General features: G+C 39.3%; 4 protein-coding genes and 1 long non-coding RNA gene across 17 annotated transcripts; 1 reads left to right on the top strand and 4 right to left on the bottom strand.

The window, feature by feature from the left end:
* Nucleotides 1-33,754: 33,754 nt before the first annotated feature.
* LOC105203127 (uncharacterized protein K02A2.6-like) lies at nt 33,755-38,038 on the bottom strand. The gene has a single exon (XM_011171891.3). The coding sequence runs from the start codon at nt 38,036-38,038 to the stop codon at nt 33,755-33,757; it is 4,284 nt and encodes a 1,427-aa protein (XP_011170193.3).
* A 2,336-nt stretch (nt 38,039-40,374) lies between these two features.
* LOC120357477 lies at nt 40,375-42,297 on the bottom strand. 2 transcript variants are annotated; one of them, XR_005574490.1, is made up of 5 exons: nt 42,202-42,297; nt 41,922-42,112; nt 41,478-41,748; nt 41,177-41,372; nt 40,375-41,061 (listed from the first exon to the last, which is right to left on the bottom strand). It is a non-coding gene; the product is annotated as an uncharacterized LOC120357477 (long non-coding RNA). The 2 variants fall into 2 exon arrangements; XR_005574491.1 differs by lacking the exon at nt 41,177-41,372 and having other exon boundaries at nt 40,375-41,153.
* Nucleotides 42,298-51,311: 9,014 nt separating this feature from the next.
* On the top strand, nt 51,312-198,857 carry LOC105199534. 12 transcript variants are annotated; one of them, XR_005574614.1, is made up of 9 exons: nt 51,314-51,629; nt 82,447-82,777; nt 127,205-127,768; nt 159,996-160,258; nt 163,567-163,791; nt 189,398-189,481; nt 190,537-191,038; nt 192,041-192,392; nt 197,431-198,857. XR_005574614.1 is itself a non-coding variant. In XM_039448477.1 (6 exons), exons 4-6 carry the CDS (start codon nt 82,711-82,713, stop codon nt 160,688-160,690), a joined length of 1,326 nt encoding a protein of 441 aa, XP_039304411.1. In that variant the 5' UTR covers nt 51,312-51,629; nt 74,139-74,252; nt 82,447-82,533; nt 82,707-82,710; the 3' UTR covers nt 160,691-163,113. The 12 variants fall into 12 exon arrangements, 8 of the variants coding, with proteins under 8 accessions (XP_039304411.1, XP_039304410.1, XP_039304407.1 ...); XR_005574615.1 differs by lacking the exon at nt 192,041-192,392; XR_005574613.1 differs by lacking the exons at nt 189,398-189,481; nt 190,537-191,038 and having other exon boundaries at nt 51,313-51,629.
* A 38,883-nt stretch (nt 198,858-237,740) lies between these two features.
* LOC120357597 lies at nt 237,741-238,391 on the bottom strand. The gene has a single exon (XM_039448433.1). The coding sequence runs from the start codon at nt 238,389-238,391 to the stop codon at nt 237,741-237,743; it is 651 nt and encodes a 216-aa protein (XP_039304367.1).
* Nucleotides 238,392-257,313: 18,922 nt separating this feature from the next.
* LOC120357596 lies at nt 257,314-258,509 on the bottom strand. The gene is made up of 3 exons (XM_039448432.1): nt 258,506-258,509; nt 258,060-258,194; nt 257,314-257,909 (listed from the first exon to the last, which is right to left on the bottom strand). Exons 1-3 carry the CDS (start codon nt 258,507-258,509, stop codon nt 257,647-257,649), a joined length of 402 nt encoding a protein of 133 aa, XP_039304366.1. The 3' UTR covers nt 257,314-257,646.
* Nucleotides 258,510-283,434: the final 24,925 nt, after the last annotated feature.

Here is a 283,434-nt window from a genome sequence, read left to right as displayed (position 1 = left end):
ACTTGGCGGTAATTTTTGCCTTCCTCCAAACAAAAAAACAAGCATAACTGAGTTCATAAAAGACATTGAGAGCAATAGATGTATTCAAAAAGAAAGAGGAGAAATCCGCAACTCAGTCATTCCATTGCTGCATAATTTTCTATACAACAATTCCAGTTTAGATGAGGTAGAAAAGGAACTACTACGCATGAAAAGAGCCACTTTAGAATTTTGTAAATTGAATCCAAATGTTATATTTACACGGGCAGACAAAGGTAATATCACGGTAGCAATGGACAGACTAGATTACATCAACTGTTACGTCCGGAGTTGAAGTAGGATAGGTAAGACATGGAGGAAGAGAGGAGAGACGTAACAACTTGAGAATGTGCCCACGAGGCACAGGCAGGCCGCGTCGACAACCCAGAATATATGGGTCAATGGGTCCACAGCGGGGGGCCCAATGAAAAACATTCAGGGTGTTCCGCGTCCCTCGGTCCTGTTTTCAATCAGCAAATTTAATTGCTTTACCTCGGGATCGGACCTAGTGCTTGGCTCAATAGAGCGAGGGATGATGAGTCAGGTTGAGAAATTAATCAAGTTCCTTATAATCAATCATCGATTTATTTAAAAAAAAGGATATATAAAAGATAAATATATACACTACTCAAAAGAAAATAGGGAACACTTTCCAGACACCAAAAATTAGGCTATTTTCAAATGACTGTAACTCGGTGAAAAATCATCGTAGATAAAAAATAAAAAAAGCATTTTGAAGCTTGAAGATCCAACTTTAACGCTCTATCAGCAGATTTTCAAAATTCTTTTAACTTCCTTGTCTTATGCAGTAAAAGAGCACACCCTGTTTTGTTCCTTAAAATTTCGTATTTTTGACACTTTGCAGCTCGACCAACAAATTTTTTTCGAACAATTCAAGTAAAGCTTCATAAACTACAACATTTTGCCTACAAAATGCTTTATTTAAAATTTCTCTACGATTTTTTTTGACCGAGTTACGCTACTTTGAAGCTAAACCTGCATTTTTTACAAATGATATCCGTACTCCGTGAAAAATCATCGTAGACAAAAAATCAAAAAACCATTTTAAAGCTCGAAGTTCCAGCTTTAACATGCTGTTAATGGTTTTCAAAAATTTTCTCAATTTCTTAGTACTATGCCCCAAAAAAGATACACTGTTTTTTCCTTAAAATAACGTATTTTTAACAGCCTGTAGCTCAATAAAAAAATTTTTCTCGACAAATCCAATGCAAGTGCCATAAAATATGACATTTTCTCTACAAAATGCTTTTTTTAAAGTTTTCTCTACGATTTTTTTTGACCGAGTTACAAGACTTTGAAGATATACATTTTTTACAGTACATTTTTCCGAAAAATGACGTCTACCGCCGACATTAGCATTACCCAATGTGCACCACGTGGAGGTTGTCGGTCGGATTTTTGCACATCGTGTGTGTGTGTGTGAGAGTGTGTGTGTGTGTGTGTGTGTGTGTGTGTGTGTGTGTGTGTGTGTGTGTGTGTGTGATGTATGTGTGTGTGTATGTGTGTATCACAGCAGAGATAAGGACCCCGCAGTTCGTCACTTCTGCAGTATTTAATGACTCCAAACCCTCTCTGCTGTGTGTGTATGCGCTCGCGCGCATGAGAGTTCAATAGTGTGTATTTCCTCCTCTCTGATCAATTACTGCTTGCAAGCGTTCTTGCATATTTATACATCTTGCAATACGATCTTGCGGAATGTTGTGCCAAATTTCCGTTAAAATTTCTCCCAATTCTTCTAAATTTCGCGGCTGTTCCTCGCGACGCCTTAATCGTCGTTCCATTTCATCCCAAATGTGCTCGATTGGATTTAAGTCCGGGCTATTGGCGGGATGATTTAACAGTCTAATTGCGTGTCGTTGAAAAAAACGTCGCGTTATATTCGCCGTATGAGGTCGAGCGTTGTCCTGCATAAAAATAAAGTTCCGACAGGTTCGATTTAATAGCAAAACGTGTGGTCGTAGAATATCGTTGATATAACGAACACCCGTCATTGCCGGAGGTGGCAGGATCACTAGATCACTTCGTCTTGTAAGTGATATACACCCCCACACCATCACGGAACCGCCGTTGTAGGATCGTATTGGCATAACGCAACGTCGATCATAGCGTTCATTTCGTCGATGCCAAGTACGTATACGAGCATCATTGCCATAAAGGCAAAAACATAATTCGTCGGAGAAATATACATTTCTCCAATCCTGTGAACTGTAAACATATAGTCGTCTTAGTCTAAAAAAAATCTCTTTTTAGACAAAGATGACCATATGTAAACATTGCATGCTCAATACAATAAAATTTTGTTTAGTACGCCGGCGATTCTCGCAGTGTGATAAGCGACACGGAATTTTCAAAATGCCGCGTAGACATTTATCGGCCGTAGAAGTTGCACGCATAATTGCGCTTTTGCAACAAGGTTTTAGTATGCGTTATGTAGCGCAAGATATTGGTGCATCTGTGTCCGTAGTGAGTAGAGCTTGGTTACGATATCAAGACACGGGAAATTACACGAGACGTGAAGGTAGTGTTCGTTCTCGATTAACGACAAATATACAAGATCGAGCCATTGTTCGTTATGCATTAGAAAGACGAATAATTACCGCAAGAAACATTCGTAATGACATTCATTTGCGCCATGTGTGCGAACAAACAATTCGCAACCGTTTGAGAGAAGCCGGTCTTCGTTCTCGTGTTCGTGCACAAGTACCAAGACTCACACTCGTACATCGCCAAGTACGTTATCAATTTGCGTGCGATCACATAAATTGGACCGCTAGGGATTGGAGAAATGTATATTTCTCCGACGAATCATGTTTTTGCCTTTATGGCAATGATGCTCGTATACGTACTTGGCGTCGACGAAATGAACGCTATGATCGACGTTGCGTTATGCCAATACGATCCTACAATGGCGGTTCCGTGATGGTGTGGGGGTGTACGAGGTGTGTTCAGAAAGTATCGCGAATTTTGAATTTTCGCGGGTTACGTATATTCGAATTTCGATCTTTTTGTGGCGTTATGTTGGTACTCATGTCTCTCACTTATGCCGACAAGCTCGGCCATTTTGAATGTTCACTTAATTGTTGACAGCTGCTTTGCTTGCACGTGTTTTGGATCGTCTTCGATTTTTACCTATTCAAAAAAATGGATCAAAGAACCTGTATCAAATTTTGTGTGAAAAACGAAATTAAGTGCGCGGATGCATTCCGAATGTTGACTGTGGCATACGGAGAAGCTACCTTGGACCGAAGCAACGTTTATCGGTGGTACAAAATGTTCTCAGAAGGCCGAGAAGATGTGAACGACGAAGAGCGTGCCGGACGCCCGAGCACTTCAACAACAGACGAAAAAATTAATGAAGTGGAGAAAATGGTATTGGCCAATCGTCGAATCACCGTTAGAGAAGTTGCTGAGGACCTAAACATATCGATTGGCTCGTGCCATTCGATTTTTATCAATGATTTGGGCATGAGACGGGTCGCCGCGAAATTCGTACCAAACGCCCCTGCTCACACATCGTTGCTTGTGCGCGACTTTTTGGCCAAAAACAACACACTAATGATGCCGCAGCCACCGTATTCCCCAGATCTGGCCCCCTGTGACTTTTTCTTGTTCCCTAAACTGAAGAGGCCCATGAAAGGACGACGTTACGCTACGCTTGACGAGATAAAGACGGCATCGAAGGAGGAGCTGAACAAGATAAAAAAAAATGATTTTTTGAAGTGCTTCGAAGATTGGAAAAACCGTTGGCACAAGTGTATAATATCTCATGGGGATTACTTTGAAGGGGACAAAATAGATATTCATGAATAAATAAATAATTTTTGAAAAAACACAAAATTCGCGATACTTTTTGAACACACCTCATATATCACTTACAAGACGAAGTGATCTAGTGATCCTGCCACCTCCGGCAATGACGGGTGTTCGTTATATCAACGATATTCTACGACCACACGTTTTGCTATTAAATCGAACCTGTCGGAACTTTATTTTTATGCAGGACAACGCTCGACCTCATACGGCGAATATAACGCGACGTTTTTTTCAACGACACGCAATTAGACTGTTAAATCATCCCGCCAATAGCCCGGACTTAAATCCAATCGAGCACATTTGGGATGAAATGGAACGACGATTAAGGCGTCGCGAGGAACAGCCGCGAAATTTAGAAGAATTGGGAGAAATTTTAACGGAAATTTGGCACAACATTCCGCAAGATCGTATTGCAAGATGTATAAATATGCGAGAACGCTTGCAAGCAGTAATTGATCAGAGAGGAGGAAATACACACTATTGAACTCTCATGCGCGCGAGCGCATACACACACAGCAGAGAGGGTTTGGAGTCATTAAATACTGCAGAAGTGACGAACTGCGGGGTCCTTATCTCTGCTGTGATACATACACACACACACACACACACACACACACACACACACACACACACACACACACACACACACACACACACTCTCACACACACACACACGATGTGCAAAAATCCGACCGACAACCTCCACGTGGTGCACATTGGGTAATGCTAATGTCGGCGGTAGACGTCATTTTTCGGAAAAATGTACTGTAAAAAATGTATATCTTCAAAGTCTTGTAACTCGGTCAAAAAAAATCGTAGAGAAAACTTTAAAAAAAGCATTTTGTAGAGAAAATGTCATATTTTATGGCACTTGCATTGGATTTGTCGAGAAAAATTTTTTTATTGAGCTACAGGCTGTTAAAAATACGTTATTTTAAGGAAAAAACAGTGTATCTTTTTTGGGGCATAGTACTAAGAAATTGAGAAAATTTTTGAAAACCATTAACAGCATGTTAAAGCTGGAACTTCGAGCTTTAAAATGGTTTTTCGATTTTTTGTCTACGATGATTTTTTACGGAGTACGGATATCATTTGTAAAAAATGCAGGTTTAGCTTCAAAGTAGCGTAACTCGGTCAAAAAAAATCGTAGAGAAATTTTAAAAAAAGCATTTTGTAGGCAAAATGTTGTAGTTTATGAAGCTTTACTTGAATTGTTCGAAAAAAATTTGTTGGTCGAGCTGCAAAGTGTCAAAAGTACGAAATTTTAAGGAACAAAACAGGGTGTGCTTTTTTACTGCATAAGACAAGGAAGTTAAAAGAATTTTGAAAATCTGCTGATAGAGCGTTAAAGTTGGATCTTCAAGCTTCAAAATGCTTTTTTTATTTTTTATCTACGATGATTTTTCACCGAGTTACAGTCATTTGAAAATAGCCTAATTTTTGGTGTCTGGAAAGTGTTCCCTATTTTCTTTTGAGTAGTGTATAAGAGAAAAAAAATTAATTCTATGTAAAAGTAATTTATTACAATTTAGAGCTATTAGGGAGCGCAATTTAATAATAAAAAAAAAAACGAAAAAATCCGCAGACTCGCGATACAAAGCTCGAGGTTAACAATTACGATTATACACATTTATATATTCTATACTAGTGTAACGAGTAGGGTATTCGCACGTGTGTATGTGTGCCTATGTTGGGACTTCATTTAATACGGCGGTATTGAGGCTGAAGTGATTTAAAAATATTAGTTTGGGAATTAAATAATATTTTGGATATATATGGGGGAGATACACGGGGACTGGTGCATCGGGGGGAGACCGAGAAAGGAAGACACGGACCGCTTCGAGGTCAAATTCTTCGGGGCCGATAGAGAACGCGCCAGGAGGGAGTGGGGCAAAAGAGATCGGAAATATTGAGAGAATTAACTCTAGCGATTGAAGAGGACCAGGGGCAAAATAACAACGTGGGGGAGGTGGAGGTAGTTCCTCTACAATCTCTATACTAAGCGCGGGGTTAGGAGAACGATCCTGGTCCTCGAGATTATGCGATCCGAGGATCGGAGGGGTAGAGCAAGGTTGCTTCTTCTCCTCGTGGAGCCCTACGTTTGGGAAATCCGCAGGAGGTTGGTCTTCCTCCAAATCGCGAATCTCAGGGATCGGAGATCCTCGAGAAGAGAGCAAAACGGGAGAGTCCGGGAAGATTCTATAGGTTATTTGAGAATCGGGGGAATCGGCGCGAAGAAAATTATCCACGGGGAAGTCGGCGCGAAGAAGATTTTCTACGGGGAAGTCGGGGGGAGGAGAATTATCTAAGGGGGAGTCGGTGCGATACAAACTATCTACGGGGGAGTCGGCGCGAAGAAAATTATCTACGGGTTAGTGGGGGAAAAATGCGAACGGGGGAAGTCGCTCTTCTTCCGATGCGACCGGCGAGTACGAGACAGGGGGGCAAAGTCGATTGACTTGGGCGGCGATCCGGCGGATTTCCTCCTCAATGGCTTCGAGGCAACGGATTCGGCGATTGCGGCGATTTCGGCGGCGCTTCGCGGCTGCTCGTGACCGGTTTTTATGAATTTTGGGGACTTTATTCACTAAAATAAAAGAAAATACTCCGTTTCTCTCTGTTTGGCGAAAAGTTAAAATTTAGACAATCTCTCGGGTTAACTCGAGTGGAGTTCGAGTGAAACCGAGGGAAAAGATCGGAAGTAAAAAAAAAAAAAGGGTTCGACAGAATCTAAGGGGAGAGAAGGAAACGAGAATTCTTACGAGAAAATCCTTAGAAAGGAAAGGATTTAAAGATAAAAAAATTCTTTCGGATTAACTCTTACGAGTTAATCCCAGGAAAGAGAAGAATTAAAAATAAAGAGATTCTTTCGGATTAACTCTTACGAGTTAATCCCAAGAAAGAAAAGAATTTAAAGATAAAGAGATTCTTTCGGATTAACTCTTACGAGTTAATCCCAAGAAAGAAAAGAATTTAAAGATAAAGAGATTCTTTCGGATTAACACTTACGAGTTAATCCCAAGAAAAATAAGAATTAAAATAAAGAGATTCTTTCGGATTAACTCTTACGAGTTGTAACGTTACGTCTTTCCGCCGTGCCACCACTCCGGTCCAAACGCCGAACGCAACGCGAGCACGTGCACGCTAGGCGTGCCGTGATCACGCGCTACCATGCGTGCCGCGCGCCGCGTTCGGCAAACGCTCCTACTCCGGCCAGCCCTACCGCGCGCGCTGATTAGTACTTGCAACCGCGCGGACCGCTATATAAGCCGGCAGCGGGCAGCAGAAATCAGATCGCTCCGAGCCACCGATCTCAAATCTACTCCGCTCCTGCGCCGGGTATTCTCGACGCTCCTTAGCTTGGGCATTCTCAAGCACTTCCTCGGGAACGGGCATTCTCGTTCTAACTTTCTCGCGACGGGCATACTCGTCGGTCCTAACGGCTGGAAATACTCGGCCTATCCCATCCTCCGTCCGCGACGGGAATACTCGTCGTTTCCGCGGCTGGGTATTCTCGGCCAATAGGAACCGTCCGTCCCGTAATTCCGTTCTCGGGGATTCTCAAGACCAGCACCGTCGTCGGGGATGCTCGACGCCGTCCTCTGGCTCATTCCGCAAACCTGTTCCCTACGGGGTGACAACACTCCGCAGGGAGAGACCTTTTAGGCCTCTACCGTTGACCGCTCTCGCGTATCGCGGAACTGTCCGCTGCACCGCGCACTGCCGATTCCGCGATCGCGACCGTCCGTCGCGCGGGCCAATCACGGCCCGTTTAACCGTAAGTTAAGTTAGCCGCTTCACGGCAACTCCGATTATTGTTTCCGAGCGCCTGGCGCATAATGCCTGTCCGTCTGTTGCGATAACTATCCGAGTCCGTTCTTTAGTATTAAGTGACATCGCGAATCATATTTTCTTGTCCGCGGAACTGATGATTGTTTAACCGAGCAACCCCGATTGCTACCTCCGAGCGCATAGCGCATAACACGCGTCCGTCTGTTTCCAGAGTTGCTAAAATTCGTTTCTTCTAAGTGTGTAGATATTAAGTATGCAACGAATACATTGTGACCGAACTCTTAGTTTCACGCAGGCCGACGACCGCACAATTAAGCACTCCAGTGCCGTAATACTATTCGTGGAGTTCGGTATTATCCGATAACGATATCGGGATCTGATGATTCTTTTGTACTAAATCATAGCAAAATATATTTAAACTATTTTGTTTTCAGTACCAAACCACGGCGTTATCATTTGACACGAACCCGGACATCCGGCGAGCACATCCGAGCAACCGATCCTGAACCTAAATCCCCTAACCGACACCGAGAAACTACCAGAGTTACAGAGTTAATCCCAAGAAAGAAAAGAATTTAAAGATAAAGAGATTCTTTCGGATTAACTCTTACGAGTTAATCCCAAGAAAAAGAAGAATTAAAAATAAAGAGATTTTTTCGGATTAACTCTTACGAGTTAATCCCAAGAAAGAAAAGAATTTAAAGATAAAAAGAGAGAGAGAGAGAAAGAGTATGGAGAGGAGCATGGAAAGGAAAGAGTAATAACCTTAATAAATATATTATGTTCAAAATCTTTCGCACTAGAGAGAGGAAGGGTGTTCGAAGAACGAGAGCGAAACAATCGGTTGATTCGGGACTTATTGCTTGCAGATTGTAGTGTGAGTGTCGATGCAGGTGAATGCTATTCTTTCGGAGCCGCAGGGCTTCAAACTGGGCCGCACTCGGCGGGAGATAGTAGGTCCGGTCGGAGGTGTTCCGGGTGCAATAAACAATGGTCCGCAGATCCCAACCGGGGACGTTTGAACTGACACTTTTTCCTCTCGACCGAGACTTGCGCCGCGCACGAGTTTAAAGGCCGCGGATCCGAGAGTCGCAGAACTCGGGCATGCAAGATGTCACGGAACTGCGATTCGGATGAAGACGAGACTAGGCTGAACCGAACTGTACGGTCTGAAGTGAACTGTGAACTGCGTGAAGCGAACTGTGTACTGTGTACTGCGTGAAGCGAACTGTGTACTGTGTACTGTGTGAAGCGAACTGTGTACTGTGCGCTCCGCTAGAAGACGCACCTATTTATACTATTTTTCATCTATGATTCCCTTTGTCCCTTCGAGGGCCGTGTGCACCACTTTATTCATTAATACACCCACGTGCAATATTTACTTTTACGACTTTTTTATATTCCTCGGTAATTGTTATCCGAGAAAGAGGCAGGTTTGACAATTAAACTCTCGGAAGCATTAAATGTCAAAAATTCTTTGATTTGTTGCTATGCGGGTGTCGGGCATCAGAACTCAAAGGGATGCACACGTGCGTCTTCCAGCTCCCTGATTTTATTATCTTGGGTGTTTCCGGTATCGAGCAACGGTGTCACCTCAGATCTCCTTAATTGATGAATTTATAAATACTTAATTTGTGACATCCGGTTATTGCCGTGAGAGTCACCGTATTCTTGGGATCGGGGTGAGATCACCATCGCTTGCCCGTTAATTAGAATATCCGCTGGTTGCGAAGGAAAGAATCGTTACTCCGCAGGACGAAACATCAACAATAAGGAACAACTTCTCCATGACAAAGAAACATATTTGATAATCAAAAATAATCCCATAAAAAAAGTAGAAAAAGATCTAAATACTACATTAAAAAGGTGGTACGACAAAGGATTTATCTCTAAACAATCATATTTCTCTTTCCACTCAAGTGATTCCACAATCCTAAAAGCTTATGGCCTTCCTAAGGTACACAAAGAGAATTTTCCCTTTAGAATTATCGTCTCCTCGGTAAACACGGGTCTTTATCCGATTGCAAAATTCTTACATAAGATCATTAATATTAGTTTACCCATTGATTCGAGACAAGCCTATAACACTTTCGATATCGCGAGGTCTCTATCAGGAATGAAAATTAGTGAAGAATATTGTTTAATATCTTTAGATGCAAAATCCCTGTTTACAAATATTCCTTTGGATTTGACAATAGACGGTATTCGCAAGAGATGGTCGTTAATAGAGAATAATACAAAGATTCCATTAGATGAATTCGTATTTGCCTTAAAATTCATATTGTCTTTTACGTTTTTCACTTTTAATAGAGTTTTTTACACACAGACTTTTGGCACACCAATGGGATTACCTTTATCACCTATTATAGCGAATATTGTGCTGCTGGATTTAGAGGAAAAAGCGTTAAAGTCAATAAATTTAGAAATACCGTTCTACTATCGTTACGTCGACGACATTGCTATGGCAGCACCTACAAACTCACTTAATTTTATTCTTAAGACGTTCAACAGTTTTCATGACAGATTGCAATTCACTATTGAGTTAGAACAGGACCGTAGCCTAAGTTTTTTGGACCTTTTATTAAAAATACATGACAATACAATCATTATTGACTGGTACCACAAAAGAACTTTTTCTTTTTATCGCTATTTATCGTTTTTTTCTCACCACCCTGTTTGCCACAAAATTGGATCAATTTATAGTATGGTGGACAGAGCGCTAATGCTTTCTCACCCCATTTTCCAACAAAAAAACTTAAAACTAATTATCGGATTACTTCAAAAAAACGGATACCCTCTGTAATTCATTTTCAAACACATTGGAACAAGAATAAAAAATTTATTCATTACAAAACTGACACCCACCATCATAAAAGACAAAAATGAACAGGACCAAAAAAAAGAAGACGAGAACACAAAAAAATTCATTGTCGTCTCGTACATTCGAAACATTTCTAAAAGAACAACATCTCTGTTAGACAAAAATACATTTACAGTTGGCTACAGATGCATAAATAAAATCAACAATTTCATAAAAGTACATAAAGACAAAATGGAGAGGGACTGCAGTAGCAATGTCGTCTATAAGATTTTTTGTAATGACTGCGATGCCACATATGTGGGACAGACGAAGAGGCAACTGAGGACTAGAACAAAAGAGCATATCAATAATATAAAACTTGATCCTTCAAAACACTCAGTCATAACAAACCATAGAATATTTTTTGACCATTCCTTCAATTGGAAGGAAATAAAAATTCTTGACACCGAAGAAAATTATCAAAAAAGATTAATTTCCGAAATGATACATATAAAACAACAAACAAACGGACTAAACTCACAGAATGACACAGATCTCCTTTATGATTCCTATTTTTGTTTACTCGACTCGCTTAAAGATAATACGAAAATACGTTACTGACTCGTGCTTTAACAGTTCTGCTTCACTTGTGCTCCGTCTGTCTCAACAACAAGACCGTTGACGGTGGCGAACGTTTATACAATTCAAAATACTTTTCCAAGTAAGGTACTTTATTTTACCTACGAAAAAAATTTTCGACTTACATAAAACAATAAACTCCATCGTCATATAGAGAACAAACGCGGCAAACATTACGTTTGAAAAATAACTTGCATATGGAGGCGCGAGTGAGTTTTCATCATGTCGTGAGTTCCCATCATGCAAGGGAGGGGGAAAAAAAGTCAGTACTGCTGAGAAGATTCAACACTTGGACACACTTACACACACACACGCACGCACGCACGCACGCACGCACACACACACACACACACAAACTCACAAACATCGGATGCACGATTGCCCGTTCGCCATCTAAAGAATCACAGACGGTATGCGACACACGATGTTTAAAAAAAAGAGAATGTAGGGAAAACTGTAATCTTTAGATAATTGAAACAAAATGAAGCTTTTAATTATTACATATATGTACTTTATAGGTTGAGGAAGGCTAAGTAATGCCGAAACGTCGTCCCTAATTAATTGTACTACTTAACTAATTATATTATTGTAACTTAAATTGCTTATTTAATTGTGCTCGTTAATTTGACCGTTCTAATATTATACTTTTTGTAATAATATAATATATTTATGCGGATATTCCTTAAATATCCTAAAATGGTCCTGACATGCGTATGTTTATCCCGAGGATTGCGAATGGACGTCCTTAGGACTCCCGACGGGACGTCCACAGGATGTCCATAGGCAAGAATGAGGCGCTCATTTGGTAGTCCACAGGACGTCCACAGGATGTTTCGGGACTATAACAGGTAGTCCCCAGGATATCCCGCTCGTCTCGACAGGACGTCCTTAGGACGTCCCGTGGACGTCCTTGTGCTATTAGGGATTATTATACTTTACCTCTTCTTCAGTATAATGATCAACAATATTTGTAACATAATGTTTTATTCGTTGTATCTTTTTCTTCTGCATTACATAAATGTATTGCAATTCATCATCAGAACTATCTGACGAAGAAAGTAAATAATCACATGCAAAAACAAGTTTGTGCACATTTTCATTAGTCACTTGTCTTGTGTAGTGTTTATTGTACTGCATTGCATTGTGTTCTCTAAAATAAAATCGCTTTATCGTTATCTTTCTATAGTTCAAAACCTTTCTTACGATCGAAACTTATGTATCATGCAACATGGTATTGATAACATATAGTTTACATGTTTTTTATGTTTAGATCATTAATCATAATTTTATTACCAATATAATACAAATTTCTTACCTAATTCATTAATTGTTATAAATATATCAATTAAAATACGGTGAAACAATTTTGATAAATTTAAATTAGACATACACTTTCCGCCATGACAGTTCCCAGATCGAGTTTCAAATCAAACATGAGATCTGACTCGACTCGATCAAACTCTACTTGGAGTCGGGTAGAGTCGCCAAATCAAAAACGCTATATCTTTCAAATATATGGCCTAGTTTACACCAAGCACTTGATACGCGTACTAACTCGTAACTTTCTATTAATTTATCTTAGTGTCGACAATGCGTATATACATAATATATATATTTAATTATCTTGATTCATATTGTACCCACTTAATATACCATTTTTTAAATTTATTGCCAAAATCAAGACAATTTAATAGAAAATTACTAATTAGTACACGTATCAAGTGCTCGGTGTAAACAAAGTCTATATCTATTTCACTTTAAGTGCACACTAATTCAGGGAGTTCAGGAACAGAAAACAAACGGTGGTTACGCGTACTAACTCGTAACTTTCTCTTAATTTATCTTACTTTGCGTACATAATACATATTGCGACGTACTTTTCCTGCACTCGCCAGGCACAGGAGAGTACGTCCAATAAAAGGGGAGAAAGAGAGCGGTAACGGAAATTTCTTAACGAAAATCGTAATTGGGCGCCAAGCGCGATCTCTCACACCACTTCATGAAAGGCGGTAAATACGCGACACGGTAGGACGAATCTCGCTGCCCACGGCTCGCTCCGCAAATGACTGAGGGGCGCGGTTCTTAAGTATAGCGGGAAGGGGAGGGGAAACGCAATCACAACGCTAGGGGTAGTTTAACAATAAAAGATAATATTGTGCTCGACGAGACGAGCACGCAAAAACACTCACACGAACACACAGCACGAAATAATTGAACACTCTCTTTTATAAAAGAACACTGACTTTAATTAATTGGCTATATACAATTAATTAATAGCGGAATTATTTTTAAATGTCGCTTGACAGCTCCGCGTCCCGAAAAACCAAAGAACAAAAGCCGGCTGCGCTTCCTTTTTGTCCGATCGATAGATCTTCCTTCGGCCAGCTTCTCAAGCTCGGCCGAACGGGCACAACACTGCCCCCCTTCTTTAAGGTTGTCGTCCCGACAACCAAGCTGGAAGGCTTGTTCTCCAGAAAACATAAATCTGCGAAACTTCTTCTTCAAAACGAAACCTTCTTGCTTCAATCTCCGCTCGTATAAAACTCTTCATCTTAAATTTTAAGCGCTTCCTTCTTGATTTTTCGGACAAGGGGGGGAAAAATTAACTTTCAGGGACCCAACGCCTTAAAGGTTCCCATGTCCCCGCCTCGGCATTTGCCTCTAAGCCCACGGGAAAACCCTGAATCAAAAACCGGGGCGAGGCGGTCTTCTTAAAAAAAGAATTTCGCAGACTTCCCTCCACGCGTCGAAACGGTTCCACCTTGCAAGCCTCCAAACTGAAATAAAATAAAATCCAACGAGTACTCAATTCACAAAACATTAATCTGCCTCCCTCTCTCTCTTCCTCTTTCACACTCCCTGATTTTGGAAGAAAAACGATCTTCAGAATCCCCTTCCCCCAAGGCGAGGATTTCTAGAGAAGCACGACGACTTCCTGCTCTACCCTGGGCCTCTGCCACAGGTTACCGAGCGTCGCTCGCGTTAACCTCACACCAACACCTTTTTGGAAGAAAAAGAAAACCTTAGACCGTCACAACTTCCAACAGACAAGAATTTTCAAAACAAAACATAGCACTTCAGACCAAAATCAACGATCTTCTGTTCTATCCTGAGCCCCTGCCACAGATTACCGAGCGACGTTAGTGTCACTCCCAAAGCCACCAGCACCTTCTTGGAAGAAAAAGAAATCCTAGATTCTCTTCTGTTTCATCCCAGCTTTTGCCACGGGTAACCGAGCGTCGTCCTCCGCAATTCAGACCAAAATAACGACCCACTACTCTACCCTGGGCTCTTGCCACAGGTTACCGAGCGTCGTCCGCGTCTGCAATCGCCATCTACTCGACGATCTTCTGCTCTACCCTGGGCTCTTGCCACAGGTTACCAAGCGTCGTCCACTTCTGAAATCAAAATTCACTTGACGACCTTCTGCTCTACCCTGGGCTCCTGCCACAGGTTACCGAGCGTCGTCCACTTCTGAAATCAGAATTCACTCGACGACCTCCTGCTCTCTCCCGGCCTCTGCTACGGGAAGTTAAACACTGCTAACCAAACCTAAACACTGTTCGCTGCAAATTCATTCCCTTAAATTTAACCAAGAGATTCTAAAAAGAATCGAAATTCATTCTCAGTTTCCGAAGAAAGAACGATTCCCCGAACCCGTCCTCCGTGGACTTTCAGAGAAGCACGACGACTTCCTGCTCTACCCCGGACTCCTGTCACAGGTTACCGAGCGCCGCCCGTGTCATTCCCATTCCAATGCCCTCCAGGAAGAAAAAGGAACGATAGAACGTCTCCCTCCGCCCCGAGACGAAATTTCAATTTCGAAAAGAAGAAATTCTAAATCTAAAATTGTAACTCTCTCTCTCACTCTCACTCTCTCACGCTCTCTCTCTCTCTCTCTCTCTCTCTCTTTTCTCAAGAGAATTTTAAGAGGAAATGACACGCCATGTGTCAATTAAAACAATAAAAATCAATAGACGTAAGTACAAGCGTAAAATGCGTTTGACAAGAATATTTCCTTCCTCAACTAAAGGCATGCCAAAACAACGCAAACGCAACGCGTCCCCCCATTCATCTAACACGAAACTCCTTGCGCAGAGGCAACGCGGACACAACACACCTTCAATATTCGAAGCAAAATCCCCCGCACGTAAACAAATATTTTTAGAAGGACTTAGCTGTGCCTCCCGAAGACGTAGTAGTTCCCCATCGCGTTGACGAAATAACGTCGCTAACTCTTCCCAACGTTGTAGACAAATGGATCGCTCCTCACGCTGCCGCTGCCTTTGTCTCTTAGCACGAAGCTAACGCAACCGCCCGAAGAGAATTTGCTTCAGTGGAGAATCGAGGTTTTGCAGGTGTTCGGGGATGCATTCCCTTACGAAGAGGACGTTTCTCCGCTCTCGTAGGAGACGCTGTCGTAACATCTTTCGAGATGTCCATTACGTGGTTCGAAATCGGACGAGCCCCCAAAATGTTATGCTCGACGAGACGAGCACGCAAAAACACTCACACGAACACACAGCACGAAATAATTGAACACTCTCTTTTATAAAAGAACACTGACTTTAATTAATTGGCTATATACAATTAATTAATAGCGGAATTATTTTTAAATGTCGCTTGACAGCTCCGCGTCCCGAAAAACCAAAGAACAAAAGCCGGCCGCGCTTCCTTTTTGTCCGATCAATAGATCTTCCTTCGGCCAGCTTCTCAAGCTCGGCCGAACGGGCACAACAATATATTTTAACATAATTAGAGACACGGTGAATGCGTACAGGTACGTTACAACGTTACGCAATTACAAGCGGGGGGGAGATACTCTTAATGTAATCGGGAGAATAGACAACTCACGGAAAAGACAGATTAACGCACACGGCGCGCGAATTAACGGAAACGCAATCTTGCTACTCGAAAACGTCCCAAAGAAAATCAAGGGATCGCTAAATCGCAGTACACATCAGGACGGGATTAATTACAAAATACGCGGCACGATAATCACTATGACATAACAACACGCGGCCCTCGCGGCAACTCCGCGGCGTTACGAATCTCGCGGAGACCGAACGATATCGCGTCTCGCCGAGATCGACCCGCGCGAATTCCACGCACCGAGCGATCCCGCTATCACAAAAAAAAACTCTCCACGACGGGTGCGGTCGGAGCACAATCCTGTTCCGAAATCCCCCGGTACGGCACGATACGATACGGTAATTCCCAAGACTACGGCTCGATACGAGACGGTAACTCACAATTACGCGGCACAGAGGACGATACGCGATTTTACTTACAATCTAGACGAGTGACTGTCGGTGTTCGCGCCCCGAGAGGGACTTGACGATAGTCCCCCCTGAGCTGCGGTCGATCTCTCTAGACGTGCCGTCACTTCGGCACAATTAATTACTCGCGGGAGGTTCCGCTGCGGTATACGGTATGGTTACGGGAAAACGGAGATCGACCCTCGCTCAAGGACTTAACTTACGATTACAGGAGCGGCGGCTTACAATGAAATTTCGGCAGGCGGTAGCTCTCGGCTCCTGGGCTGTCCTCTCGTCGTCAGGGCACACACGACAGTGATAAGCCGATCCGCGCTTTCCAGCTCGTCGGGCTCCGCCGAATTTTTTTGTGTCGTCACAATGTCTCTCTTCGCCGATTTTCGCCGTTGATTGGCTCGCGTTCCCACGCGCATTCTTCTCGCTCCTAGCGGTAGTCTCTCTTGAGCGGTCGGTAGTGCGTTCCTTCTCTCTTGCTCCAGTACTTGCGATTTGCCCTCTCGCTTTCCCTCGGTGCTCCGCGCCGTTATCACGTGATGCGACGACTGCCGCTTTTCTATTCAGTGGTCGGCGGGACGGACGGGACGTTCCGGAATCTTTCTCGGCGTTGACGCTCCAGATTCGCATTCTATTCCCTGTTGCGGTCGTCGGGCTGGCCAGGCCTTTTGACGGCATTCTTCGGGATGATGGTTCAGCGGACTCACGTGAATCAAGCACCCCAAACGTGAGAGGCAAGGGGACTCACGTGAATCAAGCACCCCAATGGGATGAAATTCTCGTCACGTCCACGTCGTTCATTCTGGATAATGCTAAGCACGGGAAAATGCATACAGTCAATCTGGACATGATTGATCATCAAACATAATCAATCCAGTTAATAAACAAAAGCAGAGTACATAAAACTTTGACTCCCCTTTTCCTCCCCCATACACATACGCATGCACGTATGCACACACCCACACACAAGATTAAATCCGACTAAGTAACCACCACATGGTACATCTTGAGTAATGCTGATGCTGGCGGTAGTGTAACTTTCAAGCTGCACAACTCGGAAAGTAGTCAACGAAAATAAACATTCTTATAGTGTTTTGGAAAGGTCTTGACACCAGCTATTAGATTCTGGAATCAAAAATAGGGTGTTCCATTTAAAAAACTTAATGTGATTTCGATCTGACCTTGGCGACGCCATCCAAGGTCAAACTGATAAGATCATTCAATAGATCTTTTGAAACCCTACAACTTTTGTCTGAACATATTTTTGATTGGTCCTAATCCTGCGAAGAGAAAAGGGGTGTACGGGTGGTCTGAAACACCCTGTATATATATATAAAATTAGTGTACATTTTTTAAGATAACCATATGTATAATTATAATATTTTTATTTATTATGTTATAATTTAACAATAAAATAAAATTCATATCGCTCGCACGCGTGTGGCACTCACGTGTGTAAGCGATATGAATCTCAATTGGTGCACTCATATCAGATTTATGTCGCCCGCATGCGTGCGGCATTCACACGTGCGGGCGATATAAGCCTCAAATGCGGACATATCTGCATGGTGCTGTGCAGGCATACTGTGACGATTATTACGCACACGTACGCGCACCGTGCACTCACTATGCAGGCATTTTGTTATCTGGGTAGTTGTGGCTATCTTCCAAACGTAGTTTTATTTAAATTCTTTTTTTACAGGAAACAATAGTCTGCAACAGAATGATAATTTCACATTAAAATAGAAAACACATAACCTTAAATATGTGCATAATAGTAACAATTATTGAAGAGATACAGAACAATCATATATTAAAAATATGTTCAAAAAGTAATAATTTAATTTATTTATTCTGTTACAATATATAATTTATGATAAAAAAAAAGGAGAATTACCTATATAAAGCGATGATACGTTGTACACTTTTGCCCACTTTAGCCGGCCGGTACTTCGCAAATCAATGATGTGTTCGATGAATATCAAGTAGCAAGAAAGCAAAAACAATGTTAAGAAGGCAAAGTCTGTGCACGAGAACAACCATGTTGCCGATTGTGATGCAATCGACGGGTTCAAAAATATGAGTAACGGGCGAATACGTCCGACCCGTATGCGGCCCCAAACGGACTCAGGGACGAAAGACGAAAAGAGGTTAGAGGAGCAGACCGCGGTGCGGTGACACACCGCGCCGCGGAGCTTTTCACTGCAACTCTCGCGAGTATCGAATTGATATCGAATCGACAACAAATGGATATTCAATAAAAACAAGGAAAAACATTTAAAATCTTGAAAGAAACATTATATTTTATTATTACTGCTACCAACAAATACGAATATTATAACATCGAAATAATCACGAAATATTTAAAATTTCGATGTTCAATAACCCGGAAAAATCACATCGATGAAATTTGATCAAATCGACATCGATTCGACATCGGTTCGATGTATTATTTCTCACTGGGTAACGCTCTCAATAAGACATACGGTACAAAAAAAAACATGCGGTAATTAAAATCAAAGAGCGGTAAGAGGCGGTATTCCAACGGGGTTTTCGCGTCCCCGTCTCCCTCCCAGGGGAGAGAGAGAGGCGCAACCCATGGTACCTTCCACGGCCTTATCACTCTCCGGGACAGCGCTGCGGAGCATCACGTCACAATATATTTATTTATCTTGATTCATATTGTACCAACTTAATATACTATTTTTTTAATTTATTTCCGAAATTAAGATAATTTAATAAAAAATTACTAGTTAATACGCGTATCAAGTGCACGGTGTAAACTAGGCCAATGACCTAGTTTACACCGAACACTTGACACGCATACTAACAAGTAACTTTCTATTAAATTGTCTTAATTTCAACAATACGTGTAAATGTATACGTGATATCTATACGGCGGCCAATAGTGCACATCCCGATAGCACACAAACCACTCACAATGGCTGCGTTCCGATATACACTGCAAGTACTGAAAATCTATAGTTCATGTTACGTATATTATAGATTTTCAGTACTGACAGTGAATTTCGGAACGCAGCCAATGGCAGATGCCTAGAGATTTTCCGTAGGTTGGGTTAGATAAGTCAAGATGATTGGTTGGTGGGCTATCGGGATGTGCGCTATCGGAACCTTCCCATATCTATATTTAATTAATTATCTTGATTCATATTGTACCAGCTTAATAAACTATTCATTAAATTTATTACCGAAATTAAGATAATTGAATAGAAAGTTACTAAATATTACGCGTATCAAGTATTCAAGTAAACAAAGCCATAATTGAATAAAAAGTTACTAAATATTACGCGTATCAAGTATTCGGTGTAAACAAAGCCAATGACCTAGTTTACATCGTTAAAACTTTGGTACTCGTATTAAGTTTGGTGCGCACCAATGCTTTAAGGGCTCGTTTACATCGAACGTACTAAACGTTTCTTACAAGACATTTTTTAATATGTTATCGTTTCAGAGAGACAAAATAAGATTACTTATCATAAGACCGGTCAATTAAGGTTATATTCAATAGGCCTAATCCGCTACAAAATACGTTTCAGTGTTTACATCGTCATTTGTATCATTTGATACGCGTATCAATTTAGTACGATACTCCTGCTTGATACGTTCGTACCAAGTTAATCCAGCAGCATTTACATCGTAAGTACTAAAAATTTAGTACGAATTTGATACGAATATAGTGCTTAATACTTAATGGCCTAGTTTACACCGAGCACTTGATACACGTACCATGGTGGAAATAACAAGGTGTGCTCTTGCGCATCAGGCATTTCTACTGACCAATAAGAGAACGTGACAAGATTCCGCCATCTTGTATAATTTAAATGGATATTAAAACGAAGACTCGGGCAAGAAAGGGTTTTAATGAAAGATCTTTTGTGTATAAATATAATTCTGGTGAATATATTTAAAAAATATAGTAAATATAAACTCATAAATATAAATAAACAAATATAACAGACACAAAAAAAACAATAAAAAGATAATAAATATATGAAAAATATAATAAAAATAAAATTACTTTTTATTTGTAAATTTTTTCATTTTTCTTTATTGTTTTATTGTAGCATTTTCTGCCGAAATTCTTTTATTGATTACTCGAAGTCTTATATATGTTCTTGTTCTAATTAAACAAAGTAGAACCTCGCGCGGGATTGTTATATTTTTCATTTTTTTTTCAACCCTATTTGCGATTGTTTCAAATATCGACGGATCCTTTCGCATGAAGGATCCATGGTAATTTTGGAATTCTTGGTTCATTATTTTTCCTACTTTTAATAAGTCTGAAGAAGGACTTATAATTTTTCCTCTAGAGATGTAGTTAATCCAGTCATTTTCTGGATTAACCAACACCTCAGTAGGATTACCTAAATTTTTATATTTATTTATAAATTTAAAAGCGGCATAACCCGCAATATATTTTAAGCCTTCTTCTTCTATGACGTCCACAACTTCTAAATTTTCGACTTGACTCAATAATTTCAGTTCTTCAGAAGTAGGAGAATAAATAAATGTACTACTACTACTTGGATCTGTAAGAAAAGGTGTGAAGCAAAACATGCATATATATTATATCGGTAAAACACTTTGACAATTTCAAATTTCAATTTATTTACAATGATTTCATTCACTTATATGAATGAAACTCGATTGCCCACGTCACTAATTAATAATACGATCACAATTAATAATTGTAATAATTACAAAGTAAGGCAAATTATATATAATTGAAATTCTTTTATAATAGTACATCAGAGTATGCTTACAATAATGTAATTAAACTACTATTCTAATTTAAAGTACAATTTAATTAGAATAAAATATTACATTACCTTAAACTATGAATTAATTAGAATGATATATATTATGCTAAAAATTAATCTACAATCGTCTTACCACAATATTACATAAACATACTCGTACTTAATACTTAACAATGAAAGTGTAATAATTATCATTAAGATACAAACTTACCACAATCAGCATTTTCTTCATTAAAAGTATACGATTCACAATCATCAGGTAAATCGTGTTGAAAATTAGCGATACTACCAATGTTACCCTCAACATCATCGTCGGTCGGTGACATTACGTTCGAGTCAAAATCAATGCCACGTAAGACACGTTTCGTCCATGCTTGAGTCATGAGCGATGGTATTGCTTCCTTGTGTGAAGAAGTCCGTTGAATGCTTTCCCAATATATACCACCGCAGTCTGTAGCGAATATCTAATGCCGTGGGCCTATCATTTGTTGCTCCCATTGATCGTATGTACGAGAAAAGATTTTCCACTACGTCTTGGTTCAATCGACTTGTAATTACATATGACATTTCTGAATTGAATTTCTTCTTTAAATCATAGTACAGGTTTCGTAATGACGAATTACATATGAGAATTCCTTTTTGAAAAGGAAGCAAAGCCTGTCGATTACCAACTTTCATATGTTTAGTTCTTGACGTGACTTTGGCAAGAATATTATTTTGCTGCACAAGATCAACACCATATCCATTTTGTTCAGGATTATTTCCGTATTTAGAAACGCTATTAAAAATATCGAACCAATCGTTATACATTTTTAATAATGTAGCAGTTGCAACCCATTCTGGACAATTATCCATGAATCCTCGCGAACCGCACCATTCAATTGCAGATGCATTTGTCGCAGAGAAAATTTGGGTTGCGAGTTTCACATTTTGTCGTTGCGTTCCTTTGACGTCTAAATGAATACGCGACAGCTTGAATGCAATTTTCAAATCCCCACTGTTAATTTGAAGTAACCTTTCCAAGGCTGCCGAAGTCACAAAATGCCCATCTACATGTAATCCGGAATCCAAAAAATGATTTCGAAGTAATTTCATTAAATGAGGAGCATCGACAAAAACGTGGATCTTTACATTTTCATCGCACGGATGCTCAAAGTATGTTTCATCCTCATTTTCCATTATATTACTTTTTAATTGTTTTATTAAATTTTGATTTGATGGTCCCAGATCACAAGTCATTCCGAACACAGTATAGCCACTGTTATACAATTGGACAATTATTTTAAATAATAATTCTTTGGTGAGATCTTGGTCAAAATCATAGAAGACAGGCTGTTTCCATTTTTTTAATAACCCACGAGCCATAACGACTTGGCATTTTTTATGAGGGCCAATAACTCTCTCCTGCCTTCTTTGAATTGCAATTTGATTTGACAAATGAATTTCGTCAAAACAGATCACTGTTGCCTTCTCGAACTCTGTCATGTTTTCACCTTTATATTTCATAATCCGCAAGACGTCAGTAAGAATTCCTTCATCAAGGTTGAATGATGCTACCCATTTTCGGAGGGTTGACAGTGCTGGAAGAGGAATCTTTTTGTTTTTTCGCAAATATCTGTAAGCTTTCGGGCTTACGCTTCTTAATGACATTGCAGCTGCAATATCCTCTGAAGACCAACGGGTTAACTTCTGCATGGGATTCATTAAGCGTTTAACTTGTCCAGGTGTAAAAAAAGGACTTAGCATCTCTTGCAATTTGTTTTTCATCTCTTGCTCGTGTCCTTTATTAATATTCTTCATCTCTTTCTTATGTAGTTTATTAATCTGATCCAATTGAAGAACTTTATTTTGAAGAATTTCATTTTGGCGAACCAAGTCTGCATTTTCCCGTATCAGTTTTTGTATATCATCTTGATTGAAAGGAACTTGTATTGAACCTTCACGGTAAGGAAATATAAAAATAAATAAATATAACTTTGCTAAAAATTTAGTTAAGTTAAGTTATAGAAATCTAACCAACAAAAAAATCATAATAGAAGGACGTACTAAAGTTATCACTGCTTGTACTTGTAGAGCACGATGCAACTGAATTCGCTGAGCTTGGTGTATCTGGAGTCTCAGAGCTCGATGCGACTTGAGAGAGCATGATGCTTCTTTATTTGTGAAGCTTAATGTGACTTCATTTGCAAGCGTTGATATCACAAAACTCTCAGAGCTCGATGCAACACAGTCTGTAGCAACGTGTGTACATTCTCTTACTTCTGTTCCTGAAAGTATATTTAATATATTGTATGGAAGACAGGAGTATTATTTATACATTATTAATATATAATCACTTAAAACATAAATCTATTCACATCAATAGAAGTAATGTCTATATACATACTCAAATCCTTCTCCATCACAGTTGTTGCATTGTCCTCTACAAATTCCATTGGAATTGCATCAAGTTTCAATTTCTGAGATTTCACAGGGCTATAGTTAGGTAGTAGCCCAAGTAGTCACGATCGATCTTTGAATTGTGAAGAATGGAAATGTTGGGAACCAACCCGAGCTAGATAAACAAATTTTAAATAATGGATTTTATCAATTTTATTATATTTTATAATTTTTAATTTGTTAAATTCCATTTATCACCTGTCAGTATTATATACATACCGTTGTTTGGGTTGACGTTTTCTTTGCAAAGTATTTTCCATTTCGCAATCATTTCTTGATTTTTTGAAAATGAAAAATAGCTTACACCCACATAGAAATTGACCTCCAGTGGATGTCCATCGCCTTTCCACAGCTCCATGGGACGTCTATCTCCATGGTGGAAGTCAGATGGACGTCCATTAGAAGTCCATTAAACCTCCATAGCTCCATGGGATTTTACTTCCATCATGGAAGTTAGATACGTCCATTAGAAATCCATGAAACCTCCATAGCTCCATGGGATTTTACTTCCGACATGAAAGTCAGATAGATCTCCATTAGACATCCATTCAATCTCCATAGCTCCATGGGATTTTATTTCCATCATAGAAGTCAGATGGACGTCCATTAGAAGTCCACTAAACCTCTATAGCTTCATAGGATTTTACTTCCATCATGGAAGTCAGATGGACGTCCATTAGAAGTCCATAAAATTTCTATAGCTTCATGAGATTTTACTCTTATCATAGAAGTCAGATAAATTCCGTAAAGCGTATAATGCGCATGACGTTATCCTTGTTGATTACCAGAAGTTAAACAAGGATAAAATGTTATATTACGTACATCATGCGCTCTCTTTACGGAATTTGGCCATTATCTCTTTATCAAAACAATTATGCAACTAATTTGTTTATATCAATTATAACAACTATGACAATTAAAAAAGCGTCATATATGTTTTTTTAGTAATTTTTCTCGGTGAATCGATTGGCGCAATCAGTTCTCCTCTACACTCAATTTTGACAATTTGTTTATAACAATTAATTGCAAAATTAACTTTGGCAACGGGATTTTTACGTCATTAATGTTTTTTCATGCTTCGATACTATTTCTAATTGTTTTTTGACTGATTTGGCCATGGGCAGAAACAGGTTTTAATTATTTATATAATTTATATTAAAAATATCTAAGGCTAAATAAACAAAAGGTTAATAAGAGTGTTCGCGCGATACCCAAGACGCCAGTTTCTTCTTGTTCAAATCAGCTTTACTTCAAATAAAACTTTTTATTAACAATCTCACAAGTGTACGTTTAGCTCAGTGTTAAGATACTAGGTTATCGTTCCGAAGATCTTAGGTTCGAATCCCGCCGGCGCCGATGCGTTTCGCAAATTTATAAAATAATTCGTAATTGTAATTAGTGAATTAAAATGTTATATGTGAAACAGTGAATACAGATTAAGCTATAAAAATAATAAAATTTGTTTAAAAAAATTCTTTTTACCGTCCATTAGACGTCCACTGAAGGTCCGAACCTCCACGGTACACGTCCATTAATAATCTAAATAACGTCTGCTGAGACTCCATAAAGCCTCTACTAATAATCCACGTGACGTCGGTTTGTCATCCACTAAGGCTCTATGAACCCTTTATTAATAATCCACGTAACGTGTAATGGACATCCGTTGTTAACGTCTAATGGACGTCCAATGGACGTGCGCAATGCGGAACTGTGGATGCCTAGTCGCCGTCCATTGGATGTCCATGGAACGTCCACTGGAAGGTCCGAACTTCCACGGCAGACGTCCATTAGACGTCCATTGGAGGTTTTAGTTCTATGTGGGCATTTTTTTTATTTCGCGACGTATTTTTACAGTTTTTGAAAGAACACGACGGCATTATAAAATTGTGTATAACCTGTGTATACCGTGACACTATTTCGTTTACTTTTATCGTCGCGTTGCTATTGGTTGGCAATGGTGATTTTGCAAGATGGCGGAAACTTGGTGCTGCGCAGAATGTGACGAAAATTCGTCCGAGAAGATAGCACACCTTGTTACTTCCACCATGACGCGTACTAACTCGTAACTTTCTATTAATTTATCTTACTGTCGACAATGCGTGTATACATAATACATATATTTAATTATCTTGATTCATATTGTACCAACTTAATATACTATTTTTTAAATTTATTGCCGAAATTAAGATAATTTAATAGAAAATTACTAGTTAGTACGCGTATCAAGTGCTCGGTGTAAACAAGGTCAATACGCGTATCAAGTGCACGATGTAAACTAGGCCATTGGCCTAGCTTACACCGAATACTTGGAGTGTATTCCGAAAGTTCTATCGAAAATATCCCTTTTAATAATAAAGTTGGTAACACTGTAACTAACTACGCTGTGTCACAGTTTAGATCTTTGAGGATGCCCTCACATGGGGCGTAGCTTGCGTAAGCGTAACTTGCGCCGACCAATGATATCGTTTTACTGGAACATTAGCTTCCGCCTAGTTACTTTACGCTTTTTACGTTATTATCGTTACGTCGAATCCAATTTCTGCGTAAGAAACGCTGTATACATGTAGTAATACATGTATTGGTAATACATGTATTACTTAAATGAGCAGAACAAAATGGAAAGATAGATAATGATATCAGGGTAAATTAAGAAACAGTTTTATATCAAATTTATTATTTATAATAGCTATTCTGTAATAACATTCTGTCATGTCCAACCTTTTTGCAATATGTTGATACAAAATTTTAAGGTTATAGTTGTACATTAATAGATATGTCCGTGTTGCTTGAATTTCTTGCACGTAAAATGCTTTTTTTTTCTTAAATGCCTAACATATATTTATTTTGTTTTAAATATAAATTTTAAAATTTTAAAATTTACAAAAAATAAATTTTAAAAAATTACAAGTAACAGGAATGTATGCCCGCACAGGTTAGATTCGCACATAGATGATTCACACATACTAGTGTGCAGAGTATCAGTTCCACATGAGACGTACTTTCCGAGACGCGTAAATTACAAAAACCAATCGTAAATTTGTTTAGCATTTCTGTTAGAGAGTACAAGAGAAACTCTAATCAGCAATTGGTTGCATTAGATACGCATTTCTTGAAATTCCGCGAAATACGCTTCATGTGAAAAAAGGCTTTTAAAATGACGTAACGTATTTTAGAAATTACTAGAATACGCAAATTACGCTACGCAAGTTACGCCCCATGTGACGGTACCCTGAGAGTGCCGTCACATGGGGCGTAACTTGCATAGCGTAATTTGCGTATTCTAGTAACTTATAGCGTTTTTCATTGGGAAAACTAGTGCGCACTGAGTGTGCACTCGCCGCTGGCAATTGGACGTTTCGGTTTGTGCGATGACGGTGCCAACGGAAATGCCCAATTACCTGTAGCAAGTGCACTTTTAGTGAGCACTAGCTTTCCCAATGAAAAACGCTATTACTAAAATATGTTACGCCATTTAAAAGCCTTCTTTCACTTGAAGCGTATTTTGCGGATTTTCAAGAAATGCGTGTCTAATGCAACCAATTGCTGATTAGGGTTTTTCTTGTACACCCAAGGACTTTGATTCTGTCCATGGGGAAATTTTCCAAACTGAAAAGTCGCTATCTTTCTATATACTTACGTTCTATATAATTACGTTCATGATTAACGTAACGATTAGAGCTTATTGGTCTTTGGAAAATTTCCCTTCCTTGAATCCTTGGGTGTACTCTCTAACAGAAATGCTAAACAAATTTACGATTGGTTTTTGTAATTTACGCGTCTTGGAAAATACGCCTCATGTGAAACTGATACTCTGCATACTAGTATGTGTGAATCATCTATGTGCGGATCTAACCTGTGCGGGCATATATTCTTGTTCCTTGTAATTTTCAAAAATTTATATATTTAAAACAAAATAAATATATGTTAGGCATTTAAAAAGAGAAAGCATTTTACATGCAAGAAATTCAAGCAACACAGACATATCTATTAATGTATCTATTAATGTACAACTATAACCTTAAAATTTTGTATCAACATATCGCAAGAAGATTGGATATGACAGAATGTTATTACAGAATAGCTATTATAAATAATAAATTTGATATAAAACTGTTTCTTAATTTACCCTGATATCATTATCTATCTTTCAATTTTGTTCTGCTTATTTAAGTAATACATGTGTTACCAATACATGTATACACAGCGTTTCTTACGCAGAAAATTGAATTCGACGTAACGATAATAACGTAAAAAGCGTAAAGTAATTAGGCGGAAGCTAATGTTCCAGTAAAATAATATCATTGGTCGGCGCAAGTTACGCTTACGCAAGTTACGCCCCATGTGACGGCACCCTTAGAGTCCTATATAAAGAGAGAAGCGACATCAAACCCCCACCACAACCTTCAGTATCCAATTGAGTTCTCCACCACCATTTTGGGATCGCTCTAACGTCTTCAAACACCATTCGTATCATTCTACAAACAGCTGTGGTCACAATATGGCTGTTCGCTTAGCCAATCAAGTATCAATCAGATTACCAATCAGAGCTTTGGACATTAATGTCGCTTCTCTCTTTATATAGGACTCTAGACTCAATGTATAAGGATTTGGAGCCAAAATGGCGTCGGAAAGTGTAAAGAGTGCACACTTTTATAATGTACAGTCGTGTTCATTATAGTTGCGACACTTTTTCTTCGATGCGTTTCTGAACGCGCAACTATAACGAGAACTGAAAACATGATTCTTACTTGTGGATCCAACCAATTACGTTCGCCGCTCGATGAGCAAGGCTACATTCCAAAAACCATCAAAGAAAATGTGTCGCAACTATAATGAACACGATTGTATGTATCTACACATTAAGTGCAATTATTTATCGTGGAACACCGTGAGATGCGTTAGATCTGTTGTGTTATTGTTGTACTCTGAGAAATTAAACGTTTAAAAACATGCCTAATTTCGAATAAATTAAAACCTTTAGACTTTATTAAAGTGTTTTTAAATAATTGTCGTACAGACTTTGTGCCATCATGCCACAATATTGTTGTTAAACTTATCAAAACATTTATTATAGGACGCATCCATTTTACCTTAAAAAAAATATATTAATATTAACACATATAGAATACGTATATATAATATTAACGCATATTGAACACATAGTAGTAAAAGAGTTGCAATAAAGTCATATGTGAATAAGAACCATTGTAAATAAAATTAATTTATATAGTTTATGATTTTCTTTCTTATTTAAATATATTTATACACATATGCACGTTTTAAATGTGCCGCATGTTGGAGCCAAAATGGCGGAATGATTGCGGTACTTTATAAATCTAATGATTTTATGCGTTACTCGGGAGTAGAATGTGTCCATCGGTAGCATATTAAGCGGAACATGGGTTCAGGCAAACTGAAACTCTGTCAGCGGCAATTCATACAAACATACATTTATTCTCTACCAAAGACGAGTATCTTAAGCCGTGTCGCATATTTATAGATAGCTGGAGTGCTATAGGACTAATTCCCTGCAATGGCGCCCCCTATCCCAAAACGGGAAGGTTCTGATAGCGCACAGTACTATTGCACACAAGCCACTCACAACCACTCATAGCGCTTGAACAGAAGAATATCACTAGGCACCAGCCGCTGTGATTGGCTGTGTGCAATAGTACTGTGCGCTATCGGTACCTTCCCTCCCAAAACTAATGTCATTATTACAGTCGACAGATTTTAAAGATGTCATAGGAAACGATGGTTGCATTCTTAGAACATATAGTACTGGAAGGAGCATAGCCCTATCAGCCCCGTGCATTTGATTGTCCGAGAGTAGATTGACAAGGATGGAGAGATGATGGTCCTAACTTGTAATGCGCATGCTCTATATAGATGCGTGCACGGTCGCCATCCAAGGCATCTAAGTTAACTTTCAATTGAGCTTTGTAAGTATTGAGTTGTATTAAGTTCAGGACGCGTAATTAAAAAACCCCTTTGGAAGAATTGAACACTATTCTACGAAATTGTGACAATAATGTATTGCTACATTTGCAAGAAACGAGATCGGGCGTCTACATATCACATGTAAGTTTAATTATTTACAAGATCTGTTTTTTAATCACAGAAATGATTAGATTAATTATTAAACAATATTTAAAGATTCGAATCCATCATACGAATAAGCAACTTTACGAAAAAGATAATTATATCAGGCACAAATATACGAAACTTGTACTGTTCGATAACCAATAAATAATTATACAAATTATTATTTACATTTGAATGCGTTTTTATTCAGTTAATATAAATTATAATTTGTCACTTGTCACTTCAATATTTTTTTTATCATAAATTAGTTTTTTATTGACCTTTATACATATACCGTTTTGTGCTATAATTCATTTGCCCGCGCTTCCCTGGTCATGCGCATTACAAACTAGTATTATCATCTATCTATCTTTGTCAATCTATTCGACGACACTTTCAAGAGACTATGCTCCTTCCAGTATTATATGTTCTAAGGTTGCATTGTATCTCCAAGTTCCGCTCTATATAAACGACTTTCTGCTATGTTGGATTATTCAGTAAATCCGACATACATTTACATAATTTTAAAATTAAATCGTTACAATGTTTACAAAAATTTATTTTCAATACGTAATATCGAAGTAGAAAAAAATGACTCAAATATCTCCGAAGAAACAGTTGACGCATTGAATAATATTCATACGATTTCTTTCTCGATCAATGTCACAGATATATGGTCGCAAATTTCTGATGAGAAAGTAAAATATAATTTTATAAACCGTGGTACACGTAATATACATACATTATGATGTTGCGAATGGACAAGCATATTGTATGAGCGTTTGTATAATGAAACAAAATTGCCATGTGCACTAACTTTCAAGGGGGTGCGCACGATTGGACACCGCATGATTGGACACCACCACTCACAGCGGCCGATGCCTAGAGTTTTTCCGTTGGTTTGGTTAGATAAGTCAAGATGATTGGTTGGTGTCCAATCGTGCTGTGTCCAAAAGAGTGTCACCCACTTTCAAGTGTGCAAAAATATCAAAGAGTGGAATTTTTTTAACTGTTACCGGTAAATGTGCAGAATGCAAATGCAAGTTTATTGGAAAAATTATAAACGTACCACAGGAAAAGAAAGATGTAAAAATGGAATGCACATTTCATGATTATGATTCAAGTGTAAAACATAATAAAAAACGACAATTAAAATGTCTTGAGCGTAAACAAGTTGCCAATAAATTAGTAGAGGATAGAGTCCTATATAAAGAGAGAAGCGACATTGATGTCCGAAGCTCTGATTGGTAATCTGATTGATACTTGATTGGCTAAGTGAGCAGCCATATTGTGACCACAGCTGTTTGCAGAATGATACGAATGGTGTTTGATGACGTTCAAGCGGTCCCAAAATGGCGGTGGAGGACTCAATTGGATACTGAAGGTTGTGGTGGGGGTTCGATGTCGCTTCTCTCTTTATATAGGACTCTAGTAGAGGGTAAGACACTTCATTGTATATGGAGAAGAAAGCAAGCAGATATTTTAATGGATATTGGAGATAACAAACCTGCACATTTATACACGTGTGACATACTTCGTAAAGCCAAACAAGAACAACCAGACAAATTATTGGGTGTAACATCTATCAATGACCTAGTTTACATCGTTAAAACTTTGGTATTCGTATTAAGTTTGGTGCGCACCAATGCTTTAATACAGGCTTGTTTACATCAAACGTACTAAACGTTTCTTACACGACATTGTTTAATATGTTATCGTTTCAGAAAGACCAAATAAGATTACTTATCATAAGACCGATCAATTAAGGTTATATTCAATAGGCCTAATCCATTACAAAATACGTTTCAGTGTTTACATCGTCATTTGTATCATTTGGTACGCGTATCAGTTTAATATTCTTGCTTGATACGTTCGTACCAATTTGATCCGGCAGTGTTTACATCGTGAGTACTAAAAATTTAGTACGAATTTGATACGAATATAGTGCTTAATACGCGTATCAAGTGCACGATGTAAACTAGGCCAATATGTTTGAAAGTTTTTTTGTTTATGAAATACAGTTCACCATACGAAGGTGCGATTAAATTTATTGGATTGGATCCATTAATTGTGCATTATTGGACTCGAGAACAATTTGCCGTATATGAGAAACATTATATGACTCTATATATTGACGCTACTGGATCTTTAATAAAAAAAAGTTAAATTACCAAATGGCGAATTGTGTTCACACATATATTTATATCAAGCAGTTGCACAAATTGTTGAAAATACAGCACTTATTTTTTAAATGATTTCTGCATCACAAAATACAAATACAATAGTATTTTGGTTACAAGAGTTTTTACGGATCGGTACTATACAAAACTCTTCATTTCCTTCTCCTAAAGAAGTAGTTACCGATTTCGATAAAGCCTTGCTCGGAGTTGTTGCAAGAGCATTTGCAAGATATGCTACATTAAATGATTATTTATCCACATGTTTTGCTCTATTGACTGATGTAAAGATACTTATACCACCTTGCTTTTTACGATTAGATGTATGTCACTTTATGAATATGATTGCTAGATGGAACTGTTTTTCTGGCAAACTATTTATAGTAAGGTCATTTTTTATGCGTGCAATGGCAGTTTTAAAAAAGCAAAATACATTCCACGAGTTTGAAGAAGTTGCGCGTAATATTTTGATTCTCTCGACAAGTCCTTATCAAGACTCTGACGGTTTAACGGGCAGAGCACGAAACTGTTTAGCATTACTTATACAAGGTGATACAGATGCAGTATCAATAAATGATAAAAATCTGCCAATACCTGATGACGAATGTAAAAATGATCAAAATGTGTTGAACGAGGCAGACAAAGCCGAAACGAGTATACATCATTGGGTTCAATGTATAACGACTGTGTTTCTCAATTAAATAAATTGGAGGAAACCTACGACATTAATGGATTTTATTGCATAGATTTTGCGAAGAAATTTAAAGTTTTATTAAAATACTTTCCGTTGTTTAGCGAAGTTATGCGTGCAATATTTGGTTATGGCTCTATAAATGCGACGTCTGCGGCGGTGGAGTCAGAATTTAACGATTTAAAGAATTGTATGTTAAGAGATATGTCTCTTCCTTTGAGAGTTGATGAATTTATAAGTAAACATATTTCTTGTTTATCAGGTAAGATAAAATTGGCAATGGCGGGAAAGTTAAAAATTGACTCTGTAAACATTGATGACAAAAATAAGATTAATAGAAATAATAATAAGATATCTGTATCCACTGATATTCTTGATTATGGTAATAGTCCTATAGATAACGTTAATTCAACAGAATTAAAGGACTGCAAGCTGAACAAAATTGGCGTAACAAAAACGTTAAAAAACAGGGTGTTTGTCGCTATGCTAATGCATATCCAAATTTTGACGCAACTAGTAACAAATACGTAACGTTGCCTGCAATACCGAATGGGAATTATTGCAAAAATATAAAAAATGGAAAAGTTACACTAATAGTAACAAATACTTGTGGCTTTGACAGTTTATGCCAAATACTTTCTACAAGCCTGATGAACAACAAAATGTACAGTTGTAAGCTAAAAGGTTGCAACACATTTTTTTCAATATCATCAATCGGCGAACGTAATTGGTTGGATCCACAGGTAAGAACCAATTACGTTTGCCGTTTGATGAGTAAGTCTACATTCCAAAAATCATTGAAAAAAATATGTTGCCACCTTTTAGCTCATGACTATACAATGATGCATCATTAGAAACATGCGCTAAAGTTTTAATAAAAGAGGGATTAAGTGCACATTTTTTTAAAGAACGCGCTAAAATATTGTGTAATTGTTGTATCTCTTACTTTGTGGGTGTGGGTGATTCACAATTAAGCAAGAGGGATATTTATAATGCAATGCCGAGTTTATTGTTACGGGATACAGACAGACTAAAAAAAAAGACTGAATACATAGATTGACTCTCTGGGAAGGCCCGGAAGGTTACCGGATAATATAGATGGGTCAGTGATCATGAAAAGAAAGGCGGCTTCTTATTGGTCGAGAGAGGTACACGGGTGTAGTGTGCGAAATGCATATGGCGGTAATTCCAAACATAACATTTCCTCCCCTCAACGGAAATTCTCCCGATTAGCGACTTGGAGAGAATCTGTTCGGAAGACGACGATCCCTTGTCGATCTCCGAGGAAGAACTGGAGGTGAGGCGTGCCCGTTTCTTATAACGCCTCTATCGGATGCTGTTGATGGGATCTGTTCTGAAACCGTTGTTGTACGAGTCGAAGTCCTTGGTTGTGGCACTGGAGACGACTGTATTTTTGCGTTCGTAGGTGCCACCGGTGTGTGTGCTTCCGAAGTATCCGGATAGAATCGTACTCGCCGGGGTTGACGGCTTTCCCAATTGTTACTCACATCGGGTGCTGGAGTAACATTGGATTGCTCTGTCGTCTTACCTTCTTCATGTCCTCGAATTTGATCTATATGGCGTTTGAATCTTCGACCGTTGTAATCAATCTCGTAATGAAGGTCTCCCAGACGAGTCGTGATAATTCCTCGGATCCATTTATCCATCCTAGGATTTCCCGAAAGGAAATATACGACTTGAGTTGGCTTCAGTGAGCGCAACGTTGGAACAAACTGTGAGTTCCACTTTTGAGTAACTTTTGTGAAGACGTCATCAGGTCGAACCAAATCCAAGCGTGTTCGTAATGTTCGACCGAGGAATAGCTGTGATGGTGATTGTTCCGTAGTTGAGTGTGGTGCGATGCGATAATGACGAAGGAATCTGTTTAGATCCTCTTGAAGTGTACTACGAGTAGTCCCCATGGCACGAAGGGCAGCTTTGACTGTCTGCACACTTCGTTCGGCTTGTCCATTGGTGGAGGGATGATAAGGCGCTGTTAACTTGTGGTATTTAACGCCACTGGTTTGTAAGAACGATTTGAATTCAGATGACGTAAACTGCGTTCCATTGTCTGAAACTACAGTGGTAGGAACACCGTGAGCTGTGAATAAGTTATCAAGAATGGCAATTGTTGCAGCCGTCGTCATCGAGTTGGTCGCCTTGACTTCAAGCCATTTGCTAAATGCGTCGGAGACAATCAAGAGCATCATTCCAGCGACGGGACCGGCGTAATCGATGTGGATACGTTCCCACGGTCCTTTGGGGTAGTCCCAGTGATGCTGACGAAACTTTGGGGGAGCATGTGCATGTTTAGCACATTCAACGCATGATTTCGCAGTACGTTCAATTTCCGGATCGATGCCAGGCCAATAAATAAATGATCGTGCCATTCCCTTCATTTTAACGATACCTAAATGTGCCGCATGTAGATCATCCAGCATTGCTTTCCGTAGCACGAGTGGTATCACGACACGATGTTCGAACACCAAACAATTAGAGGCCAGTTTATAGGCTGACTCCGGAGCTTTGTAACCTGCACGTTCGAGGTTTTGTCCTGTTTCTAGTAATTTGATAATTTTTCCGAGTGCAGGGTCCTTTCTTGTTTCTCGAGCGATTTGTTCCGCGTCGATTGGTAATTGCTTAATTTGCTTAATGATGAAGTGATCGAATTCATCTCCATCGAACTCTTCCTTCTCTCGTGGCGAAGAATCCTGTATGGCGTTAATCGTTGATGATAGTGATGCTCTGGAACAATAATCAGCGTTAGTATTCTCTTTCGTGGATTTGAAAATCACATCAAAGTCGAAATGAGCTAAATAGTCTGCATAATTAGCCATTCTGCTAATACATAGCACCGGTAGCGATTTTTCTGGATGAAGGATTTGAGTTAGTGGCTTGTGATCAGTGATCAAGGTCCAATGACGAGCGTAGAGATAATGGAAGAACTTCTGTACAGCCCAGACGATGGCAAGCGCTTCTTTGTCGATCTGTGGGTATTTCTGTTCTGTAGTAGTCATCGTACGACTGGCATAAGCTATTGGTCGCTCCCGACCATTGCTGAGACGATGTGAGAGTACCGCGCCCAAGCCTGTTTTGCTGGCATCGGTTGCCAAAAGTAGAGGTAGCGACGGGTCGTATGGCATAAGGACTTGAGGTGATATCAATGCTGTTTTGATTTCCTTAAATGCCTTTTCTGCAGCAGGCGTCCATTTGAAAGTCTCCTGACGAAGTATATCTCGCAGCGGACGGTCTCTCGTCGAAAGATCCGGGATGTATGCATTGTAGTATGTGGCTTTCCCCAGAAATAATTGGAGTTCTTCATGCGTTGACGGTTTCGGCGCATCTCGGATTGCCTCAATGTGTTTATCCGATTTGTGGATGCCCTGAGCGTCGATCTTATGTCCTAGAAATTCCACAGAGGGTGATGCGAAGACGCATTTCGTGCGATTGAGTCGTAAACCATGAGAGCGCATTCTTTCCAGCGTTTTTTCCAAGGTTATCATTAGATCGGCAAAGTTATCGGCGAAAAGTAGTACATCATCGAAAAAATTGCGTACTTTAGGAAGATCTTGGAGGACAGACTCCATCCGTCGTTGCCAGATAGCTGGAATATTTGCGGCGCCGTACACTGCGCGTGTCGGTCGAATCAAGCCATGTGTAGGTGTGTTAAGCGTAAGCGCGTGACTGAATTCCTCATCCACAGGAAGATGTGAATACGCATCTGTAATATCGAGATGACAAAAGGTTGTTGCGCCTCTCATTTGATTGAATATTGACTCAGCCCTCGGGATCGGATGTTCATCTATAATGATACGCGGATTAAGTGTTGGCTTGTAATTACCCGTGATGCGGATTTTGCCATTTTTCTTCGTTACAACGTGCGTAGTCGACGCCCATTCTGAATAATCGACTTTTTTGTAGAGTCTTGACTTGATTTTCGCATCGATTTCCCTCGCGTAAGCATCACGGAGTGCGTAAGGTATTTCACGTGCTTTGGCGAAGACTGGTGTCGCTTCTGGTTTCAAATGTATCTTGACAGGCGGGCCCGATAGCTTCCCTGCTACGTCGTCGAATACATCTTGAAATCGATTCAGGAGTTGATCTAGCTGACCTTTTTGCTCTGCGGTAAGACAGGGCGGTACCGTTGACACCGCGTGAATCCCGTCTGGCGATGAGAATAGTTTTGCGAAATCTATTTCGTGGGTGAAGTGTGAGATCCATTCTCGACCCATGAGCGTATCGAAATTACCATCCACCACGTATAAATTAAGCCTCTTGGTAGTTCGGCCAATTGTGACATTGACTGGCAGTCGTCCAATACAATTGATTTTGTGAGACGTATAACTGGCGAACTGTCTATCGGTTTTCTGCAACAAACATGTAGGCTTAATGGTATGTAACATTTTTTTACTTACGATACCGCAGGGTGCTCCAGTATCCAGCTCCATCTCTAAATTATGGCCATCGATCGAGACATTGATCATTCGTTTCCGTGCTAGGTTGGAAGTGTTGATGTCATTGACCTTGTTGAAGTATTGAATAGAATCGACGTGATCTGCTGGTACGAGTGCGTCAGAAACTTGATCGGATTTTTCTTTCTTCTTGGATCGACACACTGTAGCGATGTGTCCCTTAATACCGCAATTATGACATTCGGCATCTCGGAATTGACATTGACTCCGTGGATGGTCTCTACCACATCCTTGGCATCGCTGGTCCTGCTTCTTTTTTGAGAAATCTTTCTGCTTGTGTTGGTATTGCTGCTGTCGATTGCGTGATGATGATCTCTGGCGTCCTTGTTTGTTGCCGTACTTTTTTTTCGGTTGTGTATAACCTAGTTTATGCGTAGCTTCGGGAGCTGGTGTCATCGTAGTTTTAACCTCATTAGCGGTAAGTCGAGTTGCTTCAAGAGTGTGTGCGATATCAAATGCCGCGTCAAAAGTTGCCGGTTTCTTTGCTATAATTTCGTCGCACGTGTCACTAGATTCGAGCCCATGCAATAATTGTTCTATTAGCATTCTGTCGAGAAATTCTCCGTACTCGCAGTGAACTGCACCTTGCCGTAAACGAAGAGCAAAACTTGCTACCGTTTCGTCTTTTTGTTGGCAGATTTTCCGAAATCGGATGCTTTCCGCAAATTTATTTTTAGCGCGATCTATATGGTTCTTAAGGGTATCCCGTATTTGCTCAAATGTGAGATCTTCAGGTGATCGTGGGCTTACCAAGAATTTGAGTGCCTGGTTGAGCTCTGTTCCCATGTGAACGCGAGCGAAGTTGGCCCAATGTTCTTCGGCGATTTTACTTAATTTGAGTGCCCACTCGAACCGTTTAAAATAATCTTCGACGGTGGCCCCATCAGAGGATCGATATTCACTTATTTTAAACGATGGTGGCTTTGAGTGCGTGGAGGTTGTGGTCCCCGTTGTCGATTCCGCGGCCATTCGTGTTGCTTCTCGAATCGCTTCCGTGAAGGCGGTCGACAATGCCATCAACGCTTCGGGTGTTAACGACATTTTGCACGCTTGCTGTTTTGCTGATTGATCTCATTCCACTGCTGACACCACTGTTGTATCTCTTACTTTGTGGGTGTGGGTGATTCACAATTAAGCAAGAGGGATATTTATAATGCAATGCCGAGTTTATTGTTACGGGATACAGACAGACTAAAAAAAAAAGACTGAATACATAGATTGACTCTCTGGGAAGGCCCGGAAGGTTACCGGATAATATAGATGGGTCAGTGATCATGAAAAGAAAGGCGGCTTCTTATTGGTCGAGAGAGGTACACGGGTGTAGTGTGCGAAATGCATATGGCGGTAATTCCAAACATAACAGTAATCTTAGTCAATTAAAGCCGGATATCAAATAGAGACTCTATAGTAAAAGTAAGCGCTACTTCTAATATAGCTAATCTCACAACTTGGTTGCTCGAAGATGTTCCGAGTTTCACGGAAATTAATACGTGTGACACATGCAATTATGTAAAAATACGTAGAAATGTTTTATGTAGTATCAATTACACAATAATATATGAAAACGGGATGCAATTTTTACAGGATGCATTAAATGAAGGATGTGATATTCACAAAACATGTTGCGGAAAGTCTCAACAATCAAATATTGCATACGGCCAGCATTTAATTATGGAAACAGAATGTGGTGATCAAAGATTAACAATACTCTCTGAATATCCCATTGAGCTACATATAACTTGCAACAGACATCTTATCTAGTGTAATTGCATATGAAAGGAGTAACGATGTAATGTCTGTAGGTCATTCGTATGTACTTGACCGAAGCAAAGTTCCGGATGAAGAAATGACTATTTTAAATCGTTTGTATTTCGTTTGAAGAGTTATGAAGTGCATTTGAAAAGGTTTGTGAGTCCTTCAATTAATTGTAATTAATGTTTTATTTTTACACCGTGTATTTGGCCGAAAAAATTAACCGGAGCTAAATTAAACAAAAATCTTGTATGGATTCGTTTGTATTTTGTTTGAAGACTTTTGAAGTGTCGTCAGAAACGTTTGTGAGTTATCCAGATAATTTTAATAAAATATTTTAAAGTCATGTAATTGACCGAAATATAGATTCCAGGCGCTACTGGTCCTGAAGTATCAGAAGGCGCGTTCGGTGTAATCTCTAGTATTTCGATACTCTTGGTTCTTTCTTGACAGTAAGGATAAACAATGTGCAGTAAGTCACATATTTCCAAAATATCTGGGGGGGGCTATTACGGTTTCTGAAACGAGGTGAAAATTACAAAAGTGAGCAAATTCATTAGTTGTTGATCAATAAAGTTATAGATATTCTAGTAAATTTGTTCACTTTTGTAATTTTCATCTCGTTTTAAGAACCGTGATAGCCCCCCTGAGAAGGTGCAATTGGTGTTGCGAAAGCGAATTGGTATTTAATCAACGAGATTCAGAGACGGAAGCACAAGCCCAGGATGATCCTTCCCGAGAAAGCAGTCTCCGTACTTCGTCTGGAACCAAGATTCATAACTCCAGCGATTAGAACCTGTTCGGATGCACTCAAATGCAAAGTACAATAGAATTAATTTTTTCAGAAAGATGAAAATGTATTTAATATTTACACATAAAATAACATTGGATCCAAGATCCTTGACGATAGTTGATGCATCTATATTTATTTTTGCAAGTAATTTTTTTGGATGCTGTATTGATTTTATGTTCAACGCACTATATTTTATTGCAGGTTTGTCGTGCCATGAGATATTTTCCTCCTGAACAATGCAGTATGGTCAATGTTAAAGTGATCGGGTGTTTACTGTTTGTATGTGATGGCGACACACTATAGTTATACCGGTGATTCAAGAACAGATTGGAATATTCCATCTGCGACTTGCTCTCTTTGGCGAAAGGATATTTCTTGATGCATTCGACTTTATTTGATAATTTAACGAGTTTGTATGAAAATGTCTTAGAAGTATGGGAGAACATACAGAGGAATGCCATTGAAATGCATGGTAATTTGTTATTTACATATTTTAATTACTGTTTAACAAGTAGTACACAGATAATTTCCACATTATTGAATCTTGCACTTAGCTAGACTGGTTTTTTTTAAGCTCAAGATAAAATTATACTGAGTCCTGCGGATAGTTGGTTACATTTGTAGACTCGACGCAATTAGAAACATATCTAAACCACGGTAGGACAAAGGATAAAAAATTTGATCAAGATCTTATGATTCTGCGATAAAGAATGCGATGTTTTCCTCCAAAAATGCACTCCATCAACGTTGCCAAACCAGCAACGTTGATGGAGTGCATTTCTTAGGGTATAATTTCTGGAGTAGAATATCTGTCAGAAGGGAATAGAGTCAATTATGATAAATATACTAATCATGATTTATTCTAACCATGTTTTAATCTGAAACTGTACATAATAAAATTCCCATTATGCAAAATACCTTGTACCATACAAAAAAACCTATTTGTAATACAGATAAAATTATATTGTTACTGCCAAGAGCTATTGTTACAATTGTATAATCAATAAATCTTCCATTTAATTAAAAAAATTGACTTCTAGTTAATTTTAGCCGACTGTTTCGTACATTTACCCCGAGAATTTTAAGGTCGCTATTTAAAATCAGGCGTTGAAGCCAATCCGTTGCTATATCGTTCGACGTCTTACAAAGTTAACGGCATTACATAGTAAATAATTAGGTAATTCACATTGAAATACATTAAGCATTTGCCATTTCAAAAAAGAAGAAAAGACAACGGGAGGAAGGGACAAGTACGTATTGAAATTTTTAATTTATTTTAATTCATACACAAAAAAAGTTGGGACACGAATTAAGAATCGCTCTGTACGTATACATACATATAATTTATAAAATTGTGTATGAATTGAAATAAATTAAAAATTTCAATACGTACTTGTCCCTTCCTCCCAGAATGCCAAGTCGAGGATGCCGCTTAACGTACTGTCGAATACATTCGCGTCGAAGTCTATTCGCGCGCCATTCCCCATGTCCTTGCATGTTGTTCTCCATTGATTGTTCTCTATAAATAAAATCAACGATTATTTATTTTCCATTGCTTTACGACTAAATCATGATCAGTATATTTGTCAGAATTGTCTCTCTCTCTAGTCCCTTTTAACAGATAGAAATCATACCCTAAGAAATGCACGCCATTAACGTCGCTGGTTTGATTGACAAACGACTGCATTTTTTATTGCAGAATCATAAGGTTTTGATAAAATTCTTTATCCTTAACGTTTTTCTACCATTGGTTTAGATATGTTTCTAATTGCGTCGAGTCTACATGTAACCAACTATCCGCAGGACTCAGCATAATTTTATCATGAGTTGCTTAAAAAAAAAAACCAGTTTAGCTAAGTGCAAGATTCAATAATGTGGAAATTATCTGTATACTACTTGTTAAACAGTAATTAAAATATGTAAATAACAAATTACCATGCATTTCAATGGCATTCCTCTGTATGTTCTCCCATACTTCTAAGACATTTTCATACAAACTCGTTAGATTATCAAATAAAGTCGAATGCATCAAGAAATATCCTTTCGCCAAAGAGAGCAAGTCGCAGATGGAATATTCCAATCTGTTCTTGAATCACCGGTATAACTATAGTGTGTCGCCATCACATACAAACAGTAAACACCCGATCACTTTAACATTGACCATACTGCATTGTTCAGGAGGAAAATATCTCATGGCACGACAAACCTGCAATAAAATATAGTGCGTTGAACATAAAATCAATACAGCATCCAAAAAAATTACTTGCAAAAATAAATAAAGATGCATCAACTATCGTCAAGGATCTTGGATCCAATGTTATTTTATGTGTAAATATTAAATACATTTTCATCTTTCTGAAAAAATTAATTCTATTGTACTTTGCATTTGAGTGCATCCGAACAGGTTCTAATCGCTGGAGTTATGAATCTTGGTTCCAGACGAAGTACGGAGACTGCTTTCTCGGGAAGGATCATCCTGGGCTTGTGCTTCCGTCTCTGAATCTCGTTGATTAAATACCAATTCGCTTTTGCAACACCAATTGCACCTTCTCAGGGGGGCTATCACGGTTCTTAAAACGAGATGAAAATTACAAAAGTGAACAAATTTACTAGAATATCTATAACTTTATTAATATCAACAACTAATGAATTTGCTCACTTTTGTAATTTTCACCTCGTTTCAGAAACCGTAATAGCCCCCTCAGATATTTTGGAAATATGTGACTTACTGCACATTGTTTATCCTTACTGTCAAGAAAGAACCAGGAGTATCGAAATACTAGAGATTACACCGAACGCGCCTTCTGGTACTTCAGGACCAGTAGCGCCTGGAATCTATATTTCGGTCAATTACATGACTTTAAAATATTTTATTAAAATTATCTGGATAACTCACAAACGTTTCTGACGACACTTCAAAAGTCTTCAAACGAAATACAAACGAATCCATACAAGATTTTTGTTTAATTTAGCTCCGGTTAATTTTTTCGGCCAAATACACGGTGTAAAAATAAAAAATTAATTACAATTAATTGAAGGACTCACAAACCTTTTCAAATGCACTTCATAACTCTTCAAACGAAATACAAACGATTTAAAATAGTCATTTCTTCATCCGGAACTTTGCTTCGGTCAAGTACATACGAATCTGTAGGTCATTACGTCGCATATATAAAAACAGGCACAAAATGGCTTTATTATAATGATAATTCACATAAAGGTAAATCAAAAGTTATTGATGAACAAACAATGATAAAAAGTTACATATGCATTTACACCCTGTCATTAAATAATATTTAAAATATATATTAGCTTCAATAAAAAAATATAAATGTATAAACTGTACATACATATACACATGTATAATATACAGTGTTGCGCTTAGATAACTTAAAATTATCTAGATAAAGATAAGATAAATTACATTTAAAGTTATCTTAAATAAGATAAAGATGATTCAAATTTAATTTATCTAGATAAAAGATAAATTTATACATTGTTTTATCTAGATATTTTTAAGATAATTTAACTGTTAAGGAAGGACATAGAATACAGAAAAATTTTTATAAAACTTTTATTTATTGCTTGAACATTGAACATTTATTGATTAAAATAATTAATAAATGAAAAGAAAATTATAAATCATTATTTCTTAAAAATAATAGTTTTTTAAATAATTGATAATCGATTTCTACCAGGGAAAATATCTACTGTCCGCAACTGAAGAGGCGCTCTATTGCTGCCGATGATGGCAATGATGTATTATATTTTAGCGTCGAATTTGATCCGGGTTCGCCTTCAGTCGAAAACAATATTTGATTATAATAGTTGTTGCGACAGCGTGAGATCGACTTATGGTTTTTGTAGATGCGATTTTTGTAATCCCACTACACGTGATCTTAGATAATTTAATAAAGATAACACTTTTTTAAATCTGAGATAAGATAAAGATAATTTATATTCTGATTATCTAGATAAAGATAAGATAAAGCCATTTCTTTATCTAGATAATTATCTAGATAATTTTATATAAATAACAGCAAACACTGATTATATATATATATATATATATACAGGGTGTCTTAGTATAAGTGGCCACCCCCCTTTATCTCATAAACTAGTAGAGAGAGACCCAATAAATATAATATCAATTAAATGGTTTGAACTAAACTTTATTGTGAACACAGTGGTTACTTAAAAAAATTATCTATGTTAAAGAACAGTGAGACATGCATAACTTTTGCATGATAAAGTGAATACATTTATATGATAAAAGATGTAGTACTTTTTCTAATAAATACAATGATGCATGATTTATCAAAATTATTTTACAAATTATAGAAATTATGTCAGTTTAAAGTTTCGCGGGCGACTGATACCATTTCAGTTTTGTCTCTGCGGTGTGGCTTTCCGACTCCCGCTTTGGCGATTGACGTGTAACATTTTGATATCCGATTATAATATTCGATGTAATAATTTTATGAATTTGTAGATTTTTGTATTCTTATTACTTACATTTTACGTACACCAAATATTTATTCAGTCTATCTCTGCTAGTTTACGAGATAAAAGGAGTGGCCACTTATACTGGAACAACCTGTATATGTATAGTATATTATAAAAAAGTATTATACCATTTATATAAGTTATGATAAAAATAGCTTGAACACACATAAACGCAGCAGGACACATGCAGGCACGCAAAGAGACACACACACACCACAAGGAGAGTTTGGAGTCTTTAAATACTGTGGAATTGACGAAACACGGGGTCTTATCCTTGTGGTGTGCAAATACACACACACAAAAACACACACACAAACCGGAAAGAAGTTTACAATCATTAAATACTGAATTCTATTTTTGGCTGTACTGCGAATTCTGTTAATCTGACGTCATTTTGACATTAAACAAAGTTGTTGTGCTCGCCTAGCACAATCCGGCACAACTCGAGAAAATTCGGAAAAGTCACATTTTTTTTCACCTCCACCTCCTTTGGAACAATCCTCGGCTAACTTTCAACAGTAAGGAAGGTTTTCTTGGGTGGTTTCTATGCGCCTTAAGTAGCACAATTTGGCACAAGTTGCGGAATTGATTTATCTGTCACGGTTGAAAAGTTATGGGATTGAAAAGTTTCGCAATTGAAAAATCGAAATTCTTTTTTTTGAGTGTATCGCCAATTCCGTTGATCTGACGTCATTTTGACATAAAGCAAAGTTGTTCTTACCTAGCACAATCCGGCAAAACTCAAGAAAATTCGAAAAAGTCACTTTTTTTTACCCCCACCCCCTTTGGAACGATCTTCGGCCAACTCTCAAGGGTAAAGGAGGTTTTCTTGAATGGTTTCTACGCGCCTTGAGTAGCATAACTTGGCACAAGATACGGCACAGATTGATTTGTCTGTCATGATAGTAAAGTTATGGAGCCACGAATTTTTGTGTTTAAATATCTTATAATTTAATTTTTTTTCTGTCATTGTTGAAGATACATTTAAATACTTTGCGGCACAATATACAGTAGTTGAAGTTGTATCCAAAACAATTTTTATTTTATCGATATAATAAAATGGCGGTGCTGATGAAAAAAATGTTTTTTATTATTTATCGCTTTATTTTTTTAGATATGTGATTAGTTTTTGCGGCACAGTTTAGTACAAACCTAGCACAAATTAGCACAATTTTCATTTTCATTTTTTTTTAAATGGCGATGCTGGTAAAAAAAACGTTTTTTGTGATCTATCGCTTTATTTTTTGAGATATGTGATTTATTTTTGTGGCACGATGTAGCACAAACCGAACACAACTCAGCACAATTTTTATTTTTTTATTTTGGAAAATGGCGCTGCTAACTTCACGCACATAAATTTTTGATACCTGTTTGACGTCAAAATTATGTCATCGTGACATAATTTTCACGTTCTTTTGATTGTATACAAAAATATTGGCATAACGGAGACGTCAAAAAATTTATTTTATTTGTCATGTTTTGTTGTTTATGATATATCAGTTTATTATACATCTGTAGTAACATTTTTATATGAATACAATTACAGATAGGTTACAGAGATATTATGTAGGTTAGCATTCCTATTCAGTCATTTCTATGCAGTAATTTAATATGACTTCAACTTGGAAAATAAACAGAGGAAAATGATATTAATAGAAAAAGGAGTTAAGAACACAAAATGTATAATTTTAAATCAAATTAATCAAAATAAAAGAATTCATAATAAAGTATAATTATATAAAACGTGGAAATGTGGGAACTTTAAAAGAAAAAGCTAAATAAAAAATGTAAGGATAACGTAAATTATCGCAATTTACGTTGCCCAGAGGTATGCAACCAACGCTTCACAGCTTTTTCAGCAGTCCTCAATAATAAACTGACATATCATAAACAACGAAACATGACACATAAAATAAATTTTTTGACGTCTCCGTTATGCCAATATTTTCGTATACAATCAAAAGAACGTGAAAATTATGTCACGATGACATAATTTTGACGTCAAAAAGGTATCAAAAATTTATGCAATTTGATATCATAGTGACGAATTAAAATTTGATCATATTTTGACGTCATTTTGATACCTTTTTGCCTTTTTTGTTCTCCTTGGGACAGAGAGATTGCAGGAACATTGCAGAATAATTTTATGAAACATTGTAATATTGCATTTTGATTGCGAAACATTGCTGGAAGATTGCAGCGACATTAAGATATCTGCTTTTGGACTTTCAATATTGCATTGAAACATCCCATTTTTCCAAAATATTTACATAAATATTATTACACCACATAATTCCAATGAACAAAACAATATTTGTGTAACATTTTAAAAAAATTTTTTGCAAAAAAAATTTTTGGGAATATTTTTTCGGAAATTTCCAAGCGGTCACCCATCCAAGTGGGGACTCCGGTGAACGTTGCTTGACCTCCGTGATCGCTGCGAACTGATCCCTCATGATCACTTTTATGCTGATATATGTATATTACTTGTAAATGGGTGACACCCTTTTGGACACAGCACGATTGGACACCACCACTCACAGCGCTTGAAGTGGAAAAACTCTAGGCATCGGTCGCCATGAGTGGTGGTGTCCAATCGTGCGGTGTCCAATTGTGTGCACCCCCTTGTAAATCAGGTCAATATACGTTTCCATACAGCACAGAAAATTCCAGCAACATTGCAGCAACGTTGCAATGTTGCAGATTGCAATGCAATATTACGAAGACATTACAGAAACATAAATTAACAATATGCCTGCAACATCGCATGGCATATGCCAGTAATATTCCAGAAAATTGCAATATCATAATTTTTTAATAAAGTAATGGCAATAAAGAGCCAAAGCAAAATATTTGCGTATAATAATATATTAATTTAACTCATCCATAATTATTCATCCGCATTTAGCAAACTAAGGTCGGGCAATGTTATTAAATTTTCCGCTGAATCTCAACATTCCCTAAGAATATAATCGTCCATATATCGACTGTAAGTCGACTCATCCAAGTCAGGCTTTTAAAGTTGAATGCAAATCGACTTTGCATAGCCGTCTGCAAACATCCTTCAAATGTTGACTCTAAGACGTCTAGAAAAAGGCATGCGGTCCCGTGATGCTGTGTGCATCATAGTATTGTTAAGAAACATAAATATTTATATCAATAGATGAAATAGGTCCATATATGAAGAAACCTCGATCTACACTCCAATGAACAAACAATATTTTTTTATTGTTTTTTTAATAAAATTTTTTTTATATTTAATTAAATTATTGTATTATATTGATACCCATACAGCACAAAGAGATTGCAGGAACATTGCAGAATGATTTTATTGAAACATTGTAATATTGCATTTTGATTGCAAAACATTGCTGCAACATTGCTGGAAGATTGCAGCAACATTAAGATGTCCGCTTTTTGAAATATTGCGTTGAAACATCCCATTTTTCTAAAATATTCACATAAATATTATTACACCACATAATTCTAATAAACAAAACAATATTTGTGTAACATTTTAAAAAACATTTTTTGCAAAAAAAATCTCGGAAATCTTTTTCGGAAATTTTCAAACGGTTACCCATCCAAGTTGCGACTCTGGTGAACGTTGCTTGACTTCCGTGATCGCTGCGAATTGATCCTTTATGATGACCTGTGAACACTTTATGCTGATATGTGTATATAATTGGTAGATCAGGTCAATATACGTTATCAAAAAATGAAATATGTATAATTAAAGCACAATATTTATATAAACAAATATAAAATTATAATTTTTTGTACTAATTTCGCAAATGCAGAATAGCATTTGGAATAACTTTTTTGTCTTTTTTTTAATAAGAATGTAATTAGAAAATATGTATCAATGTGATACAATAATTAAATTGAATATAAAAAAATTTTTATTAAAAAAACAATTAAAAAATATTGTTTGTTCATTGGGCTGTAGATCGAGGTTTCTTCATATATAGATCTATTTTGTCTATTGATATAAATATTTATGTTTTTTATACTATGATGCACACAGCACCACGGGACCGCATGCCCTTTTCTAGACGTTTTAGAGTCAACATTTGAAGGATATCTGCAGACATCTATGCAAAGTCGATTTGCAGTCAACTTTGAAAGCCTGACTTGGATGAGTCAACTTACAATCGATATATGGACGGTTGTACTGTTAGGGAATGTAGAGATTCAGCGGAAAATTTAATAACATTGCCCGACCTTAGTTTGCTAAATGCGGATGAATAATTATGGATGCGTTAAATTAATGTATTAATATACGTGAATATTTTGCTTTGGCTCTTTATTGCCACTACTTTATTAAAAAATTATGATATTGCAATTTTCCGGAATATTACTGGCATATGCCATGCGATGTTGCAGGCTTCCCTGCTTGCACCGGACGTAACAGAGACGTGCTGTTTTGATCACGAAGTCGCAGAAAATATGATACGTCTTGTGCACGTCGCTGCGACGTAACTAAATAATTTGAATGTTTTAATTAATTAGCTGTTTGTTGAATTTTCTTTTGTATTATAACTTATATTTTAAAGATAAATAACATTTCATTTTTTAAAAATGATGTTTTTTATTTAATGTACTTAAATTTAATACGTAATTGTGAAAACGTTACGTAGAGTAATGTACAGTTGGGAAATATTATCGCGGTATCCGGCTATCCGGTAAAAATCACTATCCGATGCATCTCTCATAATAATTTCCTTAACCATGCAATTATAGTCACAAATACTTTTTTCTCTGCGTATAGTAGTACACGAAACCGTCACTAAATGGTTGTTATGGCGTTTTCTCTTACGAAAGAAAACACGTAAATGGTATAAAAGGCGGAGCATTATAAGATTTTTTACCGATGTTCTATTAGAGTAGAATAATTTTTCTGATGAATTCCCTTGAAAATGAAATCAAGTGGAAGATGTTTTAATTTACTATGTAATTAAAACTAACCTTTTTAAACTTCCAATATTTGGAACCATATAAACATAATAGATGTAACTATACATAAAAAGTAGAATATTATAATTCAGAATTACTATAATTTATAGATCGCACCAAAAACCACTATAAATTACAGTTGAATTATGGTAATTGCAATCATTTTCTTCTCTCAGTGTAAAACTAATATACATTTTTTCTAGCAAGTATTTTACGTACATAATGCAGTAAAAACAAATCTTAATTTTTCAAAATTGGTCGATAATTTTCAGGTCACAATTAGTGCATAAGTCACAAAATACACGTCATTACAACGTCGCTGTCACCAGAAATGGGGATGTTAGTTACGTCTTAGCGACGTCTCAATTACGTTTCGAACACCAGTTGAGACGTCGTTGAGACGTAACATGCGACGAGTTAGCGTCACAGCGATATGCTTGTTACGTTTGGTGCAGGCAGGGTAGTTTTGCAAATGCAGAATAGTATCTGGAATAACTTGTCTGTTATTTGTTTAAATAAGATACAATTAGAAAATATATACCCATACAGCACAGAAAATTGCAGCAACGTTGCAATGTTGCAGATTGCAATGCAATATTACGGAGACATTGCAGAAACATAAATTAACCCTGCCTACACCAAACGTAACAAGCACGTCGCTGTGACGTGCTAACTCGTCGCATGTTACGTCTCAGCGACGTCTCAACTGGTGTTTGAAACGTAATTGAGACGTCGCTGAGACGTAACTAACATCCCCATTTCTGGTGACAGCGACGTTGTAATGACGTGTATTTTGTGACTTATGCACTAATTGTAACCTGAAAATTATCTACGAATTTTGAAAAATTAAGATTGGTTTTTACTGCATTATGTACGTAAAATACTTGCTAGATAAAATGTATAATAGTTTTACACTGAGAGAAGAGAATGATTGCAATTATCATAATTCAACTGTAATTTATAGTGGTTTTGGGTGCGATCTATAAATTATAGTAATTCTGAATTATAATATTCTACTTTTTATGTATGGTTACATCTATTATGTTTATAATGGTTCCAAATATTGGAAGTTTAAAAAGGTTTCACATAGTAAATTAAAACATCTTCCACTTGATTTCATTTTCAAGGGAATTCATCAGAAAAATTATTCTACTCTAATAGAACATCGGTGAAAAATCTTATAATGCTCCGCCTTTTATATCATTTACGTGTTTTCTTTCTTAGGAGAAAACGCCATAACAACCATCTAGTGACGGTTTCGTGTACTACTATACGCAGAGAAAAAAGTATTTGTGACTATAATTGCATGGTTAAGGAAATTATTATGAGAGATGCATCGGATAGTGATTTTTACCGGATAGCCGGATCATAGTATTTCCCAACTGTACATTACTCTACGTAACGTTTTCACAATTACGTATTAAATTTAATTACATTAAATGAAAAACATCATTTTTAAAAAGTAAAATGTTATTTATCTTTAAAATATAAGTCATAATACAAAAGAAAATTCAACAAACAGCTAATTAATTAAAACATTCAAATTATTTAGTTACGTCACAGCAACGTGCACAAGACGTATCATATTTTCTGCGACTTTGTGATCAAAACAGCACGTCTCTTTTACGTCCGGTGCAGGCAGGGTTTATGTGAATATTTTGGAAAAATGGGATGTTTCAATGCAATATTTCAAAAAGCGGACATCTTAATGTTGCTGCAATCTTCCAGCAATGTTGCAGCAATGTTTTGCAATCAAAATGTAATATTACAATGTTTCAATGAAATCATTCTGCAATGTTCCTGCAATCTCTCTGTGCTGTACGGGCGCGAATGTATGCGAACCATATCCAACCATATGCATACCCAAGCAGAACAACAAGTCAAAATGACATCAAAGTGATTCACAATTGTGTCAAAACGACATCAAAATGAATTGTAATTGATTGAAAAGTGACTTTTAATGATCATTGTGCAGTCACTTTGACATAATTTTGATGTCGTGATGACTCCCTGTTCTGTTTGGGTATGCGAACCAAAATCTGTTATCAATCTTTGCAGTTGCAGAAATGGTTATAGGGGTATATATACATATACACTATACATAAAGTATGTGTATGATTACAAAATAAAGTTAGTTAGGCCGAATGCGTATATTCATTTTGTATTGTAAGCAAGTATATATACATTACACTTGATAATGTGTGACAGAAAGCACTATAGAAAAATAGTACGAGAAAATGCGACAGAAAATCTATTGTGTGATTGGTTACCTACTTAGCTCGCGCATGTGCAGTTCAATTTCGTACACGCTGAAATCGGGAGAGTTGCGCCACTGTATTTACTGTGACACTAGCCACACGAAATACATGTGAATGTGAATACATGGAATTTTTCCAATCCTGGATCAATCAATTAAGTTAGTGTCATTATGCTGTCATAGGAAGTGAGAAATAAATTAATTACCTTACAAAACCGAGATATTCATTTGATATGTCGATCGATTATAATGGCAAAGGTTACACTCCTCTTCCGCAAAGTATAAGTAATAGTGATACCGAAGATGAGGAGGAACATTTAACCCAACATAATGATATTGATTACAAGGTCGACAATGCTACGATAGTGGTAAGATGTTATGATTTTAATTGGTACATATGGAGGAGAAAATGGTATTATGGCTATTTATTTTTATACAATAATTTTTTAAATAATCTATTTTAAATTGGAAACTTTATGTTTTTATTCTATTTATTAACCTATTCTTTAGGTTTTAGATTCAAAATTATTATATTTATTACATTGAATATTATAAAAATATAGTGATACTTTACCATGTAAAATATTTGTGCAACGATACTGACTACTATCTTTAATAACAAAAAGCGTGTACAAAATACATACTTAGGGCATGTTTTATGGAACTTTGAAGTGAATTCCGATTAGAATTCAATTATTTCCTAGTAATCTATTATATTTTTTAGGAGAAACATAATAATTTTGATTAGAATCTATTCCAAATAGTCCCATAATATATGTGCTGGAACGCATTCAAATTTTCTGGAGTGTCTCCTAGTTGTCATTTTATGCTTAAGTAACATTTAGTAAACAATAAAAATAAAATGACACCTGGGAGACACTCAGGAAGGAATCCGAATATACCATTGGGGTGGTAATATGGCCTAAGAAGCCTGCCTATTAAGAATAAATTTAAAAAATTGGTTAATTAATAAAACTTGTTAAAATTATGTATTTTTTTTTAAATAAAAAGATAATGTAGAATATATGCAAATAAGTATATGTACACATAAGCCTTTCATATAAATTACTGTATTAAAGATCTGTAATACATATAATATAAACTATAGATCTGCATTGTAAAACTATAATCATAATACATAATATATGTATAATCATAATTACAATCAACTTATTAAATAACTACTTCAATATGAAAACTTTGAAAAAGAAGACAAATTAGGTATGTGGAGACATTAGTACACTTAAAAGCCCACATTAGCAAAATCTTGTGTTATTGTTTTGCATAATTCAAAATGTATACAGCTGAATCAAGTAAAATAACTCAAGAACTCATTTATTTTGTATGAGAATACGCTTAAGTTTAAATTTAAAAAGTATATGTGATTAAATGTTAAACTTAACCCTGTTAAAAATTTTGAAATGCTTGAAAGTAAAAATGCCTTATACAAATGTCGATTATTGTGTATTGGCATATTAATAACACTACATAATGACAAGCTACTAAATAAATATTTTTGTAAGTAATTACTAGTATTTGTCACTTAATAACAAACAACAGAAGTAGTCATAATATCTACACTTATAACATTATTAACAACATTTAAGAATATTCAACATTTGTTCAATGGTATAAAAGATGGTATTGTGGATCATATAGGTATTATATGAGCATTTGTATTATTTCCGTTATTGGTAACAAATTGCTAGAAGTTACTTATGCAATTATTTGTTTAGTAGTCTGTCATTATATAATAGCGCTAATATGTCAATACAAAATAGCTGACAGTTAATAGGCAGTTATAAGGCATTTTTATTTTTGATTGGACATTTTGATACTTTTTAAACTTTAATACTTACATTTGAACATTTAATTACACATACTTTCTTATTGTTTTTAAACTTAAGCATATTGTCGCACAATTGTGTATATACTCGAATGTTGTTTTTTTTTGTTAACTTTTTATTTAACCGTACTTATTTTGAGATATGTGAAGGTATTCCAGGCATCGGAATGACTCACTTTTCTTACTTTTTGTCACTTTTTTGAAACATCTCACTTTTTTTATTTTTTGAAATAGACTTCTTATTTTTTTTTGTACTTGAATTGACTAGATATAAGAAAATACGCATGAGAAAGAGTAATAAAGCTCGTATCACACTAGCAACTCGTGGTTGCGATTCGAAAAAATGAACGGTTAGTCAATATGTTCCTGACACATTTTTATTCAATAAGAAGAAAGATTAGATATTTGCAGATTGATTGCTTGGTCCTCTATTTCATAAATTAATAAATGAAAATGCACAGAATATTTTATTTGTTGTTTATTATGATAAAAGTAATTCAGAGGACATGAAAGAGTTACAAATTTTAATGCAATTTTGGTCAGAACTTTTAAATAAAATAGTTTCTTTTCATTTTTAGATATTTATTTTAGAACATGTTACTGTTATAATTTTGAAAAACTATATGTTTAGTTCTTTGAAGAACAGTAATCTCTTTCTGTGTAAAATATTAATGTTATCTTGTGATGCCCCCAATATTAACAAATCTGTAATATGCTAGGTTATAAAAAAGGAAAATACTAATGGAAAAAGTCTAATAGATATAAAAACATACAATTTGCAAGTTTTTTTTGAAAAAGCATTAAAATTTTTTGTGTGATGTAGGTTTCTTCTTGATCCATCTTTATGATTAGTTTCATAATTGGCTTTAAGATGGATATCCCTATATGACCACAGTAAAAGAGCCTTAGAACAGTGGCCTCTTTGAAAATACTTTCTGAAGTTTTTTCTTGTAAAATTTTATCTTTTTTTGAATTACAAATAAAGAAATACTCTGAAATTAAGAACTGTTTAAAGTCTCGCACAATGAGAGCAGAAGTTGTATTTATAATTGTCAGTGCTATTATTTTTGAAAAAATTTCCTCGTGTATTACAGAAGGAAAAGGAATAATTTATGTGTTATACTTCAAAATGAAAGATTTAGTGAATACTTTGGCAAGCAAATTTTATAATAAGGAGGCTTTAAACTAAATGTATAACTCTTCGTAACTCCTTTTACTCCAGAGAATATACTTTCTGCTAAAGATGTTAGATATGGAGATGTGGAAAAAATGAACTTTTTTCTCATATTAAATATATTTTCTTTCGAAAATTGGCACATAAACATTATAATGCAGCAACATTTATTAAGAAATCTATTGCTTGTTAACAGCAAAATATTTTTATTGTCTTTTTTCTTCAGAAATCAAGAAAAACCAAAGTATTTTAAGCATTGAAAAAATTGTTTAAATGCTTCCACTAAATCAGGTTTTAACAAGTACATTTTTAAACGAGTGAAGATTCTTCAGAGAGTTTCTCTACATGAGATGAAATAGAGATAGAATGATCGAATAGATTATTACTGGAGATAATTTTTTTATTTAAAAAATAATTTAATGAATTAAATTATCCAAATATTCAAAAATATTATAAACGTGACCTTGCTTTTGTCCCATGATAGTTTTGATGTTGAAAGGATTTTTTCAGTCTCAGTCCGTATTTTAACAGATGATAAATCTAGAATGACTGAGAAAACTCTTAATGCAAAATTAAACGTTAAGACAGATTTAAATATTTTAATGCTAAACCTGAAACATATAGTAGCAGTGACGAAAGATTTAATCATCTTTGCTAGATTTGTATATATCAAATGTAAGAAATATTTGGAGGGAAAGAAAAGACCTAAAGAAGAAGAAAAAAAGAGATGCAAAGATAATGAGAAAGAAGCACGAAGATTATTAGAAGTTCTAAGCAAACCAAATTAAGTTAGACAAAATATAGAATAGCTTGGAAAGAAAGTAAAAGATGCTAAAAGTATTAAAGAAGAAAAAAGCAACAAGTGGTTTTCTTGTTGCTTTTCACTTCTTCAAGTTTGCTTCTTCAAGAGATAGGCTGAAGACAGCTTTTGATGGTAAAGACTTACAAAGAGTTAAGGTGATATAAGGAGTGCTTGAAGAAGTGTTGTTACTTAGGAAGCAGTTAAAATCATCAGAAGTTAATTTATTAAAAAAAAAAAACTTGATAAGGAAGTTATAGCCTACTACTTGGTTAGGACGGGATAGCGCACGGTGCGATAGCCCAGCAACTCAATCATCTTGATTTATCTAACACAACCAACGAAAAAACTCTAGGCATCGGTCGCTGTGAATGGTGATGTGCTATCGTTTCCGTGTACTATTGGGATCCGCTCACTTGGTTAAAAAGAAAGGGAATTGATTCAGGAAATAATAAAAGATATTGAAGGAAATATGCATACTTTTCATGAGGAAAAATTAAGAAAAAAATCATCTTTAATAACTGACTATTTTCAAGCTAAATCAAAAGATTCAAAAGAAACAGAAGATAATAACTCTGAAAATATATTACCTAGGAAATACAGTTACAATTAAATTTAATAAGAAAGTTAATTAGTTTGTTTTTAACATAAAGGTTATAACTTAAATTTTTTATTACAAATATGTTATTGGACCGATAGTGTAACAACACAATGAAAGTAAGAAAGCCTTTTTTGGTCGCAGCTAGATCTTAGTGCTTATATTTATTTGTGTGATTTTATATACTTTTCCGAATTCAACCAGAATGTGCGCCGAATTAATTCCGGTCGTAACACAGCATGTCGAATAAGAATTAGTAATATCACTATTTATATTAAATTAATTAATTTAATATAATAATTAATGCTGATTTGCATCTGTATACCCATTCCCCCCTGAAAGAACTGTAAGAAATTTTATTGCGAAAAATAACACCCCACCCAGGGTTCGAACCTGACACCTCCGGAATCTCCGGTCCCGGTGTCTTACTGCCTCGACCACTGGGGCACAGTGATATTTCTCGCAATATTCATATATGAGTGACAACGCATTTGAGGCGCGTGATTCAAATTACAAATATGTTATTGGATCTATAGTGTAACAACACAATGAAAGTAAGAAAGCGACCTTCTTCGGTCGCAGCTAGATCTTAGTGCTTATATTTATTCGTGTGATTTTATATACTTCTCCAAATTCAACCAGAATTTGCGCCGAATTAATTTTTTTATTTCTGAAATAAAATTAATATAAAACACGTTAATATAAAGTAAAGTTAATATAATTAACTTATATGAATTTAAAAAAAACAAATTGAGTAATGTAAGGCCAATAAGACGAGCAAAAAATTTTGGATGTTTATAACAAATAGTATCTCTTTAATTTGATACTCGACCTAAACGTTTCGACTCTACGGAGTCTTCTTCAATGTGCGTATTACATTTACAAAGAGTTATAACGCAGAGGTGTTCATTTTTAAACGCAGTGTTTTTTAAAAACGCAATAAAAATCCACATACGCAATTGAATTAAACTAATAATTAATAAAGGCAAGTGAGAGTCAGGCGCGGTAATTGTTGCGCAAGGTTAATATATTTCTTAATCGTATTAACGGTTTTTACATTCGAACGTTTTGATTCTCTTTGGAGTCATCAGCAATACAATAATAAAAAAGAGAGAAGAATATTTAACAACAAAAAGCGCATCTTTTTAATGAATTAATAGCCTAGTCATCGCCAATTTAACATGGTTGTCACTACCGGTTTGCTGAATCTAAAGTGCAACTTTCTAAACATGTTATGAGGGAAGGCTTGATCACCCATCGAGAATCGACGACGACCAACAAGGCCATGGATAAGAGCTTAACGCTTGTAATTATCAAAAACGGTATTGAAAGTGCCGCAATCAGTAAAAGATGTTTTTCATACAGCGGTTAACAAGCGAGTCTGATTGAATTAAAGTTATTTGTCTGAATGCCTTTTGATTTCTCCCTCGTTTCTTACGCGAGAAACTCGTGTTCAAACGTTAAGAACTAGTAGATTTTCTATATACGACTCGTGCAATCTATTCTCTTTTAACCGTGATAACTTTAATATTTAATAAACTTAATTAAAACCGTATCTCTCAAAAAAATATGTATAATTAAACTTACAATTTGTCGTTGAAGTCGTTGTACATATAATGATGTGCATATTTTTGTTGATGCAAATTATAATTTAAACGTATAAATGTGGGATATGATAAAGCGCCCTCTTAGTCCACGCACTCGTAACATAGAACATCTAGGGAGTTTGCGAGTAACGGACAAGGAGACAGACGAAAAAACAGACGACAATTAGAGTCGGACGAGGGAAGGCGTGCTGAGACGTGCGAGACGAAGCTATCTCCTAAAGACGTAGTTGTGAAATTCATGTATCGGGCTTATTTATCCTTGTATCCAATTATATTAACCAAATACACCTTTGTATTAAAATTTAATAAATCTACAATTGGGGGCTCGTCCGGGATCAAGGAAAAAGTCCGTGAGTAAACGAACAAGATGACGAATAAAGACGGTAAAGACGGTACGTCGGTGACGGCGGCGGCGAGCAGCAAGAAGTACGAAGATATGACGATTGTACGGTTGAAAGAAGAGCTAAAGGAGCGAAGACTTAAGACGACTGGCAACAAGCTGGAACTGGTGAATCGCTTGAAACGATACGACGATAGCAACGACGCTGCGAGCAGCCGGCAGGACGACGAGAGCGACGAGATGGATGAAACGGTGGTGGACAACACGAATGCCGAGAGCGAGGACGACGAGGCAGACATGACGATCGAGCGCGGAAAGTGCGTACTAACCTACAAGGATGTCGAGGACGCTATCGATAAATTCAGTGGCGACGACGGGAAAAACGTTAACGAGTGGATACGAGAATTCGACGATCTGGCGAAATTATGTGGATGGTCGATGGCACACCAGACGATTTACGCAAGACGGTTGCTGATAGGGTCGGCGCGGCTTTTCATAAACCATGAGGCATGCGGCAAACCCTGGAAGGACATCAAGGCAGCGTTGAAATCAGAATTTGCGCCTAAACTGGATAGCCATGCGGTGCATAGGAAGCTGCAACGGAGGAAGAAGAAACCAGACGAAACATACCAACAGTACTGCTATAAGATGCTGGATATCGCGTCGCCGATAAGTATGGAAACGTCCGCGATTATTCAGTATATAATAGATGGCATTAATGACGACGAGGTAAATAAAACAATTTTATATGGTGCGAAGACGATCTCACAATTAAAAGTGAAGTTAGATTTATATGAGTTAATGAAAGCAAGAAGTAAGAGCGCAAGTAACGTTAAAGTTAAGTCAGACGATTATAAAAAGAAACAGATACAGATGAAGACGGACGATAAGACAGAGGTTAAACGTTGTTTTAATTGCGGCGGGAAAAATCATCTCAGTGGGACGTGTCCGACGAAAGAAAAAGGCGTACGGTGTTTTCAATGTAACGAGCATGGGCACATTGCAGCAAATTGTCCACAGCAGTTGAAAGTAGAAAAGAATAAAAATTGCAATGCGACCCAGAGTAAAGTAGAGAGCAGCCCTAAAGTAACACGTGATAAAACTAAAAGGATTTATAAAGTTGTCGAAATTTATAATAATGAAATAAATGCTTTGTTTGATTCAGGTAGCGACATAAGCCTTATGCGTGCGGAATTTTTTGTCAGCATAGGAGCTCCAAATCTGACTAAGCGGTCGATTAAATTTTGTGGCGTGGGAAGGAAAATGTTACCTTAGGACAAACTCATATAAAAGTATGTATTGACGGCGAAGATTTTGAAGTCAATTTCTATGTGGTCCCTGACGCACTCATAAATGATGACGTCCTTATTGGTTCAGACTTTTTAAGCAATGTCGATTTGCGAATAATAGGAGGTAAGATAAAAAATATTGTAAAAATAGAAACGGAATCTGACGAAACACCCTTTGTCAATAAAATTGATGTTATTTCGGAAATAGATGAAATAGATTTTTCACAAGTAAGTGATCAGGACCATAAGGAAGAAATTAAACGAATTATATCAGATTATAAGCCGCAGAAAACTAAAGACGTAGGAATTAAGCTACAAATTGTTGTAAAAGACGAATTACCGATTTATCAACGCCCCCGCAGGTTAGCACCACAAGAATTAAAGATTGTTGATTTCCAAATAGAAGCATGGTTAGAGCAAGGTATCATTCAGCCGTCATATTCAAATTACGCTAGCCCTATTGTCCTAGCAAAGAAAAAAAACGGTACTACACGATTATGCGTAGATTATCGTAAACTAAATGATAAGATAATAAAGGTCCGTTATCCATTACCAAATTGTAGAAGACTAGATTGACAGACTACAGGGTGCTCGGGTTTTTACGACGTTAGATTTAGAGAACGGATTTTTCCACGTGGCAATAGACGAAGATAGTCGCAAATATACGGCATTTATTGTACCTAACGGGCATTATGAGTTTTTACGGATGCCATTTGGTCTGAGTACTTCACCAGCATATTTTCAGAGATATATAAATGCTGTGTTTAATCAACTAGTTGCAAAAGAAATTGTCTCAATATATATGGACGTCTTGATTATACCCTCTGTTGATTGTCAGGAAAGTCTATCGCGATTGAGAACAGTCTTATCCGTAGCGAGGGAGTACGGTTTAAAAATAAATTGGAAAAAGTGTCAATTTTTACAGACGAAAGTTAACTATTTAGGTTATGATATAGAAAACGGGAACGTCGCGTCTGGGAAGATAAAACTAGAGCAATAAAAAATTTTCCGACCCCAAAAGATGTAAAAGCGGTACAAAGCTTCGTAGAGCTTACAAGCTACTTCCGAAAATTTGTGTCGGGATATGCGACGATTGCTCGCCCTCTAACTGATTTAGTGAAAGAAGATCCGCGTTTTTCTTTTGGCGATAAAGAAACAAAAGCATTTAATCAACTTAAAAAGATTTTTTGTAGCAAACCAGTGTTGCGCATATATTCTCCTAACGCGGAAACCGAATTACACACCGACGCGTCGAGTCAAGATTTTGGAGCGATTTTAATGCAATGTGATAGCGAAGATTGTTGTTTTTATCTGGTTTATTTTGCGAGCACTAAAACATCGCCGGCAGAAGCGAAACTACATAGTTACGAATTAGAGGTTCTAGCAGCTATAAAAGCAATTAAAAAATTTAGAATATACTTAATTGGTATTCTGTTTAAGATAGTTACTGATTGTCAAGCGTTTGCGTTAACTCTTAAGAAACTTAATTGTTGTGCCAGGATTGCGAGATGGGCACTTTTCATGCAAGACTTTATGTACACTATTGAGCATCGTGCAGGAAGTTGTATGCGACATGTGAATGCTCTCAGCCGGAACTCATTACCCGCAACGATGATGGTGAACGAGTGCCGGGAGACGATTGCAGCCAAATTGAAGAGAAGTCAACTAGACGACGATGAAGTTAAGAAAATTTGGAGCAAAGCCGATTTGGATGAAGCAGATGGCTGCTGCTTAAAAAACGGGCTGTTACACAAGATAGTTAACGACGAAGCTTTAATAGTTGTACCGGAACCGATGCAATCCAGTATTATTCGACATGTTCACGACCGAGGCCACTTTGCCGCTGAAAAGACGGAAAAGTTGATAAAGATGGACTACTGGTTTAAACGGATGCGTCCGAAGATAGAAAAGTATGTGCAGAACTGCATCAACTGTATCTTAGCTGAAAGAAAATCTGGAAAACTTGAAGGATGGTTACATCCAATCGACAAGGAAGGTGTACCTTTTGGAACGTATCACATCGACCATCTGGGACTTTTACCTTCCACGAAAAAAAAATACGTGCATATCGCAGTGATCGACGGGTTTACAAAATTTGTCTGGTTGTATACGGTAAAGACGACAAGCACAGCCGAGGTAATAGACAAATTAGTCAAACAGAGCGCTATCTTTGGAAATCCACGACGCATTGTATCAGATCAAGGCAGTGCCTTTACTTCACGACTTTAAGGAGTACTGCAAAGACAAGGGAATTGATTACACGACCATTGTGACCGGAGTGCCTCGAGGGAACGGTCAATTAGAGTCAACCGGACACTGATACCACTCTTGACGAAACTGACAATCCCAAATTCTGCCGAATGGTACAAGTACGTTGAAAAGGCGCAGAGATACCTGAATAATGTACCTAGCAGAAGTATTGGAATGTCGCCGTTTTATCTCTTGTTTGGTACCAGAATGAAGATGAAAGAAGACCCTGTAATTAGAGACATCATAGGAGCAGAAACAGCGACGTTGTATCAACAGGAACGTGAAGAATCTTGGAATTGGGCAAAACAATCTATCGCTCAAATCTAGGAAGAAAACAAAAAGGCTTACAATAAGAAAAGAAAAGCTCTTCCACATTACCAAGAAAGCGATTTAGTCGCTATAAGACGCACACAAGGTGGACCAGGACTAAAATTCGCTGTTAAATACCTGGGTCCCTATCGTGTTAAGAAAACACTTTGCAACAAACGATACATTGTCGAGAAAGTAGGAGAAGACGAAGGTCCACGCACGACATCCACTGCGGCAGACCATATGAAACCTTGGGAAGACACATTATCTATATCTGAGGACAGATATAAGTAAGTTAGCCGAGTGTGGGATATGATAAAGCGCCCTCTTAGTCCACGCTTTCGTAACATAGAATATCTAGGGAGTTCGCGAGCGAACGGACAAGGAGACAGACGAAAAAACAGACGACAATTAGAGTTGGACAAGGGAAGGCGTGCTGAGACGTGCGAGACGAAGCTATCTCCTAAAGACGTAGTTGTGAAATTTATGTATTGGGCTTATTTATCCTTGTATCCAATTATATTAACCAAATACATCTTTGTGTTAAAATTTAATAAATCTACATAAATTGTCGAGATGTTACGTGTGACCTTTACTGATTGACGTGACAAAGGAAACTGATGTATTTCAAAAGTGATGGTACGAGTATGACCTACGTTTAAGGCAGATGTGCTGACAAGGGAAACTCTTGAAAGTGATCTCGCCAATTTTAATAAAATTTTATGGACGTGTGGTTTTCACTCACACCTCTACTGTAGTAAAGCTGTTTGTTGCACAATTTAGGCATTTTTGAGAAAATGACAATTAAATATTTCCAGCACCTATAGTACCGTTGCAGAAGAATGGTTATCGAATAAGCGACGTAGCGTAGGGCGTTAGGAGGTACGCTTGGGATCCCAGATTCGATTCCCGCGAAGGAGACTTCTTTTTTTATTTAAATCTTATATTTTTTAATTCTTATACAGGGTGTTTTAAAAGGTCAGGTCAACCGACTAGAAGATGAAAGAGGATGTTAAGTGGAACAAATAATGTAAATAAACTTTTTTGATATTTGCTATAGTTTAGTAAATATTGCACTTTATATGAATATATAGAAAATGTTTGTGATATTTTTACTGCAAAATAAACAATACATTGCATGACATTTAATTACAAAATAAACAACCCATGTAGACAAAAAGACATCTTAAAGATTTCTTAAAGATGTCTTGCATGTCTTGCAAGATATCTTAATAATTGTTGTAAAGACATCTTTTAGAAATCTTTTAGAAGTCTTACGCAACAGTCTTAGACATCTATTCGATATCTTGAGATATCTAAAAGACATCTGGAAGATATCTTTAAGACTTAACAATATCTTGAAGACATCTTGAAGATATCTTTAAAATATTTTGAAGATATCTTTAAGACATCTTTACGATATCTTAAAGACATCTTGAAGATATCTTTAAGACATCTTTACGATATCTTAAAGACATCTTGAAGATATCTTTAAGACATCTTTAAAAGACGCCATGAAGATATTTTGTACGGCTGTAGTAAATTTAATGTATTTCAAATACAAAACATAAAGTATTAGTATACTTATATTATTATTTAAATTACAGAATATAAAATACTGGCAATATTGATTAAAAATACGAAATTAAGTTGTAGTATTGTATTTTAAATCGAAAGATTTCCAGTATTTTGTATTTTATAATTTAAATATTAAGTTTGCTAATATTTTATATTTTGTATTTGAAATACTTTTTGCCTAGTCTTGATAATGCAGTAAGCTTTAAGCCTTAAGAAATTGATCAATCATTATAGTCGATTATTCTCCTTACATTCGACTGTAATTATGGTCTACCGGCTTATTTAAATTTTACCAGTTTAGAACTTAAACCTAAGCATACATCGAATATAAGACATGTTTTGGACGCAAAGAAACTGTTGGTAAGACGACGAAATTGTTAGATCATAATAATCACTTATATAGACGTACGTAATTATTTTAGTAGTAAGTAATTACTTATTATATTTTTCCTATAGTAATTAATGACATTAATATTTTTTTTGTCTCGCCAATAATTAATTTGCATAAGGAAGTGGCATCAAATTGAAGAGATAATAAATTTTGTCGTGAATATAATTTTAATAGAATTCATTATACATATTTTTAATATCAATAAATCGGATAAACTAAAAATATATTTATATATTAAAGTGTTACTTAGAATTACTTAGAACTATTAATTCGGTTTTTTAAAATACATATTAAACTTTCACATATAAATATAGGGTATAAAATTAATATTGTACAATATGTAAACTAAAAATAAAAATGACTATATTAAAATATTAGTCAGAATTATTGTGATTTTTTAAAAATAAATACTTATTGTACTATCGTAGAATACATAATAGTACATACATCACAGTAACATTGCACAATAAACAAAAAAATACACATATATAAAAATATATAAAAATATTATATAAAGATATTAGTCACATGTCACAGTTATTGTGCTTTTTTTGAATAATACTGCATCTTGTCACATATCAATAACACTGTATGATAAACAAAAAAAAATAATAATAATAAAAATCTGTATATAAAAATATTAGTCATACGTTATAGTTATTGGCTTATTTTTTTTTTTCAGTAATACTACATCTTGTCACCAGCGTGTTGAAACCATCTTGTAATACGTTTCTTAATCTCTGCGATACTATTAATCTTATTTCCATTATTTTTGACATTAAACTATACCTATAAAAAGATTGAGTATTAATATGAAATCAATAGAAATAGAAAATTGCATTCATTGTGTACATAAAAATATAAATTTTCGAAAGGCCTTTCAAAAAATTGAAATTTTTCATATAAGTACCAAAAAGCATACATTTATATATATATATATATATATATATATGTATATGAAGGATATGTAACCTATGATAGCTTTCTTAAATAATTAACAATAACACTGTACAATAAACAAAAAAATAAAAATTTTTTAATTTCTGTGATACTATTAATCTTATCTCAATTATTTTTGGCATTAACTACACCTATAAAAAGATTGTGTATTAATATGAAATCAATAACAATAGAAAATTGCATTTATTGTATACAAAATATAAATTTTTGAAAGATTTATAAATATATAAAAGAAGCTTTAGAGTATCACACCAAAACCACATATTCGTTTTGTTTGAAGTTTAATCTTTGCAAAATGTTAAACTGTAATAGGAATACGAATGAAAGCATAACAACAAAATCCAATGCAACGGAATTCTATGTTCCTTAATCAGAAATTAGACTCGATAATATTAGCTTTATTTTTATCGATATTGACTAAACATTTCGTAATGAGCATTATTACATTTTATGATAAACCAAATTATTGACCTTTGATGATGTTAAGTTGCTCTTGAACTTAATTATATTAGCACAGCAGGCATAGTTCAGTTAATTTGGTATTTGTCTCTCACACGCGGGTTGCAGAGACCAAAAATAATTCCGCTAACGGATTAACGAACGCGTCCACACACGTTTGATGCCCCAAATGGACTTCACAGCATCCCAGATTTAACAACGCTACGGAACAACGTGTTATAGGTTATAGCTCTCGCCATGGACATAGAAATAGGGACAGAAAGCATTACGATGCGGGGGGAAAGCTACTGCGGGACGTTGCGACGAGGTAAAGTGTGTCTAAGTCTGATTGGCCGTTACCATGCGCGTGCGCAAGTGGAAGATGTCTTTTACGAGATGTCATAAAGATATCTTTAAGACATCTTTTAGAGATGTATGAAAGATATCTTTTACGAGATATCTTGAAAATATTTTTTAGACATCATTTAAAGACGTCTTCAAGATGTTTTGTTTAAGACATCTCTTAGATGTCTTGAAGATGTCTTTCAAGACATCTTTTCCGAAATGTCTTTAATATGTCTTTAAGATATTTTTAAAAAATGTCTTTAAGACATCTTATTTTGAGATGTCTTTTAGATGTCTTGAAGACATTGATGCTGCAAAATGTTTACTGGGAATACATTACATTAAAGCAGATGTTCAAAATGCTACCTTCTATTTCGCAAGCATAATTCAGCGCGCATTTGAATTTCGTGATTTAAATTATTACACAATCTGCGCTGTCGTATGTCTGCTGTAACTGTATTAATTCTATGGACAACATTGTTTCTATCTTTTATCATGGAACTGTGAATCATTTTCTTCATTTAGCCCTAAAGAAAAAAATCTAATGGCGTCAAATCAGGGGACTGTGCTAGCCAAAATACGGGACTTCCCCTTTCAATTTATCTGGGAAGCTTCAAACATTTGCCTTTTAGGATGTTTTCGCCGCGGAAATCGGGTCTGATATTCTCTCTCAGCTGCAGCGGCATTGCCATCACAAAGTCTATATAGATAATGCATATCGCGATGTTCCTCGTTGATAAACATTTTTCTTTCTTGCTAGTTGAATACTGTCGTCTTTTAAGCAAGGCATTGATTTACTAAATCATGGCGAGTACAAAAAAAGACATTTTTGTGAAGTTTTTGCTCAAAGTACGTTTTTTTAGATTGTTTACATTGAGTGAGTAGTGTTGTGATCTAATTGTTTGCCGCATTCGTACTCTGTTTATATTTGCTGTGTCGTTATCAGTGAAAACGCTATTGAAGGTCATACAAATTCTACTATGTAATATGTCACACAGAGGAAAAATATTATTAAAGGAGTTTTATGCTTTCTGTACGCATAAAGTGCAATATTTACTAAACTATAGCGAATATCAAAAAAGTTTATTTACATTATTTGTTTTACTCAACATCCTCTTTTATCTCCTAATCGGTTGACCTGATTTTTTGAAACACTCTGTATATAATTTTTGAATCGTTTTTAATTATTAATATAAAATGTTATGTAAAAAAGTCAAGGAATTTAAAATGCTCTTTTTTATTCGAAGTACTCATTGACGGACCCGGAATATCGATATCATTAATAAATAAGCACGAATATCTTTTGGAAGTTCACATTTGTTTAACCCGAAGGACAACTATGTCGAGACTGTGTTGTTATTGTTTATTTTAAGCAAGGAGTTTTATATATCATAAGATCTAGCTAATATAAGATTTAGACCAAAAAAGAAGGAATAACAAAACCGTTTTATTCGGAGACCGATTTATAAACATTTATTTTGATGTTCTTAAAACGGTCATTGTTAATTTTTATTGCAAGTATATTTTTTGTGTTTATGAAAAATTTTAATTTTATTAATAATAGAAAAGCATTTTAAAATTTCTTGAATTTTTTAAAATAACATTTTATATTAAATAATTAAAAACAATTTAAAAATGATATATAACATAATAAAAAACTTAGGGAAACGCTCGTATTGTGATTAAACACATAATATAATAATAGACGGTCAAATTAACGAGCCAAATTAAATAAACGATTTAATTTAAGATTTTAATTTTTACAATAAAATAGTAAACAATTATGTAGGAACGTTTCGACTCTACTTAGCCTTCATCAGCCTACAAGATTTAATTCAAATTATAATACAATTAAAAGTCATTTTTATAAAAAAATGTTTTCCTTTGTTTTAACCCTTAAACACACCGATCCTGTAAAATACGGAAACACATTTTTTGGTCTGGGAGACTTTTTCAACTTTGAGAAGCTATAACTTTGATTAAAATCAATATTTTTCTACAATTTTTTTTTTTTTTTAATGAAAGTTCAGAATCTCAGGAGTGTGACTGCATAATTGGCATTGCTGAAAAATAATTTATTGTGAAGTTATAAAAGAAAAACCATTAAGCAAAAATGAGAAATTGGTCAAAAATCCACTTTTCCTCCGAAAAATCATATCTTAGCAACAAAAAACCTTTAAAGATTTTCAAGTACGGCGTTTTAAAGCTAGAGAGTCACATTTTCCAAATAAAATTTGGCAAAGTTATTTCTTTTAAAAAGTATAATTATGTAACATGGAGAGTATGAGGTATTTTTGGGCATCTAAAAATCCGCTTAAAAAAAAAATCATATCTTTGCAACAAAAAACTTTTAAAAACTTTACAATACGGCGTTTTAAAGCTAAAGATTCATACTTAAAAAAAAAAAAAAAAAAATTATATTGTCATTTCTATTAAAAATGTTTCATGATATATTTCGGAAAAACTTCCTTTTCTACAGCATTTTATAGTATTCTAACTTTAGACAGAGTATATGCGAGTAACGTCCGCGAACCGACCTGTTTGAACATATTTTGTCTAGCTTTTTTATGTAAAATACTCACAAAAAAAATTTCATTTACACACTATATGGGTCGTATTGAACCTAACAAAACTTAGCTGCCATGCCGTTCGAATTCTAGTTGATCAAAAAAGTTGATCAACCATATCAATTAAAAGAGGAGATTTCAAACTTTTTTTACGTCTTGGTCCGAACCTCCTATTTCATTCCGTCTTCACATAGCAAGCGTTCAAAATTGCATATGGGGTCTCTCAGACCCACTTACGTGTTTAAGGATTAATTTAGACATAACAAATCGAACAAAAAGTTCGAGAATTTACTTAGGAATTTGCAATGGAGACTTCTAAAAATTGAGATTTTTGATCTTTATAGACACATTGATAATATAAAAAAAGTTTTTTTACTTGTTTTTTTAACCTATTCAGCTCTCTTCTTGAATATATTCCTGAAAGATATAATTGAATCCACCATTCAACATCATTTTTTAAATTTTACAAAAAACAATACACAGAGCACAAAAATAAGTTTAATTGGATGTTACATTTGTATCACTTTGAAAGAATTAACAAAATTAAACCAGTAATTTATAATGTTGGGTTTCAGAATAACAAATTTGATACATTCAGATATACTCGTAACGAACTTAATTTAAATGTTTTTGATAATACAATAAAGATCACATTGGAGAAAGATTTCTTTTAGAAAAACTGTGGTTTAATCGTAGGAAAATATAGATTGGGAAATTATCGCTCTACAAGCGTTGACAACTCGAGAGCAAAACCAAAAAGTCAGTTTGACGGCCAATATCAAGGCGCAATCTTTTGCTGTTACGCCTCTCGTTAATTGATATCAGCTGCAATATCGGACTGGTAAAAATCATAGGTGCAACCCTGCTTCCCTGCTTTATAGATTGTCGTTTTGACAACCGATGTTTACATCTCAACCTCGAAGTTCTTTCTTGTCGTTTCTTGAGCTTCTCTTGAATCTCGACTCTTGTTACAGATTCTCCAGCCTCATCTTTGTTTTTTACGCCGACTTTGTTTTTCACTTACTTTGTTTTCTATTTTCTCTCTAATAGACCTGGTCCAAAGCGCTTCCAGACGATTTTTTGCTTTACCCCATGCTGCTGCTTCGGGTTACCGAGCGTCACCTTTTCCAACGCAACTCCAAAGTCTTCTGGATATCCAAAGTTGGGGGGGGGGGGACTTTTCCGTGGACTTATTGCCTCCAAAGAGACTCCTAAAATCTCCGCTTTGACATCTATCCCATGTCCCTCCGGGAAAATCATGGATCAAGAACGGATAAAAAAAGATGGATTTCTTGAAACAATAATTAACGTGAACTCTTTCGCGGAGCCGCATCATACTGCAATTTGGACAGCGAATAGAGAAGGATATGAATAACTTTATGAAACAACTGATAGTCGTTAATGCGCGGAATTAGCTCGCGGTCAGACTAATGGAATACGTTCGAAGCGGGAGAGAGAGAATAAATCGGTATGCGGTATTGAGATATGATTGACGAGACTATAACATTTCTAATGCAATGTTTTAATACAACATATATATTTTCAACCCGGAGTGTGATTAGTGCGTCCGCGGCGGGTTACAAGAACAAAATAAAAAAGGTAGAGCCAAAAGACGTGGCGGAAATACAATTCGCTATAATCTAATTCTTTGGACGGACAGTGATATTGAGAAACAAATACGATGTGCTATTTACAGTACATTTACAAGTGGCCTTGACCGCGAAGTTACGAGGGAATTTTGCGGTTCCCGGAATTGATGCCGGTTTTTTTCCGAGTATTTCGGCTAGCCGAGTTTCTGGGCGTGGTCGTGTTTATATTTGGCGGGGCGTGATGTACGGCGCGTTGACGGCGCGAATACGCGGGCTAGCCCGGTGCGTTCGTACGCCGAATCAATCGTTTTTGCGGTGTGTCTGGCACAATAATTGGTAGAGTGACTCTGGCTGGCTCGGAGTTACCGGGTTTTGCCAGGAACACCCGGAGCTAACAAGTACCTTGGTGATGGCAAAGGACCTTTATCTCCTTGGTCTCTGGAGTGACTATGAGAAAGAGAGAAATGTGCTCTCTCGAGCTTCGGCTCGTCGAGTATCTCGATAGCGGCACAGAACCTTTACCGCTTATTCTCGCCGAAAAAAAGTTGCGGATCAGCATTGGGAGCGGTAAGTGGATACTGAGCGTGCGAGCGCAGGCTTGCGCGCTTGGCTGTTTTCGCGTGATTTTATTTTCTTTCAAGATTTTATCTTGGGATTTCCGTTCCTCCACGGCCACTGGTACAGGCGCGCTTTTGTGGAGATTTCTTTTTGCAACTAGCCGGTGATGCGCGTGCGCGCAGCTTTCTATCGCGCACGGGTTTGCCTCGTGCTAACGCCGCTTTCAGTCGTTAGCGGTGTTACTGTCATGGAAGCGTTTAGGTAGACGCGAGCGCGCCTTCTGTTGTTTAAAGCCGAACAGCGGTCTTTGGCTGGTGTTTGCTAGGAATAATGCATGTGATATGCATGCATTGTTACAACTTTAGAAAAATAAATTCAAACAGAAAAAAGTTTCTTTTTTTTGTTTACAGAACTCATTTTTTTAAATATTATAACGAAAGTAATTACAATAATAATTCTTAATAAAAGATCTTTTTGGGCTTGCAATACCTGCATGAGATACAAACTTTTTACTAAATTTGCTGTTTCATGAAAAGACGTTAATCTATCCGCATGGAGTACTTGATTTCTATGCCTGGGAAATTTCCTAATACAGAAAATAACATTACTCAATTTTCTCATAATCTCAAAAGATTTCTTCCGATAACTCTAACTTAGGAGCTTTCCCAAGCTCTAGCTTGGGACCTAATTTTTTACGTGGATTATACAAGTAAATTTTCTGTCCTTTAAATTCTACATCTCTATCATAACGACACTTAATTCCCTCAGCTTTAGTATTCATTCTTAATCGAGCTTGAGCATTGATTTTGTACAACTTTTCCTTCAAATTTTGAGTAAAGTCTTCTGAATTTTCTTCTTTTTCATAAAATGAGCGACCACGAAGCAAATCCAAAGACAAAAGATCACGCCCTAAATACATTTTAAAGGGGGTAAATCTAGTAGCTTTATGTCTAGATAGAAGAACGATAGGACAAAGGGAACATCGGAATCCGTCGATCCCAATCTCTCTGATTTTTAAAAATAAATTTAGCCAAATAATCCAAAATATTTAGATGTTTCCTCTCTACTTGACCGTCAGACTGAGGATATATATTGTTCTTGTTTTTTTAGCACCAAAAGAAGAATGATTTTTTTAAACAGCTGAGATTCAAAATTTCTTCCCTGATTGATATGAATCTTCTGAGGAGCACCACGTCTCGAAATTATCTGAGTCACAAAAGCTTTAGTAACAGAGGAACCTGTTTTATTCGTTAAAGGGATTGCCTCTGTCCAGTTCGAAAAACAAATCATTCTCACCAATATTTATTTCCTGAAAGAATAAGAGGAAGTGTTCAAGAATATGTATTTGAATCTTTTCCGAAAGAGTCCCAACATTGTAAATTTGTAAAGGAGATTTACCTTTATCAGAAAGACACTTTTTTGCCACGCCGATTTTGCACGGCCTACACCAATTCTCCACTTTTACAAGTGGTCTAATAAAATCTCTTTTTTATCTTCTCCAGAGTTTTATTCACACTAAAATCTCTTTTAGAAGGAAAATTATGTGCTTTCTTTACAATTCGGTTTATCCCGGTGCAAAAATGCCTTGTAAAATATTGGTTCTCAATTTTGGAGCTGTCTATCTTTTGTAAAGAACCCCATTCTTAATAACAAGGGCATCCTATTACGACCAATAAATTTTTTGTTATTTTTCCAAAGGAAAGATCTGTTGCTTAGTATGTCTTCCGATCTCCTCTCGTAAAATAATTGCAATAGTCTTCTAACGACTTAACTTCCACGTACGGACGGTAAGCTATCGGTGGACGAGGACGCGGGTAGGTCGCTGAGAGAACTAGTCTGATTTTAGAAGGTAAGAAACAGTTTATTATAAACGAAAGAAATGTTTACAACAACGGCGCGCGGACGGACGAATGAATATGACGCTCGGATGGATATGACGGAGAATCTAAGACTACGCGCGGATGGACGTAACACATAAGTAAAGCGCGGATGGACGGATCTATAATTTTGCCCGGACGGACGGGATAGATAACTCGGAATAAATGCGGACACTCGGACGGACGAAATCGAATACGCGGAACAGAACGGTTGCGGCTATTTACACGCCGGTGATTCCGAGACAAATTTCTCCGAACTTGGAATCTGTTTACGAGTTGGCGAGGGCTTGCCACGGCCACGGGCGCACGGGCCCGGTGGCAATATAGCTCGCGCGTGGTACAGCTGTACTGGTGGAACAATTCGGTGATCGCGACGCGTAGCGGTTAATACCGCGTTGTTGTTACGGCGGTGACAAGAACTCACGTCAAGATCTCTTGGTGGAGGCGCGGAACTCTACACCCCAGATCGTGAATCGGTGTCGACGGAGAGGAGATAGGATGTCGGTTTCTCCGGTTTATCGAGATCGCTTGGTATAGCCCAAGGCGCTTGAGCTCGTAGAATCGGAGGCGGTTAAGAGGCTCGTCACCGAGAGTTTTCAGCAGAAACTAAGCTTACTTGATTTTGGTTCAGAGCGGAAGGTATGCGTCTTTTTGTACGGATGGGCGGTTTGGAGAAGAAGAAACCCTGTTCGTGGAAGCGATGGCGCTTATATAGCCAAATTTCGAGAGGAGTGGTTGTTTGGGGAGCGGTACGGTATCGGAGAGGTGATCCCCGCCACTCGAGATTGGCAGCAATCGCCACTTTGCTCGCTTGTACAGCGCGTGCGCGCGGAGAGTACCTCGACGCGCGGATGAGTGTTTGCGCGCTACGCCGATTCGAATTCTTATTGGAGCTATGCGCCTGTTATTTTTTGTCCTAGTGGGTGTTTGGCCGGACAACACGGAACGGTTTGAGGGGGGAGCGAAAAGGCGGTTTGTTACAATTTGATCGTTCAATTGTTGTCCACGAAGTTCCTTATAATTATTATCTTCAAAAACTATTCAGCAATCTGTCTCACAAGGAGATGCTTTCAATTGCGAAATACGAAATGAGATAAACCTTAGTTTATTTGAAAGGGAGGGTCGAGAGTATAAAAAGTGTCAGAGCATTTGCGTGCATGGGCCTTTGTTTCAGAGAAATTTGCATGTAAAGTTTGGCATTCGCCGCGTTAAATACGATTGCGCGATAAGTTGAAGCGTGAAGCGCGGTGGCTGAGGAGACTAAGGTACACTTCCTATTTTGCTCTCGGCGGCCGCGTGAAGAGAGGTGTTCGAATCCTTGCAGTGCCCAAAATTTTTTTTTTCAGTAATAGCTACATTTAATATTTGTAAATAACTTTTATTATTCTTAACGCGGCGAATGCCAAACTTTACACGCAAATTTCTCTGAAAGCATGTGCACGCAAACGCTTTGACACTTTTTATACCTTTGACACCCCCTTTTGAATGAACTAAGACTTATCTCATTTCATATTTTGCAATTGAAGCATCTTCTTATCAAAAGTATCTCCGTTTTCCTTAAATTCCACTTTAGAGTAATAATTCTTATTCTCCACTGAAGGTTGTCTAGATAGACCGTTTGCATTTTTGTGTTTAGCTTTCTTTCGATGGTTTCATACATTTTTTTGAAGAAACGCATATCATTTTTATTAGATTACACAATTTTAAGATATTTGTTTTAAGTAAATATTACTTAGGTTTGAATAAGAGATTTTGTGGAAAATATTAATACATATCATTTTAATTGAAAACATTAAGATTTTAGGCGCGCGCATACACGTAAGCGCTTTTTTTTACCTTTTTTGAAAAGATAATTTTGTACTCATATTTATATACCCGGTAATTAGCACGATTATCCGTATCCGTTTTATATCGGTATTCTTTTTCGGCGCTTAGCGGCAAGATCGGTCGAGAGGAAGACGCGTCGGCGGAATGCGCATACGCGCCGATTTGGCGCATGCAAGGACACATCGCGTTTTGGCAATTGTCGCTTAGGCGGACTTAGTTTTTGTCGTGATTAAAATGGGCACACCGTGTCTCTGTTTATAGCTCGGCGGTTTTCTGGTTGGTGAATGTTGGAAACGATGCGTTTTCGAGGTGCATTGTTACAAAATTGAATTGCGAAAAGGCTTTGCGGAGCGGGACGTTTCCATCAAAAACGTCCGACTTTAATTTAAAGCTTAATTGTTCTTTTAACAGAACATATCTGTTAGCACCGTTTTTAACTATTATTAGTAGGACTTGGCTGGATTTGTCCTTGGAGACGTTGAAACTCATCGTAAAGACGCAGTAATGCCGCAAATTCTTGTTGACGCTGTTGCAGATGATGCCTGCTCCTCCAACGCCGAACGAAGAACCATTTCCACGCTTGGTGTCTTAAATTCTGCAGGCAAATATTCGCCGTCTCCCCGCGAGTGCTCAGGGACTTTCAACGAACGTGTGTACATTTTGTTTTTTTTTGGAACAGCCATGGCTTGCTTTTGTTATTCAATTACGATTCGAGATTGGACGGACGAGTCCCCAGAAATGTTGTGTCTACGCGACACTGATACATGCACGTGGCATTGCGGAAATAGGAGACTCTTTTTCGACGAACTGTGTTTTAATTGTAGGAAAATACAGAACAAAAAATTATTGTTTCACAAACGTTGACAGCTCAAGAGTTGAAAATAACAAATCAATCAGACGATCGACGTAAAGACACGATCTTCCGATGTTTTGTCAATCGATATCAGCGGCAATACCGGGCTAGCAGAAATCACAGGCGCAACAATATTGTAATATACCCTTTCTATTTATTTATGGTGTAACGTCTTTCGCGCACGGATAGTGATTGGGCGGATAATGAAAGCGCGAGGGGTTGCCGAGAGAGATTTAGATAAGCGTTATGGTGAAAAGAACTGAAAGGCTTTATTAAGAGAAAAACATAATCAGAACTGAAGTTTAGAAGACGGCAATTTGCATGAGACGGACGAAATGAGTTACGCGGTGTACATGAATTCCGGCGGATACAAATAATGAACAATTTGCCTGCGGTGGACGGGACGAGTTACGCGGTGGGTATAACTTCCAGCGAATACAGATATTCAGAACATTTGCATACGACGAACGGGACAAGTTACGCGAGGTACATGAATTTCGGCGAATACAGCAATCGGGAAATTCATATAAGATGGATGAGACGAGGTACGCGGTGTACATGAATTTTAGCGAATACAGCTAATTGGATATTTGCGTGAGGCGGATGGGACGTGGTGTACATAAGTTCCGGCGAATACAGATAACCGGAAATTTGTTGGGTTCGCGGGCCGGGTTGCAATCTGATATCGCGCGGATGCAGCGGGATTTGGGCCTTGGCCTAGTCGAAACTCCGGTGTTTATGGTGCGAGACAGATCAGCTGATCCTTGGCTATAAATAGCACCGCACGCGTTATTCGGTTGCTTGAACGGATCCGTACGTCGGTTTGCGTGACGCTGTGCGCGACGGTTAATACCATTTGTCTTGATCGGCGGCTTACATCTCCTCACGTCAAGAGCAGTTGGTGGAGGCACGGAAGGCCGTACTCTCTTACGTTGAGAAGTGCTTGTATCAGGAAGTCGGCGAGGAGATTGCTGGTCGCCAAGACATCTTGGCGGAGCCAAAGTTCTCTTGGTGCGTATCAGCAGGGAACGGAGGCGGTCGGCGCCAAGATCTCTTGGCAGAAATCCAGTACGCTGGACTTTGATTGATCTGGGGGGCTTCTGTTGGAAAGGCGGATCAGAGCGGGAGAGACTATTCTCGAAATCGACCGGCTTATATACTCGAATCCCGAGATATCGGAGATGCTCGAAGAGACGTCGGCTTCTGTCGGCGGCCAGCATCCCCGTCACTCGAGATTGGATACATGCGACGAAGCCTGCCTCGGTGCGGTGCCGGTGGCCGCGCGAGCGTGTCGGTACATCGGAGTCGATCAGGCACACGTGTACTGGTCGACGCTTGTGTGAGCATACGGAGCGCCGTTTTAGGCGCTTTGTTACAATAATACACCAACTTGTTTTTTATCAATAATTAATGAAAAATAATTATTAAATTTTTTTTGTATGTTGTATAGACCATAGTATTAATGCTTAGGTCACCGATTTTAGGGACCACGTTTCTTTCTTGGTTATTTTACGTTCATGACCGAATGTCGCGTATATGTTCTGTGCACGGCATTCGGTCATGAACGTAAATATAACCAAGAAAGAAACGTGGTCCCTACAATCGGTGATCCAGGCATTAATGCTACGGTCTATACGTACGTACTCAGTTTGTAATACTGAGTTGCAAGCAATAGACGTAGTTGAGCAGTTTAGATAACTGCGCTGCGATATTACACATCGGTTTGATCCGTTTCTTATTCAATTTTTTTTAATGACAATTAAAAATAGATTAATGTAAAGAATAAATTAGTAGATAAATGGATAAATAAATAAATTTAATTAATTAGCCCAAAAATTTATAAACAATTTACTTATTAAACTATTATTATTAAAATTAAATTTATAATTATTGGATGTACAACTTAATTTGGTCCGTTTTTTGCTTGAAAAATGCATTTATTTGAACAATAAAATGAATTAATACCTTATTCACAGTATTGTCCATTGCTAGCCATTACTTTTTCTCATATTTCTTGGCAATTTATGGATTCCGTCGCGGAAGAAGCGTTTGTTCAAACTGTTTAAGTTTGCGACACTTTATAGAGTGCGAGTTGAGTCCCAAGGTAAAGGTTTTGCTTTTGCAAAAACAAAGGTGCACTTTTTGTGAGGAAACGCATCGGTTAACTAATTGTGAGAAATTCCTCGAGCTTTTGTCGCAGGCCAGAGTTGACTATTTGCAAAAGGTAAAATTGTGCTGTAATTGTTTGAGAGCCGAACAATTTCATCAAAAAATGTCATGCAAGCCATGTAAAAAATTTTCCGGAAAGCATAATACTTTATTATATTTTGGAGGGCAAAATTCCGTGGAAGCAGTTTCAGCAAAGGAAGGAGCCAGTTCATCTGTCTTATGGTCTTACAATCAACAAACATCTAGCGTATTGTTAGCAAGGGCATTAGTGCTAGTAACAGACAGCAACAGAAAACAACGCAATGCCAGAGCTGTACTCGATTCTGGTGCACAATCGAATTTAATCACGAAGAAGCTTTGTCAAGAATTACAATTGGATAAATTTGCAGTTAAATTAAATATTGAAGCAGTAAACAATACGTTGATGCAACTAGAACATAGCTGCAACGTTGATGTATCAGCGCATCATAATAATTACGAATTCAAATCAAAATGCCTAGTAACCGAAATTGCAAATCAATTATCAAATTGTAAGATTAATTTGCAAGATCTGCAAATTCCGTTTAACATTGGCGGATCCATCGTTCCACATACCGAGAAAAATAGATCTTCTAATAGGAGGCGAACACTTCTGGAATTTGCTATGCATATGCATATTCAAGCTTAAGCAGCTCACAATGAAGAAAACTAGACTTGGATAGCGGCAAGTCCTTTGCAGACTACGTACATTAATTTAATCAGATGCAACCTTACTAAGGAGGTGGACATTTACGAGCAGCAATAAAATTTTAGAATAGAAGAAATGTCTGACGAAAGAGGGCTCACAGCCGAAGAAAGGGCAGCTGAGGAACTATTTGTCAAAACAACAAGGAGAAATCTAAAAGGAAGATTTATTGTTAGCATGCTGTTCAAAGAAAATTTGAATTAGCTGGGAGAATCTAAATCAATAGCTTACCGTCGTCTAATTAACAAGGGAACCTCTCGAAGTGTCACACCCCGATTTTAATGAAACTTTACACACATTTAGGTAACATAATTAGATGATTTTAGAAACTATTAGTTGCGGCGCATATTTGATTTCAAGAGGTGAAATCATTCCTTATATGTATAGCGGTTTTTAGCTTTTTTTGTTATATCTCGGAAACTATTCGAGATATCAAAAAATGTTTTATACAAAAGATTTACAATAAAATTACCTCTATTCATTTACGTTAATAACATTTTTTTAAAATAATTATTTAAATAAATTTTTTTAAATAATTGTTTAAAGAATTATTCTACAAAAATATTATTGACAAGAATAAATGGAGGTAATTTTATCGTGAAACTTTCGTATGAAACGTTTTTTTATATTTTGAATGGTTTTTGAGATATAGCGGGAAAAGCTAAAAATTGCTTTACACATGAGGACTGATTTCACCCCTTAAAACTGATATTGGCAGCAACTCATATTTTCTAAAATCATCTAATTATGTACGTAAAGTTTTATTAAAATCAAGGTGTGACACTTTGTTTCTTGCCATTAAAGCTTTTAGAAAAGTATTAATTATTAAAAAAATGATAAAGTGCTATCATTTTTACACCACCTGCCATGAAGTAGATTAGCATGGCGCGTTTTTTTTATAGTGGTTTCCCCCGTAGGCCTAATCCACTCTCTATTCCATTCTCTATTTTTTAATGCACAAATTCCAAATACCATCCTCATTCTCTTGAAAGATATATTATTATTACATAAAAAGTCACCCAACTTTTATATGACAAAATACTTTTTATGTTATAATGCTACAAAATAATAAAATTTTTTTATTTTAAATATGCACGAATTTTGATATTTCCATGGTATTAAGATGACTTACCGTGCCATATATTTCCTGTAATGTATGAGAACATCTTTTATTATAAACAGCGATGAATGTATTTATTATATTGATGTATTTATTATTTTATAACTAATCGTAAATCTTGCTATTAATACTAACGTGATGATTATATGACAAAGTGTTGGCAATTATGATATTCATAAAAAAATGCTCCATACAAAAATATTTCTTGCACCAGGAACATCGTATTATAGCAGGTGCACCACATATGGAGCAGAGTGGTACTTCTTGTATATCCTTTCCAGAGAAACAAAAATCGACTGGATTTTTGAAATGTGGCGGCCGTTTCTCGATGTATCCACTTTTAAACGAGGCATATTTAAAAAGATTATGAAATCGCGGAGAAGATAGCTGTATATGCGTTAAAGATTGCAATTTAATGATATTATTTCGCAAATGTAAATTAATATTATAATTTAATAACATAACGCGATCACTGAATGTTCTCACAAAGTTTTTCCATATTCTAAATCCATAAACATCAAGAGGTTGAATCATTCCCGTAGTTTTTTTTGGTATAGTTAAAATCCGTATAACTTTATCTTTTTTGGCATAAATTCTTGCAGATTGATAGGACAATGTCCGCTTCAAGAATCTAACAATAGCACACTAAAACTTCCAGTAGCGGGTACAAACACATTTGTAAACCAAGACTGAAAGTGTTGTTTAGTTAATTTGCCAGATTTTGATGCTGCAACGAAAACATTTGCAACTCTAAACAAAGTTTCTTTTACACGTGGTCCGAAACCTCCACTTGCTTCTTTCAATACCATGTAGAGAGGCGATTTCAATTGTCTGCTTGCAGAAACTATGGGCATAATTGTATAACTGTGCGTAGTTGCCGATTGTGATTGAACTATGCTTTCTACTGTTTTAACACCTTGCGTGGTCAATGTCCTGCCTGAATGTAATTCCAAATTGAATCCACCAAATACAGAGCATTGCATTGGACCATGGATATTCGGCTTCGACATTGATGTTCCCGGTTGGCCGGGCTTTACATACGATTTTTTGCGTTTTGGGTTGTAATGAATTCATTTTTCATCCCCAGTAATGATTCGATGTAGAAAAGACTTCTTTTTGTACCGTTCAAGCAACATTTCGTACATGCAAAATTATCGTCCGATATCTCTCGGTTTCAATTAGTATGGGACCCAATTTCCTTGTTTTTGGATGTATCCCGCGGTTTTGAGTCGTTTCGAAATAGCTTGTTGAGTAACTTCCAAGCTTTTTTTGCGTTTGACACGAATCTTGATCGAGTAATGTTTCTAATTCTTTATTTTCAAACTTTTTTGGTTGATCCGAACGCTTTTTGTCTTCAACACTAAAATCACCACTTTTCAATTGTCGAAAGCATTTTTTACAAGATTTATCCGATGGCAGATTTGACATACGAGGTGTGTTCAAAAAGTAACGGGAATTTTTAAATTTCGCGGGTTTGGAGAGTCCGACAGTCAAATTTTTTTTTTGTTTATGTTGGTATATATGCCCCTGAAGTATGCTAAAATGTTGAGCTGTATTCATTGTTTACTTTGTCTGTGGCAGCCGCTAAGGTTACACGTGTTTTTATGAGCTCGGCGATTTTCGTTTCTGAAAAAAAATGGATCAAAGAATTTGTATCAAATTTTGCGTAAAAAATAACATAAAGTGTAACAAAGTGTGTGAAATGTTAACAAAGGTCTATGGTGAGTCTGCTATGAATAAAACAAGAGTTTATGAGTGGTATATTCGTTTCCAAGATGGCCGTGAAAACGTTGAAGATGACGAACGCCAAGGACGCCCCAGCACATCAAGAACCGATGAAAACGTCGAAAAAGTGAAAGAAATGGTTATGAACAATCGCCGAATCACAATCAGAGAAGTCGCTGATGATGTTGGCACATCAATTGGCATATCAATGGAAAAACAATTCATGGCTTTTGCACCACGATAATGCACTTGCTCACACTTCATTGCTTGTTCGTGAATTTTTGGCCAAAAACAATACTGTAACGATGCCCCAGCCTCCATATTCGCCAGACATGGCTCCGTGTGACTTTTTCTATTTCCAAAAATAAAGAGAACCTTGTAGGGCCGTCGTTTTACAAGCATAGATGATATTAAAAGCGCATCGCTGAAAGAGCTAAAGGCTATCCCAAAGATCGAGTTTGAGAAGTGTTTCGGGGATTGGAAGAAGCGCTGGCATAAGTGCATAATATCTAATGGAGACTATTTTGAAGGCGACAACATTAATGTAGACGAATAAATAAATATTTTTTTCAAAAAACGAAAATTCCCAGTATTTTTTGAACACACATCGTACACTTCCACAAGCATTTGATGCGCTTTAGCTGCACTTTTCTTCCAATTGAAACAGAAAATCAAAACTTCCCGCAAATGCTGCTTATTTGGAACAAAATTCGACATTTTTAACGCAATAAAAATTAAACTTGTTGTGCAAAACTCAAAGGTTTGTAAACAATATTTGGTTGACAGATGTTGACGCTTCATGATACAACAAAAATCAGCTGTCACCGTCAACCATTTATAGCCTTTAGAGCCATCTTTTGAAAACGGACCGAACTGAGTTGTACACCCAATACAAAATTAAAATTACTGATTTGTATTAATCAGTAATTTGAAATAAAACAGTCACAAGTATAAAATTAGTGAAATATAGTCTAAAATGTACATTTATTTTACTATGCATTACATACAATGGCGTGCAAAAGTTTCCGGCCAGTGACATTTTGTACTCTGATTTATTAAAAAACAGCTTAATAAAATTTTTATAATTATTAGGTATGAGTATAAGATATAGGTAACGAAATAGTATAGTAAAATAATGATAATTATGAAAATTTTTTCAAGTTTTTTTTTAAATAAATTAGAGTACAAAATGTCACTGACCGGAAACTTTTGTACGCTACTGTATAATGAAAATAATGAAATTTCAAAAATACATTTGTTGTGCCCCGGTGATGGCTCCAGGGACGTCGGTAGATATATCGGGATCTTTTCAGCGCCTTAGGAGTTAGGACTCGTAGAAAGGGCCGCTCGGTGATCAAAGATACAACACTTGCTTGTTCCAACGTTAAAATAATGTATTTTCTTCAGTATTGCCCTCGTTACACTTGTAGTATGATTATGTATGCCGCTCGTTTGCTTGATCTTCCCGGACGGCCCGGTATATATAGGTCGGCTGTTATCTCCGGATTGTGTTACAAGCTCGACGTGTAAGTCACGCACGGCGAGTAACACACCGGACAGCTGTTTGTCAAACTCTTCCGTCGCTTTCCGATTTTGTCGCGATATTTATACGGAAATTCGTCGTTTGGTTCGGCCAATCGTGTTCTTTGCGGCATGCAGCTCCCACGCTTAGCCGAAATCCGAATACCGGAAAGCGACTCAGCATTAGCTGGCGCAGCGCTGGTGTTGCCGGCCGGAAGCCCGACGGACCATCAGCGTCTTTCGATATTTCTAGCGTATGCGGAATTTGAGTCCGCTACGCGTATGCATAGCAATAGGAATCTTAATTTCCTGTTGCTATGCGTATAATTATCGTAGTTGTACAGGGTACAACACATTTTTTATTAATATATTTTGAAAACTGTATGCGCCGATTAATTTATAAGAAAAAATTAATCAGTACTCTTGTCTTTGTAACATATCAAATGTCAATGTCATCGGCGCGGTGTCTTTTAATATGCATAATTACCGAAAAAACCCATTTCGGTTTTTTCTGTGATTGACGGTTTATTTTAATGTCAATGTTGCAATTAACTCACACACTTAAAACGGACCTAAATCTAAGGTTGAAACGTTGTGGATTCATTATAAAACTCAATTTAGCTAGCAAGTTAACTGGATTATTTACTATTTTATTTCTAAATAGATCATATTTTACTAATATATTCACATTTTATTCCAATTTTTATTAAATATCTGATTGTTTGTTTCAGGAATTACATTCTATTCGTGAAAGTGGCATATTTTATCCACTGGATGAAACACAAAATCTAGAGAATAACCCAAGAAACAGGCAAAATGTAATTAAGTATTATCGAAATGATATACCAATAATGATAATTGAAGGAAGTGAGCAAAATGATTTTTGGAAAAGGAAATCTATATCGCCTATAAGGCGTTTTTGCTTGTTTGTGTCCATACTATTATGCATTATTACAATATTAATTTTTTTGTATGTATTACCTTGTGACAGTTCGATGGTTTGTTCACCAATTATTGAATCACATGCGTCTATATCGTGGGATAAAACTTTGCAATATGTAGGTGAGTTCATTAATAAGCTACTGTTATATTTGTTACTTTTTATTTACTTTACGTATTCTCTAATAAAATAAATAAATTTATAAATGTATTAATAACCTGATTAGCTCGTATAAAATTTAACAAATTAATGAGTAAGGCCAGTAAGACAAGCAAACAAATTTTAGGTGTTTGTATAACGCATAAATTTTATTTATTAATATCTTTGACACAAACGTTTCGACTCTACGGAGGCCTCTTCAGTGTGTACTCTTATATTACTGACGCAATGTTTTCAACGCAATTGATTTTTCCTGACGACGAAGATCGAGGATAAATTATCCGGTTTACAGTCCATGATCTACAATTTCTTTGCTTTGTCGTTTCCCATACGCGAAACAAATCGTGTCAAAATGTCTAAACGATCATTCGCTTCTTGTTACACGACTTATGCAATTCATTTGACCATAAGGACTTTAGAAAAAAAAATAATAATAATAAAGAAGTAATATTTATGAACGTTTTTTAACAGCTGTGTTAAAAAAAAGAAATTTTTTATATCGTAACTTACAGTTTGTCGTTACAGCCATTGTATAACATATTTAACGTTGTTGACTTAAACAATATACAGATCTTTACTAATCGGCGTGACAAGAGAGACTGATTTCTTTTGATGCTGCGGAGCGAGCATATGCGAAGATCAAAAACGTTTTCCTTTCCGTGGGTGTGTCAGGTCTGTCGACTAGGTCATGAACTTTGTTATTTAATTTAGTATTAATCAATTTTTTTGATTTTTGTGTTGATTTTAATAAAAATTAACTTCAAAAGGTAGCTATTATCAATTAAAATGTTAATACGAAATTCTAGATTTTTTTTAATGGTATACTCAACGAAAATTTAGTTATTAATTGAATTTACGTAATGATGTAAATTTGATGGAACAAATTGTAATAATTGAAAATAAGGTAATTAAAAGGTAAATTATACATAAGAAGGTAAAGTTGTTAAATGGGTAGTTAAAAATATTGTAAATATTTTGAAATAAGGGAAAATTAATTATAAAAAAATTATATGTTTCGAATGAGTAGTAATATATTGGGTTGGCAACTAAGTGATTGCGGATTTTGTCAATAGATGATCTTAGCACATTCTTTTATTTTGTCAACGTGTTCAAAGCACCTGACCTATATTGTTTTCTTGTTTTTTGGACTTCCGCCTTTAATTTAATAAAAAAATTGTATTGATTAGTTATTTAGTTTTGTTTTTATCTCAATTTAAAAATGGAAGAACAAGACGCGCATTTCAAATATTTTATTGTATTATTTCTGAAAAGGCAAGAACGTATCGCAAGCACACAAGAAGTTATGTGCCGTATATGTGAATGAAGTCTTGAAAGAAAGGCAATGTCAAAATTGGTTTGCTAAATTTTGTTCTATGATTTTTCGCTGAAAAATGCGCAACGATCTGGCCGTCCAGTTGAAGTTGATGAAACCCACATCAAGGTCATTATGCATGTATGCGATACATTGAGCTTTTCTGCAATCTCACGTGTTGTACTATGATGACCTGAATAGATAATGACCTTGATATGGGTCTTATGAACTTTAAAATTCGCAATCTCTTAGTTCTTATTCAATATTTGCAGTAATTTGTAAAAAAAATTAGTAAAATTAATACATTAATAATTTTATTAAAAATTAAAGAGGGGGAGAAATTAAATTTATTTTTTTCTTTTAAAATTACAAATATGTTATTGGACCGATAGTGTAATAACAAAATGATAGTAAGAAAGCTTTCTTCGGTTGCAGCTAGATCTTAGTGCTTATATTTATTCGTGTGATTTTATATACTTTTCCGAATTCGAGCAGAATGTGCTCCGAATTAATTCCGGTCGTAACACAGCATGTCGAATAAGAATTAGTAATATTACTTTATTTTGTTTATTAATATTAGACTAGCGAAATAAAGAGAAATAATTAAAAGTCTTTTAATTATTATTAAAAAATATATAATGGAAAATATAAAGTTGTAAGATTGGATAGATAAAAAAAATAAATTATTAGGCTGTAAATAATTAATATGATAATTAAGGAGATTGAGTGGATAGATTTTATATTAACAAAAAAAAAGAATTGGTGTATGAATTATGGAATAATTTAAAAAATAAGATAATTTAATCATAAGTAATTTAATTTATAGTATGTATTTAAATAGGTTTTTAATAAATAAAGTTAAAAATTTGTAGATTGCAAAAAATAGTTTATAAAGAATATTAATTTTGGAAATTAGAGGTATAATAAATATAAATCATTTTTTTAATAGATAAATATATTTTTAATTTACGTAGTATTAGAGATGTGATAGTAAACTTGCCCGATCCAACAATACTGTGAATGGTTCCTATTTTTTGACATATCAGGTGGTGTGAATAGTACGACAAATATCTTCTAGAGAAGGTGTCTATAGAACCAGTCAGTATGTAAGGTGTTTTTCGCGATTCTAATTGAAGTATCTAAAAAATTGTGGTTGCGTTTCTTTTCAAATTTGATTGTGAATTGCAATCGGTTGTGATATTTATTAAATTTATTAAAAATGTTTTCTATTGCTTCAGCGAGTACCGCCAAAGCAATATTGTCTACAACACGTACATAAGGCGGTATAATAATTTTTATGTTATTCAGAACTTTAGACCCCAAGTCTTGCATTACTATCGGTAGAGCATCTTCCCCGCACCTTCTTTTTACACGCACGCACGCATAAACACTTGCGGGGGGGAGGAGTGCAGGGCCTAAGGGGGTGCCTCTTCGGCCTACGGCGCATATACCGTTGCGATTACGAAGATTATGCTTAGAAGCTTTATTGTAGATGCAATTTCAAATGCTTCATTTTTTGACACATTTTTTTGTAAAATGAATATTTTTTGAAATAATTAAGAAAAACATTTTTTTTCTCTTAATATATTTCGAAAAATGTACGAGAGCGCCGATATAAAGAAAAGTTGTCCAGGACCCCCTTCTTGATTACATATGTCAAGGTCAAGGTTGTCAGAGGCTACTCCCCTGTTATCCATCTTTTTTTTTTTTGTAACGGAGGGGAAATGCGTTATTGCATACCCCCGGCCCCGGGGGGTGGGGCTCTCCCCCGCCGACGACGTACCGACTCACTAAAACCTCTCCGGGTGTCCTGCACTGGTCCTTAACTGGGGGAGGACTCTGGGATACGCGTGCAGCATACTTCCAGAGCCCCCCGGACCTGTTCGGCCAGAATCCGACTCATCCTACTAGGGAAGCGCTACTGCAGGGGGGCGCCCCCTGCAGGGCTTTAAGGCCTGTTTGTCAGAGATCGGGGGAGGGGGACACCGTTCCCCCTCCCCGCCTCTTTTCCGTTGTTGTGGGGGTAAGGCTCGAGGCTCCGGACCCCGCTGGAACCCCGAGCCCTTATGCGCCGGTCTAGACCGGCGCAAGAATCCGAGTATACTCTGGGGGCAGGGGGGGGGGCGATAAGCCGCCACTTCCCCAATCCAGCGAGGCTGGGAGGGCCGTTCCTTCTTAAGTGTGAGGGAGACTCCCCCCTACGTCAAGAGGGATTAGCCGCGCCGGGAATTATGCCTCATGCCCCCGACCTCGTCCTGCTTCGGGTTCTAAAAGCGGGACCCTCAGCAGGAGGGCCGGATGCCCCTCCTCCTCCCATCCTCTTTCAATAGAGGCGATCGCTCTCCGTATTTCTGATAGTCGGGAGGGAGGGGGCGATTGTAGCCGCGGCCTCATGGGTACTGCGTCGCCGTAGCACTCGCAGGCATCCCGGGCGCCGCGGCGGCGACGACCCCCCGGCGGGTTTCTCCTCCTGAAAGGGAGGAGGTTTTTTTCTCCCTCTGCGCCCGTCATTAAGGGCAGGGGGGGGGGAGCTATGGCCCTACTTCTCCTTCTTTTGTGTTTGCGTTTGCGTCCCGCCTCCTCCTTCCGCAGCATGACATGCTCGCAGAAGGAGAAGACGGTCTTCTACGCGCTCTACCTGCGGACCATTTGACCAACGACGGCCCGCAGGGAGAGATCATTCCCTATTTCTAGGCGCAGTTGTCCGCGCAGCATTTCCCACGCAGGATAATGTTCTAGCGTGTGCTACGTGGAGTCCATGTTCGCCACACAATGGTAGCATTGCGTTGTCGGTTCCTTCCGTATTGTGCACAGGTACTCATTGAAACAGCCATGTCTGGTGAGCACCTGCGTCCTCGGTATGATAGGCCGCCCCTGGGGCGGCCCAGCCACTTATCTCCTGTTATGCATCTTTACCTAACCTAACCTAACCAAGATCTGTATATTATTTAAGTTATTAGCGTTGAACATGTTATGCAACGGTTCTAACTAAGTTGCGATATAAAAATTTCCTTTTTTTTGACACAACTTTAAGAAATCTCATAAATATTACTTTATTTTTTTTTATGTTTTGATAGTTGAATGAATTGCATGAGTATTGTGACGAGAAGCAAATAGTCGTTTAGACATTTGTTTTGCGTATGGAAAACGACGAAGCAAACAAATTGTAGGTCATGGACTGTCAACCGGATTATGTATACTCGATCTTTGCCGTCAGGAAACATATTTGCGTTGAAAACATTGTGTCAGTAATGTAAGAGTACACACTGAAGAAGGCTCCGTAGAGTCGAAACGTTTGTGTCGAAGATATTAATAAATAAAATTTATTAGTTAAACACCTAAAAATTTTTTGTTTTTACTGGCCTTACTCATTAATTTGATAAAAATGTATAATTTATTAAATGATACTTGCATTAAATATTAATAATTTACAAGAGAGATTTGGCAAGTACAAAATCAAAAAAATTTTAACTGCATAAATATAGAATACAGGGTTCTAATTCAATAAAACAATTTTTTTTAGCCACTACAAAACTTTTAAGGGTAGAATGTCGACATACTACATTTTACAGTTTTGACTATTCGATTTATGTGTGGCTTGATGTTCTGTAATATTAGGTTGACATTAATCATATGAATAATTTAACTTAAATTATCGCTGATTAGCAAGAGAAAGTTAAAAAGTGATTTCCTTATTATTATATGAAAACTTAAATTAAAATGTTGAAAGTCAGTCAATGTATAAGGGCACTTTCACTATTGTGCTGTGTACCATACCTGAGAGCGTGAATTCTAGGCACTACAATTGGACGACTTTAATAATTTATAATTTGAAAAGTATTATAGCCTTGACATTTTTATATTAGAATTTCCGACTTAGAATATTTTTAAGAATCCGTTCATCAAAGGACCTCCACTAATTCTGTATACCACTCAAAATTCGCGCATTTGGAGTGCAAGATATAATATTTTATGTTAAAAAACACATTTTTCTTTAGCAAAATTGACGCCGTTTCTGAGCACCACCTAAATAAGAGCGCTTATTTGTTAACTTTAACCAGTTCTTCCGCAAAAACTATCAATCCTATGCAATTTTGTTAACGGAAAAAGTTGATTTTTTTAGCATAAAGTATCATGTCTTGTACTCCAAATGCGCGAATTTTGGGATGCTCTCTAATGAAAAATCAGCTGCTTTGGAGAGGCAATCAAGCGTAAACGCAATCAAAAGGAACAAAAATGTCATATACTATTTTGCGATATTCGAAAGAAAGCTTTAGCTGGAATAATATATTTGATTTTGTAGTGTACGTGCGGGGTGCGGCGAATTTAGATCATTACGCCGCAGGCCGTGTCAATTCAGACAGCGATATGTTATCTACTCTCCCCCCCCCTCCCCCGCCGGCGCCGTCAAACTAGGTATGATAGGCCGTTTTGCGACGCGGCGTTACCGCATATTGGTGCAGACGTTTTATTTTCTAACTAAAGCAATCTATCTATCTTATAATTAAAGCGGATATCGCAAAATGGTATTAGATTTTTTTACAGCAGATACCTTGTATGTGTATATGTATGTATATATGCAGGGTAATCCATAATGGTTGGAACAACTATTTACCATGAGAGATGACTTATTGACTTTACTCCATATAAGTTACACGGAGTGCAGAGAGTAAGCCATTTTTTATGGTGAATAGTTGTGCCAACCATTATTGATCACTCTGTATATATACACAAGGTGCCTAAGAACTAGAAAACCTACCTCTTTGAGAACATAGAAGAGATTAAAAGGGACAAAAGGTCTTATACTATTTTGCGATATTCACCATAACTATCGAATTATAAAATAAAACGTATCAGCCAATGTGCGGTGACATCGCGCTATCGCGCTTAAGCAACGGCGCGCGGCGGGAAAGGTGACGCGTCGTTATCTGAATTGGCATGACGCGACGGTCTGAATTTACCGCACCGCGTGTACATACACTGCAAAAATCAAATGTGTTATTTATTAAATGTATAAGAAGAAGCTTTAGCTCAAATAACATTTGATTTTTGCCGTGTATGTACATGTGGTGCGACGAATTCAGACCGTCACGCCGTGCCAATTTAGACAACAACGCGTTACCTTTTCCGCCGTGCACCGTTGCCAACGGGCTAAGTGCAATGGCCCGGTATCATCGTATCTTGACTCAGACATTTTATTTTATAACTCGATAATTATAGCGGATATCGTAAAATGGTATAAAACTTTTTTGTCCCTTTTTATTTTTATATTCTTAAAGTGATAGGTTTCTTAGTTATTGGACACTATGTGTGTATATATATATATATATATATATATATATATATATATATATATATATATATGCACACGCGCGCACGCACACGCACGCACGCACGCACGCACACATATATACAGTGCCGTAACTAGCCTGCGTTGCGCCCGGTGCGAGCTCTACATTTTGCGCCCCTCCCTTCCCTAATACCTATATATCTAATATCCCTATCCCTAATACCTATAATAAAAAATTGAACGTTTGAATTAAAACAGACGGTTATTTACTGTAAATAAATTTATTTTTTATTTTTATTATCATTTATTATTATATTTATTATTATTATCTCACATTTTTCATTATATATTTATTATAATTATAATAAACATAAATAAATTAACTAATTATTTTTTAAAATTTATAAACATTGCAATATTATAGATAATCGATATCCATGAGTTCCATGACTAAATATTCTTAAACTAAATAAAGAGTTTTTAGTGCAAAACATACAATAAAATGTTAAGTCATTAAACAAGACAAAATAATAAATATTAAAATATATCAATTCTTTTACAACGGAACTTTACAAGCCTTACGCGATGCAAACTCGTCAATATTCTCATAATTAAGTTGTCTTGCAACCGAATTTTCTATGGACAATATGCCCATATTTATCAGTCTTTGCTGCCCCATAGAAGATCTTAAATATGTTTTGATGAGCTTTAATTTAATAAACTCCGTTTGCATACAGCTATAGTAACAGCGTTAAAAATATTCTTAAAGCTATGTATATCGACATTTGGACAAGTTTCCACTAATAAAAATTGATGGAGTCCCTGAAGCAAGTCTAAAGAACTTGTGGATTCGGAATCAGCAAAAAGTGTGTGCGCTTGAAATTTTAAAGTTTCTAATTCACTTATAAATTCTGCTCCATTTATGTTGTGTTTGTAATTAAGTGTTAAATCTGCCGCTTGTTTTTTTAGATTTTCAATAGTAATGTTCTTTAAACTCTGAATAGATAAAAAATTAAAATCTGTAGCAATATCATTAAGTTTTTCAAATCTCCATTGAAAATGAGTTATTAAAGTGTCTATTACTTGAAAAATATTAATTTTAAAATTTTCTTTATGTGTTATATTGCAATATGTATCCTGTTTTTTTGCTTCTCTTCTTCTTTCTACGAAATCACCCTCTATTCCTATCTTTTCACTTAATTTTAACGTTACATGAAAGATTTTCTCAAAATTTTCATCTCTAAAGTTTTGAATTTGTTTAGTCAATCCCTGTATTATTTTTGCAGAGGTGTCTATTGTGACATTTTTTAATTGTAAATTTCTATTTACTCTATCAATAGCTGTCAAAATTCGTGCGCATACTTGCAATGTACATACAAATTTAAAATTTATATTTGTTAAAAGAAGTTTAGTTGTTGCAACGGTTTCTGCATTAAAAGTATTAGAAGACAAAACGTTTAAAGTAGTGACAACTTGTGGAAGTTGAGTATATAAAGCATTCACTGCATTTGGTTTGGACGACCACCTTGTATCAGCGTGACATTTCAAAGATATATTAATATTTTTCATTAAAACTTCCTAACGTAGAGTCGACCCAGAAAAAAAACGTAAATAATCTTTGGACAATGCCAAAAAATGTTACCATGTCTGATGTAACACTAGCAGCATTTACGCCAGCTAGATTTAAACTGTGTGCTGCGCATGGTACAAATCGTGCATATTCGTCAATTTGTCGAACTTTAGCTTGAACGCCGTTGTATTTTCCACTCATATTACTTCCATTATCATAACCCTGCCCTCGAACATTTGCAATATCTAACCCGTCCGCTTTCAACTTTTATAAAATTTCATTGAATAATCCATTACCTGTTTTTTCATGAGAGTGAATAAAGTCTATAAAACGTTCTTCTATGCTAACCTTTCCGTTAAAAACTTTTACGTATCTTAAAATTTGAGACATTTGTTCTTGATGCGATACATCAGGGGGACAATCAAATAGAATAGAAAAGTACTTGGCAATTTTCACTTTTTTAATAATTTGTGTTTTAACTGTAGTCCCCATTAAATCAATTAATTCGTTCTGGATTAATGGAGAGAAATAAAATGTACTTCCTTTTTTATGAGCATCAATATGCGTTTTCAATTTTAGATCATATTTTGCTATTATATTAACAACACTTAAAAGTATTCCTGAACCTGGTTCATCTATTTTTTCATTAGATCCTCTTAGAGCTAAATTATTCTCTGCACAAAACATAATAATATCAATGTGAACTCTTAGTATATGTCGCCATTTCTCCTTTTTTTGATCTATTGCCATTTGAAGGGAGGCATCAATTGAAGATTTAGATCGTAAACCCTTTTCCAAAGTTTTTTATTTAATATAGTTTGGACGGTGTAGGACGGAGTTCTCATGGTCAAAAATTCTAGGACTTAAATGTCGCCAGTCGTTAAAACATCGCGCTGGATTAGTGATATTGCCGGATTTGACGGCCATGATGAATTAAAGAGAATGCAAGGGAAACAAAATATAGCCTCTCTTTTTTTACTGTAAATTAACCACATTCGTTCTATAAATTGGCCATGAGCTAGTTTTCTTTTAAACCATTCCTTGCTAAATTTTCTATTGTTAGTAGTTTTGGAAAGTGAAAAGTTAACTTTTTTCCTTGATCAGGGCCTTGTTCTATAAGAAAACTGCGAATAGAGTCATTCAGCGGAAACCATGATCCTGGATCATTTTTATCAAGAGAGGCGGACGTATTATCTGGTTGCAAAGCTTTGGGAATTTCAGGACTTCCGTCTTGCGAAATAGAATCGTCTAAATCTAAATTAGTTGTATCTAAAGGTTCGGTCTCGTTTGTTTGATCATGATGTGATGTGGTAGGTTCTGGTTTTTGACATATTTCATCTACTATATCGCAAGTTTTTATATTACCCATGTGAGAGTAGCTTGGACAATTTTCGGATACATTCAGATCGGCCTTTGTCCAGCTAATCAAAACTTTTGACATTTTTCTATCCTCATTTTCTTTATCCCGTTTTCTCTTCCGGAACTCAGCTCCAGATGGGCGTTTAGGAGGCATTATAGAAGAATTATGTAGTTTAGTTTAAAGCAAACGAAACAGCAATCAGAACAAAATTTAAATATTGCAAATTGTATACTATAAAAGGTTAAAGCTCTCGCAACAACAAACACGTAAAATACAGGCAAATGAGAGCCAAAACGCCGATTACAAGGCGACAATTATAAATGTAACTCCGAAGACACTCATACAAAATATATTTGTTATATTTGTCGCCTTGTAATCGACGTTTTGGCTCTCATTTGCCTGTATTTTACTTGTTTATTGCAAATTGTCCAGCGAGTTATTATAAGTATACTTAATACCTTTATGTTATTCAAGGGTAAGATAAACTGAAAATATATTGATATATTATACAAGCAGTAACAATATTAATGGCAAACTGTCATGACGCTGGTGATGGCACGGCAAATCTATGTCATAGATTTCGCGGAGAAATCAAGATCTGGCTACCCGGCGGTGCACCCTCCGGGGGTTCGAGATCCAACTTTTTGCGTGAGTTTCAATTGTTTAGTAGCGTTCGCGGAACTAATGCGACACCAGCTTAAAGCGGCCATAAAGTTTAAGCTCATGGAGAAGGAATTACATTTTTTTTCAAACTTCTTTTATTTTATTTAGAGACCCTCTAATCAGAGTCTGGACATAACACGGCAACTTCTGATTGGTCCGTGATTTTTCTTTAACTTGCGCTAGTGTTATGAAAGTTATATTGCTACCAAATATAATAAATCATTAAATTTGTTAAAAATGTCTACTTAAATGTAATATTTGACAAATAATATTAAACAATATAATTATATAGAGTTATATGTCATTATTATATATGAATTAACTATTATACATTAAATTTATAAACAATAATTTACCTCGCACAGATAAGAACCATTTGTTGGCGTCCAATTTTGACGATTTGTATTTTTAGTCTAGTCAACTCGACGCTTTTTCATTTCTTGGGAATATTTTCATTATATATCCCTTTGATGAAGAATTATTAGAAATTCTGCTGCACATCTAACCTCTATAACTTTATTTCATTACTTTATTCCCGCAGAATCACGCAGAATAAGCAGGTTAGGAAGTACTAAGAGAGAGTGAAATAGCTAGCACATATATTTCTTTCTCTCTCTTAGAATCTTGAAGAAAAGTGTCGGATAATCTAACCTAACCTAACTGACTTATGTCGAGACTCTGATTAGAGGGTCTCTAATTTTATTGTTTTGACTGCGCCCCCCTGAAGCTTGCGCCCGGTGCGGGGGCACCGATGGCACCGCTCTAGTTACGGCACTGTATGTATATATTGTGACGTGGCAGTTTTATCTGCCTCGCCGCTTCGTCCTCCGCCTAAGCGTAGCGCGAGGAGGCGCGTACGACCGGGCCGGGCACTCAACGAGAGAGCGGAATCTCCGGCGGGACTGCGTTGCGTGTTATTTTATTTATTCATTCGCGGCTTGCATGTAACCGCGGGCACCTCGACAAACGCTGCCGAAGAACCAGCAGCGGCGAGGGAGACGGACCGCGACAGGAAAGGGAGAGGGCGATCGTCCAGGGCCGGCGCACAGGAAAACGCCGACGGAGAGGAGGACGAGAACCGACGTGGCGACAGATAAGCGCCACGCAAAGGAGGCTCGCGAATGGCACAGCTGATGGATAGGCTGGGGCGGACGAACGGCCAGGACGAGGGCCGTCGAATGCCGGCTGTCCATCGAGGAGGGTAGCGGCGAAGAGTCGCCGCTGGAGAAATTCTGCTGCTGTCGTCCGCGAGGACGACAAGAACGACGAGGATGTAGGATGCCGACGGGGACCGCACGACACCTGCGGAGACCCGACACTGCGCTGCCGTGACGTCACGGCTAGATAAGGGCGGCCGCTGATAGGCCGCGCCGCTAGACGCAAGGATATCGCGCACCCTGTGGGACGGGTAGCGCTCATCGATCGCGCATCGAACGCGATCCTCTCGGCTTTTGCGTGCGACCCGGCGTTCGGCGTACACGTTGCGTTAGAGAGCGAGCGAGTGCGAGATATCGGTCCCCGTTATCAGTGGCTATCGAAAAGATCGGTGAGAGTGTCCGGCCTGGCGAGCGCGTCCACTAGAGGATCCCAGAGGACCTGAGGGACCAGGAGGAGGACCGGAGTCGGCGTCGAGGTGACCCTCTAACAGTCGTGTAAAGCTACGGGCTGTCGGTGTCGACCGACTCGCGCTCTGAGGTGGAGCCATTAGGTTCGTGTGCGAGTGCGTCCGCCGCGTGGCGATTGAACGCACCTTGCTTCTCAGTGTTTGGCTGGCTCTCCACCTCAAGCCCGAGATCTCGTCGAGGCACCCAGCTGTCGGCTGTCGCGTGTGCTTGAGCCGTCCCGCCGTAGAAGCTTGCGGACGACCGGCTTCCCGGGAAGCCGCAAAGCTCTCGCGCACGTGCGTGAGTCGTGTTACGGCCGTGCTCATACGGCCGCCCGAGATATCGGTGACTTGGTGTATCGCGCGTGTTCTATTAATTTTGTAGTGCGGTTCCGGCGACTGCGTTGTCGTCGACGCGAATCTTTTACTGTACGCACTTGTGTCTCAGAATTATGTGGCTCGCCTTAGCGGAGGCTCTACGTTCGCGTTCTTGCCGCGCCGGTCAGAGCGCGCGTGATTGGCTGCCGCGCTTCGCGCGGGACCAGTCGTCGTGATCGGCGCGTGTAGCGTAATTATGGTCTGAGTTGAAATAATTCCCGCGTCCGACTTATTAATTTCTTTTTGTCAATGCTTTATCTCTTTGTCTTTCTTTCTTACGCTAACCGCTATTCTTTTTTGTTCTTATTTTATTGTAAGCCGTCTCTATTATGCACTGCAATACATGTGTTCTCTATCTGTTATATCGGCCTGACTTTACTTAATTTCTCGCCTACCCGTCGTCTCCCGTAAGAGAGCCGCTTCGTCCCTGTCTCCGCTACCCCGCCCCTCTACCGGTTAGAGGAGCTAGCTGGCCGCGTGCGAGCGACGATTTCGCGTTTCGGCATGACGCATTCTCGCGTGTTGTGAATCCGTGTTTAGAGTGGAAAAGTGAACCCGGAGACGCGACCGGTATCATCGCGTCTGGCGCCCAATCTCGCGATTTGGTGCGAGCATTTGGTGTTTCTCAGTTAGTTCGTCGCTCCCGCGCGTGTTTCGCGAGTCATTCCATTGTTTGATTGCGTATTTCGCCGTTGCTCTCCGGCGTCAGGAAAAGTACGTGACACTACATATATATATATATATATATATATAAATATTTATATATATATATAAATGTATATATATATGTATATATTTATGTATATGTATATATGTATATGTATATGTATATTTATATATGTGCGTGCGTGCGTGCATGCGTGCGTGCGTGTGTGCGCATGCATATATATATTTAAAAAATTTTTTTACGATTATTTTTGACAAAGTTACACTCTCTTGAATCACGGCTGTTTTTTGAAATTAGAATAGGTGTTTATATTATTTTTTTCAAACCTTTGAATATGTACACACACACACTCACAATCACACACACGCACGCACGCACACACGCACGCAGACAAACACACACACATAATATATACAGGGTGATTCAAAATAACGTATTTGTCCTGAAGCTGGCATATTTGTAATCGAATTCTGAGACAATTTTTTCTTTTGCAAAAATTAGTCTGGAGTGTAATTTTCAACTTTCAAGAAAAAATAGTTAGCGTATGACGGTCGGATACAAATGGTAGACAGGGGCGGCGCGACTCTGTTACACACCGGTGTTTCCGTAAGTCGCTTCCTGCGCCTAAATGACCGATAAAAGTTCACGGACAGCTCATTCTTATTTAAAGTTTCTCTCTCTCTCTCTCTGTCACTTTAATTATGCTCTTTTTGACTTGTCAAATTTTGATCTGTTATCCGGCCGTCCAATATCGGGATGAGCGTGACATCTTCAAGTAAGTTTACAGTATTATAATGAATTTACATACGCCCGCGAATAATAAAATTTAATGTAAATGAGATTACTTCAATATTATTTGCAAGTTAAAAGTAGCACTTTTAAAACGCACAAGAAAGAAAGGAAGGAGAGAGAGTGATTGAGTGAGCGAGCGAGTGAGAGAGAGAGAGAGATAAAGAGATTGATTGATTGATTGATTGATTGATTGATTGATTGATTGATTGATTAATTGATTGGGCGTTTATTACTGTCCTAGGGTAAACCCTCTAAGAACATACAGAATATACAGATGATACAGATTAGGGAATGGTTTAACTTAAAACTAATAACAACAAATATAAGAATAATAATAGAGATACAATTAAGAACTATAATTAGAATAGAAATGAAAATGTTCTAAATAAAATGTCCAGCGCGAATGAACAGTAAATATAATATACAGACATAATAGAAAAATAAACAGAACAAAAAAATATAATATATATTTTTATTATATAAACAGAAAAAAAATTTATATGTTAAGCAATTGAAAATGAGAACGAAAGCTAGCGAAGTAAGAAAATAAGTAGAGTAAAAGAAACATGACGATTTAATTAGACTTAGTCTAGAACGCAGTTAGGCCTGGGAATGAGAACCATCGCTATGAAGCAGAAGGTGGTGAAGATCACGCTTAAAGGCGCTAATGGAAACAGCACCGCAGATGGGTGCGGGAAGTGAGTTCCAAAACGTAGGTGCAGCTACGGAAAATGAATTCTGGTAAGTTGATGTGCGACTGGAAGGTACGGCAAAGTCGAGAGGAGAAGCCCTAGAAGTAGCGCGTGATCGGGTGCGAGGCACAAGACAGGATGCTAGATAGGGAGGTGTTACGGTACTGCAGTAGATTAGGCAGCCAAGGAGGTAAGACCTGTTCTCCGCGCTCAGCCAACCGAGCTGGGGATGGGAGACATGATCGTTCCAGCGGAGATCAAAAATGAAGCGCACACAAGCATTCATTAGCCGCCTAAGCTTGAGACTTTGCTGACCGGTTAGATCAGTTAGGGCAGCAGCACAATAGTCAAAGAATCAGGGAAAATCAGGGAGGACACCAGTCGCATTTGTAGAGAGCGCGACAGGCAGTGCCTGTAGTATTTCAGACGCCAGAGCACTCTATTTACCCGCAAGGAGGTTGCCTTAACCTGCTCATTCCAGCTCAGCATGCTAGTAAAGGTCAAGCCGAGCTTGATAATGCGTAATTTCTGTGGGTCATTAAGCGTAAGGACTAAGGTATGGTTAGCGTTAATGGCATTGATGTAGCGGGCACTACCCATGAGAATGGCCTTGGTTTTGGAGACATTTAGAGTAAGGCAGTTGTTTGCCCACTTCTTGATAGCAGAGATATCCTCTCTGATTTTTCCAAGGTCGTCTAGAAGGTTGGATGGACAGAAGTTTAGATATATTTGTAGGTCGTCGGCATATAATATATGATGGCAATGACGGAATACAGCTCTTAGCTCATCTATGAAGAGGGCAAAGAACAAGGGGCCAAGAACGGAGCCCTGAGGGACACCCGACGGGACAGTGGACCGTGAGGAGAAGTTGTTACGCCCGCGAACACGCTATGTTATGTTAGAGAGATACGACTCAAACCAGCAAAGTACAGGAGAGGAGATGCAACCGAAGTTGGTAAGCTTGCTTTGAAGTAGGTTGTGGCAGACGGAATTAAATGCTTTGGAGAAGTCGAATAGTATGATCAAAGTGACCATTCTTTGATTGATGGCCTGCTTTACGTCATCCGCCAGCTTCACGAGCGCAGTCTGCGTACTGTAACCGCGCCGAAAACCGGACTGTAGAGAATCGATGAGATGATGGGAGGAGAGGTAAGAGGATAGTTCATCATAAACGATGCGCTCAAGGATCTTGGAAAGGAAGCATAAGAGTGAGATAGGTCGGTAGTCTGAAGGAGAGGAGGGGGCTTTGATCTTAGGGAGAGGGATTATGTGGGAGCGCTTCCACAGGGTAGAAAAGGTAGAGGAATTAAGAGAGAGGTTTAGGAGATCAAGGATGACATGAAACACGTAGGGAAGGCAGTCGAGTATAAAGCGACGATTAAGGTCATCATGGCCAGCAGTGTTGGATGACCGCCTAGCCAGAGTTGTCGAGAGGAAGTCAGGTGTGATATACTTGAAGTAGAAGGAAGAGAGTAGGGAACTATGGTTGATGCAAGAGAGGAGGGAGTAGTAGGGGAGGTCGAGGACAGGGAGGGAAGTGGTTGGGAGTCTTGCCGTGAAGAATAGGCTGAGCTAATCAGGTGATGCATTGGAAGACAAAGTGGGCGAGCGAGACTTAGCAAGTCCCATCGATCGCAGCTCAGACCAGAGAGGGAGAAGAGGCAGAGTCGAGACGCTGTGCAAAGTAATCATTCCTGGCTTTGCCCAGTAAGGTGTTCACCTTGTTACGCAGTAAACGAAAAGTGACTAAAGTGGAGGAGGAAGGACGCCTGCAAAAGGCTTTTCTGGCCGAGTCTCTTTTGCGCATAGCTAAGCGCAGTTTCCGCCGAATCCACGGGGCGGGCGGCCTTCTAGCAGAGAAAGTGCGAAGCGGAGCTAGAGTGTCAAGAGTTGAGTGTAGAAGGTTAGTGAAGGTAGCAATCTTATCGTCAAGCAAGACGGAGTGGTATACGATGGTTCAGTCGAGGGTGGCTAGATGGTTATGTAGTGTTTTGAGGTTATAATTAGAGAAATCGCGAACGGAGATGATGCGAGGCGGAAGGCGATTATAGTGACTATTAAGGGTGACATCGATAAGATCGCGTGAGACGAGGAAAGATAGTGCATATTGTCGATGGGACAACACAAAGGCATTATTACTGACTAAGCAGTGATCTATGCGAGTGTGCGAGGTGGCTATGTGATGTGTGTCAGAGAACGGAACAATATGGAGATGATTACACTTGCAAAAATCTTGCAGCGAAGAGGCATTGAAGGACTGACGATTTAGGTCTATGTTGAAGTCACCTATTATTACTGCAGACGGAAAGGAAGGTAGTAGTTTTTTGAAATCTGCTTGGAAATAGGCGAGATGACCTAGTTTAGGGGGACGATAGATAATAGCCAGTAAGAAAGGCCTGCGTCTCATCGCGGAGATGCTTACAAAAATATATTCAGGTTGACTGAGCAATACTGAGCGGGCGAAGAAGCGAGTATCTTAGCGGATAGTCCATTGCGTACGTAAACGCTGATCCCCCCTTGCCCACCCTGTCTGGAGAAATAGTGAACGAATTCATCAAAGTGGGGAAGAAGGGATTGGCAGTTCACATGGCATAGTCGAAGTGGATTTAAGAGGGCAGAGGGGGGGGGCGGCGAGAGTCAGGCCTCACCAGCAGATGAAGAGCGGGAGCCGCACGGCAGCCGCACGGCCGGCTCTGGGAGCACCACTAGACGCCGCCGGGGACGCACGAGGTCTAGTTGTAGGCGCCCGCTGAGGGCCAGTTGTTGCAGACGGGGCAGACGTAGATTGAACTGAAGAGAATGCAGATGTGGCAGCGTGCGCGAGGTTAGTCGAGGTCATCGAGGAGGAGGAGGCTCCCGGGGTACAGGCGGCCGACGTAGAGATCAGGGGTGGAGGGGTGAGGCTGTCCAGATGCTCCCGATGTCGTACTCTAATAGGCGAAGTATTCGAGTGGCGTTTAATGAAGATGAGGCCGTTTTGAACCCAGGCTCGATGAAGTTTGCTATCTCAAACCGCACGCCTCGCCTCACCGAGGATGGACCTCACTGCAGCCGGCAACCTCTCATTGATATCTATTCTAAAGCCCGAAAGTCTTGCGGACACTTCGGCACTCCCCCGGCACCTCAAGGACTCCTTTGGGCCTCTTCCCGTCAATCTACCGATTACGGGCATCACTGGAGGATAGTTTGACGATGATGGGGCGCGGACGGTCTTCTTTAGATGGAATCCACACACAGGACGTGATCTTGGTAGGCAAAACCGCGACTCCCAGCGCGGAGACGATGCTGGTGGTAACGGCGCGAATGTCCTTGGAAGGGACAGAAAGAGAGGGGGGAAAGAGGGGAGACTCCCCCGCCTTTGAACAAGTTTAAGCACGTTTACTCACGCACACAGCAATCAGCTTATTGTTTCCACGATGCGACAGTTCAATTTAAAATTGTCCTTTATTCAGATCTCTCGAAGTTGTTTTACGTTTTACCACATTTACACTATTTACTTCACTTGATCGATAAATGCGGAACTACGTGACGAATTGATCGATCGACTTTATTAATTAACTATACTATTAATCACTACTCTGATCAGTACAATCATTCGATGCGTTAAAATTATTTGAAGAAACACGTGTTTACGTTACGATCACACAACACGTGTTCATTCGGCGATATTAAGCAGTCGACTGGAAGTTATTGGTTATGTTGTTATAAGAATGTCTAACGATTGGTTAAAGCCAAAAGTCAAAACGCGACAATTCAAAGTGAAAATATTGATTAATACGATTTACATCAATACAATTTATTAGAAAAATGTTGCATGTTTATCATTATTTGTTGAAAATTATATGACCCATAAGTGACTTTATCAAGATAATTTTTTATTTATTTAAAATATTCAAGAAGTGATTTTCTCAAAATCAATTTCTTCTAAATATTTTTTTTATTTTGGTAAATATGTATATCGAGTAGGGGAGGCTGCCTCGATGACCGTGACCTATGTTGTCAAGGTCGTGACCCTGAGTAACGTCCACCAAGTTTTAGACGTCGCTTGCCCTTCGTTAAAAAGTTATAATCATAAAAAGTTTATGAAAATTAAAAGTGATAACTACACATATACTTACATATACATATAAAAATATGGTACAGAAAACGCGTGGACGGGGGAGGGACTCTGCCCCTCCCCTTGCTCCCTCACACCGTATTTTTTCTAACCTAATCTATCCCTATTTTTGTCAAAATTTGTAATGATATTAGATTTGAAATTATGGGTTAGGTTACGCACGCACATGCACATGCACACTGCGCGGAACAGTACTAACAGCTTGTAAGATTAGCCTCATTCCGCGTGGAACGTCCGTTTCACATGTATTTTGACAATATTCCTTGTATTTAAATTACAAATATGTTATTGGACCGATAGTGTAACAACACAATGATAGTAAGAAAGCCTTCTTTGGTCGTAGCTAGGTCTTAGTGCTTATATTTATTTATGTGATTTTATATACTTCTCCGAATTCAACCAGAATGTGCGCTGAATTAATTCCGGTCGTAACAAATAGTGATATTACTAATTCTTATTCGACATGCTGTATTATGACCGGAAATTAATTCGGCGCACATTTTGGTTAAATTCGGAAAAATATATAAAATCACATAAATAAATATAAGCACTAAGACCTAGCTACGACCGAAGAAGGCTTTCTTACTATCATTGTATTATTACACTATTGGTCCAATAACATATTTGTAATTTGAATCACGCGCCTAGAATGCGTTGTCACTCATATACCAATATTGCGAGAAATATCACTGTGCCCCAGTGGTCGAGGTGGTAAGACACCGGGACCGGAGATTCCGGAGGTGCCAGGTTCGAACCCTGGGTGGGGTGTTATTTTTCGCAATAAATTTCTTACAGTTTTTTCAGGGGGGAATGGGTATATAGATGCAAATCAGCATCAAGTATTATATTAAATTAATTAATTTAATATAAATAGTGATATTACTAATTCTTATTCGACATGCTGTGTTATGACCAGAAATTAATTTGGCGCACATTCTGGTTGAATTCGGAGAAGTATATAAAATCACATAAATAAATATAAGCACTAAGATTTAGCTACGACCGAAGAAAGCTTTCTTACTATCATTTCGTTGTATTTAGTTGTACTCGGATACTCAATACGTGTATAAAACTAAAATTGGTAAAAAAACTCTAAAAAACTCAAATATTCACATGTTGTACAGAGAACGCGTAGACGGGGGAGGAGCTTCGCCCTTCCCCCTCCACGCCCCCCCTTTTTTTACATGGGGAAATTGTCATGGAGACCCTTCCTTCCCGGGGGAGAGGGAAGCGGTTATGCCGGACTCTTACCGGCTAAAACCCCATAGTGGTTCACCTTCACATGAGACGTGGGGGGCGCCTGGGGTTGCAAGGCATTCTCCAACGGGCGCCCCTCGAGCCCCTTTCTTCTTCCCAAGTGGGAGGATGCTTTTTTTTTATAGTTGGGAAACGTCTTGTAGGGACAGGAACGCGAGGTGTGTGAGACTCGCCGACCTAGCTAGTAGCCGGCATACTCACTAAAACCCAACTTTTTCTGGCGTCTGAGCTCGGGACGGATCACGGGATTGAACTAAGTATGCACCGCGATCCGTCCTAGCCCAAACGGGTCCCCGCCCGAGAGCAGAAACTCCCCTCCGGAGTTAGCGGCCAGAGCTTGACCGAAGCCGCGCTCAAGCCGCCCGAACCGGGATGCCGGGTGTGCGTCGGACCCCCGTGGAAGAGGGGTGCGCCCTAGGTACGCACTCCCGCATCCCAAGCCCCGAGACGGATCAGCCGGGCAACTACCCCGCCGCTGATTCTGCCCGAGGCGTACCTCCTCAACAGTGGAGAAGGTAGGGCTCTCTGTCCGGTCTAGCCGGCGCTGTGAGTCCCCCCTCCCCATTGTTCCTTCCCGGCCATCTCTCCTTCACCCTTCCCTGAGGAAGGGAGAAGGAGGGAAATGCAGCCGGCGCTGTGAGTCCCTCCTCCCCATTGTTCCTTTCCGGCTTTCCCCCCTTCACCCGAGGGGGAATTCACAACCAAAAATTTTGTACACCAATGCCGATTTTTGGCATTGCTGTAAAACACTGCCGACATTTTCGTACACTGCCGACAATGCTTATTGTTAGTCAATGCCTACAATGATCCTATATTTAAATTAAGGCAATGCCATGCAATTATGAACACTACCGCGTACTGCCCATTATCATACGCCAATGCCTGTACAAGAATTCTAAAGCTTTCCCGAAGTATTCTACACAATTATACAAAAAACTTCCAAAAATTTTATTTACGCACTGTATCTATACATTTTAATGTAATTGCATATTATTATGTGATGTCTTATGCATATAACTTCAAACAATGGAACACTAAAAATAATAATAAAAATAATCAAAATAATGACCTTTATATTGAATTTGTAATCAAAATAAATTTTAAACATTTTTTTTTTAAATTCTATACATTTTACTGTAATTGCACATTATTTTGTGATGTCTTATGCATAGGTAAACCTAACTTCAAACAATAGAATACTAAAATTTTTCCGAAGGTTCACCGGATGGTAAAGTTTCGGTTGTCGGACATGCATTCTCTAAAATATAAAATCAAAATTGAAAAAAAAAGATGCTTCTCGAAAACATCGCATAATTTTTCGTGTATTTTATAGCGAACTAGTTAAAGAGGCTTAGCGGTGATAGGGCGCTGGCACACGAGCAGTTTGTGCTGCGCGGCAAAGTGTTCTTTCTCTCTCTATCTTACGCGGTGTCTCTTTCTCGAGAAAGAGAGAGAGAGAGAGAGAGACGCCACGTGAGAGAGAGAGAGAGAGAGAGAGAGAGTATTCTGCCGCGCGGCACAAACCGCTCGTGCGCCCTTAGTTATGGGGTCAAGAATTTAACCTATCACCTACACTGTTAAGATGAGCAAATTATACTTACCCATATTAATTTTATTAACCGAACTACTTTAAATCCACTATCAGGCACGAAAACTTGCTACCTATACACATAAAAGTCCGTTATTGTTTCGACTGTACGCTGCTGTACGCTGCTGCAAACGCGGGCTGCCGTTTGTCATTACTACATGCTGCATGCGCATACTCAGGAATAAGCGGGAATAAGAGTAGGGGGCGTCTACACTGCCGTACTGCCGAGCCAATGCCGGATAAAATTCAGATACTGCCTTAGCAATGCTATGCAATACTTTGACTATATAAATATGGACTGCTAGTTGGCTCTTTTAGGCTGTAAGAAACATCTACAGCGCCCCATCTCCTAAGCGACGATTTCTAGTATAAAATAACATATGGTGTGGTGTGTGGCTTTTATACGCGACAGTAATAAACATTTGTGCAATATCCAAGAATTAATACCTGTAAAATAGTAACTGTTTGTGAAAAAATTTTTTATTTTTTTAAATTAAAAAATAAATTAAAAATGAGAAATATAATTTCTACAATGATTCAAGAAACATTATAAATGTAAGATTAGATAAATTATTTATTAACTTTGACACATATTAAAGATCTAGAAATATTAGAGAATCATAAATATGTAATAATAAAATTAATTATTACGTATTATTTGAACGTTAAATTAGCTTATGAAGGTAAAATAATTACGTTGAATAAACACAAAGACTTTGTAAGACGTAATTTAATTAAAACTGTTATTTTCAGCGGGCAATCAAGAGGCGCGGTTGCGTCTCGTGCCAATTCAAAAAAAAAGCGAGAAAGACCGACGCCTTTTTTACGCGAGTCAGCGAATTCAAGCATAACGAGATTATCAGATCTCAGCAACGGCTGAACCGATCAAGTTCAAAGTCGTTTCATTCGATAGCTTGGGAAAATTGCATATATAAAAGTGTTTTTATTTTTTCTCTCCGTGCCGTACAAGCGGAGATATCGCGATGCAAATTCTAATCTCTACATTTTTCTGTAAGATACGTCTCCTTGGTCGTCGCCCTCAGGAATTCTCCCTTTCACATTTTCGACACAGTGTGGCGCTCGCTACTACACTATCAGCATCTATGCTGTCACGTGATGCACCATGTGATGTGCATTACGTGACCGCGATCATGATTACGCGTATGACAGGTTTCCTAACCTGTAATCTAAATCGTCAATAATATTTCGGTTTGCGGGGCAAACGACACATTTTTCTGCCGAATTCTTTTGCGTGGTGCAAAAATGCGTTGAATAAGCCTATTATTAATGAATATGTGCAGTTAAAAATATATATGTTGCATTAACTAGAGTCAATATTATTATATACTCCTACGAGTGCTACGTATAAAATTTTTCGAGTGTCATAAGAAGATATGATTTACAAAGTGCACATGAATATGGTAATGAAACGAGGTTCATTAGATCGGATGCACTTTATTAAATCTATTTTTACCTTTTTATCTTTCTCCAATGCATATTTACCTTTCTCAGCAAAAATGTAGTTTGCTTTCTCAGGTCTGCCTTTAAGTCATGCTTTTTTAATTCTAGCGTTAATGTAAATGTATATTTTTAATGAATTGACGTTTGAAACAAGTATCAAATAATTGAATAAAGATATAAAAATGATTCCAATGCCTGGTGTACGTGTAATTTTACAAGTTGAGTCTCAGAGGCCTCAACGCTGCGTACTTTCTGGTTTCAGAAATTTGTAATTTGATTAATTTTTAAGTAAGGTAAGTACATTTTGAATCCTGTTAAAAAAGTTAATAAAGTAAGTGTAACTTCTACAATGTATATAGAGTTTACTAAAAACTAGTTAAAATAATACATGATATTAAATATGCTCGCTGTGTTACAAAATGAATTATCTTTTATAAGAAAAAATATCTTTTATAAGATACTTTTATACAATTAACATTTATTTTGTAACACAGCGAGCATATTTAATATCATGTATTATTTTAACTAGTTTAGTGAACTCAATATATATATATATATATATATATATATATATATATATATATATATATATATATATTGTAAGAGCTACACTTAACTTTGTTAACTTTAATAAACAGGATTCAAAATGTACTTACCATACTTATTAATTAATCTAGTTACAAATTTCTAAAACCAGAGAGAATACGCAGCGTTGAGACCTCTGAGACTCAACTTGTAAAATTACACAATTTTATATCTTTATTTAATCATTTGACACTTGTTTCAAACGTCAATTCATTCAAAATATACATTTACATTATGCTAGAGTTAAAAAAGTATGACTTAGAGGTAGACCTGAGAAAAAGCAAACCACATTTTTGCTGGAAAAAAATATGCATTGGAGAAAGATAGAAAGATAAAAATAAATTTAATAAGGCTCATGCAATCTAATTAGCTATGTTTCATTATCATATTCATATGCACTTTGCCAATCATATCTTATGACACTTGAAAAATTTTATACGTAGCATTCGTAGGAGTATAATATAATATTGACTCTAGTTAATGCAAAATATATATTTTTAACTGCATATATTTATTAATAATACACTTATTCAATACGTTTTTGTACGAGACAAACGAATTCGGCTGAAAAAAGTGCATAATATATAATCTTGTCTATACAAAAGACATATTATTTATTGTGGATGGGAGTTGAGGTTAATTATATTCACGTAAGCAGTTTTTGATTTGTTTGGTATATATATACATATATATATATATATATATATATATATATACCTATATATACATATGTATGTATATATGTATATTGTGACGTGGCAGTTTTATCTGCCTCGCCACTTCGTCCTCCGCCTGAGCATAGCGCAAGGAGGCGCGTAAGACCGGGTCGGGCACTCATCGAGAGAGCGAAATCTCCGGCGGGACTGCGTTGCGTGTTATTTCCTTTATTTATTCGCGGCTTCTTTTATGTAACCGCGGGCATCTCGACAAGCGCTGCCGAAGGACCAGCCACGGCGAGGGAGACGGACAGCGGCCGGGAAAGGAGAGGGCGATCGTCCAGGGCCGGCGCACCGGAAAACGCCGACGGAGAGGAGGAGATGAGATGTGGCGACAGCTAGGCGTCACGCAAGGGAGGCTCGCAAGTGGCACAGCTGGTGGACAGGCTGGGGCGGACGAACGGCCAGGACGAGGGCCGTCGAATGCCGGCTGTCCATCAAGGAGTGTAGCGGCGAAGAGTCGTCGCTGGGAAAATTCTGCGGCTGTCGTCCGCAGGGACGACGAGAACGACGAGGATGTCGGATGCCGACGGGGACCGCACGACACCTGCGGAGACCTGATACTGCGCTGCCGTGACGTCACGGCTAGATAAGGGCGGCCGCTGATAGGCCGCGCCGCTAGGCGCAAGGATATCGCGCACCCTGTAGGAGGGGTAGCGCTCATCGATCGCGCATCGAGCGCGATCCTCTCGGCTTTTGCGTGCGACCCGGCGATCCCTGCGGTACGTTGCGTTGGAGAGCGAGCGAGTGCGAGCTATCGGCCACAGCTATCGGCGGTGGCTATCGGGAAGATCGGCGAGAGTGTCCGGCCTGGCGAGAGCCTCCCGTGGAGGAGCCCCAAAGGACCCGAGGGACCCGGAGGAGGACCAGAGTCTGCGTCGAGGTGACCCTTTAACCTTCGTGTAAAGCCACGAGCTGTCGGTGTCGACCGGCTCGCGTTCTGAGGTGGAGCCCTTAGGTTCGAGTGCGAGTGCGTCCGCCGCGTGGCGATTGACCGCACCTTGCTTTTTAGTGTTTGGTCGGTTCTCCACCTCAAGCGTGAGACCTTGTCGGGGCACCCAGCTGTCGGCTGCCGCGTGTGTTCGGCTGTCCCGCCGTAGAAGCTCGCGGGCGACCGGCTTCCCGGGAAGCCGCAAAGCCCTCGCGCACGTGCGCGAGTCGTGTTACGGCCGTGATCACACGACCGTCCGCGTTATCGGTGCGTTGTCGTGTCGCGCGTCTTCGCGAGAATTGTGCATTGTGACCGCGACGACGGCATTGCCGTCACCGGGTATCTTGGATCGCATTGCGTTTGAATCAATTGCGGTCCGTTAGCGAAAGTTCGCCGAGTATGTTCTCGCCGCGCTGTTCCGAGCGCGCGTGATTGGCTGTCTCGTTCCGCGCGGGACCAACCGCCGTTGTTCGCGCCGCTAGCGTAAGCATTGTAGTACTTAAGTAAATTTTCGCGTTCCGCTTATTCGTTTTCGTTAACTCTCTTTATCTTTTCCGTTCTTTGCTTGCGTCGACTGATGATTTCGTTGCGTTTGATTCTACTCTGTCTCCGTCCTATGCTACAATACATGTTATTTCTCTCTGTTATATCGGCCTGACTTTGCTTAATTTCTCGCCTACCCGTCTCCTCCAGTAAGAGAGCCGCTTCGTCCCTGTCTCCGCTACCCCGCCCCTCTACCGGTTAGAGGAGCTAGCTGGCCGCGTGCGAGCGACGATTCCGCTTTCGTGATGAGTTATCGCGTGATACGAATTGGCGTTTAGCGTGGAAAAGTGAACCCGGCGACGCGACCGGAGTAATCGCGTCTGGCGCCCAATTTCGCGATTTGGTTGGAATCTAGCTGTCGGTATTCTCGTCGCTCTCGCGCGCGCTTCGTGTAGCGTTTCCGCTACCTTGTTTGATCGCGCACTTCGCCGTTGCTCTCCGGCGTCCGAAAAGTGCGTGACAAAATTTGGCGCCCAACGTGGGGCGCGCCAGTACAAATTTCTTTCTACGGTCTTCGGGAGACACGGGCGTAGCAAGTAAACATTTTTTTTTCTGCGTGTTATCGGAGGAATTTCGGGCCGGCGAGAGATTCTATGTTGAGTGTGAGTAACTTTTTTTTGTTCTTCCTGAGTAAGTGTTGTGTGCGTCCTGCCTGAGTTTTTTTTTGCTTTCCGGTTTTCGCTGGAATTTTGATAACTTATTGCAGGCCAATTTCAGCTTTCAATTGTTTGACACCGCTAACCCTTGACGAATAATAGCAAAATTTCTCGAGACCATATTAACCGTCTTTTGTAATTAATTTTTGTTCGCTTTTGGTATCGTCTTGATTCTTGCGTGTGAATGTTGCTTCTCAAGCTGTGAGTTGCGATTTTGAGAATTCACGATTGACATTATTATTTACGATCTTGTGACTTGATATCGGCGAGCAAGGCCATAAACAGTCCGTCTTGTTTGATCGGTGAATATTTGCGAATGTTATTTCGCGACGGTGGAATTTGCTGTTCAGTGCCGATTATAGTGCTTGGCGTCGAGGTAAACACGCCGAGGAATTTAGGGGGAGAGCGTGCTGTTGAAGTATCGTGCCGTGTTTGCGCGTTCGAGTGTCGCAAATATTTTGGGATCTTAGAATACGCTTTGAGTGACCGTTAATTTTCGCTTCGGCTATCGTTATCGTTTTCGTGAGATATCGCCGTACAATTGCGCGTGTGGAAATCAGTCGGTCGTGCGGGGGGACAACATCGCTCGAACATGAGTTCGACTAAGTACGACGACGAGTGGATTTTTACCGCCACCCTCGAACAATTAATTGCCGCGCTGGATGAGCAGGGGCTCTCAACCGAGGGTTCTCAATCCGCGCTCGCGTTGAGATTATTGCGCCACATGCGGACGACGCGTGTAGGCGAATCGGTCGGGGGCGCGGACGGCGCGCAAGGGTTACCGGCTTACGGGCATTTGAATCTCCCCGAGGAGGGGGTGCCGCGACCAGACAGTCCCTTCGAGGCCGCGATGAGGCCGCTGGCGAGCGTTCACGCGTCCGGGGGAGGCGGGGGACGTCGACCACCGGGATCGAAGCGACGCGGCCGCCGCTTACAACATCATGCGGCGTTGGAATCTAAAGTTTTCCGGCGCGCGAGGGGAAGACGCGGAAACTTTTTTGTTGCGAATTGAGGAGGGTCGCGAGTTGATACCGGTCGAGGATACCGACATCTTGCGATGCCTACCGTTCTTTCTATCGGGTGTCGCGCTTCACTGGTTCCGTGCTAAGCGCACGAAGTTAACGACGTGGGTTACGTTCAAGGCGGCGTGGCGTGCGCGATTCGGGGATCCCGACTTCCAGTTCGCCTTGCGGGATGAAATTATGCGGCGTACCCAGGGCGAGCGCGAAACGGTCGTGGACTATTTAACGTGTCTAAATGCGCTTTTCGACCGTCTCTCACCCCCGTGGGGTGAGGAAGAGAAAATCGGTTACGCACACCGCCACATGTTGCCGCGCTTGCAGACCATGGTGCCGCGCGATTCGGTCACCGATTTAGATTCCCTCGAGTTATTGGCGGCGCGAGCGGAAAGTTGTTGTCGGGCCGCCTTAAGTTATCGAGCACCTCCGCCGCCGGAGCGATCGCTATTCCCCGATCTAGCCTATCGTCCTTCAAAGGAGGGGGGACGCGGCGGAAAATTGAATGACACTCTCGCGGCATTAGAGATATCGGGTTTAGGTGAGAATGAGGGAGCGCCGCGCGCGGGGAGGGGGAAAAAGGCGAAGGCTCGCAGCGACGCTGCGACAACCGCGCCGTCGACCACCGCCGTGGCGGGTCCTTCGACCGCCACCCAGTCTACAAGTGTGCACCGTAGCAATTCCGGCAAATGCTGGAATTGCGATCAGACGGGCCACTTTGCGCGTGACTGTAAATCCGCTCCGCGCACTCATTGCTATCGGTGCGGCAAGGCGGGAGTGACGTTGCGTACGTGCCCAGATTGTGCGGGAAACGCCTAAGGGAGTCGGCGAAGGGGGAAAACGCGACTCCTGGCCATGCATCCCCCAATAATGTATTGATACCGGTATGCGCAGATTTCGTTTGTAATTCGTTCGGGGCGAGGGAATCATGCCTCTCCTTTATTCGTGTTAAGATATCGGGTAATGAGATTCGCGCTCTATTGGATTCCGGGTCGAGTCGTACGTTTTTAGGTCCGGCCACTATTGAATTAGTGCAATCGTTGGGATATCGGTTTCGTCGGGCTAGGGACCGCCGCGTGACGACTGCGACCAGCCAGACGACGCGGGTGAGGGGGGAGGTCGAGGTACCTCTCGAAATTGAAAACCGCACGCGTACCTTGAGCGTGTACGCGTTGCAGACGTTAGCGTTACCGTGTATATTGGGTATGGACTTTTTGACAGCTTTCGGTATTATGGTTAATTTTGCGGGAAGTACCTGGGGATTCGCGGATGATATCACGCGACAATATCCCCTGGAAATTGAAACCACGAGTTCGCTCTCGGCCGCACTCGCGCGCGGGGACTCTGTGCCGGAACGGGGGACGGAAGGGGACCCCACCGATCGAGAGGGGAGCTCGCGAGATTCGGCGCCTGAAGAAGCGACCGATATCGTTGGACACTCTTCAAGCGAGGGGGAGACGCCAACCGTTCGCGCCGATACAGCGCAGCCAGGCGGCTTGAAGGAGCTATCGGCCGAGGAGAGCGCGCGGTTATCGGAATTTTTAGCGTCGGAGATACCGGGGGTGCCCGCGAAACTCGGAGCGACGTCGCTGACGGAACACCGTATAGATGTCGGCGGGCACGCGCCCATTAAACAGCGTTATTATCCCGTGTCGCCTAGGGTACAAGAAGCGATCTATGCGGAGGTCGATTCGATGCTTGAGTCCGGTATTATCGAGCCCTCGAATAGCGCATGGTCGACGCCCATCGTCATGATTAAGAAACCGAACAACACGTACCGCTTTTGTTTGGATTTTCGCCGGTTAAACGAGGTATCGAAGAAAGACGCGTACCCCTTACCATATATGAACGCGATTTTGGATAAACTTCGACCGGCCGGTTACATTTCGACCATCGACCTTAGCCAAGCTTACTTACAGATTCCGTTAGAGAAAGATAGTAAAGAGTACACCGCGTTTACGGTACCGGGTAAGGGACTTTTTCAATTTACGCGGATGCCGTATGGCCTAACGGGAGCGCCCGCAACGTTTCAGAGGCTTTTAGATCGTTTAATAGGTCCGGAGATGGAACCGCACGCCTTCGCGTATCTCGACGATATCGTTGTCGTGACGCGGACTTTTGAAGAACATCTTACGTGGTTGGGCAAAGTATTTGCGCGTATTAGAGACGCGGGGCTCACGATTAACCCGGAGAAAAGTAAATTCTGTCGATCTCAAGTAAAGTATCTGGGTTTTCTCGTGCAAAGCGAAGGGTTAACGGTCGATCCAGAGAAGACCGCCGCTATTGTTCAGTATCCTCCGCCGCGAAACGTTAAACAATTACGTCGTTTCATAGGAATGGCATCTTGGTATAGGCGCTTTATACCGCTGTGCGCGACGCGGATGGAACCGCTTACGAGTCTTTTGAAGAAGAATCGCTCTTGGGTGTGGGGGGAGACTCAAAAGCAAGCTTTTGAGTCAATTAAATTCTGTTTGACCACCCCACCCACGCTATCGTGTCCGGATTTCGATTTACCATTTTTGCTGCAAACAGATGCAAGTTCAGTAGGATTAGGCGCGGTATTGGCGCAGAAAAACGGGGACGCGGAACATGTAATTGCCTACGCAAGCCGCGCGTTATCGGACGCGGAAAGAAAATATTCCACCACGGAATTGGAATGTCTGGCTATCGTGTGGGCTGTCAAAAAGTTTCGTCCCTATCTAGAAGGATATCGATTTACAATTATAACGGACCATAGTAGCCTCCGGTGGCTACACAATTTAAAAAACCCGACTGGTCGTCTAGCGCGGTGGGCACTCGAGCTCCTCGAATATGATTACGTGATCGAACATAGAAAGGGTGCGATGCACCATGTACCGGACGCGCTGTCACGACTTTACGAGGATGAGGACACCGACTTTTGCGCCGCTATCGTGACGAATGACGCGTGGTATAACTCGAGGGTCGAGGAAATAACGCGTCACCCGCGACGTTACCCGGAATGGCGAATATTTAACGGCGAAATGTACTTTAGAAAATCGCGCTTGATGTCGGAGGTCGTGGAAGATCGAGATAGATGGAAACGCGTGTTGCCTCGGGAATCGCGCCACGCCGTCATTCGGGAGAATCACGATCCACCGCATGCCGGTCACTTGGGGGTAGAAAAAACCTATCAGCGTATCGCGACACGGTACCATTGGCCGCGCATGCTTAGGGACATCGCGGATTACGTGAGGCGCTGCGGAGTGTGCCAGAGAGTCAAGGTTGAACAGGACGTACCGGCTGGATTAATGGGGCAGCGCGTGATAGAGTCGCCGTGGACGGTGGTCGCCGCGGACATTATGGGACCGTTGCCGACGAGTAAGTCCGGTCACGCGTATTTGCTCGTCGTACAGGATTTATTCACGAAGTGGATAGAGTGCTGTCCACTTCGCAAAGCTACCGGTCGCAAGATTAGGGAGGCGATCGAGGAGATGGTGATATTTCGTTGGGGCGCGCCGCGCGTCTTACTAACTGACAACGGGACAGAGTTCCTAAATCGGGAATTGCGCGCAATGTCGGAACAGCATGGGATCTACCATACGACGGTGCCGCCCTATCACCCGCAGGCGAACCCAGTCGAACGGGTGAACCGCATTTTGAAAACCATGATCACCGCTTTTGTAGAGCGAGATCACTGCGAGTGGGACGTGCACATTAACGAGTTTCGATTTGCGTACAATTCCGCACACCATACGTCTCTACAAGCTACCCCCGCCTTTCTTAATTACGGCCGAGAACCGCTACCGGTCGGCTTGCATCGCGAACAGGACGACGTCGGTGTCGAGATAGAGGAAGCGAACCCCGTCGAGTGGCGCGAACATATGGGGAAGATGGGCGCGTTACGGGAGTGGGTCGCGGAAAACTTGGAAGCCGCGCAAGAGCGGCAATCTAAGTATTATAATCGGCACAGGCGTGAAGTCACATTTAATGTAGGCGAACAGGTACTCAAGAGGTACCACGTGTTATCAGCCGGCGCACAGCACTTCTCAGTGAAGCTGGCCAAGAAGTTCCATGGCCCGTTCATTATTCGAAGAATTCTCTCACCAGTAGTCTACGAGTTGGCTGATCTAACGGGTGGGATTGTTGGCAAGGTCCACGTGAAAGACCTCAAGCCTTACCATGAGCCTTTGGATGTCTAGGAGGATGGACGCGCCGGCGTTTGCCCTGTCTTCTCGCGTCTTCGGCTGTCGGGGGAAGCTTAGGCTTACCTAGTCACACATATTTTTTCTTTTGTTTGCGCTTGACTCGCCTTTTTGTTTTTTTTTTGTTTGGGGGGAAGCCAGACCGACCCCTCCCAATCTCTTGTCACGGCTATCGGCCGCCCGTACCCAAGTGGGTATTAGTTTTTTTTTGTTTTGTTGTTTTTGCGTTCCATGGGTGTTCCTTTCTTTTGTTTTGTTGATTGGCGAGGGGCCTAATAAACGCCTATTTGGTATACGTTACTGTCTTTGGTTTTGGGTGTAAATGCGCCCTGCTCCGTCTTCGTTTCCCATATCCCATCCAGTCGCCGACGCGAAAGCGCACGCTAGACTTAGGAGCGCGTTGGAGCCGATCGTCCGGGACCGGAAGCGGCGGGACCGCGAGATGAGAGAGCGAGTAGCCAGGGGATGACCATGTCTCCCTGGCCGCGTCCTAACAGTTACGATCTTTTTTGTTGTTTGGTATGGTCATCTGGACCGTTTTGGGTTGGTTAACCATTTTCTTTTCTTTGCGAATCGGTAAGAATATTTTTTTTTGGTGTTGTGCCGTCTGTTCTTTTTTTTTGGTGATATCGCAGCCGACATGCTGGAGATTTCGGTCGCTCTGAGGCGCCTTCCTCGGTAGCTCGTGGCTGCAGAGGGGCATCTGGACCGGCACGGTCCCGCTTGGCATGGGGGGGTTGTGACGTGGCAGTTTTATCTGCCTCGCCACTTCGTCCTCCGCCTGAGCATAGCGCAAGGAGGCGCGTAAGACCGGGTCGGGCACTCATCGAGAGAGCGAAATCTCCGGCGGGACTGCGTTGCGTGTTATTTCCTTTATTTATTCGCGGCTTCTTTTATGTAACCGCGGGCATCTCGACAAGCGCTGCCGAAGGACCAGCCACGGCGAGGGAGACGGACAGCGGCCGGGAAAGGAGAGGGCGATCGTCCAGGGCCGGCGCACCGGAAAACGCCGACGGAGAGGAGGAGATGAGACGTGGCGACAGCTAGGCGCCACGCAAGGGAGGCTCGCAAGTGGCACAGCTGGTGGACAGGCTGGGGCGGACGAACGGCCAGGACGAGGGCCGTCGAATGCCGGCTGTCCATCAAGGAGTGTAGCGGCGAAGAGTCGTCGCTGGGAAAATTCTGCGGCTGTCGTCCGCAGGGACGACGAGAACGACGAGGATGTCGGATGCCGACGGGGACCGCACGACACCTGCGGAGACCTGATACTGCGCTGCCGTGACGTCACGGCTAGATAAGGGCGGCCGCTGATAGGCCGCGCCGCTAGGCGCAAGGATATCGCGCACCCTGTAGGAGGGGTAGCGCTCATCGATCGCGCATCGAGCGCGATCCTCTCGGCTTTTGCGTGCGACCCGGCGATCCCTGCGGTACGTTGCGTTGGAGAGCGAGCGAGTGCGAGCTATCGGCCACAGCTATCGGCGGTGGCTATCGGGAAGATCGGCGAGAGTGTCCGGCCTGGCGAGAGCCTCCCGTGGAGGAGCCCCAAAGGACCCGAGGGACCCGGAGGAGGACCAGAGTCTGCGTCGAGGTGACCCTTTAACCTTCGTGTAAAGCCACGAGCTGTCGGTGTCGACCGGCTCGCGTTCTGAGGTGGAGCCCTTAGGTTCGAGTGCGAGTGCGTCCGCCGCGTGGCGATTGACCGCACCTTGCTTTTTAGTGTTTGGTCGGTTCTCCACCTCAAGCGTGAGACCTTGTCGGGGCACCCAGCTGTCGGCTGCCGCGTGTGTTCGGCTGTCCCGCCGTAGAAGCTCGCGGGCGACCGGCTTCCCGGGAAGCCGCAAAGCCCTCGCGCACGTGCGCGAGTCGTGTTACGGCCGTGATCACACGACCGTCCGCGTTATCGGTGCGTTGTCGTGTCGCGCGTCTTCGCGAGAATTGTGCATTGTGACCGCGACGACGGCATTGCCGTCACCGGGTATCTTGGATCGCATTGCGTTTGAATCAATTGCGGTCCGTTAGCGAAAGTTCGCCGAGTATGTTCTCGCCGCGCTGTTCCGAGCGCGCGTGATTGGCTGTCTCGTTCCGCGCGGGACCAACTGCCGTTGTTCGCGCCGCTAGCGTAAGCATTGTAGTACTTAAGTAAATTTTCGCGTTCCGCTTATTCGTTTTCGTTAACTCTCTTTATCTTTTCCGTTCTTTGCTTGCGTCGACTGATGATTTCGTTGCGTTTGATTCTACTCTGTCTCCGTCCTATGCTACAATACATGTTATTTCTCTCTGTTATATCGGCCTGACTTTGCTTAATTTCTCGCCTACCCGTCTCCTCCAGTAAGAGAGCCGCTTCGTCCCTGTCTCCGCTACCCCGCCCCTCTACCGGTTAGAGGAGCTAGCTGGCCGCGTGCGAGCGACGATTCCGCTTTCGTGATGAGTTATCGCGTGATACGAATTGGCGTTTAGCGTGGAAAAGTGAACCCGGCGACGCGACCGGAGTAATCGCGTCTGGCGCCCAATTTCGCGATTTGGTTGGAATCTAGCTGTCGGTATTCTCGTCGCTCTCGCGCGCGCTTCGTGTAGCGTTTCCGCTACCTTGTTTGATCGCGCACTTCGCCGTTGCTCTCCGGCGTCCGAAAAGTGCGTGACAATATATATATATTGCGCGCGCGCGCGCGCTTGTGTGTGTGTGTGTGTACACACATACATTATAATCTTACTTGTAAGTTGAAATCATGGCATCACAAAAAATAAATATATTGCTTAACACTACAAAAACGCGTGATATCAGTACAAAATTACCTTTTCAAAAAAAGGTAAAAGAAAGGTTCCAATTTATGTGTGTGCGCGCGCACCTTATTTATAATTTTTGTTAAAAACTCAAGTGGTACTATTTTTTAATTCAACCTAAATGTATTTTTTCCAAAAAATGTATGAAATCTTTAAATTATAAAGAGAATATATTGCTGTTTGAAATAACTGTTGTACTACTTGAACGATTAAATTCCAAGTGATAGTATATTTATTTTTTAAGTAAAACACAAGTAGCGGTATCTTTAATTCCTTTTTAAATAAAATTTAAGTTGTACTGTGTTTATGTATTTTTATTGAAACATTTTTCTGTTCTAACCTAAGTGGATGTACTTAATTTAAAAAAGTTTTAATGAAATATGTAACATTTAATCTCAAAGAATTAAACAGAAATGAGAATGTTTTATTAAAATAAAAAATTTTTAAACTACAAAAAATTGGCGCTGCTAAATGTCTAACTATAATCTAAATAAAATGTTGTAAAACAGCAGCGCCAATTTTTGTAGTTTAAAAACTTTTTATTTTAATAAAACATTCTTATTTCTGTTTAGTTCTTTGAGACTAAATGTTACATATTTTATTAAAACTTTTTTAAATTAAGTACATCCACTTAGGTTAGAACAGAAAAATGTTTCAATAAAAATACACAGACACAGTATCACTTGAATTTTTTTTAAAAAGGAATTAAAGATACCGCTACTTGGGTTTTACTTAAAAAATAAATATACTATCACTTGCATTTTATTCGTTCAAAGTAGTACAAGTTATTTCAAACGGCAATATATTCTCTTTATAATTGGCGCAATTTAAAGATTTCATACATTTTTTGGAAAAAATACATTTAGGTTGAATTAAAAAATAGTACCACTTGAGTTTTTAAAAAAAATTATAGATAAGGTGCGCGCGCACACACATAAATTGGCACCTTTTTTTACCTTTTTTTTGAAAAGGTAATTTTGTTCTGATAATTTATACTGTACACTTTATTACCCGAAAATAACGGTTTTCTAATGAGGTTTCCTTTTATTTATATGACATCGCTTATTTGTTTTTATTTTTAATTACTTACTTTCCATTTTTTGCTTTATATGTTTTATTATGATGTACAGGGTGTCAGGTAACTACCGCCCCTGATTTCGTGGATTGATAGATCAAGTAAAACTGAGCAAAAAAGTTTTTTACCATTTTTTAATATTTGCCATAGTTAACAAAATAAAAATTAATAAAGTCTGCGAATAAGCGCGTATCAGCGCGCGCAAGGACCGCCCGCCGGTCGCTGAGACGTAGGCAACCGCGGCTGTAGGCGCGGCGCGGTGCGGTGAGGAGGGAAAAGCAGCAGTAGCTGCGGCCTGCGAGCGGCGCGGCAAAGAGGAAGAAGGCTGCCCCTGCTGCCTCAGGAAGAAGGCTGCCCCTGCTGCCGTCTCAGCGACCGGTGGGCGGTCCTTGCGCGCGATGATACGCGCTTATTCGCAGATTTTATTAATTTTTATTTCGTTAACTATGGCAAATATTAAAAAAATGGTAAAGGACTTTTCTGCTCAGTTTTACTTGATCTATCAATCCACGAAACCAGGGGCGGTAGTTGCCTAACACCCTGTATATATTAATTATATAGTTTTTTTAAATATGTCTTTAATAATAATAAAATATTATTTTATATTTATTTCCTTTTAATTTAGTAAAATTAATTCTTATTTTACAGAAATATAATTGCATATTTTGGAGTGAACGTATAAATTTAAAGCGTATAAATATATTGTATTCCGTCTCTTTCTTTTCTGATCTTCTACTATTGCTGTCTTGCTTTTTTGTTTCACATTTTTGCCACTTAGGAGATGGAAGCGTTGCAGATCTTTCTTACACGAAAACATAGGAAGAGTGGTGGATACTAGCAATCCATATTTATATAGTCAAAGATGCAATACCTCCTGCACTGCTACTGCCACAAGTCATTATTACCACTCCCTAACCACTGACGACAATGCCGTCAATGTTATAGGTCACTGCTTACTTTTTTCAGTCCACTGCCGAAATTTTGAACACCAATGCCGGCTGTGAATTCCCCCTCGCCTTCACCCTTCCCTGAGGAAGGACGAAGGAGGGAAGTGCAGCCGCGCCAGTGGGTTGTCTCCGGCGGCGATAAATCCGTCGCCGCCAGGACACCGGCGATTTCTGAATGCGGGCAGGGAGAGGGCGACAGAACTCACCCTCTCCCTACCCACTGCCCGCGTTTTTTATCATTAAGGGGAAAGAGAAGGTCCCTGCTGATGTTGTAGGAACCTTCTGCGCCTCCCCCCCTTTGCCTCCTCTCTGGTGGCGCATTGGGAGCTTCTTCCCCCGCGCCCGCTCTGCCGCCTCCTTCTGCGACATGAAGGTGTCGCAGAAGAAGGCGAAAGCATTCCAATTTTCAGGGGCAGCCAGTATCCTCCCCACAACTGTGGCGAGATCTAGCTCTCCCCCTATCACCTCCACAAGAGCGCGCCGCTCCACCGTTCACGCCGGGCACCCCTCCAGGGTGTGTTGGGCCGTGTCCCGTTCCTTGGGGCAGTGGTGGCACTTCGGTGTGGCCTCCCGCCCGGTCATCTCGTGCAGGTACTCTCCGAAGCAACCATGCCCGGAGAGCACCTGCGTCATACGGAAGGTCAAGCCTCCGTACGACCTTTCCAGCCATTCTTTTAAACCGGGCTGGAAGGCCTCTACCACCCTTAGGCCCACCCTGGTGTGTGGGAGCCGCTCCTGCCAGTGCTGGATGACGCCCGCCTTGGCCAGGTTTCTCCTGGCTTCTAGCATTTTGGGCGTCACCACCGTGCCCTCCCGGGCCAGCTCTTTCTTCCACTCGTACGTGTCGAGCAACGTGCCCGACACGTACACCCATGGAGCTGATCCGGCCAGCACCAGAGCGGCATCCCGAGCCCCGATGTTGTACGAGCGTGCAACCCTGATGGCCATTTGGCGCTGTTCTCGATACAGGACGTCGAGGTTGCGCCTGCTGGCCACCAAAAACTCGTACCACATAGGGGCACCGTATAGCGCGATAGAGCGCATCACGCCCATGTAGAGGTGACGTGCTTTCTCTGAGGGGGCCCGGTGAGCACCTGCACCAACTTGAATGTCAGGGGTCCGAAGCGCCACCGTCCCACCCATTCTTTCAAAACAGGTCCAATAGCACCGACGGCGCGAGAGCTCGGGACAGACTCTTGCCCCACTCCTCGACAGCACGTCACCTCGTATTGAGGCGCCACACTTTCTGCTCCACGGGGCCGCCGCTCGGTTTTGACGGCGCGCGCATCTTTCTGCGTAGGCATCTGCCTACACGCGCGCCTCGAGCATCTACGGGAGCGCCCCGGCCACCAGCATCGCTGCTACAGTGGCGATGGTTCGATATCCTCGTGCGGCCTGTACGAGCAGCCCCCCGCTGGGCGCTCTGTAGGAGTGACGACTGGCTGTCATATCGGAGTACCACACGGGGCGTCATAGAGCGCGACCGACCGGATCACCCCAAGATAGAGGCGGCGAGCTCCCCCTCCGGGTCCCCCGAGATTGGGCATAAGCCTGCCAAGGCTGACACCACCCGCACTCGAGGGACTAGCCGCAGGAAGTGCGGCACGAACGTCCATTTGCTGTCGAGGACGAGACCCAAATATCTCGTCTGGGTCCCGGTTGGGACTCGGATCCCTTTCACGGTCAGCTGGGCCCCGCGTGGTGGCCCCCTCACCCGAGGTCCGGCGAACCAGACGACCTTGGTTTTTTGGGGAGTCACGCGCAAGCCTAGCGACCGTATACGACCCACCAAGTGTGCCATTCTAGCCTCTGCGAAGCAAGTAGTGCTCCTCCAATCCTCTTTCTAGGCTAGGAGCAGCGTGTCATCGGCGTAACACACTACTCCCAGCCTGCAAAGGAGGGCGCCCCGGAAGACTCAATCGTAATCTAGGTTCCACAAGAGCGGTCCAAGGATCGATCCCTGCGGGATTCCCCCTGCACTCCCTCTCCGTATTTTTTCTAACCTAACCTAACCCTATTTTAGTTGTAATTTGACCAAGGATATTCAATTGATTACGTTGCAATATTAGATTTAAAATTAAACTAAAATAGAATTAGGGAACGGGCTGCAAGGAAAGGTTCTTTGTACTACACGTAAAAATTTTTCCTAACACAACCCATAATTTCAAATCTAATACTACAAATTTCAATAATAGGGGTAGGTTAAGTTAGAAAAATTACGGGGAGCGGGTGCAGGGGAAGAGGCGGAGCCTTTCCCCCGCCCACGCGTTCTTAGTATTACATTATTATGTGTATATGTGTGTATATGTAAATATATGTAAGTATATGTGTAGTTATGGCTTTTAATTTTCATAAACTTTTTATGATTATAACTTTTTATCGAAGGGCGAGCGACGGCTAAAACTTGTTGGACGTTACTCAGGATCATGACCGTGACAACATGTATCAAGGTCAAGGTCATCGGGGCAGCCTCTCCTATTCGATATATTTATCTTTACTTCTTATTTTTTATTATTTGCAAAAATCTGTGAAACTATTCCTTGAAATAAAATATTTGGTTGCTCTAAAAAGGGCAGATTATCCGTTGCTGCAAGGAGATTTCAAAAATTATATCCTTGAAGTTTTTTTCATAATAATATTCAAAATAATTATTTTGATAAAGTGGCTTATGGATCATACAATTGTTAACAAATAATGATAAACATGCGTTTGCAACATTTTTCTAATAAATTGTATTAATCAATATTTTCATTTTGAAATGCCGCGTTGTGACTTATGGCTTTAACCAATTGTTCGACACTCTTATAACGACATAACCAATAACATCCAGTCGACTGCTGGATATCGTCGAGTGAACACGTGTTGTGTGATCGTAACGTAAACACGTATTTCTTTGAATAATTTTAACGCATTGAATGATTGTACTGATCAGAGTAGTGATTAATAATATAATTAAGTGATTAATAATATAATTAATTAATTAATAAAGTTGATCGATTGGTTTGTCGCGCAGTTTCGCGTTTATCGATCAAGTGCAGAGTAAATAGTGTAAATGTAGTGAAATGTGGTAAAATACCTTTGAGGGATACATCTGGATAAAGGACAAATTTAAATTGACCTGTCGCATCGTGGAAACAATAAACTGATCACCGTGTGCATGAGTAAACGTGCTTAAACTTGTTTGAAGCCCCCTCCTCCCCCCGTCTCACTCTCTCTCTCTCTCTCTCTCTCTGTATTTCTCTTTCCTTTCTTCCCTTCTTGTGCGTTTTGAAAGTGCTACTTTCAACTTGCGAGTGCACATTTAAGTAATCTAATTTGCATTAAATTTTATTATTTGCGAGCATATGTACTACATTCATTATAATAATGTAAACTTGAAGATTTCACGGTCATCACGATATTGGACGACCGGATGACAGATCGAAATTTGACAAGTTAAAAGTAGCATAATTAAAGTGACAGAGAGAGAGACAGAGAGAGAGAGAGAGAAAGTTTAAATAGGAATGTGCTGTCCGTGTATTTTTATCAGTCATTTGAGCGCAGGAGGCGCCTCACGGAAACACCCGCGTGTAACAGTGAGTTGCGCCGCCGCTGTCTATCACTTGTATTCGACGCTAACTAATTTTTCTTGTAAGTTGAAAACTAAGCTTCGGACAAATTTTTGCAGAAGGAAAAAACGTTTCAGAATTCAATTACGAATATGCCAGTTTCGGGACCAATATGTTATGTTGAATCACCCTATACACACACGCACGCACGGACGCACGCACGCACGCACACACATATACTACTGTGTCCAAAAAGTAAGGTGACATTGCATTTATTTCGAAAATTCTTTATTTATTCTTGCAAATCAATTTCGTCCCCTTCAAAGTAATCCCCCCCTGATATAATACACTTATTCCAACGGATTTTCCAATCTTCAAAACAGTTGTAATAATCGATTTCAGGAATGGCCTTTAGCTCCTTCTTCGCAGCGAAACGGTGTCCCCGGAGCGGTCGCTTGAGTTTGCTGAATAGCCAGAAGTCGCATGGAGCCAAATCAGGTGAATACGGTGGTTGTGGAACGATATTAGTCGAGTTTTTGGTTAAAAAATCACGAATCACCGTTTCGAGTCGATAGAAGAGATTCAAGCCGCTGCGAAGAAGGAGCTAAAGGCCATTCCTGAAATCGATTATTACAACTGTTTCGAAGATTGGAAAATCCGTTGGAATAAATGTATTATATCAGGGGGGGATTACTTTGAAGGGGACGAAATTGATTTGCAAGAATAAATAAAGAATTTTCGAAATAAATGCAATGTCACCTTACTTTTTGGACACAGTAGTATGTATACTGGAATTGGGCAAGATAATATGAACACCTTTTTTGACTGGTCTTGAGGCTTTTGTGACCGTTGATATCGTTAACCGAGAAGGTTTCCGGGTGGATGCCACGTGCGTGTTGAGCACTTTGCCGACGTTTCGCAAACATTGCATCTTGCATCATCAGGGCTGAGAGCTCCGATACTGAGCTTCCTTCGGTTGTAGTAATCTTTATATAGCCTTGTTGCGCCGGGGGGGGGGGGAGGGAGGTTGATTTGGCCAGCCAATCAGAGCGTTTTGATTGACTGGCCGGTCAATTAAAAAACCCGGGAGAACGGTATGCCAAATAGGATTTACTTGAAGGCTTTTGTTGCGGTTGAGGTTGTCAGGATGTTTTAAAATTTCCAGACTTTCTTAATATTTTTGGCGAAGTAGTCTTGTGACAGCGCAATATGGTAGACTTATCATACTGCACGGCATGTCCAATCTCCATCTAATGTTCCGCCAAGGCTGATTGCGAAAAATGGATGTATTTGGCACACTTTATGTACAGAACTCATAAAAAATTTTTAATATAATAAATAATGAGTCATCTATTTTTTTTTTAAATCCGTCCGATTTGTAAAAGAATGCCTTATATGTAACAGTAGTAAATGTTAGGGCTAACGCTTCGACACTACGTAGATACGAGAACTATATTTGTGTTAGTTGGTTGGACTGAACTCTGTCTTCTAGAAACACTAAGAGCAACGGAGAGCGATCTGGCTATGTTGCGCGCACCGAACGCTTGTAATTTGACATTAGTGCGCGCTGATCTTGGCACTAGAATTGCGGCACAATCTTAAGGAGTGGTGATGACGATTCATGAAAAGTCTAATCTTACCGAACATCCTCAAGGGACTCTAAAACCGAGTATATAACGTCGCGATTCTTGTAGAAGATCGCTCTTTCCAATAAACTGAATTGATCAGATCCGCCAATTTGCCTGTCTGAAGTAACATCCCGTAATAGTGAATAAAATGTTTTCTGGTGAATAAAATGTTCTCTCAGAAACCGTTCACTCTCTTGTTTAAGTTCCGAGTTGATAAATTACATGATAGAGCATTTCATCGGCTTTCTCGGAAAAATCGATTTAGTTCCGATCAGCCTGTTTTCTGCGCCGAACCAACAACCCGGAGGTAGAGCATTCTCTGCGCCTCGGAGAAGTCTCAGTCAGCACAATTTGCCAATAATCACGGGAATCCCTCGATCACGAACATTATCGCAAAGCGTTACACCTGATGACACATGCTGGGATTTAAATCTCCAATACTTTTGTCAGCATTCCGAGACGGGATGCGAACTGCACGTTTGCTTGCGCGTCACGGCTGAATACCGATCACTCGAGATCGTGCGTAAAAGCTGTCACGCGATAGTCGCGCCGAGATCAAGCGCGACAAAAACAATTCGCGAACATGATATTTCTGTTTTCATTGTAATAATTGAATACGTTTGCGACAAAATTATATTATTTAATTACAAAGAGATGACGCGAAATATGGAATTAGATAAGCCATAGTTTATTTGAAAAGGGGTCTCGAGGGTATAAAAAGTGTCAGAGCGTTTGAGTGCATGGGCCTTCGTTTCTGAAAAATTTGCATGTAAAATTTGGCATTTGCCGCGCGGTGCGTTAAGTACGATCGTGTAGTAGATAAAGCATGAAGCGTGATGGCTGAGAAGATTAAGGCGCACTTCTTATTTTGCCTTTGGCGGCTGCGTGAAGAGAGGTGTTCGAATTTTGTGCCAATTTTTTTTTTTCAATAATAGCTGCATTTATTAATTGTAAATAATTTCTATTATTCTTAGCAAGATATTAATCGTTACATACTATTCGTTATATGTAACAAAATCTAATAATCAGAAAGTTTGCATATTTATTTAAGTTTATTTATTTATTTTTATACAATTCTGACATTGCTATACATTGTCTTGATATTATTGTTGGCGGAGAAAGAACAGAATTGAATACGCGATATGATGCAATCAAAACTCAATCGTTAACACACTATTTATTATCTGCGCCGAAATTTAAAAATGTGCTACAATTTGTTTGGTATGAGTCAAAATTAGCACATGAATGCGAAATTTTTAGTAATGTGAATCAATTATGTTTTCCTCTAAACATACATAATATTAAATGTTCTTGTAAAACACGTTATTTTTTTATACAATGTTTATGGTGCACAGTTAATTTGTGTTTCCAATATTTTTACGTAAATTTTCACTCACAACATTGTACAGCAATATCAGAATTGTATAATGAATAAAAATAAATAAATAAACTTGAATAAATATGTAAACTTTCTGATTATTACATTTTGTTACATGTAACGAATAGTTTGTAACGATTAATATCTTGCTAAAAATAATAAAAATTATTTACAATTGATAAATGTAGTTATTATTGAAAAAAAAAATTGTTACTGCGAGGTTTTGAACATCTCTTTTTACGCGGCCGCCGAGGGCAAAATAGGAAGTAGGCCTTAGTCTTCTCAGCCAGCGCGCTTCATGCTTTAACCTACCGCACAATCGTACTTAACGCACCGCGTGGCGAATGCCAAACTTTACATGCAAATTTCTCAGAAACAAAAGCCCATGCACTCAAGCGCTTTGACACTTTTTATGTCCCTCGAGTCTTCCTTTTGAATGAACTATGGTTTATCTAATTCCGTATTTGCGTCATCACTTGTTAGTGTAGAAGCGAATCTTTTGTAATTAATTTGTTTTTTTATCTTATTGTTCATAACAATATCTCACAGCTTTACAGATAAACCTTTGCATTTGAAACACACCCGTGTTTAATTTTTGTGGATCCGTATTGAGTACTAGAATTCCCGGCGAATTAATCCGTGTTCGGTAAATACGGGTCGTTATATAATTAATTACAGTTGTTTAAAATTACAGCGAGAGCGAGAGAGAAAAATCGTAGTCAGAAAGCCGACCGGTAAAATTGAGCATGTGTATTAAGAACATTTTAAACTCATTTTTTAAAAATATGGTAGCAAAATACAATGTTATTATTTATAGTTAAATTTGCCGTAAAATAAAATTTAATTTATAGTTGTAAAAAGATTTTAATCAAAAAAATTGAAAGTGGTGGGGGGTATTTTGAAATATTTTAGATTTAAAAAAATTTGATTACGCTGTTATAAAATGCTGTTGAAACCATAAAACTTCTCAACTTAAACAAGCATGCCTTCTACGGTCGCAGTTAGATCTTTGTGCTTATATTATTTGTGTGATTTTATATATTTTCCTCAAATTCAATAAATTGTGCGTCGAATTGTTTTTTCAATCATAACACAGCTCTACATTGAACAAAATTTAGTAATATTACGTATTATTAAAATTAAAATTAATATTAATCCCCTCTCCCTCCCCTGAAAAAACTGTAAAGAATTTATTGCGAAAAATATCACCTCATGACTGAAAAAACAATTTGGCGCGCAGTTTATTGAATTGAGGAAAGTATATAATATCACACAAATAATACAAGCACGGAGGTCTAGCTGCGACCATAGAAGGGATTCTTGTTTAAGTTTTGTTGTTACAGTAACGGTTAAATATCTCTCTACATAAAATTTCTATTACTAAAAGAATATTTTATATTTTTCATTGTTTTGCTGATATTTGTTTAGAAACGTAAAAATCAATTTTTTAAGGGGATGTTTCAACTTAAAAAATCGTTTTATAGCAGCTAAAACAATTGTTTTGTTATTAAATTTCTGCATTCTATACTTGTGCAAAATTTAAAAATTTTTTTGAATTTCACATTTGCCGAATCTCCCTTGTTAGTTAGATCTTTTAAAACTATTTCTTGTAATTTAGTAACACTTTAGTGTAACACTTATATATTCATTTTTATAACTTTTATTAAATATAGAAATATATGGGCCTATTACTATAGTACCTGGAGCTCCATACAATCTAATATTTCTTCTTCATGGTGAGCAATATAGAAAAAATGATACTAGAAATAATGGATTAATTCATCAAAGACAGATACCTCCGGAAGGAGGAGGAGTTATATCAATGCAAGGAAATAATGGATTACCATTATGGCTGGTTCCATTAAAACGATTACCTACTATTATAGATTGTACTAGTATCGACATTGATCAATCTGGAAAACCTGATTGTATTGTCGTTGGTAAACAAGGTCTGCTTATTAGCATAGAACCGATTGCTGGAACAATTCATTGGAGTTCCACAACTCGCACAGTTTCCAAATTACCAGTTATTATACCAGACATTGATGCAGATAATATTGAAGATTTATTAAGTATAGCGATAGATAATGCAAATACGTCATCCTTCGTTTTCCTGTCTGGCAAGACTGGTCAATTAATAAAGAGTTATTCAATTTACAATTGCATTTCTATTGATATATACAATCTTGTTTCTAATGGTAATATATCCTATGATTGTTACGATGGCAACAACAAACGTATGTTATTTAAATATTCTTTATGTTTTACTCACGCAGCATGTAACATTGCAGTAACATTATATTAATATCTTTACTATATTAAATATCCGCGGCATGTTCATAAATATTTCTTTAATATTTTGATAATATTAGTGCACTGTTGATACACCATTTTTACAATATTACACTGGTAATATTCTAGTAGTATTACGACTTATCTGTAATAATATAATATTTGTGCAATATTAAGCCATATCTACAACTACTTTATTGTGATATATTATATTACTATATTGTAATGTTTGTGCAGTTGGTCAATAAAAGATTGCACTTTTTATGACTTTGGAAGGCATAAAAAATTTTTATAATGTAAATCATCATCTCTAGATGTATATAGGGAATGCTGTTAGTGACAACTATTAAAATAATATCTACACATATAAATAATACAAGATGGAATAAAGAAATGTATTTATGTATTTATTCCACGAAAAATTCTCAAGATACGTTTTGAATGCTATAAGTTAATAGTAAATATAATGGAGCAAGCCATTTTTTAAAACAAAATTAGTAATTATGTACTGTAATCGATGCTATCTCAATAATCTTGATATATTATAATAGTTATCAAGGACATGGTGACTTGTAAAAGGTTTTAAGCAATGCTCACTTTTTATTAAAAAATTATTAATAAATGTTTATTAATAAAAAATTAAATTTCTGTCATTTAGAAATTAAATTGGGACTTTCACGCAAAGCGAGGGCCACCCCTTCCCTCGCTTACAGAGCGAAACGAAGTGTATAATTCTGTTCCAAATGTTAAAAAGATTTTAAGTGATAGTCATCCTTCGGAATATCAAACGGAATATTTATTAACAACATGAGATATGCGGATGATACGATCATCCTTGTTGATAGTCTGAAAGATCTTCAAAGAATACTACGAGGGGCGATCCAAAAATAAGGTTACAAAGTTGGCAGTGAAGAGGGAGCGTTTTATTCAGAAAAACCAATGTATTTACTTTAAATTATATCCCTAACATTATTTTTTGACATAGCTGTTTAAGCATTTGTCGCTTTGTGGGATAAGGTTAAAACATTCCTTCTCATAAAATTTTAGCCCTTTCTCTTTAAGCTAAGTTTTTGCAAAGTCTTTCATTTGTTCGAAATGAATTATCGGCTTCCTAAGTACTTCTTGAAGTGACTTTCACCTGTTCCCTTACTTATAACCTTACTTTTGAATTGCCCCTCGTAGATGAAATCAACAGCGTGTGAAAGGAATATGGACTCAAGATCAATATAGCCAAAACGAAATTTATGATTGTCAGCCGATAGCGTTATGAGGATGCCTTGCTGCACATTGACGGCGATAATATCGAAAAAGTAACTTACTTTAAATATCTAGAAACAATGTTCGTTGAAAAATGGGACTGTAATTAGGAAGTCAAAATTTGCACCAGATTGCAAGGAGAGAATTTGCGAAGTTGCAATCTTTTTTATTTATAGAAAACTTTTTTTGGATTTGAGACTGAGAATGGTAAGGTGCTACGTGTGGCCGATCCTGCTGTACGTTGTTGAGGCCTGATCTTTTAAGGTCTGATTGCTTAACCGCATTGAAACTTTCAAAATGTGGATCCTCAGAAGACTTTTGCGTATACCTTGGACAGAGCGCGTTACAAACAGCGAGCCAGAACGGAAAGACAGCTGTTAAATATAATTAAGCACCGAAAAGTTTTGTATTTGGGCCTTATTCTGAGGGATGCTAGATATAATATCCCAAAAGTGATGCTGCAAGGAAGGATAGAGGGTCGATATGATCCGGGACAAAAACAGCACATGTGGTTGCAAAATATTAAAGATTGATGTAGAATTGGAAATGCTCAAACTATTTTCAGGCGCGCTAAGAAGGGGACACTAAACGTGATTTTTTGAGAGTGGACGGTATCCGCCTAGGTGCAGTTAAGCACAAGGCAATACAAGAAGTCATCCATTAAAGAATTATTATCATAAAATGGAATACAACTATGAATCTCGTTTTGTCCTGTAAGCAAGGAGATATGGGGTGGATCTCGTTTTGCCTCTTAAACAGGGGGAGTTGTGGACCTTGTTTCACGTGGAAAGTTAAAAACCCAGTGAAAAGAGCATGCGTAACCAGGGGAAGGGCTCCACTCACAATAATTGTAATCTAATTCAACTTCAATTTAATTTCTAAATGATGTAAATTTGATTTTTTTGTTAATAAGTTTTTAATGAAGAGTGAACAATACTTTTATAAGTCACTCAGAACCATGTCCTTGATAACATATCAAAGTAATTAAATGCTGCTCTCCTTTTAAATATATATTTTTTTATTTTTTTCCGTAGAATCAGATCGGAAATAAAACATTTTCATTAAAAAAATCAACTTTGGTAACCTAAAGTAGATTCTAGATCCAAAATATAACTCATCAGATGATGCTGTTTAAATAACACAACTTTTATTTGAAACATTTTTTTAAATACATTGTTTTCAAAATTTAGATATTTTGATGTCTAATTTAAAATGGCTAAACATGTTTTGGCTCAAGTCGGATACAGAATTCGTAGTATTCTAAGATTTGATCATCTGGAATACTTATTTCAAACGGGATCTTTCGACTGGTAACATTAATCTTTTGTATCACTTTCGCAATGTAGTACGTTCTCTTGTCAGTCTACCACTGTTAGTGACAATGAACATTTATAATGTTGGGAGTACAAATTAGTTTGGTCCGTTTTTTTTTTTGTGGTCAAAATGGCATTTATTTCAGAACAAATTAAATGAACAGATTAATCAAAGTATTGTTCTGCAAGCTTTCTGCGTTTGACATGGATCTTCATCGAGTGATGCCTCCAATTCTTTGTCTTCGAATTTTTTCGGCTGTCTAGAGCGAGACTTGTCTTCAACGCTGAAATTACCATTCTTGAAACGTCGAAACCATTCCTTACATGATTTATCAGGTGGGACATTGTCACAATAGACTTCTATCAGCATTTGATGTACTTCAGCTTCACTTTTTTTTAATTAAAGCAGAAAACTAAAAACTCCCTCAAATGCTGCTTAGTTAACACAACAGTTGACATATTCAATACAGTAAAAAAACAGAGGTTCAGAGGTATGAAACTCAAAGCGATATGTACTGGATATTATTAACAGATGTTTAACCTTTCTGAAACCACCGCAATCAGCTGTTACTATGACACATTCATAACAGCTAGAGTTATTTTTTGGAAACGGATCAGACTAATTTGTATTCCCAATATATTTCTTGATATATACATAGTTTTCTTGGTAAATTTTACTATAGACATATACCTGTAGATCATTTAAATATAAATCTTTCTAGATTTTTTTTTGTCATATAATGTAAATTACGATACAGTGTAATACTTTTATGATTCCGATTTTTATAATAAATTTATAATTAACCATACAAGTTTTATAAAGAAATTTCATTTTTTTTACTTTTGAATGGTCGTTTTTTAAAGACTTGGATTATAAATTTGAACCCAGGAAGACTTGACGGTTTTATTTTTATAGCTAGGTTATTTGCCTTTATTGGATGATCTATTATGTTAGTCAATATGTATATTACAGATACATTTGCGATTATTAATACACAGAATAACCTGTTCTAAGAAAAATTTGATTTTGATTTTGCTTTTTGTCACTTTTAAGTAGTTTACTGATCAAGTATGTTTTTATAATTAAAATTTTACATATTTTTTTTCTACGACTGAAGAAAACTAATTAAGATTAAAATATGTATTTGCCATTTAGATGTATTTGTATTAAAATAAAAAAATTAAAATATAATTATTGTTTAAATTAATGAGAAATTAAGCACTGCCATACAGAGAGAAACCTGCAAAAGGTGCCATGCCAGCTTTTTTCCTATAACGCTTCGAAACTCCCGTACACTAGCGACGCACATCCACTTAGGCCGGAATATGAACTACAAGTCACATCTATTTGCGATTCGCCGTTAAAAACAGTGTGGATGTTAGCATGGACAACAACCCACATCCATTTCACGAGAAATAGATGTGGGTTGTTGTCCATCCCAACATCCATTTTGCTGTTGACCAAGGTGATGCGTATTTGCATGCTACATCCACAGTAGGACTCGAGAATGTGCACAAATGATTAATTACGTGTACGTTCGCATAATTTTTTATTTATTATAGTGTGAATTATTTTGATTAACATTGATATTAATACACATCAATGTTATATGTTTATGCCCATATTTTGCATATTCATATTTTTACTTAAAAAAAGATATTTAATAATAACAGAGAAAATTTTTTAATAAAGAAGCATTTTATTTTACACAGTGCTTTAAAAATAATTACATCATTGCATAATATTGCATCATATGATAAAGATGAAATAAATGTCTTTCTACCAATGAATATACCACCTTTTCATTTTTACAAAATTCCTTATTATTGAAATGTCTCCAAATATTATGTTTTTGAGAAAGTTAGGTTTTTTAATTTTTTTAAATCTTAACACAACTTTTTTTCTCTCTTTTTCTTTCTTTCTCCTTTAACATGATTGATTTAGTTCTTAACTTCCGATTTTTTCTTGGGTTAGATAAAGACGGATAATAGATCCCTGTCCGTCCTTTGTTTAGACCACTGGTTAGAGAGAGAAAGCATTGCGCTGGTAAACACGGAGCGAGCGGCGATTTATGTGTTATATAAATATTGTGCTTTAATTATACATGTTTCATCTCAAGTATGAATTTAATTATTAAAAGAATAGATTATTATACTTCTCTCTTTCTCTCTCTCTCTCTCTCTCTCTCTCTCTCTCTCTCTGTCTCGAGCGCTCTCTTGATTAGGTAGCTGTATAGTGCATAATCTCACGTAAGAACCCATCTTGACGGACAGTCGCCCGTCTTGATTGTTGTAAATGCGCCTTGGCGGACACTCGCGAGACTGAAGAACACTGAGGGTGCCGTCACATGGGGCGTAACTTGCGTAAGCGTAACTTGCGCCAATGATATTGTTTTACTGGAACAGCAGCTTCCGCCTAGTTACTTTACGCTTTTTACGTTATTATCGTTACATCAAATCTAGTTTCCTGCGTAAGAAACGCTGTGTCAGAATAAATGCTGAAAAGTTAACTGGTCCAAAAAAGGTCGAGACACTTAAATATCTCGGGAAATATAAGTTTCACAGAAAAATGTTTCAGGCATAAGTTGCATGGTTTTGAAGGGGGACATAAGATGGTGTCATTAATTTGACCTTAAATAGTTGCTTGAAGGTCACGTGAAGGTCACCTTCAATTTTTTAAATGGGACTGCCAACTTTTTATTACATATTCTTGTAGCTTATTTTGAGACCTTTCCAAAACACTACAAGAAAGTTTATTTTTGCTGAGTACTTTCCGAGTTGTGAGGTTTGAAAGCTACGTGTGCTATAACTTTCAAGCGTCACAACTCGGAAAGTACTTAACAAAAATAAACTTTTTTGTAGTGTTTTAAAAAATTCTCGAAATAAGTTACAAGAATACGCAATAAAAAATATTGATTGTTAGAGAAATACCGATATCCTTTAATTAGAGAAACTACTGATACTCTAATATTGTATTTTTGACAAAAACTATTTATTAACAGGAGTTCTTTTAATAGACAAAATTTCCAATTTCTTAACAAGAGTTTAGGTTTTAATCTAGGTGCGATGTATGCCCGCACAGGTTAGATTCGTACATAGATGATTGACACATACTAGTGTGCAGAGTTCCACATGAGGCGTACTTTCCGAGACGCGTAAATTACAAAAACCAATCGTAAATTTGTTTAGCATTTCTGTTAGAGAGTACAAGAGAAACCCTAATCAGCAATTGGTTGCATTAGATACGCATTTCTTGAAAATCCGCGAAATACGCTTCATGTGAAAGTAGACTTTTAAAATGGCGTAACGTATTTTAGTAAATTATTAGAATATGCAAATTACGCTACGCAAATTACGCCCCATGTGACGTCACCTTGAATACTGAAATCGTCGAAATGTCACTTTTTATAGACTCGCTGTCGAAATTTCGGGATTGACTGAACCGATTTCATTCGAACCGGTCGCAATCAAAAGCTCGTAAAAAGTTATTATAAAAGTCTTCTTAGAATTTTTTTTATTATAATCTTTGTTTCCGAGTAAATTCAAGTTAATTGAACGAAAAAAATGGGCAAGGCGAAAACTCCAGATAAAGCTACTGCGGTAGCGCTTCGACAATGCCAATGACATAGTCACAAACTTTTTTTTTTAGACCTGGCGTTGCGACGCTACCGCATTGCTGGATAATCCTCACGCTTATAAGCAAGAGAATAAAAGTAATACTTTCAGGTATCCATATATTCCATTAATCTTTACTACATTATTATTATTATTATTTATTGTACAATATTAAACGCGCGTATTGTCATTTTTAAATCATAAAGCTCTCGGAATATGTCATTATAACATATGCCATTATAATAAAATTAAAAAAATGGTAATAAGAAAGCCTTCTTCGGTTGTAGCTGGATCTTAATGCTTATGTTTATTTGTGTGATATTATATACCTTTTCAAATTCAACCAGAATGTGCGCCGAATTGTTTTTCTGATTGTAACACAGCATGTCAAATAAGAATTAGTAATTTAATAACAATCTGGATATTACTAATTCTTACTGATATTTTTAATGCAACATGCTATGTTACGACCGGAAAAACAATTTGGCGCACATTCTGTTTAAATTCGAAGAGGTATATAAAATCACACAAATAAACATAGGCATTAAGATTCAGCTACAACCAAAGAAGACTTTTTTATTATCATTATGTTATTACATTATCGGTCCAAAAACATACCTCTAAAATTGTAACGCTGATACTTTTCCGGTGCGGCGGGAGTATCGGGATATCTTTCGGTGCGTTGGGATATCGTGATCGGTTGCTCGGATGTGCTCGCCGGATGCCAGGATTTTTCGGTAGTAATGAGAACTCCGTGTTGAATACAATAATACAAACGTAACAATATATTTATCAAATGTAGTTGAAATACACAAGTAATAATAAGGCACCGGAGTGCTCGGTTAAACAATAATCGGACCCGCGCAAAATAAAAGAACGACGATTGGTCGGGCCGGACAAAATATAATTCGCGGCGTAACTTAATATTTAAACAAAAGAACAGATTCGGATAACTAAAGAAACGGACGGACTGGTATTATGCGTTATGCGCTCGGAGGTAATGATCGGAGTTGCTCGGTTAAACAATAATTGGACCCGCGCAAAATAAAAGAACGACGATTGGTCGGGCAGGTCAAAATATAATTCGCGGCGTAACTTAATATTTAACAAAAGAACGGATTCGGATAGCTAAAGAAACGAACGGACTGGTATTATGCGTTATGCGCTCGGAGGTAATAATCGGAGTTGCCGTGAAGCGGCTAACTTAAAGTGCGGTTAAACGGGTCGTGATTAGCCCGCGCGACGGACGGTCGCGATCGCGGAATCGGCGGCGCGCGGTGCAGCGGACGATTCCGCGATACGCGAGAGTGATCGACGTTAGAGACCTAAGTGATCTTACCTCGCGGGTAGTAGGTTTACGGATTGAGCCGGAGGACGTCGTCGAATATTCCCGACGACGGTGTTGGTCTTGAGAATACCCGAGAACGGACTTGCGGGACGAACGGTTCCTATTGGCTGAGAATACCCAGCGGCGGGAACGACGAGTATACCCGTCGCGGACAGAGGATGGGATTGGCCGAGTATTCCCAGCCGTTAGGACCGACGAGTATGCCCGTCGTGAGATAGTTGGAACGAGAATGCCCGTTCCCGAGGAAGTGCTTGAGAATACCCAAGCTAAGGAGCGCCGAGGATATCCGGCGCAGGAGCGGAGTAGGTGCGAGATCGGTGGCTTAGAGCGATCTGATTTCGGTTGCTTGCTGCCGGCTTATATAGCGGTCCGCGCGGTCGGATGTATGTATCAATCAGCGTGCGCAGTTGGGCCGGCCGGAGTGGAAACGCTTGCCGAACGCGGCGCGCGGCACGCATGGTAGCGCGTGATCGCGGCAAGCTTAGCCGAGCGTGTGCACGTGCTTGGTCTTACGCGTTGTGTTCGGCGTTTGGACCGGAGTGGCGGTGCGGCGGAGGGGCCTAACGTTACAAAATAAAAAAACATTTATAAAATGTGGGCGCTTTCGGCCTCTCTACGTCCCTGTCCAGAAATTGTCCAAAATCGTCTTTCTGAATTTTACGGCCTAAACGTAGCGTGGAAAACGAGATGGAAGAGAGGGGAGTGGAGAGGAGGGTAGAGATAACATCGCCGCTCGCTTCGTGTTTACCACTGCGATGCTTTCTTTTTCTCTCTCTAACCAATGATCTAAATAAAGGACGGACAGAGATCTATTGTCCATCTTTATCTAACCAGAGAAAAAATCGGATGTTTAAAAACTAAATCATTTATGCTAAAGGAGATAGAGAGAGAGAGAGAGAGAGAGAGAGAAAGAAAAAGAGTTACGTTAAAATTAAACAAAATTTTTTAAACTAATTTTCTCAAAAGCATAATATTTGGAGACATTTCAATAATAAGGAATTTTGTAAAAATAAAAAGGTTGGTATATTTATTGGTAGAAAGACATTTATTTCTTTTTCATCGTATGATACTATGTTACAATTATTTTTAAAGTACTGCGTAAAATAAAATGCTTCTTTATTAAAAAATCAAATTCTCTCTGTTATTATTAAATGCTTTTTTTTAAGTGAAAATATGAATATGCAAAATATTGATGAGAGCATAATATTGATGTGTATTAATATCAATGTTAATCAAAATAATTCACACTGTAATAAATAAAAAAATATGCGAACGTACATGTAATTAATCACATTGTGCACATTCTCGAGCCCTGTTGCGGATGCAGCATGTGGACACGCATCAGTTTTTGTCAACAGCAAAATGGATGTTAGCATGGACAACAACCTACATCCATTTTACGAGAAATGGATTTAGGTTGTTGTCCAAGCTAACTTCTACACTGTTTTTAACGGCGAGTCGCAAATGAATGTGACTTGTAGTTCATATTCCGGCCTAAATGGATGTGCGTCGCTAGTGTACGGGAGTTTTGAAGCGTTATAGAAAAAAGGTCGGCATGGCACCTCTCAGGTTTCTCTCTGGCCATACTTACATTATTGCTTGTTGTGGCCATTTTCGAATTGTTACTTGTTTTTATTAAGTATATAATTCAACCCCAATATAATTCAAACTTAAACTATTTATTAAGCCTACTTAGAATTGGCTGGATTATTATTGAAATTCGATAATCTCTAGTGTTCGCAAGTTGTCACCGTAGGTTAGCGTATAGATACACAAGACAATCTTGCGTTGCGCGTTTACATACAAGGGGAATCCTTGAAAGTAATCTCACTGATTTTAATAACATTTAATGAGTGTGTAGTGTTAACTCATATCTTTACTATAGTAAAGCCGTTCATTGCACAATTTTGCATTCTCGAGAAAATAACAATAAAATATTTCCAACGCCTATAGTACCGTTACAGATGAATGATTATTGAATAAGCGACGAAGCGTAACCGTTAGAACGTTGACTAGTAGGCTCACAGGTTTGTTCCCCGCGGATAAAACTTTTTTTTTATTTAAATCTTATGTTTTTTAATTGTTATATATAATTTTTAAATTGTTTTTAATTATTTAATATAAAATGTTATTTAAAAATGTCAAGGGATTTAAAAATTGTTTATTAATAAAATTCAAATTTTTTATAAACATAAAAAGATATATTTGCAATAAAAACTTACAATAACCGTTTTAAGAACTTTAAAATAAATAATAAATAAAAATGCCGTAAGAGCCAGCGCAGGTTGTTTGTGTGATAATTAGTTTATGTAATTGACAACAATTATTACAGACGTTTCGATCCTCTTGGATTATCTTCAGTGTATTCCACATGCGATGGTAATCAGGCTTGTGTAACGCAAGTACAAAAATTGACGGCCAAAAATGTTGTAGTGAAAGTATGCTCAATGTAATACATTATGATTAGCGTCATTGTATGAATAGCGCTACGTAAAACAATAAATAACGGAGTTCAAATAAATAAATGAGATGCAAAGCAACTTACACAAAAGTATTATGCGGAGATAGACTTACTTTTGTGCCTCTTGGCAGTTGTACAATGTCAACGCGATGTAGATAAAACGAGTAATTTCAGAAAACTGAGTAATGTAACGAAGCTGACAGTGAATATATAATATATTAATAATGAATCCGAGGAGAAATAATCTCTGTGAAGTTGGCCCCCGCTTTTTCAAAATTTGAAAAAAATAAGCACATTTCCGGTTGCCCCCCGAAGAGTTCGAGTTCTCGATCGATTAAAAAAAGAGTTCCGTTGATTAAAGCAATAAAAATATCATTTGAAATAACGGGGGGGTCAACCTTAAAATTTTGCAAATTTAAAGGTTCATAACTTTTCTTTGTCAACTTTAGCACATTTGTTTATTAAAGATAATCGATAGAACTCTTCGGGAGGGAAGGGGGGGGGGCTATCAGAACTCTAAAGAAATTGCAGAATTTCAAAAAAACAAATTTTTTTTTTTTATTTTTAATTCCCAATTTTTCGAAAAACTGGTATTTTATCACGAGTTCTAGTAGCACCTCAAAGAGTTCTAACAATTATTCTTAATAACTAAAGCGCTAAACTTAAAAACAAAATAGTTCTGCCGTCTTGAATATTCAAACAACAAAATTTTCAAAGTCCATAAAGGTAAAAAATTTTTTGCAAATTTTATTAATTTTTTTTAAATTCTGGTAGCCCCCTCCCCCCCCCCAAAGAGTTCTAACGATTATCCTTAATAACTGAAGCGCTAAAGCTGAAAACAAAATAGTTCTGGCATCTTGAATATTCAAATGTATGTATTATGATCGTTTGTCAAATAATCCCAGCAAACACGGATATGTAAATGTTAAATTGTCGTTATAAAACGAAATATAACAAGTAATATAACGAGACCATTACATGTAACACTCACGTTAGTTGTAATTTCCCACTCACAAAATATTAGTTATATAACATAAATATAAAATGTTATATAACTGTAATATAACGTACTTAAAATTTTACGTAACAGTAATATAATATTAATATAATTAAACAAATATTTGTTGCAGTGTTACATTGCTGCAATATAACTTTAACTATGGCTGCTATATTGCTGTGATATATTACTGTTATGTTACTGTAATTGTTATTGTTATTGAATGAAATTACTTGTTTTTCCACATACTAATTCTAGAGAATGTCTTTGAATTAATTTAAACGAAAGCGAAAGTTTGCTTTTGCTTTAAAATAATTCAAAGACCTTCTCTAGAATTAGTATGTGCAAAAGACCTTATCTTTAGGAAACAATCAGTATCTACAACACGTGTATTTTTATTCTATAATAAACAGGAAACGTTTGAAGAACTTATTACAAATAATTGATATTACAAATTTATTTTTATTAAAAAAGACATTTTTAGCATTCTATCTCAGATAAAAATGTATACTATTTTATTATATTTTTATACTAAAATTAATTTTAGTTGGCAAACAGTATTTCGTATTTTTAATGTATAGAATATATATTATACTTTAATAGAACAATATTATATACTTTTTGGATCATTGATGTAATAGGTTAACATTCTCGTTTATATGTGTGTGTGTGTGTGCGTGTGCGTGTGCGTGCGCGCGCGTGTGTGTGTGTGTGTGTGTGTATATATATACAGGGTGAGTCATTTTAATCTATGGACTCGAATATCTTCCAAATAACGGTATCTACAAAAAATGGTTTGAATAAAAGTTGACCAGGACAGAGGGGGTCATTCAATTGTACCATTGGTTTTGACCTTGAGGTCAATTTTGAAGATTATTTTAAGGTCACGATGGTTTTTTTAAATGGGACACCCTATTTTTGACTGCGGATTTCGAAAGAGCGGAAAATTTTACATCAAACTTGTCTTATGAAAAAATTGTTTTTGCGACCTTGCAAAGGTCAAAAATGAAGGTGAAATGCCTGAAAAATGATCTGGTATACTTTTTCTGAAATGACGTGGTTTTCTGGGTAACACAAATGTGCATAATGCTTAAACATTACTACTTGCAACTTTCGGCCGGATTCTTCGACGCACGCCTATTGCTCCCCTTCTACCGCTCGCGCTTTAGCAACGGCGCCGCCGGACGGCGTAACGCACGGTCCTGAGACGATGTATCGCGCTCCTTAGTTACGCCGTCCGGCGGCGCCGTTGCTAAGGCGCAAGCCGCGGGAGGGGAGCAATAGGCGTGCGTCGAAGAATCCGGCCGAAAGTTGCAAGTAGCTGACAGCACTGCGATACCTAATGCTAATAATCAACGATTGAAAAAAACTAAACAATTACGTTTGATTTAAGGTTTATAATTATTGTTATAATAGAGTTTTATTCCTTTTTTTTTACTCACTTCTGCATAATTGAAAAATTTACTATTTAAAGTTGCTTAAATTTAAAAATTCCAAACATACATACAGGGTATGTAGGTAATTACATTCACAAGTTACCTTTCCAGAATGGCTGATTATAGTCCTAATGAGATTGTTGATATTATATTAGTTTTAGGGGAGTGTCATAGCAATTATAATGCAGCATCAAGGCTTTGTGCTCAACGTTTTCCTGAAAGGCGACATCCAACTGATATGACAATACGTAGTTTAGTCCAAAGAGCTCGCAATGGACATTTTGTTCGTCAACGTCAACATCATGAATATGAGGAAAATGATGCGCGAGCTGTAACTATTTTAGCAATACTTCACCTTAATCCTCATGTTAGTACTCGCCAGATTGAAAGGGAAATACTACTAGGTATACTACAGGTATACTACAAAGAACTGTTGTTAGAATTTTAAGAGCTCTAAATTATCACCCTTTCCACATCACTCTTACGCAGGCTTTACAGCCTAATCATCATCTGATGCTTTTTGCTAGTGGGCTTTACAAATGTTACACGATGATCCTAATTTTTTTAGGTATGTGCTTTTCTCAGATGAGGCTAAATTTTATAGTGACGGACAACTTAATAGACACGACTGCCATTATTGGTCAGATGTTAATCCCCACTGGTATAGGCCAATAGATCATCAAAATCGATGGAGTATTATGGTATGGTGCGGCATTGTAAATGGTTATTTGATTGGACCTTATTTTTTTGAAGAGAACGTTGATAGACACAGTTACTTATCGTTGCTAAGAGATCACTTACCAGGCTTATTAGAAGATGTTGACTTAGCAACAAGAGCAAGAATGTGGCTTCAACAAGATGGTGCTGCATCGCATTATGCACTCATTGTACGTGCCTTTTTAAATGCCAGTTACAATGACAGATGGATTGGACGAAGGGGTCCAGTTGAATGGCCTCCTTGCTCACCAGACGTCGCCTGATTTCTTTTTATGGTGATACTTGAAAAATGTTGTTTTTGCTGAACGAGCAACCACAAGAAATGATTTTATGGACCGCATTCGTAGAACTTGTGCAGCCATTCCTAGAGCTACCCTGCTTAGAACTATGGATAGTTTTCAAAACAGATTGCAGTTATACCTCGAAACCAACGGAGGTAATTTTGAACAATTACTCCGTGGGTAATTCATTTAAATTACAGTGTCAGTGAGAGGCGAGGGGACTCACGATAATCAAGCACCCCGACGTGAGAGACAAGGGGACTCACGATAATCAAGCACCCTAAAGGAAACAACTTACTACGTCCACGTCGTTGTTTCCGGGTAACGCTAAAAGTAAGATGAAAGTGCTTTTGACCTTGATATGACCTTCAAAAGGTCAGGTCGAAAAACTAAAAAATCCCTATGCTCATGTAAAAAGTGCCATTGTTTAAGAGCCCATTGTCAAGAAACAGGTTCTGCGGTCAAAAATAGGGTTTACTAATCAAAAAATGCGTTATGAGCCTCAAACAACCTTGAAAATTGACCTCAAGGTCAAGCTAGTCAAAGTGATTAACACTTTTACAATTCATTGACTTTGTATAAGCATTATGCACATTTGTGTTACCCAGAAAACCACGTCATTTCAGAAAAAGTACACCAGATCATTTTTCAGGCATTTCACCTTCATTTTTGACCTTTCCAAAGTCGCAAAAACAATTTTTTCATAAGATAAGTTTGATGTAAAATTTTCCGCTCTTTCGAAATCCGCAATCAAAAATAGGGTGTCCCATTTAAAAAAACCATCGTGACCTTGAAATAACCTTCAAAATTGACCTCAATGTCAAAACCAATGGTACAATTGAATGACCCCCTCTGTCCTGGTCAACTATTATCTAAAGCATTTTTTTGTAGATACCGTTATTTGGAAGATATTCGGCTCCATAGATTAAAATGACTCACCCCGTATATATACTTTAAAGCAAAAAATGAAATAATTATTTTACTTTACACATTTGAATGCTAAAAATATGTATACATATAATTTTTATCTATTCTGTGTTTTTATCTATTTTTATCTTATTTATCTCACATGAATGAAACAATTCATATGATAAAATATATATAATACTTATTTTACGGCATCTGTCAATAACATTCAAAATTTAAGTTATGAAAGTGCATATCATACATTTAAACAACAAGTGCATCAATATGTGCATTTAGTATTAATAATAATATGTAAACGTTGAAATTTTAGGAAAACACTTCCGAGAAAAAATTTTTTAACATATATTAAATTTCTCTGTTTATTAAAGTTTTAATAAAATATATATTGATATGTAACGGTACGCGGTTTCGGTCGGTTCGGTGCGGTGCGGGAACTTCGGGAGCGGACCGGATAAGGCTCGTCGGTTGGTCAGGTGTCCGTAATGATTATACCCAGTGTTTTAAGTGGAAAACGATATAGAATGATTTATTGCTGAACAAAAGAAAAGCGTTGATAAAATGCATGACAGAACAAAAATAAGGAGATCGCAAAGAGATAATAATATAGAGATAATAACATAGAGGTAATAATATAGAGATAATAAGATAGAGATAACAATATAGAGATAATAATATAGAGATAATAGAGATCGCAAAGAGATAATACCGAGATTAGAATATAGAGAGCTCGTCGGCGTCCGGCTAATCACTGGTAGTCGGATTACCAGTTACGCGGCGGAGTGACTTTATAGGTTTATTCACGCGATTTACATCTAAATGCAAGAACTTAACTGTTTATGTACAGGTTTCGGTTAGACTAGTGTGTAGTCGGATACTACAAAGTGAGTTACGCGGGCTGCTTGCCCGTACAATCGAGGAGTCGCGGGGCGCGGTGGGATTGGCTAACGCGGTGGTGTGAGCGCGTACGCAAGTGCGAGTTGCCGGTGCGGTCGCCGCCGCGATTCGCCCGAGCGCGCCCCGTGCAAGTGGGGCGCTCGATCGACAGGTTGCTTATGCCCTGCCGATGAATAGGTTACGAAATTCGGGTTATACGTCGGTGCGGCAGTGAAGGTATTCGAGGACGACGGTGATTGGTCGAGAATGCTCGGTCGGTGATGATGACGAGAATGCTCATCGAGGATCTCGGACGTGATTGGTCGAGAATGCTCGGCCGGTGATGATGACGAGAATGCTCGTCGAGGATAGCTGAGTCGGCTGGTCGAGGATAGCGACGGGAATGCCCGTCGAGGATGTCGTAGTGCGACGAGAATGCTCGTCTTTAAGGAGCGATCGAGAATGCTCGGTCTTGTGGACGGGTCGGATAGTCGGACGGATCTGCCTTGTGCGTTCCCACTGCGGGCTTATATATCCGAACGCGCGGCTGAGCAGGCCAATCCGCGCGCTCGGTCGGCTGAGCCGGAGTGGGAGCGTTACGGAACGCCACGGTCGGCGCGCGTGTCGCCGCGTGGTCGCACGTCGAAGTTCGGTCGTGCGCGCACGTGGTCCCCGGCTACGCTCGGTGTTTGTCGTTCGGTGGACGGAACGGAGGCGCACGGACGGTGGAGGGGCGTATCGTTACAGATATAATAAAAAGAAACACGTGGAAAAGTGTAATGTGTAAGTAATTATATTTACTGCATACATACTGCATATTTTTTCTAGTGAAATTATATTAAAACAAAAGTGTCTTAAAGAACAAAAATACAATTTGTTATTAATTATTTTTGCTGTAGGTATAATGCATATTTTATCTACTAACAAGGGGAGGACCAGGTGAGAAACCCTGGGATTTTGATCCCAATTTTTTTAGTTATTCTGGAGACAAAAAAAAGTTTACGTCTTCTGGCGTTTCATGGAATAGGCCTTAGTTTCGAAATAATAAATTTGTGAAAATTGGCCATACTGTGGCGCGACATATGAGCCTTCCCGGTAACTGTTCTTGCAACCAGTGCAGTCGGATCCGTGCGTTAGGTGCTTGCTTCACAATCGTAAGATCCGGGTTCGGTCCCGGATGTGTGCAATATTCTTTTTTCTTTTTTTTTTAATAAATGTATTTATTTATCTTGATGATATTAATATAGTATGCAAATTTCTAAAATAGAAAATTTAATTTAATATCATTTTCTAAACTTTAATATAAATTTAATTTGAAGGGAATTTGAATTCAAGTAATATTTGAAATAATAAATAGGTAATAATAATAATAATATATAAGTAAAATCTGCAATACTTAAATAATTAACTTTTGTAATAAAAGTATTTACATTTACATTCACAATCAGATGTTTGTTTATTATTCTTCTTTTACAATTAATTATTTTAAAAACTAAAATTTTGAAATACTGTTAATATTATTTCCAATAAAATTTTAAATAAACAATTTGAAAATTTAGATACGTTGCCCTTATATGTTATCCATTTCAAATAACTTATATATTATTATTATTATTATTATCTATTTATTATTTCAAATATTATTACTTGAATTCAAATTCCCTTCAAATTAAATTTAAATTGAAATTTAGAAAATGATATTAAATTAAATTTTCTATTTTAGAAATTTGCATACTATATTAATATCATCAAGATAAATACATTTATTTAAAAAAAAAGAAAGAAAAAAAAATATTGCACACATCCGGGAGCGAACCCGGATCTTACGATTGTGAAGCACGCATCTAACGCACGGAGTCGACTGCACTGGTTGCGAGAACAGTTACCGGGAAGCCTCATACGTCTCGCCGCGGAATGGCCAATTTTCACAAATTTATTATTTCGAAACTAAGGCTTATTCGATGAAACGCCGGAAGACGTAAACTTTTTTTTCGTCTCCAGAATAACTAAAAAAATTGGGATCAAAATCCCAGGGTCTCTCACCTGGCCCTCCCCTTGTAAGATAGCAAATCTTGCAGTTATGAGTAAAAATAAAATTTAAATCGAAACTCAAGAATTACAAATTAATGTGTCACAATAACATAATATAATCCTTTATACACATACACCGAAATTTCTGATATATAATTTTAATATCAGCTCTTGTATACAGATTTTATTAACTAATGCTTCATACGAACAAAGTGTACAAAAAGTGCGGCTCCATTTAAAGGTATTTAATTTCAAATAGTACACTTTTATCGATATTAATAATAATTAATGCTTTGGTATATACATCTATAAATTTATGTGTATAAAAGAATAAAAATGCGTTAGAATTTAGTCGTTATCCACTACATAACATTTTTTAAAACGTTAATTATTATGTCAAACATTTTAACATTTAAATAACAAATATTATTGCAATATAACGATTTCAATACAGTTAATAATTATATTTACTGCATACATACTGCATATTTTTCTGCTGAAATTATATTAAAACAAAAATGTCTTAAAGAACAAAAATACAATTTGTTAATAATTATTTTCGCTGTAGGTATAATGCATATTTTATCTACTGAGATCATAGCAAATTTTGCAGTTATGAGCAAAAATAAAATTTAAATCGAAACTCAAGAATTGCAAATTAATGTGTCACACTAACTTAATATAATCCTTTATACATATACACCAAAATTTCTGATAAAATTTCGATATCAGCTCTTGTATATAGATTTTATTAATTAATGCTTCATACGAAGAGTGTACAAAAAGTGCGGCACCGTTTAAAGGTATTTAATTTCAAATAGTACACTTTATCAATATTAATAATAATTAATGCTTTGGTATATACCAAATTTATACTAAATTTATGTATAAAGGAATAAAAATGCGTTAAAATTTAATCGTTATCGACTATATAACATTTTTTAAAACGTTAATTATCATGTTAAAGATTTTAACATTTAAATAATAAGTGTTATTTTAATATAATTCTTTTTTTATGTTAATTAATACGTACAATACAATAATATATTAATGTGTATCAACAGCATTATTCTTATTTTCTCATTGTTGGCGTTGCTTTGCAAATCGAAACCATTCTGCCACAATGTTATCGAATTCCGCTTCTGTGAGACTGACGCGACATAACCTCTCCTTGAAAAGAGATAAAATAATTAAATTATTTATAAAATATAAATTAAGATTTTTTTATATATCTGAATACATACTTTTCATAATCTTGGTTAACTGAAGATTACAGATTTTAAAATTTTCTTCCTTTCCATGAACAATCCATGGCACATTTATTTGTAAAAATGTTTTTTAAAATTTGTTGGATGTTATCCCATGGATTGCTTCCGCCAATTTTTAGTAAAAATCTTTTCTATAAAAACATATTTTTATTAGTAATTCATATTAAATGTACTAACGTATGTATAAATGTACACTTGTAATTTACCGACTTTCCGCGCGTGGATCAGCTTGTCGGATTCCCGGTGCGAGACCGCGAAAATGGTTCGACGCGGGAGAAAGGAAGGTCGACGGGGCGGTTTGAATTACTCGACGCAAGATATGAGTTCGAATGTAGTTACATATATATATTTGTTAAATGATATGTACACGTTTGAGCTATTTACATATATACAGGTACTTAAGTATAGGTGCGTCCCGGCGCTAGACTATACGGGAGCGTATCGGCGCGACCCCGTGTGGGTGCGGCCCCGCGGCCTGTGTGTCGTGTTCGGCGACGCGGTAGGCGTGGCCTACGGTACGGTTCGCGGGCTAGCTGTTGTGACGCGATTATCGCAGGCGGGTCGGATTCCCGCGCGGTATGGCGGTTTCGCGACGGGATCGTCGCAGGCAGGTCGGACGCGCGACACCCTGTCAAGTACCTTGACCCGAGATCCCGAACACGGCGGTCGCGGTTTTGGTGGGTGTCGCGAGGAGAGGAGGGCAGCCTCCGGGTCGCCAGGGACCGGTTCGTGGACCGAGACTCGTGGTCCTCGGTTCGCGGAGACTGGTGTATGTGGAATGGATTTGCATCGGAGGTGGAGTACCTTCTCGCCGCGGCCAAGCACTCTTTGACCGGGTTTCCGATTTTGGGAACAGGATATCGCCGACGCAGCGGACCGTTATCGGGAAGCTGGTCGGTGGTAGAGTGTCGTCTCTCGTCGCGGTGGCCCTATTTATACCGAACGACTCCGCTCGCCTCCGTTATCTTTCTCGGCGCTTGACGGCGGAGTCGTCGGGATAGGGAGGACCGCGTGTCCTCCGAGAGCGCGTGCGCGCCGACTCAGCGCGTGCGATGGCTCGGCGCGTTTCTTCTGGCGATGTTTGTCGCCAGGCGGTATCGCGGTCTTGGATTCTTAAAAATGGGTGCCTAAGGCACCCCCGGTTATGGCTCGGCGGCCTTTTCGGCTGATGTTTGCCGTGGCGATGTTTCATACGGGGTGCATCGTCACACACTCAAATACAATACAATTGCAATTACAATGAATTAAATTAAATTAAATTATGTAATGGGTTAAATTGTAATCTTTTATTTGCAATTTTTAATCTGCTTATTCTAGAATAGTATGATGTGAATTTTATGTGTGTCAACTTTGACGTAAATTTTCGTTTCCAATGATAAGGTCTGAGATATCAAAGAACGTACGAAAAAAAAAAAAAAAAAAACAATATAAGCATGGCATATACGAATCTGATAATTATTATATGACTATTCGTAAAGTTTTTATTAAGAAATATATAAAATTCACATAAATATAAAAACTTACGAATTGTGTATTTGCTTCTTTAGTATCTGTCAACATATTTTCCATATTTTGTATGTCCTTAATTGAGCTGATAGGAAAAAATTGCACAATAAAATTTTCTTCATTTTCCACCTGTAATGTACGGTTTTTAATTGCATCCTCCAGTTTTTTTAACCGTTCGTTATTATCTCTTAATATCACGTTGCATCTCGATTGCAATTAAATGATCGGAAACTTTTTTGATATTTTCTGCTGATAATCTGACATTTTTACTACCTCCAACCCATAACTGTAGCAATTGTTTCACAACACCTAAACAAATAAGATGCATGTAGTCTAACGGAATTTGCGATACCATACCAATGGAAAGCTTCTCTAGTATAGAATTACCAGTATGATGCTCGGGTTGAGCTTGATATTTGAATGTATCATTTGAAAGTAAAGTGCAACGAGTTTCAGGATAAACTACTCTATTACATATAAAATCACCCTCTTGTGTACATTTTGAACATGAAAAATATTCAGTATGCCCTTTTGTATAGTTATAAATGATTTGGCTGGTGCATCACATACTATTGCGTTAATACTAACAGTATATCTGTTATTAGAAACAACTAAACCACATTGAGAAAGAAAGACGAATTTGTTCACAAAGTCAGCTAAAAATTCGTTTGCATTATTAGGTTTTGACATACCATGATATATATCAATTATAAATGGTGATGTATAAACGTCTATGCCTTCAATAGACGCCAAAATAGGCCAAAATTGACTACCGGAACTTTTGGAAATAGATAAACCATCTATATTTATATTTAATTTTAAATGATTACTTTTTATAAATGCAGAATACATGTTTATGCTTCGCTGGAGACCAGATAAAATGCCAAAATGTACATAATGACCCTTGTCTAGAGATTTTATATTTATGGATGCATTTCGCGGTGATCCCATTAAAACCCGAACAGTAGGTAAATCAGAATGACCACGTTTTTTCAAAATTTTAAGTAACTTATTTATAGTACTATGAGCAATATTGTCCTCAACAACTAATTGCAAATCTTCTTTTAAATTTTTGCCAGAAGTATTATCAATATTTTTAAAGTCAAGAACATTATCAGAATTTGTCAAGTCAAGAGCATTATCAATATTTTTCAAGTCAAGAGCATTTTCTAATTCAAAACTATGTTCTCTGTCGCTTTCTGATAGCGATTCTATTACGTCATTTACTTGGCATTCTCTATTCAATGTATTGCATGTAGTACGCAATACATTGTTTTTTTCAGAAGTAAATGCTGATTCGCTTATTGTACTAGATGTCGACACATTTGATTGCAAAGGAAAAACATCGATAGAATCTAATACGTTTTTAATTAATTATGATTATAACGTTGTAACGATCGTACTTCCCGCACGGACAGTTGGCGGTGCGGGAATGAGCGCGAAAGGTCGCCTGAGGGAATTAGACTTCGTTTTGGTTGGTGTGAAATAAAAAGCGTTTATTGAGAACAGAAGAGACGCGGCGAGACTAGCATATGTTTCGTGCACATACAATCGGTGGTACGCAATAATACCAGCGGGGTGATTACGGAAAATATAGAGACGCAGTCGGACGGAAGTCGATCGCGTAACTTAAACTAATAACTAAAACGCGCGGACGGACGTGACAATGAACTTCACGGACGAAAATACGAGAAGCTATTTACAAGATTATATACACAAAGCACCTGCTACGCGAGACACGGTTCAAGAAACGTCGTCGCGTTATTTTCCTGGAAACCAGGCGGCCTTGCTATTGTGGCCGTGAAACTGTCGCGAGACGCGGTGCGTGGTGCGGTAAGGCGGGGCGCGTACACGTACACGGATCCGTGTGGTCGGAGTAGGTTCTTCGCGCGGCCCGTCGCGAGGCGATTAAGACCGCTACAGCGATCGCCGGGGACACTACCCTATGCCAAGTGCGCTTGGTGGAGGCACGGAGCACCGTACCTCCTTACGCGAGGTAGCGTCAGTCTCAGGAGGCGGAAAGGATCGCTTTTTGTCAAGTGGCTTGACAGGGCCCAAGTTTCACTTGAGTCCGTTGCGGTGAGTCGGGAAGCGGAATTGGAGTCGGAAGCGGAGTCGGTTGCGAGCCAAGTGTTTTAGCAGAGACCGAGGCGCTCGATCTCGGTAGCAACCTGGGGAAGCTTCTATTCGGCGGACCGGCCAGAAGCGGACAAGGTGCTCGCCTCCGGCGCACGTCGCCTTATATACCCGAGAATCAAGGCGAGGGGATGTGCGACGTGTTACGGCGGAGCGGTCCGGCGGCAGCATCCCCGCCACTCGATCTCGGGTCTTTCGTTTCGGGCCACGCGCGTAGAGCGTGGCTGCGGACGGCGCGGATACGAGAGCGCGTGCGCGCGGAGATGCGAGCGCGGGAGCGATCGCTTGTTTGCTCCGTTGTCGGTTATTTTATTAGGCGCTATGCGCCGATAATTGTCGTCCGGCGAATGTTTGGCCGGACGGTTAGGCGGTCCGGGGTGGGGGGGTCGGAATGCGGTTCGTTACAACGTCTCTTAGATAAATATCGTACATCTTTAAGCATGATAAGATAGCATAAATCTGTTGAGTAAAAACAATGTTATATGTAAAATAAATTTAGTTTCGTTAAATGTTGCATGAAGAAATACAAACTCAATTAAATATTACGTTAAAATGAAATTAAACAAAAATTTAAGAAATTTTAATGTTAAGAAATATTAGTTACTTTTTTATAGTTCTCACTCAAAACAATTTAACGTGGAGCACCAAGGGAAAAATATAATATATTTTACTTTAAAAACAATTGTGCCAATTTCTGACATCTGAACACTATGCAAAATCAAATAATAATGAAGAAAACGTATTTCACACTGTACCTTGATAGCAGTTGATCGAAGAGATGAAATCGGCTGATCAACAAACAATATAAGTCCAGAGATTGATATCAGACCGATGTAAAAACTGATTTGCAGCCACCACCAATATAAGAGAGATTCGTTGAACCGATGGAAAAATGAGATAGGACAAATCTGTTGAGTAAAAACAATGTTATGTTTAAAATTAATTTAGTTAAATGTTACATGAAGAAGAACAAATGCAATAAAATATATTACATTAAAATGAAATTAACGAAAGAATTAATAAATTTTAATGTTAAAAAATATTAGTAATTTTTTGCAATTATCACACTTAAAACAATTTTAACATGGAGCACTAAGGGAAAAATATATTTTACTTTTAAAACAATTGTGCCAATCTTTGATTTTATATGCGACTTTTGATTCTAACCTCTAATTATGCAAATTTGATCTTAATCTACTTTTCATATTTCATATAAGTATTATATAAATTAATAAACATGGAAAAACTTCGTACCTTAACGTTCAATGAATTACAGTTTGATTAAAAGAGTGACAAGATTACCTTGGATTATCTTCAGGAGTTGCAAAGGCGTCCTTCTCTTATAATGAGAACCAACGGAAAGAACGGAAGCGTGTAATGCCATTAGGTTGAAATCCCGCGTAATTTAAATTATATAACATCATCATACTGTCAATGTAATAATTAATTGTTAGGTAATACGCAACATTGCAGTTATGTTATTCGGTAGTATTACGTGTAAATAACGGAGTTTTATAACAGTTTTATAACCAAGTTATATTGTATATTTAAAGGAAGGTTACATAATTATAATATAATTAGAGGAAAACATCTGTTATATTACATGTTGCTCCTACGTTATATTACATTTATATTCGGTATTTGCTGGGATTATTTCTTTTACAACTGTTATATTTTCGTGAACAATTGTATCAATTGTAGTCAAATTGTTAAAATAATTATAATGTTCATAATTATTCTATATTTTTTCGAAGAAGCATAGCTGTTCATATTATTATATATTTCTCTAAAGTATCTCGTTAATTGGCATAAGAATAATAAGATGAGAAGTTTTGACGGTAACGGTTTATCATAACACCGTTGTCTTTGAAGCAAATAAGTTTTTCATACATTTAGTGTAAATAAAGAAAAGTCGGGCTTATCTAAACAGTGGTTTGATCGGTACGATCCGTTGTCTGTTCAAATCAACGTGATTGAGAAACAATAAGAAGATACGAGCCAATCCGGTTATTTCCCGCGAATCTTTGCTTCTCCCGAATTTCCTTTGCCAAACTGTCGCTCGGGGAATCGCTCTCTCGACGAGGGAATCACGCTTCATGTCAAGTGAGCGACGCGAGCGAGTCACATATTCTAAAATAAACTTTATCGTGCGACGAAACATTAAGGTATCGGGAGTAAAAGTGCGCGCGTCAGATCATCTCAATGCACTCTGATAGAAACTTTCAGCGCAAATTAACGAGACAACGGTGTTGTTAATATTGACTGTCATTAAAGACATTTTTTTTTTTGAACACGTCAAAACGACGTGAGTGATCACTTAGTTTTCTTTTTTGTCCTCTTCCATCACTTTCCATCTTTATCCCCAATAAGTTAGTGAATTGATTTTCGTTGCTCTCGCTCTATCTAGTGTCGCTTGCTCTTATTATTCGCGCGTTCAATGCCGTGTCAAGGAGGTACGCCAAATCAGGTTCTTTGCACTATTTGCACTTTCTCGGAGTGGCGCTGGCATTCGATAATCGCGATTTGAACTCATACATCAATATGTTTCATTGATGTATGAGTTGTTATTTATTTATATACCAAAGTAATATACATATACATATACTTTAAACACACACACGCACGCGCGCGCGCACACACACACACACTCGTGTATATAATTAATGTCTTACATATATTATTACATGAGGACTTACAAGGGCGGTCCGATAAGTACTTAGCCTCACCGCCCGATGGTGCCAGTATCGCAAGAGAGATTTACTATCGTGTAGTACATTCTCGTAGACGGCTACTGTCAAAATTTCAGCCGAATTGGACTCGTAGTTTTGTTTTGACTGCATGTGGAAGCGGGCGTGTCCGCGGATTTTAGAAAAATGGAAAAAGAGCAATATCGGTCGGTGATTCGATTCTTGTTTTTGGAAGGGAAATCGCGCAGCGAAATCAAAGAGCGCTTGGATGCTGTGTACGGTGACTCTTCTTCTTCGATGGCGACCGTCAAAAATTAGTTTAACGAGTTTCAACGTGGTTGCACGTCGGTTTTTGATGAGCCATGCTCAGGTGCCCCGAAAATGGCTACCACGGAGGATAACGTGACGAAAATCCACGATCTCGTATTGGCAGACCGCCGATTGAAGGTGCGCGATATAGCTGAAACAGTAGACATCTCAAAAGATGGGTCATATCTTGCATGAAATTTTGGGCATGAGAAAGCTGTCGAGAAAGCTCACTTCGGACAACAAGCGCAACCGTGAGACCACTTCAGAGCAGTGTTTGACGTTGTTTAAGCGCAATCCGAAGGAGTTTCTGCGCCGTTTCGTGACCGTCGACGAAACATGGATCCACTGTACACACCAGAGACCAGGGAACAGTCGAAACAGTGGACTTCACCCGGCGAACGTGCTCCGAAGAAGGCGAAGACTGTCCAATCGGCCGGAAAGGTGATGGCTACCGTTTTCTGGGATTCACAAGGTGTGTTCTACATCGACTACCTGGAGAAGGGCAAAACGGTCACAGGGCTCTACTATGCCAAATTATTGGGCCGATTCGACGCCGAATTGCAGAAAAAACGGCCCTATTTGGCGAAGAAAAAAGTGCTCTTCTACCATGACAAAGCACCGGCTCACACCTCCGCCGTTACCACGGCCAAATTGGTCGAATTGCACTACGAACTGCTGCCCCATCCACCGTATTCTCCAGATTTGGCCCCATGCGACTTTTTTTTGTTTCTAAACTTGAAAAAGTCACTCGCCGGGCAGAAATTTGAGTCGAATGAGGAGGTCATCGCCGCCACGGAGGTCTACTTTGCAGACCTCGAGAAAACATATTTTTTAGATGGGTTAAAGAAGTTGGAGCATTGCTGGGTCAAATGTATCGAGCTAAAAGGAGACTATGTTGAGAAATAAATCGCCACTTTTCCAAAATTTTTGTTTTTCTTTTGTAGGCTAAGTATTTATCGGACTGCCCTCGTATTTTTTCTATTGCTGCGTTTATATGAGTGCGTTTAGAAGCCATGTCGTCATATTTATATCAATTAAGATCCGTATAAGTGAAGGTAACATAGTGTCCGTCATTATATTTATTGCCATATCTAATGTAAGAGATGATACCGTCAATGCTGCAATTTTTGTTATTGATTTTAACGCTTTTTGTTAAACTATTTAAAATGTCATTGCCCTTTTGAATATTTAATGACGTCGTATAATTAAAATCGGTTCAAATGCTTGTGTCAAATATTAAATAAGGCCTATAGCTGTATGAGATGATACAGCTAGTAGGTTTTTTGCAAGTATTGCAAATTATTGTATCTTTTGTGTTATTTATAGCCTCCTGTTCAGGCCATTTTTCAAAATTAAATCCACATTAATATTGCACATTGTAGAAGCTCTTCTGTAACCGTAGCCACAATTTGAACAATTGTACGATGTCGTATAGTTTGGTATGTCTTGAAATAAATGTTCTGCAAGATGCGTAGCATTGCAATTTGCATTTAATGATGCTATACCACAAGAACTGAATTTCCAGATTTTCTTATTAAAAATTGATATGTTGCACAAGATTGTTGCTCTTGTGCAATAATCGCTTGCGGTAATTTTGCCAAGTGTCAGGACATCAACTACAAATTTAAAAAATAGATTTAAGGAGATAAAGTTATTAATGTCTTCCTTGTATATACTACGCATATCAATACCACTCGCGACGACATGAAAAAACGAATCAAACGCACAGGTTTCTTGCACAACAATGTGTTCTTTATTAACGATAGTTGCTTTACATAAACTACCATTCTTTAAAAGTGGGACACTTATCGCTTTTTTAGATTCAATGAGATCCCAATCTGGTGTCAAATAATTTGCTTTTGTAGCATCTTTTAAAATCTGTGCTTCCTTGTTTTCTGATATTTTAATTTTAGCTCGCCAGTTTTCCATTTTATTTAAAGAATCGCGATATTTATCTGCTGTATTTGGTATTGAAGTATCTGTTTTATTAATTCGATTAGCGCTTGCCAGACTTAAAGCTTCTTTATTTAAAATTATTTTTTTTAGACTCACCATATGCTAATGTGAGCTTTAGATATTCTAGATGACGCAAAACGAATTTATCAATTCTCATTGGTAATTCATTTTTAAAAGCTCTAGTTTTTATTTCTACAAATTTGTCTTCCACATAGGATGACGAGGCAATTACTTTACTGTTTTCAAAATATGGCCGCATTATACCTGTCCACAATGCGAAAAATATGACATTAGATTCTTAATTTTTTTAGCTGCTTCGACATTGTAAAAACCATTTACTATATTCCCGTTATTTATTTTGTGAACAATTTCTTGTATTTCATCAAATAATTTTTTAGCCTAACTTGTCCAGCTTCCTACAATAATTTCCTCATCGCAATCATACGTACTGGCCATATCTTTTTCTGGTTTCTCAATTATTGTACCTTTAATTATATCATTTATATTTTTAAGATGTATTTTGGATTGCAATAACATTTCATTTTCATTACATCCTATTTCTTTACTCAAACCCATTATCAACATTAATTTCATAAAATGCTGTAGTTGTATAAAATTATTCATTTGATATGCTTTTCCTAAACATCTTAAATAAAATTATCTATAAATTTTAAGTGGCTTATTTCTGAGACAATCCCATCTAGCAATCATCCCTATAAAATGATTAACATCTAATCTTATATAGCATCACGGAATAGTATAATTATACTTATTATTAATAATGTTATAACAAATTGGTAAATAATGATTCAAGTCAAAACAACCAGCAAATGCACGTGCAACAGCGATTAAAATTGCTTTTCCAAAATCTGAAACAACCATTCGTGGTATTGGACCATTCCTAATTATCTCTGACAAAAAATAACTTATTATTGATGCAACCTGTTTAGCAGATACTATTTGAAACCCTGGGAAGTTACCAATGTCCGAAACACATATAATTTTATATAAAAATAGATGTGATGATTTTTCACCATTTAATGGGAGTAACTTTTTCTCAATGCTTCCAGTGGCATCTTTCTAAAAAGCAATTTATGTCCTGTTTGTAGGACTTTTTGTACATTAAACATTGTTCTTCAATACATGGAATAAAAAGGATCAATTTCTACATTATGGATCACTCGAAGAAATTTAGTGTGTTTAGCTATTTGTATATTTTTTATCGGATCAGTATTACGTAATTCTAAACAATTGTCTAATTTTGATTGTTTGGCTTTGCGCAGTACTGTACTGTTATATAAAATTGGTGGAATGTTGTCTCCAAATGTCATTAACCGACTGGTTTCTTCATTACACAATAGATTTGCGCTTTTCTACTATTTAATAATTCATTTGCAATTTTATCACGTAACGGACCTCTCAATTGTCTTTGTGTGCACAATGTCTGAAGAAAAGCCAATGAGCGTATATTCAAAAATTACATCGCTGCCTTTTGTAGGCTTAGTGTACAAAAAACTTGCGAATTGTGCAAAGCATTCCTTACATTTACCTTTAAATTTCACATAACATTTACCATTGTTATTTGTACACACTTTTGCACGTATAAGATAAATGCACACGGTAGTTTCGTTTGTTGCCATATTTTTTCAGCAAATACAGGGTGTCAGAAAAATAAAACTTATGCTCTCGTGGTTTGATAGAGCAAGTCATATTGAGAAGAAAAGTCCTTTACCATTTTTCATTATTCGCAATACTTATCGAAATAAAAATTAGTAAAGTTTGTCAAATGAGCGCGTATTTTCCCTATTCACCGCACGCGGAGACTGCCCGTCCGTCGCCAAACCATCGGCAGACGCGACAGGCGGCGCGGTGAGGCGAGTAAGACAGCCATCGCTGCTTCTCCCTTCTCTCTGCGCCGCATGCCGCGGCTGCCTATGGTTTGGTGACGGTCGGGCGGTCTCCGCGTGTGATGGATGGGGAAAATACGCGATCATTTGACGAACTTTACTAATTTTTATTTCGGTAACTATTGCGGATAATGAAAAATGGTAAAAGACTTTTCTTCTCAGTATGACTTGCTCTATCAACCCACGAGAGCATAAGTTTTAGTTTTCTGACACCTTGTATATGCGTCCATTTTTTTTGATTGAAATGTTACATAGTTTTTGCCCATAACACTTCTATGTTTGACGTACCTGTTTTATTTTTATCCAATTTTCTTCAGAAATTAAGAGTTTGAAGTGTTTCACAGTTTTAATTATTGATGAATTGTTTAAATTAGTCATATTCAATAAATTGCTTCTTGAATTATTACGTGTATCTGTGGCATCTATATTAAATGCTTTAAACACGGCATCGTACATGCCCCTCCTACGTTGTTTTAAAATGGTATAAATATGTTTGGGGGTAATGTACGCTTCATTAGCTGCAAACGTCTCAGATATAGTTCTATATACTTTATGAGATGGTAGAAACACTTTTCCGTCATCATCTACGGTTCTATAATCGCTATTTGTCAAGATGTTACACAATTTTTCCTTGTTGTACATATTAGAATTAATATTTAAAAATCTACAAAAATAATACATTGTACATTAATATTAATTGTATTGTATTATTTGTACATGTATTTAAGAGAAAAAACGTACGTCTCCAAATCACGTCAATTTAAAGCACTTTCTTTTCAAAACTTGCCGCTTCTCCGTGTCGTGTTTGGACATCAGACTTAACATGAATGAATAAAATTTTCATTTTTGCCACTCAACGTCTAATTTTCTTATATGACGTCTCTTGACATTCAACTGTTTCCGAAGAAGACATTAAGTGGCAGAGATGAAGATTTTTTGTAATTTTTTTTTATTTTATTTTTTATGTGGCCATATTTTGAAAACAGAGCAATTGCCTCGTCTTATGTGGAAGCCGAATTTACAGAGATAAAAACTAGAAACTCCCGGGCGTGTTTTTGGTGTTGCTGGGTAGAGCATTGGTTGAACCGAATATAAAAAAAAAAAACATGCAACAATAGTAACTACTGTCAGATGTTGCTGCACACGTGTGAGCAATTACTTGCCACTTCCATCAATTCCGGTTACGGCAATGTAAGACTTTTGTTACCAAATAAAATTCAAAAATTGTTGCCTTGATTGGTTCATTTAGCGTTATTTAAAAAAAAAAACTTTATTTTAGCATACTTGTTGATTGTTCATGAAGAAAATCGAGATTTCACTACAACTCAACAATTGAGTAAGATTAAAAAAAAAAGACTTATACAAAATGTATCCAAATATGGAAATTGCCAAGAATTTCAGGGAACAAAATTTGTACATTTAAAGCACCAGAACTATTTCGTTTTCAACTTTAGCGCTTCAGTTATTAAAAATAATTGTTAGAACTCTTTGGGGGGTTACCAGTTTATCACACGAATTTAATTGGAATCTAGTAAAATTTTAAACAGAGATAAAGTTTTAAACAAAAGACTAATATCAGAAGTGATTTACATACAAAAACAAAAAATTCTTTAAATCTACAGACGGACACAGATCTTTTAGATCCATTATACAAGGTGATTCAGAACGACCCATGTGTCCCTGTAAAGACGTGTTCTTGAATAAATTCTGAGGCGGCGCAACTCACCGTCCGACGCGGGCGCTTACCCGAGTTGCGCCGCTTTTGTCTACCATGTGTACACGGCTCGTGGTTTGCTAACTTTATCCTCTTATTATTCAAAAAGTAAGCGTCGGACAAAATTTTCGTACAGGAAAAATCGTCTCAGAATTTATTCAAGAACACGTCTTTACAGGGACACATGGGTTGTTCTGAATCACCCTGTATACCAAACTGTTTACTAATATCTGACGTTTCCAGCTCTTATTTCTCGTCGGATTTACTGTTTATGTATTATATATTCACTGTCAGCTTCGTTACACCGCTCAGTTTTCTGAAATTACTTTATCCACATCGCATGACATTGTACAACCGCCTCTTGTAAGTCTATCTCCGCATAATACTTTTATGTAAGTTGCTTTGTATCTCATTAATTTATTTAATATCTGTTATTTATTGTTTTACGTAGCGCTACTCATACAATGACGCGAATCATAATGTATTACATTGAGCATACTTTCACTACAATATTTTTGGCCGTCAATTTTTGTACTTGCGTTACACAAGCTTGATTACCATCGCATGTAGAATACACTCAAGATGATCCAAACCAGAGGATCGAAACGTCTGTAATAATTGTTGTCAATTACATGAACTAATTATTACACGAACATTTTGTGCTGGCTCTTACGGCATTTTTATTTATTACTTGATTTACCTCTTTAGAGCCTTTTTCATTTATACGTCAAAATAAATGTTTATAAATCGTCATAATTACAACGATCTCCGAGTAAAACGGTTTTGTTATTGTTTTTTTTAGTCTAGACTCTATGTTAGCTGGTATACGAATCTCCTTGCTTAAAATAAACAATAACAACACAGTCATCCTTCGGGTTAGACGAATGTGAATTTCTAAAAGATATTCGTGCTTATTTATTGACAATATAGATATTCCGGGACCGTCAATGAGTACTTCAAATGATGAAGAGTATTTTAAATTCCTTGACTTTTTTAAATAACATTTTATATTAAATAATTAAAAACGATTTCAAAATTATATATAACAATTAAAAAATGTAAGATTTAAATAAAAAAAGAAGTCTCATCCGCGGGGATCGAACCTGGGACTCTAAGCGTACCAGTCGACGTTCTAACGCCCTACGCTACGTTGCTTATTCGATAATCATTTTTCTGTATAAGTGCTGGAAATATTTAATCGTGATTTTTTCAAGAATGTCTAAGTTGTGCAACAAACGGCTTTACTACAGTAAAGGTGTAAGTGAATAATTTACAACCATAAAATTTTATTAAAATTGGCGAGATCACTTTCAAGGGTTCCCCTTGTTAGCGCGAGACATTAATGTATTTTCTGATATTACTACAATATTACATGCTATGTGGGTAGTTTTAAAATGGCTATATTGTTAAAACAAAATATTTACTTATTTCAGATATAACAAGATTCATGTCTTTGAAAGAATTGTTCCATAATTTAAAGATAATAGAAACACGTAAGAAGTTTGCCACAGAATCAGTAGCATTACCACGATTATTTAAAATAATTGAATCATATGATGAATATAGTTGGAGGTTCACGCCTTATCATCATTTGACTATAGAAAATGAAGGGATATGTCCGGGACAATTTTGCCGCACCAATATCAATCTAACATTGCAGAGATTAACAGACAAACCATTAACAATATGGGATCATGTGAGTTCGAACACATTTGCATCAAAACCGGTGTTTTTGGTGACTTCGAATAAACTTTACACTTCTGGATTTGCCATTAAGTTCTGGCAGTGGAAGGATTTGCCGGAACATACAGAAAAAGCAGTTATTACGGAACAGACACTTGTAGAAAGAATTCTTATTATTTTTGTGAATTACACAGATGTTCAGGTTATTAATGCTAGTGAATGTGATGTAATGCAATTGTGTCATAAACTTAATTGTCAACCAAATTTAAATTCGCGAAAACAATTTAATTCCATTAAAGTCAAATATATAGATAATAATAACTTTCCCGAACTAATAAGTTATTGGTCTTCATATAATACGGATTCAATAAAAGCATTAATATCGAAAGTCCAAGTTATAAAGATGGATTCCATAATGTCTAATTTTATACACGGAAACGTTTAGTTTTGTTGTACAATTTTTATATTTTATATTTAACATATGTTATACTTGTATTATTTTATTTAATGTTAGCTTGTTCTATGAATCGTGAATCATTAGAAAAGATAGAAATGATAAAAGATACTTTTACGAATGGAGTATCAAATTAATTGTTAACTCTCAACGTACACACTATACTGAATTAGATATTTTGCCACACATGGGTGTACATTATCGGATCATTTTCAATTGCGTATATTTCAGTATCTAATGCATAGAATTTGAACAATTTTTTTTAATTGTTATGCCAGAAGGTCAAGAAGAAGAATAAATAGGTACAAGAATCAGGAAATTGAATATATTTGAAATATTTAGGAGCGATTGCAACGTACTCTCAGAAAACGGTTTTTTTTTAATTTCTAATTTTGAAAGGAAAATCATTAGAGAAATTTTTTCAACGGATTTTGAAGAGTAATAGAACGTACTTTAAGAAAAAAATATTGTCATTTTAATTGTTTTCAAAAAGTACATTTATTCTGCAAGATAAAGTTAGGTGATTTTTTAGCGTAAGAAAAGATGAGTTGATAGAATAAATCATTCATTTTTTATTATAAAACTTGAAAAAACGTAAAATATATACAATATAATATATTTTTTTTATTATTATTTATTGTATGGAACATTCGCAACAATTTTTTGCTGTATGATGCTTACACTTTGGTTGATCATATTTTAAACATTTATATTTTACATTGTTTTTCGAACAAGAGTAGACGGACATAATAAACATTTTTTTGGCTTGGCTATTTTATTGTCTGCCAACAAATTGCGAGGATCTTGATCTTCAAGAATGTCTGTGTAGTTTACAAAACTTTTGATTTGTGTACGCAATATCGTTCGCAACGTTGAAGCGAGATGATGCGTCAAAAAAGGTTTGATGAGAGCTATAGTTAGCTCTCGTATGTAATCTTTACGACATTTTTCTTACAACTTATTTTTTAATAAGTTATAAATTATGAACGAATTGACGTTAGCCTGATCTAATATTTCATAAAAGTATCTCATAGATCATCTATGCTTTTGCTATGGTTTTTGCTACTGTGATGAAACCTTAACATTTTTTGTTAAAACGCAGAAACGAACTAGTCTCTCGTTGGTCAGAGTATAAAAATAAAGTCAAAAATTATACAAAATGCTATTAATCAATTTATTTTCGTTTGTTAAAGAAAAATTTAATTTCTTTTTTGACAATACATACGTCTTGGACACACTGGGTGTAATGTACACGTATCTTGAAAAAACACGACTGTATAAAATTTTTAGTTGATTCTCAGAGACTGCTATAATGGGGAATGAGTACTGCAGATATTGATAGAAATATTCTCCGACTTTTGTTCTCCCAATCTTTATGGTTTATAAATGCCAAGCATTTTTGGCAAATAATCCGGGTGTACCAGATTCAGTATGTCTGTTGAGGATAATTTAATTAGTCTTTCGTATTTTTCATAATTACAAAAATATCAATTTATTCAAACCTAATTACATCACAAAAAATTTTTATATATTTTTCTTTTGTACCGCAATATTAAAATTCAATACTAACAAAAATGTATCATACTTATTCCAATTCCGAAGTATATTTATTAATCCTGAGTTTGCATAAAAAATTTCACATTTTTACTGATGGAAGAGTTACATGATCTCGCGAAATCATACATGATTGTTTCGAGTTCAAATAATTATACGATGTTTCAAGTCAAAATAATTATGTATAATTTAAGTCAGATTAATTATAAGTTACTTTACTTTGTTTTTTTCTTATTTTATTAATTTTAAAGGGTATTAAATTCAAAATTATGAACCTTGTGTAAATTATCATATCATTGTATTCATAAGAACATCCATTCTACACGCTGTACCTCGTTGAGAATATTCTGTCTCGTTGATTATTCGAAAGTAAGAATACGAGAAACTTCGACGGTAACGATAATAATATTTTGTATGCGAAGCAAATAAGTTTTTGTCGTGGTTGTCCGTACACGCAAAGGACAGTCAGACCAAGCAAATAATGAGTTTACCGGTCCGGTCCGGTTGCCGCTTTAAATCGTCGATGACGATACAGTAATTAGTCTATCCGAGCCAATGAGACATTTTCCCGCTGAATTTGCTTCTCCCTGCTTTCCTTTGCTTAAACCAGAGCAGGGAGGTTCGCTCTCTTTGCGAGAGATCCGCAGATTCAGATTTGAGAAGCGACGCGAGTAAGTCTCATAGTATCCATAAACGAGCGATAACAAATCGGGAAGTGTAAGGAGTTATAAGGCGCGCGATTATGCGTTCGTTGTCGACACGCGCTTATTAAATAAAATTGCGCGGACGCTCTTATCAATCAACGAGACAGAGATTATAAACAATTTAGTGATTAAAGACGAGTAACTTTGAACCTTTAATTACATTGAGTGATCACTTTGTTTGCCTTCTTTTCATCTCCTGCCTCCCATTTCTCTCATTCTACCAAAAGTTACGCTACCGTCGTTGCTCGCGCTCTCGCGTTAAACTCGCTCTCGTAATCGCGCGTTCAGGGCTGTATCTAGTCCGAGCCCCGATAAAATTAATCACTCACACAGTTCTCGCTCGCGCTCTATTTGGAGTGAATTTTGGCAATTCAATTCGCGTATCACGCAACATTAAACAATTTGGTCCTTTGAGCCGGATCAAGTGAAGCTGTGCTGAACTTCATAAATTTGAACAGTCTCTTTCTGGTATGAAGTACTTTCATATACAAGATGGAGGAACTAGTCGCAGTGCAGCAGACTGTGGCTAAAGCCTTGTCTAATTTCAAGAAGATCAGGAAGCAGAATTATACGCCGGCGAAAATACGATCTTGTATTGTCGTCTTGAAGGAATCCTGGACGCAGTGCACGAGTGGGCATGCCGCTCTCCTGCAAGCAGTTTCTGCCGATGAGCAACTGGAGTCCACGTACTTCACTCAGGACGATTACGGGAAACACGAGGAGTTCTACCTCATGGCGTTGGACTACATGAGCGAGTGTCTGGAGGAGCTGGAGCCTCACGTGTCCACCTCCCTATTGGCAAGCTCGTCGCATCATTTCTGCGCGCCCGCACCGGTATTGTTGCAACATTTACCGCTTATTAATATTCCTCCATTTACCGGGAAAGCAGAGGACTGGGAAAGTTTTTGAGATAGATTCACATCCCTTATTATTTTTAGTAAGGATCTAACCGCATTTTCTCGGATGCATTTTCTAGCATCCAGCTTATCAGGTTGCGCTCTTGCTATCAAAACTATCCCAGTCACTGCAGATAATTTTGATATCGCGTGGAAAACTTTAACTTTGCGTTACGATAATAAGCGCCGTCTCATCGAGGTTCACGTGTCCGTTTTATATAATTTACCGAGCGTCAATCGCGAATCGGCATGCGAATTATCCGAGTTGCGAGATAAAGCTAATCGCGCTATAGCATCGTTAAAAAGATTGAATTAATCCTTGGATAAAATTTTAAGTGACATTCTAAGTCATCACGTTACGCAAAAGCTCGATCCAGCAACCCGGAAAGCGTGGAGATTGAAAGGTGATGATGCGATGATTCCTACGTACGAGGATCTCGATCGCTTTCTCGCGAATTGCGTTTGCGCGTTGGAGGAGCTCACTCTCCTCAGCTCAGCCAAATCCTCGCGATCGGTGAAATCATCGAGCACCATGGTAGCGACGGCTTCGATCTCGCCGTGTCCGCTCTGTAAATCGGCATATTTCTTGAATAAGTGTCCTCAATTCGTGCAGAAGAGTCCGAGCCAGAGATTGGAAATTGCGAAACAGTATCAACGATGCGTGAATTGCTTCAGTGCGAAGCACGCGGTCTCCGCATGTTCGAGCCGTTTTTCATGTCATCACTGTCAAAAACGACATCATTCCATGCTCCATCTCACTCGGTCTCTTCCTCGACCGCGACAGTTAGTGCGTTCAATTCCGAGGCCCCGGCGTCGATCAATTCTGATGAATCTCCGAAAACAGTGGCATTATGCGCGATGTCGGCAAATCTCGCTCGACCGCCGCTAGTCCTCGCCACTATACGCATGTCCGTTGGATCTCTCGCCGGTCGTCAAGTCATTGCACGAGCATTGATCGACACCGGAGCGGAACTCACACTCATTGCGGCTCATTTAGCAAAAAAATTAAAACTGCGTTGGTTCATACTGCATACCGCCTTGTCCGTCGTCGGCGGCCTTGACGCGGGCATACATCGTTACGCCGCGCACATTCAAATCTCACCGATCGACGGAATCGAGCCGCCGGTCATTACCACAGCGACGATTCTAAGTTCGCTCGCTAGTTACTCGTCAGCGTCTATTCAATCTTCTCTTCAATGGGATCATCTCGCGGATCTTACTTTCGCAGATCCAAATTCTTCAAATTCAGATCCCATTGATCTAATAATCGGCGCTGACATCTATGCCGATATAATGCGAGATGGCGTTTGCAGGGGATCTCGCGGTCAGCCCATTGCTCAGGAAACGATCTTTGGCTGGATCGTTCAGGGTTGCACGCTTCTGTCGAATTCGTCCCGTCGGACCATTATGGTGCAACATTGTACGATCGCGGAATCCGTTTCACTTGATAGCGAATTGAGAAAATTTTGGGAAATCGAGGAAATTCCGAGGCACACGATACTCAGCCCGGAAGAGCAGAGATGCGAGAATCATTTTTTAACTTCTCATTCGCGCACTCCCACCAGTCAGCACGTTGTTCGTCTGCCGTTCAAAAGTGATTCTTCCATTGGTTTGGTACCTCACACGATATAGCGAAGCGATGCCTCAAGACTTTGCTACACCGTCTTCAAGCCAACTCCGATTTGAAAAGGAAGTACTCAAACTTCCTACAAGAATATGAAAATCTCGGGCACATGCGCAAAGCTCCAGAATCTTCAGAATCTTCTCAGTTTGTCTATATTCTGCACCATCCCGTAATACGCAAAAGCAGCGCGACGACTCGAGTAAGAGTCGTATTCAACGCATCGAGCCCCACCTCGAATTCTCGGTCACTTAATGACTACCTTCTCGCAGGGTAAAAATTGCAAACGGACTTGGCTGCGGTGCTTTTACGCTGGCGACAGTATCGTTACGTTTATTCTGCCGACGTCGCAAAAATGTACCGGCAGATTCGCGTCGATCCCCGTGACACAAACTATCAGCGGATCCTATGGATTAACGAGAAAACTGGAAAATTACAAGAGTATCAACCTACGGTACAACTTCGGCGCCGTTCTTAACGTTGCGAGTCCTTCGGCAGCTCATCCATGACGACGGTCGCGATTTTCCTTTAGCTGTTCCCGTGCTTTAGGAGAATATTTACGTAGATGACGTACTTTCGGCGCGGACGAGATTTCGCTCATCCGTTCGGTTCGCAATCAAGTGTGCTCTTTGCTGCAACGCGGCCATTTCGAATTAAGAAAATGGTCGAGCAACGCGGCCCACTTATTAAGCGACATTGACGCGCAGGATCATGGTCTCACTTGCAGCAAGGATCTACATCCGGACGAAACATTAAAGGTGCTCAGTATTAGTTGAAGTCCGTCGGCCGATGCATTTCATTTTAGAGTTGTGCGCTCTCCCTCGTCCGCGCGAACGAAGCGCGCCATGCTCTCGTACATCGCCCGTATGTTCGATTCGTTAGGCTTAGGCCAGTTACAATCTCCGCGAAAATTCTCTTGCAGAGACTTTGGCAGCTCCGCGTCGACTGGGACGATGAGGTTCCCACCGGTATCGCAAAGCAATGGGAATCAGTGCAATTGTCCTTGCTAGAACTCGATAACTTCCACCTCCCGCGGTGGATTCAGAAAGAATCGGACACGGTCGACTGCGAGATCCACGGATTTTCGGACGCGTTTAATTATGCCTACGCTGCAACGATTTATATTCTCACCTCTCTCTCGGGCAACATCACGACTGCTTTGCTAGTCGGGTAGTCAAAGGTTGCGCCGATCAAGACATTGACTGTTCCGCGTCTTGAATTATCGGCAGTCGTGTTAATGTCGCGATTAATGAAGTTCGTCATAGACGCATTGCACATTTCCTCCGCTCCATGCTTTTACTGGACGGACCGTCGTGCTCGCGTGGGTAACACAACATCTCTCGAAGTGGAAGACTTTCATTTTAAATCGGGTTGCCGAGTTTCAAATCCGACTTCCGTCCGCTTTGTGGCGATATGTTTCTACGGACAAAAACCCCGCGGATTGTGTGTTGCGAGGAATCTTGGGAAGTCAGCTCGTCTCATATCCTCTTTGGTGGCATGATTCTGCGTGATAAAAGATGCCTTCTTAGTGGCCGACGATGAACTCACCACTCCCAGACATCGCGTTAAAGGAGAACTCGCGCGCGACAGTTTAAATCGCTAACGTAATGGAATCATGGAAGCTCGCAGACCGATATTCCTTGTGGCCAATGTTCATTCGGGTGAACGCGTACGTTCTTAGATTTATATCGCGGATTTGAAGGCGTGATGAGATTGCTCTTTGTTTGGAAAGTCTGTCTTCATTGACTGCGAGCGAAGTACGAGCCTCAAAAATATTTTGGGTGAAATACATTCAACGCCAACTTTTCCCGCTAGAAATACGCGCTCACTCAAAATAAGTTGGTTCCTTTGAAGAGTCCATTCTTCTCTCTCAATCCGTTCCTGGATGAAGAGCAAATAATTCAGGTTGGCGGGCGGCTATCTCAGGCCCCGATACCCGCTCAAGCTCTACATCCGATAGTGCTCGACTCTCACCCGCTTGTTCACTTACTCATTTCTCATACTCACTTGCGCACTCTTCATGCAGAAACGCAATTGACCCTTGCTACGTTACGGCAAGAATTCTGGCTACTCAGAGTTCGAAGCACGATCAGATTGATTCTGCACGGGTGCGGAACCTGTGCTCGCGAGAGAGCTCTCACTTCATCTTAACTTATGGGAGATCTTTCCAAGGTTAGAGTGACTCCTCCCGCGCGCGCGTTTCTTTACAGCGGGCTGTACTACGCGGGTCCAGTACTAATTCATTCGCGATCAGGTCGCGGAATCGCCTTGAAAAGGCGTACGAGGTGTGTTCAAAAAGTAACGGGAATTTTTAAATTTCGCGGGTTTGGAGAGTCCGACAGTCAAATTTTTTTTTGTTTATGTTGGTATACATGTCCCTGAAGTATGCTGAAATGTTGAGCTGTATTCATTGTTTACTTTGTCTGTGGCAGCCGCTAAGGTTACACGTGTTTTTATGAGCTCGGCGATTTTCGTTTCTGAAAAAAAATGGATCAAAGAATTTGTATCAAATTTTGCGTAAAAAATAACATAAAGTGTAACAAAGTGTGTGAAATGTTAACAAAGGCCTATGGTGAGTCTGCTATGAGTAAAACAAGAGTTTACGAGTGGTATAATCGTTTCCAAGATGGCCGTGAAGACGTTGAAGATGACGAACGTCAAGGACGCCCTAGCACATCAAGAACCGATGAAAACGTCGAAAAAGTGAAAGAAATGGTTATGAACAATCGCCGAATCACAATCAGAGAAGTCGCTGATGATGTTGGCATATCAATTGGCTCATGCCATGACATTTTTTCGAATGTTTTGGGTATGAAACGCCCGAATTTATGGAAAAACAATTCATGGCTTTTGCACCACGATAACGCACCTGCTCACACTTCATTGCTTGTTCGTGAATTTTTGGCCAAAAACAATACTGTAATGATGCCCCAGCCTCCATATTCGCCAGACATTGCTCCGTGTGACTTTTTCCTATTTCCAAAAATAAAGAGAATCTTAAAGGGCCGTCGTTTTACAAGCATAGATGACATTAAAAGCGCATCGCTGAAAGAGCTAAAGGCTATCTCAAAGATCGAGTTTGAGAAGTGTTTCGGAGATTGGAAGAAGCGCTGGCATAAGTGCATAATATCTAATGGTGACTATTTTGAAGGCGACAACATTAATGTAGACGAATAAATAAATATTTTTTTCAAAAAACGAAAATTTCCGGTATTTTTTGAACACACCTCGTATATCGCATTATTCGTGTGCATGCCAATACGCGCTGTGCATCTAGAACTCGTCGAAGGTTATTCTACTCCCGCATTTCTCGGAGCCTATTCCCGTTTTGTGGCACGGCGAGGTTTCTCCGATCGATTTACTTTCATAATGGTACTACTTTCGTTGGGGCGGATCGCGAACTCATCGCCGCGTTTCGCGCAACTCTTCGAGATCCCGATTTGTAAAATCGCACAGCCGCGGATAGTATTTCATGGCATTTCATACCTCCCTCAGCTCCTCATTTCGGGGGGGCCGTGAGAGGCCGATGTCCGTAGTACAAAACATCTTATTCGGTGCATACTCTAACCTTCGAGGAGTTCTCAACGCTACTATGCAATATCAAGGCGTGTTTGAATTCGCTTCCATTGGCACCTCTCTCTGACTCACTGGATGACTATACTTTCTTAACTCCGGGGCATTTCCTTATAGGCTCCGCGCTTAATTCGATCCCGGAGCCCTTGCTTTTGCAATTCATAGAAAATCGGTTGACTAAGTAGCAGCTAGTTCACCAAATAACCGAACGTCTTTGAAAAGTCTGGCAACAAGATTACATTAATACGCTGCAACAGCGAGGTAAATGGAGGCGCGTAAATTTATGCGCACTTTGGGTCGGACAATTCGTTTTATTGCGAAACTTGCTACTCCCTCCGTGGAAATGGGAACTAGGACGGATTAGTCTGTGTCACCCGGGATCGGACGGTCTGATTCGTGTCGTGACCATTAAAATAGCGTCTTCGGAATATAAGCGTCCCATCAGTAAAATATCTATTTTGCCAATCGACATCGAGAATGCGTCTAATGTCGAGGGCGAAGCGTCGTTCTAACTACAAACATGCCGATTGCCTCTGCTTCGCGTCATGAATTAATTATTATTCTATTTTATTTCGAAATTATTATTTCGAGGCGGGCGGTATGTATCGAGTTCAAATAATTATACGATGTTTCGAGTTCAAATAATTATACGATGTTTCAAGCTCAAATCATTATACGATGTTTCAAGTCAAAATAATTATGTATAGTTTAAGTCAGATTAACACCACCTTTGAGATTTGAAAAAATCAATTTTTTTTGCTTAAATAATTAGTTTATACTTATAAAAATATGCTGTAAGTAGTTTTAGAACAAAATTCAAACTGTATTATAGTGTTTGAGCTGATTACATGAATCGTCTCTATACGCCTACCGAGCAGCTGCAAACGACTTGGAACGGCCCCGTCTTTTCTATGCTTCGTAGTTATTTGGGCCTTATTTATGTACCGAAAATAGACCTTTGACTAACACAATATAGATGTTATTACTTGTACTATATCAGTAAATAGTTTTGAAAGCGTCGGTTTCTGTGTTTATGTGACGCCATTAGTTTTTCTGTGTTTATGCAACAAACTTGGTTATTTGTTATCGTAATGATGGCTATAACAGTCTAATGAAAATTTTGCAAGTTTAAAACCTCATGGTGGGCACTACTTGTCATTATTATTACCAAAAATTGGATATGCGGCGCCTCGTACTTGCCGAGCGCAGTCTCACCCAAGAAGCAAAAGAGATGAGAATATCATTATTAGCAACAAGAAAGGAATATAATGAGGCTGCTGAACTAGTGGAAGGACTGCTTTATTAAGGGACAGGCATCGCAGATTAGAGATAAATTAAAAATTTTTAACTTTATACACATAAAATCAATTACCAAAACTTTAAACGCGTTTTTCTGAAAACACAGTTTTTCAAATTTGCATGCAACGTTACTCTTACAATTTTTATCCGATTGACTTGAAATTTTAAAACAATTTTCTTGTAACTATTCTACAGTGAAGTACGTAGGCTTTTTGCGAAATGTTGAAAACTCTTTTTGTAATCAGCTTTTTTTAAACAAATTTTTGGGTGAAAAATCCACTTTTTTCTATACATAGCTGCCATTTTGATAAAAATTAATATTTTTAAAAATTCCTACGTATTTCCTTAGTTTTGAATATGTAGATAATGAAAATTTTTTTTGTTTGATTCCAACATAAATCATGTCGCAGAAAACTTGCACGCAAAAATTCATCTTTCAGAAAAGACGATTTTGTAAATGGGCCAGTACGCCACCATTTTGTGCATGAAAGACAAATAAAAAATATTTTTTTACTCGTTAATATATGTACAATAAAGTCCTCTAAGCTTTTTTTATATAAAGTTCATCATTTGCCGACAATAAATTCCCAAACTTAGGTATCATTTTAGGGCCTCAAAAGGGTGGTGTTACCCTTTAATTATAAGTTACATTACTTTGTTTTTTTTTATTTTATTAATTTTAAAGGATATCAAATTCAAATTTATGAACTTCGTGCAAATCATCATATCATTGTATTCATAAGAACATCCGTTTTACACGCTATATCGTGTTGAGAATATTCTGTCTCGTTGATTATTCGAAAGTAAGAATACGAGAAATTTTGACGATAACGATAATAATATTTTGTATGCGAAGCAAATAAGTTTTTGTCGTGGTCGTCCGTACACGCAAAGGAATGTCGGACTAAGCAAATAATGAGTTTAGCGGTTCGGTCCGGTTGCCGCTTTAAATCGTCGATGACGATATAGTAATTAGTCTATCCGAGCCAATGAGACATTTTCCCGCCGAATTTGCTTCTCCCCGCTTTCCTTCGCTTAAACCAGAACAGGGAGGTTTACTCTCTCTGCGAGAGATCCGCGGATTCAGATTCGAGAAGCGACGCGAGTAAGTCCCATAGTATCCGTAACCGAGCGATAAATCGGGAAGTGTAGGGAGTTATAAGGCGCGCGATTATGCGTTCGTTGTCGACACGCGCTTATTGAATAAAATTGCGCGGACGCTCTTATCAATCAACGAGACAGAGATTATATACAATTTAGTGATTAAAGAAGAGTAACTTTGAACTTTTAATTACATTGAGTGATCTGTTTGCCTTCTTTTCATCTCCCGCCTCCCATTTCTCTCATTCTACCAAAAGTTACGCTACCGTCATCGCTTGCGCTCTTGCGTCACACAATCTACACATAACATCAAAAACGCCCATTTTGCCATCCATTGGGGAGGGGGCGGGAGAAGGGGGGAGCGAAAAAAATCTTAAATGTGTAACAACCTGTGTTTGTCCGAGCGCGGACGAGCTCAGGGAAGCCAGGGCTCGAAAGGAGGTTGCCGGGTTAATTAACTCTGAGATCGGGAGTGCGTTTAAAGAGTGTATGACTTTATTATAATAGAATGCAGAAAATACACGAGAGTATACGATTCGGAGAAAACGCGGTATGTACAAGACGGTGTGGTGACGTGATACAATAATAGCAAGACGCGGTATATACAGAACGGTGAGACTTATTTACATAGGTTCAGTTGCTGGCGTTCGGCTCGCGGCCGGTGCGAGAGAACGGCACGGTAGCGTTGTCTCTGTCACGCCCGTTTGATTCTGACGCTTATTGTCGGTTGTGTTTACGTCGTCGCGGTCTCGTTGCTCCGCGACGCGCGCGCGGGTCGGGACGCTGACTCAGAAGTCGTCCCGGTATTCTGAGAATTCGCGACAGGTGCTCGGTGGGATTCCCTTAATAGGGAATCCCTATTCGTGCGCCGGTGCCGGCTGCCTCGAGATCTCTCGATGGAGGCAAAGATCACTCTACCCCCGGGGTGGCAGTCGTCACCGCGGACTCTCGGATGGAGGTGGATGTTGGCGGAATCGTCGAGATTTCTCAACGGTGGTAGAGCTCGCTCTACCGCTCGGATTCCCTGAGTGCCAGGAAAGCGGGATTGGAAATCGCCGAGATTTCTCAGCGGTGACAGAGCTCGCTCTACCACACGGATTTCCTGGGTCTGGTTCGGAGGCTGGACCGGGAAAGAGTTGATCTCTCTACGAGATCGTCCGCCTTCTATACCCCGATCTCGGAGAGTCGGGGATGTTCGAGTGGAGTTTGGCTCTCCTCGGAATACAGCATCTCCGCTGCTCCGAGATCAGTCCGGTATTGCGCTCTCAGTCGTATGCTTCTCTGTTGCTCCAACGCCAGGAGCGTGCGGCTTAATGCGCGAGCGCGCGGAGTTCGTATGATTAACGGCGCGTTCGCTGGACCGTTCGCGCGCGCGTGTATGAGGCATTTATCGGCGCGTAGCGCCTGTTCGTCTGTCCGACGGGTGTTCGGCCGGACAGGGGGGCGGTTCGTGGCCCCAGGGGGAATGGTGCGGAGGTGCATCGTTACAAATGCAATGTGAAATCAATTTCACAATGTGGGGGCATTAAAATAAATTTCAATTGTATTCGTGATCCAAACTTTAAGTAAGAACTTGGAAACAAAAAACTGAGAGCACGTGCGCTGTCGACAAATGGCTGTGCTAAGGTTTTAGGAATAATTCATGCTTTGATTGTGTGATACCATTGTAACCTATAAATCTCGATCTGAAGTTAGGTTATTTTTTATTAAGTACTTTCCGTGTTATGACGCTTGAAAGTTACGCTGTAGTTTCAAGCCTCAAAATTCAAAAAGTACTCAACGAAAATAAACTTTCTTGTAGGGATTTGGAAAGGTTTTGACACCATCTATTAGTTTCTAGAATCAAAAATAAAGTATTCTATTTAAAAAAGTTAATGTAATTTTGATTTGACCTTGGCGACGCCATCCAAGGTCAAAATGACAATATTATAATAGTAAATAGACCTTTTGAAACCTTACAACTTTTATCTAAAACACTTTTTTTTTAAATGCTTACTTTTCGAGATATTTTGCTGTTCCGGTACTTTTTCCCCTACCGTGTGCGTACGCGGTGAGAGGAAGGATAGCTTGGCACCGCACCGCTCCCTCATGCCCCCGCACCATGCCGTGGTACACGCTATACACTCGCGATCACGATTATTAAGTATTTTGTTTATTGTGATATTTATAGCATTTTTTATAGCAAAAAACCGAAAGTTAAATAATGTAACTTTGCGAATATAGCATTACATTTCTCTCTCTAAAGTACAAGAACACAGTAAATATTATCTCTTTAAACAACAGTTCTGATTAATAATACTTGAATCACACCATTATGTGTAATTACAAGTAAAAGTTGTGTATACCTCTGAGACAACCTGCGTGCGTGCGTGTGTGCGTGCACGTACATTTAGGTATACATAATGTATACAGGATGAATTTCATAGTGATTTTGGCTTGTTTGAACCGATGTGGCTAATTACACTAAATGGTTTCGACTATTCTGTGAGAGCCACTTTGTGTACACCCAACATTCACACATACAGATATGTTTTTAAACCAACAACATGTCTTGGACAGAATTGTAGTGGTTTACATTGATAACGGCGACATTGCAATTCATAATTCATTATTATCTCGTAAAAAACAACTTTTCTTCAAATTGGCATAACTTAGCGAAAAATTATTGTATCGAGTTCCGCAAAATTGCCCTTTAAAGAGAAAAATTCAAACTTTCACGCGCTTTTTACCTCATTGAGTTACGTCAACTGCTTCACTCCACACAACTCTAGAAACTGCACGTTCTATTTATCGATTTTGCAAGTTTTTGTTCTATCATCGGCTATTAGCAAATTAATCATGCCACTTAATGGACATTAAAAGTTTCTCAAAGTACTGGTTTCAAACTTTAATTTCTTTTTTGGAACACTCTTGTATCATAAATATTTCCTGTTTTACAAGCGTTTAAAGTTTGGTAAATTTTTCTTAAATTTTTAGTGTACCCCTTTTTTTGTTGAGCAGTGTTTATATATATATATGTATAGATTGCATTTTGTTAGTGACATAAATTGATACAAGAATCGTTTTGTTATCCATCAAAGAAAGACAGAATCGATTTTTGTGCCGATTTTTGTTACTAAATGTATAACACCCATTATATGGTCGAATTATTAATTTTTAAAATTGCAAACAAAAAACGGGCTTAAGAGCTATGCTAGGTATTATATCCAAGGGTTCATGAACGAAAACATGATTAATTAAATATTATAAACAAACGTTTTGATTTTTAATTACCGATCTCCTTCGGTGTACACTAAAGATTAATGATAACAGTATGAAAAATTATATCATAAAAGAGAAGAAAAAATATTTTACTGCCCTTTTTATCAGTTCGGTATTGGAAAAATTTTTATTTTTTTCCAACATGTATACGACTGTTGTGTTTCACAATTCCTTATGTTACGTCCTGCGGAGTAACGATTCTTTCCTTCGCAACCAGCGGATATTCTAATTAACGGGCGAGCGACGGTGATCTCACCCCGATCCCAAGAATTCGGTGACTCTCACGGCAATAACCGGATGTCACGAATTAAGTAGTTATAAATTCATCAATTGAGGAGATCTGAGGTGACACCGTTGCTTGATACCGGAAACACTCAAGATAGTAAAATCAAGGAGCTGGAAGACGCACGTGTGCATCCCTTTGAGTTCTGATGTCCGACACCCGCATAGCAACAAATCAAAGAATTTTTTGACATTTAATGCTTCTGAGAGTCAAATTCAATTGTCAAACTTGCCACTTTCTCGGATAACAATTACCGAGGAATATAAAAAAGTCGTAAAAGTAAATATTGCACGTGGGTGTATTAATGAATAAAGTGGTGCACACGGCCCTCGAAGGGAATCATAGATGAAAAATAGTATAAATAGGTGCGTCTTCTAGCGGAGCGCGCAGTACACAGTTCACAGTTCACTTCAGACAGTTCAGTTCAGAGCAGTCTAGTCCGAATCGCAGTTTCGTGGTATCTTGCATGCCCGAGTTCTGCGACTCTCGGATCCGCGGCCTCTAAGCTCGTGCGGAGCACAAATCTCGGTCGGGAAGGTTCCCCATCGCACTCGCAATTTTGGCTGACTGGAAAGTGCTATAGTGAGAGCGGGCATATTTGGGATCTGCCAACCATTCTCCATCGCACCTGCAATTCTTTTGGCTGAATTGTTCGTCTCCCGTTGAGTCCGGCCCCAGTTTGGAGGTCTGCGGCCCGAGAGTACCACATTTGTCAACTCTAATAGTTTAACCAACAAGTAGTAAGTTTCAATCATAAGTTTATCTTTCCTGACGGGCTTTTCTCTCTTACGGGTGATTTATACATATTCACATTACAATTTCCCCTCCAAATCGAATCAAACTCTGTTTGATTCGATTCAATTTTGATTTCCATTTTGGATTAAATCGAGTTTCGGCTCGTTTGATTCAAAGGAAATTATACTCTTATTCTTCTGGATTGAATCAGACTTTGTTGATTCGATTCAATTTTGATTTCCATTCTGGATTAAATCGAGTCTCGGCTCGTTTGATTCAAAGGAAATTATACTCTTATTCTTCTGGATTGAATCAAACTCTGTTTGATTCGATTCAATTTTGATTTCCATTCTGGATTAAATCGAGTCTCGGCTCGTTTGATTCAAAGGAAATTATACTTTTATTCTTCTGGATTGAATCAAACTCTGTTTGATTCGATTCAATTTTGATTTCCATTCTGGATTAAATCGAGTCTCGGCTCGTTTGATTCAAAGGAAATTATACTCTTATTCTTCTGGATTGAATCAAACTCTGTCTGATTCGATTCAATTTTGATTTTCATTCTGGATTAAATCGAGTTTCGGCTCGTTTGATTCAAAGGAAATTATACTCTTATTCTTCTGGATTGAATCAAACTCTGTTTGATTCGATTCAACCTTGATTTCCATTCTGGATTAAATCGAGTTTCGGTTCGATTTGATTCAAAGAAATTTAGACTTTCTGGATTTGAATCGCCATCCTCCGATTCGACTCACATTATTTTCTAATTCAACTACCTTCCCCTCCCCTCTTCCCAGCTAAAAACCTTTTTTTTATTTTTTATTTATTTATTTCTTTTTTTTTCTTCTCTTCTTTCTCTTTCGTATATTAGAGAGAAAAGCGGGTCAAACATTTTTGTTATTTTCGTTCTAGTGAATAACCATATTCCACCCAAAATACACAAAAATAAGTCTCGCGCCGGAGCCCGCCACCGTCGGAATCGCAGAAACCGGAGAGCAAGAAAGCTTGCTGCGTCGCTCGATCTCCCTTCTGAAGCAACACCGTTTATCGCTAACTTATTTAAATTAGGAACATTACATAACAAACAATTCAATATCTCAATAACTTCCGGTAACACGCCCACCAATTCTTTCGCTGAACCAGTCGCTCTCGACGGAGAGGAACCGTCAACCCCCTCCGAACACGTAAATTTACTCGCTGAACCCTCTTACTCTCCAGTCGCTCTCGACGAAGAGGAACCGTCAACCCCCTCTGAACACGTAAATTCACCCGCTGAACCCTCTTACTCTCCACTCGCTCTCGACGAAGAGGAACCGTCAACCCCCTCCGAACACGCAAACTCCCCCGCCTCTATTTCGAGTCAACTCACGTATAGGATCTTCCCCGATTTTCCTATCTCCCTGTCTCCACCTCCAAACCCCGAGGTTCCGGACTTCGGGGAGGACGGATTTCTGCGGAGATCTCCGAGCCCCGGGTTCCTCGATCTCGAGGAGGAGGAAGAAGCTCCCTTAGAGCCTCCGATCTTCGGATCCCACGATCTCGAGGATGGGCCTCCTCCCCCTTCTCCTGTCCGCAGCGTGGAATATCTAAACGACCTTCCACCACTTCCACCTCGTTCGTTTTTCGCTCTTGGCCCCCTCCAGTCTTTAAACGCCATCCTGTCTGGCCTCCCTTTGTGTTCCAATCCCCTCCCTCCTGGCGCATTTTCAGTCGGGCCTGACCAGTTCGATCTGGAAACCGTTCGCGCCTACCTTCCCCACCTCTCTCCTGACGGAACTATTCCCGTCTTCTTTCCCCACGTACCCAAATTATTATTTAGTCCCGAAATTAATGTTCCTTAATCATTTTCGCCCCAATTTCGCTATGGTAAGTGAAATTAGCGAATAATATTTCTAGATAATATGGACACGATTACACATACGTGCGAATACTCTGTTCGTTACACTAATATAGAATATTATAAATGTAAACATATATATATTTATCTTTGTTTTTTTTAAATAAATTGATGATTGATTATAAGGAACTCGATTAATTTCTCAACCTCACTCACCATCCCCCGCTCTATTAAGTCAAGCACTAGGTCCGATCCCGAGGTAAAGCAATTAAATTTGCTGCCTCAAAACAGGACCGAGGGACGCGGAACACCCTGAATGTTTGTCATTGGGCCCCCCACTGTGGACCCATTGACCCATATATTCTGGGTTGTCGACGCGGCCTGCTTGTGCCTCGTGGGCACATTCTCAAGTTGTTACGTCTCTCCTTTCTCCCTCCATGTCTTACCTATCCTTTTTTTTTTTTTTATAGTTGGGAAACGCCTTTATGGGTCCCCGGTCCTGTGGGGACAGGAACGCGGGGTATGTGAGACTCGTCGACCTGACTAGCCGACATACTCACTAAAACCCAACTTTTTCCGGCGTCTGGGCTTTGGACGGATCGCGGGATCGAACTAAGCATGCACCGCGGTCCGTCCAGCCCAAACGGGTCCCCGCCCGTGAGAGCGGAAACCCCCCTCCGGAGTTAGCGGCCAGAACTCGACCGAAGTCGAGCCCCAGCCGCCCGAACCGGGACGCCGGGTGTGCGTCGGACCCCCTTGGGAGAGGGCCCTAGATACGCACTCCCGCGTCCCAAGCCCCGAGACGGGTCAGCCGGGCAACTACCCCGCCGCTGATTCCGCCCGAGGCGTACCTCCTCAACGGTGGGGAGGGTAGGACCCTCTGTCCGGTCTAGCCGGCGCTGTGAGGGTCCCCCCTTCCCATCGTTCCTTCTCGGCTCGGCTCAAACCCCCCCCGAAGGGGGGGAGCAAAATGAGCAAAATGAGCCATCGCGCCGGCTGTTCCCCCGGCACCGGCATAGTCGATACCGTGAAAAGCAGCCAGCGCTTCTCCTGTGAGGAGAGAGGAGGGCGACGCGTCGCCCCCCCCCCCAGACCTTCCCGTTGGGTGGGAGAGGGAGGAGGAGGACCTACTGATTGATTTGTTGCAGGTACACCCTCCTCCGTCTCCCCCCATGTCTTACCTATCCTACTTCAACTCCGGACGTAACACTTACAAATTTAATAAATTTACAATTACGGGGAAAGATTGTATTGATTGTTTATCTTGTACCGATGTAGTATACAAAATCGACTGCAATGATTGTCAGTCTACTTATGCGGGACATACAAAAAGACAATTCAAAACTAGAATCACAGAACATAGAACGGATTAAGAAATTTTTTTCGGTTATTTCTGAACTCTGCATCGAGAAAACTCACTATTGAAAGAATGTCGAAATTCTAGATAAAGATTTATCCTTTGTTAAGAGGTCGATATCCGAAATGTTACATATCTAAAAACAATAAAAAGGATTTAATAAACAGAGTTGTAACACCCCATGTTATCCGAGCACGGATTGCTCGTGATATCGCCAGGGCTCGAAATTAGGGCGCGGAATGATTAATTCGGAGATAGTGTGAGAGAAAACAAAAGGCTTTATTTAGAGCGTTGTTACGTCCCGACCGAGTGCGGCCGCCGTTGAGCAGAATACGCGCGTTTCGGCGAAACTGGCTGTTTCGAAGCCTAAGCTTCGGGGGCTCCACAGCCCAGGAGCGGATCGCGTGGCCAGATTTACCGGCGGACGGGCCCGATTTTCCGCGACCGATGGCCTAGTGAGGGAAGTTTTGTAATTTTAGAGGGGGTGCCGCGAGAGCGCGAGTATGGTTGCATCGGAATCGTTCCAGGGACTATCTCCTTCTCGGATTAAATAAGTTATGAATTCTTCCAACTCGTGGGGGCAATGGTCACAATCGAGAGGGTGACGGCGGGCAGCTACGGGCGCGCGGCAAGAATCGCACTTTTGCGGATTGTATGGATGACCAAGATAGATATAGTGGGTAATTACCCCGAGATAATTTTCTTTCTTAGAGCTCGAGTGTTTGCTTTTACACTCGAGGCATAATACCGTTGATTCGTCGTCGTTGCGAAAATACAGAGAGGTTACGCACTGGGCACTGCGTAACCATATACCGAACGAGCGATTCGCTTCGCGTTGGGCACGGACCGAGAAAATGGCAATGCGTTGCGGTGGGCACATACTCTAATTTACCGTTTACTTATTACTCTTCAGGGCATAAACATGTGCACGTCTCTTTGATCTCTATTATAGTAGGTTCGGTGTTAAGGTATGGCTTGTTTTCTGAGTCGTACAAATGACGCACGAGGTCGTTCAGTGCTTCGTAGCACTCGACGCAGTCCACCGCGGTCTCCGGAAATGAGATTAAACGATTGCAGGACGAGCAGCGTATGGCTTCTTCGTCCCCGCCGACAATTAAATAGTGACGCGTGACTGAGTTGTAAAATATGCGGTCGCGAAGGGGGAGGTTATTTTGGCACCTGTCGCAAATGATGGTGTGATTAATTTGGTGCTGATGGAAGGTGGCCAGGCTACACAACGCGGAGTTAAGCCAATTGAAATATGGGGCTTGAGTTGAAAAATACGCGTTATGTGATATGTTTTGTTGGACGTTGCGACTTAGCTTTAGAATTTTGCTTAGGCGGTTGCTGTTGAAACTGTTGCCTATGCCTTGGTAGCCGCTCTGGTCAGATGATGATTGTCCTCGTCCTTCCCGGCTGTCCGGCTGTCCTCGAGCCTCGATCGTGATACTTCTGTTTATGCACTACACTCACGTCGCGGTGTTGCATGCATGGAAGCGGGGATGCATGAAAGCGGGGGAGGTTAAGCGTGGAAATTAAGCGAAAAGCATTTGTGTATAAACTACCCTTTTATTACTAGGATATAAAGGGTAAAAGAAGTGAGTTACAAAAGCGCAATTTAAACTACGATTACATTAAAATTAAGCTTACAGTAAAATTTGAAATAACGGTGGTGTGCGCGAGCGGAGATGTATAGCGAGTGAGAGGCAGAGCAACGAAAATTCGGCGGGAAACGTAAAGAGGGGACGGCCAGAAGTCAAGCCCGGTTAGCCAAAGCAGATCGGCCTACAGCGTCGATTCCAAGTCGCTCGATTTGCTCTCTAAGAACTGCGAGCCGCGCCCGAGATTTTCTCCTTATATAAACAGCGATCCTCCCCGAAAGACCCCGGCAGGAATTCAGCAAATACGACGGTTACCGAAGTCCGTAGATCCTTCGAGAAGGCTCGCTGTTATTGTTTGTCAAAACCAGGAATTCGCCACTCGGCAAGCACGGCTTCACCGCTCGCCAGCAGCATTCCGCCGAGCGAGCGGGAAAAGAGCCGCCACGCGCGATGAGCGTGATGCGCCCGACCAGCCGCGATCCCGAACAGGTGGATTTAGGGTTAGGCTTAGAATTAGAATTAGAATTGGAATTAGAATGTATCTTGATTTAGGATTTGAGTTAGAGTTTGAATTTAGAGTGGATTTTCGAATTAGAATTAAGATTGGAGTTAGAGTGACGCTTGGGTTAACGCGAACTAGTAGCTCAGGGGAACTCAGTTGCTACAATTGCGACACGGAACCGTCCTGACTACACTAGCCCTGATCTCTACTGTCGAGTTCGAACTGCACTGCGTCGCAGGCTACATCTCTATTTATACGATTTTTGAGACAAAGCTCTGAAAAAAGTGCGACAAGTCGGTACCCTTAGTGGGGGTTTCTGCTGATGCAACCACCACTCAGATTTCTTAAATGAGAAAACTCAAGTTCAAGTGCCGTGCGAGCGGACTTCTCCGCTGCGACCATCCGGCACTGAGAAATGTCAGGGAAATGTCAGTTCACGATTTTATGACTTTAACGGTCGCGCAACAGATTTCTCTGTCGCGGTGTCTTTCAAGTGCCGTGCGAGCGGACTTCTCCGCCGCGACCATCCGGCGCTGGAAAATGTTGGATTGAGATTTTATTACTTTTCGAGTGTCGTAGGCGCAGTTTTCCTCTAGCAACCTTCCGTCACTGGAAAATGTTAAATATGATTTTACGACTTACTGGCCGTGCGTGCAGATCGCTCTGCCGCGACTATCCGGCGCTGGGAAATGTTAAATAGACATTAGTCTATGATTTTTATGACTTACTGGCCGTGCGTGCAGATCATTCTGTCGCGACTATCCGGCGCTGGAAAATGTTAAGAACAGGATGCGACCTGACAGTTAGATTTGTTAGCGAATGCCGGTTTGCCCGTCTGTTTTATACCGGTGTCGAAAAAATTTATACTCGCAACGTCGCGGACGTGACAGCGTATTGATTGCTTACAGACTATTGAATTCGCGATATTTACGTAGGCAGCTATATACAAGGCTCGATGCGTGCGAGCGGTGCGGTATCTTTATCTCGGTTGCGCTCGGCTATTCTTAGCTTCGTGTTTACCTTGCCGGCGCGCGCTGCGGTGGGCGCAAGCCGGGCCGTCGCCTAGACGGCTTGACGCCGTTTTCTCGGAACCGGCCGGTTGCTTACGCGAAGTCGCGGCAGGTGGATTCCACGGGAATTTCCTTGGTAGGAAGATCTGGAGGGTGGCAAAAAAAAACCTTCGGGCCGGCGGCGGTTATCCCGAGAGTTCTTGGTAGAGGCGAAGATATCTCCATCCCCTGGGTGACGACCGTCGTCGGGGACTGTCGGTGGGTGGGTGGATGACTGTCAAGTCTTCTCGACCGAGGCAGAGTTCCCTTGATCCCGTGTGTGTGTCAGCCCAGGAAAAGGACCAGAGGGCTGATCGAGATCTCTCGATCGTGGCGGAGTTCCCTTTACCACATTGGCGAGCTCTAGGAAAGATCGGGCTTGTCAAGATCACTCGGCGGTAGCAGAGCTTGCTCTACCGCTGTTTCTTCGGTCTCGGTACCAGATCGGGAACAGGAAAGATTGCTTTCTCTGAGAGGCTGCCCCCTTATATACCCGGATCTTGGAGAGTCGGGGTTGTTCGGGTGGAGTTCGGTTCTTCTCGGTTCGCACCATCCCCGCTTTCGAGATCGACTCGGCGGCGGGTATCATGCTCTCGCTTGCACGTTTGCTCGCATTTGCTCCAACGTCACGCGAGCGTGATTTACGGCGCGTGCGCGCGGAGTTGGCGCGGTGACAGCGCGTGCGTGCGTTTGAACGCGCTGTGTATGAGGCGTCTATTGACGTGTAGCGCCTATTTGCCTGTCCGGTGGTTGTTCGACCGGACAGGGGACTGTTCATCGGCCCTACAGGGAACGATGCGGGTGCATATTGTTACAGAGTGATACTGAACTTCTCATTGATGCGTATCTTTCTAACCCTTCTTTTACCTATCTCAATCCGTTAGTTCCATCACTATACTTTTTTGTCTTTTTTTTTAGATAGATAGATAAATAAATATTTATTATTCCTCTTGAGATTATAATCTTTTACAAATCAAATACAAAATATAACACTTATCCTTATTTTTTACTTTACTCTTAACTTAAATCTATAACGCATGCCCTACACGCACACCCGGGATTTCCGCTTCCATCGCAAGCCATTTTATTATTTCAATTCCTGATTTTTTTATCATTTATTTATCATTTTCCCGAGACTTCTCATTTTCTCTTTTCATGCATACACACTCTTTCTCATCCCTCTCTTTTACTCTCTCTCTCTTTTTGCACCCTTTCCTCCTGACTTCTCTTCCCCTCTTCTTTCATCGCTTCCCCCTTTCTAAATACTCCCATTTTTTTCATCCACTCCTCTTCCTCTCCGTTCTCCCCCAGCATATAACATATAAAACAACATATAAAAGCAACGTATTTAAATTTTCAAATTGTTTAATTTAAAATTTAATTGGAAATAATATTATCAGTATTTTAAAATTCTAGTTTTTAAAATAATTAATCATAGAAGAATACTAGTGTTAAATTTAAACAATTTAAAAATTTAGATACCTTCCCTTTATACAGGGTTGGGCAGAGGAACCTGACACATTTTAATAACCACTTGCGCGGCCGCTATTAATCGGAAGAGGTTGAAACTCCGGGAGAATAAACTAGACACTTGAAGGTTTTTTTTGTTTATTTACCAAAAATTATATCGGCTATTCCCCACTCTGCAACTCCACACCAAACAGTCACGCGTTCGGAATGTAACGGCTCCTCGACTATCTGCTGAGGGTTCTCCGTAGCATAATAATGACAGTTTTGTTTGTTTACTGTCTTGTTCAAATAAATGAGCTTCGTCGCTAATCATTAAAAACTTACGGTCAATTTCTTCGTTGTCCAACAACTCCTTCATTTTTTCTGCGAATCTTAATCGAGCTGCATAGTCGGTATATTTCAATTCCTGGGTTATGAGAATTTTGTAGGGATGAAAATTCATCGCTTTCAACATTCTGCTAAACGATCGACGAGACATTCCGAGAGCTTGAGCATGTTTACCGGCAGAACGGCGTGGACTTCGTTGCAAAGAGGTGCGAACGCGTGTCTCATTTTCAGGGGTTCTTACCGTTCTTGGTTGCCCTGGAGGCTTTTGTTTCGTGGCTGTGGCTGTTTGTCGGAAGTTTTTGACCCAAAGATTCACAGAATTACGAGAGGGAACCGGATCTCGTGGACGAAGAGAATATTCAATACGAAAATCGCGAATTGCTTGAACGTAGGACTGAGTTATGAAAAAACGCTCGCAAACGAACGCGCGTTGTTGCGGCGGCCACTTCTCCATACTGGAACTGTACTGATATGTAAACATAAACCTTCAACCATCTATTTTTCGCTCCCGGAGTTACAGCGCCCTCTTTTCACTTGGAGGGGAATAACGATTTTTTAAAATGTGTCAGGTTTTTCTGCCCAACCCTGTATGTTATCCATTTCAAATAACTTAAACATTATTATTATTACCTATTTATTATTTTAAATATTATTACTTGAATTCAAATTTCCTTCAAATTAAATTTAAATTAATGTTTAGAAAGTGATATTAAATTGAATTTTCTATTTTAGAAATTTGCATACTATATCAATATCACCAAGATAAATAAATACACTTATTAAAAAATAAAAAAAAATATTGCACCCATCTAAGAGCGAACCCGGATCTTACGATTGTGAAGCAAGCACCTAACGCATGGAGCCAACCGCATTAGTTGGGAGAACAGTTACCGGGAAGGCTCATATGGCGCCCCGCGATATGGCCAATTTTCACAAATTTATTATTTCGAAACTAAGGCCTATTCGATCAAAAGCTGGGAGACGTAAACTTTTTTTTCTCTCTAAAATAACTAAAAAAATTGGAATTGAAATCTCAGGGTGACTCACCTGATTCTCTCCTTGTAAGTCATTTTTTGATCTGAGCCTTCTGTTCCATGCTATATGATGTTAAAGTTAACGAATGAGTGCCCGTCTATAGAAAGAAAGCAGTGACGTACAATAGACGGGCGGAGCGGAACTGACAAACTACGCGGCGGGAGAACAACGATGAGCAGCAAAACGGCTGTAATCAAAAACACACACACACTCTCTCTCTCTCTTTTTCTCTCTCTCTCTCTCTCTTTTTCTCTCTCTCTCCCCCTCTCTCTACTTTGTTTAAAAAAAACCTTAAAGATCCTAAAGTGCATAAAATAAACGTTTCAGTGTTATTGTAATTTATCAATTCAACGTGAATTAATTATTTATTTCCTTATAATTATAATAAATGTTCGAAGTGTGCTCCTTCTACTTCGATACACGTTCATGCTTTTTTCTGTACATTTTGCGTAGCTCTTCGAACTTGAACATTACTAATTCCCTCAATAGTGCGGAATACTAATTTTGTCATCTCGTCAGCTGTCTCGATGTTGGTGTGTATAAATATTTTTTCTTTTATTGCTCCCCAAAGAAAAAAATCACACGGATTGTAATCCGGAGATCGAGCAGGCCACGGAATTATGGAGTTATTTATTATAATTATAAGGAAATAAATAATTAATTTACGTTGAATTGATAATTACAATAACACCGTTTATTTTAGTTATGCACTTTAGGATCTTTAAGGTTTTTTTTAAACAAGGTAGAGAAAGGAGGGGAGAGAGAGCGGAGGGAGGGAGGAGAGAGAGAGGGGGGGGAGAGAGCGAGAGGGGAGGGGGGGAGAGAGAGTGTGTGTGTGTGTTTTTGATTACAGTCGTTTCGCTGCTCATCGTTGTTCTCTCGCCGCGTAGTTTGTCAGCTCCGCTCCGCCCGTCTATTGTCCGTCACTGCTTTCTTTCTATAGACGGGCGCTCATTCGCTAACGTTGACATAATATAGCATGGAACAGAAGGCTCAAATCAAAAAATGACTTAGATCTTTTCGACTTGGATTCGTGTCCTCTAACTCATGGTATACTCTAGGTCCCTTTGTTTTGTTACACCTTGTATATACGCTTATCTCTGCATCGCTGCTATTGTTATGATTATTAGACTGTTCCTATGCTGTATACAAATTTGTCAGATGTTAGAATGCTTTTGCTGTTAATTTCTTCTGTTATTTTGCTTAGTTTTTTGCTGTATCCTGTTAATTCTGCGGGGTCTCTTATAATTTTTAGTTTTAGTTTAGATTTTGGGATTGCGGTTATTTTATTTTTGTTTTGCGTTAGTGTTAGATTAATTTCCGGGAGGAGTGCCTCTATTGTTCGCGTGCTTATTTCGTTTTTTGTTAATATTATTATATCGTTTGTCGTGAATTTATTAGGAGTATAAATAAGTTTCCGCCGTTTCACAAAAAATGGAGCCACTAGTATGTTATGGTTAAAATTGTCTGTTGTAAAACGTTATATCGTAAGATTGGACATCTGGCAACAACAAAACCTTAAAATATTAGCGATTTTGTATCAGCATCATATATCTTTTTTCATGCAAAAATGTCGAGTTTTGAGCCGAATAAGCGTCATTTGCGGGAGCTTTTCATTTACTTCTTTAATTTGAAGAAATCTGCAGCCGAGGCGCATTGATTGCTTGTAGAAGCATATGGTGAGGCTGCCTTAAGTGAGAGAAGTTGCCGTGAGTGGTTTCACAAGTTTAAGAACGGTGAATTTGACGTCGAAGACAAAGAACGTAGCGGAAGGCCGAAAGTGTACGAAGACGCGGAATTGGAAACATTATTAGATAAAGATTCGTGCCAAACGCAAGAAGCACTTGCACTTACATTAGGAGTGACTCAACTAGCAATTTCACATCGCTTAAAATCATTGGAAATGATTCAAAAACAAGGAAATTGGGTTCCATATGAAACCGAGAAACGTTGAACGCCAATTTTTCACATGTGAAATGCTACTTGCCAGGCATAAACGAAAGGGTTTTTTGCATCGTATAGTCACTGGTGATGAAAAATGGATCCACTACAATAACCCAAAGAAGAAGAAATCATGGGGACCACCTGGCCATGCTTCAACATCGACAGTCAAGCCGAACATTCATGGAAAAAAGCTCATGTTGTGTATTTGGTGGGATCAGCTTGGTGTCATGTATTATGAGTTGCTCAAACCGAATGAAACCATTACTGAGGCTCTCTACCGAACACGATGAGATTGAGCCGAGTACTCAAGGAAAAACGTGCCCACTACTACTCCAGACACGACAAAGTTATTCTTCTGCATGATAATGCTCGTCCACATGTTGCGGCGCCGGTCAAAACCTACCTGGAAACACTCAATTGGGAAGTTTTACCCCACCCGCCGTATTCACCAGACATTGCTCCTTCTGATTTCTACCTGTTTCGATCGATGGCGCATGGCCTGTCTGAGCAACACTTCACATCATATGAAGATACAAAAAATTGGGTCGATTTGTGGATAGCTTCAAAAGATGAAGCATTCTTCCGACGCGGTATCCGTATGCTGCCAGAAAGATGGGAAAAAGTAGTGGCTAGCGATGGACAATACTTCGAATAAAACATTAGGTACCGTTCTTTCACAATAAATGCGCAATTTTTTATAAAAAACGGCGGAAACTTATTTATACTCCTAATAATTTAACTCATCTATAATTATTCATCCGCATTTAGCAAACCAAGGTCGAGCGACGTTACTAAATTTTCCGCTGAATCTCTACATTCTCTAACTGTATAACCTTATGTCGACTATAAGTCGACTTATCCAAGTCAGGCTTTCAGAGTTGACTGCAAATTAACTTTGCATAGACGTCTGTAGATATCCTTCAAATGTTGACTCTAAGACGTCTAGAAAAAGGTATGTGGTCCCGTGGTGATGTGTGCATCATAGTATTGTTGAAAAACATGAATATTCATATCAATAGATGAAATAAGTCCATATATAAAGAAACCTCGATCTACATCCCAATAAACAAACAATATTTTTTAATTGTTTTTTTTAATAAAAATTGTTTAAATTTAATTTAATTATTGTATTATATTGCTATATATTTTTTAACTGCGTTCTTATTTAAACAAATAACAAAAAAGTTATTCCAGATGCTATTCTGCATTTGCGAAATTAGTAAAAAAACTAAAATTTTATATTTGTTTATATAAATACTGTGTTTTAATTATTCATATTTTATTCCTTTGATAACGTATATTGACCTGATCTACCAGTTATATATACATATCAGCATAAAGTGTTCACAAGTCATCAGTTCGCAGCGATCACAAAGGTCAAGCAACGTTCACCGGAGTCGCGACTTGGATGGGTGAACCGCTTGGAAATTTCCGAAAAAAAATTCCTGAAATTTTTCTTTGCGAAAAATGTTTTTTAAAATGTTACAAAAATATTGTTTTGTTGGAATTATATGGTGTAATAATATTTATGTGAATATTTTGGAAAAATCCATAACATTGCAATGTTGCTGGGATGTCTTAATGTAATATTTCGAAAAGCGGACGTCTTAATGTTGCTGCAATCTTCCAGCAATGTTGCAACAATATTTTGCAATCAATATGCAGTATTACAATGTATCAATGAAATCATTCTGCAATGTACTTGCAATCTCTTTGTGCTGTATGAGCTACGGGAACATTGTTAATCATATCAAAATTCGGTAAGTTTAATAAACTACTTGAATCAACATGGTGTTCAGGTTGTTCTTTATTTTGGAATGAAGTATCGGTTCTTTGAGTGTAATCAGTTTCAATGAAATACATTACATTATTGTACATATCTCGTGTCATTGTGCATTTGGACACGAATAATACCCGGAATGACTTTTAGTAGCTAGAACAAGTGATTTCGCTAGTGTATTACAGATTAACATTAAAGATTTGAAATTACAACAAATCGAGTTAATTATAATTCCATTGGATGATAAGTGAATACATTAATAAAATCGGATAAAAACTCATGTGGATTTAATTTATCGCAGCCATGGAAGAGAGTTACTAAAAACACTTTTCCCTTTAGAACTGACACAGATTTTAATGAACATAATATTGGCCAAAAAGTACTGTTCGTACGTTTGTATGTAGGAAGCCCATCAATATTTACAGCCAGATTTATATTTTGGTTAGCATGAATTTTTATCTTATGTTTAATTAGAAGTGTATTCAATGAACTTTCCGTTCCAAAATAATAGAATAAATCCGAGTTTATCTCTTTTACGTATAATAAACGAGGTGTTTTTAGAAGGATTTGTTCTAGGATTCTTTGGCAAAACATTCTTTAATGAAGGTAACATACGCAAAACACCAAACAATTTTCTTGTAGACGACAAATTGATGGTTTTACTAATTGCTAAGGCAAATTTAAAAGTCTCTTCGATCATTTTAGAATGATGAAATATTTGTTGTGTGTTGCTGAAAACTAATATTCTTATGTTTCTCACATGTTGAAGACGCTGTTATAAGTTCGTAAAGAAGAAGAGGGTATTATGGCTACTGTCGACAATATGGCTACCTCTATTATTTCCGTTGATTAGGTAACGTATTCTTATAGAGTTATTCGTTTAGTAGCCCGCCGTTTTTTTAGTGATGTTAATATATCAATATATAAGGACTTATAATTGTTATAAGGCATTTTTACTCTTGAGCACTTCTAAACTTTTTCAAGGTACACTTTTAACCTTTAATTACATACACTTCCTTATTCTTCTTAAACTTAAATGTGTTATCATACGAAGGTACCTACACTCGAGTGTTCTTTTGTTACTTAACTTTTTATTTGGCCGTATACATTTCGAGTTATACAAAGTTAAAACAATAACATGGAATTTTGTTAATATGATTTTTTAAGCGAAATTTTTATATCAAAATATTTCTTCGATAAATCAAAAGTCATTCTAAAGAGCGGTGTTTAGAAACATTAGAAACATTTACTTGTTGTTTAATGTTAAATAGGGATAAAATGATATTTTTAATGAAATTTCTAATGGTATTTCTAAAGCTTCTGAACGCAGGAAAATTCTAAATTAGAAAAATTCAAAACAATAGAAAATTAAAAATATGTAATTTTGTAACAAGGTACTGTTTTTTTTAAACTAAATTAATTTTTTTAAATTATTTTTATGGATAGTCATATTACAACCACTTGTTTTCTTCCACTGATTATCCAAGACATTAGATTTTTATAAATCATGACTTAAATAATAAATATTTCATTACTTTGAGTCTAGAGTCTGTCAAACAATACTCTGACAAATGTAATTGTTCAAGTTTTAACAGAAAATATCAATTATAAACAAAGTTATTCAACAAATGAAAATGGGTGCCATATAACCCTCTTTTCTTCTACTCATCTCTTTCCGCAAAGTCAAAATTTATTAAATCATTTGAAAGGTTATTTTTGTTAGAATCATGGTGTAAAGTATCGCTAGAATTAATCAACGAAGGACTATTTTTATTTCGGCACGCGCTCTTCGCGATGGAAAGAAGAAGCAGGAAGGCTAAGTATTATATTTCACTGTCACACTAAACTTTATTTGTCTACAAGTATTTACAATATTCATGTATTAACACAGTGCGTCTATTGTTTCAGGTGCTAGGAGCAAGCGACTCCTTGACTCGCAAAAGTTATCGAGACACGTGCACAGTATGCAACTAAGCTCGAGCAGGCACCTTTTGAGAAACAAGCGGCCCGCGTAAATTTGGCGCTTATATAGTATCGGTGCCTCTGGATCCCTCTAGAAGCTTCGAGAAGCTTCTCGAACGCTTTCGCTTTTCCGGAGCGGAAGTGAGCCTGCAAAGATGAGATGAATCCAGAAGCACAGACGTTAAAAACCTCGTTTTTGATTTAATTGATTTCTCGCTCCCCGATCGCCTTGCATAGGTAAATCGCGGGCTTCGAATTTGGTTTTACCGATGTGATTTGCTCACGCGCGCAAAATATCGACGCTCGCGATCGATTCGAGTGCGTGTTGACACATATCAATTGTGTGTACCAGCATCGCGCTTCGTATTTGCTGCTTGATTGAACGCGAGACGAGTGTGATGTTTGAACGAGGCTTTCGGTGCCTTGTGACTTACAAGGGGAGGACCAGGTGAGAGACCCTGGGATTTTGATCCCAATTTTTTTAACTATTCTGGAGACGAAAAAAAAGTCTACGTCTCCTGGCGTTTCATTGAATAGGTCTTAGTTTCGAAATAATAAATTTGTGAAAATTGGCCATACCGCGGCGCACCATATGAGCCTTCCCGGTAACTGTTCTCGCAACCAGTGCAGTCGGCTCAATGCGTTAGGTGCTTGCTTCACAATTGTAAGACCTGGGTTCGCTCCCAGATGTGTGCAATATTTTTTTTTTATTTTTAATAAATTTATTTATCTTGATGATATTAATATAGTATGCAAATTTCTAAAATAGAAAATTTAATTTAATATCATTTTCTAAACTTCAATTTAAATTTAATTTGAAGGGAATTTGAATTCAAATAACATTTTAAATAATAAATAGGTAATAATAATAATAATAATAATAAGTTATTTGACATGGATAACATATAAAGGCAACGTATCTAAATTTTCAGTGTATGTACACGCGCTGCGGCGAATTCAGACCGTCGCGCCGTGAAAATTTAAACAACGACGCGTCATCTGTCTCGCTGCGCGCTCTTGCCTACGAGCTAGGCGCAATGGCGCGGCGTCATCGCACATTAGCTCATACGTTTTATTTTATAATTCAATAATTATAGCGAATATCGCAAAATGGTATAAAACTTTTTTGTCCCTTTTTATCTTCTTTAAGTTGTCAAAGCAGTAAGTTTCCTAGTTTCCGGACACCTTGTATACCGCTGAAACAATTTGTTCCGCTCTTGATTTGAATCAGTAAAAATTTTACTGATTCTATCAGTGAGCTCACATTTCACTGTTGAATCAAAAGATGTGATATTCTCATTCACCAATTATTTAATGAAAATCTTGTACTTCCTGCATTAAAAATATATTGTCCATGCTTTTAATTATTGTGCTCAATGTAGATAAATTTTTACATCAACTGTTTGTTATGCAGCAAACAGTAACCCTTTTTTTCTTTCTTTTTTTAAAGTTAGGAAACGCCTTTATGGGTTTCTGCGCTTGTCGGGACAGGAGGATGCGGGGTATGTGGGAATCATAAACCTAAATTAAGCCGGTATATTTACTAAAACCCAACTGTTTCCGGTGTCTGGGCTCGGAACGGATCACGAGATCGGGCTAGCATGCACCGCGTCCGTCCTAACCCAAACGAGTCTCCGCTCGAGAGCAGATTCCCCTCCGGAAGTTAGCAGCCGACAAACAGTCAGCCGTCCTAATCGGGATGCGGTTTTGCGACGCTTCCGACTCCCAGCCTTCGGCGTCCTGCACCCCAAGCCCCCAAAAGGTCGACCAAGCAACTACCTCGACGCCGAACACCTCTGGAGGTATACCACCTCGTGTGCTCTTACATCTCAGCGAGAAGACGGGAGTAAAAGAGCACTTCCTCCGCCCCCATTATGCTTGTTGGCGCAGGAATATTCTGCGCCCACGACCTCCCTTGCGTTGTCTCTTGGGGGAGAGCCCCCGAGTTCTCCTCTTTTCTTTGCTCCGCAGCCTCTTTCTGCAACAATACTGTGTTGCAAAAAGAGGCTACGGCGTTCCATGCCTCGGGGCTCTCTAACATCCTTCCCACAACCGCGGGGAAGGAGAGGTCGTCTTCCACCAACAAACAGTAACTTTTTTTTTGATACGATGAGGAAAATGCTCATGGCACACCAGGCTAACTAGACCTGGTAGTGTTGGACTCGGGTCGGAACGGTGAAAACACAGCCACATAGTTTTAGCAATCGGTTTTGTACTCCCCGTTTCAACTAAAAACCTTAACGAGCCATCTCGCCCCGGCTAAGGAAGACCCCGGCTGACAATACGCCATTACTTCGGTAGCCTTCTCCCAAGGGCGGAGAGTGAGTCTCTCGACGCGCTAATTTGTCAGGTTGGGAGAGGAGCCGGCGGCAAGGGCGGTGAGCCGAGATACGTCAGTTGCCGCCTGTCCACCCTGGGGTAGCGTTGTGCAAACACCAACACCCCCTCCCCCCCCGCGCTCCTTTAGGGCCAAAGGCGAGCGCCGAACCTACCTGTTGCGCGTCAACCCCCTGCCCAAGGTCCCAGTGGTCCAGAGAGACCGTCCAGGCGTACCTCCTATTCACAAGTGGCCGATCCGCCGGATGAGCGGAGACCCACACCCATCAGGTGCCCCATAGTCGGGGTTCTTACCCCCTGAGCATCTCCGAACGCAGGATCAGTTGGGAGCAAGGCCCAGGAGCGTAGGGGGGGGGGGCCAGGGGTCACCTCGCGGTCCTATTTTCTCAATGGATAGGCGACCCTGGGGGAGGAAACGTCAACGCCTCCTCCTCCCGGGGTCTAGACGACAACTTGTCAGGGATGCTCGAGTGAAATCCCACTTGCGGAAGAGGGAGAGGTTCGAGCATCATCTTCGCCTGGGGAAGGTTTGAGGCACTCGTACTGCCGAGGTCCTTGCATCTCTTCTTGCTCGGCAGACTCGCCCGAAGCCCAGAAGCTCCGGACAAGTCCGACGACAGCTCGATCACTTCGGTGATGAAGGCCTCACAGACAAAGGCTTCCGTGACGGGAGGGGTTTCCTCCATGTCTATATCGGCCACCGACATCCCCCTCCTCCACGGCCTGAACGCCGGGCGGAATGGAAGGCGGCAGGGATAGAGGCCGATCGTTTTCTAAATCTTTTCCCTTCTGCGAAGGAGGGGGAGCTCTTTCCCCGAACGAACAGACGGGGGAATCCGCGCGCACTTTTACCGCCGGGGCGGTGGCCGTGCGTTTTGCCCTTGCTGGGACATTCCGGGCAGAACGGCTTATTTGCACACTTTGCCTGGGTGTATTCCCCTCCCCCCCCGCATTTAAACCAGCACCGAACTCTGTCCACGTCGCCAGGGCACCGATGCTGCGTGTGGCCTTGAGCCAGACAGAGGAAACATCGCTGTGGAGGCGCCTTGAGCATCTCCATGCGAGCCGCCACCCAGCCCAGGGCTAATCTACTTGTTTGGGCGATCCTCGCGGCCGCGTCGATCGGGCACTGCACAATGACAAAGCCCACCCCCCGCCGGTTCCGCGCCACCCGTCCCACTCGGAGGTCCGCCACGAAGCACCCCCCGGAGAGGGGGTCGGCAACCGCCGTGGCCACCTTCTCCGGGAAAATTGATTCATCAAACCCGGAGATGTGGATTCCCACCCTACGCACAGGGCATAAAATCCGCACATCCGGGCCCCCCGCAACGCGCCACGTCTGCAAGGCCAGTTGTTCCGCGACTGGTCTGCTATCCTCGCCGGGGACCTTCAACAGGAGGCCCACGGTCTGGGCTTGACGGACCCGTAGCCCAGGACCTTCCTACGGCACAATATCTTCGAGGATGATGGCTTCCCTGGCCCGCCGCATTATCACTGCGTTAAGGCGTCATCTTTTGTCACCGTCACCAGCACCACTATTGACTTGGGAATGCGCTTTTTGATTTTCCTCGACGCGAGGGTTTTGCTTTGCGGCAGGATCTCCTTCTTCCTTTTCCCCGTTTTTTCGTTTTGTTGGGCTTGGTAGCCGGATTGGCGCCGGATGTCGCCACCCCCGATGGCTGAGCCCCGCCCTTCCTATGTAACGGGGAAAACACTCCTATCCACTCGGAGGGGGTTATCGGAAAGGGGAGAACGCCCTTTGGCCTATCCCCCTGTCCACCTTCCTCCTTTTTCTAGTGTCGACGACTTTGACCCAGCTCCGATTGCTCGAAGGGGCATCGGGGCCGGGCGCGGCTGCCGGCTCGGTGAAAGGCGCGAGAGGCTTCTCCCGCGGAGCCCCCGTACCCCCCTTTCCTTTTTATTCTTTCTTGTTCCTGGCGCCGATGGGAACGGCGACCGAAACAGCCCTCGTCTCCACCTGCGCCAAGCGCCTCTCCAGCCTCTCCATGGTCGCCGCCAGTTGCTTCAGCCTCCCCAGCTCGCTCTTCGAAAGGAGAAGAGCCGGGGGCGGAAGCGACCGCCGATGGCGGCGGAGGGGGAGGAGACGTTCTCCCCGCCGTCAGCTGTGAGGCAGCCGCGGACAAGGAGGGCCCGTTTTAAAGCATGGGGGCGCGCTTTGCGACCCCCAGCTGTTCCCTTAATTTGGCGATCTTGGCCCGGAGAGAGCGAATCTCCTACTCCCGGGCCGCGGCCGTAGTGTCTTCCTCTCCATCATCCTGCCAGAGATGGCCCATGGCGCGGTACGCCAGCGTCATGAGCGGCTCCCGAGATGATTGTTCAGCTTGATGCGTCCCGATAAGTCGCCTTTCAGCGGGCAACCCGTGAACGGTTTGACTCGTGCGCCCTTGACCTCCCGAATCCAATGGCTAAACCGGCCAGATCGGTAGTTGTGCTCCGGGAGATTACCCCCAGTTGCCGATCGATGTACCGGCGTTGATCCGGCGTGAAGAGGGTCGGGGGGATCCTGATGCGCTGCCGGGGCCTCGCATCACTAGCCCCCATTCCCTCTCCCTCTAACTCCGAGCTCCGAATAATATTAGTTCGGAGTCGACGAGTTTTAAATTGTTCCAAGAAAACCCCATGGAGCGGGTCCTCAGTGTTTGCCCCATTGGACAATGAGGAAGGGGACTTGAAGGGTCTGCTCCCGTCCAGACGAGGGCGGCCACGGGCACGCCTGCGTCTAACGTGAGCCGGGAGGTCGGATTCGTCACCCGGAACATGTGGAATCCAGACACGGCCCTCGGGTTCGTCTAAATCGATGACCGGCTCCAAGGGGGTTCCCGGTCTCCTTCTCTTCCTCCCGTCGATCCATCTCCATGAGCTCGACGTAAAGCTGGGAAAGATCCTGCCGCCTCGGAGGAGGCGGGTCGCTAAGGTCCTCTTTACCCGAACCTTCCCCACGAATGCGGATCGTCGCCGATTCTCCGCCGACACGTGGCGGCGTTGGGTACACCACCATCTAAAAAAATTGAGTCCCCGTTGACCTGGTTGCACTACTATCCTGCCGACCGTCGCCCGTCTTGCGACGACCGTCGACCAGCAGGACTGTGTCCCCCTCGTCTGTCAGGGCAGAGGGCTTGGCTTTGAAAGCCGGTTCAACGCTACGGGAGAGCCTTCCCGCTAAGGGAGACATTCCCCTCACCACAGGAGGAGGAGAAGACCTTCTCCGCCGATGTGACGTTGATAAGGCTCCACGAGCCAGAGCTGGAGGAGCCACATCAAGGCATCGTCGCCATCCACATTCAACGATACCATAATTAACGCTGTTAGGCTTTGGACTTTGAGTCTACCCGATAAATTGGGAATGACCGGCCCATCCGCCTAGCGCGCGGACAAAAACGAACATTAATTACCACATTAGCTGGTGAGGCGTGTGGGCACCTCGCACGACCGCCCGTCGTGAGATAACGACAAGGGGGCACCCGGACATTAGTCTTCCCCTGCCGGCCCGGGGGTATCCGACTCCCCTGCGCGGTAACCTATCACTGCCGTTGTCCATAAAATTCGTATGTGTGGTATTGTTTTACGAGGGGAACCCCACCCTGAGGGATACTGCGGTGTCCGGGGACCGCCAGCTCGAAATGACTCTAATGGACAACACATACATTGCACGCGCCGACCAGGGAAGAACATAAAACAAAATCTACTTGCACGCGATTAAGCGCACACCCGGGATGACCCACGATCGACGCGCGCCTGACAATGGACTGCGGCCGGGCGGCTGGGGCCCCTTATCCCCGCAGGCACCCAGAAAGATTTCCTGAGTCAAGGCCTTGGCGATAACTACCCCCCCCCCTTTCCCTTCCCCCTCACGACGACATCGTCAGGGACATCCCTGCGCTAACAAAGAACATCCCCGAAAAAAGACGTTAGTTGCACCGGAATACGGGTTGCTCCTAGGCCCGAAGGCCCGGTGTCGATGTTGTCGAACTAGCTGGGGTCATCGACAATCAGCGGGTCAACACGCGGGATTTAACTACAAAGCAGAGAGTCTCCCTGAGATTCGGCAAGGAGAAGGCGATCCGACTCCCCCGCCACGACAAACACTGTACATTGGACAAAACACATACCACCGTGGCGTCTGAGGCGCAAAACGCGGCACCCAGACACCGCCACTTTGATTTTTTTATAGAGGTTAACTCCTCGCGGCCCGGGCGGTGAAGCCAAGGCCCCCGATCCATTCCACGCGGTAAAACGAGGAATGGATTGCGGTGTGTCAACTCGGGCATCAGGGTCGTTGAATTCCCTGCATCTGGAGACTTCTGGAGAGCCCCCAAACCCCGTAATCGGAAACTGCAGGATTGCCAAATCCTGTATACAAACTCGATCCACTGTCTTTAGAGGCCCCAGATCGACTTTGTATTCCTACGGGAAACAATCAGTAACCTAACCTTGTAACCGCCGGAAATTGACCGTGCCTCACCCCGATTTATAATCTTACAGAAAAACCCAGGAGAAACTCGAGCAAACCTTGCAGAGCCAATCACGGGTAGGTACGAGCATGGTGTCACCCAGCCAAGTACGAATGACCACCAATAGTGACGACGAAATCCTGATAACACCAATTAGAGCGTCTACGTCCAGGATAATCATTAAGCTAAGGGAAAAGTCACCGGCGCAGCGGCGGCAGACGACAAGTGACATCGTACGATCGCCGAAAAACACGTAGGCGATAAATAAATTGAGCGTTATGTTTATTTTTTATCTTTCATTAATTTTTGATTCATGTTGCTATTTTAACGTCGATTAAGCAGGCGAACCGGCAACCTGTCACTTAGAGTCACGACACTCTATCAAAATTATTACGCGCGAGACGCGGATTAAAAGTATACTTTACTTTTGTTTAATTGTTTAATTTAAATTCTATTTCACTTTAAATTTAGTTTATTTCAATTAATAATTTTTATTCGTTTAATTTAAATTCTATTTCACTTTATTATTATTACGAGTCAATTAGTTTAAGTCCGAGTATGAATGGACAGCAAGTGTGCAGGAATGCGTGCGACTCATAGAAAACTTGAGCAGGAAGATGCAAGAGTGGCAGCCCCACAAACTTCCAATGTAAAGATTATCATATAGTGTGCGCGCGAGAATCGGACGGCAGACTGGCAAACTGCCAATGTAAAGATTATCATAAAGTGCGCGCGCGAGAGTTACCATAAGCCGTGGGCGTTGAATAAGCGTGAACGTATCTCCCTGGCCTTGTCTCAGATGCGCGAGGCTCCATTCGACGGGGCGGCGGATCAACGCAATGGACGTGCCAATGGCAGAGCCAATTCAACGCGCGATCGGTCCGCGCGTTCCCACCACTGGATTCCACGTAGGCATCGCACCCCGAGCTGTTCGGGGAGAGACTAGCGATAGTCAGTCGGTTTCCAGAAGCCGAAGCAATACTCTAGCGAGAGGAAAGTTGCGCGTGAGAACAGGAGGTTCTCAAAGATTCCGAAGAATCTCGCGACGGTGGACGAATCGAGAATAACGATGTAACGGGACAATTCCGTTTATCCGTACGCAAATGTTACGTCACACTTTAATGTGATTAGTGTTATTATTTTAAATTTAAACATTTATTCAAATTTTCGATTTTATTAAATTTTCTACCTACAACGTCTGCGGACGATCCAGTCGTGCGGTATTTTAGTTTTCGTGATTAACCGCGTGTGAGAGACTCGCGAGCGGACAAGTATAATTCGCGTGCCGCGAGTAACGCGTGACAACGCGTTTATGATATTGTTGTATGTTTACGGGCGTGTATGCTCGAACACGTGAGTGTGCGCGATCTAAACAATTGTACGGAACATTCTCGAAACGCGAAGCACACGTTGTACAACATTTTTTTAAAATAAACTTTGTTAAATGTTAATCTCAAACGTGCGTGTGGTTATTTACGAGAGTTACCCATCCCTTTGCGAGATGAGCGTAATTCGCTTATAAGTCGGGCGTTGGGATAACCACAACCTGAACGAGACCACGAGAAGACGAGCAAGCAGACGTTGGCGTTCTATGAACAACGGACACGGGTATAAGATGCAGGGCGAGACAACGCGTTCCTTGGTAAGTAGCAGTGCGCGCCTTGTGTAGAATCTTTCTTGTTTTCTCGATCAAAAACGAGTGATGACTGAATTGCAACCGGAATATTTCCGGTTGCCGGCAATATTTCCAGCCGTGATCCGTAATACTCGTGACTAGACCTGTGCGCCATTTTATTTTATACAGGCGGCGGCGTTTGAAGTAAAATAGTTTGGCGGCGGCGAATTTGTCAACAATTTTCTTTTTCAGCGGCGGCGGAATCGGCGGATAATAATTTATTGGCGGCGGCGGCAAATGGTAGCGTCAATATATAGTGTGTCAGGTAACTACCGCCCCTGGTTTCGTGGATTGATAGATCAAGTAAAACTGAGCAGAAAAGTCCTTTACCATTTTTTAATATTTGCCATAGTTAACGAAATAAAAATTAATAAAGTCTGCAAATAAGCGCGTATCATCGCGCGCAAAAACCGCCCACCGGTCGCTGAGACGTAGGCAGCCGGGACAGCCTTCTCCCTCCTTGCCACGCCGCTCGCAGGCCGCAGCTACTGCTGCTTTTCCCTTCTCACCGCACCGCGTCGCGCCTACAGCCGCGACTGCCTACGTCTCGGCGACCGGCGGGCGGTCCTTGCGCGCGGTGATACGTGCTTATTCGCAGACTTTATTAATTTTTATTTCGTTAACTATGGCAAATATTAAAAAATGGTAAAGGACTTTTCTGCTCAGTTTTACTTAATCTATCAATCCACGAAACCAGGGGCAGTAGTTGCCTGACACCCTGTATATTTTTTTAAAATAAATGAATTAAACTCTAAAATAATTAAATAAACAAACTTATATTTGAAAGATATATTTGAAAATTATCAAAAAACAAAAATATTCCTTGTATTTTATATTATTCTCTTTAGTTTTATTTAACTTTTACATTTTGAAAATTTGCAATTATTTTAATTGTTTATCATGTTCAATAATGTTATAAATTATATAATAAATTTCACATAGTTATTTTAAATCCCTCTAATAGAAAATAAACATAAATTTTAATTTTTATTAAGTATAGATAATTTAAATAAATAAATACAATAGCAAACAGTACATATAGTTATACGTATGTATAATTGTACGTATAATTATATGTATGTATATAATACATATAATAATAAAATACATATAATAAGATTATAAAAATGAAACACAATATTTATTTTTAGAATATACTCGCTAACTTATTTCTTTGTGAAAAAATAAAATAACAATTTTAAAATAATTATAATCATCAGATGTAACAAAAATAAAATATCATTTTCTTTAACCATTTCGTGTGCATCATCACATTTAATGTTATATATTAAACTATCCATATCGGTATATATAATTTTACATTTCTCATAAAACAACGACGCCGTGTATTTACAATGAAACTCATACAAACATGTCTTTGATATCGAGGATACACATACCCACATAGATTGGTTTGTCAAATTTTACTTCAAGAAAATTTGGCATAGCGATCATTGCCTCCGCGCCGTATCTGCCTTTTCATTTTTTCACGAGTTGTACATTGACGAGATTGCGCACGTTCTCCATGATTTTGCCAAATACCGCGTTGTTCATTAATTTGTATAAATTTTTTTTTTAAATTGTTTTGGCGCCTGTTTTGAAATCTGTATTTAACTAAATGTAATCGCGAAACCATGGAGATTGCACAAACTGTGCAATGTATTTTGTTACTCGAAGGTCATGACAAGTACACTGCTGCAGGTTACGATTAATGCGTATGGCATTACTTTGTGAATCAACCTTTAGAGTGCGTTCTCTTATAACATTAGATTGGCAACTTTTTTTGAATCCTGTTGTAAACAGTTAGCTATAACAAAGATTAATTATAATAAAGTTTCAGTTACTTAGAACATCTGTGTTTTAGTACAATACATAACATAATTTTGGTGACGAGTAAGGAAAGAATCCACATAATAACTAACCAAAACAAATTAAATAGGAACGCGGGTTGAACTATAAATGGAGGTTGAGATGGCACTGATCGGGAACATAGAATCATTCAATTCTAAGGAAACGGAGATAACTGTGTATCTAGAACGCTTGGAGATGTTATTTCAATGCAATAATGTTGAGAATACAAAAAAAGTATCATTACTTTTGACTCTAATAGGAGGAGAAGCTTATGGAACAATTAAACATCTTTTGGCAACCGACATTGCCAAGCAGTAAATCGTTCATGGAATTAAAGACTGTATTAGTGACTCATTATAGTCTCAAGAGATTAGTTATAGTAGAAAGATTCAAATTTTATTCAGCAAATCCAGAAGAGAACGAAGATATAAAATCGTTCTTAGCTAGACTGAAGAGCTTGACACAATATTGTGAATTTGGAGAATTCTTAGAGGAGGCGTTACAAGATCGATTGGTTTGTGGAGTTTGTTCAAAAAGGATTAAACGCAAATTATTAACAGAGAAAAATTTATCGTTCGAACGGGCAGTCCAGATTGCCGTTGGTATGGAAATAGCCGAGGGTCAAATCAAAATTATAGGATTGGAGCCTGGAGCAGTACACAAGATTATTTTTTAAAGAGGCAACAAAAACAAAAAATCAAGTAGAGGTACTCTACAAATTAAATCGTCACCTAACCAATTCAGTAACAGTTATAAGGCTAATCGCCCAACATTTAACTAAAACAAAAGTTATAAGAGATGTATTAAATGGCATCCGGAAAATGTTAGCTGTCCAGCTATTAATTGGGAATGCTACTCTTGTCATTAGAAAGGTCATATAGCGAAATCAATTCTATGCAAGAATAAAGTCCATGAGTTGTCTACAAAAGAAGACGAGGATGAGCAGAAGGCCGTTGATGAAGATACGTTAGAGTTAGATTGGATACAAAAAGAAGACAGAGAATATCGGGTAAATACATTAACCAAATGTAAGGACACTGAAAGTTTAAAGATTAATTTTCCGGTAGTAGATAAATATTTATTAATAGAAGTAGATTCAGGAGCCTGTAGATCGGTAATACATGTAAAAGATTATAAAGAATTTTTTAAGGATTTAGAGTTAGAACCAGTCAATTTTAGATTAAAAGTAGTTATAGGAGAAAATGTAACAATCGTAAGACAAATCATTGTACGTATCATATTATAAGAAACAACTTATGTTGCCTTTGGTAGTTTTACATAGCAAAAATAGATTTATGCCTTTACTAGGTAGAAATTGGTTGAATATTTTTAATCCCGAGTAGAGAAATATCATAGATACAAATATTACTATTAAAACTCAGGATATTAACTTGTTAACCAGTAATAAACTTACAAAACATAACTCGTTACAGGTAAAAGAAAATACTAAAATTAAGAATATAATAACACAAATTAAAAGAAAGTATGCAAAAGTATTTAAGGAAGAACCAAATGCACACATAAATAAGTTTAAAGCGGAAATTACATTAAAAGAAAATGTCAGTCCGATATTTCATAGAGTGTATGAAATGCCTTATGCCTTAAAATCAAAAGTCAAAGAAGAGATAGCAGAAATGGTTAAATCTGGTATTTTAACAAAGGTAACACATAGTGATTAGGCAAGCACGGTAGTAGTAGTGCCAAAGAAAAATAGTTCAGATATCCGGATTTGTGTAGATTTAAAAAAAACACTAAATCGAATCATAGATAGAGATCACTGTGTGTTGTCTTTGCCAGAAGATATATTTGCGTGTCTGAGTGGTAGTATGACTTTCTGCGTGTTGAACCTAAAAGGAGCGTATCAACAATTATTAATAAAAGAAAATTCCAAAAAACTGTTTACAATAAATACACATTTAGGATTATTTAGATTTAATCGTTTGACATATGGAGTGAGTGCACCTCCTGGAATTTTTCAGTAGTGCATGGAAACGATATTTGCGGGTATTTCAAATGCTAAATGCTATCTAGATGATATTTTAATTTATGGTTCCTTGATCAAATGTTATAATCATGTACAACAGATACTGGAGCGTTTAAGTGAGTATAATGTAAAAGTAAACGAATCAAAGTGTAAGTTCTTTAAAGAAAGCGTAGAGTTTTTAGGTCACAGAATTGATGCACATGGAATTCACCCTTCAGATAACATTGAGTACATAAAAAAAGCACCTTTACCTCAAAATCTTACTCAACTAAAGTCGTATCTGGTATCTTAAACTATTATGAAAAATTTATACCTATGTTTTCGACGGTACTTAAACCATTCTATGACTTGTGTGGAAATTCAAAAATAAAGTTTCAGTGGTCCAAAGAATGTGAGCGAGTATTTCAAAACAGTAAGAAATTGCTTACAGATAGTAACGTACTCATACATTTTAATCCAAAATTACCAATTGTTGTAACTTGTGATGCGAGTGGAGTGGATATGGTGTAGGAGCCGTGTTAAGTCATAAGATAGATGGAGATTTAAGACCTGTTTTGTTTGCGTCCAGTACATTGTCGAAAGTCGAGCAGCGATACTCTAACATTGAAAGAGAAAGTCTAGCACTTATATTTTCATTAAGAAAATTTCATAAATATTTCATAAATATTTGTATGGTAAAAAATTTACGTTAATAACTGACCACCAACCATTACAGTCTATTTTCGAAAAAAATAAAAGCATACTAGTTACAGCCGCAGCTCAAATTACACGTTGGGCATTACAAATGAGAATACAAACAAGGGAAGTTAATAGCAAATGCAGATGGTTTGTCTAGATTACCAGTGGAAGAGAAGACCGGAATTTCAAAATCTTTGAATTTGTTTAGTTTAGTTAATGAACTTCTTTTTAATGCAAACGATATTGTTTACTTTACAAAGAAAGACATAATTTTAACTAAAGTATTAGAATTAACACTGAAAGGATGGTCAAACACTATTAAGAATAAAAATGAACTAGAACCGTATTTTAAGAGAAGACATGAGTTATCGGTAGAGGACAATTGTCTCTTAGTAGGTAGTAAAGTAATTATTCCAAAGACACTATAAAAGGAAATATTACAGCTGTTTCACGAACAACATCTAGGTATAGTCCAAACAAAAATGTTAATGAGAGCTTACTGTTGGTGGCCAAGTACGAAGATATCGAGCGGTTTATAGGTAATTGTGGGGTTTGCCAACAAACGCAAAATTTTACAAATAAGGGACCGTCCATATATTACGTAAGCATAATTGGGGGAGGGAGAGGTCAGGCAAATTCTGACAAATACTGACAAGGGGGGAGGGGGGGTCATACACATTCTTACGTAAGATTTTTTATGTCTGTTTCCGGCGTGTATCTCCGGATGTTGAAGATGAGAAGGCGTCTCGAGGTGCCTCTTTCTCGCATACTGATTTAACATTTGTAAACTATAGCAAAATTTAAAAGTTTAAACGTTAAGTAACGTTTAAAAATTACGTTGAACAAATAAAGACCGCTTAATTAGCAAACTCTAACTTAAATATAACTACTTAATTAAACTATTAACAAATATATTTTTGTCTTGCTTTCTTTAATCAGTCTTTTATAATAGCATCACAGTCAATATTGTTCATATTTTTGTTCTCTATGTATAGCAAAGAAAGCGCTAGAGAAAGAATGAACCAGTCTGGTTTGCCCCACAGTCGAACTTCATAAGTAATTTTTTTATCCGTTTTAATGTGGAAAACGATTTCTCTGCAGAGGCATTGGATAACGGGCTTATTAAATAAATTTCCAGTAAAGTAATGATATTAGGAAATGTTAACTTAATACTTTGCGTTTACTCTAATTTTTTATAAACATTTTTCAAGTTTTGGGTCGGGCCCTCGCAGCGACCAGGCTTTGAGACGTGCGCCTCATGTATAATCCACCACTGGTTTCCATGTTCATTTGTTCAAATAAAATACGCAGCTTTATGCGCGATCATGTCGGCAGACTGTGAGCTCTATTTTGTTTCTAAGTTCATTTGTTCATACGTAGATCCATACGCGGATCGTTCTGTCACTGCCGAGTTCTCGCGGAACGTTCATCTATAACGAGTGTTGATCTACACCAATCATTCGCGGTACTGTTTAATTATTTTAGAGGTGTATTAAACTTCAAGATTTTTATATTCATATATAAATGCATACTTCTAAGCGGAGTGAACAGTTCGGTACGCTGTTTAAAGCGTATAGAAAAACATATCCTGACAAAACAGGAGACTTTTGTCAAAAAGAGTGACAAAGATATGGAAGGATGCAAAAAATGCAAATAAGTGTGAAGCCGAGTTCGATAAGTGTGAAGCCGAGTTCGATAACGATCTCGGCTTTGATCACAAATTATGAAGAGCATATAACAAAACAAAAAGCACGTAATATATTGTCGTTTTTTCAAAAGGTAAGTATTGAAGCTCTTTTTCCAAAAATAATCCGCAATAGTTACAATGACATTTTTTCTGTAATTGTAGTAAAAGATATGAAGCTGAAAAAAATGTGGACTGGAATAAATTACTTTATGTGGGATTTAAAAATTTTTTATTAGTTAAAAATGTTTTTTCGGTGTTAACATTATAAAAATTTCTTTAGCCTTCATGACGTTAGTTACCTAAATGTATCTATACCGATTTCATACAAAATAAAAATGAGTTGTCAAGGTTCGATCTGATTTTCGATCTCAGATCTATCAAAATTTTAGGGTGATTTAAAAATTATCTCTTAATCTTAATTAGAACTAGAGATATGAAAATTCATTTTTCGACGCTAAATCTTTTATTAATTAGATAAAAAAATTAATGAATAATATAAAAGTACTTTTTTAATTTTCTATATGCTTATTCGAATAATATAGAGCTCGCAGATTTAAATAAATATTTTAAAACCCTATATAAATAATTTAAAAACCATTAATTTAAAAAATTATCGAAATTCATTCATTATAAACAAAATTAGTTATTTCTAAAATATTATATAAAATTGTATTTTTTAAATCAAGAGGCGTGGTCGCGTCTCGCGCCTATGTCTCTCTCTTTGTCTCTTTTCTGAATGAACGAGCGAGAGAACCGACCGCCGCCTCTTTTACGCAAATCAGCGAGTTCGAGCATACCGAGATTATCAGATCTCAGTAACGGCTAAACCGATCAAGTTCTGAGTAGTCTCAATCGATAGCTTGGAGTCGAATTGTATAATAAAAGTGATTTTATTTTTTCTCTTCGTGCCCTACAAGCGGAGATATCGCAATGCAAATTCTAAGTTTTCGATATTTTGATGTAAGAGACGTCATTGTCATTGTCGACCTCAGGAATTTTCCCTTTCACATTTTTGATTATTTTAGACTCCGCCTGCTGCAGTGTCTAGTGTAGCTCCTTCGTCTAGCGGTGCATCGCCTACTCAGACAGCATCCTGCGCTTATCTCGCAGCAAGAAAAACTGTAGACAATACAGATAATAAAGACGATGTAGATGACCCTGAAATCGATGCAACCTCTTCATTAGTATCAAGGAAATACTCGACATCCGGGCAAGAGGCTGCGGCAAAGAATATCATAGTCTTGGAAAAGCGGTTAAATTCTCTGCTTTTAGTTTGCGACTCATTTCACTCTAGTGACATCAAGGATGAAATTAAAAAAATTAAAAAAGCGCTAGAAAAAGCAAGACAAAATTTGAAAAAAAAGAAGAGTAATGCTGCCTATCAAAAAAAGCACCGTGATAATAAGAAGGCGAAAATGAGCGAAATATGCACGGAATTCTTGTGGTGAAAGAGAAATGTGCACGAGCGAGACAGGATTGGCAAACCCCGAATAGAAGAGAATCAGCCACTCCTCCTGAAAATTATCACCGACATTGCGATGTTTGGCAGTGCTGCGGATGACCAAAGGCGCTCCGATATAATTCGTAGCATCAAAATTCTTGATGAACTTCATGAGGAGTTGCTTAAACTAGGTTTTTCATTCAGCAAGTATATAATATAAACTCTATTCTTAAATGACTTTCTTGAATTTTATCCAAACTGAAATTAATATTTATAAAAATCTTAATCCTTTTATATTAGATCCACAACCTATCTACGACTCTTACCTAAAAACTCACGCACTCTAGAGGGACAGCGTCATGTGAAAACGGTGCCCGTAAGACTTACTCGCGCACAAACAGACTTGCATCGCAAGCACGTGGATGGCCCTTTTGCCACGGCCTCCATAAGATATCTCGAATGCCTTAATCCGTATAAAAATAATTTATTGTGAAGTTATAAAAGGAAAACCATTAAGCAAAAATGAGAAATTGATAAAAAATCCACTTTTCCTTCAAAAAATCATATCTTTGCAACAAAAAACGTTTAAGGACTTTCAAATACGGCGTTTTAAAGCTAAAAAGTCACACTTTTAAAATAAAATTTGGCAAAATCATTCCTTTTAAAAAGTATAATTTTGTAACATGGAGATTATGAGGTATTTCTGGGCATCTAAAAATCCACTTAAAAAAAAAATCATATCTTTGTAATCGCATTAGCCACTTTATTGCCACTCTTAGCTTTGAGAGACACGACCCATGCAAACTTGCTCAACACATGGATAACGGTGAGTATGTAATGGTAACCTTGGTTAAATCTCGTGTAAAGTCGCATCTCAAGCACATCCATTTGCCACAGGTCATCGTATCCGCGAATAATGACGTAGCTTCTCGGAAAATTTCTTCTCGCTGGAGCATGAAATTCTTCCACTAATAGCTGCTTTTCAGAATTGTTCATGTTTGATTCACAAAGATTTTTACTCTGTGCTATGAGTCAATGTGTCAAGTTGTCTTTGAATTTTGTTAAGCATAATGTCCACCTTATTTTGGAGAGTAACAATTTTCCTCTTGATTTCGTCTTGGTGATCTTTCAAAATTTGTATGCTCTGTTGTACGTATCGTTTATTGGCAGCATTGCCATTATCTACAGGTAGCGCTACGTAACGAATTTTGCGTGACTTTGCATTAAAATTGGCGTTGACCACGCAAAAAGCATTATTGCGGACGTAACTTCTTATTAATCCGCTCCATTTGTAATACGATTCCGTTCCGCTACTTCCGAGCGATATCCCAAACTTGTTGATTGACATTTCAACGTTGACTAAAACAATATAAATAGCGACTCAATTTATAATTAAACCAGTTTCGCAAAGTTCCTCAATAATCGACGGATCTCGTTGTTGTGAGCGTTGTATCCGGCTTGGTGCCTCGATCAATCAAAGACGATCGACAAGTTCGTTCGGATCGTCCCAATGAACGTAATCAAGTTTGTTGTCGTTTAATGTAACGGTGTTTGGTATACCTCGTCCAACTTTATCCAGTGCTAACATGGGGGAGATTATATTTTTATACTTATGTCCTTCGTTACCCATTGGATTACATTCGGCATGGTTTCGCTTATGTGCGTTTGTAGTTAATATGATATCTTTATCCTTTTTTACATCGTCATTCGTGTAGATATCGGGATTAGGTAATTTCATAAAAATTAACTTGTACAGACCTTGAGTACCCTTATATATTATACCGTCTATGAATATATCATCGTTCTTGTGCAAGTTGATACGTTTGTTACCAAGCATTGTTCCAATATTGTTGAAGTAAACTCCGTAAATGTTATATACGTGGACCGTTTTCTTACTGCTCAAAACTACTCCCATATATTTTTGCCCCAATGGGCCATAGTATATTTGTAATTTATTTTGTTCCTCAGACGTTTCCAACTGCTATCAAACAAACATCACAAGCGGCTCGTCGGTGATTTCAAAAACCTCTTTAACGGAAGGTGCATGATTCTGTAATAAATCGCTATATTGTAAAATTTGTGATGCTTTAATAAAATTAATTAGTACAGTTTGCCATTTAATTGGAGTAGCAATCATTATTGAATTATTAAACAAAATATCGACCGTTTTCGTTTTGGCTCCGCATATTCTTCATCTCCCAAAAAGAATGCTTCACTCTCAGCCGGTTTAGACTTATCCCCAACGGTATTTTTAACTCCAACGGTATTTTCAACAATCTAATTTAGAGGTTCAATGATTGGTCCTAAATGTCTTTTTAATACGATATCTTTTTTCATTTTACCCGTTTTTAATGCGCAATATTTTTTGTAAATTGTATTACTCGTTTTTACAATCTGTTTAGCTATCTTCTAGCAATTCATTTTACTATCCATGTTGAACATCAACGTATCGACAACAACTAATCATTTTACGGTATTGCAAAGTCATTAAATCCTTTTCTATGTCGTCCATCGACAAGCGTGTTCTTGTCTATCACTAGGAATCCATTTTTGCTGCCAACAAATCCGGCATAAATTATAAAAATCCTCGTAAGACATGTCAATGTTTATATGATCGTTGTATACATTCTTCAGATTGGTGCCATTCTGTTTGAACATGATCAACAAATTCGCATTGTCGCGTATAAGATGTTTCGTATCTTGGCATACGTCTGACAAAGATAGAAGCAGTCAACGTCTGCATGTCGACCCATTGCAAAGTACTCTCTTATCGTATTTTGCTTGTCGCATGCCACATCATCGAAGATAAAGATGGAATTCGGAAGCCCTTTGCTCAGAGAAATGACGTCACTGTTGTTAGAGAATGCAAAATATCCAACTTCGTCAATCGGTGTTAATAAGTTTCCCAGATATCGATATTTTGGCTGCTGAAACGATTTCGAGTACACATACACGTTCTTAAAACGTACAACGTGCAGACTTTTTAACATGCCTATCAACACGTTTATCTTGCCGCAATTTGACGGACCGCAAATGATGCCGCGTATAGAAATTGGTAGCACATTTCCATGTCTGTTTGTTTTTATTTTGGGCGTTATCTTGTCATCAAAAGTAATTACTCTGATTGCGTGCGGTTGCCGCACAAACCACATATTTTCTTCCCCTCTACGGTAACAATAAACTGAAAAAAAATTCTACTGAGGGCAGTTTCTATCTATAGAGGCGCGTAAAGTGAAATTGCTCAGTATGCAAAATGTTTCTTATCCTGTCAGATACCTGTGATATACACAGTTTGACTACCGAACAGTTAAAATACCGAAAGTCGATTTGCTACAAGAGTTTGACATTTACATCGATCATTTATGAGATAAATTACCCAAGCATATAAAAACAGATTCGGAAGTTTAGCAGTCGGTGTTTGAAACATTATAATTTACCGTTTCAGCATACACATATAGACGGTTTGGCGCCGTTGAGAAAAAATTGTTGCGAATGCCTGCGAAAAGCTGCGGCTTGTTAAATTGCCTGATTAATGCACTTCCTTTTAAATTACATATCCCTGGATATCAGTATTGCGGTCCAGAAATATGTTTAGAAGAGCGATTGGTTCGAAGTAACCGAGGCATCAATCTGTTGGATGCGGTGTGTCGTGAGCATGATATAATCTATTCGCATAGCAACGATCTTGCAAAAAGACACGTGGCTGATAATATAATCGCCGCGAAAGCACGGAAACGCATTATAGCGAGAGATTTGAGTCTCGGAGAGAGAGCTGCTGCGATAGCAGTTTGGGCGGCTATGAAGACCAAGATGAAAATCGGTATGGGTCTAAAATCGAAGGAGAAGGTAACGCGCAAGCAGATACTTCCAGTAGCAAAACGTGGTAGTATTCTACCCGTACTGTCATTGTTGGAAGTTCTCGGGTCATTGGTCGGAGAAGCGGCTGAAGTAGCAAAGGCCATAAATGATAACAAAGCAGCGCAGCGTCAACTGGAGGAAATAAAACGTCATAATTGTGTCATGGAAGGTCATGGAGTTTATCTCGCTCCGTATAAACGCGGTCGAGAAGTAGCGACAAGAAAAAAAAATGACAAAACGTTAAAAATGCCAAGAAGTATTACTACAAACCTTAAATTACTTCAACTAACAAAACGTATGCACATTCCATAGTTCCGAGGAATTTTCATGCGTACTTCATTACAAACGGGGAGATCACGCCGAAACGAGAGCGGTACCATGAATTTGGATAGTGTCGAAGGACCGGGTACTCATTGAGTAGCGTACGCGAAAAGGAGGAATCGTGCTATATATTTCGACAGTTTTGGTAATCTTTGACTACCGCAAGAATTGGTGCAATACGTTAATAGTAATGTAACATGTATCGAATACAATCACTCGAATTATCAACATTACAATCAAAGCAACTGTGGTCACCTATGCCTACGTTTTCTACAATCGGTCGACAATCAATTTAAAAATCAACATTTTGCTATTTTATTCAGTATATAATATGTCACTGACGTTTACGCTAACTGACAAAAGTAGCGTCCTCATGGTAAACTACTTTCCAGCTGTAGATTTAAGCGATGGTGATTACGAACTTGATCTGACAGACTTTGAAATCTACAATACAATACTTAATATAAATTCCTCAAAAAACAAATTTTACTATGACGAAGATGACAAGAAAATTATCATTCCTAAAGGATTGTATGAACGGCGTGACATTAACAAGTATCTGAGACATGCAATATCTCACGTCCCAAACGATGTTAATAGGAAGAAGTTGCTTTGTAAAGAGATCGATGAAGACGAGGATAACGAGGTTATGATTTACGCCAACAATAATACAATGAAGAGCAAGATCAAGTGCTCTTATCGAATAAATTTTACCAAATCCGAAAACATTGGATCGCTGTTGGGATTTTCTTCAAATCGTATGCTTGAACCTCGACACTGGCACGAATCGCACTTACCTATAAAAATAATCAATGTAAACATCATTCGCATAGAACGTAACGTGACCGCTGGTGCGTATAGCAACGACAAGTGCGTGCATACAATACATAAATTTTCACCGAGTGTTCCTCTTGGCTATAAAATCTTGGAAACGCTTGCACAGATCATTTACCTGCCGATTGTCGTATGCAGCATTACTGACTTGACTATTTGCATTGTGAATCAAAACGATCGATAATTGATTTCCGCGGAGAGGAGATTACTGTTAGATTGCACTTACAAAAATGATAACGTGAGATGCTCGTGCTGAATGAACAAGAGCGAGACACAATTTGCAACAAGAAGATCACGACAATCAAAAAGACAGCAAAAATACCCGATTGCTCGGTAAAAAGAAACTTACCCCATCAAACGTTGCATATTTGAGATCACTGGAATTCACCGTACAAAATTTTTGAGATGTCTGATATTCTAAACATTAAAAGTGATCGATCTTTGACAATAGCATCGTCAAAATTGAAACTTACTCGTATAATCCGTATACCAACACTACGTTTGGACATAGTAACAAAATAAGGATACCTATACAACAACACGATTTATACACATTGCCGTGTGAAAGTTTTCTTTATGTCGAAGGAAGATTAGTGAAGAAAAAAAAAAAAATGATAACAATCTTGCATCAGAAATAAAACTTGGAAATAATTGTGTAGCGTTCATGTTTGATGAAATTCGATATGAAATCAACGGCGTGGAAATTGATCGCAACAGAAACGTTGGAATTACTAGTACTATAAAAAACTATGTATTTCTTACGTTTGACAAAGGAATGATAATGCAAAATGCCGGATGGGACATGTCATTCACTCTGTGGGAAAATTATTTCAATTTTTGCGTGCCGCTAAATTTACTGTTGGGCTTTTGCGAGAATTACAAATAAATAGTTGTTACCGCGCGCCATAAATTAATTTTGATACGAGCGCGCAATGATAACAATTTTATTGTGGGAACAAATAGAACAACGGAACCGGAAATTGAATTGTTCAAAGTACAGTGACGAATGCCACATGTTACATTAAATGATGTTAATAAACTGTTCATGCTACAAGTTTTGGAAAGCGGGCAATATCTAAATATAGGTTTTCGTCCTTGGAATCTGTACGAATCCCCCTTGTTGCAGAGCACAACCAAACATTTGTGCGCTGTCAAAACTGCAACACAATTAGAAAAGCCTCGATTCGTTATCTTTGCGCTACAGATTGGTCGCAAGAATATCATGTCTCAAGATGTCTACTATTTTTGACGACTGTAATTTGATCAATGTGAAACATTATCTCAACTCTGAATTTTACCCGTACAATGACTTAAATCTAGACTTTCATAAATCTAGACAGGCCATCCTGTTTGACATGTACCAACGTTTACGTAAATCTTATTATGGACGTGATTGCTACAATACGCTGCTTAACGTGGTCACATTTCTGCAAAGAGGACCTTTTAGAGTCATTGACTGCTCGCGTCAAAACGAGTCTATCAAAAGTGCTACTGTGGACGTGCGCATTGAATTTGATTGCAAAGAAAATGTGCTAGCAAACACTACCACCTATTGCTTCATCTTACATAATTGTATAATTGAATACTGTCCATTGTCTAACGTTGTGCGCAAAATCATGTAAAATGCAGCGTTAGCAAATATCTTCAATAAAATACCAAAATATTTTGTGATATGGTACAGTCTCGAAGAATTACTTGTCATAGTTGTGCCGACATTTGTGGATCTGCAAGGATTCACCGTTGGAAAAAAATTTATTGTAAAGGAAGTGACAGTATTAAAACAAGGAAACGTTCTCACCCATTACATTTTTACAAATTCCGTGCCATGTAATACATTGACAAAATCCGAAAAATCTTGCGTTTCCTGATTGGTTGCTTATTACCGTGGATTTCGATGGGAAGATGGAATAGTTCGGTATCCGAAGGCGAAGCACCTAATTTCAACAGCTGTTTATAATAAAAACGATGAGGCTATCGTATACGTTAAGGGACATGAAAAACGAAAATGGCTGAAGAATATACTCGATGTCAATGTGACAAATAATGTTATCATCAAGACCGTGGATGCTGATTACGAAGACATTGAATCTTTAAATAATTTAGATACTGCAAACACTATACGATGTACAAAACATGTTAAGAATTGCGCTATGCAGAATGTATTTAAATTATACAATTATTAGTTACAATGCCAAAGAGATGCTTTAAAATAAAAAATGTATAAACGTATTTATGGTTTATTTTTATCTTTCCCTGTAATCCATAAGTAATTCGTTGACACGTCAACCATACTATTATCAAACGGTCTAATGTACTATACTCGAACGTCTGTAGTACAATGTAGTAATAGGGTAGATGTACGACAGAAGTATTGTAAACGTCCGATAGACGTACGGTAGACGTATGATAGACGTCCGATAGACGGTAGACGTATAATAGATGTTTGATATTGATTCAATAGACGTATGATACACGTTCAATAGTGCAATAATGTTATAAAAAGTGTTTAATATGTAACGGTCACTTGGTGTGAGACACTGCCATATCTCTTGATGAAACGTATCTCTTGCGTTATCGAAAATTTAAGCTGCACGGTAAGATAAAAATTGCTTAGAGGTGTTCTTATTTTACTATGTGAACAATGAGGTATCAACGTCTCGAAGATAAATCACGTACATTTTGATTGTAAAAATAAATGGGTTCTGTTCGCTGGCGTCAATTAGTCAGTCAGTGAGTCAACATGCAGTGTAACGGTTGCAACAACTTCTTCACTCCCTTGTGGTGTAAGGCATGTATGCGTTCTGATTGGGTGAGGGAGCGCTACCGTTTGGGGAGAAACGAAAATGTACAAATAGTACGACCTTTGATCAGAAAGCTTCCCAGAGTAGTATTTGTGGCACCTCAGTTACGTAGAGAGTACGCCGTTATGGTGGCAACCAGCTGACTCGGAGGTAGAGGAATATACTAGAGCCCGATTTACTCCCAATCCTCTCTGGATTGCGATAAATACAACTAATAATTGTCGGGTGATATAGATCGTACCACCCCGCTCTTAAGGTAAGTTTCCTTTTTGTTTTCCATAATTTCCTTACTGCGCTTATAATCTATTAATTAATTTATCGCTTATCTTAATGACAAGGAGGAAAAAAAGGACAAGGGGAATAACGTGTCGTCACGCCACACTATACATTTTATCAATTCTTTATATTTTTTTCATATAATTTTTCTTATTTCCTTATAATTTTGTCAAATTTTTAATTTTTCAAATATTTTTATAACATTTTAAAAATAAATATATAAAATATTAATAAAAAAAATTACTATAATATTATTATTATTTCCCTCTCCTTGTCACACTATTTCTTATCCTTTAGATTAATAAGAAACACGTGTGATTAAGAGCGTAAAGTATAAAATAAGCCGCGTATGGGAGAGCACGAGCAAGGATAGACCGCGAGTATGGGGGAAGAAAGATGGCGCATCGCCATGCTACATCGCAGCGTCCGCTGTATCAAAGATATAAAATAAATGAAAAAATTAAAATTAAAATTAAAATTATTATATACGTTTTGTCACGAGTGGCGAAAGCCACCGCTGACGAAACAACTAATTACCAAACACAACTTGTTTATATTACGCCACCGGTATCGGTAACGCTGACCTCACGACACAGTAACCGATACCGGGAACGCTAAACAAGCGACCTTCGCGAGTAGACAACAGATCTGCCGAGTCGGCAAGGCCAGATCGGCCGGCTCTCCAATAAATAGAGAATCAACGACGTAATGGGAGGACTCAGGTTAGAGCACGCGACAGTACCGCGTCGCGTTCGGTACCATCGTATCTATCTCGAATAATAGACAGTGTAACCATCTATAATAATAAACTTTATTATTAACCGTACACGAGTGTTTGATTCAATCGTCTCCAATCGACGGGCTCCTACCAACGACTCCGAGAAAAGAACGCATAACAGTTTTTTATACTAATAGATTGTAAGTCAAAATGGCTTGAAGTAAAATTAATAGAAGATAGTACCAACGCGAAGAAGACTATTACGCGTTAAAAAAAAATATTTGCAGTTTTCGGTTTGCCTATTAAGTTAGTATCAGATAATGGATCACCTTTCGGTTCCATAGAATTTGTTAATTTTTGTCAAGCTAATGATATAACATTAGTAAAAGCACCACCTTATCACCCGCAAAGTAATGGAATCGCGGAACGAGGAGTACAAATGATAAATAAAGGCTTGTCAAAAGCTCTTTTTTACGAATCAGAAGAGAACGTCAGCAAAAATATAATAGTCTCTCGTTTGCTGAACTTTTTGTTTACTTATAGATCGACGCCGTCAAGTATTACGGGTATATCTCCAGCACAAGATTTTTTTCAAGTTCGCCTGAAAACGAGATTTAATCTTACCAAACTTTCATGTTACAGAAGCAAATTAGGAAAAAGGATTATTTTATCAAAGAACATACGTCCATTTAATGTAAATCAAAACGTCTATGTTAAAAATATTCAAACCAAATTGTGGCAGGGAGGGAAAGTAATAAAAATTTTAAGTCATTGTACATATCTGGTGCAAGTAGGAGGTTATGTAAAATTCGTACATGCAAACGATATAAGACCAAATATAAATAATAATGGAGAACTAACAAGGAACAAATCAAGAAGAAAGTCTAGTTTTCAATTGTCCAATACCTAGCAGTAATACATTAAATGATAATAATACTGTAATTCTATGTACACCATTGTTTGATGCGGTAATCTCAAAAATTAGACCGAGACTTTGAACAAGAAAAAGAATCAGCAGAAATGATTCCAATTAGAGAGGAGGAAAATAAGAAGACTGTAGAGCCGTTCACATTTAAAGATATAACAATAGTTACTCCAAAAGTTTGTAAAACGACTCGTTCGGGGAGGATAGTAAAATCACCAGTAAAACTAAATTTATAATTATCATAACTCTACTGTTACTAATAATTATATATATATATATATATATATATATATATATATACAGGGTGTCATAAAAAAAGGGTCACATATTTTGATAGCAGGTAGTATTGATCAAAACAAGAAGAAAAGGTCTAATTAACATGGGTCCTAAAACTAATATCTTCAAAGATACAAGCTATTTTGTTATTCGAGCTCTTTGTCATTTTCTTATTAGTCGTGTCATCTTTAGAATGTCTCCTGATATTTACATTTGCAATAGATACTACAAGTCAAACAACATTGCGTAGGTCTTGACGAATGTGAGCAGCCCTAGTAAACAAAAGAGTGTTTACTGCTGTTGCTATACGAGAGTTCGTCAGTACGAGATTAATCGTCTCAGTCAGCATTAAAATTTTTTGTTTTTTGTAAAAAAAGGAGTTTTTATTTTGTTATCATATGTACATACATTTAGTTTCTTTATTTCAGTTTTTTTTATAGAAGATTAATGATTACATTTCATATTAAAATAAAAATTGTTTCTTTATCTCTCTTTGTTTATTTTTTATTTTTTAAGGCATCTAGAAAAAAGATATCCCTATTGTACCCCACTCTCCCCTACTCCTTTGTTCATTACATTCTAAAGATGACACGACTAATAAATAATGACAAAGAGCTCAAATAACAAAATAGCTTATATCTATAAAGATATTAGTTTTAGGACCCATGTTAATTAGACTTTTTCTTCTTGTTTTGATCAATACTAGCTGCTATCAAAATATGTGACCCTTTTTTTATGACACTCTGTATATATGGGACGTTTCGCGTTAAACGGGCCACCCCTTCCTTCCAAAAATTAACGCAACGGAAAAAAACGTTTAAGGTCTCTAAATATTCGTATACTTGTGTAGTTTCGAATGGAACGTGGCGATTTGAAAAATTCAATATGGCGGCTGAAATATGGCGCCTGAAATCCACAAAAGTCACGAATGATCTTACATTATTTTCGATTAAAATGCGAAAACTTGACAAATCGGCTTGAAAATGATTACTATAAGGTTTTCGAGGTCGTTGATTACGAATCTGGAGACAAAATTACAAAATTCAAAATGGCGGATTTAAAATGGCCGGATTTGGAAACAGTACATAAAAGGTGAGTATTATAATTGTTGTGTATTATCGATTCTAATACTCTATAATGACCATTGGTTCAATGGCACCAGAGTATCGCATTACTTGCAATTTTTTTCCTTTAATGACAAGGAAAGCATGCCCACTTTGGATTTTCATTACTTGCGGAGCTTCAGAAAATCGTTTCGCAAGAAATTTCTGAATTTTTATATGTTTCTCTTTGTTGCAATAGAAAAATTTGATATTATTAAATTTCTTTTTTGCCCATTCAAAAAGATCTGCTGAGTTTAAGATGACTTCTGTTGATTTAGCCTGAAGACTTGCACGGGTAGCTTCCCTCTTAAAAATGGCGCCAACACTGTCACAAGCTCCTTTGCCATGGGCTGTGGCATAACAGTGCCATTCTGCTTCTATTCCAAAATCTTTTTTATGATGGATGAAATTACTCATCTGATATTTATTTTTATAGTGCTGCTTTGCGCCATCAGTAACGTAAATAATTTTTTTGAACAGACTTTTCTGATTTCGGGAATAAGTATTTCTTGCATCACGTACACAGCAGCAGTGTCACGTGTTGTACAATTCGATAACAGTACAATGCTTTTGTGTAAAACTTCTTTTTCATTTGTATAATAAAACAACACAGGATGAACAGTACATTGATCATTATTATAATGAAATGCTTGAGCAGCATCTTGAGCGACATAAGCCTAATTTTCTGAGAAATCACATTGGACTAGTACTTTCTCTGGTCGCAAGCTATTCTTCCGCTCTGACACATACTTCGATTGATTTTTTGAAATAAAATGATGAGGTACTAATTTCTCTAAACGAGTACATAATTGAGAGACGAAATCGTCTGTAGAAAGGCATTCTTTTATCAGAGTGCACCTATCAGTCAATTGCCACGTGCTGAAGATGATTTCTGAGATGCCTCTTTGTTGTAAAAGTTTAGTAATGTAATCAGAGAATCTTCCAATATCAGGGCAAGACTCGCAATCTCTTAAATAGCAGGCATGTGTTGGTGTTTTACATACGACAAATGGAAAACAATCTTTGAAGTTATTTACTGGATTTTTCAAGTTATTTGTCAATCTTTTTATATTAATAGCATCAAGCATCGCTTTAAAGTTTTGATGATCGGTACAAACACATACACTGTGTGTATCTCTTGCCCCTGCGAGTACACAGTATTCGGGTCTAAGCTCTGAAAATCTAGTCAAGCCGATTGGATGCTCAGGATTCAGTTTTTTAAATTCGATATGCAGAGATTTCACATCACTAAGTAGTAATCGTTTCTGTATCTTTTTTTTGTGGTCATCAATCTTAATAGTAACTGTCTCTTTTTTATGTGGCATAATTTGGCTGTTAATATCATTCTCGTAGAAGTCGGTAACTTTCTTTACAGTATTTTCGGGTAAACATTTTCATTGTCTCAAAGCTGGCATCGCTAAAACACCTTCCGATGCCCTCAATTCCTTAGCGTTTTCTGCCATTCTCCGAGATGTTCCAAATTCCTCAGCTATTTTACGGATACTCCAACATTCAGGAGCAATCGTAAGTATTGCGACACGACATGGATCATTTTTATCTAAGTTAGAAAACTTTTCTTTAAGTCCATTCATCATCTCTTCCAGTTCTTCTTCTCTAGACGAACATTTTTTCTTGTTTCGAGATACATCTTTCAGTTTATCTTCTCTAGACGAACATTTTTTTTTGCTTGGAGATACATCTTCCAGTTCATCTTCTATAAACAAACATTTATTTTTGCTTGGAGATACATCTTCCAGTTCATCTTCTCTAAACAAACATTTTTTTTGCTTGGAGATACATCAACATCTTTATCAAGCATTATTCTACACTTTGCACAAATTTTTGCACCCTCTCGTAAATCTGGAAATTTTTGTACTATATTTTTTGAAATTGTCCGCAAATTTTTACCAACATGCCCATTACCTTTGAAAGGATTTATGCATCTATCCGATCGCACCCCGCTTTCTTGAAAAATCAAGGCCTTTTTAATTCTGGACATGTTATTTTAATAAGACAGATGGTAAAAAAAGGAATATTTGAAAGTGATACAAATCAAACACTGTCAATTAATCAAATAACTAAAAACAACATAGAACCACAAAAACAAAAGATTTTAATACATTTAATACAAATAGCTCTAAAAAGAACTGGTTGAAATGTAATCCTGAAAAGGACTTGATAAGGTAAGAAAAAAGCACCGATGCGAAAATAGAATAAACATATCCGTAATTTTAAGTTACACAGTTACTTATATTTAAGGCTGCAATGTTGTAACTTTTCTTACGAGAAAGCTCGCCTCCTAGTGGACTTGAGCGTAACTATAGCTATTTACTATAGGTAGTTATGAATCAACAGAAGCCATCTTGAACTTAGCAGATCTTTTTGAATGGGTAAAGAAGAAATTTATTAATATCAAATTTTTCTATTATAGCAAAGAGAAACATATAAAAATCCAGAAATTTCTTGCAAAACGATTTTCTGAAGCTCCGCGAGTAATGAAAATCCAAAGTGGGAATGCTTTCCTTGTCATTAAAGGAACAAAATTGCAAGTAATGCGATACTCTGGTGCCGTTTTTGATTCGATAATACACAACAATAATTATAATACTCGTGTTTTATGTACTGATTCCAAATCCGGCCATTTTGAATCCGCCATTTTGAATTTTGTAATTCGGTCTCCAGATTCGTAATCAACAACCTCGAAAACCTTATAGTAATCATTTTCAAGACGATTTGTCAAGTTTTTGCATTTTAATCGAAGATAATGTAAGATCATTTGTGACTTTAGTGGATTTCAGGCGCCATATTGAATTTTTCAAATCGCCACGTTCCATTCGAAACTACACAAGTATACAAATATTTTGAGACCTTAAACGTTTTTATCCGTTGCGTTAATTTTTGGAAGGAGGGGGTGGCCCGTTTAACGCGAAACGTCCCATATATATATATATATATATATATATATATGTGTGCGTGCGTGCGTGCGTGCGTGCGTGCGTTTATGTAGTGTGTCCCAGAAAGCTCATATCCTATTTTAGGAGCGGATTTTTTGGAAAATTCTAAGAAAAAAATTCTAATACATAAATGTAGAGGGTATAATGGTTTTCAAATTATTCGCGATTAAAATTTACGAATCACATGCTGACATTTTGCGCGCTCAGGCATGGTGACATAACAAAGGTATCACAAGGGTGCCTCTTGACATTGAGATTGTCATATAAATACGCAATAACATTTATATTAAGAAATTACTATTATAGGAATCATATTTGTACATTATATAAGCATAATTAATATTTTTAACAAAATATCAATTGAACAAGATGTTACGATAGCCGTTGGGTCAGCTGTCAAAATAAATTTATTACCATGTTCATATGATAAGAACTTTTATGGTAACATATTGATAATATCGATAATTTATGCAATGATATAAAAAAGATTGAATATGTTGATGAAGTAGAATTCACACATGTCAAATTATGTCTATTTGACGTTATCGCGTTTATATCAATTAAATTACCGATTTACATTTTTAATATACATTTTTAATTTACATTTTTAATAGTTAAAAATATAAATAAATTATCGATATTATCGATATGTTACCATAAAAGTTCTTATCATATAAACATGGTAATGAATTTATTTTGACAGCTGACCCAACGGCTATCGTAACATCTTGTTATTGAATTAATATTTTGTTGAAAACATTAATTGTGCATAAGTAAACAAATGTTTCCTATAGTAGTAATTTCTTAATATAAATGTCATTGCGTATTTATATGACAACCTCAATGTCAAGAGTTACCCTTGTGGTACTTTTGTCATGTCACCATGTCTGATCGCGCAAAATGTCAACTCAGTGATTCGTAAAATTTAATCGCAAATAATTTGAAAACTTTTATACCCTTGACATTTTTGTATAAGGATATTTCTTTAGAATTTTCTAAAGAATCCGCTCTTAAAATGGGATGCAAGCTTTCTCGGACACCCTGTATACAGGGTCTCAGAAAAAAAGGGTCACATATTTTGATAGCAAGTAGTATTGATCAAAACAAAAAGAAAAGGTTTTATTAACATGGGTCCTAAAACTAATATCTTCAAAGATACAAGCTATTTTGTTATTCGAGCTCTTTGTCATTTTCTTATTAGTCGTGTCATCTTTAGAATGTCTCCTGATATTTACATTTGCAATAGATACTACAAGTCAAACGACATTGCGTAGGCCTTGACGAATGTGAGCAGCCCTAGTAAACAAAAGTGTGTTTATTACTGTTGTTATACGAGAGTTCGTCAGTACGAGATTAATTGTCTCAGTCAGCATTAAAATTTTTTGTTTTTTGTAAAAAAAAGAGTTCTTATTTTGTTATCATATGTACATACATTTAGTTTCTTTATTTCAGTTTTTTTTTATAGAAGATTAATGATTACATTTTATATTAAAATAAAAATTATTTTTTTATGTCCTTTTGTTTATTTTTTATTTTTTAAGGCACCTAGAAAAAAGATATCCCCATTGTACCCCACTCTTCCCTACTCCTTTGTTCATTACATTCTAAAGATGACCCGCCTAATAAGAAAATGACAAAGAGCTCAAATAACAAAATAGTTTATATCTTTAAAGATATTAGTTTTAGGACCCATGTTAATTAGACCTTTTCTTCTTGTTTTGATCAATACTACCTGCTATCAAAATATGTGACCCTTTTTTTATGACACCCTGTATATATATATATATATATATATATATATATATATATATATATATATACAGTGTCCAAAAAGTTCGGCAACGGTCAAATATCTCGAAAAGTAAGCATTTTAGGAAAAAATATTTCAGACAAAAGTTGTAGGGTTTCAAAAGACCTATGTACTGATCTTATCAGTTTGACCTTGGATGGCGTCGGGGTCATAACGAAATCACATTAACTTTTTTAAATAGAACACCCTATTTTTGATTCTAGAATCTAATAGCTGGTGTCAAGACCTTTCCAAAACCCTACAAGAAAGTTTATTTTCGTTGAGTATTTTTCGAGTTACAAGACTTGAAAGTTACAGTACCGCTGGCATTGGCATTACCCAAGATGTACCACGTGGAGGTTGCCCAGTCGGATTTACACCTCTTTTTGTGTGTGTGTGTGTGTGTGTGTGTGTGTGTGTGCGTGTGTGTGTGTGTGCGTGTGCGTGTGTGTACGTGTGTGCATGCGTACGTGCGTGAGTGTGAACAGAAATAGGGACCCTACGGTTCGTCACTTCCGTAGTATTTAGAGATTCCAAACCCTCTCTGTATTAATGTTTGTTTAATTTAGAAGATGTTCAAATTGACGGCCATGAACGGTTTGACAATGTGCCAAACGTTCATAAAAATTACGCTGAACATTTTGCAAGTTTTCCGGGGTTATTGATGCTACAGTATCTAAAATGCGATTTCTTAATTTATTTAAATTCGTAGGTTTTGTTGCAAACACCAAATTTTTTAAACGACCCCAGAAAAAATAATCCAATGGATTCAAATCAGGAGATCTAGGTGGCCATTCAATTGCACCTCTCCTGCCAATCCATTTTCTTGGAAAAGTATCATTTAGGAATCGACGGACGTTTATGCCAAAGTGAGGTGGTGCACTGTCCTGTTGGAACCAAACGCTATTAAAAGCGACACCAACTACATTTTGAATAGCAGGCAGTATCTGATTTTGTAAGAGATGCAAATAACGCTCCGCATTGATGTTCTCATTCAAGAAAAATGGTCCTATAATTGTATTTCCGAGTATTCCCGCCCATACATTTAACTTTTGAGGATACTGAGTATGAGAATCTCTCATCCAGGGTGGATTTTCGTCACTCCAATATCTGCAATTGTGTCGATTGACAGATCCATGCAATTCGAATGTCGCTTCATCGGAAAATACAATCCAGTTAAAAAAGTTATTGTCTCCATCAAATCGCCTCATCATTTCTTCGCAAAATTCCATCCTCTTATTATAATCATTTTCTGACAGTTCTTGAACTAAACGTATTTTAAAAGGATGATAATTGTATTTTTTTAAAGTTGTCTGAACCGTACTTTTACTAATATCACATTGCTGACTTGTTTTTCGGATTGACGTATGAGGATTTTCTACAAATGATTATAGAACTTCGATGTTCTTATCATCATTGCTTGCAGTTTTCGGTCTTCCTGCTCGAGGCCGGTCTTTAACTGAACCTGTTTGTTCAAATCGAGCTACAATTCGCTGAACAGTAGACTTTGTAATTGGCAAACGATTAGGAAATGTATTGTTAAATAAAGCAGCCACTGCTTCATAAGATCTAACATTGTCTCCGTATCCTCGCATTGTGAGTAATGTTATTCTTTCTCTCTCAGATAAATGCATTTTTAATTTTATGTTATGTTATGTTTAATGTTCTGCTCAATGTATTGCAGTGCTTGCAATGATCTCCACATTCGGGTCGATTCCTGAGGCGACGCCCACTGCTTCCCCCACTACCGCTCGCCGCTCGAAGGTCGAGCTTGCGAATACCGCTCGGTAGAGCGCGCGCCGCGTATTCGCAAGCTCGACCTTCGAGCGACGAGCGGTAGTGGGGGAAGCAGTGGGCGTCGCCTCAGGAATCGACCCGAATGTGGAGATCATTGCAAGCACTGCAATACATTGAGCAGAACATTAAACATAACATAATATAAAATTAAAAATGCATTTATCTGAGAAAGAAAGAATAACATTACTCACAATGCGAGGATACGGAGACAATGTTAGATCTTATGAAGCAGTGGCTGCTTTATTTAACAATACATTTCTTAATCGTTTGCCAATTACAAAATCTACTGTTCAGCGAATTGTAGCTCGATTTGAACAAACAGGTTCAGTTAAAGACCGGCCTCGAGCAGGAAGACCGAAAACTGCAAGCAATGATGATAAGAACATCGAAGTTCTATAATCATTTGTAGAAAATCCTCATACGTCAATCCGAAAAACAAGTCAGCAATGTGATATTAGTAAAAGTACGGTTCAGACAACTTTAAAAAAATACAATTATCATCCTTTTAAAATACGTTTAGTTCAAGAACTGTCAGAAAATGATTATAATAAGAGGATGGAATTTTGCGAAGAAATGATGAGGCGATTTGATGGAGACAATAACTTTTTTAACTGGATTGTATTTTCCGATGAAGCGACATTCGAATTGCATGGATCTGTCAATCGACACAATTGCAGATATTGGAGTGACGAAAATCCACACTGGATGAGAGATTCTCATACTCAGTATCCTCAAAAGTTAAATGTATGGGCGGGAATACTCGGAAATACAATTATAGGACCATTTTTCTTGAATGAGAACATCAATGCGGAGCGTTATTTGCATCTCTTACAAAATCAGATACTGCCTGCTATTCAAAATGTAGTTGGTGTCGCTTATAATAGCGTTTGGTTCCAACAGGACGGTGCACCACCTCACTTTGGCATAAACGTCCGTCGATTCCTAAATGATACTTTTCCAAGAAAATGGATTGGCAGGAGAGGTGCAATTGAATGGCCACCTAGATCTCCTGATTTGAATCCATTGGATTATTTTTTCTGGGGTCATTTAAAAAATTTGGTGTTTGCAACAAAACCTACGAATTTAAATGAATTAAGAAATCGCATTTTAGATACTGTAGCATCAATAACCCCGGAAAACTTGCAAAATGTTCGGCGTAATTTTTATGAACGTTTGGCACATTGTCAAACCGTTCATGGCCGTCAATTTGAACATCTTCTAAATTAAACAAACATTAATACAGAGAGGGTTTGGAGTCTCTAAATACTACGGAAGTGACGAACCGTAGGGTCCCTATTTCTGTTCACACTCACGCACGTACGCATGCACACACGTACACACACGCACACGCACACACACACACGCACGCACACACACACACACACACACACACACACACACACACACAAAAAAGAGGTGTAAATCCGACTGGGCAACCTCCACGTGGTACATCTTGGGTAATGCCAATGCCAGCGGTACTGTAACTTTCAAGTCTTGTAACTCGAAAAATACTCAACGAAAATAAACTTTCTTGTAGGGTTTTGGAAAGATCTTGACACCAGCTATTAGATTCTAGAATCAAAAATAGGGTGTTCCATTTAAAAAAGTTAATGTGATTTCGTTATGACCTTGGCGACGCCATCCAAGGTCAAACTGATAAGATCAGTACATAGGTCTTTTGAAACCCTACAACTTTTGTCTGAAATATTTTTTCCTAAAATGCTTACTTTTCGAGATATTTGACCGTTGCCGAACTTTTTGGACACTCTATATATATATATATATATATATATATATATATATACATATATATATATATAGTCACGTATTCTTCTTACGCCGGAGAGCGACGGCAAAATATGCGGTCAAACAAGGGAGCTGAAGTGATACGCGAAACACGCGCGAGAGCGACGAAAGTACCGATAGCGACGAAAGTAACCTAACGGCTTCACCTCAGAGCGCGAGCCAGTCGACACCGGCAGCTCGTGGCTTTACACAGTGGTGAGACGGATCACCTCGACTCTAGCGGTCCTCCTCCGGGTCCTTGGGGTCCTCGTGGATCCTCCACACGGTCCGATAAAGTCGAGGCCGGGCACTTCCTCCGATAGCGGACACGCCGATAGCCAACCCATAGCCGCTGCTTACTTTCTAGCACACGCACGCAGTCGAACGGGTCGCACGTAAAAACCGCGAGAATTGCGCTCGATGCGCGATCGATAGGCGCTACCCCTCCCACAGGGTGCGTGATATTCTTGTGCCTAGCGGCTTATCAACGGCCGCCCTTATCTAGCCGTGACGTAGCGGCAGCGCAGTGTCGGATCTCCGCAGGTGTCGTGCGGTCCCCATCGGCATCCGATACCCTCGTCTTTCTTGCCGTCCTCGCGGACAACAGCAGCATTTCCTCGAGGCGACGTTTCTCCGTTGTTATTATTTCGGATGGACAGCCGGCATCCGGCGGCCCTTATCCTGGCCGTTTGTCCGCTCTAGTCTGTCCATCCTTAGTGCCTCGCACGAGCCTCTTCCGCGCGGCGCTTACTTGTCGCCACGTCTCGTCTCGTCCTCCTCTTCGTCGGCGGTTCCCCGTGCGCCGACCCTGAACGATCGCCTTCTTTATTTTCTCACCGCGGATGCTCCTTCGGCGACGATTGTCAAGGTGCCGGAGATGAAATATGCCGCGAATCAATAAACAAAAATAATAAACGCTATGCAGTCTCGCCGGAGATTTCGTTCTCTCGTTTAGTGCCCGGCCCGGTCATATGCGCCTCCTTGCGCTTTGCTTAAGCAAAAGGTAAAATGGCGAGGCAAGTGAAACTGCCACGTCACAACCCTCTATGCCAAGTGGGACCGTGCTGGTCCAGATGCCTCTCTGCAGCCGACGAGCTACCGAGGAAGGCGTCTCAAAGCGATCGAAATCTCCAGCATGTCAACTGTGATGCCACACAAAAAATCAGACAGCACAACAAAAAAAACAAGAAAAGTATACTTGTTCGCGAGAAAAGAAAGACAGAAAATTGGTTAACCGACGAAAAAGTTAAGCCGACGATACTAAAAAAATTTTCTGTAAGTTTTAAAACGTGGCCAGGGAAACATGGTCATCCCCTGGTCGTTTATTCCTCTATCTCACGGTCCTGCCGTTTCCGGTCCTGGACGATCGACTCCATCGAGCTCTTACGTCTACCGCGCACTCTCATGTCGACGGTCTGACAGGATAAGAGGAAGAAGGGAAGGGGGCGGGTTGGGTCAGTACTAAAACCAAAGACAGCAAAGTTCACAAAAGAAACACTTGTAATTTGTTTTCCTTACAAACCAGGGTTATTGTAACCCGATAGCCAAACAAAACCAAAACCCTTCCCCGTGCCAGGATCCTCTAAGGGTGCCACAAAAGGAAAGCAAAAAAAAGTAGTCACCACGACACAGAAAAAAGTTTTTAGACCAACCGACAAAACAAAAAACAAGAACGGCGAGTTTCCGCGGCGGTAAGCCTTTCGATAGCCTAACGGGCGTCTCTTCTGATGTCGCCGGGTGCACCTCCCCGATAGCGGGGCACCTCCTGCCCGTCGTGGCCCTGATCCGGCAGCCACGGTCCCTGGCGCAGCCAGCCCTCCTGGCAGTTGGGGCAGCGGTTATCCGTGGTGTCCCGCCGTCCGCACCAATAGCAATAAACGGTGCGCAGCCGTGTGCTCCGCCAGGCAAAATGCTTGCGCACAGTTCTAGCAAACCTTGCGTTCCGGATTGGTGGAGGCCCGCCGTGTGTCGGCGTTTACCTGGACGGGACTAGGTGTCCGGCGGCGCGCAACCGCGCCCCCTGGATTTCGTCGGGGCGATCTGCATTGCTCGCGCTCCATCACGGCGGCGCTTAGCCCCTCACAGTCGCACAGACAAGCTTGGAGGCTTACGTTACGTCGGTACGGGTCGGTGCTCGTACTGACATCCCTCTGGCTGGGTCGTACCTAGAGGCCCACCTCTCTGTGGCGGAGCTCTACCTGGACGGCGACGTCCCTCGTGCTGGGCCTGACCTGGATGCCGACATCTCTGGGCAGGAATAGCTGTCGCACCACGATTCCCTGCGGTAAGGTCTTCCCAGAACCGCGGGTGGTTTTTGGTAATCCACGCGAATAGGTGGACCCACCGCCACTGGAAGTCCAGTTCCGCCTGCTGGTCCATCCTTCTAGACATCAAAAGGTTCATGGTACTGTTTGAGATCCTTGACATGAACCTTGCCAACGATCCCACCCGTCAGATCGGCCAACTCACAGACTACTGGTGAGAGAATTCTTCGAATGATGAACGGGCCATAAAACTTTTTGGCCAGTTTTGCCGAGAAGCGTTGTACGCCTGCCGATAGCACGTGGTACCTTTTTAGCACCTGCTCGCCCACGTTAAAAGCGACATCGCGTCTGTGCCGATTATAATACTTACAAAGGGAGGATCAGGTGAGTCACCCTGGAATTTTGATCTCAATTTTTTTAGTTATTCCGAAAACGAAAAAAAAAGTTTACGTCTCCCGGCGTTTAATTGAATAGGCCTTAGTTTCGAAATAATAAATTTGTCAAAATTGGCCATACCGTGGCGCGCCATATGAGCCTTCCTGGTAACCGTTCTCCCAACCAATGCAGTCGGCTCCGTGCGTTAGGTGCTTGCTTCACAATTGTAAGATTCGGGTTTGCTCCCGGATGTGTGCAACATTTTTTTTTGTTTTTATAAGTGTATTTATTTATCTTGATGATATTGATATAGTATGCAAATTTCTAAAATAGAAAATTCAATTTAATATCACTTTCTAAACATTAATTTAAATTTAATTTAAAGGGAATTTGAATTCAAGTAATAATATTTGAAATAATAAATAGGTAATAATAATAATATATAAGTTATTTGAAATGGATAACATATAAAGGGAACGTATCTAATTTTCAAATTGTTCAACTTTAACATTGGTCTTTTCTACGATTAATTATTTTTGTAGCGACACCTCCGATTCTGTCGCTACTCAAGTTGTTTTTTTTTGTGCCGGTGCGAGCGTTATGGATGGACTCGTGAAATGATGTAAGGGGAGATGAAACAGAAATGATGCACTATTTAACTGACCAAAATGAACAATTTTACTGTATATTTCACATTCGTTTACAATGTCTTAATTTTCTATATAGTTAGCTCACGGGAGCATTCTATTCGACACACACTCGGGTGAGACTGCAAACGATTACATCCGTACGCTAGACGATTTATATACGGACTGACTTTTCGGACGGTAACACAAGCTTTCGCAGCGAAGCGGCAAGAACAACGCACGCTCCGAAGGAAACGATAGATCATGAGATCGATTCATGATCCTCGAAAATGCGAAGGCCGTAACGTTGCTTGAATATGTGTTTCTGACATACGAATCGTAACATACCGCCCGCCTCGTATCCGGAACGGTACGACACATAATCAATTACCCTGACCTACCGGGAGACGACAGATTTGTGATATAGGTCTCACGAAGGCGGAATCCTTTGTTTTTAAATGAACAATGTCCATCGTCACCGGGCTGAGTAGAGGTAATGCGCGCGAGGGCTCATTTGGAGGGCGGTAATAAGTCGTTACACAAAAGTACAAGATCTCCAGGTTTAGCCTCTAGGAGAGAGCGCATCCACTTGGAACGTTGCTGTAAGGTGTGTAAATAGTCTCGGGACCAGACAATCCAAAAATGCTCGAGCATCTCGCGAACTCGTTGGTAGCGGGAAAGGCGATTTTCGTTCAAGTCTATCACCGATGTCTCAGGGACGGTGAGAAGTGGCACTCCAATGAGGAAATGCCCGGAAGTTAGCGTCGCAAAGTCCTCTGGATCGCTTGTCATGGCTGATATCGGTCGAGAATTCAGACAGGCTTCAATTTGACAGAGGAGAGTGCCGAATTCTTCAATTGATAATGTGTGCTTGCCCACGATGCGTCGTAAATGATGCTTCATGCTCTTCACACCAGCCTCCCAAATACCCCCGAAGTGGTGGGCAGCGGGCGGAATAAAATGCCACGAAGTCCCATCGGAAGCCAGAAGCGAACCAAAGTCTGGGTTTCCGGTTATGTTCCGGAATGTAGTTGCCAGCTCCCTGTCCGCGCCTTGAAAGTTAGTCCCATTATCGCTATATACATCGCTTGGAATTCCGCGACGCGAGACGACGTTTGAATGCAGCGAGGAAGGCTCCCGTGGATAAGTCGGAGACAAGCTCCAAGTGTATGGCGCGCGTCGAGAGACAAACGAATATTGACACGTAAGCCTTGTGTGAGGAGTGCCCTCTTCCTCTCTTCAATAAGACGGCAAATGGCCCTGTATAATCCACGCCCGTGTGCAGGAACGGGCGAGATGGCGTGACGCGAAAAGTAGGCAGGTTTCCCATAAGCTGAGTCGTAGTTAACGCTCGTTGGCGAGTGCACAGCGGTGGATAGTCGACTTGACAAGATTTCTTGCTCCTAAAATCCAGTAATTCTGTCGAATGTATCAAAGAGTCAATTGCGGGCCCCCATGGAGCGTTTGTTTATGGGCGTACTCTATGATTAGCTCGCTGATACGATGGCGAGGCAAGATGATCGGGTGTCGCTCAGAGAATATGAGATGTGAGTTTTTAAGCCGCCCGCCAAGCCGGATTGTGCCATTTTCGTCCAGGAACGGCGTCAATTTCAGTAATGGACTTCGAGATGCTATAGGCTATCTTTGTCGGAGGGCCTTATATTCCGAGACAAAACTGAGTTAAGCCTGCTTACACCAGAAGTTCCGGGCGGCAGCCACTTCAGTGGCGGTGATGTAAGAATCGGTTCGTGCATCACCGGATCGTTTCAGACGAGGTCATGCTATGAACCGAAAGACATATGCAGTCACTCTAAGAAGACGCCCACGATGACAGTCGATGTGGAAGGTTGAACAGAGCAAGCGGTTTTGGCCAGTCGCTGATGTGGAGAACCGCAGTCTTACGGATTTCGACGCAGACGCCACGGGTATCTTCGCCGGTATCTTTGGAAGTCCGCATGGGCCATAAATTCGGAGCCTGTTCTAACCAATCCGGTCCAGACCATTAGAGCCTGCAAGATGCCAACTCCGCAGGAGTGATGCCACGCGAGGCAATATCCACTGGATTTGAATTGGTCGGTACATGGTACCATGTGGCAGAAGGTAGCTCGGTTTGAATTTTCGACACCCGATTAGCTACGAACGTAGCCCACGTGGAGAGATGTTTTTTGAGCTACTCGAGTACGATTGTCGAATCTGTCCAGCAATGGATTGCAATATTCGGGGACTGCATCGCATCGACAACGTATCGCAGCAATCGAACCAATAATACTGCACCGCTTAACTCTAGTCGCGGGATAAAAAGTTTTTATTGGCGCCACCTTAGACTTGGCGGCGATGAGCGTGACCTTGACATTCCTCGAATAGGTGATCCTCATGTGCCTACGGCACTTATAGCCTTGATCGATGCGTCAGAAAAACCGTGGAGCTCGATGTGGTTGACGTGTTTAGATAGTCCGGTCTAGCGTGAAATCCGAACCTTGTCGAGAGACTGAAGTGAGCCGCGATAGGTTTCCCACCGTTCATTGAGGTCTGTGGAAAGCGGCTCATCCCAGTCGCATGTCCTAATCCATAATTCTTGCATTAGGGTTTTAGCAATAATGACTACCGGGGTAGCTCACCCAAAGGGGTCAAAAATTCTGGCGATCGTTGCTAGAATTAAGCGCTTAGTAGCTGCCGACGAGGGAGCGAAATACGGAAGGAGAAGGCGTCGTCTTGAGGTGCCCATGCTATGCCGAGAACCTTGATGCTACTATCCTCATCCAACAAATAATCCATATTAATAGCTCGATCCTTTGAAGGTAAATCCTCAAGCGTTAGACGCCCATTTTCGGAGACTGAATCCGCCCGCCGCGAGCATGTTGACTAACTGTAGTCTCATCGCATTGGCCGTATCAATCTCCGCAGCACCAAATAAAATGTCATCGACGTAGGTCGCATTTTGCAAAATGGGACGAGCGAGAGGAAATCGATGACCTTCATCCTCGCCATGCTGGTGTAATACCCGTATCGCAGGATATGGCGCGGGAGCGGTGCCATATGTGACGGTGCGTAGGCGATATGATTGGATTGATTCCTGTGGAGATGGTCGCCACAAAATTCTCTGGTATTTAGAATCTTCATGTTGTACCAGTATCTGTCGAAACATCTTCTCAATGTTGGCAAGATACACGTATTTGTGTTGTCGCCACCTGATTAGCATAGACGTCAGATCGGTTTGGAGCTTGGGTCCAATGTGTAGGTGATCGTTGAGGGACGTCCCATTTGAGGTAGCGCACGACGCATTAAATACAACTCTTAATTTTGTAGTTAAACTCTCGCTTTTCACCACAGCATGATGCGGTAGATAGACTACTCCGTCGCGTTGTGGTTCTGGTCCGGTGACCAGTTCCATGTGTCCTAGGTCAAGGTATTCTCGAAGGAAGGCTCCGTATGATCCAGCGAGGGTAGTATTGCGCGATAGTCGTCTTTCTAGTTTGTCGTACAGGCGGGACGCTATATAACTCGAGTCTCCTATAGGCGGAGAAGACTGCTTAAATGGGAGGCGAACGATGTATCGTCCGCTTTCCTCCCTCGCATACGTCGAACAAAAATGACTCTCGCATTCTTCCTCGTCCGAGGTGAGGCTTGATGTCGCGGGAATGTCCTTGGTCTCCCAGAATCGCACGAGGATTCGGTTTAGGTCCGTATATTCATTATCGGTTGACGCAACGCAAACCGTCGCATCGGAATCGTTATCGTCAGTAGGACCAGAGACGATTCATCCAAAGATCGTCAGTTGTGCCGTGGGACTACCGAACGGACCTTGCCGAAGACCATCTCGCAATAGAGAGCCGTATAATTCCGCTCCAATTAACAGTTGTATTGGGGTTCGATCCGCAAGATCAAGATCGGCGAGATTGAGTCCGTGTAGATGTGGCCAATCAGAAGCAGGACTGCGTTTGGAGGTACTGTACGAAGTTATCCGATTGAACACATACGCCTTGATCGGCAGAGATATGCCGGGCGTCATACACGACTCGAGCGAGAGTTGTATCATCGCCTTTGCCGTGCCGGAGTATTGGACGTCAAAACACGACACGGGCAGAGTCGTCCGTTGACGTGACGTATGCAGCAATTGAGTCTCCGTAATGAACGTATGAATGGCCCCCTGATCTAGAAGCGCGCGTACCTGTACTACTCGGTTTTCACGAGTATGCAAATTTACCCATGCGGTAGCGAGAAGCACGGTGGGACTCTTCGACAAGCATGCTGACGCGGTATGTACGGATGGAACGACACTTTCTTCATTCGCAGCACCTGGAGCGACGGGTTTATTCTCGCCATACGACGTACTCTCGCTATTTTTGACATCGCGGTGCAAGTATGGTGCGCCTTGTCGCACTTGAAGCATTTTTGTGGATTTGTACACGCACTGGTGGAATGACCGGGTCGCAAGCAATTCATGCAACACCTTAACTTTTTCGCTAGGGCGAAGCGTTGATCGACGTCCAAGGGGACGAATTTATTGCATCGAAATAAGAGGTGCTTTTCGGAACAAGCGGGGCACTTACGAGAGTCTTGTGCGGATGATTGATTCGCGGTATGAATCTTTGCCTTCGAATTGCACGACCTTCCGGCTACGGTATCGTTCGTATTTGTTGGATTATGATCATCAAGACCTCTAATTCGTTTGGAAATAGACTTTAGAAACGCGTCGAATGTTGATGGTTCGTAGGAGTCCCCCAACTCCATTTGCCACTCCTGACGAGTGCGAAAGGGCAGTTTCTTTGTAAGAATAAAAATCAAAAGATTGTCCCATTTGTCGACAGGACGCCCAAGATTCGACAACGCCTCGATCGCTGATCGCGTTACATCACGTAAATTTCGAAGTGCGCTGGCTGTTTCGGCCTTCACAATCGGTAAGTCAACTGAATTGATTGCAAGTGTGAATTAATGATTAAACGCGTATTCGCTAATTCGTCCGTTAATTAACGCCTTCCATGCGGGCTCAAAGTTATCTTCGGAAATTTTAAAGTTTTGCAATAATAAGACTGCATCGCCCTTCAGCTTAGACATCAAATAATGTAAGCACGTGATATTATTCAGTGACAAATTATTAATCACGAGAGTTTCAAACATGTCGCGGAAATGGGTCCAACGTAAACGGTCACCGGAAAATTCAGGGAGCTCGATACGGCTGAGCTTCGTAGCGGAAGTTGTCGCAGTGGTCGAGTTCATAAGGCTGACTTCACCTGAAATCCCCGGATTGGGTGGAGTCGTGGAGAGGCTCTCGATGACATCGGCCATGTAGTCCGAAGCCTCGAGATAATCTTCCTCAGCTTGAAGAAACTTGTCCTGCGTGAAGTATGCTAGTTGGCCTCTTTCTTCTTCGGACGTCTTTTGAATGAGTTGTACATTGACGAGCTGAACCTTCTCCCACAGCTTTTCCAAAGACTCGAGACGATGTTTCACCTTGTAGACGGTGTAATTGTTGGCTCCGATCTTCTTCAGGTTCGTCACCGCACGAGCAATCTGTCCAATTTGAGTGTCTTGTTGCTTGAGCAACTCTTTAAGCGTTGCCATACTGTATGAGCACTAACAAGGGCACCACACACAACCCGGGTCACCGATTTTGATGAAACTTTACAGTTATGTAGTATTAGTATAGAAGTACTAAATGCTAAACGGAGACGATGCACTACTCAACCGTTGACGTGAAATCGTTGTTTGAATTTCACCATATAGCTTTAATACCGTAACATTGAAGGAGTTTGGCAAGTAGCAGCGTGGTGTGGCGGACAGCGCGAGCGCCTATAGTTTTGCAGATCGCGGCCGTCGCGGGTTCGAGTCCACAAGTTTTTTTTTTTTCTTTTACCCAGTACTCTTATTGTTACAATATATATATATATATATATATATAATAAAATATATAATAAATAATACACAGATATAGATATAATAATACGCAAAAAATCTTCTCTGCATTCGAACTTTTGTTAGTTTACTTTATATACATTTATATATATATATATATATATATATATATATATATATATATATATATATATATATATATACACACATAGATTTATATGGATGGCGAGATATTTATATGATATATTTGATTGTGAGAGTTAATATGCATATTTATTTATGTGTAAGTACAAAAACAATTACAAATGAATTTATTCGTCGTCTTGCTCTGTAATTTTGCACACTTTCGGGTGATAATAATCATAAAAACAAGTAAAACATAAAACTGATTTACACCACGAACATTTTATAAATCCAATTTTTTCGCAAGCACATTTTTTTTCAATAATGCATAAAAGACATAAAAGACATAAAAGACATAAAAGACATTCTTAAAACTAGCTGTGAATTTTATTACTTGTTTTTGTAATTATTATGACCCGAAAGTGTGCAAAATTACAGAGCAAGACGACGAATAAATTCATTTGTAATTGTTTTTGTACTTACACATAAATAAATATGCATATTAACTCTCACAATCAAATATATCATATAAATATCTCGCCATCTATATAAATCTATGTGTGATATATATATATATATATATATATATATATATATATATAAAGTATATAAAGTAAACTAACAAAAGTTCGAATGCAGAGAAGATTTTTTGCGTATTATTATATCTATATCTGTGTATTATTTATTATATATTTTATTATATATATATATTGTAACAATAAGAGTACTGGGTAAAAGAAAAAAAAAAAAAAACTTGTGGACTCGAACCCGCGACGGCTGCGACCTGCAAAACTATAGGCGCTCGCGCTGTCCGCCACACCACGCTGCTACTTGCCAAACTCCTTCAATGTTACGGTATTAAAGCTATATGGTGAAATTCAAACAACGATTTCACGTCAACGGTTGAGTAGTGCATCGTCTCCGTTTAGCATTTAGTACTTCTATACTAATACTACATAACTGTAAAGTTTCATCAAAATCGGTGACCCGGGTTGTGTGTGTTGCCCTTGTAAGTTCATTAAATTTGCACAAGTATTGTTCACCGAGTATATGGGTTGCTTGCGACGGTAACAAAGGTAAGAAGAGGGAAAGGAAAGAAAAGAGGAATTCAGCTGCCCGTAGAAGACACCTGCACGACAAGAGCCGATGGAATGCGCGTTATGGTATTTCGAGGTCACTCGGCTCGGCCCTCAAGCGCGTTGCCTCGCGATAAACAGATTACTGTTCTCCTTAGATAAACACGAAACACAATATATGCCGAAAACGTATGCGATGTCCACGTAAAGGGTTAATAGTCGTTGATACGCACTGAGAAAGTTCACGAATTTTTTTGATGTCCACCCGCGATCCGGCTCGAAGGACCATTAAATGTAGCGACACCTCTGATTCTGTCACTCCACTCAAGTTGTTTTTTTTGTGCCGGTGCGAGCGTTATGGATGGACTCGTGAAATGATATAAGGAGAGATGAAACAGAAATGATGCACTATTTAACTGACTAAAATGAACAATTTTACTGTATATTTCACATTTGTTTACAATGTCTTAATTTTCTATATAGTTAGCTCACGGGAGCATTCTATTCGACACACATTCAGGTGAGACTGCGAACGATTACATCCGTACGCTAGACGATCTATATACGGACTGACTTTTCGGACGGTAACACAAGCTTTCGCAGCGAAGCGGCAAGAACGATGCACGCTCCGAAGGAAAAGATAGATTACGAGATCGATTCATGATCCTCGAAAATGCGAAGGCCGTAACGTTGCTTGAATATGTGTTTCTGACATACAAACCGTAACAATTTTAAAAACTAAAATTTTAAAATATTGTTAATATTATTTCCAATTAAATTTTAAATTAAACAATTTGAAAATTTAAATACGTTGCCTTTATATGTTATCTATTTCAAATAACTCATATATTATTATTATTACCTATTTATTATTTCAAATATTATTACTTGAATTCAAATTCCCTTCAAATTAAATTTAAATTAATGTTTAGAAAGTGATATTAAATTAAATTTTTTATTTTAGAAATTTGCATACTACATCAATATTATCAAGATAAATAAATACACTTATTAAAAAAAAAAATGTAGCATACATCCGGGAGCGAACCCGGATCTTACGATTGTGAAAGAAGCACCTAACGCACGGAGCTGACTGCACTGGTTGGGAGAATAGTTACCGGGAAGGCTCATTTGGCGCGCCGCGGTATGGCCAATTTTCACAAATTTATTATTTCGAAACTAAGGCCTATTCGATGAAACGCCGGGAGACGAAAACTTTTTTTTCGTTTCCGGAATAACTAAAAAAATTGGGATCAAAATCCCAGGGTGATTCACCTGATCCTCCCCTTGTTAGACTGTCGCTCTTGCGCGGCTTCCAAGTTTTCAGCAACCCACTCCTGTAACGCGCCCATTTTCCCCACTTGTTCGCGCCACTCGATGGGGTTCGCCTCCGATATCTCGACACCGACGTTGTCCTGTTCGCGATGTAAGCCGATCGGTAACGGTTCTTGACCGTAATTAAAGAAGGCAGGGGCCTGCAGGGACGTATGGTGTGCGGAATTGTACGCGAACCAAAACTCATTAATGTGGACGTCCCACTCGCGGTAATCTCGCTCTACAAAGGCGGTGATCATGGTTTTTAAGATGCGATCACCTGCTCGACCGGGTTCGTCTACGGATGATAAGGTGGCACTGTTGTATGATAGATACCATACTGCTCCGACATCGCGTAAATCCCTATTCATAAACTCGGTGCTGTTGTCCGTCAGCAATACACGCGGCACGCCCCAACGAAAAACGACCAGTTCTTCAATTGCCTCTCTAATTTTTTTACCGGTAGCCTTTTGGAGTGGACAGCACTCTATCCACTTCGTAAATAAGTCCTGCATGACAAGCAAGTATGTGTGACCAGACTTACCCAACGGTTCCATGATATCCGCGGCAACCACCGTCCACGGCAACTCTATCACGCGCTGCCTCATCAATCCGGCTGGTATGTCTTGTTTAACCTTTACACCCCTCAATATTTGACGTACCTCGCGATATCCTTCAGCATGCGTGGCTAATGATATCTCATCGCAATACGCTAGTAGGTCTTCTCGACCCAAAAATAACCGGCATTCGGCGGATCGTGATTTTCCCTAATTGCCACACGTCGCGCCTCTCGCGGCAAAACGCGTTTTCATCTATCGCGATCTATCATGACCTCCAACATCAAACGCAATTTTCTAAAATACATTTTGCCGTTAAATATTCGCCACTCTGGGTAACGTCGCGGGTGGCGCGCTATCTCCTTGAACCTCGAGTTATATCACGCGTCATCTGTCACGATCGCAGCGCAAAAGTCCGTTTCTTCGACCTCATAAAGTCGCGAAAGCACATCTGGCACGTGGTGCATCGCACTTTTTCTATGCTCTATCACGTAATCATATTTGAGGAGCTCGAGTGCTCAGCGTGCCAGACGACCAGTCGGGTTTTTTAAATTGTGTAGCCACCGGAGGCTACTGTAGTTGGTTATGATTGTGAACTTGTACCTCTCTAAGTAAGGACGGAACTTTTTGACAGCCCACACGATAGCTAAACATTCCAACTCCGTAGTGGAATATTTTTTTTCAGCTTCCGATAACGCGCGGCTTGCGTAAACAATTACATGTTCCGCGTCTCCGATTTTCTGCGCCAACTCCAAGCCTAATCCCACGGAACTTGCATCGATTTGCAGTAAAAATGGTAGGTCAAAGTCTAGACACGATAGCGTGGGTGGGGTGGTCAAACAGAAATTAATTGACTCAAAAGCTTGGGGGTCCTTCCCCACACCCAAGAGCGATTCACTTGGGAGTGGCAGAATTTACTTTTCCGAGTTAATCGTGAGCCCTGTTTCTCTAATACGCGCAAATACTTTATCTAACCACGTAAGATGTTCCTCAAAAGTCCTTGTCAACGGTATCGTCGAGATAGGCAAATGCATGCGGTTTCATCTCCGGACCTATGAAACGATCTAAAAGCTTTTGAAACGTTGTGAGCGCTCCCGTTAGGCCGTACGGCATCCGCGTAAATTGAAAGAGTCTCTTCCCCAGTACCGTAAACGCAGTGTACTCTTTACTACAGGGTGAGTCATTTTAATTTATGGACCCGAATATCTTCCAAATAACGGTATCTACAAAAAAATGATTTAGATAAAAGTTGACCAGGACAGAGGGGGTCAATTAATTGTACCATTGGTTTTGACCTTGAGGTCAATTTTGAAGGTTATTTCAAGGTTACGATGGTTTTTTTAAATGGGACACCCTATTTTTGACTGCGGATTTTGGAAAAGCGGAAAATTTTACATCAAACTTGTCTTATGAAAAAATTGTTTTTGCGACCTTGGAAAGGTCAAAAATGAAGGTGAAATGCCTGAAAAACGATCTGGTGTAGTTTTTCTGAAATGACGTGGTTTTCTGGGTAACACAAATGTGCATAATGCTTAAACAAAATCAATGAATTGTAAAAGTGTTAATCACTTTGACTAGCTTGACCTTGAGGTCAATTTTCAAGGTTGTTTGAGGCTCATAACGCATTTTTTGATTAGTAAACCCTATTTTTGACCGCAGAACCTGTTTCTTGACAATGGGCTCTTAAACAATAGCATTTTTTACATGAGCATAGTAATTTTTTAGTTTTTCGACGTGACCTTTTCAAGGTCACGTCATATCAAGGTCATATCAAGGTCAAAAGCACTTTCATCTTACTTTTAGCGTTACCCGGAAACAACGACGTGGACGTAGTAAGTTCTGTTTCCTTTAGGGTGCTTGATTATCGTGAGTCCCCTTGTCTCTCACGTCGGGGTGCTTGATTATCGTGAGTCCCCTCGCCTCTCACTGACACTGTAATTTAAATGAATTACCCACGGAGTAATTGTTCAAAATTACCTCCGTTGGTTTCGAGGTATAACTGCAATCTGTTTTGAAAACTATCCATAGTTCTAAGCAGGGTAGCTCTAGGAATGGCTGCACAAGTTCTACGAATGCGGTCCATAAAATCATTTCTTGTGGTTGCTCGTTCAGCAAAAACAACATTTTTCAAGTATCCCCATAAAAAGAAATCAGGCGACGTCAAATCTGGTGAGCAAGGAGGCCATTCAACTGGATCCCTTCGTCCAATCCATCTGTCATTGTAACTGGCATTTAAAAAGGCACGTAAAATGAGTGTATAATGCGGTGCAGCACCATCTTACTGAAGCCACATTCTTGCTCTTGTTGCTAAGTCAACATCTTCTAATAAGCCTGGTAAGTGATCTCTTAGCAACAATAAGTAACTGTGTCTATCAACGTTCTCTTCAAAAAAATAAGGTCCAATCAAATAACCATTTACAATGCCGCACCACATCATAATACTCCATCGATTTTGATGATCTGTTGGCCTATACCAGTGGGGATTAAAATCTGATCAATAATGGCAGTTGTGTCTATTAAGTTGTCCGTCACTATAAAATTTAGCTTCATCTGAGAAAAGCACTTACCTAAAAGAATTAGGATCATCGTGTAACATTTGTAAAGCCCACTGGCAAACGCAATACGCATCAGATGATGATTAGGCTGTAAAACCTGCGTAAGAGTGATGTGGAAAGGGTGATAATTTAGAGCTCTTAAAATTCTAACAACAGTTTTTTGTGATATACCTATTTCCCTTTCAATCTGGCGAGTACTAACATGAGGATTAAGGTGAAGTATTGCTAAAATAGTTACAGCTCGCGCATCATTTTCCTCATATTCATGATGTTGACGTTGACGAACAAGATGTCCATTGCGAGCTCTTTGGACTAAACTACGTATTGTCATATCAGTAGGATGTCGCCTTTCAGGAAAACGTTGAGCATAAAGCCTTGATGCTGCATTGTAATTGCTATGACACTCCCCTAAAACTAATATAATATCAACAATCTCATTAGGACTATAATCAGCCATTCTGGAAAGGTAACTTGTGAATGTAATTACCTACATACCCTGTATGTATGTTTGGAATTTTTAAATTTAAGCAACTTTAAATAGTAAATTTTTCAATTATGCAGAAGTGAGTAAGAAAGAAAAGGAATAAAACTCTATTATAACAATAATTATAAATCTTAAATCAAACGTAATTGTTTAGTTTTTTTCAATCGTTAATTATTAGCATTAGGTATCGCAGTGCTGTCAGCTACTTGCAACTTTCGGCCGGATTCTTCGACGCACGCCTATTGCTCCCCTCCCACCGCTCGCGCCTTAGCAACGGCGCCGCCGGACGGCGTAACTAAGGAGCGCGATACATCGTCTCAGGACCGTGCGTTACGCCGTCCGGCGGCGCCGTTGCTAAAGCGCGAGCGGTAGAAGGGGAGCAATAGGCGTGCGTCGAAGAATCCGGCCGAAAGTTGCAAGTAGTAATGTTTAAGCATTATGCACATTTGTGTTACCCAGAAAACCACGTCATTTCAGAAAAAGTACACCAGATCGTTTTTCAGGCATTTCACCTTCATTTTTTACCTTTCCAAGGTCGCAAAAACAATTTTTTCATAAGACGAGTTTGATGTAAAATTTTCCGCTCTTTCGAAATCCGCAGTCAAAAATAGGGTGTCCCATTTAAAAAAACCATCGTGACCTTGAAATAACCTTCAAAATTGACCTCAAGGTCAACACCAATGGTACAATTGAATGACCCCCTCTGTCCTGGTCAACTTTTATCTAAACCATTTTTTTGTAGATACCGTTATTTGGAAGATATTCGGGTCCATAGATTAAAATGACTCACCCTATATATATATATATATATATATATATATATATATACTGGGTGATTCAGAACGACTCATGTGTCCCTGTAAAGACGTATTCTTGAATAAATTCTGAGACGATTTTTCCTGTACGAAAATTTTGTCAGACGCTTAATTTTTAAATAATAAGGGGATAAAGTTAGCGAATCACGGGCCGTGTACACATGGTAGACAAAGGCGCCGCAACTCACCGTTCGACGCGGGCGCTTACTCGTGTCGGACGGTGAGTTGCGGCGCCTTTGTCTACCATGTGTACACGGCCCGTGATTCGCTAACTTTATCCCCTTATTATTTAAAAATTAAGCGTCGGACAAAATTTTCGTACAGGACAAATCGTCTCAGAATTTGTTCAAGAATACGTCTTTACAGGGACACATGGGTCGTTCTGAATCACCCTGTATATATATATATTGTTGTGCCCGTTTGGCCGAGCTTGAGAAGCTGGCCGAAGGAAGATTTATCGATCGGACAAAAGAAGCGCGGCCGGCTTTTGTTCTGTTCTTGACGCGTAGCTGTCAAGCGACATTTGGATAATTCCGCTTCCAGTAAATTGTATATAATTACTTAATTAAAGTCAGTGTTCTTTTGTACAAAAGAGAGAATGTAGTTATTTTGTGCTGTGTGCTCGTGCGAGCGTTTTTGTGTGCTCGTCTCGTCGGGCATAACATTTTGCGGGCTCGTCCGATTTCGACCACGTAATGGACATCTCGGAAGATTTTACGGCAGCGTCTCCTGCGAGAGCGGAGAAACGTCCTGTTCGTAAGAGAATGCGTCCCCGTACACCTGCAAAACCTCGACTCTCCACCGAAGCAAATTCTTTTCAGGCGGTCGTCGTGGAGTTGCGTCAGCTTCGTGCTGAGAGACAAAGGCAGCGGCAGCGTGAAGAGAAAATGCAGTCACTGCTCCAGGAACGCGACGAGAGACTTCAGCATCTAGAGGAGCGGCTGCAACATTTTTCAGGCCAGTCGTTGCCTTTTTCTGTTTGTCCTCCGACCGCGGAGATTCCTCAGGATTCCGGAAACGCGGGCGTCAATTTTAAATTAAAGCCAGATATTTTCGACGGGAGTGTTCCGCTGCGCAAATATTTTACACAATTTGAATTGATTGCACAAGCGAGTAACTGGGAAGATTCTACGAAAGCGGTCGCGTTAGCCTCGAGTTTGCGGGGGAAAGCGCGTTCAGTTTTAGACGGAATAACGGAATTAGAAAATTTAAGTTATGGAGAAATTAAATCAAAGCTTGAATTACGTTTTGGAGAGGGTCATTTATCTCAAACTTTTTACGCTCAATTTACGAATCGTAAACAAAAATTTGGAGAAGACTTAGCTTTGTTGGGAGCCGATTTAGAACGATTATCACGTTTAGCTTATCCGGAGTGTCCTCAAGAAGTGCGCGACAAAATTGCTTGTGTTCAATTTATTATTGCGTCTCTGACGGATTTTTGAGACGCACTCTTCAATTTGGATGATTCTCAAAAAAAACTTTTTGCAAAATTTCTTTCGGAATTTCAGGACGTCTTCTCAAGAGAAATCGTTACTGGAAATTGTAAAATTATTGAACATTCTATTCAAACAGAAAATTGTTCTCCTATTAAGCAAGTTCCTTGTCGAGTTTCTTTACAAATGAGGGAAGAGGTGAAAAAGATCATCGGCAACCAGAAATGAGGCAACAGGATGTTATCGAAGAATCAAATAGTCCTTGGACCTCTCCTGCAGTTTTAGTTAAGAAAAAAGATGGTTCAATTAGATTTTGTGTAGACTACAGAAAGTTAAATAATGTGACTCTTAAGGACTCTTACCCAATTCTCAGGTTAGATGATTTAATGGATCGTTTCTCAGGAAATTCTTGGTTTTCCACTCTGGATCTCAAGAGTGGCTATTGACAAGTTAAAATTTGTCCTGAGGATCGAGAAAAAACTGCTTTTTCGATTGGAAAAGGGTTATGGCAGTTTACAGTTATGCCTTTTGGACTTTGTAATGCACCGGCTACCTTTGAACGTCTTATGGAAAAAGTTTTTTAGCAGCTACTTTTCAAAATCTGCATGGTTTATCTCGATGATGTTATCATTTTCGGAAAATCTTTTGAGGAGATGTTAATTAATATGAAAAAGGTCCTTTTGTCTTTACGAGCAGCAAATCTTAAACTTAATACTAAAAAAATGTACTTTCTTCGGGAAAGAGGTTAAATATTTGCGTCATGTCGTCTCAGAGAAGGGAATCACCACTGATCCTGAGAAGATTGTTGCAGTTAGGGATTGGCCGATTCCTAAAAATAAAAAACAAGTCCGAAGCTTCTTAGGCTTTTGCTCATATTATCGAAAGTTTGTGAAGGGATTTTCCCTTATTGCTAAATCTTTATTTGTCTTAACTGAAAACTTGAGTAAATTCAGATGGGATAATGCCTGCCAAGCTTTTGAGTTGTTGAAAAAATTTTTAACTACTTCGCCAATATTATCATTTCCCACTGAGGAAGGAAGATTTATTTTAGATACAGATGCTTCAGATCATAGAATAGGGGCGGTCTTATCTCAAAATCAGAGAGGAGTAGAAAAAGTGATCGCTTATTTTAGTAAGGTGTTGAGTAAGTCTGAAAGAAACTATTGTGTAACTCGGCGTAAATTATTGGCAATTATAGAGTCAATAAAATCTTTTCATCATTATTTGTACGGACAAAATTTTCTTATAAGAACAGATCATGCTTCTTTAAGTTGGTTACTTTCTTTTAAGAACGTTGAGGGACAGTTGGCCCGTTGGTTAGAACATCTTCAAGAATATAATTTTATAGTAGAACAACGAAAAGGAAAGTTACATGGGAACGCTGATGCTTTGTCAAGGCGCCCTCGTGCTGAAAAAGACTGTAATTATTGTTCTAAAGTTGATCTAAAAGAGAAAAATTCTTCAGTAAAATTAGTAAGACGAATTGTTTTTGGGGAGAATAATCTTGAAAATTGGAAAAATTTTCAGAAAAACGATCCTTTGTTGTCTATTTTTTTGCTAGGAAAAGAGCTTGGAAGGCGGCCGATTCGTCAGGAAATTGCCTCTGAAGACTAAACTTCTAAAGTTTACTGATCTATTTGGGATTCTCTAATTATTAAAGATGGAGTGTTGTTTAGAAAATGGGAATCTCCAGATTCTAAACGTCAAATTCTTCAAATTATTGTTCCTCAAAGTCAGGTACAGCGTGTTTTAGAGGAAGCTCACGATTCTCCTTCTGGTGGTCATTTCGGTGTTAATAAAACTTTAGATAAAATTCGAAAAAGATTTTATTGGGCGACTTGTAAGCAAGATGTGGAACACTGGTGTAGAACTTGTGTTGTTTGTTTATCGAGGAAAGGTCCTTTCGATAAAAAAAAATCAGCATTGCAAATTTATAATTCTGGTCTACCCTTTGAAAGAATCTAGATGGATATTTTAGGTCCACTTTCCCAATCTTCTTCAGGAAATAAATATCTCTTAGTTATTATTGATTGTTTCACAAAATGGGTAGAGGCTTTTCCATTAAAAAAATTCAAAAACTCTAAAACTGTTGCCGAAGTTTTTGTGAGTCAAATAATTTCTCGTTTTGGTATTCCTTTGGAATTACATACTGATCAAGGAAGAAATTTTGATTCACGAATGTTTTCAGAATTGGCACGTTTACTTGGAATAAGAAAGACCAGGACTACTCCTCTTCATCCGCAGTCTAGAGGGGCTGACCTCGGAGCCGAGGAGGAGGCGGAGCGCCTGTGCGAGATAATGTCGCGCGCTTGCGACGCCTCCATGCCCCGCAGCAAACCAATGGCGCGTCGTGCCGCCTATTGGTGGTCCACGGAGCTCGCTGAACTGAGGCGGGCTACCGTGGCCGCCAGGCGGGCACACACGCGCGCCAAGCGGCGGGGCGTGGAGGATGCGATGAACAGCACCGCGGCGGTCTTCAGGGAAGCCAGGAAGGCCCTGAGGACCGCCATAGCGCAGGCGAAGGTTGCGGCCTGGGAGGAGCTACTCTCCGAGCTGGACGGCGACCCATGGGGGAGACCTTACAAAATTGTGACAAAAAGGCTCCGCCCGTGGGCGCCTCCAGTTTTGGAGACGCTGGACCCCCAGTTCCTCGGAACGGTGGTGGATTCACTGTTCCCCACCAGGAGGAGGGACATTCCGGAGAAAACCGGCCCTCCCCCAGGATGGACCGAGAAACTGGAGGTGTCCAGACACGAAATGGCTGCGGCCTTCGCCCGCATAACAGGAAGAAAAGCGAAGGCGCCCGGGCCGGAATATACGCCAAGGTCTGGGCCCGGGTCTTCGATAATAGGGGAGGCACTTCGTGCCACATACACGAAGTGCCTCCGTGAAGGAACTTTCCCCAGGAGGTGGAAGAGGGCCCGGCTTGTCCTCCTGAAAAAGGAGGGCAAGCCAGCGGAGAGTCCCTCCGCTTACAGACCCCTATGTATGCTGGATGATACGGGCAAGATTTTTGAGCGAATCATCGCCAACCGCATCATCCGGCATATGTCCCGGAATGGTCCCGAATTGTCCCCCGAGCAATACGGGTTCCGAGAGGCGAGATCGACTGTCGACGCCATAAGACAGGTCCGATCCCTCTCGGAATCCATCACGGGGGACGGGGAGGTGGCGTTGGCGATATCCTTGGATATCGCCAACGCCTTTAATAGTATCCCGTGGGGCAAGATGGTGGCGGCGCTCAGCGAGCACTTTTGCCTCGTTGCCATCGTTCGGGACTACTTCCGGGACAGGGTGCTGGAGTTCCGGGATAAAACCGAAGCTAAAACTCCAGCAGCGGAAGGACATGTCGTGCGGCGTTCCGCAGGGGTTCGTGCTGGGCCCCCTGCTATGGAATGCAGCATACGACAAAGTGCTCCATGTGGCCCTCCTCCCTGGCTGCCACCTAGTCGGATACGCGGATGACATGCTCGTGGTGGCCAGGGGAGCTTCCTGGGTGATAGCAATTGCCATGGGCAATTGGGCGGTGAACTGTGTTGTCGGCTCCATCAAGAGCCTGGGCCTGAGGGTGACTCCGGAGAAGACAGAAGCCATTTACTTCCATGATGGCTCCTCCCGGGTACCGCCCCAGGCCTTTGTCCGGGTAGACAACACCCGGGTCCGAGTGGGGGCAACTCTAAAATTTGGGATTGCTATTGGACGGTCGCTGGGCCTTCGTCGAGCACTTCGACAAATTGGCCCAGCGATTGGGCAGGAGGACGGACGCCCTTCTGGGGTTGATGCCCAACCTCCGAGGTCCGAGAGTCCGTGCGAGGCGCGCGTACGCCTACGCGGCCATGGCTGGGGCTCTGTATGGAGCCCCAGTCTGGTTCCGCGAGGCGCTGGCCAGCCGCCGCATACAAGATGTGCTGCACGCTGTGCAGCGGCGGCTGGCGCGAAAAATTGTGCGCGCGTACCGCACCGCCCCTAGCGCGGCGACTATGGTACTGGCGGGGCTCCCCCCGGCGGAATTCACGGCCGACGCTCTGGCTTGGTCATACGCCAGAGCAAAGGCTGTCCGCCTGCAAGGGGGAGTGGTTACCCACAGGGTCGCCGCGCTACTACGGGAAAGAGCACGCCGGCGGGCCATGAAAGCTTGGCGAGAGAGCCTCGCCAACGACCCGCCGGCGACGGGATCTCAGATCTTAGAGGCCGTCCTACCCCACTTGGACGAATGGGGGGTCGCCCTTGGGGCGGCTTGTCTTACCGGACGACATAGGTGCTCACCGGGCATGGCTGTTTCGGGGAGTACCTATGCAGGATACGCAAGGAGCCGACGACGCAGTGCTATCACTGCGAGGCAGACCGGGACTCCGCGGAGCACACGCTGGAATACTGTCCAGCGTGGGAGGAACTGCGCGGAGTCCTGCGAGTGGAAATTGGCGACGACCTCTCCCTGCGGGCCATCATTAGCCAGATGGTCAGCAGGGAGAGGGCATGAATCGCGGTCTCCTCCTTCTGCGAGCAAGTAATGCGGCAGAAGGAGGAGGCCAAAACAAGAAGAGAGGAGGCCGGGGGGGACACATGCCCCCCGGCGAAGGTAACGATGGTAGGGGCGGCGGGGACGGGGGCCATGATCCACCTTGGCTTCCTCCCCGCCTGCCCCAAAGAAAAACAAGGCCAGCCCCCTTCCCCCCGAGCTCACGCGGCCCGTCTGCCAAAAGGCGGCGGGGGGCCAATAGATCAGCCGCTGTCGCCCCCTCCCTTCCCACAATCGAGGAGGAGGAGGGGAGCGACAGCGCCTACGTGGAGAGGAGACGACCCTCCTCCCCTGCGGCTGATGGCCCCGCCTTTGGGACACGCAGCCGCGGGAGGAGGGCCCCTCACTTTTGCGAGCCCGGCGAGGCAGATCCGACCTGACGGTCCGGGGGGAGCGACCCTGCGACATAACGCAGAGTCGCTCTCCCCCACTGCCTCGCCGGGGTGGGGGGAGAAGAAAGGGTCTTCTCTCTCCCCCCCAGGGTAGGAAAGAGGGCCGCACCGCCGTCAGTGCGGCGCGAAGAGGCCCGGGGTTACGGCGGGGGCCGGATACCCCGAGCTTTACCCCCAAAACACCAGGGAAAGAGGCGGGGGGGATGGTGTCCCCCTCTCCCGACCTAGGGCAGACTAGGCCCTCAAGCCCAGCCTGGTTCGTCCATGGTTAGGACGCACCTGGCGCGCCGAGTCGTCCCAGGCCGACCGGGTCCGGGGAGCTCCGGAAGCATGCTGCACGCGTTTCCGGAGTTCCCTAGTCTTGGACCAGGGCAGGACACCCGGAGAGGTTTTAGTGGGTAGGCCCTCGCTGGCACGCCGCCGGCGGGGGAGAGCCCCACATAACCACCAGGCCTCCCCCGGGGCCTGGGGTATGCGGTAACGCATTTCCTCTCCGTAAACAAAAAAAAAAGGAATACGCGTCAGCCAACTCGCTTCCCTCGGTGGGTCTTTCTGCCCATGATTGCCTGACTGATAACATTTTGGTTAGTTTTTTTTTCTTTTTTTCTTTTGGAGGGCTTGCCACTAAAAATTTAGGGTTGTATTCCTTACCGTTTGCGTATGGCAAAAGGGAAAAGAAAGAGAGAGAGAGAGAGAGAGAGAGAGAGAGAGAGAGTTTGCGCGTTAGATGCGATCTGGATTTCTAAAAGAAATAATAAGGCGATTTATATAGTGTACCATGTGAGTCTAGTTAGAAACTTCTCACCGAGGATTAGAGATGTCTTGCCCCTGCCTTTTTTTCGAAAGGACTAGTATTTTCAAGAGGAGTGCAGATTGAAGGATCGAGTTTGCGAGGGCGCTATTTGAGCGGAGGCTCAGGAGCGCGCACTCGGGTCTCTTTAGAATAGAAAAGATTTTTTTCTGTCTGGAACAGGGCCCGAGGAGGCGCTGTTTGAGCGGCTACTCATTCAGCGCACTACCTGGCCACTGTAAGCAACATAGGTATTGGAAGGGTTTTTGTGGAAGGGTGGAAACCAGAGGAGAGATATCTTGAAAGTCCTCTGATGGAAATTATTAATTACCCACTCGTTATTTTGTCAGCAATCTACAGCTTGGGAGGCTGCCCTGGGTTGCACTCTCACCGATTGCTGACTTGATAGAAGTGATCTGTTTTCCGATTTCGCGCCGTATTTATACCGTCTGATTGTAGACGAGGGGTACCAGGGAGGAGAGGTTTCCCGATTTCTGTTAGGTTTTCAATATAGGTAAGCCCTTTAACGCGCCTTCTGCGTGCCGCGCGACTCGCGAGTTAAAGGGGAATCGCGTATGAGATCGAGAATTAATTTCCGTACTTTAAAATTCAATATAAAATATAATTTCCCAAGGATTTTTAAATTGAGTGCGCCAACCTGTAGTGCTAATTTTTCTGAGTTGTTACATAGCGAAAGAATTAGAATTTTTCAACGCGAACTATTTTTTTATCGATCTTGAATTTTCAGAAGACTCTAGAGGTTGTAATTTTTATGGGATTTTAATATAGTGCAAACAGAGCGCAAGCCGAGAGCGAGGGTAAATGATTATTAGATTGAAATTAATAAATTTATTAAAGATACTATTTTTAATGGTCCCGTAAAGATAAACGGAATTATCGTATGAGAGTCGCACGCCCGCGCGCACCGGTGTCGCGACGAAAGTTATTCCAAGATCCTTTAAATATGTAGGTTATAATTCTTAAGCTCTTTTAATTTTGATTTGACAGGATGGTAGTGACGATTTTTCCAAATCGTTACGTTACCAAAAAGTTTAAATTTTTATATTGCTTCTGAATGAAATTGATTTTTATACTTTAGACGTCTACAACGCTCTCAGTTTTTTCGTTTTTCTAATCACACGTGTACAATAGGATAGTAGAGTAGGCGCTCTACGAGAGTGCGTGTTGAAATTCGCAATTTTATTATTCCTACTCTGAGGAAACTATTTTTCTTTGTGCTTGGATAAATCTTAAGACTCGGCGCGCGCGCGAGCTTGGCGACGCAGGCGGGAGCCACGAGGCACGGGGAGACCGCGCGCGAGCGTTGTGAATTGCATTCCGCGCATTATTTCCAATTTAATCAAATTTATACTTTAACTAGTGATCTCAGGTTCGCATGTACGGCGCGATAGCACCTAATACGTGTAATCATCATGCGATCACAGGTTTATTATTTTATTATTATTTTTACGAGAGTGTTACAAAATTTGGGCGATTATGCGTTGCTATTATAATTGTTAGATTCGAAATGGTCATTTATGTTACATTATCCTTATGTGTCGAAATTTGTTTCCGTAATTTTTCTAAAAGGTTTAATTATTTTAAAATTTACGTTAACGGATGTATACGGATGGTGCGTAAGGTTAAAGGAAAATTTTTGGGCACCAGACGTAACAGCTATACATTTGACCGTATTTATTCACTCCAGAAAACTGTATACGTCCAGATCTCAAATGTAGTTTTCTGCAATAAACAAATATGGCCAAATATAGACAAATCTAAAATTTAGTACTGCAATAGGAGATTTCATCTATATAAGTTTAAAAGGAATCGACACTACCTACATTTTCACTTTTCTTGCTTTTATCTTAGAGAAAGTAGAAGTTAGTTCTTTTTAATCAATAGTTTGAGCGATATCTTGTTCTATTGATAAAGTTGACAACCCAACAAGTCTTGAGTTATTATAGATCGTATATATGTCTTTATCAGTTTCAATTTACAAAAATTACGCTCATCACTAGCTCCAGAAACAGGAAGTGATAATAAAATACGAAGAGCAATGATTAAATTTGGCATGCTGTCTAAGAGGTTGTAGTTACATATATAATTAATTACATCTTGTGAGTTCGCTTTTTTTGGTACTCTTTTTGCAATAGCTTGCAATTCACTGCACAACTCAAAAGCATCAATATCTTTTAAATCTTCATGTGTTAAACATTTTTCTAAATTCAAGCAATTTTTTAAAATATTATGTGTGATTCATTTTCTAATTTTTGCAAATCGTGAAGAAAACCAAATGTAGAGTTAATTTGCTGCAATTGGGAAAATCTCTCATCAACAGAATTGATCGCGGTCTCAAGAATAGCAAAATAAAAATTTACTTTGAATCTTTGCGTTGCACTTAGAACAGGCTCATCTTTTGCTTCGTATAAAAATTGATTTCTTTTTCTTCCCAAGCGACTTAGTTTGGACACCAATTCAAATATTGCAGGAATATCGAGCTCTTCGACAAGTCCCCTTGCTTCTATCAACATCTTCTCAAAACCTAAATCACTTCTGCAGTTCTCAAGAAATGTTTTTGTTATATGCAGCTGCTTTGTAGCAGCATGTAAGTCAAAATCCTTAGATTGGAGTAGTTTACTCGTTAATTTCGAGAAGAATGTTATGCCACATAATCAAAAATACAATAAAGTTGTAATCTGAAATTTTCTTAGCAAGTCTTTGAGCCTCTACCCGTGATAAGTTACCAGATAGTCTTGTCAGAGTAGTATCTTCGTAAATATCCATAAAAGCATTATGTACATTACGTAACTGATATCGAAGTGGTTTGAATACGTCTATTCGATTTTCCCATCTTGTATCGCTCAGTAGTTTTAGTGTTAAATTTGTTACATACGTGTTACATTACGTGTAATAGAACTGTCCAACGTTGTGTCGAAGAAGAAAAATATACGTATATGCTTTGTACCAAATTAAAAAAAGACGTGGCATTTAAACAACATTGTTAGCAGCATCATTTACAACAAGATTTAGAGAGTGAGAATTGCAGGGTACAAAAAACGCTCTGGGATTAATATCTAAAATTTTCCGCTATATACCCTTATTTTTGCCCTTCATGTTGCTGCCATTATCATACCATTGTCCACGTAGGTTTGTTATTGACAACCCCATTTCTTTCAATTTTTCAAGAATTTCTTCAGTTATACTGATGCCAGTTGTCTAAGAGGTAAAAATCCCAAAAAATGTTCTTTTATCTCACATTTATTGGCATTTGCTATATCTACAAATCGAATAATAATCGTCATTTGTTCAACATGGGGAGTGCAATCTAGTATTAAGGCAAAGTATTTAGCAGCCTTGGCAGAAGCAAGGATTTTTTCTTGCACAGCAGCAGATAAAAGACTAATGAGTTCATTTTGTACTTCTTTTCCTAGGTAATGTACATGTATCTCTTTGTTAGTATTTTTCCTGAGGTGTTCATAACAGGATCAAACAAAGCCAGGTATTTTATAAATTTAAGAAAATTGCCATTATCCGCAGTGAATAATCGTTCATTTTTTCCGCGAATTGCTAAATTTTGTGCTCCAAGAACCCGTATTAAAGCAATTAGTCTTTCTAAAATTTGTTGCAGAATTTTTCCTCTTGTCTAATAATATACAAATTGTTTTCGTCAATAGATTTATTTTTTTCAACCTAAGTTCTAATTCTTTCCACGTTTGGAAACTTGTCAAATGATCGCTGCTTTTTTCATGGTTTGCTAATATCATAGATATATTTTTCTAATTATATGAACCTTTATTACATAAAGCCAATCCTCTATTCGTTGAAAATAACTTGCAAGGAAAGCAAAATACTGAATCTTTTGACACTGAATACTGAAGCCATTGACAATGTATATATTCATTAATAATGAGACACCTTTTGTCGAAAATTTTCTTTGATTATTATTTTTGGGAAAATTAAAGTTTACTACTTGTACAGGACCATGATTAACAAGATTTTGTCGCAGATGATCGTCACAATTTTCCCAAATTCCAAGGTTACTATAGTTCAAAACTTCTAAATTTTCTTTTGATAAGCTTTTTGTTCTTCATTATTATCAAATTTATTTGCATTATGTGAAACAACAGTGGAAGCTTCTGCCTGTTTATTTTCTATCTGGATTTCTTCTAAATCGTCTTCCTTCTCTTCCGAATAATCTTGTGGTCCGCTTTGTTTTTCTGAACAAAGATATTTTTGAAATAAGTCCTCTAACTTTGATAAAGACTTTTTCCTCTCGGCTTTTTGTTTCCTAAATTCCGCTCCAGACATTTTTTTTTCTATCAGCCATGTTTTCCTGAAGAATGAACTATATATGACCTGTACCTTTATTATTGTTGTACGTAAAACGTAAATTTTCAAATTTCAAAGTAAAATAAATGAACAAATATAAAGTTTTTTGACATAAGAGAAGAAATGTTTAATATGTTTATACAAAGGTTTTTATTTATTGCGAGAACAGGCCAAATGTGGCGGCCCAATTCGCCGGCTGGCACAGTAGTCACAGTACGCTATCACCAATGGTATAGTACATACTTATGCGTTAGTCACAATGTAGTAAACCTATAAATAAGACGGCAGTAAACGATGAAATCATTTATTATCAGCTAAAAGCTCAGAGAGCTGCTGAAACGATAAGTTATTTCGTCGTTTGCGGCCGCCTTATATATAATCAAAATGAATGCATTTTTGATACGAGTTAAGCGTTCGACCGCGCGTCCACCTATCGGTGGCGTTCGAACTGTGTGCCAGTAACATTGCGTCTGGTACGCTTGAGACTCAGCAACCAGCACACGGTGTATTATAATAGGCTGCGAATCGGACTGCTATGCCGAATATAAATTTTCTCAAAGTTCTTTGGTGATAACGATTAGCTACATAAGGAAAAGACTATGGAACCTCTTCCGTTTATAGGCGACTTTAGAACCGTCCCAAAACATGCTTTACTCGCGGGAAGCATCGGCGTATATCCAACAAACATCAAATATAACATAGATGTAAAGCTGTAAAATATAGATATAATAGATGTATATGTTACGACATTACAAAAGCGCCTTGAGTTTTAAAAACTCCAAATCGAATGTGGTGATGCATTTAAATCGGAGCAATCACAAGTGCCACCTCCAGAAAAGTTTTGCCGCCCTAGGCGATCGCCTAGTTTGCCTATATGGTTAGGTAACCAGCGCCGCTCCTGATTCTATTGAATCTTTTTTCTCGTAATCAATACTATAATTTTATTTCTTGTGACTAATGTTATTGATGTTACATTAATAATAATATTGATATAATCTTATTAATGGATTACCAGATTGGGCCTGTTATATTACCAGAACAGTTAAATTCTTAAGGATATCTAAATTTTTTAAAAAACAATCTGCCAAATTTACTAGTCCCAGTGGAAAATAATTTAGACAATGTTAAATAGACGAGCTACAATATTCATGCACGATGGCGCACCTATCCATTCTGCGCGTAAGATATCTTTTTGTTACAAAATATTTATTATTAATAAAATTGAAAATCTATCGAAATTAGTTGAAGATCGCTTTCTTAGTTACGACACTATCATACACCTTCAAAGATTAATTTTTGTATCATAAAAATCTTACTAACAATAGTCATTATTACAATAGAAAAAAATTTTTCGTGAATCAAGTAAATATGTTATTAGAATAATTCAAGCAAATTATTTATTTCACGCAAGTAAATATTACTTCAAAAAAGTAAGTAACATTAAAAAAAAATAATATTTTCTACAAACAAATAAGATTTATTTATGTAAAGTGAATAGTTTGTTTGAATATTTCTAATAACATATTTACTTAAACCACGAAAATTTTTTTTACAGTCTACATGTATAAAATAACTCGCTTTTATATAATGATTTCTCGTTAATTAGATTAATTATAATTAATATTAAAAACATATTGTTTGTTTGAGACAAACTTTACATTCAAGTGTAATTATCCATTAAACTACTTTTAATATCAACTACAATAAATTTTATTTAAAGGCATAGTTCGCCGTTCTCTCGATGAAACTTTCCCCCAATGGTTTGGAAAAGGTTCAATAACTCCGTGGCCTGCTCGATCTCCGGATTACGATTCATGTGATTTTTTTCTTCAGGAAGCAAGAAAAGAAAAAATATTTATGCACACCAACATCGAGACAGCTGACAAGATGACGGAATTAGTATTGCGCACTATTGAAAGAATTGACAATGATTAATTTCGAAGAGCTACGCAAAACGAAAAAAAGCAAGAATGTGTATCGAAGTACAAGAAGCACACTTCGAATATTTATTGTAACTGTAATGAAATAAACAATTAATTAATTTACACTAAATTGATAAATCATTACAAAAACGCCGAAACATTTATTTTAGTTGTGCATTTTAGGATGTTTAAGATTTTTTCAAACACACACCCAAGGTGGTGAGAGAGAGGGGAAGAGAGGGAGAGGGGGAGGAGGGAGAGAAGGGTGAGACTCTTGTGTGTTGTATCAACTGAGCGCAGCAGACGCCTCATGACACATCCGAGCGTAACGGTGACTGCGCCGCCCTTGCGTACCATCTGTATTCGACCCGTCATACGCTAACTTAATCGGCTTATATTTCAAAATCTAAGCGTCTGCAAAATTTTTGCTAAAGAAAAAATCTTTTTAGAATTTGACCAGAAATACGTCCCTTGAAGGACAACGAGTTATTTTGAATCACCCTGTATATAGTAAGTGATTAAAACAACTGTCAAAATAATACAAACATGAATTATACAAAGTAAAACGAAGAAACGTATTCCGAAAATAATCGGAAAAAAGTGTTGCAAGCTGTTGCAGCCTTTTATTGATCGACTGTACATATGCACATACCATATAATCACATAATATTTCTAGAATATTTTATATAAAAATGTTATGAAAAATTAAAATAATAAATATTTAAAAAGTTTTTACTGTGAATATTCCGAGAACATTATTTTAATATTTTTTAACATTATGGAAATATTTTGTTAATGTTATATGGTCACTTTAATATTTTTAATGTATTACTTTTAATATTTGTGGAATATTATAAAAATATTTATTTAGTTTTGAGATTAGTTTTGAAGAAATTAACATTTCTTAAAATTATAAAATTATTAATAATAAATGGCTTTAAACTATTTTTTGTGTGTTATGACATTTTACATAATCTATTTTGTGCATAAACTTTATTTCATTTTAAGAGAAATGTATATTTGCATTAATATTTCAAAAGTATTATTTAATATAATCTCAATTTAAATGATTTAATATTATAATTTATTATATTCACTCAAATATTATTTAATATTAAATAATATTATAATAAGTCATGTGCTTACTATACTTACACACAAAAGTGTATTTTTCTGTGCTTTTAAAAGATTTTGTTTTAATAAGAATGACAAAAGACATTCATGACTCATTGTTAGTCAACGTGTATCTACAGTTGTCAACGTGTGACAATATTTGTTTCATACAAAAATTTTTTTGCAGTGTGTACAAAACGAAAATGGTCTGAGATATGGATTACATAATAAAACAATATTGTATTCTTAGATTGTGACTTGGATATTTAATATGAAAGATTAGAGTACTTAAAAATTTATGCATCTGCATGTGTGCAATATTGATGTATACGCACCAGCATTAATGGTGCCCGTATAAGTATGTAGTGACGTATTGATGTTTTGTAAATTGTACGGATGTATTCCCAACAAATATATAGTTACAGTATAAATGTTAGTTGTGATTTCTCACTTAACAATGTAACTGTTACATAACGAGTGTTATATAATAATTACATTTTGTGAAGAAAAGTTACAACTAACATTTATACAACTCTAAAGTGGTGTTTGCTGGGTTATAAATTATATGCATGTAAGTCGTTTACTCAATAAATTTACAACTTTAGTATCCCTTTAACCATGTAAGGACTTCAATTTTATAAACCCTAGGTGATCGATTATATATCTAATCTGCGTTTAGGTTATAAAATTAAATTTAACCTTTAAAACAACATTAAACAAACATGTTATACTTATTTTGGGTTAATAAATTTATCATTATTTCTTCTAGTGATATTACTGTCTACTTCTTAATATTTTCTTTAGTAATACTGATCCTTTAAATACAAATAGTAATATGAAATAATTATGATTTGATTACAATATTCCATACGTACACATGAAACATAGTTATAAGAAACATTGTAATATATTAGCATTGGTTAAATGAGTGTTTAGAAAGTTTTGATAAAATTATGCTAAAATGTTTTCGATTAATAAATATAAATCATTATGAATAGTAATAAAATAATTGACAATTACAAAGATTGTACACAGAAAGTAGGTAACAAAGTTGGGTAAGCATTGTTGAGACGGATTGCAGCCGTAACCTACGCATTCACAGATAAGTTGATAACTGTCTCGAGTATAACGTCCTTGATAACATTCCTTTTGGATATTTCGTGATTTTGCGCATTCACGCGTTGTTAAATCATTGAATGAATCCATAAAATAATCTAGAATTATAAAGTCTAAGTATTACTTAACTCAAATATTGTCAAATATAACTTAAACAATAATAAATTATTACTGAATTAATGATGTACTTTGATATACGTTATGAATTTAATCAGCTATATCATGTGATTATAGTCGAATTTACTTACACACATAAACGGCTTTACGACAATAAAAATGACTTGATGGGCACAATTTTAAATACTTAAAATGTACTTTATTACTAGAGCAGTTTTCATCCTTCTTGCTATTACATTGATAACATTTGACTGCAGTGCATTCTTCTTGCAATATTAATGTTGTAGATACATGTTATGGACATAGAATAGCAATTCAAAAACAAAACAAAAACACATTAATGAAACATGCACTTAATATTTACATAACTTTCTATTAAATTTTTTTAGTTAATCAATAGGCTTGTTTTCTATTCTTGCACTAGACTGTATGGAACGTTTCTTCTTGCTTTCGCTAACTTTCAAATATATACCTATTTCATTTTAAGTGTACGTTAATTCAGGGAGTTCAAAAACAGAAAACAAACGAATTGATAAATTATTTAATTTATATTTCTTATCTAAATGAACAGTTATACCCATACAGCATCAATTGCTGCAGAGGGCTTTTGAAAAAGTTTTGACCTTTCATATTTTATATGCAATATTTTTGAGAGGATTCTGTACATGAAATGTTGCAACAGAAATGTTTTTAAGAGGTAACGCCACCCTTGAGGTTTGAAAAAATTGATTTTTCTTTTTTTGCTTAAATCATTAGTTTATACTTATAAAAATATGATGCAAGTAGTTCTAGAACAAATTCAAATTGTATTACAGTGTATGAGCTGATTACATGAATTGTCTCTATGCGCCTACCGAGCAGCTGTAGGCGATTCGGAGTTTCTCCATGATCCGTAGGTATATGCGCCTATTTATGCATCAAAAATAAACCTTTGACTAACATAATATAAATATTATTACTTGTACTAAATCAGAAAATAGTTTTGGAAGCGTCGGTTTCTGTATTTATGTGACGCCATGAGTTTTTTTGTGTTTATGCAACAAACTTGGCTGTTTGCTAGTATAATGATAGCTATAATAATCTAATGAAAATTATGCAAGTCTTAAATCTCATGGTGGGCACTACTTATTATTATTGCCAAAAATCGAATGCGCGGCGCGTCGGAAAAAATAGTTACCAACTTTAAAATCGTTTTCCTCAAAACACAGTTTTTCAAATTTGTGTGCAACGTCACTCTTACAATTTTTATCTGATTAACTTGAAATTTTAACACAATCTTATTGTAACTATTTTATAGTGAGGTACGTAGGTTTTTTGCGAAATGTTGAAAACCTTTTTGCAATCTGAAATGTTGAAAACTCTTTTTTGCAATCAATATTTTTTAAACAAATTTTTGGGTGAAAAATGCACTTTTTCAATAAAAAGCTACCATTTCGACAAAAATTAGTATTTAAAAAAATCCCTACGTACTTCATTAGTTTTGAATATGTAGATAATGTAAATTTTTGTTGTTTGGTTCTAGCATAAACCATGTCGCAGAAAACTTGCACACAAAAATTTATCTCTAAGAAAAGACGATTTCGTAAATAAGCCAATACGCGGCTATTTTGTGCATAAAAGAAAATTAAAAAATATTTTTTTACTTGTCTACATATGTACAATAAAGCCCTCTGTTGTACCAAGTACAACTACATTAATAACGCGCATAGCAACAGGAAATTAAGATTCCTATTGCTATGCAGCGGATTTGAATTTCGCATACGCGAAAGAATTGAAAGACGCTGGTGGTCTGTCGGGCTTCTGGCCCAAAATACCATCGCGCTGCGCCAGCTACTGCTGAGTTGCCGGTATTCGGATTTCGGCTAAGCGTGGGAGCTGCATGCTGCAGGAACACGATTGGCCAAACCAAACAGCAAATTTGATGGTAGCGGTGGGATCACGCTTAAGAAGACGGTGCATCCGCAAATCGTGACGACGACAACCAAGCTGAAGCTCCAGGAAGCAGCACGCCCAACAACGGAGACAACACCTGCGAGACCACAACAAGAAGCAGAGGACCTAGGACCACAGGAAATGTCAACAAGAATGAGACATCAGGTTCACCGAACTACCTTAACACCCAGCGCGTTGCAAGCCGAGCCAGCTGAGGAGAAGCAAATAAGCAGCGCAACTCGACAACATACAAGCGATCACGGTGATTCTGTTGTAAGTTAGAAAATTCTTTTGTAAATGCCCAGAAGGAGACGCATTCCTGAAGGGGCACATAGCGACAAAAATACAAACAACGTTAGGTCAGATTCTTCATTGTCCTCAATAGAAATCGAGGGAACCGCGTTAGAAGATATTCGCAGTTAATAGAGTATTAAACAAAACGGCGAGCAAGATAAACAACACAGACTTCGTCATAATAAATAAAAAATTCCCGATAGATTTGAACGATTTTAGTCTATTAAACATAGACGGACAAGCCGGTACCTTGCCGCAACTGACCGACGCCATAACGGCACACTCCCGTTGGAACATTGAGAAATCTAGCTGCCGATGTAGCAGCAATTGAAACGCAAAATCTCCAAAATACAATTCAACGATACATTGAGTCCAAAGTAACTTAAAGAACAAATTACCATTTGCTCTTAACGGAAAATTACCTAATGCATGAATTATTGCGCGAAATAAGAGAACTGCGTGTATTGCTCACAGGAAATGCGCCAGAATTAGAAGCTCCGCCTAAGGAACCGACGCGAGAATCGGTAAACTTCCACAATCATGCACTCAATCTTTCGTACGGACGATCAATGCATAATATCAGAAATCAAAGAGGATCAACTGTCAGCTTTCTCACAGTAAAGGATGCTTGTAATATAATCCCTGATATAGATGGGACATCTAGGAACTATGTAAAAGAATTCTTAAACGCAAGTTCTTTTGCGATGAAAAACGTACATCCTGCGGAAGAACACGCACTACTCGAGGCAGTACTTTGTACAAAAATTCATGGAAAGGCTATGACAAACTTTCAAACACGAGACATCCAGAATTACGAACAATTAAAGAGAGAATTAGAAAGAGAATACCTAGGAAAGCGGAATACTGGACACTTGCAATTAGAGTTTAATTCCTCAAAACAGAAATATAATAAAAGCGCGCAAGATTTTGGTCGCCGAGTGGAAATCTTGACAAACGACTTATATGAATCAATAGAAGAGGGCAAGGAGCATACCCAGGCACAACAGCAAGCCATTCTAGAAAGCATAAAGGAACAAGCTCTGCATAATTACCAAAACGGGGCTGCGCGAGAATATTAAACTCCTCGTACGCGAACTCAACGCAGCGGCAATAACGGGTGCCACTGCGGAAGAGAAAATAAAGAGAGCAAATTATTGAAGTCCGACATACCAAAAATGGAACAGGACAGAACCCAAAAATGGTCCCCTTCCCATAGGGTACCGCATTGTAAGAAATGTGGAAAAACGGGACACTACGGGTAAAATTGCCGTAGTAGTCATTACGCAAACCGTTTCACACTACCAAAGCCTGAAGGTTGTGCTCACATAAACACGTATGAAAAATTCTGCAATAATTGTAAGAAAAAGGGCCATATTCGCCAAGAATGTTAGTGACTAAATAAAGAGGCGAAAAATTATCGAAGAGATAAATACGCCAAGGCCAAAGAAAGGCCAGAGAAAAAACAAGCTATAAAAAGCTTGGACGCGCGGAGCAGCAAAGACGAAGAAGAGAAAAAAAGGTAAATAAGAAGGCAACACGCTCTGTCGCATCGTATCGAATGACGTACGTGCGACACGCGCCGAGAAAAGATACCGGGCTAGACATGATAACTTTGCCCGTAAAAGAGGAACAGAAAAACCGAATCACGTTTCTGTTTGACACAGGAACAACCATCTCTATTGTAAAACTTAAAACACTAAGAGATGAAACCTTGATAGAAGAAGAAAAGATTAAACTAACTGGGATAACAGGCCATTTGATTACTACGCTTGGAAAAACGTACATATATGTGTACGTACAAGACGGAAAAATAAGCCACCCAGTATATGTAATAAGAGATGACGAACCTTTAGAGTATGATACAATACTCGCAGTCGACTTTGCCAGAGAAAATAATATGATATGCGATTATAGATTGAGAAAAATAACCGTGAGGAAAACAAGCTTTAAATTATTCCCATATTTAGAACCACAAAGAGAAACTATTGCGCAAATCAAAATAAAATAGAATAACAAAAACAGAAAAAAATAAGACCAGGAGTTTATATGTGATACTATCTGGTCAAACCTAATAAATTCACGTGCCCCGTGAGTACGTTAAATACTACGAAGAAAGAAATCCAAGCACCACAAGTGAATATAGAAAAAATAACGAACAACAGTGCAATGGAGCAAACAATAAATAATATTGGAGAAAAGGATAAAATAAATAAAGAGACAAGATACTTGTCAAAGAAATACACGGAAGGAGAGAAGGAGAAATTAAAAGAACTTATAAAAATATAAAAGTCAAGGGTAAACGACAGAAATTCTCAATCAGATGATAAAATGACAAACAAAAAACAAAAGGCAAAAATCCACTTTAACGAGAAAGCTAATGAGGAAAAATTTAGAATAGGAGATCAAGTACTACTATTCGATGAAACCTTACGAAGAAGAAGACCGAAGATACGTGAGTCTCAGTGGATAAGGCCGTACACTGTGATCAAGAAACACAGTGACGTAAACCTCACGATAAAAAAAGGCCAAAAAGAAATACGCGTACACGCAAATAGATTAAAATTATTTATCGAACATTAACGCAACGCGAGCAAAGAAAATAGATAAATATATATACGCGAAAAATATAAAACTATAGACGCGGAATAAAATATTAGACAAATGATAATAATAATAAGGGAAAAAGGGAAAACATTATATAATTATATATACAACTATATACATATATACATATATACAAATATGTACAATTATACACAATTACATAAAACAAAAGAGAATAGAAGACGGAACAAAGCAAAAGTATTAGAAATAAGGAATGAAAGAGATAAAATATAAAATAAAATAAAAAATTAATAAACTCACTATGAAAAACCGTAATCCAATAATTCCAAGTGAAGTAATCCCTGAGAAACACTCAAGACAGTCAAGAAACACTAAACTACACTACAGTTTAAAAAACTACAACTATAAAAAACTACAACTACTACTAACACTACAACTATCAAACCTAATCATCCTACTTCTCTTACTCTCCCTCATCATTATATACAAAAAATAGAGGAAATCAAAAGATCGACCCGCCCCCTCGAACTTATCATCAGAGACATTCATTTCTTTGAGTACGGCATCTACATTCTCGGGCACAATTATCCCGAGCCACGGATTGTTCTCATCTTCGATCTCTTCAATATCAGCATCGACAGCAACGAGAGGAATCATTTCGCCAGCCCCAAAATGCATCTCGAGCAACTCGGGGTCAACATCGAGATCGTCACCAAAATCCCCAGTAGTCGCCGACTCATCCATCTCCGGGAAATCGAGCACTAAGAAAAACATATTTAAAACCGTTACAACGCAACAAACAGTCAAGAAGAGACTGAGAAGAAATAAAGAATAGAAGTCGCAGAGAGAAAAGATAATCAAAAGCTGAACCAGCAAAATAAAAAATTATCAGAAGAAAGCGACACCAGGTAAAAGAACCTGATAGTCGAAGAGAGAAAGAGAGAGTTCAGAGACTTCAGAGAAATTCACCAGAACCTCTCCAGGATCTGTCAGGAGAAGCACCTCCAAAACCGAAGTCATTTAATAATATTTTCTCCATAGAATGCAGAGAACAATTATCATCGGATGACTAATCATCGTCCGAGAGAACTTCCGGTTCTGACTTCCAGAAGCACACCAGGAACCTCATCGGATTCCAATGGTTTCTTGTAGAATTTACCAGGAAGCGTGAACCTATCTTAAATATTAATGGGAAAATTTTTCACAACCTGCACAATCGCCTCGATGTACAGCAAACAAAAAGACATTCTTACGAAAAACTCAACGATGGTGACAAGAAGACTGACAAATCGAGTAAAACATAAAATGGCACAGCCAGTGCCAAGAAGGAAATTTGCTGAATAAAATACGATAATGTGTAACCGGATGATTAAAGGTTATATACCATATGGACCAGCATGGAGGGAGCGAAACTAAACTCCATATTATCAGAAGAAGCAAAAGAATCAGCAAGCGACGAGCCGTACAAAGTAAAAGAATTTACCCACCATCCAGGGATATATTATGAAAAATTAGAAGAATTACACCCATTAGAATCAACATAGAAAATAGTTATAGAAATAAACTTTACCACACTAATAAAACGACAAGAGCAATTACAAGATTACATGCAAAAAACTAAAAACATGTGCATTTACGCTTAAAGAAACATTCGATAACTTCTATGAAATAGCAAAAAGAGATTACGAAAAAGTAAATAAAAATATGGAAAAAATAAAAATGATGTATCAACCATCACGAATAGAAAAAAGAGGTATTATTGACGGAATAGGAACCATCGCAAAATCCCTATTTGGTACGATAGACGTGAATGATGAAAAACTAATTGATGAACAATTAACTTTACTACAGAACGAACAACAGACAATACAACACGTGACAAAAAACCAAATTAAGATACTGCAAGAAACAATAGTCCACATAGATAAAAGCGAGGAGACAATACAAAAAAATGAAGACCTTCTCGGAAATGTAACAAAAAACTTAAGACAACAATTAAAATTCAACGACAGACAAAACAACATACACGAACACTTTTTAGTAATTAATGCAATATTAGGCAATTTAAAGCGTGACACAAAAGATATAGCAGATTATTTAGTATTAATAAAACAAGGAATACTACACCTATGATTAACGCCGGTAACAAGTATAATGAATAGTTTAAAAGAAGCGAAATTGCAATTACCGGAAGGGCTTTATTTCCTATTTTGAATTAATATAAATAAATGGTTTGAGATCAAAAAAATTACCACAATAAACGCATATTATAATAATGATAAAATATTTATGACATTAAAATTTTCGTTAATTTCACACACGGAATATAGCATATTAAACGTAATCGCGTTTAATATGCCTATCCAAGAAACGAAAACCAATTTGCTATTATTAAAATAAGAAATCCGGTAATAGCAATTAGCACAGAAAAGAGCACGTATATCACACTCTTGCAAAACAATTTAAATACATGTAAAAATATAAATAGAAAATACTTATGCAAAGAAATCTTCTCAATATAACGCATAAATACGAATTCAACATGTGAGATAGAGATATACGTGGAAAATAAAATACAAAGCAATAATTGCGGAATAAAATACGTAACTTCTAATAATACGATTTGGATATCATTAGGTAATCCGCATTCATGGTTGTACTCAGCAACAAGAAAAAAATCAATAGTCATTCAATGTAAAGACGGGAAAATAAAAAACGATTGAAAATACAGGCAAAGTTACATTAAAAAATAATTGCAAATTAATAACACACGAGATAACACTGCAATCACCAAAAATATTAAACGAGACAAAAATTGAGGTATACATGCCAGATTATAATATTTCATTACCAAAAAGAATGACACATGAAAAAATGAACATATCTCAAATAAAAATAAAAAAAATAGTTGAAGACCACCCAAAATTTAGAAACAAAATTAGAAAAACTAAATGAGGGTTTTGACATTCCGTATTTTCAATCAAAAACTTTTATTTACCTTATGGAAACAAGCAGTGTTACTATGTTAATAATCGTAGTAGTTGCAATAGGGGTAATATTATACACTGTAAAAAAGAAACGGAGCAAAAAGAAGGAAGCATTAGAATACGAAGACAAGCATTATAATACATTACCAAGATCAATTCTGAAACGCACAGAAAGTACGCGTTTCTAACATTTCTATACATACTTAACAATTTAAAATATTAAACCAATCTAATATATTTTACATATTATAAAAAACAAATAGTTATAGGAAACTACGTGTCTCCATTTTCTTTCCCGGCGAGGGAAAGGGTGTTACATGCGAAATACTCTTTTCCCTTGTTTTTCTTTCCCAGCGGAGGAAGAGCGTACTCAGTACAACTATGTTAATAAGAGGAAATTAAGATTCCTATTGCTATGCAGCGGATTCGAATTCCGCATACGCGAAAGAATCGAAAGACGCTGATGGTCTGTCGGGCTTCCGGCCCAAAATACCATCGCGCTGCGCCAGCTACTGCTGAGTCGCTTTCCGGATTTTGGCTAAGCGTGGGAGCTGCATGCTGCAGGAACAGGATTGGCCGAACCAAACAACAGATTTCTGTATAAATATCGCGACAAAATCGGAAAGCGACGGAAGAGTCTAACCAACAGCTGTCCAGTGTGTTACTCGCCGTGAATGACTTACACGTCGAGCTTGTAACACAATCCGGAGATAACAGTCAACCTATATATACCGGGCCGTCCGACAAGAAAGAGTACGAGTAACAAGTCTCAACACTGAGCAAGTGTAACCGGGAACATTAGACGAAAATATACATTATAATAACGTTGGAACAGCAAGTGCTTTATCTTCGACTACCAAGCGGCCCTTTCTCAGAGTCCTAACCCCTAAGGCGTCGTAAATGATCCCGATGTATCTACCGATGTGTCTGGAGCCACCACTGGGCACAACACCCTCTAAGCTTTCTTTATATAAAGTTATTCATTTACCCACAATAAATTCTCAAACTTAGGTATCATTTTAGGGCCTTAGGAGTGGCGTTATCCATTAAATCTTATTATTATAAATCTAAAGTCTTCATATGAAATATTAGGTAAATGTTCATAACAGGGGAGCAGCCTCTGATGATTTTGACCTGGAAATATGTTATCAAGAAGAGGGTCCTGGACAACTTTTCTTTATAAATTAATCGGCGCTCTCATACAGTTGTTGAGATATACTTGGTGAATAAAAAAACAATTTTTCTTAATTATTTCAGAAAATATTCATTTTACAAAAAAGTGTGTCAAACAAAGAAATAAAGCTCGTAATAAGATCTAAAAAAGGTCATATACATATTTTACCTAACTTCAATATTTTAGTCGTTATAGTAGAAATACTGTTTTGCGTAAAAGTTGAAAACTCATATGGTACAGAAAACACATAGGCGGGGGAGGGGCTCCGCTCTTCCCCCTGCATCCTCTCCCCGTATTTTTACTAACACAACTCAACTCTATTTTAGTCACAATTTGGCTATAATTTTAAATTTATTATCGCAACGTGGTCAATTGGATATCCTTGGTCAAATCACAACTAAATACGGTTAGGTTAGGTTAGGAAAAATACAAGAAGAGGGTGCAGGAGGAGAGGCGGAGCCCCTCTCCTGCCCACGCGTTTTCTGAACCACATGGGCTTGCGAGGAGGATGCTTTTCCAAAGGTTTACCTTTATATACTTTATTTCGCATAATTACAAGCATGTGCTACTTAAAAGTATAATTACGCGTATACCGTTGCGATTACAAAAATTATGCATAAAAGTTTTATTGTAATTTTAAGAGCTTTATTTTTTATTTGACACATTTTTTTGTAAAATGAACATTTTCTGAAATAATTAAGAAAAACTTTTTTCCTTCACCAAGTATATCTCGAAAACTGTACGAGAGCACCGATTAATTTATAAGGAAAAGTTGTCCAGGACCCTCTCCTTGATAACAAATTTTAAAGTCAAGATTATCAGAGGTTGCTTCTCTGTTATGTACATTTATCACATATTACTATAAAAATGTTTTTAAAATCTATCACATGAAGTAAATTTTCAAAATGAGCTTTTTAAAACTGGTTAAATTTTCTGTTTAAGGATTAACATATTCAAACAGAAAATTTGCTTTGTTGCTTTGTCGACTAACTGAGCGAAAAATTTTCTAAGTGCGTTTCCGACACGTGTTAAATAATAAAAACTCAAGAATGTTATGAAAACAAAATATTATTTTCTTTTATATGGAGCATTCCACGTGAAAAGAGTCCACCAAAAATAAACTGGGATCTTTCAAATCATAATGAAAACATGTTAGTGGATATATTGCATAAGGTTGATGATAAAAACATGAGTATTATATGCATTGCATCAAAGATATTGAAGGCTATCGTTTAAATTTAAAAAAAAATTTTTCTTTTTTTACTTTTGTAGCTAAAATTAAAATATTTTTAGAGACATGATTTTTTTTGTAATTTCAGATAAAAATGTTAATTTTAACCCGTTGTGGTTACACTGGGTCTAGATGACCCAAGGCCATATATAGTTATATATATATATATATATAAATATATATATATATATAAATATATATATATATATATATATATATTGTCACGTACTTTTCCTGACACCGGAGAGCAACGGCGAAATACGCGATCAAACAATGGAATGACTCGCGAAACACGCGCGGGAGCGACGAACTAACTGAGAAACACCAAATGCTCGCACCAAATCGCGAGATTGGGCGCCAGACGCGATGATACCGGTCGCGTCTCCGGGTTCACTTTTCCACTCTAAACACGGATTCACAACACGCGAGAATGCGTCATGCCGAAACGCGAAATCGTCGCTCGCATGCGGCCAGCTAGCTCCTCTAACCGGTAGAGGGGCGGGGTAGCGGAGATAGGGACGAAGCGGCTCTCTTACGGGAGACGACGGGTAGGCGAGAAATTAAGTAAAGTTAGGCCGATATAACAGATAGAGAACACATGTATTGCAGTGCATAATAGAGACGGCTTACAATAAAATAAAAACAAAAAAGAATAGCGTTTAGCGTAAGAAAGAAAGACAAAGAGATAAGGCATTGACAAAAAGAAATTAATAAGTCGGACGCGGGAATTATTTCAACTCAGACCATAATTACGCTACACGCGCCGATCACGACGACTGGTCCCGCGCGAAGCGCGGCAGCCAATCACGCGCGCTCTGACCGGCGCGGCAAGAACGCGAACGTAGAGCCTCCGCTAAGGCGAGCCATGTAATTCTGAGACACAAGTGCGTACAGTAAAAGATTCGCGTCGACGACAACGCAGTCGCCGGAACCGCACTACAAAATTAATAGAACACGCGCGATACACCAAGTCACCGATATCTCGGGCGGCCGTATGAGCACGGCCGTAACACGACTCACGCACGTGCGCGAGGGCTTTGCGGCTTCCCGGGAAGCCGGTCGTTCGCGAGCTTCTACGGCAGGACGGCTCAAGCACACGCGGCAGCCGACAGCTGGGTGCCTCGACGAGGTCTCGGGCTTGAGGTGGAGAGCCAGCCAAACACTAAGAAGCAAGGTGCGTTCAATCGCCACGCGGCGGACGCACTCGCACACGAACCTAATGGCTCCACCTCAGAGCGCGAGTCGGTCGACACCGACAGCCCGTGGCTTTACACGACTGTTAGAGGATCACCTCGACGCCGACTCCGGTCCTCCTCCTGGTCCCTCAGGTCCTCTGGGATCCTCTAGTGGACGCGCTCGCCAGGCCGGACACTCTCGCCGATCTTTTCGATAACCATCGATAACGGGGACCGATATCTCGCATTCGCTCGCTCTCTAACGCAACGTGTACGCCAAACGCCGGGTCGCACGCAAAAGCCGAGAGGATCGCGTTCGATGCGCGATCGATGAGCGCTACCCCTTCCACAGGGTGCGCGATATCCTTGCGCCTAGCGGCGCGGCCTATCAGCGGCCGCCCTTATCTAGCCGTGACGTCACGGCAGCGCAGTGTCGGGTCTCCGCAGGTGTCGTGCGGTCCCCGTCGGCATCCTACATCCTCGTCGTTCTTGTCGTCCTCGCGGACGACAGCAGCAGAATTTCTCCAGCGGCGACTCTTCGCCGCTACCTTCCTCGATGGACAGCCGGCATTCGACGGCCCTCGTCCTGGCCGTTCGTCCGCCCCAGCCTGTCCATCAGCTGTGCCATTCGCGAGCCTCCTTTGCGTGGCGCTTATCTGTCGCCACGTCGGGTCTCGTCCTCCTCTCCGTCGGCGTTTTCCTGTGCGCCGGCCCTGGACGATCGCCCTCTCCCTTTCCTGTCGCGGTCCGTCTCCCTCGCCGCTGCTGGTCCTTCGGCGGCGTTTGTCGAGGTGCCCGCGGTTACACGCAAGAAGCCGCGAATGAATAAATAAAATAACACGCAACGCAGTCCCGCCGGAGATTTCGCTCTCTCGTTGAGTGCCCGGCCCGGTCGTACGCGCCTCCTCGCGCTACGCTTAGGCGGAGGACGAAGCGGCGAGGCAGATAAAACTACCACGTCACAATATATACCATATATATACCATATATATATATATATATATATATATATATATATATATATATATATATATAGTTTTTGACACACAAAAAAATTTCTTCACATTATTTTACTCCTTCAACATTGATTTATGTTATTTTGTGATTTTCATTACAATTACCAACTTTAATCTTCAAAATAAATATACTTTTTGAAAAGCTTGATATAATACTATTTTTTCCTTAAAAGTATATTACTTCTGGAGTAGAACCCCGGTAATAACTTTGATTTTACTCAAAAATTATAATTTTCAGGAATTTTTTAGTACTGTAACAAACCGCCTTTCCGCTCCCCTCTCGGACCGTCCACCGTTCCGGACTGTCCGGCCGAACAACCGCCGGACAGCGAAAACACAGCGCGTAGCGCCAATAAGACACACAAGCACCGGCGTATCGCGCGTTGACGCATCCGCACGTGAGATCTCCGTGACAGATTTCCGCGCGCACGCGCTCGACCGGAGTGGCGACCGCTGGACCGATCTCGAGCGGCGGGGAGACCCCCACCGTTTCCGTACCGTTCCGTACCCCCGCACCGTCCCTGCCCACGAGATTCGGGTATATAAGCGCCGCCGCTCCGAGAGTCGAGGCTCTCTTCTTCTCCGTCCGATCTCCCGTCCGCAGAAGAAAGCCTATCCCGAGTGCTCACAAGGAATTAAGCGCCTTAGCTTCCATCAAGCGATCTTGACACGAGCCATCCGCCTTCCTAGACCGCCGGTTCACGGGCTCAAGTCCATCTTGGGCTCCACCAGGAGATCCTGGTAGTCGGCACTTCCCGATCCGCCGTCCCGTCTCGGTATCGACTCACGACCTGGGGTGTGGAGTTCCGCGCCTCTACCAAGAGCTCTTGGCGTGAGTCGATCACCACCGCCGAACATCGCGGTATTAACCGCATCGCGCCGGAATCGGGACCCAGTACAGCTGTACCGCGCGCGCGTCGTCTACGGCCGTGGCCGCGGCCTTCGGCAAGGCCATGGTACCCGCGCGTCAACAAGGATTCCGAGTTCCGAGAATCTCGGCTCGGAAATCCCGCGAAATATTGTAAATAGATCCGTGTACAATACTGCGTTAAAGGCCGACCGTCACGAAGCTCGCGTGTAAATACCGTTCGTCCGCGCGCTCTGGTTTCCGTCTGTCCGTCCGTGCGTAATTTCTAAGTTGTGTTACGTCCGTCCGAGCGTCACCGCCATCCGTCCGCGCGTCGTGGCTAAAACGCCACGCTACTCCATTGTACAATACGTTACGCGAAATAAATTCGCTGCTTTCATTCCACCCAACAAACTGTCTAGTTCTCTTGGCGACCTCAATCCGCGTCCTAGTCCGCCGAACTCACATCGCCCCGTGCGCGGAAAAAGTCAGGTCGTTACAGTATAAAATGGCATTTTTCAAAATTTTTTTTCCTTGTGTCGTTTCAATATTAAAAAATTTAATAAAGGATACATAAACGATTTGATTACGAAGAAGAAGTCTTAAACTTCATTTTCGTGAAGAATTTGAGTCGATTCATCAAAAGGAACGCAAATGGCAACTGTTTTCTTGCGTCGGGTCAACTGGACCCAGTGTAAGCATTACGTTATTTTTTGGAGGTGTAACCACAACGGGTTAATGAGACAAATTTAATAGTATTAAAAAAATTAATTTTTCAGTTTTAAATAAAGAAATAAACAATTATATCTATTTTTAAAAATCTGAAAAAGTTCTCAAAAATACTTCAATAGATGTAGAATACTATAAAGCAAATTTTTTGCAATGGAATCCTCTTGAAAATAAATATTTTTTCCAATAGAAAATTATAATTTCATCCAAAAGCTAGATAATATTAATTTTTATTGGTCAATTATTTAATAGTAAATAATATATTTTTAATAAATGACTATAAAATAAAAAATAGTTGTGAAGTTTTTGCATTTTATACTCTTTAGACTTATTTATTTTGCAATGAAAAAACTTCACAACTATTTTTTATTTTATAGTTATTTGTTAAAAGTATATTATTAAATAATTAAATAATTAGTATTAAATAATTAATACGTAGTATTAAATAATTGACCAATAAAAATTGATATTATCTAGCTTTTGACTAAAATTATAATTTTGTATTGGAAAAAATATTAGTTTTCGAGAGAATTCCATTGCAATCCCAAAATTTGTTTTTGTTGCATAATATTCTACACGTATTAAAGTATTTTTGAAAACTTTTTCAGATTTTTAAAAATGGATATAATTAGGTGGACCTCTTTTACGTGAAATGCACCATACATTATATTCCTTTATTAAATATTTAGGAAATCATTTTTACATTTGTTATGTTTATTAAATTGCAAATAATAAAAAAAAACATACAATAAAAGTATTATTTGCATTTTATGTACAATTTTTGTTACAACTTTTTAAAATGTGCAATTGATATGTTGATATCTAAATATAACAAATGTAAACATTATTTCTGAAGTATTTTAAATTCAAAGTAATTTTAAAAAGATTTTTTTAAACTGTTTTTTTGAAATATTACTGATGGTAATCGATAAATTTGAATATTAATTTAAATAAAATTTTTAAAGTATTTTTTAAAGTATACTTTAAAGATAAGCACGCTTTAGATTTAAAGTACTTTAAAAATAATATTTAAATTTATTATATTCGGAACGTTATGACTAGCAATATTTCAGATATTTTCAGTAACCTTTCAGCAATATTTCTGTAAGTTTTCAAATGCTAGACTCACGGTCTTTATCCCAGACACATTTCTAAAGTAAAGATGTTTTAAAATCTTTCTAAAATAATTCATCTTTTCAGGTGAAATATTTTTAAACGTCTCTGAAAGATTTTAGTGATGTTTGGGTAAAATCTTACCATTACTTAAATCTTATTTTTTATTTTAAAGTGTAAGCATTTTTTTGGTTAACACTCACCTTTTTGAAAAATACATAGTACCAATAATACTTGCAATACGTGCATTCTCATTTGCATTATAACCTATATTTCTTTATGCAGATTATTTAACATCAAAAGAGCATGTCAACTGTAAAAGCAAAGTTTATATTTTATAAAAATATATTTGTATCATAATTAATAATTTTTTTTAAGAGATACTACGATAATAATACTGTATTAAAATATATAAAATGGTATTGGAAAAGGTGTATTAGTAAAATTATATTTTATTAGTAATTGTGTAATTGTTGAAGAATATAATAATTTTATGATTAATATTTATTGTATAATTAATCATAATTTTGCAGTTGATTTCGAAATTTAATGTGTTGTAATGAATGCATTATGTAATCAGTGCAAAGTATTTCTTACCAAATATTTTATTGTGCTCAGATAAATCCAAAATAAATGTAAAATTATAAAAAAATTAAATCTTGTTAGGCTAGATTTTTTCAGAATACCGATACTTCATCAATTAACTAATAGTGTATTGATACGAAGTTAGCAATGTAATAAATCGATCACATCATATTTTTCAAAGAGCAGAAAATACATTAGTTGTGTTCAACAAAAAAGCAGCTTTGCAACTGTTGCAAGATTCTTTAATAGGTAAGATTGATTCTTCACATTTAATTTCTGCTGGATTGGAATATATAAACCAATCATATTAAGGGTATATTCCGTACAATATCACAGTTTGTTTTATTTTTTTTTTTAATGTTGGCAGCTAACTTAACTATACCGAGAAGTATTTTGAACTTGTCTCTGAAAATCGATAGCTTGCAACAAAGAAGTTTTTTTTATTTTCCGATTTTTTCTGAGAAAAGTATAATGTAACAATTAATAGAAAAAAATAAAGACTTATTTTCAAGATTGTCTTAAGTGTGATCTTAAGATGCCCTCTAGATTCATAGTCATGAATCAAGTAAACGCTTGAGTAAAATCTCAAGACAAAACTTGTCCAAGACAATTTTAGTTCAAGACGTCTTGGCAAGATTTATAAACAGATCTTGTTCAAAATAAGCATAGATTTAAAACTATCTTAGTCATGAATTCATAGTCGTAATAAGACGTCTTGTATGACGTATATACAGCCAAATAGGACGATCTTTGCTAAGTCGTGGTCGAAGCAGATTTAAGCAAAGCTGTAGAGTACTATTCTAAACTCAAACTAATGTTTGCCGGAGTTGAAATACTTAAATTTCAAAGAATGATAGCAAAGACAAGACTAGTTAATCGTAAATTTTTAATTCTTTTATGCCTTGTAAAAACATGAATGGTACTGGAAGAAAATATAAAAAATATAAAAGATATTTTTAGTTTTTTTACACAACTTACATTAATGTGCTCTTTATGCAGTTCTTCGATCTGTGCAAAAATAGCTGTTAAAATTTATAATTATCTGTAATTTTTACTATGGTTCTTAAAATATAGGAATGATTTGCAATAATATAACTATAATAATATAATCAATAATATAGTTTGATAGGAAGAAATATATTGAAAATGTTAAATATATTAAAAATCTCCGCGGACACGTAATTTCGGCAACGAACAACCACATGATATTGATTTATTAAGACGATAAATATCTATCAATATTAAACAATATTTGAATTAAACAATAATGGATATTAAATAAATTCCATCGGTAGCCTTCCTCCGGGGTTGGAGCGTGAGCTCCCCGACGCGCCAGTTCGTTAGATTGGGAGTGAACGTGCGAGGGCGGCGAGCCAAGATACGTCAGCTGCTGCCTGTCCACGCCGAAGTAGCGCCGTGCAAGCACCGACACTCTTTCCCACGCTTCTTTAGGGTCAGAGGCGAGCGCGGAACTTACCCGTTCCGCGTCATACCCCTGCCCAGGTCTAGCGGCCCCAAACGACCGTCCAGGCCTAACTACTACCCACAAGTGGCTGACCCGCCGGATGAGCAGAGACCCGCACTCATCAGGTGGCCCATAACCGGGGTCCTCGTCCCCTGAGCATCCCCGAGCGCAGGAGCAGCCGGGAACGCGGCCCAGAAGCGCAGGGTGCCCCCCCTCCAGGGGTCATCCCGCGGTTTTATCGCCTTCGTCGATAGGCGACCTTGGGGGAGGAGGCGTCAACGCCTCCTCCGCCCGAGGTCTAGACACCGACTTGGCAGGGATGCTCGAGTCGAATCCCACTCGCCTCTCCCGTTGTGGAAGAGGGAGGGGCTCGAGCACCACCTCCGCCTGGGGGAGGCTCGAGGTACTCGGATTACCGAGGTTCTTGCACCTCTTTTTATTCGGCGGACTTGTCCCTAGCCCAGAGGCTCTGGACGAGTCCGACGACAACTCGATCACATCTGTGACGAAAGCCCTGCCTACCGAGTTTCCATCACGGGAGGGGTCTCTTCCATGTCTCTTCCATCAGCCTCCAACCCCGCCAACATCCCACTCTTTACGGCCTGAGCGCCGAGTGGGAGGCGGCAGAAACAGAGGCAGATTATTTTCTAAATCTCCTCCCTCCTCCCGCTGCGGAGAAGGGGGAGCTCTCTTCCTCGGGTGAACAGCTGGGGGAACCCGTGCGCATTTCTCGCCGTCGGGACGGTGGTCGTGCGCCTTCCCACGTGTGGTACACTCCGGGCAAAACGGCTTATTTGCGCATTCTGCCTGGGTGTGCCCTTCTCCCCCGCATTTGAAGCAGCACCGAGTCTTGTCTGTATCGGCAGGGCACCGGTGCGGCGTATGGCCTTGGGCCAAGCAGCAGAAACATTGCTGTGGGGGGCCTTAAGCATCTCCACGCGTGCTGCCACCCAGCCCAAGACCAACCTACCCGTTCGGGCAATCTTCGCGGCCGTAGCGACCGGGCACTGCACAATGACAGAGCCCAGCCCCGCCAATTCTGCGTCACCCGGCCCACCCGGAGGTTCGCCGCAAAGCATCCCCCGGAGTCGGCGACCACGGTGGCCACCTCCTCTAGGAAGATCGATTTGTCGAACCCGGAGATGCGGATACCTACCTTGCGCACTAGACATGAGATTCGCACGTCCAGGCCCCCCGCGCTTCATTTCCGAGGCCAGTCGTTTCGCGACTAGCCTGTTGTCTTCGCTAGAGATCTCCAAGAGAAGACCCCCTGCCTGGGCGGACCCAAAGCCCAGAACCCCCCTGCAGCATGATGTCCCTCAGGACAATAGACTCTCTGGCCCGCCGCATGACCGCCGCATATGAAGCATCATCCCTAGACACCGGCACCAGCACCGCCGATGACTTGGGGATACGCCTCTTAATCTTTCTCGCCGCAAGGGTTTTCTTCGCGGCAGAGTTCCCTTCTTTTTCTTTTCTTTTTTCTTTTTCTAGGCTTGGCCGCCGGAAGAGCGCTTGAAGCCGCCATCTCGGATAGCCCAGCCCCTTTCTCCTTGTGCAGCGGGGGGAAAACTCCCTAGCTGCTTGGAGGAAGAGGATCAAAAGGAGCAGCCCTTTGGCCTCCCCCATCCACCCTCCTCCTTTTTTGACTGCCGACGACCTCAACTCAGCTCCAACTGCTCGTAGGCCCATTGGGGCCGGGCGCGGCCACCAGTACGGTAGGCTCCTTCCGCGGACCCTCGGCACCTCCCTTTCCGCCTTTCCCTCTTTTGCCCCTGGCGCCGGCAAGAACGGCGGCCAAAACAGTTCCCGTCTCCATCCACGCCAGGCGTCTCTCCAACCCCTCTATGATCGCCGCCAGCCGCTCCAACGTCCCCAGCACTTGCTCCCCAAAAGGAGAAAAGCGCAGGGCAGGAGCAGCCGCCGGAGGCGGCGGAGGGGGTGGAGACCTGCTTCCTGCCGACGGCTGTGAGGCAGCCGCGGACGAGGAGGGCTCACTTTGAAACATGAAGGCGCGCTTTTCAACCCCCAGTTGCCCCCTTAATTTGGCAACCACGGCCCGGAGGAAACAAATCTCCTCCTTCTGGGCCGCGGCCGTTGTGTCCTCCTCTCTGTTATCTCGTCCGACACGGTCCATGGCGCGGTACGCCAGCGTCATGAGCACTTCCCGGGCGAGACAATTTTTCAATTTAATGGGTTTGGACAGGTCACCCTTAAGTGGGCAACTTACGGACGCTTTAGACCGCGCGTCTTTGACCTCCCGGAGCCACCCATCGGCCAAATCGGTGGTCGTGCTCCGAGAGATCATTCCCAGCTGCCGGTCAATGTACCGGCACTAATCCGGCGTAAAGAAGATCGGGGGAATCCCGATGCGCTGTCGAGGCTTTGCACTACTCACCACCGTTCCCTCTCCCTCCGACTCTGAGCTCCGGATGACGTTGGCTCGGAGTCGGCGGGCCCTGAACTATTCCATGGGAACTGTTCCATGGAGCCGGTCCTCCGTGTCCGTCTCGTCCGACAGTAGAGAAGAGGACTCGAAGGGTCCACTTTCGTCGAGACGGGGGTGGCCACAAGCACGCCTGCGTCGAACGTCGTCGAAGTTCGGATCCATTTCCCGGGACATCCGGAATTCGGACGCGGCCCTCCGGCTCCTCCAAATCAATGACCGGCTCTAAAGGATTAGGTTCCCGTTCTCTTTCTCCTCCCGCCGATCTACCTCCATGGGCTCGGTTTGAGGCTGAGAAAGGCCCTGACGTCTTAGACGAGACGGATCGCTTAGGTCCTCCCCGCCCGAGCCTCCCCCACAGACTCGGATCGGCGTCGATTTCCCGTGAGCGCGTGGTGGCATCGCATATGCTACTGTCTCGAAAAAGCGGGTCCCCGCTGTCCCCGATGACCCGGTCGCACCCATATCCTGCCGACCGCCGCCCATCTTGTGACGACCGTTAGTCAGCAGGATCGAGTCACCCCCAGCGGACAAGGCGGGAGCCTCAGCTCGAGAAGCCGGCTCTGCCTGCCCCAGAAGCGGCCCGCTGGAAGAGACATGCCTCTCCCCTTCCGAGGAGGAAGAAAACCCTCCCGAATATTCCCCTCTCTCCCAGGCGGAACTGTTGCTCTCGGATAGCTTCTTGGAAGCTTTCCTTTTGAGGCTCCTCGGATGACTCACTGTTCACACTCTCCCGGCGTTCTCTCGCTACTCCCCACTCTTGCGCTGCGTCGCAATCTTTGCGCCACCAAATGTGACGTACGAGGTGTGATCAAAAAGTAAGGTGACTTTTTGAATTTTGCGCGCTCTGTACACTCTAATTTCAAAAATTTTTTTTTGTGTTGGTACACTCGTCAAGATCATATGTTCACAGTTTTGACTTGTAACGCTGTTGGTTTTCGTGCGGTTCTGGTAGGTGTCAGGATACGGTTGCGGATAAGCTCGCCGGATTGGTCGGGTTCGGTGTAATAATCGCACTCGGTATTCAGTTCACAAAAATACTAGATCTTTATTTGGATGTGATATTTACATGTAGCCTCATAGCTGATTGCGTCTAATGCCTCGTGACAAGTGGACCCAGCCTTAGCGGGGACGCGATTGGCTCGCGGTGGTCGCGGCGACCAATTGCCGCTGCGCGGTCGGAATGGTGAGCGGTGGTAACGATGAGCGCGCGGTGACGTATGGGCTAACGAGCGCGCTAGGCGAGAGCCAAGACTGAAGTTCGAGACAAGAAATTACTAACCGCGAGAGTACAGATGAATCGGCAAAGTGACAAAAGATAATTCTAACTTATAATGAGACAAAATAAGAACGGAAGTACTAGAACTACGAAATCATAAGAATACATGTAACTCTAACTTAAATTAAATCGCGTGGTTTGAAACGGACTCGGTGTCCGGGGTGGTCGGGGAGCCGCGGAACGCGGGATCGGAGCGACGGCGACGATTCCGCGTCTCGCCCGAGCCGCCTCGTGCAAAAAGAGGTGAAGTTCTCGTCAGGACGCGGATGCCCTGACGAGGCTTTAGGTTACGAGAGACTCTTCCCTGAGGGAGAGGACGGATGGGATTGGCTAGGGATACCCAGCCTGCGGACTCGACGAGGATGCTCGTCGTGGGCGGTGATTCGCCGAGGATACTCGGCTACGGAGCACGGCGAGGATGCTCGCCGTGATTGGCTGTGTACGGTATTCGGTAGGACAGGATTAGCCGAGGATACTCGGCTAGCCGGAACGACGAGGATGCTCGTCGAGGGGAGTCAGGATGAGGCGAGTATTCTCGTCCTCTTGGGAGTCGGAGTGCGGTCGAGGATACTCGACCTGTCGGATTCGGCGGACCGGGAAGATCTGACTCGGCGTTCCCACTGCCGGCTTATATATCCGAACGCACGGTTGGGCGGACCAATCCGTGCGTTCGGTCGGCTGGTCCGGAGTGGGAGCGTTGCCGAACGCCACGGGCGGCGCGCGTGCTGCTGCGTGATCGCAACGACAGGTTAGCCCTGTGCGCGCACGTGGCGTTCTGCCGGTGTTTTGCTCGGGTGGACGGAGCGGAGTGGCAGTGCGCGCGAGGTGGAGGGGCGTTTTGTTACAGACTATATAGCATGTGTTGTTTTTATGTGAGAGGCATAAAGGTTAGACTCGTGTTTGCGTGCTCGGCGATTTTTTGCTGTTAAAAATAATGGAGCAAAGAGTTTGTATTAATTTTTGTGTAAAAAATGGTATTAAGTGTTCAAAAACTCTTGAAATGTTGACAGTGGTGTACGGTAAGTCAACTTTGAGCAAAGAAATGTTTATAAATAAGTTATTCCAAGAGGGCCGAGAAAATGTTAACGATGAACCTCGCTCTGGACGCCCCAGCATGTCAAAAACCGACGAAAATGTTCAGGAAGTGAAAGAAATTGTGTTGAAAAATCGTCGAATCACGATTAGAGAAATAGCTGATGATCTTAACATTTCGTTTGGCTCATGCCAATCAATATTAACGGATGTTTTGGGTATGACACGTGTGTCTGCGAAATTCGTCGTTACTAGTGAGTACTTTTTTGGCCAAAAACAATACTATCATCATGCCTTAGCCACCGTATTCACCAGACTTGGCCCCTTGCGACTTTTTCCTCTTCCCAAAATTGAAAAGGCCTATGAAAGGACGAAGATTTGCGACGATTGAGGAGATTAAAGCTGCATCGCTGGAGGAGCTCAAAGCAATACCCAAAAGTGTATTTCAGAAATGTTTTGACGAATGGAAAAAGCGCTGGCACAAATGCATTGTATCAGAGGGGGATTATTTTGTAGGGGATAACATAATTTTGGATGAATAAATGAATATTTTTTTATAAAAATGAAAAGTCACCTTACTTTTTGATCACACCTCGTAGCCTTAAAGGCGCGTGCATACCGCAGCGCGCGGCTTAAGGGAGAATATCCACCTCAAAATTTTCAAAAAATCGAAATTTTTTTTGTTTTAAATGATGTTTTAGAACTTTAAAAATAAGGTGCAATTAGTTTTATACGCGAAAAAATTTTTTGAAGTGATTTTTTAAAGCAAGGCGTGATGCCATCTAAACGCATCGGAATAGCGCACAGCAATTCAAGTCTTTTGCGCTCTAAAAATTCATTATTTTAATTGCACTGAAGAATAATGAGTTTCAGTATGTTATTCATAGATGGTATTAGTGATAGTAAGGTTAGGTTAGTTTTCGACCTGAAATAATTTGAATATAACGGTCAATATAATTATTGAAACGACGCTCTCCTAGGACGCTCTCAAATATCGTCCGTTGTTGCTGTTACAATTGTCAAAGTTTTGTGACAGAAATTATTGTTATCATAAGTGATAAAGTGTATTTATCAAAGAAAGGTTTCAAGAGGAGAACTTGGTCTTTGAAAAGAAGCAATATCTCAAATAGGCGACCGCTAAATCGATACGTTATGGAAGGAGAATCTGAGAGTGTCAGTACAGCGGCAAAGAAACTGAAGCTGTCTAAAGACGATCATAACATTGAAGTGATTGAATTATTTGGATATCAATTGATCAATTTTGTTTCAATTTTTTCTGCTCTTTATGAAATTCTAGTGTGTAAACAATGCGGGACAAATGTGAAATTTACAGAAGCGAGTAAGCGTGGTTTAAGATTTAAACTTATAATTACTTGTGAAAAGTGCGCAAAAGTTTACATAAACAGTTGTCCCCTAATTAATAACACAGTATACGATGTTAACCGCCGAATAATATTTGCGATGCGTTTATTGGGAATTGGCATCAATAGTATTAAAAAATTGTGCGCGTTTATGGATCTTCCACAACCGATTTTACAAACAACTTATGATATAATTATTAATAATATTCTTGTCACAACAACAAGCTGTTCGTGTAAAATGTATTAAAAAAGCAGCTGAAAACGAGAAGAAAATATCTATAGAAAAAGGACAAACAAATGGAATTACCGTGTCTGGCGATAGAACATGGAGAAAGCGAGGATTTTCGTCGCTTTAGTTACGGATTAGTTACGCTCATCGGGTAGTCCACTGGCAAAGTTGTTGATATTCTTGTTAAATCAAAATACTGTAAGGCCTGCGAATATTACGGAATATTTATACGGAAAAAAAAGAAAGTACTATAGAATACAAAGAATGGACAGAGTCGCATTCGGAGCAGTGCCAAGCAAATCATAAGAGGTCATCTGAAAAAATAGCAATAGATGCGGTGGTCGAGATGTTTTCACGTTCCAAAGATCTTTATAATGTTAAATTATAAATTACATTGGTGATGGAGACAGCAAAACTTTCAAAGGAATTATAGATGCTGAACCTTATAAAGACATTACAATTTGTAAAAAAAAGTGCATCGACCATGTGTAGAAGCGTATGGGCACTTGGCTCCGCAATTTAAAGAAAACAAAACATCTTAGCGAACAAGGCAACCTAATAAACAAATTAATCGACGAACTCTCTATGTATTACGGCTTGGCTATTCGTCGAAATCCAGATTCTATTGAAAAAATGCGGAATAAATTTGGGCAACTCTTTTTCATAAACTTTCGACGGATGAAATGTCACAACACGATAAGTGCCCGGACGGTGCAGATTCGTGGTGTTCATGGCAGAGAGCAAAGGCCTTTGATATTTTACATGAATACCAACATAAAACGCCTCACAGAAAATTTTTGATGCTATTAAACCTATATATACAAATTTGAGCAAGGATGACTTAATCAATCGTTGCTAGGAGGCTTTACGCAGAACAACAACGAGAGCATCAATTCGATTGTGTGATCGATTGCTTCAAAAACGTCAAGTGGCCAAAAAATAGTAGAAATCGCCGCAAATATTGCAATTTGCGTTTTCAATAATGGACTATTAGTTATAATGGACATTATGCAGGTGTTACAACTGACTATCGGCTACAATTGTTACAATTTCTGCGTCGAGGCTGACGCGCGCCGCGTCAAGGCTGCCGAACGCTCACTTACAGATGCCGCTAAGGACGCTTGTAAAGCCTACATATCCTTCAGAAAAGAGGAACAAGAAGAAAATATCCTTATAGAAGGACAGTTATATGGTGCAGGCATCGCAGATTAAATGTAAGTTAAACATTTTTATAGTTAAATACGAAATAATGTTACTCAAATCTTTAATCGCGTTTTTCTCGAAATCACGTTTTAAATTAGCTTGCAGCATAACTTTAACAAATTTTATCCAATTTAATTAAAATTTTTACAGTAGCTATAAAACTAAATTCTCTAGAGAAGTACATAAGATTTTTACGATCGGTTAACTTTTTTTATTATAAATACTTTTTCATTGAATTTTTTGGTCAAAATAAAAGTTTATTTTTAAATGTTCACCATTTTTACAAATATCAATATTTTAACATATGCCTATGTACTTCTCTAGCAAATTTAATGCAAATTATAAAAATATTTTGCTTTTTGTCCTTAGTGAAATTGTACAGTACTTCTGCTGCAAGCCGCGGAGGCCTATCTAAAAAAAAACAGTGTTACTCGCAGACCTCCACCGCCGCCATCTTGACGAAAAAAAAATTAAAAAAATTATTTGTGTAGCTTAAGATACTTATATTAAAGATCTTCAAACCAAATTTCCATATTTTTTATTATTTCGCTACAAAAAATTCCCAAAATTACTCTTTATTTTTAGGCGTTGAGGTGGATATTTCCTCTTAAATCATGATTATGAAATATACTACTATTAAGACGATTTTATTCAAATAAGACGATTTTTGTTTTAACATGGTCCTTTTTTACCGACTAAACACGATTAATTTTTCCAGACAAAATTCTTCTAATTGCATTTACAGATTTCAAAATCCTTCTCGTCAATTAAAGTATGGACATTAATGTACGTCCTAGTAATACCCTTTACGCCGAAAACGTTAATTTATATCTTTATCACCTA

The sequence above is a fragment of the Solenopsis invicta genome, chromosome 4 (assembly GCF_016802725.1).
Source record: "Solenopsis invicta isolate M01_SB chromosome 4, UNIL_Sinv_3.0, whole genome shotgun sequence".
NCBI classification, from domain to species: domain Eukaryota; kingdom Metazoa; phylum Arthropoda; class Insecta; order Hymenoptera; family Formicidae; genus Solenopsis; species Solenopsis invicta.
This window is presented reverse-complemented; position numbering and strand designations above follow the sequence as displayed.

Excerpts from the sequence above, each read along its gene's own strand:
- LOC105203127 (XM_011171891.3), bottom strand. The coding sequence starts at position 38,038 with ATGTCGTTAACACCCGAAGCGTTGATGGCATTGTCGACCGCCTTCACG.
- LOC105199534 (XM_039448471.1), top strand. The coding sequence starts at position 51,495 with ATGTCGATCGATTATAATGGCAAAGGTTACACTCCTCTTCCGCAAAGT. Across the intron at positions 51,630-82,446 it reads TCGACAATGCTACGATAGTG|GAATTACATTCTATTCGTGA; the intron begins GTAAGATGTTAT and ends TGTTTGTTTCAG. Across the intron at positions 127,769-159,995 it reads TTACGATGGCAACAACAAAC|ATATAACAAGATTCATGTCT; the intron begins GTATGTTATTTA and ends TACTTATTTCAG.
- LOC120357597 (XM_039448433.1), bottom strand. The coding sequence starts at position 238,391 with ATGAGGCAGCGCGTGATAGAGTTGCCGTGGACGGTGGTTGCCGCGGAT.
- LOC120357596 (XM_039448432.1), bottom strand. Across the intron at positions 257,910-258,059 it reads TCGTAAAGCCGTTTATGTGT|ATTATTTTATGGATTCATTC; the intron begins GTAAGTAAATTC and ends TTATAATTCTAG.